This window comes from Thamnophis sirtalis, unplaced genomic scaffold (genome assembly GCF_051295495.1).
Source record: "Thamnophis sirtalis isolate CommonGarterSnake01/CBP01778 unplaced genomic scaffold, rThaSir2_p1.2 scaffold_3, whole genome shotgun sequence".
NCBI lineage: Eukaryota > Metazoa > Chordata > Lepidosauria > Squamata > Natricidae > Thamnophis > Thamnophis sirtalis.
Window position 1 is genome coordinate 25,398,976 of NW_028261383.1, and position 284,584 is coordinate 25,683,559.

Here is a 284,584-nt window from a genome sequence, read left to right on the forward strand (position 1 = left end):
AACCCTAACCCTAACCCTTAACCTAACCCTTACCTTTATGTGAATCGGCTTGCTTTAAAAGCGCTTTTTAAAGCGCCCTTTTTTCTCCGCGGTCGTATTTGTCGCGCTGCTGATGTCAGGTACGCGCTTTAATCGGGCGCGCTTTAGTGGACCGCGGTTTTGACGGGTCACGAAGACAAATTAGGCTTCTTGGCTTTTCATGTCATCAGCAAGCTGTGGGACAGGGCGGCTGCACACTGCCCTGTCCCACAGTGGAACTGTGGAAAAGCAGCAGCAGTTAGTGCTGACTTTGATTGCAGTCACTTTGACGAGTGTCCAAGCCTACATTTAACGCATCCAGCACTGTGCTGCTTGCTGTTTCCTGGTGCTGGAAGCTCAGAACCGGACACCTTTATTATATATAAACAACTCAACATGGCAAACCTACTTTCTACAGATCCATGCTGGCTTTATTTCTCCCAGCAAAGCAGTTTCCCTCAACTCCATAAAATGAACTTTACTGAACTGGGCCAGAAAATGGAAGCTCAGATCAGATTAGAGCCCTGCAGGCTAAAATATATGAAGAACAGTTACAAGAACTGGGCATGACTAGTCTAGTGAAGAGAAGGACTAGTGGTGACTATCAGTCTTCCAATATTTGCGGGGCTGCCACAGAGAGTAGGGAAGCAAACCTGTTTTCCAAAGCACCGAAAGGCCAGACAAGGAACAATGGATGGAAACTGATCGGGGGAAGATTCAAAGTAGAAACAAGGAGAAAATTTCTACAGTGAGAATAATCAACCAATGGAACAGCTTGCCTTAAGTAGTTGTGGTTGCTTCATCACTGGAGACTTTAAAGAAGAGACTCAATTGCCATTTGTTAGAAATGGTATAAAGTCTGCTGCATGAGTCCGTCCTGTTGTTCCCCCACCCACCCACCCGCCCCATGGAGAACTACAATGCTGATCCAGCCCTTGAAGAAATCCATTTTGATATCACGGGTATAGGGTATGCTGTTTGAGTAGGGGGTAGGACTAGATGACATACAAAGTCCCTTCCATCTCATCTCATTATTTCATATTCCTCATTGATACTAAGATAAGTTTCACTAAAGAGAATCATGCAAGTAATTAAATGTTTAATTGTTCAGCTCGGTTTCCAATGAGAACAAACAAAATTCAACATTCCTCTACACACATCAAATGTTGCTTCATGTGAAATTTCTTGTGTGATAAGGGAAGAACTTTGTGTGAAACACTGTGTGCCATCTAGGGTTACTCCCCTATGTGTAACCTTACATGATTTATAAGACTAGTCCTATAACGGAAATCTTTCCCACAATCCGGACATTCATACGGTTTCTCTCCTGTGTGAGTCCTCCAGTGTATCACCAAACTGGAATTCCAACTAAAACTTTTCCCACATTCAAGACACTCATACGGTTTCTCTCCTGTGTGAGTCCTCTGATGTTTCACCAAGTAGGAATTGTAACAGAAACCTTTCCCACAAATTGGACACTGATAGGGTTTGTCTCCTGTGTGAGTTTTCTGGTGTATCACCAGATAGAAATTCTGACTGAAACTTTTCCCACAATCTGGACACTGATATGGTTTTTCTCCTGTGTGCGTTTTCTGGTGTATTGCCAGGTGGGAATTCTGATTGAAACGTTTTCCACAATAGAGACACTCGTATGGTTTCTCTCCCGTGTGAGTTCTCTGGTGTCTCAAGAGCTTGGAGTTCCAAGTGAATTTTTTTCCACATTCAAGACACGGATACCTTTTTTTTCCAGTGTGAGTCCTCTGGTGTTCCTTCAGGTAGGAATTCTTACTAAAACTTTTCCCACAATCTGAACACTCATACGGTTTCTCTCCTGTGTGAGTCCTCTGGTGTATCACCATGTTAAAATTCTGACTAAAACTTTTCCCACAATCTGGACACTTATATGGTTTCTCTCCTGTGTGAGTCCTGTAATGTCGCAAAAGGAAGGCATTTTGAATGAAACTTTTCCCACACTGCAGACACTCATACAGTTTTTCACCTGTGTGAATTCTTTGGTGTATTAGCATATGAGAATTAGAGTCGAAACATTTTCCACAATCTGAACACTCATATGGTTTCTCTCCTATGTGAATGCTCTGGTGTTTCACCAGGTCAGATTTCCAAGAGAAATCTTTCCCACACACCGGACACTCATACGGTTTCTCTCCAGTGTGAGTCCTCTGATGGTTCACCAGGCCAGAATTACAACTGAAACCTTTCCCACAATGACATTTATACGGTTTTTCACCTGTGTGAATTCTTTGGTGTATCACCAGATCAGAATTAGATTTGAAACTTTTTCCACAATCTGAACACTCATAAGGTTTCTCTCCTGTATGAGTCTTCTGATGTTTCACCACGTCAGAATTACAACTGAAACCTTTCCCACAATCTGAACACTTATATAGTTTCTCTCCCATGTGAGTCCTCTGGTGTTTCACCAGGTAGGAATTCTGACTGAAACTTTTCCCACAATGACATTTATATGGCTTCTCTCCTGTGTGAGTCCTCTGGTGTTTCACCAGGTCAGAATTACAACTGAAACCTTTCCCACAATCTGAACACTCATACGGTTTCTCTTGGGTGTGAGTCCTCTGGTGCAACACCATGTCAAAACTCTGACTGAAACTCTTCCCACAATCTGGACACTTATATGGTTTCTCTCCTGTGTGAGTCCTGTGATGTCGCAAAAGGAGGGAATTTTGAATGAATCCTTTTCCACACTGCAGACACTCATATGGTTTTTCACCTGTGTGAATCCTTTGATGTATCACCAGATGAGAATTCGACTTGAAACCTTTTCCACAATATAAACACTCATATGGTTTCTCTCCGATATGAATCCTCTGGTGTTTCACTAGGTCAGATTTCCAAGAAAAATCTTTCCCACAATCCGGACACTCATATGGTTTCTCTCCTTTGTGAGTCCTCTGATGTTCCACAAGGTGGGAATTCCAACTGAAACCTTTCCCACAAAATAGACACTCATACGGTTTTCCTTGCATGTGAGTTCTCTGCTGTAGCAGCAGGTCAGAATTCCAAGTGAAACTTTTCACACAATCAGAACATTTCAAAAGATTCTCCCCAGTGTGAGTCCTGTTGTGTCCCACCAGATTGTTTTGCATGCTAAATGTTTTGCCACATTGGCAGCACTGGTGCAGCTGCTCCTCCTGCATCGGCCGTTCCATGGGAATCGTGTTCTTAGTATAGCTTTTACTGATCACTAAGCATTTGTTAAGGAAAGGATCCTCCTGTGCATAATTGAACTGTGATCTGCAATCTGTATTTTTCCAAAAATAGGCAGTCTGTGGGTTTTTAGCAAAACTGATATTTTTGGATTCATGAGGGGGCAAAAAATACTTCTGATCCCTTATCTGGTGGTGCTTTGATTCAAGACACTCTTTCCTTCCTCAATTGCTTTCATTAATGCCTTTGGTTGTCCATGGGATCTTTTCTATTTTTCACTTTTTCTGAATTTGGTAATTATATATTTTTACCTTTTCATGCAATATTTTCTTCAGTTCCACATTATCCTTTTTTTCCCACCTGAAAACTCAGTTTCTGTTATTCTCTCCTTTGTCTCCCTATATCTGTTCAGGAAAGAGAAAGGTTTTAACACTTTCTGGAAGAAGCAGAAAAGATTTTGATTGATGGTTTGTTTTAATGCTTCTTCTCATTCTTTGTTTTCCAGATTGCTCTTCTTGGCATCCTCTTTGTCTATAAGGTTCATATTATTGGATTAGTTTATTGTTTATTAAATGGCTGCAGAACCTGCGAAAAAAGCAAAATAAATATTGCATATATTACTATAAAAAAGCAAAGATATCAAAAAACTTGTTTAACCTCTAACATTAATTAAGATTTATTCGGTTCATGGAAATGTAGCTAAACCCAAGTTCAAATATCCGCACGATATTTCAAATTATGAAATTCTCTTGTTTGCTTGGGTAGATTTATACAATTTGTACAATGGCAGAGTTGGAAGGGACCTTGGAGCTCTTCTAGTTCAATCCCCTGCCTAGGCAGGAAAGCCTATACCGTTTCAGACAAATGGCTATCCTACGTCTTCTTAAAGACTTCCAGTGTTGGGGAATTCACAACTTCTGGAGGGAAGCTGTCCCACTGATGAATTGTTCTAACTGTCAGGAAATTTCTTCTCAGTTCTAAGTTGCTTCTCTCCTTGATTAGTTTCCACTCATTGCTTCTTGTTCTATACTCAGGTGCAAAGTGTTATAAAAATAACAGAAAATACTGAGGTTTATACAGATACATGTATATGCATACATCAATGCACACATATAAATTTATATATGTACAAAAAGCAGCATGTCAATAACATCACAAGGAATGAAATATTACGTGAAGACTGAGGAAGCTAGAAATATGAAAAAAGACGTTTTAAATCTCCCAAATCTCCCATTGGTAAAATCACAAGGCAGCAATTTTAAATCATGCAGCGAAAGGATAAAAACATTTGGGGAGAGAAAGGATATGCAGCAGGAGCAGCCAATATATTTCACCCCCGTTGCTTCCTCTGCTTCCAGGCCGTGGAGGAAGCCAAAGGGCCCGACTTGCTCCCGGCTTCTCCTCCAACCTTCCCTCCACTCACCTTCCAGGAGCCGCTTCGACCCTCCAAGCAGCACAAGAGGCTCCGCCGACGCCATTATCCTCCCGTGGCTGAGCCGGAAGAGGAAGTTCCGCTGCTCTTCGCCTCATCATCTTCTCTAGCAATACAATTCTCTATTGTTTCCACTTGTTCCATCGCTGTCCCTGCTCCCCGTCCAGTAAACTAACAATGCCGCTACTGTGCTGTATTTCTAGTCTCGAGTTTCTTTTTTCCAGAGCGGGTTTGCAGGGGTTTTTCATTGATTCCGTGCTTCCTTCTGTGCCATCAGGTCTTATTCGACCCCCACTGAGCACAGGAATAGCTTTCGTCCATGAGAGTCTACCCTAAACCTTTTGTTTCAGGTTTCCCAAGAGTCCATTCATTGTCTCTCTTGCTCCAACTAAACCAAAGGAAAGCGTCCTAGCTGGGAAATAAGGGGGAAACCGGCAAGGAGAAAGTGCATCTCCCTTTTGTTGTTCCAAACAGTTTTTGGTCTTGGGGGTTGCAAGATAACTAATACAATAATACAATAGCAGAGTTGGAAGGGACCTTGGAGGTCTTCTAGTGCAACCCCCTGCCTAGGGGGGCAAGGATAGTTGATGCGCAAAATATACATTGCAACGCTTATTGCAAAGCCTCTCAACTATCAAATGACAACCCGGCCTTCACGTGGTGCCCCCCGTTCCCACCAATCGGGCTCTGTTGACCCTTGGGACTGGCGTCCCCTTGGGTATATCCAGCCGAAACAGCTTCCATGGATCGCCGACCGTAAACTCTGGAGTCAGGCAAGGTGGTATCTTGTCACCAACTTTATTCAAGCCGAAAATCATATAATAGCGACTGGCTGCACCACCTGACAACCCTAGCCCAGGACCGAAAACAGTGGCGTCAAATTTCCATGGAAGTCACCTATACCCACGATGGGTGAAGAGGCGTCAAGTACAAGTACAAGTACAAACCCTATACAGTTTCAGACAAATGGCTATCCAACATCTTCTTAAAGACTTCCAGTGTTGGGGCAGGAAATTTCTCCTCAGTTCTAAGTTGCTTCTCTCCTTGATTAGTTTCCACCCATTGCTTCTTCTTCTACACTCAGGTGCCCTGGAGAATAATTGTATCTTTTAACCTCTTCATGCAATATTTTCTTCATTTCCACATAATCCACCTGAAAACCCTGTTTCTGTTATTCTCTCCTTTGTCTCCTCCATCTGCTGAGGAAAGAGAAGTTTTAACACTTTGCCCATGTAACACCTTTGTGTTGTGACCTGCACTGAATTCGTTCCTTTACAGGTGCAATGTGAAGGTTATCACCTTTAACAGTACTTGTTTATTATAGCAACAGCACTTAGAATTATATACCATCCCAAAGTGCTTTATACCACTCAGTTTATAATGTCAGTATATTGTCCCCAACAATCTGGGTCCTCATTTTACCAATCTCAGAAGGATGGAACGGTGAGTCCAACTAGAGCCCTGTCAGGATCGAATTCCAGGCTGGGGGCAGAGACAGACGGCAATACTGCATTCTAACCACCAAGCCAACAGGGCACCTGTCATTATTTTCCCACCTTTACTATTGTTGCCTCCATCTGTCTTACCAGGTCAGATAGGGTGGTTATGCTCCTAGCCCCTCCCTTAAATATTGCCATGTGAGCTAGGAAGTGAGACTTTTCCATTGCAGACTCTTACTTAAGAAACACTCTTCCCCCTGAAGTTTGGCAGGATAGGATAAGAAGAGATACCCGCACATCAGAAGCTTGATTTCAAGCCAGGTGTTTGTTGATAATCTAAGGTTATTTATAAAAACCTTGAAGAGCCCACTCGCATTGCTTCCAAACACATCTAGACAGGAGATATTATTTTTCTATCTGCATTCTTGCAGGGCCTAAATCTCATTAGAGGGCAGAATTGCTCTAAGGAGCCTTTCCCATTTCCAGAGCAGTTAAGATTCCAGCATTGAATATTCCCAGGCAGCTTACAAAAAACATTTGGAGGTGGCTAGTTTCAAGAAAGCTGATCTAAAGAGTCCTGGGATTTAATAGTTGTCCCTTAGTCGCCCTCAAAACTCCTCTACATCAGAGGTGCTATTCAGCAGGTTCTGACCAGTTCTGGAGATTCCAGGCTGTGGGCAGAGTCAGCTGGCAATACTGCATTCTAATCACTGAGCCACCAGGGCACCTGTCACTACTGTCACATCCACGAACATGTTAATTGTGTAGGCTTCCATTTTGCTACTTGCAATATTTGGAGTTTATTTGTTTCTTATTAAGGTTTTATTGCTGTAAAAAACCTGGTGTCAAACGTGATCACATCAAGGGCTGGATCGTGACATATTACATTTTTCCCCCTTTGCAGAGCTGGGACGGGGGTGGCCTGTGCATGACATATTCTGGCCCACCGGCCTCCAACTCAACAGGCTTGCTATAAACCATGTGGAATCACCTTGAGTTGGATTGCCATATACGTTTTCTTAATAAATAAAAATGCATTAAAACATATTTATATCCCCTTTTATTATATGTAGAAACAACTCAAGGCAACAAGTAAACCTAATAAAGGGAACGATGGCACTGGGTCAGGGAAAGGAAGCTCAGATCTCTTCACTCATGTTAGATACTAAGACACGTTTGACTAAAAAGAATAAAGAAATTAAATAATTAGTATCTCAGCTGGCCTTCCAATGAGAGATGGGAAACGAAGTTCAAGAGTCCTCTACGTACTTCGGGTTTTGCTTCACGTGGAATTTCTTGTGTTTGCTAAGTGAGGAATTCCGTGTGAAACATTTTCCACAATCTGGGCATTTATATGGTTTCTCCCCTATGTGTAACCTTACATGATTTAGAAGGCTAGACCTACTACTGAAATCTTTCCCACAATCTGGACATTCATATGGTTTTTCTCCTGTGTGAGTCCTCCAGTGTATCACCAAACTGGAATTCCTTACGAAACTCTTCCCACACTCAAGGCACTCATACGGTTTTTCTCCTGTGTGAATTATCTGGTGTTTCATCAGATAGGAATTGTAACTGAAGCTTTCCCCACAATCTGAACACTGATATGGTTTTCCTCCTGTGTGAGTTCTCTGGTGTTTCATCAGGTAGGAATTCCGAATGAAACATTTCCCACAAAACAGACACTCATATGGTTTTTCTCCTGTGTGAATCCTCTGGTGTATCATGAAGTCCATATTTTGAATGAAACTTTTCCCACATTCCATACACTCATATGGTTTTTCTCCTGTGTGAATCCTCTGGTGTTTCACCAGGTAAGAATTCTGACTGAAACTTTCCCCACAATCTGAACACTGATATGGTTTTTCTCCTGTGTGAGTTCTCTGGTGTATCATCAGGTTGGAATTCTGACTGAAACTTTTTGAACAATATAGACAGTCATATGGTTTCTCTCCCGTGTGAGTTCTCTGGTGTATCACCAGCTTGGAATTCCGAGTGAAAATTTTCCCACAATCAGGACACTCATATAATTTCTCTCCTGCGTGAGTCTTCTGGTGTATCACCAAGTCACACTTTCGAATGAAAGTTTTCCTACATTCCAGACACTCATATGGGTTTTCTCCTGTATTAGTCCTCTGGTGATTCAATAGGTAGGAATTTCGAATAAAACCTTTCCCACAAAAAAGACACTCATATGGTTTTTCTCCTGTGTGAGTTCTCTGGTGTATGACCAGGTTGAAATTCCGAGAAAAACGTTTCCCACAATCACGACACTTATATGGTTTCTCTCCCATGTGAGTCCTCTGGTGTATCACCAGTTGAGAATTCTGCTTGAAAGATTTCTCACAATCCAGACACTCATATCGGTTTTCTCCTGTGTGAGTCCTCTGGTGTTTCACCAGGTAAGAATTCTCTCTAAAACTTTTCCCACAGTCAGGACATTCAAAGGGTTTCTCTCCTGTGTGAGTCTTCTGGTGTTTCACCAGATAGGAATTCTGACTGAAACTTTTCCCACAATCTGGACACTGATATGGTTTCTCTTCTGTGTGAGTCCTCTGGTGTAGCACAAGGTTGTAATTCCGAGAGAAACTTTTCCCACAATCACGACACTTATAAGGTTTCTCTCCTGTGTGAGTCCTCTGGTGTATCACCAAGTGAGAATTCCTAGTGAAACTTTTCCCACAATCAGGACATTCGAAGTTTTTCTCTCCATTGCTAGTCCTCTTGTCTCTCACCAGATTGGTGTGCATTGTAAATATTTTGCCACATTGGCAGCGCTAGTAGAACTTGTCTCTAATATGGGTCATTCCATGAATCGAGTGGAAGCTTTTTTGAGTAAAGCTGTTGCCATATTCCAAACATTTGTATAGCTTTTCACGGGATGGATTTTCTCATGCATAAGCAGCTGTGACCTGCAATCTGTGTTTTTCTCATAATACGCAGTCTGTGAAGTTTTTCCAACATTAACTTACTTGGAATCTTAAGGAGGTCAAAAATATTTCTGATCTATTACTTGGAGATCCTTTGATTGAAGCCACTTACCTTCCTCAAAGACTTTAATTTATGTCTGCCAATTTTGGCTACTAAGGAATTTTTCTTCTTCTCACTGACATCCAGGTATTTCCAAATCTTTCTGTAAGATTTGGAAATTATCTCCCTTGACTTCTCATGTAATAGCAATAGACTTATATACCACTTCACAGTGCTTTTACAGCCCTCTCTAAGCGGTTTATAGAGTCAGCCTATTGCCCCCAACAATCTGGGTCTTCATTTTACGCACCTCGGAAGGATGGAAGGCTGAGTCAACCTTGAGCCTGGTGAGATTTGATCTGCCAAACTGCAGGCTGCCGGCAGTACTGCATTCTAACCACTGCACCACTATGGTTCTTGTTTCCTTCAGTACCACGTGTTGTAATGTTTCTTTGAGTTCCACACACTCTATTTTATCTAGCTCAAAACTTTGTTCTTGTTATTCTCTCCCTTGTCTCCCTCCATCTGCTGAGGAAAGAGAAAAGTTGTTACACTTTCTGGAAGAAGTGGAAATATTTTGATTGATGGTTTGTTTTGCATTTTAATGCTGATTCTCATTCTCTGTCATCCAGAGTGCTCTTCCTGGCATCCTCTCTCTCTGTAAGATTCATATAAATGGGTTAGTGTCACTATTGTTTCAAAAATGGCTGCAGGACATATAAAAACAGCAGCTCCCCCCCCACCATATTACCATGAAAACATCAATATTCTAGTTTGACCTTTAATTAACTAATTAATTCTGATTCACTTTCAGATAGAAGACTAACAAAGATTCAAGGTCAAATACTGACTCAATCATAAAATCCTCTTTTTGTGTTGGAGGGATCACCCATATATGCATACAGAAATACACATGTAAGTGTGTTTTCTCACTTTTTAGATCTAATTTTAGAAAGCCAGGGACACTAAGAGATGAAATGGTTCCCAAATCTTAAGCAAGATTTAAAGCTTCCATTTTGTCCATGACACTGTTCACTCGCCAGGAAAGCAACATGTCAAGAAAATCACAAGGAATGAAGTGTTATATGAAGTGTGAGTAAGATGGGTGGATTTAGAATAGAATACAACAGAATAACAGTTGGAAGGAACCTTGGAGGTCTTCTAGTCCAATCCCCTGCCAAGGCAGGAAACCCTACACCACTTCAGACAAATGGATATCCAACATCTTAGAAACTTCCAGTGTTGGAGCACACACAACTTCTGGAGGCAAGTTGTTCCACTGATTAATTGTTCTCACTGTCAGGAAATTTCTCCTCAGTTCTAAGTTGCTTCTTTCCTTGATTAGTTGTATATGAAATATAAACAATAAACATTTTTTAATCTCCTATATCTCAATTTCAGAACTCCTTGTAGGTCATCTAGCCCACCCCCTGCTCAAGCAAGGGACCCTATAGCATTTCAGGCAAATGGTTGTCCCGTCTTTTCTTTAAAAACTTCCTTTGATGTAGCACCTACAAGATCTGAAGGCAAAGCTGTTCCACTGGTTAATTGTCCTAGTCCGTTAGGAAGTTTTTTCCTCAATTCCAGGTTGCTTCGTTCCTTCATTAGTTTCCATCCATTGTTTCGTGTCTGGCCTTCTTGGTGCTTTGGAAAATAATTTGACCACCCTGTTCTTTGTGGCAGCCCTTCAATTACTGGAATACTATCATGTCCCCTCCAGTCCTTCTTTTCTCTAGACTGGTCATGCCCAAATCCTGCAACCCTTCTTCATATGGTTTAGTCCCTAGGCCTTTAAATTTTAGTCTCTCCCATCTCCCAACAGAAAACCACAGGCAGCTCTTTCAAATCGTGGAGCAAAAGGATAAAAACATTTGGGGAGAGAAAGAATATGCAGCAGCCCTTTCATCTTTCATTCTTGTCCCTTCGCTGCTTCCAGACCGTGGAGGAAATCGAACAGTCCGACTTGCTCCCGGCTTCCCCTCCTACCTGCCCTCCACTCACCCTCCCATGATGAGCCGCTTCGACCCTTGGAAGAACCCGATCGCCGCGCTCCAGTCCTCCATCTTCCCATGGAAGAGGAAATTCCTCTATTCTTCTCCTCTCCTCGACATCCTTTCTAGCAATACTCGCTGGTTTTAACTCTTTCCACCTCAGCTGCCCCCCCCTCCACTCCAGCCATTGGGGATACCTCTATTAGAATCTATTATATTGACGGATTGCCAGATGCTAGTATTGTGTTAGAGCGCCACCTAGTGACGTGAGGCTGAAAATACGCACATTCTATGTCGAGTTTCTAAGTTTTTTTTTTTTTAACGAAGTGCCGTTTCCCACTCCACTGCATCCATAACTTTTCTGCAGGACGATCTAGCCAGGGGTGGGTTCCTGCCAGTTTTAACCTCTTCTATAGAAGTGGTTCCAAAAATCTACAGTGCCATTTAGAACCGGCTCCAGCTACCTCCCCTCCCCCTGCACATCATCAAGATGAAGAGCGACAGGAGGAATTCTGGGAGTTGAAGTCCACAAGTCTTAAAGCTATCAAGTTTGAACACCCCTGGGTTTTTTTTCTAAAGGGTTAGGGGTGCAAAGCGTCTTGTAACTTGACAGCTTTAAGACTTGCGTGCTTCAAATGACAAAGTTTCTGAGCCAACATTTTGGTTGCTAAGCAAGAGCGTTGTTAAGTGAGTTTCACCACATTTTACATGTTGGCCATGCCCACCCAGTCACATGGCTGGCAAGCCACTCCCAGCTGGTCACATGGTCGCAAGCCATTCCCACCCAGTCACATGGCCGGCAAGCCACTCCCACAAAGCAGGCCACACCTACAGAAGAGGTTCTAAAAAAAATTGAAACCCACCACTGGATCTAGCCCTAGTCTGTCCTTTGGGGTCTCGCAGGGATGCCCATATCCTCACTGCAAGTGAGCCAGGAGCTTCTTTTGCAGGAACTAAACCAAGGGAAAGCATACGTGGGGGGAACGAAATGTGCCATCAGGCAACAAGAAAGCACCTTGGGGGTCAGTGAAGACTCTTCCAGCCACTTCTTCCTCTTGGGGGTTCAGAATAACTCCCTAAAACTACCTTTGCAATTGAGGGAAACTTGAAGAGTGAAGCTTGACCCTACTTACCTTCCCAAGTTTACCCAAGTGCTGCATCATAAAAGTTGATAAAGGTCTTGTGTGCATGTGCAGCCTTAAACGATTGACAGCTTCATCCCATTAATAGAAATACAGGCAGTCCTTGACTTACAACAATTCTTTTACTATTACAGCAGCACTGAAAAAAAGTGACTTTTAACCAGTTTTCACATTTGCAACTCTGGCAGCATCTCTGTGGCCATACGATCAAAATTCAGTCACTTGGCAATTAACTCATACAATATTTATGATGGTTGCAGTGTCCTGGGGCCATGATCCTCTGACAAGCAAAATCAATGGGGAAGCCAGATTCACTTAACAACAATTTTGATTAATTTTACAACTGCAGTGATTTGCTTAACAGTGGCAAGAAATGTCGCAAAATGGGCCAAACTCACTTAATATATGTTTGACTAACAATAGAAATGTTGGGCTCAATTGTTATTGTAAGTCGAGGATTACCTGGAATGAAATAAGGCACAAAACCTTGAAGGGCCTACCCCCCATATTGCTTCTAATCTAAACACATTTAGATAGGAAATATAATTTTTCCATCTGCATTCTTGCAGGGCCTAAATCTCACTAGAGAGCAGAATTCCTCTGAGCAGCCTTCCCATTTTCCAGCATTGAGTTAAGAATCCAGCATTGAATGTACCCAGGCAGTTTGGGTAAAAGATTTATACAATACAATAAAATAGCAGAGTTGGAAGGGACCTTAGAGGTCTTCTAGTCCAACTCCCTGCCTAGGCAGGAAAATTTGGAGGGAGCTAGCTTGTAGAAAACTGATCTAAAGTGTCCTGTGCTTTATTAGTTGGCTTTCAGTCACTGTCAAAACCTCTCTAAATCCCCAAATGTTATTAATGATTTCTTGTGGCTCCCAAGGATTTCGGACATGGAAGCACCAGCAGGCTCCAAGGGAACTATGTTCAATCCTGGCCCAGGCCATGTCTAAGATTGTCATTGGCCCACAATCTCCCTCAAAACCTCTCTACATCCCAAAATATTATGACTGATTTCCTTTGACATGGAAGCACCAACAGGCCAGCGGATCCAAGGGAATTAGCCTCACCCCTGCTGGCCAGAGACGTAGCTAAGATTTTAAGTTTGCTAAATGTCATGTGTTTCTCTATTTTCCTTAGCACGGAAAGCTCCATTAAGTCAAAGTGAATGAGACACGTACACAGCAGGGCCTAAAAAAAAAGGGAGCTCAGAAAGGGGCTGCCTATATCTGATAAACAACACTAATACATTTTTCAAAGACATGTTTGAAAGTGTTTTAAAAAGAATGGTAGCAGCATGCATGTGCTATCATCTGCCTGACACTCAGTTTTTAAATTAAAAATTTAATAATCAAAACGCACAAAAACCATAGAAAATCAGCATTAAACAAGAAATTGGGGGGAAAAATAGGTCATTTATGCCTTCCCCTCTTCTTTGTATTAAGTCTCATACATTCCTGTTTGGAAATGGAGTCCCCTCAGCCAGAAGAAAACCCTTCTTAAAAACAGATCCTGGCCTGAGGTCCATTCCTCTGAGAAATCCAGACCAACTTTTCCCTTCCACATTGCTCACATCTTTGAGAGACAGAGGGAGGGAGGGAGGGAGAGGGGGAGGGGTAGAGGGGGAGGGGGAGAGAGAGAGAGAGAGGTGGGGGGGAGAGAGAGAGAGATGGTTTAACATTAGGTACATATGGAGATTAGGGTTAGAGAAATGTAGAGGTTAGGAATAGAAAAAGGAGATATGGTGATACAGGCCTTTTGAAAATACATTTGTGTGCACTGCCCCTCCCAGCCCTAGAAAGGAGCCAGCCAGGTCACCCACTTGCCCATAGCTCTCACCTGCAGCTCTCACCTGATGATCTGCACACCTGGGACTTCTCTCTCTTCCCACATCACAAACAAATGAGGTCCTCACCTAATGATCCATGTGGTCCTGGAGTTGTAATGCAACTGGAATGGCCAGGACTCCCAACACTAAATAATGTGGTCATGTGACACCAGCAATAGAAATTCTGGTGCAAATTGTCGTCGCAACTCCAGAACTACCCATATTTCTTTTCCAAGCTCAGGATAGGGCTGGAAGAGTCACTTCCCCCTACTGGGCAATTGGTATCCTGTCTGGCTTTATACCTCCAACAGCAGTTATTTATGCATAAGGAACTCATGAGAGGTCTTCTTGGAAGAGGAATTCAAGGCATTGCTGCAGATTAAGATCTCTTCTAAGTGCAGCTGGGCAATTAAAGTTGGCAGCCTGGGACTTCAATTCACCTTCTGCTTGTAGCTCTGACTTTGCCACCCGGAGAAAGGATTGTACAGAAGGAAAAACACCTGGGCCCTTCTCAGTCTGGTTTCAGGCCAGGGCACATCACCAAAATGGCATTGGTTGCAATTCTCATAGAGTTTTGGAGGGCTTGGCATAGAGAGAGTACAACCGTTATATCTCTCCTAGACCTCTCATCAGGCTTCAGTATCGCTGATCATGATATCCTTCAGGACAAGCTTTTGGGACTGGAAATAAGAGGCACTTTATTGTGATGGTTCTACTTCTACCTCCATGGCCAGCTCAAGTCAACACGGATAGCAGAAGAACAGCTCTATCCTAAGCCTCCCATAATGTGGGCTACCCTGGGGCTCAAGCATTCACTACTCCTTTTCAACATCTTCATGAAACTGCGAGCAGGGGCCATCCTTCCTACAATGGATGGAAATGAATAAAGGACAGAAGCAACCTGGAATTAACGAGATACTTCTTAAAATTGAGAATAATTAACCAGTGGAACAGCTTGCCTTCAGAAGTTGCGCGTACTCCCATCACTGGAAGTTTTTAAGAAGAGATTGGGCAGCCACTTTTCTGAAATGATATAGGGTCTCCTGCCTGAGCAGAGGGTTGGACTAGAACACCTCCAAGGTGCCTTCCTGATCTATTCTGATTGATTACATATACGGGGTTTATTGGTTTCTGTATATGGCTCTGCATTTTGCCATTTGCATATTCTGTATTAGGGTTTTACTGCTGTAACTGACTGGAATCACCTTGAATTGGGCTGCCATATACATGTTCTAAATAAATAAAAATACATGCATGCAGAGATATTTATATCCTGCCTTTATTCAAAGTAAAAATAACACCATGCTTGTTAGCTAAACATGGAAATAAAAAAAAAGTAAAATCCCAACAGAGACCAGTGACAGATCCATCCCTTATTGTTGCCAAGAAAACAACGTCCATAAAATCCCAAGGAATCATAGAGTGAAGGAGACTTTTTACAACCGGTAGAAAATTGTGGGTACCAGTTTTTAAGTCAGCACAGATGGAATAAAATCTGGGGTGGGAAGAAATATATAGCAGCCTAGTTTCTTCTCTGCTTTTACACCATGGAGGAAATCAGGCAGCTCTACTTGCTCCTGATTTCTTCACTGACCTGACCTCAATCCACTTTCTAGCTGCTGTTTCGGCCCTGGGCAGAGCACGACTGTCATCCCCCATGCCATCTGATAGGAGATAGGAAGTGAGTCTTTTCCATTGCAGATTCTGCCCAATGAAAAACTTTTCCCCTGAAGTTTGGAGGCCTTTCTCCCCCAAGTCTTCCATAAAGCAAGGAAGATCTAGCTGTTTCCCTAAGTACTGGGATAAGAAGAGATGCCTGCTCATCAGAAACTTGATTTGGAACAGATGTTTGCTTATATTTATTAACCTAATAACAGCATTTACATATGCCACTAATCCTGCAGTGATTGGACTAGATGACAAAGTCTCTTCCAACTTTGTTATTCTATTCTATTACACCCTCACGTTTGATACTAAGACATTTCCTAGAGAATCATGCATGCAAGTAATTGTTTAACTGTTTAGTTGGGTTTCCAATGCAACCAAAAAAATTCAAGATTCTTCTACACACATCAAATGTTGTATCACATGGAATTTCTTGTGTGATAAGGGAGGAACTTTGTGTGAAACACTGTTTGCAATCTACCTATTTGAATGGTTACTCCCCTATATGTGACCTTACATGATTTATAAGGTTAGATCTACTACTGAAATCTTTCCCACAATCCGGACATTCGTATGGTTTCTCTCCTGTGTGAGTCCTCTGGTGTATCACCAAATGGGAATTCCAAGCAAAACGTTTCCCACATTCAAGACACTCATATGGTTTCTCTCCAGTGTGAGTCCTCTGGTGTTTCACTAAGAAGGAATTATGACAGAATTCTTTCCCACAATCTGGACACTGATATGGTTTTTCTCCAGTGTGAGTTTTTCGGTGTATCACCAGGTAGGAATTCTGAGTGAAACCTTTCCCACAATCTGGACACTGATATGGTTTTTCTCCTGTGTGAGTTTTCTGGTGTATCACCAGGTTGGAATTCTGACTGAAACTTTTCCCACAATCTGAGCAGTTATATGGTTTCTCTCCTGTGTGAGTTCTGTGATGTCTCAACAGCTTGGAATTTTGAGTGAAACTCTTCTCACAATCTGGACACTCATACAGTCTCACTCCTCTGTGAGTCTTCCGGTGCTTCACTAGTTGAATCTTGCAACTGAAACTTTCTCCACATTCTGGACACTCATATGTTTTCTTTTCCGTATGAATCCTGTGGTGTTTCATAAGGTAGGAGTTCTGCCTGAAACTTTTTCCACAATCATGACATTTATATGGTTTCTCTTCTGTGTGAGTCCTCTGGTGTTTTATCAGGTACGAATTTAGACTGAAACTTTTTCCACAATGACATTTATATAATTTATCTGCTGTGTGAGTTCTCTGATGTTTCATCATGTCAGAATTACAACTGAAACATTTCCCACAATCTGAACACTCATACGGTTTCTCTTGTGTGTGAGTCCTCTGGTGTATCACCAGGTCAGAATTCTGAGTGAAACTTTTCCCACAATCAGGACACTTATATGGTTTCTCTCCTGTATGAGTCCTCTGATGTCGTACAAGGTGGAAATTTTGAATGAATCTTTTCCCACATTGTAGACACTCATATGGTTTTTCACCTGTGTGAATCCTTTGGTGTATCACCAGGTCAGAATTCCCCTTGAAACCTTTTCCACAATCTGAACATTCATACGGTTTCTCTCCTGTGTGAGTCCTCTGGTGTTTCACCAGGTCGGATTTCCGAGAGAAATCTTTTCCACAATCAGGACACTCATATGGTTTCTCTCCTGTGTGAATTCTGTGATGTTCTACCAGGAGAGAATTCCAACTGAAACTTTTCCCACAATCTTGGCATTCATATGGTTTCTCTCCTGTGTGAACCCACTTATGTATCAGCAGGATGGAATTCTGACTAAACGTTTTCCCACAATCAGGACATTCAAAGATTTTCTCCGCAGTGTGAGTCCTCTCGTGTCTTACCAGATTGGTTTGCATGCTAATTTTTTTGCCACATTGGGAACACTGGTAGAGCTGCTCTTCTGGCATTGGCCGTTCCATGAGTCACAGAAGTCCAGTTCTAAGTAAAGCTTTTATCACACTCCAATCATTTGTTAGGGTTTTCACGGGATGGATCCTTCTGTGCATCAATTAACAGTGATCAGCAATCTGTGTTTGTCCTGCAATAAACAGTCTGTCGAGTTTTAGCAAAACTGGTATTCTTGGATTCATGAGGGAGTGAAAAATATTTCGGATCCCTTATCTGGTGGTGCTTTGATTCAAGACACTCTTTCCATCCTTAAAGGCTTTCATTAATGCCTTTGGCTGTCCTAGGGATCTTTTCTATTTCCCACTTTTTCTAAATTTAGTAATTACAATACAATAGCAGAGTTGGAAGGGACCTTGGAGGTCTTCTAGTCCAACCCCCTGCCTAGGCAGGAAACCCTATACTGTTTCAGACAAATGGTTATCCAACATCTTCTTAAAGACTTCAAGTGTTGGGGCATTCACAATTTCTGGAGGCAAGCTGTTCCACTGATTACTTGTTCTAACTGTCAGGAAATTTCTCCTCAGTTCTAAGTTGCTTCTCTCCTTGATTAGTTTCCACCCATTGCTTCTTGTTCTACACTCAGGTGCCCTGGAGAATAATTGTATCTTTTTACCTCTTCATGCAATATTTCCTTCAGTTCCACATCTATTTCTTCCATCTGAAAATTCTGTTTCTGTTATTCTCTCTTTTGTCTCCTCCATCTGCTGAGGAAAGAGAAGTTTTAACACTTTCTGGAAGAAGCGGAAAAGATTTTGATTGATGGTTTATTTTGCATTTTAATGCTGCTTCTCATCCTCTGTTGTCCAGACTGCTCTACTTGGCTTCCTCTTTGTCTAGAAGATTAATATTAATGGATTAGTTTTAAAAATGACTGCAGAACCTATGAAAACAGCAAAAAGAAAGAAAATCCATATATTACTATGAAAAGCAAAGAGATTAAAATGCTCTTTAACCTCTAACATTCATTATGATTCATTAGGCACATAGAAGAGCAGCAAAATCTAAGTTCAAATATCCACTCATTTTTCAAATCATGAAATTCTCTTGTTGGCTTAGGTAAATCACAATTTATCATTGCAAACTGTTACTAAAATTGCCGGAAAACACTGAGGTTTATGTATGCACACATAAATACACACCTATAAGTGTACCTATGCAGAAAAGTATTTCACTCTTTAAAATGTTTTGGAAGTGGATTCACTCAATTTGTTTGATCTAATTTAAGAAAGGTGGGGAGATGAGATGGTGCCCAAATCCTATGCAAGATTTAAAACATCCATTTTGCCCTTGAAACGCCTCGCTTGCCAGGAAAGCAGCATGTCAATAACATCACAAGGAATGAAGTGTTACCCGAAGACCGAGGGAGATAGAAATATGAAATAAAGACGTTTTAAATCTCCCATTGGTAAAATCACAGGAAGCAATTTTAAGTCATGCAGCAAAAGGATAAAAACATTTGGGGAGAGAAAGGATATGCAGCAGGAGCAGCCAATATCTTTCAGCCGTGTTCCTTCGCTGCGTCATACACCGTGGAGGAAGCCAAAGGGCACGACTTTCTCCCGGCTTCTGCTCCGACCTTCCCGCCACTCACCTCCCAGGAGCCGCTTCGACCCTCCAAACGGCACAAGAGGATCGGCCGACATCAAAATAGTCCCGTGTGTGAGCCGGAAGAGGAAGTTCCTCTCTCGTCCTGATCCTCTCTAGCAGTCAAATCTCTATCGTTTCCACCTGTTCCATCTCCGCCTCTAACCATCCAGTAGACGAACAATGCCTCTACTTTACTGTATTCGCTGCTTTCTAGGCACGAATGTCGCTGTAAAATTGAGGCTTCACTCCACTTAGGTTCACAGGTTTAGCCAAGTGCTACACGCGAAAAGTTCATGAAGTTCTTTTTTCTCTGTGGCTCTAAATGGTTGTCAACCGTGTGTTAATCTGTTGAATCTGTTAAATCCACAGCCATTGCCTCTGAAGTCCATCTAGGTAGGAGGTAGATGTGATTTTCCTGTCTGTATTGTTGGGAGAGTCTAAATCCTGCCAGAAGGCAGAATTGCTCAGAGCAGCCTTCGCAATTCCTAGCGTTATTACCTTTCAGCATTTATTCCCAAGCACCTTGAGCAAAACACTTGGAGGAAGCCAGTTTGTAGAAAGCTGGTCTAAAGATTCCTGCCCTGCAATGCTGTGATAAAATCAAAAAGTGTTTCCGTTCTCCTCCTCCGTTCTCCCAAAGTTCTTTCCCCAGCGTGTGATAGCTTTCTACTGGATTCCTCTGTGTCTTCCCTCCTCTGTTCTCCCAAAGTTCTTCCTCCAGAGTGTGATAGCTTTCTATTGGATTCCACCCTGTCATGCCTCCTCCATTCTCCCAAAGTTCTTTCTCTAGAGTGTGATAGTTTTCTACTGGATTCCCCTCTGTCTTGCCTCCTCCGATCTCTCAAAGTTCTTTCTCTAGAGTGTGATACCTTTCTACTGGATTCCTCTCTGTCCTGCCTTCTCCGATCTCTCTAATTTCGGCCCTTAATCCTCCAGTTGTCTATTTTGGGAGGTTTTCCCCTCTCTTCCCCCCCCCCCCCCGCCCTTCATTGGAGTCTCAAATTTTTTTGCCACATGGCTTGGGGGTGGTGGTCATGTGACTGTGCATGAGTGATGTCAACTTGGCCATACTTGCCCGGTCACGTAACTGCCAAGCCATGCCCACAAAATAGATCACACCCACAGAATAGGTTCTAAAAAAAGTGAAACCCACCACTGCTTGAAACTCACTCAGAAGACAACGGGTAACCAGTGCAGGCTTCTCTCCTGGATTAGTTTCCCTCCATTGCTTCTCGCCTCGCATTCTGGTGCTTTGAGAAACAAGCTGTCCGCTTCTTTTTTGTGGCAGCCCCTCAAATACCGGAATACTGCTTTCATATCGCCTCCTATTTCTTTTTATCTCTAGTCTTCATATGATTTAGTCTCCAGCCCTTTTAATTTTAATCTCTCCCATTTCCAAGCTAACAATTACAGGCAGAATTTTTAAATCATGCAGCATCAGTGTAACAGCATTTGGAGAGAGAAACAGTCACTGAAATGTTTCAGCCTTGTTCCTTGCTCTGATTCCAGGACATGGAGGAACCGAAAGGGCCCAACTCTCTCCCAGCTTCTCCTCCCACCTGCCCTCCACTCAGCTCCCAGGAGCCGCTTCGATCCTCCAAACAGCACAAGAGGCTCCACTGACACCGACACCCTCCCATGGCTGAGCTGGAAGAGGAAGTACCTTTCTACCTCTCTTCTCCTTGACATCCTTTCTAGCAATGCTTGATGGTTTTAACCCCATTTCATCCCCGTTGTTCTCCTCCTGTTTGCACGTCCCAACAAAGCCATCAGTGATGCTTCATTATATTGACAGTATTCTAAGCCCTGGTGTTGTTAGAGCCCCCCCTTCCCCCAGTGACCTGAGGATGGAAATACACTCATTCTGTCTCTGGCGTTTGTAACTTTTATAATGAAGTGTCGTTTCTTACTCATTCCGACCACATCCTTAACTTTTCTCCAGAACCATCCTAATATAACCCTACTCTGTCCTTTCGGGTCGTGTAGAGACGGCCTCATTGTCATCTCAACTGAGCCCGGAGCTTCATTTACAAGACCTAAACACTATATGCCATCAGACAACAAGAAAGCACACCAACTTTGGGGATCAGTGAAGACTCTTCCAGCCACTTCTTCCTCTTGGAGGTGCAGGATAACTCCCTGAAACTATCTTTGGAAATGAGGGAAACTTGAAGAGTGCAGCTTCACCCTATTTACCTTCACAAGATTAGCCAGGTGCTGCATCATAAAAGCTGATAAAGGTCCTGTTTGTATGTACAGCCTTAAACAATTGACAGCTTCATCCCATTAATAAAATGAAGTGCAAGACAAAACATTGAAGTGCCCACCCACATTGCTTCCGAACACCTTTAGATAGGAGATATTATTTCTCCATCTGCATTCTCGCAGGGGCTAAATCTCACTAGAGGGCAGAATTCCTCTGAGGAGCCGATTTCCAGGGGAGTTAAGATTCCACCATTGAATATGCCCACGCAGCTTGGTCAAAGTCTTTGGAGGGCCCTAGTTTGAAGAAAGCTGATCTAGAGTCCTGTGCTTTAGCACTTGGCTCTCAATTCCTCTTCCAGGCCCAGAAAGGAGCAGGCCTGGAGACCACCCACTTCCCCCTAGCTCTCACCTGCTGGCCTGGAACACCTACCTCTTCCCCATAGAACAATCACAAGAGGTCCTCACTTAATGACCCACGGGGGTCCTGGATTTGCAATGGCAACTGGAACTGTCAGGCTTCTCCTCTGTAAGGAATGTGGTTTAATATCTACATGAAACCGCTAGGGGAGGTTAATCCAACACTTCATTTTGTGACCATTTGAAGTTTTAACGGCATTGAAAAAAGTGACACGATCATTTTTCACACTCAAAGACCATTGCAGCATGCCCATGGTCATGTGTTCAAAACTGAGACACTTTGCAAGGAGGCCGTGCACAGTGGGTCACTCATTCTTTGGTCACCTCCTGTTTGGATTACTACACTGGGTCCCCCAGAAGCTTCAACTGGTCCAGAACGCAACAGCCCCCACAGTAATGGGAGTCCCTAGATTGCCTGTGTAACATTTTGGTTGTGCAAGCTGCACTGGATTCATTTCTCTACAAGTGCAACTGAAAACGCTGGCCATGAACTTTAAAGTTATTTATTATAGCAATAGTGCTTAGAATTATATATCACCCCATAGTGCTTTATAGCACTTTCAGTTTATTGTCCCCAACAATTCAGCTCATTTTATCAATCTCAGGACGGAAGGCTACATAAACCCCAAGGCCCGTCAGCATCAAATTCCAGGCTGTGGGCAGTCAGCAGGCAATACTGCATTGTAACCACTAAGTCACCAGGGCACCTGTCATTATTGTCCCACCTTTATTATTTTTGCATCTACCTGCTCTACCAGGTCAGATTAGTGGGCACGCTCCTAGTCCCTTTCTTTAAATATTCCTACTGGATAGTGAGTTGTTTCCGTTGCAGTCTGCATCAGAAGCTTGATTTGGAAACTGGTGTTCTTATTAAATTTATATGCCTCTAATCCCGAGGTGAACTTCTCAAACTTAAATCAGTTCTGAGCAAGAAAGGCACCAGGCACAAACATAATTAGTAAGGTAAGTAAACTTATCAATTGAACAAGAGTCACTTTTTGGGGATTCTCAGGTCATCAAATTGCCATCAACCTTGCTAGAATTGGGGGCAGGGCAAGTACATTTTAAATATGTAGGCTTTGCATTTTGCCATTTGCTATACATGGGGTCTACTAGGTCAGATAGGGTGGGCATACTCCTAGCCCCTTCCCTTAAATATTTGTACTGGATAGTGAGTCTTTTGCATTGCAAATCCTGCATCAGAAGCTTGATTTGAAGCCAGGTATTTGTATTTATTAAATTTATATGCCTCTAATCCTAAGGTGAACTTCCCCAACTTAACTCTTTGCCAGGTGAAAAATAACCAATTTTGAGCAAGAATGGCACCAGGCATGAACATTATTAGTATGGCCAAGAAGCCTGTTTACCATAGAAATTCGAACGAAAGCAAGATTCACTTGTTTGGGATTCTCAAACTATCAAATTGCCATCAACCTTGTTAGAAGTGCTCTGTATTTGCAGGGCAAGTACATTTTAAATGTGGAGGCTTTACATTTTGCTATTTGCTGGGGTTAACTGGTTTCTCTATTAAGATTTTATTGCTGTAAACCCTTTTGGAGTCCTACGAGTTGGGCTGCTATATACATTTTCTTATCAAGTAAAAATACATACATACATAGTTTATATCCCCCTTTATTATATATAGAAATAACCTAAAGCAGCAAGTATAATTTCTAGAGATCTATGCTCACTTTCTCTCACCCAGCAAAGGAGTTCCCCTAACTCTATGAAAGGGAATAATTGCACTGGGCTATAGAAAGGAAGCTCAGATCAGAGGCCTGCAGGCTAAAATATATGAAGAACAATTATAGGAACTGGGCATAGCTAGTCTGGTGACGAAAAAATCCAGCAGTGACATGATAGCAGTCTTCCAATATGTGAGGGGGTGTCTCAGACAGGAAGGGAGCAATATATTTTCCAATGGAACAGCTTGCCTTATGTAGTTGTGGTTGCTTCATCACTGGATGCTTTCAAGAAGAGACTCGACTGCCACGTGTCAGAAATGGTACAGGATCTCCTCCTTGAAACAATGGATTGGACTAGATGACATACAAAATCCCTTCCAACTTTATTATTCTATTCCTATCCTATCCTATCCTACTTTATTCCTCACTCATTTTTGATACAAAGGCAAATTTCACTAAAAAAACGCCCATGCAAGTAATGAAATATTGTTCAATGGGGCTTCTAATGAAACACAAGAAATGAAATTCAACATTCCTCTACACACATCAAATTTTGCCTCACATGGAATTTCTTGGGTGATAAGGGAGGAAATTTGTGTGGGAGGAACACTGTCCATAATCTGGGCATTTGAATGGTTACTCCCCTATGTGCAATCTTACATGATTTATAAGGGTAGACATATAACGGAAATCTTTCCCACAATCTGGACATTCATATGGCTTCTCTCCTGTGTGACTCCTCAAGTGTATCACCAAATGGGAATTCCGACTGAAACTCTTCCCACATTCAAGACACTTATACGGTTTTTCTCCGCTGTGAATCCTCTGGTGTTTCACCAAGTAGGAATTCTGATTGAAACGTTTTCCACAATCTGGACACTGATATGGTTTTTCTCCTGTGTGAGTCTCCTGGTGTACCACTAGGTTAGATTTCTGACTGAAACTTTTCCCACAATGCAGACACTCATATGGTTTCTCTCCCGTGTGAGTTCTCTGATGTCTCAACAGCTTGGAATTCCGAGGGAAGCTTTTCCCACAATCAGGACACTCAAACAGTCTCTCTCCTCTATGAGTCTTCTGGTGTTTCACCAGTTCAGACTTAATAGTGAAACTTTCCTGACATTCTGGACATTCGTACAGTTTCTCTCCTGTGTGAGTCTTCTGGTGTATCACCAGGTGGAAATTCCAACTGAATCTTTTCCCACAATCCAGGCACTTATATGGTTTTTCTCCTGTGTGAATATTTTGGTGTTGCACCAGGAAGGAATTCTGATTGAAACTTTTCCCACATTCTGGACACTCATACTGTTTCTCTGCCGTATGAGTTTTCATGTGTTTCACCAGGTAGGAATTCCGATTGAAACTTTTCCCACAATCAGGACAGATATATGGTTTCTCTCCTGTGTGAGTCATTTGATGTTTTACCAGGTAGGAATTGTGACTGAAACTTTTCTCACAATCAGGACAGTTATATGGTTTCTCTTCTGTGTGAGTCCTCTGATGATTCACCAGGTTAAATTTCTGAGAGAAATCTTTCCCACAATCAGGACACTCATATGGTTTCTCTCCTGTGTGAGTCCTCTGATGTTTCACCAGGTTAAATTTCTGAGAGAAATTTTTCCCACAATCTGGACACTCATATGGTCGCTCTCCTGTGTGAGTCCTCTGATGCTTCACCAGGTTAAATTTCCGAGAGAAATCTTTCCCACAATCAGGACACTCATATGGTCTCTCTGTTGTGTGAGTCTTCTGATGTTCCACCAGGAGAGAATTCCAATTAAAACCTTTCCCACAAACTTGACACTCATATAGATTTTCTCGTTTGTGAGTCATCTGGTGTATCTTCAGGTGACAAATCCAAATGAAACGTTTTCCACAGTCAGTACACTTATATGGCTTCTCTTGCATGTGAGTCCTCTGGTGTAACACCAGATCAGAATTCTGTGTGAATCTTTTCCCACAAACAGGGCATTCAATGTTTGTCTCCCCAGCCTGAGCCCTTGTGTATCTCACTACATTGGTGTTCATACTTAATCTTTTGTCATATTGGCAACACTGGTAGAATTCTTTTTCTCTGGTATGGGTCATTCAATGAATCATGAGGAAGCTTTTCTGAGGAAAGGCTTTTGCCACATGCTAAATACCTGTATCATTTTTCACTGGGTGGATCAGCTGTGATCAGCTGTGTTTTTTCCACAATGGGAAGTCTATGGGGGTTTTCCCCCCTCAAAACTGATATTTTTGAATTCTTGAGGAGGCAAAAAATATTTGTGATCTCTTATTTGGAAGTTGCTTGATTCAAGCCATTATTTTCTTTCTCAAAGGCTTTAATTAATGCCTGCCCATTTTGGCTATCCAAGGGACCTTTTTCTTTCCACTTACTTCCAGGTATTTACTTCTTTTTCTTTATATGGAAATTATCTCCTTTGAGTTTTCATGTAGTTTTCTTGAGTTCCAGGTACTATATTTCTTTCAGGTGAAAAAATTATTGGTTTTATTCTCTCACTTGCCTCTCATCTGCTGAGGAAGAAGGTTTGTTTTTACCATTTGCAGAGGAAATGGAAAATATTTTGATTGATGGTTTATTTTACATTTTAATACTGCTTCTCATTCTTTGTTGTCCAAGAAGAGGATGCTCTTCTTGGCATCCTCTTTATCTGTAAGATATATATTAATGTGTTAAGTTTCATTATTGTTTAAACATTAGTCCAGTACATGAGAAAGCAGCAAAACAACAACAATAACAACCCATACATTTGCATGAACAAATAATTGCCAAAATTGGAGTTTCATGTGATAGAATTCTTTTTTGGATTGGATAGATATGCATGCATATTTATGCAGAAATACTTATGAGTTTATGTTTGTAGACAATGTATATTTATTTCAGTCTGCAAAATGTCCAAGAAGTGCATTTTCTGCAAATTTTCTGATCTAATTTTAGCAAGGTGGGGAGACTAACAGATGAAATGGTGCCCAAAACCTATGCAACATTTAAAACATCTGTTTTGGCCATGAATCGCCTCGCTTGCCATTAAAACAACATGTCAATAATATCACAAGGAATCAAGTGTAACGTGAAGGATGAGAGAAGTGGGCGATTAAGAATTATGAAAACTAAAGTGTCCTAAATCTCCCAGCAGAAAATCACAGACAGCAGTTCTGTGTGTGCAGCCCCAAAGGAATTAAATTTGGGGAAGTAGGGGAAGAATATACTGCAGCATTCAACATGTTTCAGCCTCGTTGCTTCCTTTGCTTCGCCACTATAAAACCCACTAGGACATACAAAACCTTTGGCAGATTTACACTTGAATACTGCTCTCCTGCCTGGAACCCACACTGCATTTCAGACATTAAAACATTAGAGAGGGTCCAGAGGTATTTTACAAGAAGAGTACTCAACTCCTCTGCTCGTAATAACATTCCATATAACGCCAGGCTTGAAATTTTTTGGCCTGGATAACCTTGAACTACGCCATCTATGTTCCGACCTGATCTTAAGGGCACAAGATAATCTGCCATAATGTCCTACCTGTTAATGACTACTTTTACGTCAACTGCAATAACACAAAGGCTATCAATAGATACAAACTAAAGGTAATCCGTCCTAATATTGATTGCAGGAAAAACGATTTCAGCAATAGAGTAGTAAACGTGTGGAACACCCAACACCCAATCCTATTGTTAGTTCCTCTAACCCTGTAACCTTTTACCTTAAATTGCCTACCCTTATTTCTTAAGAGGTCCCTAAGGGGGCGTGCATAAACGCACCAGAGTGCCTACCATCCCTGTCCTACTGTCCCATTTATATGTGCTCTTTTTATGTGTTTATAGCCATGTTTTGCTTATTTATATCCGTCGATTTGTGCCATTTTTTCATGCGTTTTCATACTTGTTTTCTTGTACTTGTTAACAAATAAAAAAATTAATGAATAAATAAAAATAAAACCCAAAGACTTGCTCCCGGCTTCTCCTCCGAACTGCCCTCCACTCACCTCCCAGGAGCCGCTTCGACCCTCCAAACAGCACAAGAGGCTCCGCCGACACACCAAAACACTCCCGTGGATGAGCCGGAAGAGGAAGTTCCTCTGCTCTTCACCTCTTCTCTTTCACATTCTCTCTGGCAATCCAATATTCTATCGTTTCAACTCGTTCCAGCCCTGCCTCTCCTCCCACACTCCCTCCCTAGAATAGCTCGGCCGCCGCTGCACCATACCTACTTTCTTGGCGCAAGTGTTGCTTCTTTGTAGAGCGCCATCTAACTTCTGAAGGCGGAAGAACATGCTCGTTCTACCTTAAGGCGTTTGAAGATGTTCTCGTTGATTCGGTGCTTCCTTAAGTGCCATCAAGCCCTATTCGACTCCCATGGAGCTCATCGATAGCTTTCTCCTGCGGATCCATCCCCAAAACCTTTTCTTTCAGGTCCCCCAAGAGTGCATCCATTGCCCTGGACCTGAGCCTGAAGCTTCGTTTGCCAGAAATGGCAACTAAACCAAATAAGAGTTTCCTATGTATTGGGTGGGGGGCGGGGCGGAACGGACTACGTGCAAATTGGAAAGGAGAAAACCCTTGGATCCAGGCACTTTTTCCTCGTGGGTAACTGCTCAAAACTTGCCTCTGGACTTTAAGGAAGCTGTAAGAATGAAGCTTGAGCCCTGGTCTCTGCTGGGTTGGTTGGTTGGTTTGCCCATGAAATTACTTGCTTGCCAGGAAAACAATATCTCAATAAAGTCACAAGGAATCGAGAAGACAGAGGGAAATGGGCGGTTAGAAATATGAAAAATAAAGGCAATATGAAAAAATTCTCCCAAATCTCAAAATTCAGAATAGACCTGGAAGTGTTTTTATAGGTCTTTTAACATAACCCCCTGGTCAAGCAGGAGACCCTCTACAATTTCAGATAAGTGGTTGTCCTGTCTCTTCTTAAAAACCTCCAGTGACAGAGCACGCACAACTTCTGAAGGCAAAGCTGTTCCACTGGTTAATTGTCCTCACTGTTAGGAAGTTTCTCCTTAATTCCCAGATCCTTCTCTCCTTGATTTCTTTCCCACCCATTGATTTTTGTCTCATCTTCTGGTGGTTTGGAAAATAAACCGACCCCCTCCTCTTTATGGCAGCCCCTCAAATACTGCTTTCATGTCCACCTTAGTCCTTCTTTTCTCTAGAGTAGTCATACTTGTATTTTGCAACGTTTCTTCATGTTTTAGTCTCGTAACCTTTGAATTTTGGTCTCTCCCATCTCCCAGCAGAGAATTACAGGTAGAAGTTTAAAATTAAGCAACATAAATGTAATGACATTTGGGAAGAGAAGGAATACGCAGCAGCAGCCTACATATTTCAGCCTTGTTCCTTCACTGCTTCTGTTCAGTGGAAGAAACCAAATGGATCTATTCGTTCCCGACTTCTCCTCCAACCTTTCCTTACAAGTCATCTTCCACCTGTTGCTCACTTTTCAACTATCTGGCATGTCTTAAGATTTTTTAAAAAAAATAAAGTGCTATTTTCCATTCATAGCAACCACATCCATAACTTTTCTCTAACCCCATCTAGCGCTAGTCTATTGTTTGGGGTCTTGAAGGAACACCCACACCATCCCTGCAACTGAGCCAGGAGCTTCTTTTGCAAAAACTAAACCAAGGGAAACTTGCTTTACAACTTAGCGAAGCCGTAAAAGTGAAGCTTGCTCCTTTATTTCTTCTGGGTTTTATTTTCCTTTACTTCCATCATGTTAAGCTAAGAAGCACATTATTTCCTATTGGTGCCCCATCCCTACCTAGTAGTGGAAATTCGGGTGCCAATTGCTGAGAACCACCCAAATTCTTTTTCCAAGCTCAGGTGATGCCTAAAAGAGTATTTCCCCCATTCTGGACAGTTGCTACCCTGGCAGGCTGTATACCTCCAACAGCAGTTTTCTATGCGTGAGACATTGATGAGAGGTCTTCCTAGCAGAGGGGTTCAAGGCATTGTTGCAGATTAAGATCTTTTGTAAGTGCATCTGAAGAGGGTGATGCAAGGTTGGCAGCCTGGGACTTCAGCTCACCCTCTGTTTGCAGCTGAGTTTGCCACCCGCGCAAAAGGCTGTGCAGGAGAAAGGCACCTGGGCCCTTCTATGTCTGGGTTCAAGGTGGGGCATATCACCAAAATGCCATTGGTTGCAATTCTCATGTACCTCTGGAGGGCTTGGGATAGACCGGCTACAACGATTATGCCCCTCCTAGACCTCTCATCAGGTATCAATAACAATGAACACGGTATCTTTCTGGATAGTGTGGGTAGGAGAAGAGAGACAGTCTCTTGGCCCCTGGAATTTGGGGTGCCCTGGGGAATCAAGCCTTTCGCTGCTCCTTCTAAACATGAAATCACTAGGGGAGGCTAACCATCCTGATACCAAATTATGTACACATAGTCCTGGATGCTAAATACTAGCCGAGGATGGATGGAGGCAACACTGAGGTAACAAAACCCTTTAATTAACATTAACAGCAACAGAAGTATCTGAGAACAACTTCAGCACCACACTCTGCTTGACAGCTATTTATACTAAAGCTGTCAAGCAGAACAACCAATTAGAGTGTAGCATAAGTCCCACTTCAGCCGGCATGTCTCTGCCAATGGGAGCTGTGTTTCAGTTACCGGGCTGCCTGGTCGTAAATCGAGGACTTAATGCCAGTTGTATGTTGAGAACTTTGTGCATGTCGCAAAGGACTTTGAGGACTTTGCACCAGACTTACAACATTTCATTTAGCGACCATTTGAACTTACAGTAGCATTGAAAGAAGTGACTTTTGACCATTTCCCCCACTTAGAACCATTGCAGCATCCCCATTGTTACATGATCTAAATTTAGAAGGCCAGCAATTCACTTACATTTATCACAGTTGCAATGTCCGTGGGTCATGTGGTCACTATTTGTGACTCAGCTGGTGCACAACCTGGGGTTCTTCTGGACTCATAGCTCCTACTTGAGGAGATCATGCCCAAGGATGGGGCTTTTTAGAGATTTATCTATTACACCAATTGTGCTCTTTCCAGGAAAGGAAGGCCTTGCATATGGTTCACTCATGTCTTGGTTCACCTCCTATTTGGATTACGACTCTGAGTCTCCCAGAAATTTCAACTGCTCCAGAATGCAGACGCGCACACAGTAATAGGAGCCCCTAGGTTGCCCATGTGACGTCTCTGAGCCAAGGTGGCGCAGTGGTTAAATGCAGCACTGCAGGCTACTGCTAGATCAGCAGGTCAGCGGTTCAAATCTCACCGGCTCAGGGTTGACTCAGCCTTCCATCCTTCCGAGGTGGGTAAAATGAGGACCCAGATTGTTGGGGGCAATATGCTGACTCTCTGTAAACCGCTTAGAGAGGCCTGAAAGGCCTATGAAGCGGTATATAAGTCTACTGCTATTGCTATTGCTTTGTGGTGCGCGCTGCACTGGATTAATTTCTATAAGATGCAATTCAACATGCTGGCCATCACCTTTAAAGCTATTTCCTTATTACAGCAATAGCACTTAGAATTATACACCATCCCACATTCCTTTGTACCACTCTCGGTTTAGTGTCAGAATATGATCTCCAACAATCTGGGTCCTCATTTTACCGATCTCAGAAGGATGAAAGGCTGAATCAACCTTGAGCCAAGTCAGAATTGAATTCCAGGCTGTGGGCAGAGTCAGCTGGCGATACTGCTTTGTAAACACTGAGCCACCATGACACCTGTCAAGACTGTTTCACCTTTATTATTATTGCATCTCTCTGTTCTACTAGGTCAGATAGGGTGGGCATACTCCTAGCCCCTTCCCTTAAAATATTTGTACTGAATAGTGAGTCTTTTGCATTGCAAACCCTGCATCAGAAGCTTGATTTGAAACCAGGTGTTTGCATTTATTAAATTTTATATGCCTCTAATCCTAAGGTGAACTTCCCCAATTTAACTCTTTGCCAGGAGAAAAAAAATCAATTTTGAACAAGAATGGCACCAGGCATGAACATTATTAGTATGGCCAAGAGGCCTGTTTAACATAGAAATTGGAATGGAAGCAAGATTCCCTTGTTTGGGATTCCCAAACCATCAAATTGCCATCAACCTAGTTAGAAGTGCTCGGTATTTGCAGGGCAAGTACATTTTAAATGTGGAGGCTTTACATTTTGCCATTTGTTGGAGTTAACTGGTTTCTCTATTAAGGTTTTATTGCTGTAAACTGTTTGGAGTCATATGAGTTGAGGTGCTATATATTTTCTTGCTAAGTCAAAATAAATACACGCAGGCATAGTTTATATCCCCCTTTATTATATATAGAAATAACAAGGTAGCAAATGTACTTCCTACAGATCCAAACTCAGTTTCTCTCACCCACCCAGATTGGAGGCCTGCAGGTTAAAACATATGAAGAACGGTTACAAGAACTGGGCATGGCTAGTCGAGTGAAGGACCAGCGGTGATATGATAGCAGTCTTCCAATAGGCGAGGGGCTGTCACAGAGAGGAGGGGAGCAACCTATTTTCCAAAGCACCCGAAAGCCAGATATGCAAGAATGGATAAAAACAGATCAAGGACCGATTCAATCTAGAAATAAGAAGAAATTTTATACAGTGAGAACAATCAACCAATGGAACGGCTTGCCTTCAGTAGTTACGGCTGCTTCGTCACTGGGATCTTTAAAGAAGAGACTCAACCATGTGTCAGAAATGGTATAGGATCTCCTCCTGGAGCAGTGGGTTGGACTAGATGACCGACCAACTGCTGGGTTGGACTAAAGGACTTGATGATTAACCCAAATTGGATTAGGGACAACGTTCCTTCTAACTTTACTACCCTATCCTATTCTAATTCTTACTCTATTTTCTATTCCTCGCTCATTTTGATATTAAGACAAGTTTCCCTAAAAAGTAACACACGTAATTAAATGTTGTTCAACTGGGATTTCAAATAAACATGAAATGAAATTCAAGATTCCTCTACACACAGCAAATTTTGCCTCACATGGAATTTCTTGTGTAATAAGGGAAGACTTTGTGGGAAACACTGTCCACAATCTGGGCATTTGAATGTTTACTCCCCTATGTGTAACCTTACATGATTTATAAGGCTAGTTCTAGTACTGAAATCTTTCCCACAATCCGGACATTCGAATGGTTTTTCTCCTGTATGAGTCCTCAAGTGTATCACCAAATGGGAATTCCGACTGAAACTTTTCCCACATTGAAAACACTTATATGGTTTTTCTCCGCTGTGAATCCTCTGGTGTTTCACCAAGTAGGAATTCTGATTGAAACTTTTCCCACAATCTGGACACTGATATGGTTTTTCTCCTGTGTGAGTCTCCTGGTGTACCACTAGGTTAGATTTCTGACTGAAACTTTTCCCACAATGCAGACACTCATATGGTTTCTCTCCCGTATGAGTTCTCAGGTGTCTCAACAGCTTGGAATTTCGAGGGAAGCTTTTCCCACAATCAGGACACTCATACAATCTCTCTCCTCTATGAATCTTCTGGTGTTTCACCAGTTCAGACTTAATACCGAAACTTTCCTGACATTCTGGACATTCGTACAGTTTCTCCCCTGTGTGACTCTTCTGGTGTATCACCAGGTGGAAATTCCAACTGAATCTTTTCCCACAATCCAGGCACTCATATGGTTTTTCTCCTGTGTGAGTATTCTGGTGTTGCACCAGGTTGGCAGTCTGACTGAAACTTTTTCCACAAAACACACACTCATATAATTTTTCTCCTGTGTGAGTCCTCTGGTGTATCACCAGATCAGAATTCCGAGTGAAACTTTTACCACAATTCACACACTGATACAGTTTGTCCTCTGTGTGAATTGTCTGGTGTACCACCAAGTGAGAATTCAGATGGAAACTTTCCCCACAATCAATACACTTATATGGTTTCTCTCCTGTGTGAGTCCTCTGATGTTTCACCAGGTAGGAATTTTGACTGAAACTTTTCCCACACTCTGAACACTCATACAGTTTCTCTGCCATGTGAGTTTTCTGATGTTTCATTAGGTAGGAATTCTGACTGAAACTTTTCCCACAATCATGACATTTATATGGTTTCTCTCCTGTGTGAGTCCTTTGGTGTTTCACAAGGTAGGAATTCTGACTGAAAGATTTCTCACAATCAGGACAGCTATATGATTTCTCTCCTGTGTGAGTCTTCTGATGCATCAGGAGGTCAGAACTGCAACTGAAACCTTTCCCACAATCTGAACACTCATACGGTTTCTCTTTCATGTGAGTCCTTTGGTGTATTACCATGTCACAATTCTGAGTGAAACCTTTCCCACAATCTGGACACTTAAATGGTTTCTCTCCAGTGTGAATCCTGTGATGTCTCACAAGGTTGCAATTTTGAATGAAACTTTTCCCACACTGCAAACACTCATATGGTTTTTCACCTGTGTGAATCTTTTGGTGTGTCGCTAGGTAAGAATTCGACTTGTAAGCTTTTCCACAATCTGAACACTCATATGGTTTCTCTTGCATGTGAGTTCTCTGGTGTTTCACCAGATAGGAATTGTGACTGAAACTTTTTCCACAATCAAGACAGTTATATGGTTTCTCTCCTGTGTGAGTCCTCTGATGTTTAATTAGGGCGGAACTGCAACTCAAATCTTTCCCACAATCTGAACACTCATACGATTTCTCTCCCGTATGAGTCCTCTGGTGTTTCACCAGGTAGGAATTATGACTGAAACTTTCCCCACAGTCACGACATTTATATGGTTTCTCTCCTGTGTGAGTCCTCTGATGTTTCACTAGGTCAGATTTCCGAGAGAAATCTTTTCCGCAATCAGGACACTCATAGGGTTTTTCTCCTGTGTGAATCCTCTGATGTTCCACCAGTAGAGAATTCCAATTGAAACCTTTCCCACAATCTTGACACTCGTATGGATTTTCTCCTTTGTGACTCCTCTGGTGTATCTTCAGGCGACAAATCCAATTGAAACTTTTTTCGCATTTAGAACACTTGTATGGTTTCTCTGCCTTGTGAGACATCTGGTGTATCACCAGATCAGAATTCTGTGTGAAACATTTCCCACAAACAGGGCATTCAAAGTTTGTCACCCAAGTTTGAATCCTCTTATGTCTCACCACATTGGTATTCATACTTAATCTTTTGTTGCACTGGAAGCACTGGTAGTTTCTCTCCGGTTTGGATCCTTCCATGAATCACGAGGAAGCTTTTGTGAGTAAAGCACTGGCCGCACTCCAAACATTTGTATCATTTTCACTGGGTGGATCCTCTTCTGCATAATTAGCTGTGATCAGCAAGCTGTGTTTTTTTCCAAAATAGGCAGTCTGTGGAGTGTTTTCAAAAAATGATATTTTTGGATTCTTGAGGAGACGAAAAATATTTGTGATTTATTTGCAGGTTCTTTGATTTAAGCCATTATTTCCTTCTACAGTCTTTTATTAATGTCTGCCCATTTTTGCTATCCAAGGGATATATTCCCTTCCTACTGACTTCCAGGTATTTCCCTCTTTTCCCTTATTTGGAAATTATCCTCCTTGACTTTTCATGTAATGTTTTCTTGAGTTCCAGAGACTTTTATTTTTTTTCCAGGTGGAAACTTTCTTCTTTTTATTCTCTCACTTGTCTCTCATCTGCTGAGAAAGGAGGAGTTTTTTTACAATTTGCAGAGGAAGTGGAAAGCATTTTTACTGATGGGTTGTTTTACATTTTAATGCTGCTTCTTATTCTCTATTGTCCAAAGTCCTCTTCTTGGCATCCTCTTTATCTGTAAGATACATACCAGTATTAACGTGTTAAGTTCCATTATTGTTTAAACATTAGTCCAGTACATGAGAAAGCAGCAAAAAAATAATAATAATAATACAAAAAACCCATACATTTGCATTCAAAAACAAACACCAAAATAGTAGTTTAATCTCATAAAATTCTCTTTTTGGCTTAGAAATAAAGACCTATGAATTTATGTTTGTAGACAATGTATATTTATTTCAGTGTGCAAAATGTTCGAGAAGTGCATTCGCTCCAAATTTTTAAATCTAATTTTAGCAAGGTGCAGACACTATTAGGCCAAATTGTGCTCAAAACCTATGCAAGATTTAAAACATCTGTTTTGCCCATGAAACGCCTCGCTTGCTATTAAAACAACATGTCAATAATATCACGAGGAATTAAGTGTTACGTGAAGGATGAGGGAAGTGGGAGATTAAGAAATATGAAAACTAAAGAAAGTGTCCTAAATCTTCCAGCGGATAATCGCAGGCAGCAGTTTTAAATCGTGCAGCCCCAGAGGAATAAAATTTGGGGAAGTAGGGGAAGAATATACTGCAGCATTCAACATGTTTCAGCTTCGTTGCTTCCTCTGCTTCCAAGCCGTGGAGGAAGCCAAAGGGCCCAACTTGCTCCCGGCTTCTCCTCCGAACTGCCCTCCACTCACCTCCCAGGAGCCGCTTCGACCTTCCAAGCAGCACAAGAGGCTCCGCCGACACCAAAATACTCCCGTGACTGAGCCGGTAGAGGAAATTCCTCTGCTCTTCGCCTCCACATCTTCTCTAGCAATACGGTACTCTATCGTTTCAACTCGTTTCAGATGAGCCGCTTCCCCCCCCCCCCCCCAATTAGCTCAGCAGCCGTTGCACGGTGCTTGCTTGGTAGACGAGAGTGTTGCCTCTCTGTAGAGCGCCATCTAGCGACAGAAGGCGGAAGAAACATGCTCGTTCTACCTTAAGGCGTTTGAAGATGTTCTCACGGATTTCGGGCTTCCTTAAGGGCCACCAAGTCCTATTCGACTCCCATGGAGCTCATCGATAGCTTTTCTTCCAGAGGCTCCACCTCAACATCTTTTCATTCAGGTCCCCCAAGAGGGCACTCCTTGTCCCTGGACCTGAGCCTGAAGCTAATCAAAGTAACGCTCCCTTTTGGAAAGTGGAGCGGGGAATGATGTGCAAATTGGAAAGGAGAAAGTGTACCTTCCTTTTGTTCCAGGCAATTTTTCTTCGGGCGGGCCGAGTGGGTACAGGAGAACTCCTGGAAACTTCTCTCTGCAACTTTGGGAAGCTGTAAGAATGAAGTTTGACACACACACACACACACACACACACACACACACACACACACACACACTGTCTCTGCTGGAATCACCCCCCCCCCCCACACACACACGAAACTCCTCACTTGCCAGGAAAACAACATGTCAATAAAGTCACAAAGAATCAAGTGTTAGGTGAAGATTGAGGGAACTGGATGGATAAGAAATATGAAAAATAAAGATTTTTTTTAAGCCTCCGAAATCTCAAAATTCGGAATAGAGCTGGAAGGGTCTTTATAGGGGTTTTAACACAACACACAGCTCAAGCAAGAAACCCTATATCAATCTGCGGGACCGCCTCCTGCCACATATCTCCCAACGACCAATAAGATCTCACAGGCTGGGCCTCCTTCGGGTACCGTAGACCGGGCAATGCCGGTTGGTTGGCGACTACTCGGGGGAGGTCTTTCTCTGTAGCTGCCCCGGCCCTGTGGAATGATCTACCCGCAGAGATCCGGACGCTTCCTGCTCTCTCGGCCTTCTGGAAAGCCATTAAAACCTGGCTGTTCCGGCAGGCATGGGGCTGTTGACCCCAAAATACGGTCCAGCCCCATTTAGAACGGAGTGCATGGTGTGCTGTTTTTAAATCTATCTTTATTTTTCTCTGTTTTTTTATTTATTCCTGTACTGTAAGCCGCCTGGAGTCCTACGGGATTGGGCGGCATATAAATGTTATTAAACTAAATTAAACTAAATAAATTTAAACAGATGGCTATCCCATATTTTCTTCAAAACACCCAGTGATGGAGCACCCACAACCTCTGAAGGCAATCTGTTCCAATTGTTCTATTAGAAGTTTCTCCTTAATTGCAGGTTTCTTCTCTCCTTGATTACTTTCCAACTATTGTTTCTTGTATTGCCCTCTGGTGCTTTGGAAAATAAGTTGATCCCCTCCTCTTTATGGCAGCCCCTGAAATATTGTAATACAGCTATCATGTCACTACCCAGTCCTTCTTTTCTCTAGAATAGCCATACCTAAATTAAGCAGCTCTTGTTCATGTTTTTGTCTCATAAGCTTTAAATGTTTATCTCTCCCATCTCCTAGCAGAGAATTACAGGTAGAAGTTTACAATTCAGCACCATAAATGTAATAACATTTGGGAAGAGAAGGAATATGCAGCAGCAGCCTACATATTTCAGCCTTGTTCCTTCGCTGCTTCTATTCAATGGAGATAAGCAAATGGATCTACTTGTTCCCGACTTCTCCTTCAACCTTTCCTTACAAGTCATCTTCCAGCTGGTGCTCACTTTTCAACTATCTGGCATGTCTAAGATTTTTTTTTTTTAATAAAGTGCCATTTTCCACTCTTAGCAACCACATCCATAACTTTTCTCTTAACACCATCTAGTGCTAGTCTGTCATTTGGGGTCTTGAAGGAACACCCTCATCATCCCTGCAACTGAGCCAGGAGCTTCTTTTGCAAAAACTAAATCAAGAGAAACTTGCCTTGCAACTTAGCGAAGCCGTAAAAGTGAAGCTTGCCCCTTTATTTCTTCTGGGTTTTATTTTCCTTTATTTCCATCATGTTTAGCTAAGAAGCACATTATTTCCTATTGGTGCCCCATCCCTACCTAGTAATGGAAATTCGGGTGCCAATTGCTGAGAACCACCCAAATTCTTTTTCCAAGCTCAGGTGATGCCTAAAAGAGTATTTCCCCTGTTCTGGACAGTTGCTACCCTGGCAGGCTGTATACCTCCAACAGCAGTTTTCTATGTGTAAGACATTGATGAGAGGTTTTCCTAGCAGAGGGGTTCAAGGCATTGCTGCAGATTAAGATCTTTTGTAAGTGCCTCTGAAGAGGGTGATGCAAGGTTGGCAGCCTGGGACTTCAGCTCACCCTCTGCTTGCAGCTCTGACTTTGCCACCTGCACAAATGCACCTGGGCCATTCTACGTCTGGGTTCAAGGTGGGGCATATCACCAAAATGCCATTGGTTGCAATTATCATGTACCTCTGGAGGGCTTGGGATAGACCGGCTACAACTATTATGTCCCTCCTAGACCTCTCATCAAGTATCAATAACAATGAACACGATATCTTTCTGGATAGTGTGGGTAGGGGAAGAGAGACAGTCTCTTGGCCCCTGGAATTTGGGGTGCCCTGGGGAATCAAGCCTTTTGCTGCTCCTTCTAAACATGAAATCACTAGGGGGGGGGGCTCTCCATCCCTTATACCCAATTATGTACACATAGTCCTGGATGCTAAATACTAGCCGAGGATGGAAGGAGGCAATGCTGAGGAACAACAAAACCCTTTAATTAACATTAACAGCAACAGAAGTACCTGAGAACAACTTCAGCACCACACTCTGCTTGACAGCTATTTATACTACAGCTGTCAAGCAGAACAACCAACCAGAGTGTAGTATAAGTCCCACTTCAGCCAGGCACGTATCTGCCAATGGGAGCTGTGCTTCAGTTACCGGGCTGCCAGGTCGTAAATCTAGAGCCAAGGTGGCGCAGTGGTTAAATGCAGCACTGCAGGCTACTGCTAGATCAGCAGGTCAGCGGTTCAAATCTCACCGGCTCAGGGTTGACTCAGCCTTCCATCCTTCCGAGGTGGGTAAAATGAGGACCCAGATTGTTGGGGGCAATATGCTGACTCTCTGTAAACCGCTTAGAGAGGCCTGAAAGGCCTATGAAGCGGTATATAAGTCTACTGGGAAAAAAAAATCGAGGACTTGGTGCCGGTCATAGGTTGAGAACTTTGTGCATGTCTTTCTGGATAGGCTTTGCAGACTCGGAATGGGAGGAACTTTGTTACTTTGGTTCAACTTCTCCATCCATGCCTGGTTGCAGTCAGTGTGAATAGGAGAACTGAGGGCGATTTTCGGCCCTTGCAATTTGGGATGCCCTGGGGATCAAGCCTTCTGCAGTTCCTTTTTAACATCTACATAAAATCACTAGGGGAGGCCATCCATACTTTGATGCCCAATTATATTTCATTTAGTGACACTTTGAAGTTTAACAGTATGGGAAAAAGGGACTCATGACCTTTTTTCACACTTACAACCATTACAGCATTGCTATTGTCACATGATCAAAATTCAGAGGCTTTGCAACTGACTCATATTTGTGATAGTTGCAGTGGCTTGGGGATATGTGATTACCTTTGGCGACTAACCTGGTGCAGAATCTGGAGGTTCTCCTGGACTCATGGCTCCTGCTTGAGATTGTGACAGGGTGAGGGGCTTTGCACTGATTCATCTATTGCACCAATTGTGACCTTTCGTGGACCGGGAGGCCTTGCACATGGGTCACTCATGCCTTGGTCACCTCCTATTTGAATCACTGTACTGGACCACCCAGAAACTTCAATTGGTCCACAACGCAGCAGTGGATACAGTAATGGATTGTCCATTACTGTGCTGTCCATGTGACATCTTTGTGATGCGAGCAGCACTGGGTTCATTTCTTTAAGGTGCAATTGAAAATGTTAGTCATGATTTCAATATGGTCATTTATTATAGCAATAAGAATCATATACCACCCCACAGTGCCTTATACCATTTTCAGTTTACAGTGTCAGCATATTTCCCCAACATTCTGGGTCCTCATTTTACCGATCTCAGAAGGATGGAAGGCTGAGTCAACCTTGAGCCACATCAGGATTGAACTCCAGGCTCTGAGCAAAGTTAGCCTTATCACTGCACTTTAATCACTACACCACCAAGACAGCTGTCATTATTGTCCCATCTTTATTGTTTTTGCATCTATCTGTTCTATCAGGTCAGATAAGGTAGACTCTTGCCTTAAATATTGACATCTGATAGAAGCTAAGAACTTCCCCCTGAAGTTTGGCAGGGTTTTACCCTCCTGGTCTTCCGTAAAGAACAATTACCTTTCCACCTAAGCACTGGGTTAAGAAGATAGGATGGCACGTCAGAAGCTTGATGTGGAAGCAGAGATGTTTGTTTATATTTATTGAATTTATATGCTGCTAATCCTGTGGTGAACTTCTCCAATTTAAGTCCTTGCAAGGTGAAAGATCGCCGGTTTTGAGGAAGAATGGCACCAGGCATGAACATAGTTGAACAAAAGCAAGGATCACTTTTTTGGGATTCCCAAACTATAGAAATGCCATCAACCTTGCAGGGCAAGTACGTTTTAAATGTGGAGACTTTGCATTTTGCCATTTGCAATATATGCAGTTTATTGGTTTCTCTATTAAAGTTTTATTGCTGTAAACAATGTTAAGCTGCCAATACATTTTGTTACTGAATAAAAATACATGGATACATAAATATTTATATCTCCCTTTATAATATGCAGAAATAAGTGAAGGCAGCAATCATTACCTAGTACAGATTACGCTATCCTATCCCATTCTATCCTATCCTATCGCAATAGCAATAAGATTTATATACTGCTTCATAGTGCTTTTACAGCCCTCTCAGTGGTTTATAGAATCAGCATATTGCTTCCAAACAATCTGGGTCCCCATTTTATCCACCTTGGAAGGATGGAACGCTGACTCAACCTTGAGCCGGTGAGATTTGAATTGCCAAAATGCAGCTAGCAGCCAATTGAAGTAGCCTGCAGTACTGCCCTCTAACCACTGCACCACCTACCCTAATCCTAACATTCCATTCCTATTCCTGTTCTATTCTATTGTTTCACTAAAAAGAATCATACAAGAATTTAAACAGTAAATTGCTCAGCAGGGTTTCCAACGAGAGATAATTAACCAAATACAAGATTCCTCTACACACTTCAAATTTTGCCTCCAGTGCAATTTCTTATGCGTGATAAGGAAGCAACGTTGTTCAAAACTATCTTTGTCTGCAATCTGGGAAATGGAATGGTTATTCCCCTATGTGTATCCTTACATGATTTATAAGGCTAGACCTAGTCCTGAAATCTTTCCCACAATCCGGACACTCATATGGTTTTTCTCCTCTGTGAGTTTTCTGGTGTTTCACCAAGTAGGAATTCTCCTGGAAACTTTTCCCACAATCTGGACACTGATAGGGTTTCTCTCCTGTGTGAGACCTCTGGTGTACCACCAGCTTGGAATTATGCTGGAAACATTTCCCACAATCTGGACATGGATATGGTTTTTCTCCTGTGTGAGTCCCCTGGTGTACCACTAGGTTAGATTTCTGACTGAAACTTTTTCCACAATACAGACACTCATATGGTTTCTCTCCTGTGTGAATTCTCTGGTGTCTCAATAGCTTAGAATTCCGAGTGAAACTTTTCCCACAATCTGGACACTCATACAGTCTTTCTCCTCTGTGAGTCTTCTGGTGCTTCATTAGTTCAGACTTGCAACTGAAACTTTCCCCACACTCTGGACACGCATACAGTTTCGCATCTGTGTGAGTCTTCTGGTGTATCACCAGGTGGAAATTCCAACTGAATCTTTTCCCACATTCCAGGCACTCATATGGTTTTTCTCCTGTGTGAGTGTTCTGGTGTTGCACCAGGTTGGAAGTCTGACTGAAACTTTTCCCACAAAACAGACACTCATATAATTTTTCTGCTCCATGAGTCCTCTGGTGTATTACCAGGTTAGAATTCCGAATGAAACTTTTATCACAATCCACACACTGATACCGTTTGTCCCCTGTGTGAGTCCTCTGGTGTACCAGCAGGTCAGAATTCTTATAGAAACTTTCCCCACAATCTACACATTTATATGGTTTCTCTCCTGTGTGAGTCCTCTGGTGTATCACCAGGTTAGAATTCCGAGTGAAACTTTTACCACAATCTACACACTTATACTGTTTGTCCCCTATATGCGTTCTCTGGTGTACCAACAGGTGACAATGCTGACCGAAACCTTTCCCACAATCATGACATTTATATGGTTTCTCTCCTGTATGACTCCTCTGATGTTTCACCAGGGCGGAATTGCAACTAAAACTTTTCTGACAATCTGAACACTCATAGGGTTTTTCTTGTGTGTGAGACCTCTGATGTATCACCAGATCACAATTCTGAGTGAAACTTTTCTCACAGTTTGGACACTTATATGGTTTCTCTCCTGTGTGAGTCCTCTGATGTCGTACAAGGTAGGAATTTTGAATGAAACTTTTCCCACAAAATAGACACTCATATGGTTTTTCACCCGTGTGAATCCTTTTGTGTATCACTAGATCAGAATTCCATTTGAAAGCTTTTCCACAATCCGAACACTCATATGGTTTCTCTTGCGTGTGAGTCCTCTGGTGTTTCACTAGGTAAGAATTCTGACTGAAATTTTTCCCACAATCAGGACAGGTATATGGTTTCTCTCCTGTATGAGTCCTCTGATGTTTCATCAGGTCGGAATTACAATTTAAATCTTTCCCACAATCTGAACACGCATACAGTTTCTCTCCCGTATGAGTCCTCTGGTGTTTCACTAGGTAAGAATTATGACTGAAACTTTCCCCACAGTCACGACATTTATATGGTTTCTCTCCTGTGTGAGTCCTCTGATGTTTCACCAGGTCAGATTTCCGACAGAAATCTTTCCCACAATCAGGACACTCATAGGGTTTTTCTCCTGTGTGAATCCTCTGATGTTCCACCAGTAGAGAATTCCAATTGAAACCTTTCCCACAATCTTGGCACACATATGGATTTTCTCCTTTGTGACTCCTCTGGTGTATTTTCAGGCGACAGATCCAAGTGAAACTTTTTCCACAGTCGGAACACTTATATGGTTTCTCTGCCCCGTGAGACCTCTGGTGTATCATCAGATCAGAGTACTGTGTGAAACATTTCCCACAATCAGAACATTCAAAGTGTGTCTCCTTTGGGTAAATCCTCCTGTATCTCAGCACACTGGTGTTCATGCTTAATTTTTCGTCGCATTTGAAGGACTGGTAGATTTTCTCTCCTGTATGCGTCATTCAATGAATTATGAGGAAGATTTTCTAAATAAAGCTTTTGCTGCACTGCAAACTTTTGTATCGCTTTCACTGGGTGGATCCCCTCAGCTGTGATTAGCAATCGGTGTTTTTCCCACAATAGGCAGTCTCTGGGGTTTTTCCAACACTGATATTCTTCAATTCTTGAGGAGGCCAAAAATATTTGTGATCTTTTACTTGGAGGGATATTTTTTCTTCTAACTGACTTCCAGATATTTCCTACTTTTTCTTTATTTGTAAATTATCCTCTTTCACTTTTCATGTAATGTTTTCTTGAGTTCCAGATACTGTCTTTTTTTCCAGGTGAAAACTTTTTTTCTTTTTAATATCTGCTTTGTCCCTCATCTGCTGAGGAAGGAGAAGAGTTTTTCCATTTGCGGAGGAAGTGGAAAAGATTTTGACTGATTGCTTGTTTTTACATTTTAATGCTGCTTCTCATTCTCTTTTGTCCAAAGTGCTCTTCTTGGCATCCTCTTTATCTGTAAAATACATATTAATGTATTAAGTTTCACTTGTTTAAATATTAGTCCAGTACATGAGAGAGCAAGGAAAAAAACCCATATATTTGCATGAAAAAAAACAATCACCATCAATGACACAATTATCATATGATAACATTCTTTTTGGTTTGGACAGATCATACAAATATGCATGCATATTCATGCAGAAATAAAGACCTATGAATTTATGTTTGTAGACAATGTAAATTTATTTCAGTGTGCAAAAAGTTCCAGGAGTGCATTAGCTCAATTTTTTAAATCTAATTTTAGAAAGGTGCAGACACTAACGGACGAAATGATGCCCAAAACTTATGCAAGATTTAAAACATCTGTTTTGCCCATGAAACGCATCGCTTGCCATTAAAACATGCCAATTAATATCACAAGGAATCGAGTGTTACGTGAAGGATGAGGGAAGTGGGCGATTAAGAAATATGAAAACTAAAGAAAGTGTCCTAAATCTCCCAGCAGAAAATCACAGGCAGCAGTTTTAAGTCGTGCGGCGTAAGGATAACAAAATTTAGGGAGAGAAAAGGTATGCAGCGGCAGCCCTCATGTTTTAGCCTCGTCGCTTTCTCTGCTTCATACACCGTGGAGGAAGCCAAAGGGTCCGACTTGTTCCCCGCTTCTCCTCCGACCTGCCCTCCACTCACCTCCCAGGAACCGCTTCGACCCTCCAAACGGCACAAGAGGCTCCGCCGACACCAAAATACTCCCGTGGCTGAGCCGGTAGAGGAAGTTCCTCTGCTCTTAGCCTCAACGCTTCCACATCTTCTCTAGCAATACCGTACTCTATCGTTTCAATTCGTTTCAGACGAGGCTCCCCCTCCCCAGATTAACTCTGCCGCCGTTGTACGGTACTTGCTTTGTAGACGGGTGTTTTGCCCCTTTGTAGAGCGCCATCTAGCGTCATAAAGCGGAAGAACATGCTCGTTCTACCCTAAAGCGTTCTCACTGATTCCGTGCTTCCTTCTGTGCCATCAAGTCCTATTCGAGCTCATCGACAGCTTTTCTCCCTGAGGATCCATCCCCAAAACTTTTCATTCAGGTCCCCCAAGACGGCAACTCATTATCTCTGGACCTGAGCCTTAAGCTTCGTTTGCTAGAAACGGCAATCAAAGCAAAGGAAAGCGCCTTTTTTGGAGAGGGGGCGGGGGAGGGGGGAAATGATGTCCAAATATTGGAAAGGGGAAAGTATACCTTCCTTTTGTTTCAGGCACTTTTTCGTCGGGCAGGGGTAGGGAGGGGGTACAGGAAAACTCCTGGAAACTTCCCTCCGCAACTTGAGGAAGTTTGACCCCCTGTCTCTGCTGGGATTTTTCTTTTTTGCCCATAAAACTCACTTGCCAGGAAAACAACATGTCAATAAAATCACAAAGAATCAAGTGTTAGGTGAAGACTGAGGGAGATGGGCCACTAGGCAATATGAAAAATAAAGATTTTTTAAATGTCCCAAGTCCCAAATTCAGAATAAAGCTGGAAGAATATTTATAGGTCTTCTAGCCCAACCCACTGTCCAAGCAGGAGACCCTATACCAATTTAAACAAGTGGCTGTCCCATCTTTTCTCCAAAAGCTGTTCCAATTGTTCTCTCTATTAGAAGTTTCTCCTTAATTGCAGGTTGCTTTCCCCCTTGATTAGTTTCCATCCATTGTTTCTTGTTGTGCCTCTTGGTACTTTGGAAAATAAATTGACCCCCCTCTTCTTTGTGGCAGCCCCTCAGATATTGGAAGGCTGCTATCATGTCACCCCCAGTCCTTCTTTTCTCTAGACTAGCCATACTCAAATTCAGCAAGCCTTCATGTTTTTGCCTTGTTATCTTTACATTTTAGTCTCTCCCAGCAGAGAATTACAGGTAGCAGTTTGACCTTGATGAATGTAAATCACCAGGACCTGATGGATTACATTCCAGAATTCTGAAGAGCTGATAAATGTTATTTCAGAACCACTGTATCATATCTTTGAAAAATCTTGGAGCACTGGAGAACTACCAAAAGATTGGAAAAGAGCTGATGTATTTCCCATCTTCAAAAAATGGGGAGGGAGACACAGGAAACTACAGAACAATTTGCCTAACATCAATGCCTGGAAAGATACTAGGAAAATAATAATAATTTTAAAAAAATCTGTGAACATCTAGAAACAAATAAAGTTGTAACCAGTAGCCAGCACAGGTTTGTTAAAAGCAGATCATGCCAAACCAATCTTATTTCATTCTTTGACAAAGTTGTGGGTGTTTCATCACTGGAGGTTTTTAAGAAGAAACTGGACATCCACTTGTCTGAAATGGTATAAGAACTCCGGCTTGAGCAAAGGGCTGGACTAGAGGACCTCCAAGATCCCTTACAGCTCTCTTTTGATTCTGATAAATAAAATACATTTGGGAAGAGAAAGAATATGCTGCAGCAGATATGCTGCAAAGATCTAGCATTTCCCCCAAGTCCCAGGATAAGGCACCTACACATCAGAAGCTTGATTTGGTAACAGATCTTTGTTTGTATGCATCTGGTTTTCATATAGTTTTTAAAGTTAATTATTGCTTTGGAGGTGGCCAGAGTTTGTTACAACATGGATGGCTACATAAATATTTTAAATAAAACAGAAGGAAAAGAGATGAATGTAAAAAATTGCCCTGCTGAGGCTGTCCATCATACATTACTTTAATTATCAAATTTGTAATCTGCTAATCCTGTGGTTACGTGTTGCCGTTTAACTCCTTGCAAGGAGAAAGATTACCAATTTTGAGCAAGAATGGCATCAGGCATGAACATAGTTAATAAGACCACAAGGCCTGGTTCACTTCTAATTTGAACAAAAGCTACAATTACCTTTTTGGGACTCCCTGACAATCAAAATGCCACCAACCTTGCTAGCACTGCCCTGTATTTGCATGGCAAGTACATGTTAAAAGTGGAGCCTTTGCATATTGCCATTTGCTATATACAGTATGGGGATTGATTAGTTTATTAGGCCAAATAAAATATTCTGTTCTACATTCCCATTCCATTCCACCCTAAAAATATACTCATTCTGTCTCTATCTGAAGTTTCTACGATTCTTTTTATTTTTTATTTTTACTGAAATGCCGTTTTCCACTGAGGGACCATATCCATAATTTTTTTTCTCCAGACGATCCAGTCTGTCCTTTGAGGGTCTCAGAAACACCCTTATCATCAATGCAACTCAGGCAGGAAGCTTCTTTTGCAAGAACTAAAACCAAGGAACACTTTCCTTTCACCTTAGCAGAGTTGTAAAAGTGAAGCTCGCCCCTTTGTCTTGTAGGACGTTACCACCCAGCCCTCTCCCAGAAAAATGAAATATCCTAGGAAATATTGAAAAGGCAGAATATTTCTCTGGATGTGAAAAGAAAGAAACATGTTTTAAAAGACGGAATAGCTGCCCGCAGCTTCCTGCCCATCCCCACTTTGTCAATGGGCCATTAAGATGCCCAAGCCAGTCCCTTTACATAATAAAGAGTTCTCCACTTCAGCTCCAGGGGCACGGCATTAAGCCATGATAATATTGGCACTTTACCCAACTCACCACATGGCATCTGAGAACTCAACCAAACCTGGATTCAAAACGCTGCCTAGAGCGTTGCCTTGCATGGACCCATCGGAGTCTGACAACCAATCAGAATACAAGCTCAAGATCAAAGGCCAGAGAAAGCATAAAACCAGGGACTCAGCTTCTCTCCCCTCTTTCTCTTTTTCTCCACCGACATTGAAGCATGTGATCACCTTTTCTGTTCAGGGCTCAAGCCATGTGGTCCTGTCCACCAATAAACCATCTTTCCAAGCAGCCTCCATGTCTCCAGTGTCTTTTTCCCCACTTGGAGCCGAACCCAGAAGGACATTTCTTTCATCAGTCTCGTCTTGTGGGATTTTGTTTTCTTTTACTTCCAGGTTTAGCTAAGCAGCACAGTATTTCCCATTGGTGCCCCATCCCTGCTTAACAATGGAAAGTTTGGCACCAATTGCTGTTCCAGTCTTAGAGCCATCTATATTTCTTTTCCAACCTCAGGAGCCGAACGGAAGAGTCATTCCCCTCCTTCTGGTCAGTTGGCTGGCTTTACCTTCAACAGCAGTTTGTAATGCCTAAGAAAATCAGGAGAGATTTTCCAGGCAGAGGAGTTCAATCTTTTGGTGTTAATACAGTTTTTAAGTTAATCATTGATTTGGAGCTGGCTAGAACATGTTATAACAGGGACGGCTACATAAATATTTTAAAGAAATCAGAAGAAAAGGAGTAGCCCATGTAACATCTTTGTAGTGCGAGCTGCATGGATTAATTTCTTTAAGGAAGAATTCAAAGTCATCACCTTTAAAACATTTTTTTAATTACAGCAATAGCACTTAGACATGTATATACCACCTCACAGTGCTTTATAGCACTCTTGGTTTACAGTGTCAGTATACTGTCCCCAGGAATCTGGGTCCTCATTTTACCAATCGCAGAAGGATGGAAGGCTGAGTCAACCTCAAGCCACATCAGGATTGAACTCCAGGCTGTGGGCAGAATCAGCTGCCAATATTGCATTGTAATATGCACTATGACACCAAGGCACCTGTCATTATTGTTCCGCCTTTATTTTTGCATCTATCTGTCCTACCAGGTCAGATGGGGTGGGCATGCTTTTAGTCTCTTGCCTTGAAATATTGACATCTGATAGGAGCTAGGAAGTGTTCCTTTTCCATTGCACACCCTGCCCTATGAAACACTCTTCCCCCTGAAGTTTGGCAAGGTTTTACCCTCCTGGTCTTCCGTAAAGAACAATTACCTTTCCACCTAAGCACTGGGATAAGAAGAGAGGATGGCACGTCAGAAGCTTGATATGGAAGTAGAGATGTTTGTTTATATTTATTGAATTTATATGCTGCTAATCCTGTGGTGAACTTCTCCAATTTAAGTCCTTGCAAGGTGAAAGATCGCCAGTTTTGAGGAAGAATGGCACCAGGCATGAACATAGTTGAACAAAAGCAAGGATCACCTTTTTGGGATTCCCAAACTATAGAAATGCCATCAACCTTGCAGGGCAAGTACGTTTTAAATGTGGAGACTTTGCATTTTGCCATTTGCAATATATGGAGTTTATTGGTTTCTCTATTAAAGTTTTATTGCTGTAAATCTTGTTAAGGTGCCACATACATTTTGTTACTGAATAAAAATACATGGATACATACATATTTATATCCTCCTTTATTATATACAGAAATAAGTGAAGGCAGCAATCATTACCTAAGACAGATCATTATCCTATCCTATCCTATCCTATCCTATCCTATCCTATCCTATCGCAATAAGATTTATATACTGCTTCATAGTGTTTTTACAGCCCCTCAGTGGTTTACAGAATCAGCATATTGCTTCCAAACAATCTGGGTCCCCATTTTATCCATCTTGAAGGATGGAACGCTGAGTCAACCTTGAGCCGGTGAGATTTGAATTGCCAAAATGCAGCTAGCAGTCAGTTGAAGTAGCCTGCAGTACTGCACTCTAACCACTGCACCACCTACCCTAATCCTAACATTCCTATTCCTATTCTATTCTATTGTTTCACTAAAAAGAATCATACAAGAATTTAAACAGTAAATTGCTCAGCTGGGTTTCCAACGAGAGATAATTAACCAAATACAAGATTCCTCTACACACTTCAAATTTTGCCTCAAGTGCAATTTCTTATGTGTGATAAGGGAGCAATGTTGTTCAAAACTATCTTTGTCTGCATTTTAGGAATTGGAATGGTTATTCCCCTATGTGTATCCTTACATGATTTATAAGGCTAGACCTAGTACTGAAATCTTTCCCACAATCCGGACACTCATACGGTTTTTCTCCTGTGTGAGTCCTCTGGTGTATCACCAGCTTGGAATTCTCCTGGAAACCTTTCCCACAATCTGGACACTGATAGGGTTTTTCTCCTGTGTGAGTCCTCTGGTGTACTACCAGCCTGGAATTATGCTGGAAACGTTTCCCACAATCTGGACACAGATATGGTTTCTCCCCTGTGTGTATCCTTACATGATTTATAAGGTTAGACCTAGTACTGAAATCTTTCCCACAATCCGGACACTCATATGGTTTTTCTCCCGTGTGAGTCCTCTGGTGTACCACCAGCCTGGAATTCTCCTGGAAACTCTTCCCACAATCCGGACAGTGATAGGGTTTCTCTCCTGTGTGAGACCTCTGGTGTACCACTAGTTTGGAATTATGCTGGAAACGTTTCCCACAATCTGGACACTGATATGGTTTCTCTCCTGTGTGGTTTTTCTGATGTACCTCCAGGTTAGATTTCTGACTGAAACTTTTCCCACAATACTGACATTCATAGGGTTTCTCTCCTGTATGAGTCATCTGATGTATCACCAGGTTGGAAGTTTGACTGAAACTTTTCCCACAATCCAGACACTGATATGGTTTTTCTCCTGTGTGAATCCTCTGGTGTACCACTAGCTTGCAATTCTGCTTGAAACTTTTGTTACAATCCGGACATTGATATGGTTTCTCTCCTGTGTGAATTCTCTGGTGTATCACCAGCTTGGAATTATGTAGGAAACATTTCCCACAATCTGGACATTTATACGGTTTCACTGGACATTTCTCTCCTGTGTGGTTTTTCTGATGCATCACCAGGTTGGATTTCTGACTGAAACTTTTCCCACAATACAGACACTCATACGGTTTCTCTCCTGTGTGAGTCCTCTGATGTTTCACCAGGTCAGAATTGCAACTGAAACCTTTCCCACAATCTGGGCACTTGTATGGTTTCTCTCCTGTGTGAGTCCTCTGATGTTTCACCAGGTTAGAATTGCAACTGAAAGCTTTCCCACAATCTGGGCACTTGCACGGTTTCTCTCCCGTGTGAGTCCTCTGGTGTATCACCAGCTTGGAATTCTTCTGGAAACTTTTCCCACAATCTGGACACTCATACGGCTTCTTTCCTGTGTGAGTCCTCTGATATTCCCCAAGGTGGGAATTCTGCTTGAGACTTTTCCCACTATCTGGACATTCATACGGTTTCTCTATCATGTGACTCCTCTTCTGTCTCACCAAATTGGTTTGCATGCCTAATCTTTTGTCACAATGGAAGCTGATAGAACTGATGATAGAACTTCTCTCTGGTATGGGCCCTTCCATGTATCATGAGGGAGCTGTTCCGAGAAAAAACTTTTATCTCTCTCCAAACATTTGTATAGCTTTTGCCTGACTGGATGCTCACATACAAAATCAGCTGTGATCTGCAATCTCTCTTTTTACCACAATAGGCTGTCTGTGGGAGTTGGTATTGATATTCAACATTGATATTCTTTGATATTCTTGAGGAAGCCAAAAATATTTCTGATCTATGGTTGTTTGGTTCACACTACCCTTTCCTTCCACAAAGGCTTTAATTAATGTTTTCCAGTTTTGGCTATCCACGGAATCTTTTTCTTTCCAATGACTTCCAGGTGTTCTTGATTTAGAAATGATCCTCCTTGATGTCTCATATAATGTTTCCTTGAGTTCCAGACACTCGTTTTTTCCCAGCTCAAAACTTTCTTCTTTTTATTCACTCCCTTGACTTTCATCTGCTGAGAAAGGAGAAGAGTTTTTACACTTTCAGGAGGAAGTGGAAATAAATGTTGGTTGATGGCTTGTTTTAATGCTGCTTCTCATTCTCTGTGGTCTGGAGTGCTCTTTTTGGCATCTTCTTTGTCTGTAAGATTCATACTAATGCGTTAGTTTCATTATTGTTTAAAAAAATGGATGCAGGACATGTGAAAGCAGCAAAACCCCACCCCCCAAATATATGACTACAACAATATCAAAATTGTAGTTTAACCTCTAACATTATGATTCATTTAGCAGAAACAAGCCTAGTAAGATTGTAGTTCAGATATTGACTTAATTATAACATTCTTTTTTTGACTTGGATATTTCAGATATATGGACACATAGGCCCGCATAAAGCCATGAATTTATGCATGGTTATTTCAGTGTGTAAAGTATCCCAGAAGTGCCTTATCTAATTTTAGAAAGGTGGGGACACTAAGAGATGAAATGGTGCCCAAATCCTAATGCAAGATTTATTGCAACTGTTTTGCCCATCACACACCTTACTTGCCAGGAAAACAACATTTCAGTAAAATCACATGGAATGCAGTGTTACGTGAAGACTGAGGGAGATGATAGAGGTGGGTTCCGGCTCCTTCCACCACTGGTTCATTCAGGGATGTGCTTCCCATACACGGCACTTGATGTGCGCAATGTGCGAATGAAAAAAATAGCTTCTCCTCATGCGCAGAAGCAAAAAACAAGATGGCGGTGGTTCACCGACAAAAGGGCGACCAACAAAAGCGTGCCCAATTAAACTGCGGTGACAAAACCGCAAGTTCTAAACCGCGCCGACGAATGAGCGATGAAGCGCGCCGACAACAGCGCGCCAACAGAAGCGCGATGTAAAGCTAACCCTAACCCTAACCCTAAAGTTAATCCTGAACCTAACCCTTACCTTAACTTAAATCGCACTTCTGTCAGCACACTGTTGTGGACGCGTTGATGATGTCGCGGTTTTGGCGATGCGGTTTAGTCGGCACGCTTTAGTCGAGCGCGCATTTGTCGGGTCACGGATGGTGGTGCCTATGGTGCCACCGATAGAACCGGTTCGGGGGCATGGCAGGCTGAGTTGCTACCTACTTGGCCGAACCGGTCCAAACTGGTAGGAACCCACCTCTGGATGGGCGGTTATGAAATATGACAAATAAAGATTTTTTAAATCTCCCAAATCTCAGATTCAGAATAGAGCTGGAAGGGTCCTTATAGGTCCTCTAGCCCAACCCCCTGCTCAAGCAAGAGAACCTCTACCATTTCAGACAAGTGACTGTCCAGTCTTTCTTTAAAAGCCTCCCATGATGGAAGACCAATGATTTCTGAAGGCAAGCTCTTTCTCTGCTTAAATGTCCTTACCATCAGGAAGTTTCTCAATTCCAGGTTGCTTCTCTCCCTGATTAGTTCCCCTCCATTGCTTGATTTTTCTGCAGAGAGTTTCTGTTGGATGCACTGAATCCACACAGGGCAGCAAACTGCTGCAGTGCTATCATCAAACAAATCAGGTGAGCCATGGTAGCCCCTGCCTGCTCCGCCCTGCTGTCCAATGTCGTCCTCCAATGTTGCTCACCCTGCATTTCTAGCACAGCTGGAGGAGGATGTTGGATGGCGGGAGCAGAGCGCACAGGGGCTACGTCGTGGCACCACCCCCGCCCCACCCCACGCCTCACCTAATCCGTTCTTCAGTGGTACCGCTGGAGCAATTTGCTGCTCTGAGTGGATTGAGCGCGCCCTCCGGAAAGAAATCCATCTGCAGAAAAATCAATCCCGTCGCGTTGGCCTTTTTTCCGCTGCAGGAGTAAAGTGAAGAAGCGTGGATGGACAAAGCTAGAGGCATGCTGGAGGACAATATTGGATGGCAGGGGTGAAGGGGCTATAGTGTGGCGCCACCCCCCCCCCTCTCCGGCATTTCCTGCCTCGCCTGATCTGTTGGGTGGCAGTGCTGCAGAACCTCATTAACGAGATTGCCAAAAAAGACGCCCAGAATAGGGAGGGGAAGGAAAAGGAGGAATGTAAGGAGAGGAAAGATGACAAGGAAAAGGAGAAGGAAAAAAAGCAAGGCCCAGAAAGAAGAGAAGGAGAAGAAGTGGTATTAGTGACCAGGTTTTCTATTTGTAAATTAAAATCATTATATTAAGACCCAGCGTGCGCCACTTCCCCATGGCTGACAGTGAGGAATATTGGCCACTGCCACAGCAACCAGCAGTGGAACGGGAATGGCGGCAGAAGGCGCCTCGCTGGCCGCTGCTCTCAGGTGACACCGGGAAAGGGCTGCTCTGGCCCCCACCACCGCCACCAGCATCAGGACTCTGCAAGTCCCGCTGCCCCAACAGTATGCTTGGTCACCCATCCGGACAGGGCCCGTGTGGAGATGGGCGGCCTTGCAGGGCCCAAGTGGGGGATCCGGCTGCAGGAATGACGGAAAGTAACTGGCAGGAGCCAGCAGTCTCCTTCCTTTCAGGGAAGACTGGGCAAGGCCAGCCTGTGTGTCCCCGCTCTGTGCTCCACCTCTCTCCACAATCCAATGGCATCCTAATTCAAGTAGTCCTCACTTAGTGACCACAATTGGGACTGATATCTGTGTCACTAAGATGTCACGTGGCAGTGCCAACCTACAGCTGTTCCTCTGCTGTGGTGAATCTAATCACGGTGGGTTGTTAAAGGCACTTTCACAGGACTGTGACTGGCGACTCCTTCCCAGCGTCCCCTGGTCAGAAGCCAGCTGGGAAGGTCAAAACACGGGATCATAAAGGCGCACCTGTGGCAGGATTGGTATAACTCCTTTTCCTGCCCCTTCAGAACCACAGGAAGTGCTGAAGTGCCGTCACTGAAGAAGGGCCACTATGGCCACAAATTTGTAGACCAGGTGTGTATCTGCTTTTATAGTGCCCTAGTAACTCTGAAGGCTCAGGGAAGACATGGGAAGCAAGGACTGCCAATACAACTGAACCTCACAAAAGGTTCTCAACAACTATTTTAAAAAAATGCTGGCTTAAGCACAATCGGACCTGGTTAATACACTGATGAGGCTCCAGTAGAAAATACCATGTTTGTTAGCTGTTGTGGCCCAGCAGGAGCCGTTGGAGCTGCCAACAGACTCCGATAGCGAGGGACCGAGTCGGCTCTGGAAGATGTGGAGGACCCTGGGCAGGGTTCAGACTCCGAGCACGGACCAGAGAGGCTGGTTGGCCACCAGGAGGCGCCTGAGGCATGGAGCAGTGGTGAGAGCCAAAGGGAGTTGGTCCCGGATGCCAGGCAAAGAAGGGCGGAGAAGCGCAGGCAGCAATTATGGAGACATAGAAGATAATCAGGGTCAGGTGATTATGATTAGGCTCCTCCCAAGAGAGTATATAAGAAGAGACTTTGGGAGGAGACCTTTTGCAGGACACAACCGTTTTACTAAGCTGGAGAAGCTCTTGTGTGTATCTCTTATCTGTGGGGGTCTGGGTTGCTGCCAAAGTCTTGTCTGTGAGTAATTACTGTGAATAAAGCGTGGCTAACAGTAATCTTGTGTCGGTGTGACTCACTGTACGGCGGGGGGGTCAGAAAAGTTAGCTAAACATGGAGGTAAAAGGAAGTAAAATCACAGAAGAGACCAATGAGTTTGGCTAGTCCAGGCGTATCAAACTCAAGGCCTGCAGGCCTGATGCGTCAGGAGCTGCCATGATGGATCTGAAATGAAAAGGTGCTCTTTAAACGTAAGGACTAATTCTCGCTGGTAGTTAGAAACTTTAATATTATTATTTGGAAACAATATGAAGGTTTCCTGTTTCCTGCTTGCGGAGCTTGGATTCATTGAATGAGTTTACCAAAAATGTAAATATTGCAGAACATACAGCCTCATGCTACATAACTAAGCTCCATTTCATGCTGAATAACCTAAATTATGAATGCCTCTTAAACAGAAAAGTATCTTGATAGATTTTTTTTATTCCAAAAGCATTTTTAAAAAATACATTTGATTAAAAATAAAAATAAATCAGATTTAGAAATCCTATTTTTTTAATTAAAAAAAATCATTTTTATACATCTCCACATTTCTTCTAGCAAAACCAGCAAAATTCGCTGGTTTTAACTCTTTCACTCCCATTGGATGTCAGATCTCAGCTATCACCAACGTCTATGAGATTGGCAGTTTTCCAGGCCTGGTGTGGTGTCACAGCTCCATCTTGTGACATAAGACTGAAAATAAACCCATTCCGTCCCTATCTGATGCTTTTTTTTTAATGAAATGAGTTTTCCTCTCTTAGCAATGAAATCCATAACTTTTCTCCAGGATGATCTAGCCTCAGTCTGTTCTTTTGGGTGTCACAGGGATACCCACATCCTCACTGCAAGTGAGCCCAGAGCTTTTTTGGCAAGAACCAAGGGAAAGCATCGTGGGGGGAACACAATGTGCCATTAGGCAACAAGAAAGTGCACCTCCCTTGGGGATCCATGGAGGCTATTCCAGCCAGTTCTTGCTTTTGGGAATGCAGGATAATGCCCCAAAACTACCTTTGCAACGGAGAGAATAAAAGGATAAAATATGGGACAAAACGTTGAATTTCCTCCCCACCCCACATTGTTTCCAAACACATCTAGATGGGAGATATTATTTCTCCATCTGCATCCTTGCAGGGCCTAAATCTCACTAGAGGGCAAAATTCCTCTGAGCAGCCTTCCCAATTTCCAGAGGAGTTAAGATTCCACCATTAAATATTCCCAGGCAGTTTGCGAAAAACATTTGGAGGGCACTAATTTGTTGAAATCTGACCTAAAAAGTCCTAGGCTTTAATAGTTTCCTCTCAATTCCTCTCCCAGACCCAGAAAGGAGCAGGCCTGGAGACCACCCACTTGCTCGTAGCTCTCACCTGCTTGTTTGGGACTCCTTCCCACATTCAAATCACATGAGGTCCTCACTTAATAACCCACGGGTTGTTGGAATTGTAATGACAACTGGAAGTGCCAGGATTTCCCTCACTAAGCAATGTGTTCACGGGATGTCATTTTTTATAACCACACTGCATGACAATGGAAATTCTGGCACCAATTGCTGTCACAACCCAATAAACTACCCATATTTCCTTTACAGACTCAAGAGAGGGCTGGAAGAATATTTTTTTCCCCTTCTGAACAGTTGGCATCCTGGCCAGCTTTATGCCTTCAACAGCAGTTTGTAATGCATAAGAAAATCATGAGAGGTTTTCCTGGCAGAGGAGTCCAAGGCTTTGCTCCAGATTAAGATCACTTATAAGTGCAGCTGAAGAGGGCAAGGAAAGGTTGGCAGCTAAAACTCACCCTCTGCTTGCATCTCTGACTTTGCCATCTGGAGAAAGGGCTGTGGAAGAGAAAGACACCTGGGCCATTCTCAATCTAGGTTCAGACCGGGGCACATCACCTAAATGCCATTGGTTGCAATTCTCATGGACAGTTGGAGGGTTTGAGATAGATGGGATACAACCATTATGGCCCTCTTATACCTCCCAACAGGTTTCATACCATTAATCAGGATATCCTTTTGAACTGGCTTTGGGGGACTGGAAATGGGAGGCACTTTATTATGGTGGTTCTACTTCTACCTCCGTGGCCGGTTCCAGTGTGGGTACAAGAGATCAAGTCTTGGCCCTGGGGCTCAAACCTGTTCCTGTTACTTTTTCACATCTACATGGAATTGCCAGGGGAGGCCATCCCCCCTATGATACCGAATTATGTAGAGGTAGTCTGGGATTTATAACATTGCATTTAGTGACCATGTGAAGTTACAATAGCACTGAAAAAAAATCACTTATGACCATTATTCTTACAACCATTGCAGCACTCCCATTGTCACATATTCAAAATTAAAAAATTCCATTCTATTCCCAAAAACGTATCAGAAATTAAATGGGAAATTGCTCAGGTGGGTTTCAAATGAGAGACAAGAAACAAAATTCAAGATTCCTCTACACACATCAAATTTTGCCTCAAGTGCAATTTCTTGTGTGTGATAAAGAAGGAATTTTGTGCAAAACAATCTTCGTCTGCGATCTGGGTATTTGAATGGTTACTCCCCTATGTGTAATCGTACATGATTTATAAGGCTAGACCTAGTACTGAAATCTTTCCCACAATCAGGACACTCATAGGGCTTTTCTCCTGTGTGAGTCCTCCAGTGTATCACCAAATGGGAATTCTGATTGAAACTTTTCCCACATTCAAGACACTTATATGGCTTTTCTCCTGTGTGAGTCCTCTCATGTTCCATTAGGTGGGAATTCTGACTGAAACATTTCCTACAATCTGGACACTCATATGGTTTCTCCCCTGTATGAGTCCTCTGGTGAATCACCAGGTTGGAATTATCCTGGAAACTTTTCCCACAATCCACACACTCATATGGTTTATCTCCTGTGTGAGTCTTCTGATGTCTCACCAGGTGATAATTCCGACTGAAACTTTTCCTACAGTCAGGACACTCATATGGTTTCTCTCCCGTATGAGTCCTCTGGTGAATCACCAGATTGAAATTATCCTGGAAACTTTTCCCACAATCCGAACATTTATATGGTTTTTCTACTATGTGAGTTTCCCGATGTCTCACCAGGTGGGAATTCTGACTGAAACTTTTCCCACAATCCGGACACTCATGTGGTTTCTCTCCCATATGAGTCCTCTGGTGAATCACCAGGTTGGAATTATCCTGGAAACTTTTCCCACAATATGAACACTCATATGGTTTTTCTACATTGTGAGTTTCCCGATGTCTCACCAGGTGGGAATTCTGACTGAAACCTTTCCCACAATCTGGACACTCATAAGGTTTCTCTCCCGTATGAGTCCTCTGGTGAATCACCAAATTGGAATTCTGACTGAAACTTTTCCCACATTCTGGACACTCATATGGTTTCTCTCCCGTATGAATCCTCTGGTGAATCACCAGGTTGGAATTATCCTGGAAACTTTTCCCACAATAAGAACACTCATATGGTTTTTCTACATTGTGAGTCCTCCTATGTCTCACAAGGTGGGAAATCTGACTGAAACTTTTCCCACATTCTAGACACTTGTATGGTTTCTCTCCCGTATGAGTCCTCTGATGAATCACCAGATTAGAATTGAGACTGAAACTTTTCTCACAATCTGGACACTTGTATGGTTTTTCTCCTGTATGAGTCCTCTGGTGTATCACCAGGCTTGAATTCTGTGAGAAACATTTCCCACAATCACAACACTTATATGGTTTCTCTCCCGAGTGAGTCCTCTGATGTGCTACCAGGTGGGAATTCTGACTGAAACTTTTTCCACAATCTGAACACTCATATGGTTTTTCTCCTGTGTGGGTCCTTTTGTGTATCGCCAGGTCAGAATTTCTAGTGAAACTTTTGGAACAATATGGACAGTCAAAAGGTTTGTCCCCAGGTTGAGTCTTCTTATGTCTCACCAGATTGGTCTGCATGATAAATCTTTTGCCACACTAGGAGCGCTGGTAGAGCTTCTTTTGGTATGGGTCATTTCATGAATCATGAGGAAGTTTTTGAGTAAACATACTGCCAAACTCCAAGTATTTGTATTTTCACTAGGTGCATCCTGTCATCCAAAATCAGCTGTGATCTGCAATCTGTGTTTTTCCCATAATAGGCAGTCTGTGGGGGTTTTCCAACACTGATATTCTTGGACTCTTGAGGAGGCCAAAAATATTTCTGATCTATTACTTGGAGGTCTGTGATTCAAGCAAGTCTTTCCTTTTTTGAAAGCCTTCCATTAATACCTGTCTATTTTGGTTGTCCAAGGACCTTTTCTTTCCCACCGAGTTCCAATTATTTCCACTTTTTCTTTATTTGGAACTTATCTCCCTTGACTTCTTAGGTAATGATGTTTGCTTCAGTTCCACATACTCTTATTTTTTCCAGCTCAAAACTTTGTTCTTGTTATTCTCTCCCTTGTCTCTCATCTGCTGAGGAAGGAGAAGAGGTTTTAAACTTTCTGGAGGATCCACCCCCTCAGGAGCTCCATTTTGGACTGCAACATGCCAGGAACAGCCTGTGGAGGACCGAATGGAGCTCCAGAGGGACAAATTCACCCCTCAGAAGCTCCATTTTGGCCAGAAACGTGCAGGATGAATGTTGCAGAGCCTTTGCGGTTTTTCCTAAGGGCGAAAATCTGCCATGGTGCTACAAGATTTGTAGCTTTGGGACTTGTCCATAAACGCTAGGGGGCGCTTATCATGTAACTTTGAACGTTTGCTATGGGAACGGTTGTAACCTGGGGACAACCAATACAGGTCATGTGATAAAAAATTCAGTTGCTTGGCAATTGACTCACATTGATGACTCATATTTGTATTATACCCCAGTGCCCTGGGGTAATGTGACCCACTTTTGCGACCTTCTGACAAGCAAAGTCAATGGGGAACATAGATTCACTTCAACAGTTTGATTGATTCAATTACTGCTGTGATTCATTTAACAAGTACAACAGGAAAGGTCATAAAATGGGGCAAACTCACTGAATACATGTTTCACTTACCAAGAGAAATTTTGGCCTTGATTATGATCGTAAGTTAAAGATTACCTGGAATGAAATAGAGAACAAAACCATGAGGTGCCACTGCCAGTATCAGGGCTCTAAAAGTCCCACCGCACCAATAGTATCCGGACAGGGCCCATGTAGAGATGAGTGACCTTGCAGGACGAGAGATGGACTGCGGCTGCAGAAAGGATGAAAAGGGCTCAAAGGGAGCCAGTGGTCACCTTCCTGGCCTAGAAGGCAGAGCAAGGCCAGCCCTGCTCTGCAGGGAAGCCCTGCTCTGCCTTCCACACCCGAAACTGAATCGAAACTTTGGTGTCTCTCAGGAAGGTGAAGCAACCTGACGGATGAAGGATGTGATTTTTCAGTTGGCTCTTTCTGCCTTTCTGTTTTCTTTTTCCTGGATGGACCTTTTCCCACACTCCACCCATTTTGCCATTCTTTTTCACACAGGAGGCAGCGAGCGTGTGGGGATTGTGGTGTGGTGCCAGCCCTGGCCCACCCCCTGCCTCACCTCATGGTGGTGGAGCCAATCAGTTGGACACACTACACAGTTGCTCATGTGAAAAAAAATAAGCCCTAATGGATCTTTTGTAGCAAAAATTAATAACGACCTGGTCTCATTTTTCCGGGAAACACGGTAGATAAGAGATATTATTTTTTCATCTGAATTTTTGCAGGGCCTAAATTTCACTAGAGGGCAGAATTCCCCTGAGCAGTCTTCCCAATTTCTAGAGGACTTAAGATTCCAGCACTGAATGTACCCAGACAGCTTCCCAAAAACATTTGGAGGTTGCTAGCTTGTAGAAAACTGATTTAAAGTGTCCTGGGCTTTAGTCCTTGGTTCAGGTCGCCCTCAAAACCTCTCTACACCTCAAAATGTTATGACTGATTTCCTTTGACATGGAAGCACCAGCAGGCCAGAGGCTCCAAGAGACATGTCTAAGATTTTAAGCAAGACCTAGAAAAAGGGAGCTCCAAAAAGCTGCCTGTATTTGGTAAAATAAACTAAGTCACTTTTCAGAAATGTTTGAAAGCCTTGTAAAAAGACTGGCAGTAAATTACACATATATGCATGTCTATTCACACAGGAATACACAATGAAGAATTTGACCGTGTAAACAATTATTTGTACTTCAGTGTGCAAAAACCCCGAGAAGTGCATTCACTCAAATTTTTAGAAATCTGGGAATATTAACAGAAAAAATTGTGATAAATCCTATGCAAGATTGAAAGCATCCGTTCTGCTACTTCGTTTGCCAGAAAAACAAGATGTCAATAACAAGGAATGAAGGGTTGCGTGAAGGGCGAGGGAGACAGGCGGTTAAAAAATACGAATTTTTAAAATCTACCAAAACTCCTAGCAGAAAATCACAGGCAGCTCCTTCAAATCATGGAGCAAAAGGATAACAACATTTGGGAAGAGAAAGAATATGCAGCAGCAGCAGCCAATATCTTTCAGCCTTGTCCCTTCGCTGCGTCACACACCGTGGAGGAAGCCAAAGGACCCGACTTGCTCCCGGCTTCTCTTCCGACCTTCCCTCCACTCACCTCCCAGGAGCCGCTTCGACCCTCCACGCCGCACAAGCCGCTCCGCCGACACCATTCCCCTCCCCTGGGTGAGACGGAACAGGAAGTTCCTGTACACTTCTCCAAAATCCGCTCTAGCAAACCAATACTCTATCGTTTCAACCCCTTCCAGCTCAGTCTCTACCCGCCACCCAGTAGACTAGCAAAGCCACTACTGTACTGTAGTCTCTTTCTCCGCGTGAATGTTGCTTCTTTGTAGAGCGCCATCTAGCGATATAATGTTGAAAATCATGCTCGTTGTATCTCTAGCTCAGGGGGTCTGCAACCTTAAACACCCAGAGCCACATTTGGACCCGTTTCCCACAGAAAACAAAACACAGGGAAGCATAAAACCTCTGTGGGCGTGGCCAACTAGATGTTACTCCGTTTCACATGACCCCCCCCCAGCTACGCCTACCCAGGTTTTGTGGCTCTCTTGTTTCTTTTCTATGGGAAGCAGGTATATCTCTCCCCCCTCTTTCTCCCTTCCTCGTCTTTCTCTCTCCCTCCCCCTCCCTTCCTCCCCCTCTCTTATCTCTATCTCCCTCTCCCATGCTCTCTCATCTCTTTCTCCTTTCCTCTCCCCATCTCTTTCTCCCTCCTCATTTCCCCCTCTCTCTCCCTTCCTCCCCCTCTCATCTCTTTCTCCCTCTCTTTTATTGCAATGACTTATTAATGCAAGTATATTACTGCTATTGTATCTTTTACATCTGTTCATTTCTATGGTTCCAAATTATTAGAAACAATAAACCTCTGGCCTTAAAGTAAGAATTATTGCTTGTGTCGTTGCCTTTGTTTCTTATTGGAATTTTCTTATGACAAGAATGAAGCTTGACCCTACTTAGGTGCACATGTTTAGCCAAGTGCTGCACCCTAAAAGTTCATAAAGTTTTTGATTCTCTGCAGGCCCTAAATGGTCACCAGCTTCATCCTATTAACAAAATATTGGAGCAACCTCCAAAGTTTCCACTGGCATTGCCTCTGAGCCATATCTAGATAGGAGGTACACATGATCTTCCTTTCCGTATTATTGGGCAATCTAAATCTTGTTTTGGTGGCAGAATTGCTGAGAGCAGCATCCCCAATTCCCAACATTTTTACTTTTTAGCCTCATTTCTTCCCAAGCAGCTTGAGCAAGACACTTGGAGGAAACCAATTTGCAGAAAGCTGCTCTCAGAATTCCTATCCTTTTTTTTTAAAGCAGTGGTTTTAGAGGAGGTCCAAACTGCTTTAAATCCTACAATTTGATGAATGAATTCTTGTGGCGCTAGTGAAAGATGGCGGTGGCAGCCTTATGCTTTGAGGCTGCTTTTCTTCACCTGGAACTGGAGCTTTAGTCAAGATGGAGGAAATTGTTGTTGTGATGAAGAAAAAACGCACAGGCAGGAAGGTTAATGGGAAGGCACCCTGAACAGCTCGTGGGAGCTCCCTTTTATTGTCAATACACAGTTTACGTGTCAGAAGATGATTCATTGATCAAAATAAACTTGTAGTGATTGGATTAGCTAGACAAAGCCCATCCTATGGCTGAGAAGGTTAATAGACAGCTCATGATTTCCTGCTGCAAGCGATGTAATGTGCCTACATGCCAAATCTCATGTCTCACATTTATTAATCATTAAGGATCATTGTGCTGACAGTTGCATTCCTCAGCGTGGTTTGCCAGCTACTGACAAAAGCATCCCCACAGGAAATTATGAACAGTTCTAAATGTCAATTTTGGGAGGAAATCTTCAAGTCTCTGCCAGAATCCTGAAGATGAAAAATAATTTCACCTTTCAATAAGCTAGAACAGGGGTGTCGAACTCACGTCGTTACGTGAAGTATTGCAACTTTCCCCCCATTTGTTAAACGGGGTTGGGCGTGGCCATTTCATGAAGCATCTAGCAGCCACCTCCATCCTTTGCTCTTATTGTCTAATCAATGTGCTTTCTAGCAGTACTTATTTAACTCTTTCACTCTTGTTGGATGTCGGATCTCAGGTACTGCAGTTTTTCAGGCCTGGCAGGGTGTTAGAGCTCCATCTAGTGACATAAGACTGAAAATACACTTATTCCGTCCCTATCTGACACTTTTAAGATTTTTCTAATGAAGTGCCATTTCCCACTCTTAACCATCACATCAGTAATGTTTCTCCAGGACGATCTACGCCAGTCATCCTTTGGGATCTCACAGGGATGTCCTCATTGTCACTGCAACTGAGGCTGGAACTTCTTTTGCAAGAACTAAACAAAGGAAAACATCCGTGGGGGGGAACACAATGTTCTGTGTTTTAATCTTTTAAAATCTTTTTTAAATTGCTTTTATGTAAGCCGGCCAGAGTCCTCCGGGATTGGGCGGCATACAAATCTATTAAAATTACAAATTACAAAATTACAATGTGCCATCTTTGCCAACTTCACCCCATGAAGAATGAAATATGGGACAAAACGTTAAAATTCCCACCCTCACTCCACATTGCTTCCAAGCATATCTGGATAGGAATAATTATTTTTCCATCTGCATTCTTGCACGGCCTAAATCTCACTAGAAGGCAGAATTCCTCTGAGGAGCCAATTTCCAGAAGAGTTAAGATTCCAGCATTCCCAGCCAGTTTGCGGAAAAACATTTGGAGGGCGCTAATTTGTTGAAAGGGGATCCAAAGATTTAATCGTTGGCTCTCAATTCCTCTCCCAGGCCCAGAAAGAAGCAGGCCTGGAGACCACCCGCTTGCCTGTAGCTCTCACCCGCTTGCCTGGAACCTCTACTTCTTCCCACATCCAAATCACATGAGGTCCTCACTTAATGACCCATAGGGTGTGGGAATAGCCATGGCAACTGAAAGTGCCAGGATTTTCCTCACAAAGCAATGTGGTCAAGTGATGCCATTTTTAATAACCACACTGCATAACAATGGAGATTCTGGTACCAATCGCTGTAACAATCCAAGAACGGTTCCACCACAAAACCGCGGTAGACAAAAGCGTGCTCGACGAAAGCGCGTACGTGATGTCATCATAGCGCGACGAAAACATCGCGCTGTGATCGATAAATGTAAAAATAAAGCGAAAACCTTACCCTAACCCCCCCAAACCTAAACCTAAACCTAACCCTTCACCTAACCCTAAATCTAACCCTAAACCTAACCCTTAACCTAACGCTAAACCTAACGCTAACCCTTAACCTAACGCTAAACGTAACCCTAACCCTTACCTTTATGTGAATCGGCTTGCTTTAATTTTAATTTTATTTCAATTTTTAATTTTTTTCATCACGCTGTGATGACGTCAAATGCGCACTTTCGTCGAGCGCGCTTTTGTGGACCACGGTTTTGACGGGTCACACCAAGAACTACCCATATTTCTTTTACAAACTCAAGAGAGGGCTGGAAGAGTCCGTAGGAGAGGATCAATGGGGTCAGCCTGAGAGAAAAAAGGGGATAAGATAGGAGAGGACTGTGGGGCAATAGCAATAGCAATAGCAGTAGACTTATATACCGCTTCATAGGCCTTTCAGGCCTCTCTAAGCGGTTTACAGAGAGTCAGCATATTGCCCCCAACAATCTGGGTCCTCATTTTACCCACCTCGGAAGGATGGAAGGCTGAGTCAACCCTGAGCCGGTGAGATTTGAACCGCTGAACTGCTGATCTAGCAGTAGCCTGCAGTGCTGCATTTAACCACTGGGCCACCTTGGCCCTTGGCAAGCCTGAGGGAGAGAAGTACTCATCATAACTACTCATTAATTTTCAAGCTACTAGTGTCGTTTTATCAAGCCCAATCACATAGTTTCGTAGCGGAGCATGGGTATCCAGCTAGCGCATAATAAAACCATGAGAGGTTTTCCAAAGTCCTGGACTCCCGGCTTCTGCTTGAAATCGTGACTGGGGGAGGGGCTTTGCGCAGAATCATGTGGTATAGCAATTATGCCCTTTCCTGGACCAGGAAGTACTGGCACAGGGGGTCACTCTTGCGTTGGTCACCTCCTGTTTGGATTACTACCCTGGACTATCCAGAAACCTCAACTGGTCCAGAATGCAGCAGCACACAGAGTAATGGGTATCCATAGATCACGCATGTTAATTATCTTTGTAGTGGAGCTGCACTGGATTCGTTTCTTTAAGGTGCAATTCTTTATTATAGCAATAGCACTTAGAAATATATACCACCACACAGTGCTTTATCCCACTCTTGGTATACAGTATCAGCAAGTTGTCCCAACAATCTGGGCCCCCATTTTATTAACCTCAGAGGGATGCAAGACTGACTCAACCTCAAGCACCGTCAGGATCGAATCCCAGGCTGTGAGCAAAGTCAGCCAGCATCACTGCACTTTAATCACTACACCACCAAGACAGCTGTCATTATAACTGCGCTTTTATTATTTTTGCAGCCATCTGTTCTATCAGGTAAGATAGGGTGGACACGCTGCTAGACCCTTGCTTTAAATATTGCCATCTGATGGGAGCTTGGAAGTGTCCTTTTTCCGTTGCACACTCTGCCCTATGAAACACCCTTCCCCATTAAGTTTGGCAAGCCTTTATCCTCCTGGTCTTCTGTAACATAAGAAAACTCTAGCTCTTCTCCTAAGCCCTGAAATAAGAAGAGTTGCCTCCACACAAGAAACGTCATCTGGAATCAGGTTTCTGTTTATATTTATTAAATTTATATGCCGCTAATCCTGAGGTTAACTTCTCCACTTTGACTCCTTGCAAGGAGAAAGATGACCAGTTTTGAGCAAGAATGAACACAATTAGTAAGGCCAGGTGGCCTGTTTAACATCTAAACTGAACAAAAGCAAGAATCACCTTTTTGGGATTCCCAGATCATCAAAATGCTATTGACTTTACTAGAAGTGATCTGTATTTGCAGGGCAAGTACAATGTAAATGCAGAGGTTTTGCAAATTGTCATCTTCCACATATGGAATGTATTGGTTTCTGTAATAAGGTTCTATTGCTATAAACCATATGGAGTGTTATGAGTTGGGCTGCCAGATAAATTTTCTTACTGAATACAAATACATAAATACTTACATGTTTATATTCCTATTTATTATATATAGAAATAACGTAAGATGACAAACATAACTAATACAGATCACCCTATCCTATCCCTCATGTTTGATACTAAGATCTGTTTCCCTAAAATGAATCACGCAAGAAATTACAGTAAATTGCTCAGCTGGCTTTCAAACGAGACAAGAAACAAAATTCAAGATTCCTCTACAAACATCAAGTTTTGCCTCAAATGCAATTTCTTGTGTGTAATCAAGGAGACATTTTGTGCAAAACAATAATTGTCAGCAATCTGGGTAGTTCAATGGTTACTCCCCTATGTGTAACCTTACATGATTTATAAGGCTAGACCTACTATTGAAATCTTTCCCACAATCCGGACATTCATAAGGTTTCTCTCCTGTGTGAGTCCTCTGATGTATCACCAGGTTGGAATTCCGACTGAAACTTTTCCCACAATCCAAACACTCATATGGTTTTTCTAAGGTGTGAGTCCTCCGATGTCTCACCAGGATGGAATTCAGATTAAAGCTTTTGCCACACTCTGAACACTCATATGGTTTATCTCCTGTGTGAGTTCTCTGATGTCTCACCAGGCTAGAAATATTAAAGAAACCTTTCCCACAATCACAACACTTATATGGTATCTCTCCTGTGTGTGTACTCTGATGATCCACCAGGTGGGAATTCCGAGAGAAACATTTCCCGCAATCTGGACATTCATATGGTTTCTCTCCGGTGTGACTCCTCTGGTGTATCACCAGGCTAGATTTCCGAGAGAAGCATTTCCTACAATCACAACACTTATATGGTTTCTCTCCTGTGTGAGTCCTCTGATGTTCCACCAGGCTGTAATTCTCCTGGAAACTTTTCCCACAATCTGGACATTCATACGGTTTTTCTCCTGTGTGAGTCCTCTGGTGTACCACCAGGCTAGAATTCCGAGAGAAACATTTCCCACAATCACACTTATACGGTTTCTCTCCTGTGTGAGTCCTCTGGTGTACCACCAGGCTAGAATTCCGAGAGAAACATTTCCCACAATCACAACACTTATATGGTTTCTCTCCTGTGTGAGTCCTCTGATGGCTCACCAGGTTGTCCTTCTGACTGAAACTTTTCCCACAATCCGGACACTCATATGGTTTCTCTCCCATGTGAATTTTTTGGTGTTTCACCAAATTGGAATTCTTACTGAAACTTCTCCCACAAAACAGACACTCATATGGTTTCTCTCCTATGTGAGTCCTCTTGTGTCTCACCAGATTGTGTCTCACCATTTTGGCTCTCCAAGGAACCTTTTCCGTCCTACTAACTTCCAGTTATTTCCACTTTTTCTTTATTCTGATAGTATCCTCCTTGACGTCTTAGGGAATGTTTGCTTCAGTTCCACATAGGTTATTTTTTCCAGCTCAAAAGTTTGTTCTTGTTATTCTCTTCCTTGTCTCTTATCTGCTAGGGAAGGAGAAGATTTTTTTACATTTTCTGGAATATCTTCCTCCCCAAGAGCTCCAATTTGGCCTGCCACGTGCAGGGCAAGACCTGCGGAGGACCAGAGCATTTGATCCCCCCCCCCTCCAAAATTACATTTTGGCTGGATATGTGCAGGATGAATGTTACGTGTAGGACATCTACCGTGTTTCCCTGAAAACGAGACCCAACCAGAAAATGACCCCTAGTATTGTTTGTGCCTAATATAAGTCCTATCCTAAAAATAAGCCACAAGTAAGCTATTCAGCCCTGAAGGTGGGCATGGGCATGGCCAACACAGGAAGCGACTGTGTGGGCTTAGTTTAATGCTTTTAATTTACAAATAGGAAACTTTATAGGAAAGAGCCAAGGTGGCGCAGTGGTTAAATGCAGCACTGCAGGCTACTGCTAGATCAGCAGGTCAGCGGTTCAAATCTCACCGGCTCAGGGTTGACTCAGCCTTCCATCCTTCCGAGGTGGGTAAAATGAGGACCCAGATTGTTGGGGGCAATATGCTGACTCTCTGTAAACCGCTTAGAGAGGCCTGAAAGGCCTATGAAGCGGTATATAAGTCCACTGCTATTGCTATATTGCTATTGCTATTGTTACTAATACTATTTCTTATCCTGGGGTGGAGCACAGAGCGAGACACAGAGGCAGCCTGTCCTGCGCAGCTCCAGCTGGCGATGCCCAATCTTCCCCACCAGGAAGAAGGTTGCTGATTCACGAGGGGGCCCTATCCATCCTAACTGCAATCTCTGGCCCCTTGTCCCCCACAAGGCCATCCTAAAGGCCCCATCCAGATGGGCGGCCAAGGATACTTGTTGGGGTGGTGGGGCTGCCGAGCCTTGATGCTGGTGGCAGTGGAAGTTGGAGCAGACCCTTCCTGGTCGGCCGCGGCAAGGAACCGGGTGCCTCATGCCGCTTGCCATGAAAGTGGCCAGGTCATGTTGTTTGCTTTACTCTTACCATGGGAAAGAGGCAAGAAACCGACTCTAGGCTCCGAGGCACTATCAGTTGCTGCGAAAAAACATCCACTCAACCAGAGGGCATTGATTTTGCTGCAGACAGTTTCAGGAGGCAGAGCGGAATCCACTACGGGGGCAAATTGCTGCAAAGTTACAACTGAATGGATCAGGTGACCCATTCAGTGCAGCCCATGTGCTCCGCTCTCATCTTCCAACGTCTTCCTCTAATGTTACTCATCCTGCATTTGCGGAAGACCTGGAGGACGATGTTGGCCACTGACTGAGACTGGGAAGGGGCCTCTCCGGCCACCCCCACTCTCAGCATCAGGGCTCTGAAAGTCCCAATACATCAACAGTATCTGGACAGAGTCTCTGCCGAGATGAGTGGCCTTGCAGGGCGTGAGGGGGGCTGTGGCTGCAGGAAGGATGGAAAGGGCCCAGCAGGAGCCAGTGCTCACTTTCCTGGCAGGGAAGGCTGAGCAAGACAGGCTGATGCTTTGCAGGGCAGCCTGCCTGTGTGCCCTCCTTTGTGGTCCACCCCGGAAACGGAATCGAAACTTTGGCTTTTCTCCTGAATGGTGAAGTGACCCAATGGGCAGAAGGGTGTGGTTTTTCGCTTGTCTCTTTCTGCCTTTCCATTTTCTTTTTCCTGGTTGGACCTTTTCCCACACTCCACCAGCTTTGTCATTCTTTTTCACACAGGAGGGGGCAAGTGGGCGGGAGTCACAATGTGGTGCCAACCCTGCCCCATCCCGTTTCACATCGTGGTGGTGGCAGCAGTTCCCCGGATGCACTACGCAGCTGCTTGTTTGAAAAAACAACAACCCTAATTGGTCTTCCGTAGCAAAAATTAATAAAGACCCTGCCTTATTTTCCAGGAAACGCGGTAGATAGGAGATATTATTTTTCCATCTGAATTTTTGCAGGGCCTAAATCTCACTAGAGGGCAGAGTTCCTCTGAGCAGCCTTCCCAATTTCCAGAGGACTTAAGATTCCAGCACTGAATGTACCCAGGCAGCCTCCAAAAAACATTTGGAGGTTGCTAGCTTGTAGAAAACTGATCTAAAGTGTCCTGGGCTGTAGTTGCTAGTTCAGGTCGCCCTCAAAACCTCTCTACACCCCAAAATTTTATGACTGATTTCCTTTGACATGGAAGCACCAGCAGGCCAGAGGCTTCAAGAGAAATAGCCTCACTCCTGCTGGCCAGAGACATGTCTAAGATTTTAAGTCTGCTAAATGCCATGTGTTTCTCTATTTTCCTTGGCACAGAAATCTCCATTAAATCAAAGTGAGTGAGACACGAAGGACTAGAAAAAGGAAAGAAGCTGCCTGTATTTGATGTGGAAAGTTATCATCCAGCCCTCTCCTGGGGAAGTGAAATATCCTGGGAGGTGTTGAGGGGGCAGAATGTTATATTTCCTTGCATGTGAAAAGGAAGAAACGTGTTTTAAATTGAGAATAGCTCCCTGTAACTTCCTGCCTCCAGCCACTTTGTCAATGGGCCATTGGGAAGGCCAGACCAGTCGCTTTACATGATAAAGAGTTCTCCCCTTCAGCTCCAGGGGGATGGGATTAAGGCATGATAATATTGGCCCTTTACCCAACAAACCACATGGCATCTGAGAAATCAACCAAACCTGGATTCAAAATGCAGCCTAGAGAGTTGCCCCTGCATGGCCCCATGAGAGTCTGACAAGCAATCAGAATTCAAGCTCAGGATCAAAAGCCAGAGAGGGCATAAAACCAGGGACTCAACTTCTCTTCCATCCTTCTCTTCTCCACCAACATTGAAGCATGTGATCACCTTTTCTGTTCAGAACTCAGCCATGTGATCCTGTCCACCAATAAACCATCTTTCCAAGCAGCCTCCATGTCTCCAGTGTCTTTTTCCCCACTTGGAGCCGAACCCAGAAGGACATTTCTTTCAACATTGCTAAACTAAGCTAAGACTCTTTTCAAAGAAATGTTTGGAAGCCTTGTAAAAAGACTAGTAGTAAATCACACATATATGCATGTCTATTCACACAGAAATACACAACGAAGAATTTGTCCCTGTAAACAATTATGTGTACTTCAGTGTGCAAAAAGCCCCAGAAGTGCATTCACTCAAATTTTTAGAAATCTGCGGACATTAGCAGAAATAATTGTGATAAACCCTAGGCAAGATTGAAAGCATCCCTTCTGCCAATTAAACTCCTCCCTGCCAGGAAAACAAGATGTCAATAACAAGGAATCAAAGGTTGCGTGAAGGGCGAGGGTGACAGGTGGTTAAAAAATACGAATTCTTAAAATCTCCCAAAACTCCCAGCAGAAAATCGCAGGCAGCTCCTTCAAATCATGGAGCAAAAGGATAACAACATTTGGGGAGAGAAAGAATATGCAGCAGCAGCAGCAGCCAATATCTTTTAGCCTTGTCCCTTCGCTGCGTCATACACCGTGGAGGAAGCCAAAGGGACCGACTTTCTCCCGGCTTCTCCTCCGATCCTCCCTCCACTCACCTCCCAGGAGCCGCTTCGACCCTCCAAGCGGCACAAGCCACTCCGCCGACACCATTCCCCTCCCCTGGGTGAGCCGGAAAAGGAAGTTCCTGTACACTTCTCCAAAATCCCCTCTAGAAATCCAATACTCTATCCTTTCAACCCGTTCCAGCTCAGCCTCTACCCGCCCATCAATAGACAAGCAAAGCCACTGCTGTACTGTATTCTCCGCTTTCTCGACACGAGTGTTACTTCTTTGTAGAGCGCCATCTACTGACATAATGTTGAAAATCACGCTCGTTGTATCTCTAGCCTAAAGTCTTTGCAAGATGTTTTCATTCATTCTGTGCTTCCTTCTGTGCCATAAAAGCACATTCAATCTGCAGCCAGCACATGAAGAGTTTTTGGCCGTGACAATCTATCCCAAACTTTTTCTTTCAGGTCTCACTGTCCCCTCTTGCACCAATGAAACCAAAGGAAAGTGTGGGTGAATTATGTATGGACTGGCCCAGCTGGAGCCCAGACATGAATCCAAGTGAAAAACTGTGGAGTGACCCTCAGAACCTGAAAGATTTGGAGAGTTGTGCAAGGAAGAATGAGCAAAGATTCCCAAGGCTGAGTGTGCCATGCTGCTAAGTTCTTCCCCTGCAAAGCCTGCATGCTGTGAGAAAAAGAAAGCGTGCTTCAAGAAAGTATTAGTTTAAGGGTGTGCGTCATTATGAAACTGTGTCATTGTACATTTCTATTGTCATTTCTTCCCTGTGAAAGATTTGAAAGGTGGAAAAAATTCTGAGGTGATTTATCTTGGCCTGATTTTGTTACATACCCAAAACCTCTCACTCCGGAGGACGAAAAATGACCCAACAGACAACCCGGAGCCTTCAGGGAAGCCTCCGGAAGGCCCCTGAAGGCTCCGGAGGGCTTAAACCGGCCCTATGAGCAAACCTGAAGTCCGTTCCCGAACTTCCGATTTGCCCGTTGGGCTGGTTTTTTGCGCTCCAGAGGCTTCAGGGAAAGCCTCTGGAGGGGTGGGGGAGGCTGTTTTCGCCTCCAGAGGCTTTATAGGAGCCTGGGTAGTGCGAAAAAAGCATGCAAAAAATGGAGGGGAGTGCCTGTCATGCGCGCATGCGTGCTGGTGTGTGTGTCACAAATTGCATTATGGGTGTGGCACATCCAGGCATGACCCCACTGAACTCCCTCCCCCTTATGGCACGCGAGCCAAAAAAGGTTCGCCATCGCTGGCTTAGTTCCTTCTCTGATTTTACACCATGGAGGAAGCCAAAGAGCCCAACTTTCTCTGGGTTTCTCCTCCGACCTGTCCTCAACTCACCTTCCAGCTGCTGCTTCGACCCTGGGAAGAGCTAACTGAGGCTTCCATCCTCTGCTCTTTTACTCTACTCAACATGCTTTCTAACAACACTAGCTTCTTTTAACTCTTTCACTCCCGTTGGATGTCGGATCTCAGCCATTGCCGTTTTCCATGCCTGTTATGGTATTAGAGCTCCATAAAACTGAAAATACGCTCATTCCGTCCCTATATGATGCTTTAAAGCAGTGGATCTCAACCTTCCTAAAGCCGCGACCCTTTAATACAGTTCCTCATGTTGTTGTGATCCCCAACTATAAAGTTATTTTATGTTTTCCGTATTTTTTCAAAAATATGTATTTTCCGATGGTCTTAGGCGACCTCTGTGAAAGGGTCGTTCAACCCACAAAGGGGTCCCGACCCACAGGTTGAGAAACACTGCTTTAAAGATTTTGCTAATGAAGTGCCATTTCCTACTCTTAGCCGTCACATCCATAACGTTTCTCCAGGACGATCTACCCCAGTTGTCCTTTGGGATCTCACAGGGATGTCCTCACTGTCACTGCAACTGAGCCCGGACCTTCTTTTTCAAGAACTAAACCAGTGGTGGATTTCAAAAATTGTTGGAACCTACTCTGTGGGTGTGGCCTCCTTTGTGGGAGTGGCTTGCCACCCATGTGACCAAATGGGAGTGGCTTGCCGACCGGCTATGAAATTATGAATTAGTACTTAGGTCGGTCCAAGTAGCTATTCAGAAACTCTGGCATTGAAGCATGCAAGTCTTAAAGCTGTCAAGTTACAAGATCCTTGCCAGTGGTGCGTTTCAAAAAATTTTGGAACCTCTTCTGTAGGTGTGGTCTGCTTTCCGGGTCCACTGGTGGAACCTCTTCTAACCGGTTTGGTAGATTTGACGAACCGGTTCTACCAAATAGGTGCGAACTGGTAGGAACCCACCTCTGAATAAACAAAGGAAAACATCCGTGGGGGGAATACAACGTGCCATAAATGTCAACTTCATCCCATGAATAAAAGAATGAAACATGGGACAAAAGGTTGAATTCCCACCCTCATCCCAAATTGCTTTCAAACACATCTGGATAGGAATAATAATCTTTCCATCTGCGTTCTTGCAGGGCCTAAATCTCACTAGAGGGCAGAATTCCTCCGAGGAGCCACTTATAACATTTCATGCGAAGTTAAAACAGCACTAAAAAATTGACATCAGCATTTTTTTTCACAACCATTGCAGCATCCCCATTGTCACATGATCAAAATTCAGAAACGTTGCAATAGACTTATATTTGTGGCAGTTGCAGTGTCCTGGGGTCATGCGATCACCTTGGGGGACTGAGCTGGTGCAGAACCTGGAGATCCCCCTAGACTCATGGCTCCTGCTTGAGGAGATCGTAACCATGGGTGGGGCTTAGCAGATTCACCTGGTCTGCCAATTATGTCCATTCCTGGACTAGGAAGGACTTGCATAGGGGGGTCTTTCATGCCTTTATAACCTCCTGTTGGATGACTGCCCTGGACCATCCAGAAACATCCACTGATCCAGAATGCAGCAGCACGCATCGTAATGGGTGTCCCTAGATTACCCGTGTAACATCTTTGTAGTGGAGATGCACTGGATTTGTTTCCTTAAAATGCAATTCAACATGCTGGTCATAACCTTTTAAACTATTTCTTTATTATAGCAATAGCACTTAGAATTATATACCACCACACAGTGCTTTATACCACTCTCTGTTTACAGTGTCAGCATATTGTCCCCAACAATCTGACTCCTCATTTTACTAATCTCAGAAGGATGAACCTCGAGCACCGTCAGGATCAAATTCCAGGCTTTGAGCAAAGTTAGTCAATATCACTGCACTTTAATCACTACACCACCAAGACAGCTGTCATTATTGTCCCATCTATATTGTTTTTGCAGCCATCTGTTCTATCAGGTCAGATAGGATGGGCACACTGCTAGACTCTTGCATTAAATATTGACATCTGATAGGAATTGGGAAGTGTCCCATTTCTGTTGCATACCCTGACCTGTGAAACACTCTTCCCCATGAAGTTTGGCAAGCCTTTATCCTCCTGGTCTTCTGCAATACAGTATAAGAAAGCTCTAGCTGTCCCCTAAGCCCTGGAATAAGAAGAGTTGCCTCCACACAAGAAACTTCATTTGCAATCAGGTTTCTGTTTATATTTATTGCATTTATATGCCGTTAATCCTGAGGTTAACTTCTCCAATATGACTCCTTGCAAAGAGAAAGACAACCAGTTTTGAGCATGACATGACATGAACTAGAAAGGCCAGGAAGCCTGATTAACTTCTAAAGTGAACAAAAGCAAGAATCGCCTTTTCGGAATTCCCAGATCATCAAAAAGCTAACAAAGATACTAGAAGTGGGCTGTATTTGCAGGGCAAATACATTTTAAATGCAGAGGCTTTGCATTTTGCCACCTGCTACATATGGGGTTTATTGGTTTTTGTACTAAGGTTTTATTGCTGTAAACCATGTGGAGTCATATGAGTTAGGCTGCCATATACATTTTGTTACTGAATAAAGATACATAAATACATACATACTGTATTTTTCGGAGTATAAGATGCACCAGAGTATAAGATGCACCAAGATTTTGAAGAGGCAACTTAAAAAAAAAGTGTTTGCACTCTGCAGATCTCCAAAAATGGCCCGTTTTGCATGAAAACAGGCCTGTGTTTTGTCAAAAAAAAGGGCATACCTAGCCTTTCGAAGGCTTGTAGATTGCTCCTGGGGGCTGGAGAGGGCAAAAACAAGCAAAAAATTGTCAATTTCCCTTCGTTTTTGCCCCCCAGACCCCCAGGAAGACTCTGGAAGCCTCCTAAAGGCTATACATGTCCATTTTTGCAAAGGGGCGCGGTTTGGGGAGGCCAAAAATGAGCCTAGTATAAGACGCACCTAGATTTACACCCTCTTTTTTGAGGGAAAAAAGATGCGTCTTAAACTCCAAAAAAATGGTATTTATATCCCCGTTTATTATATGTAGCACAGAGGTGGGTTCCTACCAGTTCACACCTATTCAGTAGAACCGGTTCGTCAAATCTACCGAACTGGTTAGAAGAGGTTCCACCAGTGGACCCGGAAAGCAGGCCACACCTACAGTAGAGGTTCCAACAAATTTTGAAACCCACCAATGTGTAGCAATAATTCAAGGTGGCAAACATACCTAATACAGATCACCCTACGCTACCCCACCCCTCATGTTTGATACTACCATCTGTTTCACTAAAAAGAATCATGCAAGAAATTAAATGGTAAATTGTTCAGCCAGGTTAACAAAAGAGATAAGAAACAAAATTCAAGATTCCTATACAGACATCAAATTTTGTCTCAAGTGCAATTTCTTGTGTGTCATCAGGGAGACATTTTGTGCAAAACAATGTTTGTCTGAAATTTAGGTAGTTGATTGGTTACTCCTGTATGTGTAACCTTACATGATTTATAAGCCCAGACCTCCTGTGTGTCCTCTTGTGTTTCACCAAATTTGCATTTTGACCAAAACTTTTCCCACATTCAAGACACTCATATGGTTTTTCTCGTGTGTGAGTTTTCTGGTGACTTACATACCTAATATAGATGACCCAATCCCACCACTCCCCTCATGTTTGGTAATAACACATGTTTCATTATAGGAACCATGAAAGAAATTAAATGGTAAATTGCTCAGCTGGCATTCAAACGAAGCAAGAAACAAATTTCAACAGTCCTCTACACACATCAAATTTTGTCTCAAATGCAATATCTTGTGAGTGATCAAGGAGAGATTTTGTGCAAAACAATAATTGTCAGCAATCTGGGTATTTGAATGGTTACTCCCCTATATGCAATCTTACATGATTTATAAGGCTAGACCTATAATTGAAATCTTTCCCACAATCCGGACATTCATACGGTTTCTCTCCTGTGTGAACCCTCTGGTGTACCACCAAACTGGCATTCCTACTGAAACTTTTTCCACATTCAAGACACTCATATGGTTTTTCTCCTGTGTGAGTCCTCCAATGTTTCCTCAGGTTGGAATTATCCTGGAAAATTTTCCCACAATTCGAACACTCATATGGTTTATCTCCTGTGTGAGTCCTCTGGTGTATCACCAAACTTGAATTCCGACTGTAACTTTTTCCACATTCAAGACACTCATATGGTTTTTCTCCTGTGTGAATCCTCTGGTGTATCACCAGGCTAGAATTCCGAGAGAAACATTTCCCACAATCACAACACTTATATGGTTTCTCTCCTGTATGGGTCATCTGATGTTCCACCAGGTTTTCACTGTGACCGAAACTTTTCCCACAATCCGGACACTCATATGGTTTCTCTCCCGTATGAATCCTCTGGTGAATAACCAAATTGGAATTCTGACTGAAACTTTTCCCACATTCTGGACACTCATATGGTTTCTCTCCTGTATGAGTCCTCTGGTGAATCACCAGGGTGGAATTATGCTGGAAACTTTTCCCACAATAAGAACACTCATATGGTTTTTCTACATTGTGAGTCCTCCTATGTCTCACAAGGTGGGAAATCTGACTGAAACTTTTCCCACATTCTAGACACTTGTATGGTTTCTCTCCTGTGTGAATCCTCTTGTGTATCACCAGGCTAGAATTCCGAGAGAAACATTTCCCACAATCACAACACTTATATGGTTTCTCTCCTGTATGAGTCATCTGATGTTTCAGCAGGTTTTCATTGTGACTGAAACTTTTCCCACAATCCGGACACTCATATGGTTTTTCTCCTGTGTGGGTCCTTTTGTGTATTGTCAGGTCAGAATTTCTAGTGAAACTTTGGGCACAATATGGAGAGTCAAAGAGTTTGTCCCCAGTTTGAATCTTCTTGTGTCTCACCAGATTGGTCTGCATGATAAATCTTTTGCCACACTGCGAGCACTAGTAGATCTTCTCTTCTGTATTCCATGAATCATGAGGAAGAGTTTTTGAGTAAAGCTTTTGCCGGACTCCAAGTATTTGTATGGGTTTTCACCGGGTGCATCCTCTCATCCGTAATCAGCTGTGATTTGCAAACTCTGTTTTTTCCACAATAGGCAGTCTGTGGGAGTTACCAACATAGATTCTTGGACTCCTGAGGAGGCCAAAAATCTTTTTGATCTATTACTTGGAGGTGTGTGATTCAAGCCAGTCTTTCCTTTGTGAAAGCCTTTCATTAATACCTGTCCATTTTGGTTGTCCAAGAACTTTTTCTTTCCCACTGAGTTCCAATTATTTCCATTTTTTCTTTATTTGGAACTTATTTCCCTTGACTTCTTAGGTAATGATGTTTGCTTCAGTTCCACATACTCTTATTTTTTCCAGCTCAAAACTTTGTTCTTCTTATTCTCTCCCTTGTCTCTCATCTGCTGAGGAAGGAGAAGAGGTTTTAAACTTTCTGGAGGATCCACCCCCCACAGGAGCTCCATTTTGGCCTGCAACGTGCCGGGAACGGTCAGTGGAGGACTGAATGGAGCTCCAGAGGGACAGATTCACCCCTCAGAAGCTCCATTATGGCCGGCAACATGCAGGATGAATGTTGCAGAGCCTTTGCTGTGCGAACAACTGCTATAGTGCTGCAAGATTCATAGTTTTGGGACTTGTCCGTAAACGCTAGGAGGACTTATCATGTAACAGGTACAGTACTGGTAATCCTCCACTTAAAACAATTCTTTCAGTGACTATTTGAAGTTATAACAGCACTGAAAAAATAACTTATAACCAATTATTTTTTTCACGCCTACGAATGTTGCAGCATCCCTGTGGTCATGTGATGAAAATTTAGTCACTTGACCATTGACTCATATTTATGACTCATATTTGTATTATACCCCAGTGCCCTCGGGTAACGTGACCCCCTTTTGCAACCTTCTGACAAGCAAAGTCCATGGGGAAACCAGATTTACTTCAACAGTTTGATTGATTTAAATACTGCAGTGATTCATTGAACAAGTATTACAGGTCGCAAAATGGGGCAAACTGACTTAATATATGCTTCACTTAGCAAGAGAAATTCTAGGCTTCATTGTGATCATAAGTTGAGGATTACAAGGAATGAAATACAGAACAAAACCTTGCAGTGCCCATCCACGTTCCTTCCGAACATATCTATCGTGTTTCCCCTGTTTGGAAAACGAAGTCCAAACAGAAAATAAACCCTAGTATAATTTGCACCTAATATAAACCCTATCCCAAAAGTAAGCCACGGGTTAAGATCTTCAGTGCTGAAGTTGGGTATGTGAATGGCCAACTTAGGAAGCGACGAGTACGTGGGCTTAATTTAATGCTTTTAATTTAAAAGAAAAAACCTTGTTACTAATATTTCTCCTCCTCCTCCTGGCGTGGAGCACAGAGCAGGGCACACAGGCAGACTGCCCTGTGGAGCTTCGGCTGGCCTTGCCCAGCCTTCCCTCTCAGGAAGGAAACTGCTGCCTCCCGCATGGTCCTTTCCATCCTTTCTGCAGTCGCAGCCCCCATTCGGCCCCACAAGGCCACCCAGCTCCATGCAGGCCACGTCCAGATAGGTAGCCAAGGATACTGCTTGGGTGGCGGCAAGGCCTGCAGAGACCTGATGCTGGCAATGGCCGGAGCAGCCCCCTCCCTGCTGCTTTCGCTCCCGTTTATCGCCGGTGGCCATGGCCAGGACACACCTGTTTGATTTACTCCTTCAGTGGGAAAGAGGCAATAAAGTCAGCCAATGCTCCAAGGCTCAATTCACTGCCCCGGATGGATTCAGCACACACTCTTGAAACTGTCTGCAGAAAAATCAATCCCATCATGTTGAGTTGGCGTGTTGGCGTAGCAATGGACAGAACCTTGAGTCTGTTTCTTTACTCTTTCCCGAGTAAAGTGAACAAGCATGGATGGGCAAAGCTAGAGGAGCTAGAAGAGCACTGGAGGATGCAGTGGATGGCAGGAGTGGAGCATGCAGGGGCTGCGGTGTGGCACTACCCTCATCCTGCCTCCTGCCTTACCCGATCTGTTCGGTGACACTGATCTACAGCCTTCCCCACCAGGAAGGAGAACACTGACTCCTGAGGGGCCTTTCTATCCTTCCTGCAGCCACAATTACCCTTCGGCCCAAAATGTCCACTCATCTCCATGCGGGCCCTGTCCATATGGTTGGCCAATGAATGTTGGGGCGGCGGGGCCTGCAGAGATCTGATGCTGGTGGCAGCAGCAGATGGAGCAACCTCTTCCCTGTGTCACAAGACAGGTAACCGGGCGTAACTCCTGCCACCACTCCCGTTCCACCGCAAATTGCCATGGAAGTACCTGGGACATGTTCGCTTTACTCCTGCAGTGGGAAAGAAACCCACTTGAGACTCCAAGGATCTGTTCGTTGCTGTGCCAAAACGCCAACTTGACAAGAGGGGATTGATTTCAGTTTCAGGAGGGAGAGCTAAATCCATTCAGGCTGGTGAATTGCTGCAGGGTGACAACTGAATGGACCAGGCAAGGCGTAGAGCGGGTGGTGCTGCGGCGCAGGTCTTGTGTGCTCTGCTCCCGCCGTCCAACGTTGTCCTCCAATACTGCTCGTCCAACATTCCCAGAAGAGCTGGAAGATGATGTTGGCCACCAGGTGAGACGGGGAAAGGGCTGCTCCAGCCGTTGTCACTGCCAGTATCAGGGCTCTAAAAGTCCCACCGCACTACACCGGACAGAGACCGTGTAGAGATGAGTGGCCTTGCAGGGCCAGAGGTGGACTGCGGCTGCAGAAAGGATGAAAAGGGCCCAAGGGGAGCCAGTGGTCACCTTCCTGGCCTAGAAGGCAGAGCAAGGCCAGCCCCGCTCTGCAGGGAAGCCTGCCTGTGTGCCCCGCTCTGCCTTCCACACCCGAAACTGAATCGAAACTTTGGCGTCTCTCAGGAAGGTGAAGCAACCTGACGGATGAAGGGTGTGATTTTTCGGTTGGCTCTTTCTGCCTTTCTGTTTTCTTTTTCCTGGATGGACCTTTTCCCACACTCCACCCATTTTGCCATTCTTTTTCACACAGGAGGCAGCGAGCGTGTGGGAATTGTGGTGTGGTGCCAGCCCTGGCCCACCCCCCGCCTCACCTCATGGTGATGGAGCCAATCAGTTGGATGCACTACGCAGCTGCTCATGTGAAAAAAATAAGCCCTAATGGATCTTTTGTAGCAAAAATTAATAAAGACCAAGTCTTATTTTAATAAAGACCCAGTCTTATTTTCCGGGAAACATGGTAGATAGGATATATTATTTTTCCATCTGAATTTTTGCAGGGCCTAAATCTCACTAGAGGGCAGAATTCCCCTGAGCAGCCTTCCGAATTTCCAGAGGACTTAAGATTCCAGCATTGAAAGTACCCAGGCAGCTTCCAAAAAACATTTGGAGGTTGTTAGTTTGTAGAAAACAGATCTAAAGTGTCCTTGGCTTTAGTTGTTGGTTTTCAATCACCTTCAAAACCTCTCTACACCTCAAAATTTTATGACTGATTTCCTTTGACATGGAAGCACCAGCAGGCCAGTGGCTCCAAGGGAACTAGCCTCACTCCCGCTGGACAGAGACGCAGCTAAGATTTTAAGTCTGCTAAAAGCCAAGTGTTTCTCTATTTTCCTTGGCGCAGAAATCTCCATTAAGTCAAAGTGAGTGAGACACCAAGATCTAGAAAAAGGAAAGAAGCTGCCTGTATTTGATAAACTAAACTAAGATCCTTTTCAAAGAAATGTTTGAAAGCCTTGTAAAAAGCCTGGCAGTAAATCACACTTATATGCATGTCTATTCAGACAGAAATACACAACTAAGAATTTGTTCATGTAAACAATTATGTGTGCTTCAGTATGCAAAAAGTTCCAGAAGTGCTTTTACTAAGTTTTTCATCCAATTTTAGAAATCTGGGGACATTAGCAGAAAAAAATGTGATTAATCCTATGAAAGATTGAAATCATCCGTTCTGCCAATGAAACTCCTCTCTGCCAGGAAAACAAGATGTCAATAACAAGGAATGAAGGGTTGCGTGAAGGGCGAGAGAGACAGGCGGTTAAAAAATACGATTTTTTTAAAATCTCCCAAAACTCCCAGAAGAAAATCACAGGCAGCTCCTTCAAATCATGGAGCAAAAGGATAACAACATTTGGGGAGAGAAAGAATATGCAGCAGCAGCAGCAGCCAATATCTTTCAGCCTTGTCCCTTCGCTGCTTCTCCTCCGACCTGCCTCCGTTCACTTCCCGGGAGCCGCTTCGACCCTCCAAACAGCACAAGAGGCTCCGCCAACACCATCACCCTCCCCTGGGTGAGCCGGAGGAGGAGGTTCCTGAACATTTCTCGAAAATCCGCTCTAGCAATCCAATACTCTATAGTTTCCATTCGTTGCAGCTCAGCTCTACATCCTCCCTCCCTCCCCCAGACTAGCAATGCCACTACAGTACTACATTCGCTGCTTTAGAGGCGCGAGTGTTGCTTCTTTGAAGAGCGCCATCTAGCGACATGATTGAAAATCACGGCCGTTCTATTTCGACTCTAAAGCAAAATGTTTTCAGAGACTCCGTGTTTCCTTCCGGGCCATCAAGTCGCATCCGACTCGTATCCAGAACATGAATAGTGAAGGGTGAAGATTGTTTCAGCTGGTTTTTCGCCCTGCGGGGTGCAGGATAACCCCTTGAAAACTGCTTTGGCAAATGATTTGAAGCTACAAGAATTATGCTTGACCCTACTTAGGTTCACACGTTTAGCCAAGTACTGCCCCCTAAAAGTTCATATTTTTGTTTCTTTGCGGGCCCTAAATGGTCGCCAGGTTCATCCTATTACTACAATATTGTAGCCACACCCAAAGTGCCCACTGGCATTGCCTCTGAGCCACATCTAGATAGGAGGTAGATATGATCTTCCTGTCTGTATTATTGGGGAGCCTAAATCAGAGCAGAGCATCCTCCCCAATTCCCAGCATTATTACTTTTCTCTGCCTCATTTCCTCCCAAACACCTTGAGCAAGACACTTGATCATTGTCACATGATCAAAATTCAGAAATGTGACAATTGACTTATATTTGTGACAGTTGCAGTGTCCTGGGGTCATGCGACCACTTTGGGAGACTGAGCTGGTGGACAACCTGGGGATCCCCCTGGACTCATGGCTCCTGCTTGAAGACATCTTGACCATGGGAGCAATAGCAATAGCAATAGCAGTTATACTTATATACCGCTTCATAGGGCTTTCAGCCCTCTCTAAGCGGTTTACAGAGTCAGCATATCGCCCCCAACAACAATCCGGGTCCTCATTTTACCCACCTTGGAAGGATGGAAGGCTGAGTCAACCCTGAGCCGGTGAGATTTGAACCGCCGAACTGCAGAACTGCAGTCAGCTGAAGTAGCCTGCAGTGCTGCACTCTAACCACTGCGCCACCTCGGCTCGGAGCACTTAGAATTATATACCACCACACAGTGCTTTATACCACTGTTTGTTTACAGTGTCAGAATATTGTCCCCAACAATCTGTGGCCTCGTTTTACTTACCTCAGAGGGATGCAAGACTGACTCAACCTCGAGTGCCATCAGGATTGAATTCCAGGCTGTGCGCAGTGAGTCAGCATCACTGCACTTTAATCACTACACCACCAAGACAGCTGTCATTATTGCACCACCTTTATTATTTTTGCATCCATATGTTCTACCAGGCCATCCTGCTAGACCCTTGCTTTAAATATTGCCATCTGATGGGAGCTTGGAAGTGTCCCTTTCCTGTTGCAAGCCCTGCCCTATGGAACACCCTTCCCCATGAAGTTTGGGAAGCATTTATCCTCCTGGTCTTGTGTAAAATAAGAAAGCTCCAGCTCTTCCCCTAAAGACTGGGATAAGAAGAGTTGCTTGATTTGGAACCAGGTTTTTGTTAATATTTATTAAATTTATACGCCACTAATCCTGAGGTTAACTTCTCCACTTTGACTCCTTGCAAGGAAAAAGATAACCAGTTTTGAGCAAGAATGGCACCTGACATGAACACAATTAGTAAGGCCAGGAAGCCTGGTTAAGTTTTAAAGTGAACAAAAGCAAGAATCCCATTTTCGGGATTCCCAGATCATCAAAATGCCATCAACTTTACTAAAAGTCATCTGTATTTGCAGGGCAAGTACAATGTAAATGCAGAGGCTTTGCAAATTGTCATCTTCCACATATGGAATGTATTGGTTTCTGTAATAAGGTTCTATTGCTGTAAACCATATGGAGTGATATGAGTTGGTCTGCCAGATAAATTTTCTTACTGAATAAAAATACATGAATACTTACATGTTTGTATCCCTCTTTATTATATGCAGAAATAATTCAAAGAGTCAAACATACCTAATACAGATCACCCTATCGTATCCCACCCCTCATGTTTGATACTAAGTTCTGTTTCCCTAAAAGGAATCCTGCAAGAAATTAAATGGCAAATTGTTCCCCTGGCTTTCAAATGAAACAAGAAACAAAATTCAAGATTCCTCTACATACATCAAGTTTTGCCTCAAATGCAATTTCCTATGTGTGATCAGGAGAAATTTTGTGCAAAACAATGTTTGTCTGCAATCTGGGTAGTTGACTGGTTACCCCCTATATGTAACCTTACATGATTTATACGGCTAGACTTAGTATGGAAAGTTTTCCCACAATCCGGACATTCATACGGTTTCTCTCCTGTGTGAGTTCTCCAGTGTATCACCAAATGAGAATTCTGACTAAATCTTTTTCCACATTCAAGACACTCATATGGTTTTTCTCCCATGTGAGTTCTCTGGTGTACTATCAGGTTAGAAATATGAGAGAAACCTTTCCCACAATCACAACACATATGTTTTTTCTCCTGAGTGAGTCCTCTGGTGTGCTACCAGGTGGGAATTCTGACTGAAACTTTTCCCACAATCTGAACATCCATATGGTTTTTTTTCCTTTGTGAGTCCTTTTGTGTTTCGCCAGGTCAGAATTCCAAGGGAAACTTTTCCCACAAACCGGACACCCAATGAGTTTCTCCCCAATGCGAGTCCTCTTGTTTTTCCCCATTTTGGCTGTCCAAGGAACCTTTTCCTTCCCACAGACTTCCACTTATTTCCACTTTTTCATTATTCCGAATTGTCCCCCTTGACCTCTTAGGTAACATTTGCTTCAGTTCCACATACTCTATTTTTTCTAGCTCAAAGCTTTGTTCTTGTTATTTTCTCCCTTGTCTCTTATCTGCTGAGGAAGGAGAAGAGGTTTTACACTTTATGGAGTATCCGCCCCTCAAGAGTTCAAATTCGACATGCAATTTGCAGGGTGAAGCCTGCGGGGGAGCAAATGGAGCATTGGATTCCCCCCCCCTTCAGAAGTTCCATTTCGACAATGGAATAAGGGGGAACTAAAACAACAGCAAGAATTGGAAGAACAAGTGATTGATATAGGTTGGTTTTCGCAACTGCAAATAAAAGCAAGGTATGAAAAAGATAAGAGGAAATATGGTTTTAACTTGGGAAGTTCAGAGCTGGATAAAATACTGATGGGGACAGAAGAAAAAATAATTAAGAAATTATATAGTTATTTATTAAGAATTAGATTAGAAGAAGAAGTGGTCAAGGATACTATGTTAAATTGGGCAAAGAAATTGGGTTCCATGATTGAGCTACAAAAATGGCAGCAGCTACGGGAAAGAAACTATAAACCAACCATTTCAACAGCCTATAAAGAAAACTTGTACAAAATGTCTTACAGATGGCTCATGACACCGGAAAAACTAGCTAAAATGTTTAAAGATAAATCAGTGAAATGTTGAAAGTATTAACAAGTAACAGGCTCATACTGTTGCAGCAGATAGAGGCTCTGGGCTCAATCTACTTATGAAAGGAACAGGACTCGAGACCACGAAGGTGCAAGAGGGATAGGTTTATTGATGCATCGAGTTCAGCGTGTTCCCACACCAAAATCTGAACTGCCTGGGCTATCCCAAGGACAGTTACTTTACACTTTTTCTCCCAGCTCTGCTGTGGCAGGGTGTTTCTCTGCAATGCGGGCAGAGTGACTTTACCCTTGAGATAACCACCTTGTGAGGGGTGTTTTCGCAAGCTACCGACGCGTGTCCCAGGAAAAAGGGGAAGTACATATTTCTGAGAACTTACAACAAAAGTACATATGGAAAATTACAGAAACAGAAGTTGTCATACTGATTTGCAGTAAGAGAAGTTTTGCAATTTCTATCTTACACCTACAGCTGTCTTCCTGTGCCCCTCCTTGTACAGTAGCTTTCCACACGGTTCCAGTAATATTTGTAATATTTATGAGGAAGTGAGGAATTAAAGTGTATCAAGGTTCAGTACAAAGCTAATATGAAGTCATCGTAAGCATCTTATAGGTCTTTCTGGGGCTGGGTGGGTTTACCTGAGTAGCCCCCTCCTGCCTCAATACTACCAGTGGTGGGTTTCAAATTTTTTTAGAACCTCTTCTGTAGGTGTGGTCTGCTTGCTGGCCATGTGACTGGGTGGGCGTGGCCAACTTGTAAAATGTAGTGAAACTCACTTACCAACGTTCTTGCTTAGCAACCAAAATGTTGGCTCAGGAATTCTGGCATTGAAGTGTGCAAGTCTTAAAGTTGTCAAGTTACAAGACCCTTGCACCCCTAACCCTTTAGAGAAAAAAAAACCAGGGGTGTTCAAACTTGACAGCTTTAAGACTTGTGGACTTCAACTCCCAGAATTCCTTCTCTTGTTCTTTATCTTGATGATATGTGGACAGGCGGTGGGAGGGAGCTGGAACCGGTTCTAAATGGCACTGTAGATTTGTGGAACCTCTTCTATAGAAGAGGTTAGAACTGGCAGGAACCCACCCCTGCATACTACCATATGTAGTGGACACGTGCAGAAGCAAGGAACTATTGGACTAAAATAAAAACATGGTTAGAGGAAATATATTGCCATGTCAATAACATCACAAGGAATGAAGTACTACGTGAAGGGTGAGAGAGATAGGAGGTTTCCACGATGGCAACAAATCTATGGACTAGGTGTATATCTGCTTTTACAGTGCCATAGTAATTTTGAAGCCTCATGGAATAAATGGTAAGTGAGAACTGCCTATACAACTGAATCTCACAAAGGATCCTCTGCTACCAATCTGTATGGCTACATAATAATCCTCTGGTACCATCACTATAGAATAAAACAGAAGTTCTATCATTCCCAATAGCTATTTTATATAAACTGCTTGATTAACCACAGATGAACATGGCTGATACACTGATGGGGTCCAGTAGGAAAAAATTGTGCTTCTTAGCTGAACATGTTGTTCCCATCTTCAAAAAAGGGGGGGGGGGGAAACAACAGACATTGGAAACTTCAGACCAATCAGTCTAACATCAATACATGAGAAGATCCTGGAAAAGATAATAAAAAAACAGATCTACGAACAACTGGAAGTAAATAAAGTTACAACTAGAAGCCAGCATAGGTTTGTTAAAAACAGATCATGCCAAACTAAACTTATTTCATTCTTTGATAAAGTCACTAAATTAGCAGAGTAGCGATATGCTGTGGACATAGTATACTTAGATTTCAGTAAGGCATTTGACAAAAGTAGACCACGACCTACTTCTCGGTAAGCTAGAAAAATGTGGAATGGGCAACATCACCACCAGATGGATTTTTAGATGGCTGACGAACTGTACTTTATGGGTAGTGATACTACATCCACATGGAGAAGTAAGCAGTGGATACCACAAGACTCAGTCTTAGGCAAAGTACTCTTCAATATCTTTATAAATGCCTAAGATGAGGGAATAGAAGGGAAACTCATCCCATTTGCAGATGATACTAAACGACAGGAATAGACAACACCACAGAAGACAAACTTGTGATCCATAAAGGTCTTGACCCACTTGAATAATGGGCCCTATCCAACAAAATGAATTTTAATGTGGAGAAAAGCAAAACTTTACATTTAGGCAGGAAAAATCAAAGGTGTAAGTACAGATTAGGCAAGAACTGGCTCAAAAACCGTAACTGTGAGAGGGACCTTGGAGTCCTAGTGGATGATCCTTTGAATATGAGCCAGCAATGTGCAGCAGCAGCAGCAGCAGCAGCAAAAAAACCTACTCCAATCCTGAGTTGTATAAACAGAGGCATCGAATCAAGATCACATGAAGTATTAGTGCCGCTTTACAAAACCCTACTAAGACCGCACCTGTAATACTGCAACCAATTTTGGTCACCATACTACTAAAAAGAGGTTGAGACTTTGGAAAAAGTTCAGAAAAGGGCAACTAAGAGGATCAAAGGCCTGGAGACTAAACCATATGAAGAACGGCTGCAGGTTTTGGGCCGGCTAGTCTAAAGAAAAAGAGAATTAGGGGTGACGTGATATCAGTATTTCAGTATTTGAGAGGCTGCCACAAAGAAGAGGGGGTCAAATAATTCTCCAAAGCACCAGGAGGCAGGACAAGAAACAAGGGATGGAAACTAATCAAGGTGAGAAACAACCTGGAATTAAGGAGAAACTTCCAATCAGTCTCTATTCTATTCCATATCCTATCCCTAATTCGATTCTTATTCCTATTCTTGGAAGTAAAAGAAAGTAAAATCCCAGAAGAGACCAGGAGCAGATCAGTCCCATAATGTTGCCAAGAAAACTACATGCCCCTAAAACAACCAGGTTAAAGGACTGCAGCACCGGTGGAATAAAATCCCGGGGTGAGAAGGAAAATGTCGAAGCCTAGTTGTTACTCTGCTTTTACACAAAGGAGGAAAACAGGCGGCCCTAACTCGCTCCCGGCTTCTTGTCCGACCTGACCACGACTCACCTTCCAGCTGCTGCTTGGCCCATGGGAAAAGCCAGACAGCCACCCTGCGCGTCTCCTCTGGGAGCCGAAAGAGGAAGTTCCTCTCCCCGTCTCTTTTCTCGTGTAGATCCTTTCAAGCAATATTCGGTGGTTTTAAGTGGCTTTAACTCTATCACTCCCGTTGGATGTCGGATCTCAGCGACCATCAATGCCGCTATTAGAGTGGAGGTTTTCCAGTGTGGTCTTACAGCTCCATCTAGTGACATAAGACTGAAAACACGCCCATCCCGTCCCTATCTGAGGCTTTTAAGATTTTTTTTTTAATGAAGTGCCATTTTCCCACTTTAATACGATCTCATCCATAACTTTTCTCCAGGACGATCTATCCCCAAGTCTGTCCTTTGGGGTCTTGCAAGGACGTCTCCATCACCACTGCAACGGAGCCCGGAACTTCATTTCCAAGAACTAAACCAGTTGTTTCTCAACCTTGGCAACTTGAAGATGTCTGGACTTCAACTCCCAGAATTCCCCAGCCAGCGAATGCATTCGCTGGCTGGGGAATTCTGGGAGTTGAAGTCCAGACATCTTCAAGTTGCCAAGGTTGAGAAACACTGAACTAAACCAAAGGAAAGCATCTGTGGGGAGGACAGAATGTGCCATCAGGCAACAAGAAACACCACCTCCCTACGGCATCAGCAAAGACTATTCCAGCCAGTTCTGTGTCTTGGGGGTGCAGGATAACTCCCCAAAACTAACTTTGCAACTGAGGGAAGCTTGAAGAATGAAGCTTGATCCTACTTAGCTTCACAAGATTACCAGTTGCTGCAATCAGTTTTAAACAATTGCCAGCTTCATCACATTAATAAAAGAATGAAATATGGGACAAAATGTTGAGCTCCCACCTCAACCCCACATTGCTTCCAAACACATCTAGATGGGAGTTATTATTTCTCCATTTGCATTCTTGCAGGGCCTAAATCTCACTGGAGGGCAGAATTCCTCTGAGGAACCCATTTCCAGAGGAGTTAAGATTTCACCATTGAATATTCCCAGGCAGCTTGCAAAAAACATTTGGAGGGCGCAGGTTTCTTGAAAGGTGAGCTAAAGAGTCCTGGCCTTTAATAGTTGGCTCTCAATTCATCTCCCAGGCCAAGAAAGCAACAAGCCTGGAGACCACGCACTTGCCCATAACCCTCACCTGCTTCACTGCTTCCCTGGGACTCCTACCACTTCCCATATCCAAATCACATGATGTCCTCACTTAATGACCTAAGCTATTTCTTTATTATAATAATAGCACTTAGAATTATATACCAGCCCACAGTGCTTTATATCAGTGGTCACCAAGCAGTGTTCCGTGCACCATTCGTGGTCCATGAGAAGATTTTGGTGGTCTGTAGAAAGCCTATTTACATTTTTTTATATTGCACAAAATACTATTTATCTTGTTTTTAAAATCATAGGTATTAGTGGTCTGCAGGATTTCAAATTACGAATTTAGTGGTCTCTGAGATCTGAAAGGTTGGTGACCCGCTTTATCTCTTTTCGAGATTCCCAGATCATCAAAACGCCATCAACTTTACTAGAAGTGATCTGTATTTGCAGGGCAAGTACAATGTAAATGCAGAGGCTTTGCAATTTGTCATCTTCCACATATGGAATGTATTGGTTTCTGTAATAAGGTTCTATTGCTGTAAACCATATGGAGTGATATGAGTTGGGCTGCCAGATAAATTTTCTTACTGAATAAAAATACATGAATACTTACATGTTTGTATCCCTCTTTATTATATGTAGAAATAATTCAAAGAGTCAAACATACCTAATATAAATCACCCTATCCCACCACTCCCCTCATGTTTGATAATAAGACATGTTTCATTATAGGAATCATGAAAGAAATTAAATGGTAAATTGCTCAGCTGGCATTCAAACGAAACAAGAAACAAATTTCAAGTCCTCTACACACATCAAATTTTGTCTCAAATGCAATTTCTTGTGAGTGATCAAGGAGAGATTTTGTGCAAAACAATGTTTGTCAGCAATCTGGGTATTTGAATGGTTACTCCCCTATATGCAATCTTACATGATTTATAAGGCTAGACCTATAACTGAAATCTTTCCCACAATCTGGACATTCATACGGTTTCTCTCCTGTGTGAATCCTCTGGTGTACCACCAAACTGGAATTACGACTGAAACTTTTTCCACATTCAAGACACTCATATGGTTTTTCTCCTGTGTGAGTCCTCCAATGTTTCATCAGGTTGGAATTATCCTGGAAAGTTTTCCCACAATTCGAACACTCATATGGTTTATCTCCTGTGTGAGTCCTCTGGTGTATCATCAAACTGGACTTCCGACTGAAACTTTTTCCACATTCAAGACACTCATATGGTTTTTCTCCTGTGTGAGTCCTCTGATGTTTCACCAGGTCAGAATTCTCACTAAAACATTTCCCACAATCCAAACACTCATATGGTTTTTCTCCTGTGTGAGTCCTCTGATGTCTCACCAGATGGGCATTCTGACTGAAACTTTTCCTACAATCTGGACATTCATATGGTTTCTCACCTGTGTGAGTCCTTTTGTGTATCACCAGGTCAGAATTCTCATTAAAACGTTTCCCACAATCCAAACACTCATATGGTTTTTCTCCTGTGTGAATCCTCTGATGTTTCACCAGATAGGAATTCTGACTGAAACTTTTCCTACAATCTGGACACTCATATGGTTTCTCACCTGTGTGAGTCCTCTGATGTGTCACCAGGTCAAAATTTTCCCTAAAACATTTCCCACAATCCGAACACTCATATGGTTTTTCTCCTGTGTGAATCCTCTGATGCTTCACCAGGTGAGAATTCTCACTAAAACATTTCCCACAATCTGAACACTCATATGGTTTTTCTCCTGTGTGAGTCCTCTGATGTCTCACCAGTTGAAAATTCTGATTGAAACTTTTCCCACAATCTGGACACTCATATGGTTTTATTCCTGTGTGAGTCCTCCAGTGTGTCACCAAATTGTGATTCCAACTAAAACTTTTCCCACATTCGAGACACTCATAAGGTTTTTCTCCTGTGTGAGTCCTCTGGTGTCTCAACAGGTGGCAATTGAAACTAAAACTTTTCCCACAATCATGACACTCATATGGTTTCTCTCCTGTGTGAGTCCTCTGATGTTTCACCAGGTTGGACTTCTGACTGAAACTTTTCCCACAATCTGGACACTCATATAGTTTCTCTCCCGTGTGAGTCCTTTTGTGGATCATCAGATCATAATTCCAAGTGAAACTTTCCCCACAATCCGAACATTCTAAGAGTTTCTTTCCAGTGCAAGTCCTCTTGTTTCTCACCATTTTGGCTGTCCAAGGAAACTTTTCCTTCCCACTAACTTCCAGTTATTTCCACTTTTTCGTTATTCCTATATGCTCCCCCTTGACATCTTAGGAAATGTTTGCTTCAGTTCCACATACTCTTTATGTTTTCCAGCTCAAAACTTTGTTCTTGTTATTCTCTCCTTTGTCTTTCATCTGCTAAGGAAGAAGAAGTGTTTTTACACGTTCTGGAGTATCTGCCCCTCAGGAGCTCCAATTCGGCCTGCAACATGCTGGGAACAGCCTACAGAGGACCGAACGGAGTATTGGATCCCCCCACCCTCCGAAGCTCCATTTTGGCTGGCTATTTGTTGTGGCCCACCAGCAGAGCTGGCAGCAGACTCGGACAGTGAGGAGGTTGAGTAGGGACATGGGCCAGTCCTGGGGTCTTGGGAAGGCTCTGATGAGGGCTCTGTGTCGGAGGCAGAGAGGGGGCCAGGGCCGCCTGACAGTTATCAGCTGCTTTTGGAGTCGGATATCAGTGGGGCAGAAGAACAGCTGGAGCCTGTTCCCAGTGTGCGCATGCGCAGAGTTGCCAGACGATGGGAACAGCTAAGGAGCAAGCGTCGACTTGGGAGTAAGGCTACCGGTGGACGGTGAAAGGCCCCTCCCATAGTGAATAACAGAGGAGCGAAAGGGGAAGGGTGTTTGCAGGAGACAATTAGTTCATTCCTGCATTCTTGTCAAGTACTGAGGCATTTGAAAGCTATCGGCCTGGCCACTCTCCAAGCTTGATAAAGGTCGGTAATTGTGAGCTATCTTGAGAGACTGTGGGAGTGGAAAGACTTTGCTGGAGAGGAATTCACTGTAAATTAAATAAAAGAGGTTAATCAGGATGAGGACTCCGCTTCATGCGCCTGGGAAGCCTAGGTCAGAAACACTATGTGCAGGATGAATGTTGCAGCGCCTCTGTGGCTGTTCGTAAGGGCAAGCAACTGCTGTGGTGCTGCAAGATTCATACTTTCGGGACTTGTTCGTAAACGATAGGGGCCCTTGTCACCTAACATTCAACATTTACTAAGGGAACGCTTGTAACCCAGGGACTACTTGTACAGGTAGTGCTCCAATTACAACAGTTCTTTTAGTGACTGTCTGAAGTCATAACAGCATTGGAAAAACAACTTATAAGGAGTTTTTTTCACACCTACGAGTGTTGCAGCCTCCCTGTGGTCATGTGATGAAAATTCAGTCGCTTGGCACTTGACTCACATTTAAATTTTACTCCAGTGCCCCGGGGTAACATGACCCCCTTTCACAACCTTCTTAAAGTAAAGGGTTAACATAAAATGTAAAGTTAAGCCGGACAAGAATGCCCCGTTGAATACCTTATCTGCCTGACTAGGTCTAGGCAGGAAATTGTTAAGATTCTATCCTCATAAGGCAATCAAGATATCCTGTCACTAGGGTTAATGTGTACAAGGCATACGTGACACAGGAAGAATGTGTATTTAGGAGAATGATTAATATCCTGCCTGATAAAGTATAAAAACCTGTAACCAACTGCCCTTCGGGGTTCAGATTCTGCTTGTGTTATCGCTGCTGAACCTTGTGCAATAAACCTTTCCCTTCGACAAAGAGCTGGTCTGATTTCATTTCTGCAACCTTCTGACAAGCAAAGCCAATGGGGAAGACAGATTCACTTCGACAGTTTGATTGATTCAATTACTGCTGTGATTCATTTAACAAGGACGACAGGAAAGGTCGTAAAATGGGGCAAACTGACTTAATATAAGTTTCACTTACCAAGAGAAAGTTTGGCCGTCGATTATGATCGTAAGTTAAGGATTACCTGGAACGAAATAGAGAACAAAACCTTGAAGCGCCCACCCACGTCGCTTCCAAACACATCTGCGCTTTCCCCATTTTGAAATCCAACCAGAAAACAAGCCCAAATATACTGTATATACTCAAGTATAAGCCTAGTTTTTCAGCCCACTTTTTGAGCTGAAAAAAGCCGCCTCGGCTTATACTCGAGTCAGTGAAAAATTTGCCCGAAATGGAGGAGAAAAAGGGGCGGGGCCATGCCGCTGGGTGACGCTCGTGAATGGCCCAGCGCCCCTGAGTTTCCCCTCCCTCTGTGTCAGTTTGCCGCACAGCGTGCACCGCACCATCCCCCCTCCTCACGTTCTAATGTAATGCAGGGCTATCTTACGATTCCCCTTCCTCCCCCTCCTGCCGCTCTGCAACGATGTCCCACCTCCTCCTTGTTATGGCAAGCAGCCACATAGCGATGTCCCACCTCCTCTGGTACAGTGATCCAATGATAGGAATCACTGTGCCATGTGTCATAGGAGGCGGGACATCATCATCACAGCGGGACATCAGCATCATGAGGTGAGTGAAGTATTTCATTGAATACACCGGTATTGTGTGATAATAATTTGTTATGCAGAGCAAATTTTTACAATGGCTACTGTATATTTAATGGGCACAGGCAGGCTGTATATGTTATTCAATGGGCAATGGCATTATTGGTATCTATTTTTATTTTTGAAATTTATCGGTAGCTGCTGCATTTCCCACCCTAGGCTTATACTCGAGTCAATAACTTTTCCAGTTTTTTGTGGTAAAATTAGGTGCCTCGGCTTATATTCGGGTCGGCCTATACTCGAGTATATACGGTAGTTTGCACCTAATAGCAATAGTGCTTAGACTTATATACCGCTTCACAGTGCTTTACAGCTTTCTCTAAGTGGTTCACAGAGTCAGCCTATTAACCCCCAACAATCTTGGGTCGTCAGTTTACCCACCTAGGAAGGATGGAAGGCTGAGTCAACCTTGAGCCTGGAGAGATTTGAACTGCCAAATTGCATGCAGCCAGCAGTCAGTAGAAGTAGCCTGCAGTACTGCACTCTAACCACTGCGCCACCAAGGCTCATAATATAAGCCCAACCCCCAAAAATAAGCTATAGTTCAAATCGTCAGCCCGGAAGGTGCTTTTAATTTAGAAAACCTGATTATTAATCTACTCCTCTTGGGGTGGAGCGCAGAGCGCCAGCTGGCCTTCCATAGCCTTCCCTGCCAGGAAGGAAACCCACAGGGCCCTTTCCATCTTTCCTGCAGCTACAGCCCCCTTTGGGCCCAGCAAGGCGACCTATCTCCATGTGGGCCCCCTCCAGATAGGTAGCCAAGAATACTGTTGGGCTGGCGGCTAGGCCTGCAGAGTCCTGATGCTGGCGATGGCCGGAGTAGCCCCTTTCCTCCTCTTTCCGCTCCCGTTCCATCGCTGGTGGCTGTGGCGGGGACACACTTGTTTGCTTTACTCCTGCAGTGAAACCCATTCAAGGCTCTGTCTGTTGCTATGCCAAAACGCCAACTCAATGAGGCAGGATTGATTTTTCAGCAGGCAGTTTCGGGAGGCGCACAAGAATCCACTCAGGGTGGTGAGTTGAGCCCTGGAGCCTTGAGTGGGTTTCTTGCCTCTTTCCTGCTGCATGCAGTCAAGCCAACAATCATGGACAGGAAAAGGCAGAGGAGGGTTGGAGGACGATGTTGGACAATAGGGGCAGAGGGCGCAGGGGCCGCGGTGTGGCATTATCCCCACCCTGCTTCCTGCCTTACCCGAACTATTTGGTGATGGTGCTGCATGGCCTTCCCCTCCAGGAAGGAGACTGTTAACGCCTGAGGGGCCCTTCCCACACTTTCTGCAGCCGCAGCCCCCCTTGGGCCCCATAAGGCCACCCATCTCTATTCGGGCCCCATCCAGATGGGTGGCCAAGGCTACAGTTGGGGGGTCGGTGCCTGCAGAACCCTGATGCTGGTGGCGTCGTGGGCAAGAGCAGCTCCTTCCCATTCTCACAAGGCACCAACCGAACGCCTCCTACCGCCACTCCCTTTCCACAGTCGGTTGCCGTGGAAATGGCCAGGATATGCTTGTTCGCTTTACTTGTGCAGTGGGAAAGAGGCAAGAAACCGACTCGAGGCTCCAAGGCTCTGTCCATTGCTGCTCCAAAACACCAACCCGACAAGAGGGGATTGATTTTTTCTGCAGACATTTTCAGGAGGGTGGGCTGAATCCAATCTGGGCAGCATTGTTGCAGGGCTGCAAATGAGCAGATCACACAAGGCATGCAGTGGGGCGGTGGCGCCCAACATCATCCTCTAATACTGCTCGTCCCATATTTATGGCAGAGCTGGAGGACGATGTTGGCTATCAGGTGAGACGGGGAAGGGGTTGCTCAAGCCGACACTGCCAGCATCAGGGCCAGAGGTAGACTGCGGCTGCAGGAAGGATGAAAAGGGCCCAGGGGAAGTCCGTGGTCACCTTCCTAGCCTGGAAGGCCAAGCATGGCCAGCCATGCTCTCCAGGGAAGCTTGCCTGTGTGCTCTGCTTTGTGCTCCACCCCAGAAATGGAATTGAACCTTTGGCTTCTCTCCGGAAGGGTGAAGCGACCAGGCAGGTAGAGGGCTGTGATTTTTCACTTGCTTTTCCTGCCTTTTCATTTTCTTTTTCCTGGATGCACCTATTCCCACACTGCACCTGCTTTGTCATTCTTTTTCACACAGGAGGCGGTGAGCAGGCGGGAGTTGCAGTGTGGTGCCAACCCTGCCTCAACCCCTGCTTCACATCATGGTGGTGGCATCAGTCCCCTGGATTGACTGTGCAGCTGCTTGTGTGAAAAAAATAAACCCTTATGGGTATTTTGTAGTAAAAATTAATAAAGACCCGGTCTTATTTTCCGGGAAACACAGTAGATAGGAGATATTATTTTTCTATCTGCATTTTTGCAGGGACTAAATCTCACTAGAGGGCAGAATTCCTCTGAGCAGCTTTCCCAATTTCCAGAGGACTTAAGATTCCAGCATTGAAAGTACCCAGGCAGCCTCCAAAAAACATTTGGAGGTTGCTAGCTTGTAGAAAACTGATCTAAAGTGTCCTGGGCTTTAGTCATTGGTTTTCAATCACCCCCAAAATCTCTCTAAACCTCAAAATGTTATGACTGATTTCCTTTGACATGGAAGTACCAGCAGGCCAGCAGCTCCAAGGAAACTAGCCTCACTCCCGCTGGACAGAGACGCAGCTAAGATTTTAAGCCTGCTAAATGCCATGTGTTCCTCTATTTTCCTTGGCACAGAAATCTCCATTAAGTCAAAGTGAGTGAGACACCAAGATCTAGAAAAAGGAAAGAAGCTGCCTGTATTTGATAAACTAAACTAAGATCCTTTTCAAAGAAATGTTTGAAAGCCTTGTAAAAAGGCTTTAAATCACAGGTATATGCATGTCTATTCACACAGAAATACACAAGCAAGAATTTGTTCATGTAAACAATTATGTGCGCTTCAGTGTGCAAAAAGCCCCAGAAGTGCATTCACTAAAAAATTTTCATCCAATTTTAGAAATCTAAGGATATTAACAGAAAAAATGGTGCCCAAATCCTATGCAAGATTGAAAGCATCCGTTCTGCCAATGAAACTCCTGGCTTGCCAGGAAAACAAGATGTCAATAACAAGGAATGAAGGGTTGCGTGAAGGGCGAGGGAGACAGGCGGTTAAAAAATACGATTTTTTTAAAATCTCCCAAAACTCCCAACGGAAAATCACAGGCAGCGCCTTCAAATCATGGAGCAAAAGGATATCAACATTTGGGGAGAGAAAGGATATGCAGCAGCAGCAGCCAATATCTTTCAGCCTTGTCCCTTCGCTGCGTCTCCTCCCACCTGCACTACACTCACCTCGCAGGAGCCGCTTCGACCCTCCAAACAGCACAAGAGGCTCCGCCAACACCATCACCCTCCCCTGGGTGAGCCGGAAGAGGATGTTCCTGTACACTTCTCCAAAATCCGCTCTAGCAATCCAATACTCTATAGTTTCCATTCGTTCCAGCTCAGCCTCTACATCCTCCCTCCCTCCCCCAGACTAGCAATGCGGTACTATATTCACTGCTTTAGAGGCGCGAGTGTTGCTTCTTTGAAGAGCGCCATCTAGCGACATATGGTTGAAAATCACGGCCGTTCTATTTCGACTCTAAAGCAAAATGTTTTCAGGGACTCCGTGTTTCCTTCCGTGCCATCAAGTCGCATCCGACTCGTATCCAGAACATGAATAGTTTTTGTCCAGGACAATCTGTCCTAAACCTTTTTTTTTCAGGTCTCCTTAAATAGTCGCCAGCTTCATCCTATTTCACTAGAATATTGGAGTAAAGTAGAATAAAATATGGATTAAAAATATAAGAATGAAGACGTGGCATAAAAAGGATAGTTAGAAGCTTGCTTAAGGGAAATGACATCAGCCTCTAACCACTAGATGTTCTAGCCAACGCCCCTATGTCAAAAGTCCAAACCACAAGGTTCAGATAAAGTTCGTTAATGACACGTAGTCTATACCTGTAACAAAAGGAGAAGACCCCATCCCCTTATAAGGCTTTCCCCCCAAAATAACCAATAAGAAATGAGTTAAGTATTTCCGTGTTGCAATGCTTTTGAGAATGTATAAGCACGCGTGTTTCGATAATGAAGGTTGTTCAGAATTTGCAATGTTAGCCATTTCGCTAACTTTCTGAACCTGGCTGCCAAATAAACTTTTCCTGTATCCTGAGAAGTTTAAAGCCTGTCATTTTCTGCAACAGGAGCAACCCCCAAAGTGCCCACTGGCATTGCCTCTGAGCCACATCTAGATAGGAGGTAGATATGATCTTCCTCTCTGTATTATTGGGAAGCCTAAATCAGAGCAGAGCATCCTCCCCAATTTCCAGCATTATTACTTTTCTCTGCCTCATTTCCTCCCAAACACCTTGAGCAAGACACTTGATCATTGTCACAGGATCAAAATTCAGAAACGTGACAATTGACTTATATTTGTGACAGTTGCAGTGTCCTGGGGTCATGCAATAGCAATAGCAATAGCAATAGCAGTAGACTTATATACCGCTTCATAGGCCTTTCAGGCCTCTCTAAGCGGTTTACAGAGAGTCAGCATATTGCCCCCAACAATCTGGGTCCTCATTTTACCCACCTCGGAAGGATGGAAGGCTGAGTCAACCCTGAGCCGGTGAGATTTGAACCGCTGACCTGCTGATCTAGCAGTAGCCTGCAGTGCTGCTTTTAACCACTGCGCCACCTTGGCTCTTACAATGCGATCACCTTGGGGGAACTGAGCTGGTGCAGAACCTGTGGGTCTTCCTGGACTCATGGCTCCTGCTTGAAGAGATCTTGACCAGGGGAGGGGCTTAACAGATACATCTGGTCTGCCAATTATGCCCTTTCCTGAACTAGGAAGGACTTCCACAGGGGGTCACTCATGCCTTGGTCACCTCCTGTTTGGACTACTACCTTGGACCATCCAGAAACTTCAACTGGTCCAGAATGCAGCAGCACTCATCGTAATGGGTGTCCCTAGATTACCCGTGTAACATCTTTGTAATGGAGCTGCACTGGATTCGTTTCTTTAAAGTGCCATTCAACATGCTGGTCATAACCTTTTAAGCTATTTCTTTATTGTAGCAATAGCACTTAAAATTTTGCCACCTGCTAAATATGGAACTTATTGGTTTCTATAGTAAAGTTTTATTTCTGTAAACCATATGAGTTGGGTTGCCATATACATTTTCTTACTGAATAAAAATACATAACAACATACAAATTTATACCCCCCTTTATTATATGTAGAAATAACTCAAGGTGGCAAACATACCTAATATAGATCACTCTACCCCACCCCACGTGTGTTTGATAATAAGAGATGTTTCATTATAAGAATCATGAAAGAAATTAAATGGTAAACTGCTCAACTGGCATTCAAACAAAACAAGAAACAAATTTCAACAGTCCTCTACAGAAATTTTGCCTCAAGTGCAATTTCTTGTGTCTAAATTTTGCCTCAAGTGCAATTTCTTATATCTGATTAGGCAGAGATTTTGTCCAAAACAATAATTGTCTGCAATCTGGGTCCTTGACTGATTACTCCCCAATGTGTAACCTTACATGATTTATAAGGCTAGACCTGGTACTGAAATCTTTCCCACAATCCGGACATTCATATGGTTTCTCTCCTGTGTGAGTCCTCTGGTGTACCACCAAACTGGAATTCCGACTGAAACTTTTTCCACATTCAAGACATTCATATGGTTTTTCTCCTGTGTGAGTCCTCCAATGTTTCATCAGGTTGGAATTATCCTGGAAAGTTTTCCCACAATCCGAACACTCATATGGTTTTTCTCCCGTGTGAGTCCTCTGATGTCTCACCAGATGGGAATTCTGACTGAAACTTTTCTTACAATCTGAACACTCATATGGTTTCTCACCTGTATGACTCCTCTGATGTGTCACCAGGCAGGAATTCCGACTGAAAGTTTTCCCACATTCAAGACACTCATATGATTTTTCTCCTGTGTGAGTCCTCTGATGTTTCATCAGGTTGGAATTCAGACTGAACCTTTTCTCACAATCATGACACTTGTATGGTTTCTCTCTTGTGTGAGTCTTCTGGTGTACCACCAGGCTAGAAATATGAGAGAAACCGTTCCCACAATCAAAACACTTATATGGTTTCTTTCCTGTGTGAGTCCTCTGATGAGCCACCAGGTGGGAATTCTCCTGGAAACTTTTCCCACAATCTGGACATTCATACGCTTTCTCCCGTTTGTGAATCCTCTGGTGTATCAGCAGGCTAGACCTTCGAGAGAAACATTTTCCACAATCACAACACTTATATGGTTTCTCTCCCGTGTGAGTCCTTTGGTGTATTACCAGGTGGGAACTCTGAGTGAAACTTTTCCCACAATACAGACACTCATATGGTTTCTCTCCCGTGTGAGTCCTCTGATGTTTCACCAGGTTGTCATTCTGACTGAAACTTTTTCCACAATCCGGACACTCATATGGTTTCTCTCCTGTGTGAGTCCTTTTGTGGATCACCAGCTCAGAATTCCAAGTGAAACTTTTCCCGCAATCTGAACATCCAAATTGTTTTTCCCCAGTGTGAGTCTTCTTGTGTCTCACCAGATTTTGTTTCATCGTTTTGGCTGTCCAAGGAACTTTTTCCTTCCACTGACTTCCAATTATTTGCACTTTCTTTATTCCGATATTATCCCCCTTAACTTCTTAGGTAATGATGTTTGCTTCAGTTCCACATACTCTTATTTTTTTCCAGCTCAAAACTTTGTTCTTGTTATTCTCTCGCTTGTCTCTCATCTGCTGAAGAAGGAGAAGAGTTTTTACATTAAGTCAATGTGAGTGAGACACATACATAGCAGGACCTAGAAAAAGGAGCACAAAAAGAAGCTACCTGCATTTGTTAAACAAAACTAAGACCCTTTTCAAAGAAATGTTTGAAAGCCTTGTAAAAAGAATGGTAAGTAAATCACACACACACACACATGTGTGTGTGTGTGTGTGTGTGTGTGTTGTATTTGTGCTGATAAATAAATAAAGGGAGACCTAGTACAGATCTATTTCAAGCTATTTAGCTCTCATCAGCTAGCCATACCCTTACTGGGATTAGATGATGAGAGCTAAATAGCTTGAAATAGATCTATACTAGTCTCCCTTTATTTATTTATCAGCACAAATGCACACAAATGTAACAAAGGCAACAGTAAAAATATTGGGTTTCTGTCTGGATGGTCTCTTGTGACGAGCCGATAGACAGAGATAGGAAGCAGTAAGCTTCCTCCCATATTTGGGCATACTAGAGGTTGTGACACTAAATACATATACATATACATATACATACATATATATATGTATGTATGTATGTATGTATGTATGTATCTATTCACACAGAAATACAGAATAAATAATTTATGTAAACAATTATGTGCACTTCAGTGTGCACAAAGTATTTAGTGCCGCTTTACAAAACCCTAGTACAGTGTTTCTCAACCTTGACGACTTTAAGTCCTGTGGAGTTCAACTCCCAGAATTCCCCAGCCAGCTGGCTTGGGGATTCTGGGAGTTGAAGTCCACAGGACTTAAAGTTGTCAAGGTTGAGAAACACTGCCCTAGTAAGACCGCACCTGTAATACTGCAACCAATTTTGGTCACCATACTACTTAAAAGAGGTTGAGACTTTGGAAAAAGTTCAGAGAAGGGCAGTTAAGATGATCAAAGGCCTGGAGACTAAACCATATGAAGAACGGCTGCAGGTTTTGGGCCTGGCCAGTCTAAAGAAAAAAAGAATTAGGGGTGACGTGATTTCAGTATTTGAGAGGCTGCCACAAAGAAGAGGGGGTCAAATTATTCTCCAAAGCACCAGGAGGCAGGACAAGAAACAAGAGATGGAAACTAATCAAGGTGAGAAATAACCTGGAATTAAGGAAAAACTTCCAATCAGTGTCTATTCTATTCCATATCCTATTCCTAATTCTATTCTTATTCCTATTCTTGCTAGTAAAAGAAAGTAAAATCCCAGAAGAGACCAGGAGCAGATCAGTCTCCTAATGTTGCCAAGAAAAAAACATGTCCGTAAAATACCCAAGGAATTAATTTTAATTTGAAGGAGACTTTTTAAATCTACCCACCAGTTAAAAAAAATGTGGTCTTCAGTTTTAAGGACTGCAGCACCGGTGGAATAAAATCCCGGGGTGAGAAAGAATATGCCGAAGCCCAGTTGTTATTCTGATTTTACACAAAGGAGGAAAACAGGCGGCCCTAACTTGCTCCCGGCTTCTTGTCCGACCTGACCATGACTCACTTTCCAGCTGCTGCTTGGACCATGGGAAAAGCCAGACAGCCACCCTGCACGGCTCCTCTGGGAGCCGAAGGAGGAAGTTCCTCTCCCCGTCTCTTTTCCCGTGTAGACCCTTTCTAGCAATATTCGGTGGTTTTAACTCTATCTCTCCCGTTGCTTGTCGGATCTCAGCCACCATCAACGCCGCTATTAGAGTGGAGGTTTTCCAGTGTGGTCTTAGAGCTCCATCTGGTGGCATAAGACTGAAAACAGGCACATTCTGTCCCTTATATGATGTTTTTCCACTATTAAAGGACATCAGTCCTTTGGCGGCTTAGGTCACTGGAACTGGCAACAACAACCAAAGCCTGCCACACCCCCGAACCACTTCCCTGGGAGGTGCCATCTGCGGTGCAATTTTGTTTTTCATTTAATTGCATTGCGTATGCGCGTGCAGCTAGCCTTAAGCGTGCACATGAGCGAACCGGCAGTAGTGCCTACACGGAACCCACTCCTGGACTATATCCATAATTTTTCTCGGGGATGATCTATCCCCAAGTCTGTCCTTTGGGGTCAGGCAGGGATGTCCTCATCACCACTGCAACGGAGCCTGGAGCTTCATTTCCAAGAACTAAACAAGAGAGAGCATCTATGGGGGGAATACAATGTGCCATCAGGCAACAAGAAAGTGCACCTCCCTATGGGATCAGCAAAGATTATTCCAGCCAGTTCTCCATCTTGGGGTGCAGGATATCTCCCCAAAACTAACTTTGCAACTGAGGGAAGCTTGAAGAGTGAAGTTTGATCCTATTTAGCTTCACAAGATTACCAGCTGCTGCATCAGCTTTAAACAATTTCCAGCTTCATCCCATTAATAAAAGAATGAAATATGGAGGGGAAACGTTGAATTCACAGCCCAACCCCACATTGCTTCCAAACGCATCTAGATACCAGATATTGATTTTCTATCTAATCTCACTGGAGGGCAGAATTCCTGTGAGGAGCCCATTTCCAGAGGAGTTAAGATTCCAGCATGGAATATTCTCAGGCGGCTTGCAAAAAAACATTTGGAGGGCGGAAGTTTCTTGAAAGGTGACCTAAAGAGTCCTGGGCTTTAATTGTTAATTGTTAATTCCTCTCCCAGGCCCAGAAAGCAACAGGCCTGGAGACCACCCACTTGCCCATAACTCTCACCTGCTTCCCTGGGACTCCTACCTCTTCCCATATCCAAATCACATGATGTCCTCCCTTAATGACCTAAGTTATTTATTACAACAATAGCATTTAGAATTATATACCCCACCCCATAGTGCTTTATACTAGTGATCACCAACCAGTGGTCCATGTACCCCTTGTGGTCCATGAGAAATTTTTAAAAATCATGTTAGTGGTCCGTGGGATTTCAAATTATGAATTTAGTGGTCTCTGAGGTCTGAAAGGTTGGTGACCCCTGCTTTATACCCAGTGGTCGGATTCAATTTTTTTTACTACAGGTTCTGTGGACGTGGCTTTGTGGGCATCGTTAGGTGGTGATGTGACTGGATGGGCGTGGCTAGGTGGTCATATGACTGGGTGGGGGCATGGCTGGTTGCTCATTTGTTTCTTTTAAGGTGCAATTCAACATGCTTGTAATCATCTTTTATGCCGTTTCTTTATTATGGCAATAGCACTTAGAATTATATACCACCACACAGTGCTTTACACCACCCTCGGTTTACAGTGTCAGAATATTGTTCCAATTATTGGCCCTCATTTTACTAACCTCAGAGGGATGAAAGGCTGACTTAACTTCAAGCACCATCAGGATTGAATTCCAGGCTGTTGGCAAAGTCAGTCAGCATCACTGCACTTTAATCATGACACCACCAAGGCAGCTGTCATTACTGCACTTTTATTATTTTTGCATCCATCTGTTCTACCAGATCAGATAGGATGGACACCCTGCTAGACCATTCCCTTAAATATTGCCAGCTGATAGGAGCTAAGAAGTGTCTCTATTCCAGTTGCAAACCCTGACCTATGGAACACACTTCCTCATGAAGTTTGGGAAGCATTTATCCTCCTTGTCTTGTGTAAAATAAGAAAGTTCTTGCTGAGCCCCTAAAGACTGGGATAAGAAGCGTTGCTTGACTTGGAACCACATTTTTGTTAACATTTATTAAAATTATATGCCGCAAATTGGAGGTTAACTTCTCCACTTTGACTCCTTGCAAGGAGAAAGATAACCAGTTTTGAGCAAGAATGGTACCTGACATGAACAAAATTAGTAAGGCCTGGAGGCCTGGTTAACTTCTAAACAAAACAAAAGCAAGAATCACCTTTCCGAGATTCCCAGATCATCAAAATGCCATCAACTTCAGTAGAAGTCATCTGTATTTACAGGGCAAATACAATGTAAATTCAGAGGCTTTGCATTTTGCCACCTCCTACATATGGGGTTTATAGGTTTCTGTAATAAAGTTTTATTGCTGAAACCCTATTGAGTCATGAGAGTTGGGTTCCCATATACATTTTGTTACTGAATAAAAATACATAAATACATAAATATTTATATCCCCCTTTATTATATGTAGAAATAATTCAAGGTGGCAAAGAAGAAACAATGCTGTCTAATAGTGTCATTTGTGAAGTGGTCAAGAATGGAGAAGCCCAATATCCAACCTAGCACTTGCATTTCCATGGCATGGATCTAGCTTTGGGTCCCTGTTGTTGCTGCCCAGCATTCAGTGCCATACAGTGCTACAGGGCAGATTTTGACTAAAAAGAACCATGCAAGGAATTATATGATAAATTGCTAAATTGGGTTACAAAGAAACAAAAGAAACAAAACTCAAGATTTCTCCACAGACATCAAGTTTTGCCACAAGTGCAATTTCTTGTGTGTGATAAGGGAGGAATTTTGTGCAAAACAATGTTTGTCTGCAATCTGGGTAGTTGACTGGTTACTCCCCTATGTGTAACCTTACATGCTTTATAAGGCTAGACCTAGTACCGAAATCTTTCCCACAATCCGGACATTCGTATGGTTTCTCTCCTGTGTGAGTCCTCTGGTGTATCACCAAATGGGAATTCTGACTAAAACTTTTCCCACATTCAAGACACTCATATGGTTTCTCTCCTGTGTGAGTCCTCTGATGTTCAACCAGGTTGTAATTTCGACTAAAACTTTTCCCACAATCCAAACACTCATATGGCTTCTCTCCTGTATGAATCCTCCGGTGAATCACCAGGTTGGGATTCTGACTGAAACTTTTCCCACAATCTGGACACTCATATGGTTTCTCTCCTGCGTGAATTCTCTGATGTTTCACCAGGTTTGAATTATCCTGGAAACTTTTCTCACAATCTGGACACTTATATGGTTTTTCTACTGTGTGAGTTCTCCGATGTCTCATCAGATTGGAATTCTGACTGAAACTTTTGCCACAATCTGGACACTCATATGGTTTCTCTCCTGTGTGAGTTCTCTGATGTTCCACCAGGTTGTAATTCCGACTGAAACTTTTCCCACAATCCAAACATGCAAATGGTTTCTCTCCTGTATGAGTCCTCTGGTGAATCACCAGGTTGGCATTGCCAGTAAAACATTTCTCACAATCCGGACACTTATAAGATTTCTCAACTGTGTGAGTCCTCTGGTGTATCCCTAACTTGGAATTCTGACTAAAATGTGTCCTACTATCCGAACAGTTATATAGGTTCTCTCCTGTGTGAGTCCTCTTGTGTACCACCAGGCTAGAATTGTGAGTGAAACCTTTCCCACAATCACAACACTTATATGGTTTCTCTCCTGTGTGAGTCCTCTGATGATCTACCAGAGTGGAATTCTGACAGAAACTTTTCCCACAAACTGGACATTCATATGGTTTTTCTCCTGTGTGAATCCTCTGATGTGCCACCAGGTGGGAATTCTGACTGAAACTTTTCCCACAATACAGACACTCATATGGTTTCTCTCCCGTGTGAGTCCTTTTGTGTATCACTAGGTCAGAATTCCGTGTGAAACCTTTCCTACAATCGGAACATTCATATGGTTTCTCTCCCGTGTGAGTCCTTTTGTGGACCACCAGGTCACAATTCCGTGTGAACCTTTTTCCACAATCCAGACATTCATATGGTTTCTCTCCCGTGTGAGTCCTTTTGTGGACCACCAGGTCAGAATTCCGTGTGAACCTTTTCCCACAATCCGAACATTCAAAATGTTTCTCCCTAGTGTGAGTCCTCTTGTGTCTGCATGCTAAATCTTTTGCCACATTCAGAGTACTGGTAGGGCTTGTCTTCAATATCGGTCCTTCCATGAATCATGAGGAAGAGTTATTGAGTAAAGCTCTTGCCGCACTCCAAATATTTGTATGGGTTTTCATTGGGTGAATCCTCTCTTCCATATCAGCTCTGATCTTCAATCTGTGTTTTTCCCACAATAGGCACTGAGGTTTTTCCCACACTGTTATTCTTGGACTCTTGAGGAGGCCAAAAATATTTCTGATCTGTTACTTGGAGGTTCTTTGATTCAAGCCATTCTTTCCTTCGCCAAAAGACTTGCATTCATACCTGTCCATTTTGGCTGTGCAAGGAACCTTTTCCTTCCCACTGACGTCCAGTTATTTCCACTGTTTCTTTATCTGGGTCTTATTTCTCTTGACTTCTCAGTTAATGTTTGCTTTAATTCTACATGCTCTATTTTTTTCCAGGTCAAAACTTTGTTCTTATTATTCTCTCCCTTGTCTCTTATCTGCTGAGGAAAGAGGAGAGTGTTTACAGTTTCTGGAGGAAAGGGGGGAAAATGTTGATTGATGGCTTGTTTTGCATTTTAAAGCTGCTTCTCATTCTCTGTTGCCCAGTGCTCTTCTTGGCATCCTCCTTGTCTGTAAGATTCATATTAATGGATTAGTTTCATTATTATTTAAAAATCTGCTGCAGGACATGTGAAAGCAGAAAAAACCCAACTCTCATATATTACCATGAAAGAAAAAAACAGCAAAGTTCTAGTTTTAATTCTTAATTATGATTCATTCAACTCAATCACATTTTTGGCTTGGGTAAAACAGACATGCATGCCTAAATAAAAAGAATTTATTTAGGTAGACAATCTATGTTCATTTCAGTATGCAAAATATCCTAGAACTGCATTCATTTAAAAAAAAATCTAAATTAGAAATGTGGGGACGCTAACAGATGGAACGATGCCCAAATCCAATGCAAGATTTAAATAATCCATTTTACCCATGAGACTCCTCGCTTTCCAGGAAAACAACATGACAATAATATATCAAGGAATCAAGAGACTGAGGGAGATGGGCAGATATAAGTGTAAAAAAATAAAGATTTTTAAAAAATCTCTTAGGTCTCTTATTCAGAATAGAGCCGGAAGGATCCCTGTGGGTCTTCTAGCCCAACCCCCAGCTAAAGCGAGAGACCCTATACTGTTTCAAGCAAGTGACTGTCCAGCCTCTTCTTAAAAACTTCCAGTGATGAAGCACCTAGAACCTCTGAAGGCAAAGCTGTTTCACTGGTTAATTGTCCTCACTGTTAAGGAGTTTCGCCTAATTCCAGGTGGCTTCTCTCCTTGATTCGTTTCCATCCATTGTTTCTTGTTCTGCCCTCTAATGCTTTGGAAAATAAGTTTACCCGCTCTTCTTTGGGGCAGCCCCTCAAATACTGGAATACTGATTCGTTTTCCATCCATTGGTTCTTGTCTTGCCTTCTCATGCTTTGAAAATAAACTGGCCCTTTTCTTTTTGTGGCAATCTGTCAAATATTGGAAAACTGCTATCAGTCCTTCTTTTGTGTAGACTAAGCTATACCCAAATCCTGCAACCGTTCTTTATGGTTTAGTCCCCAGGCCTTTCAATTTTAGTCTCGCCCATTTCCCGGCAGAAAATTACAGGCAGCAGATTTAAATTATAAGGCATAAATGTAATAACATTTGGGGAGAGAAAGAACATGCAACAGCTGACATGTTTCAGCCTTGTTGCTTCTCTGCTTTTACTCCGTGGAGGAAACCAAGGAGCCCGACTTGCTCCCGGCTTCTCCTCTTACCTATGCTCAATTCACCTTCCAGCTGCTGCTTCCACCCTGGGAAGAACACAACAACCACTCTCCACGCCTCCATCGTCCCATGGGTCAGCCGGAGGAGAAAGTGCCTCTGCCTGTCTCCTCTCCACATCCTTTCTAGCAATATTAACTAGTTTTAACTCCTTCCCCCCCCCTGCTGCGCCCCCTACTGTTGGATGTCGCAACTCAGCCACAGTGTTCTGGGCACTGGTGTTGTGTTACAGCACCACCTAGTGACGTGAGCCTGAAAATACACCTCATTCCGTTTTTTATCTGGACACAAACAAATTTTCCCTACTTTAATAAAGTGCAGTTTTCAAGGGAAGAAAGAGCAATGAAAGGTTGGCAGCTTGGGAGTACCACTTACCCTCTGCTCGCAGCTCTGATTTTGCAACCAGGAGAAAGGGCTATGCAGGAGGAAAGACACCTGGGCCCTTCTCAGTCTGGGTTCACGCCGGAGCTCATCACCTGTGGGAAGAAAAATCCATGTGGTTCAGGTCCAAGATGGGAATAAAATAAAATGGAGGCTGATTGGAAAGAAAGTTTGATGATGAACACAACCAACAGCACTTCTGGGACAGCTGACAAAAGAGAGTTGAGAGTGGATGGGTTTTTATACCTTCTTTGGGTTTTGTACTTGAGCTTCCTGTTCCTGTGCAAAAACATGTCCTTTAATATTCTAATGGCTGTCATCAGATTCCTATGGGGTCATGGCTGGCTCTATAGGCGAAAGGGGAAATGCAAATCCTAGGTGCTTGTCTGAGCTCATCCTGTCAACTTTTGGCTTGTCTAATTGCTTATTTGGAGTTTCCTGTCTGACCCAGTCTTTCTGAATGGACTACCAAATCAACATTTCTAAAAGCTGGCCTCTTCAATTTCTACTTGTGGAAGGGGAAATGGTGCTGGTTTCTGGCTCCCTTAATAATTTTTTTTTTCATTTCTCCCTTGTGGAAATGTCATATTTTGTCTCTTTTGATAGTCCCCAAATATTTCATTCTTCTGGTGTGGGGGTTGGTTGCTGACTCCCTACCAGTGGTGGCATTACAAGAATTTAATAACAGGTACTCTGCCCTAATGACTGGCTGGGTAAGTGTGGCCAGATGGTCATGTGACTGGGTAGGCGTGGCCAACTTGATGTCACTCATCACACCCAGCCCCACCTCCAGTCCCCTTGCCTCAAAGACAGGGGTGGGATACAGGCGGTTCTGGCTAATCCCACCACTGGCTGGCTCTGCCCCCGCCCCTTTTTTGGCCCGTTTTGTAGTCCACATGTCTTAAAGTTACCAAGGTTGGATACCCCTGAGTTAGATGTTCTGATAGATCAGTGTTTTTCAAATTTGACAACTTTTAAGATGTGTAGACTTTAACTTCCAGAAAACTGTCTGGGCAATTCTAGAAGTCCGCACATTTTAGGTTTGTAAGTTTGAAAAAGCCTGTCAAAAATGGTCAAATTAAGATCCTTTTTAGGGATCTGTGCTTGGGTCTCTCTCTTTCTCTGTCTCTCTCTCTCTTAATGACAGATTATCCTGAGCAGGAGATCTAATGAAGGAAGACTCTAATAGAAACATGCTTTATAAATAAAAATATAGAAAGGCATCTAAGGATCACTAATCTCACACCTTCAGGGACCATAATTTATGAGAAGAAGCTCACAATGATCTCAACAGACGTTTTCCTCAGCTCTGCTTTGCCTGCATATGCAATATCCATGCTCTGTCATTGAACCGTGATCATTCTTGCCCTTAAAATAGACACAAAGTCCTCTCAATCACAGGAATTGTCCTCTATTCTCTTTATGTATAGTATGGAACCCTAATTAAAGGGCATATTAAAAGGCTTTTTTTTCTGGGAAAGGCATAAAACTGTATTCTTTCCCCTATCTCATTTCAAACAGCTCCGTTTGGATTTTCTCAGAGCAGGGGCAAAATTCAGCAGGTTCTGGAGAGCCAGTAGCGGAAATTTTGAGTAGTTTGGAGAATCAGCAAATACCACCTCTGGCTGGCCCCAGAGTGGAGCGGGAATGGAGATTTTGCAATGTCCTTCCCGCAGGAGTGGGGAGGGAATGCGGATTTTGCAGTATCCTTTCCCTGCCACGCCCGCCAAGCCACGTCCACATAACTGGTAGTAAAAAAAATTTGAATTTCACCACGGTCTCAGAGTGAAATCATGGTTGGAAAAGTAACTAAACAATTAAATACTGTGGCCTTGCTCAATAATACTGAACTTCTTGAATGCAATCCAGCTAAAAGATCTTAATGTGATGCTAAATTATGTTCCAAAACTGAGGAATCTGACTGTCTATGAGGAATTGTGATTGCTCCAGACATGGAGGGGGAGGGGTGGCAAAAAGAATTATATTGAAAAATTGGAAAAGTGATATCATTCCAAACATTAAGGATTGTCTTTTGGAAATGTGTAATTTCTTTGTTCTGGAAAATACAGTATTTTAAACTAATAAAAGAATGAAGCAATACGTTATTCTTCTATGCAAAGTTCATGATATTTTACAATAATACTGTGGTATTGTTACGTAATTTCTATCCTTTTTTTGTATTAATTTTGCATATTAAGCAAGGGATATATTTTGTAAACCATTGATATGTGTATCGTTAGTGTACATATTAGATATTTAATATTGTAATTTAGAACATCTTATGTAATGGGTCTTTTTTCTATTTTTTTGGTTTGGTTTAGTTTTAATTTTGCTGTTGGTATTTTTTTTCTTAATTGTTCTTGTATTGTATGATTCCTTTCTATTGTTTGTCTTTCATATACCAGACTCCTCTTTATTTTTTATAAATTCTTCATTCTATTGCCTATTAGCCCAGTATTACCAATACTGCATTTACCTACTTGCATCTCAATTGACTTCATCTGAATCTAAATATCCTAAGATGTTAGGTATTAATAATAGCCTTTAAAAGCATCAGCTTTTAAAAAGTTAGTCTTAGAAAGAAGCTCCCATCCGTGACTTCCTCCAGTCAGATTCACAGAATGTTCAAACATATATTTGAAAACTTGAATGGAAACATGGAATGAGCTGTCTACTGACAATAGGCCTCCCTTTCTGCAAACCAACATCCCTAGGAGTGGTATTTTTGCTACCTTCAATGCTTTTTATCTTCATCTCTGCCAGCAGTTGCTATCAGAAATTCTTCTTTGCTTACATTTGAAGTTTCTGCAAGTTTTTTTTTTAATTTGACTAAAATGATGTTGTTTTTGTTGTCTTAATATGGCAGGTAATTTTCCAGAGTCTTTGAAACATCCCCTATCTTCAGCTTCTCAAAAGGAACGAAACAACCTCTATTGGGGGCATAAGTTTATTACTTTTAAACTGATGCCCCCAATAGTTTATTACTTTTTATGGAGATTGCGGAGCAAATTAGTCTCAATTTCTCCCTCATTTTCCAATAAAGAACCTCACTGACCCATTTCAATCCGGGATTTGTGTTATATTAAGTTAGGCTTGGCTCAGGTGTCATGACTGGCGCACAACTTTGGTAAATTATCAGTCATTATCACTGATGTTGGTTGATCGACCTGTTTGCATAAACAGAGGCAACACTATATCATGGTTCACTGCTCTCTCCTGTACTATCTATGCCAAAGTAAAATAATAAAAATGCTACTTTCTGAAAATGGCTCATTGGATTTGAAATTGTAGGAATTAGGCTCATCCTAAATTACTTTAATAGGGACGTGGTGGTTCAATGGCTAAGATGCTGAGCTTGTCAATCAGAAAGGTCGGCAGTTCGGCAGTCCAAATCCCTAGCACCGCGTAACGGAGTGAGCTCCTGGTACTTGTCCCAGCTTCTGCCAACCTATCAGTTCGAAAGCTTGTAAAAATGCAAGTAGAAAAATAGGAACCATGTTTGGCAGGAAGGTAACAGCATTCCGTGCGTCTTTGGCGTTTAGTCATGCCGGCCACATGGCCACGGAGATGTCTTTCGACAGTGCTGGCTTTTCGGCTTTGAAATGGAGATGAGCACCACAGTGGTGAAATCTAAATTTTTTTGCCATCGGTTCTGTGGGTGTGGCTTGTTGGTGGTGATGTGACCAGGTGGGCGTGGCCAACCTTTTTACACGTTTTAAAGCATTTTTTTCCTGCAAGTTCGGGCAAATAGGTAGTAAAAAATACTTTAAAAAGTGCACAGCTGAGTGTCATGGTACCATTTTTTCACTTTTTAAAGCTTTTTTTTTTTTTACTACTGGTTCGGGCGAACCTTAGCATTTTTTGCTATTGGTTCAAGCGAACTGGACAGAACCGGTAGCATTTCACCCCTGGAGCACCACCCCCTAGAGTCGGGAACAACTAGCACATATGTGCAAGGGGAACTTTAGCTTTAAGTTACTTTATGTTTTGCTTCAAGTAAGCTTGTTGCTGTTATTAAAAGCAATATACAATATAAAATTAGTGTAACATTTTAAAAAAAAAACCTTGGCTGATTAATTTTTTCTCCCCGCAAGAAATCTCTATCAAAGTTTCTCAAAGCATAAAGCTTAAGTTTAAACCTTAAAACCAGCAGGGGTTTTCTAATTAAAGATTTTAAAAGGTGTTGTTCTTCATTTCAGCCCTTGATCACTATGTAATTACTGTTTATTTTATGAAGGAAAAGGCTTTAAAAGCCTTGTCCCTGCTTTTTTTTTCCTTCCTAAAAAGAAATCGTATGGCAACATGGCATGCGAGACTTCAAATTACCATTATAAAGTCCACCTTCTCTGCAACAATGGAAGCCTTCGCAGAACAAAAATACTATGGTTCACCGACAAATGCACACTCGACAAAAGCGCGCTTGACAAAACCGCGGTGAGAAAACCGCGAGTTCTAAATAGCACCGACGAATGAGTGCAGAAGCACGCCAACAAAATCGCGCCTTCAACAAACAAGTAATAAACGCAAGTTCTAAACCTAACTCTAAACCTAACCCTTACCTTAACTGTAATCCCTAAACCTAACCCTGAACGTAACCCTTACCTTAACTGAAATTGCGCTTTTGTGGGCGTGGCTTTGTTGGCACGTTCTGGGCGCGTTTATGATGTCACGGCTTTTATCGCCGCGGTTTCGTTGGCACGCTTTTGTCGTGCACGCATTTGTCCGGTCACGAAATACTATTAGATGGATATCAAAAGGAACACTTTGGCCAAGCTAGAGACTTTGGAAATTATTTATTAGGTTCAAAAATGCTTAACAAAAGCCCAACAATAGTCCAGTGGAAACCGGTACATCTGAGGCACTGTCTCTTGTTGATTTGAAGATGGCATAGGAGGAACAATTCCCTCATACCAGTCAATGAACAAGCCACATGGAAAAAATGGGGGGAGGGGCAGGGGAGGGGTGAAGTAAACATTCATTAACTTCTTTGTGTAGGGATCAGGGCAGGATAGGGCAGTAGTGAAGGAGACAGTCATGCCAAATTTCCAAAAAGGACTGGAAGGCGGAAGGGAGGGGGGGAGATTGATGGTGAAGCATGAAAACTGAAGCTCTTTGGTTTCTGATATGGAATTCCTCTTCCCCTTTCAAATCCAGATTATTGTACAGCTTCAAGAGAGGTAATGGAAAATTTGAAGTCTTCGTTTTCCACCCACCTTTTGGGATGTTTTCGGGCCTTTTTCCAGGCTGTGTTTTGGGCCATTTTTTGGGCTGTTTTTCGGGGTCGAAAATGGCCACAAAACCAGCATTAAAGCAGCCCCCAAAACAGCTGGAAAATGGACCAAACACAGATTGAAAAACTGCCAAAGACAGCCCGAAAACAGTATGGAAAATGGTCCCAAGAAGCCCTCTCCAAACAGTCCGAAAACATCTGGAAAACAGCCTGGAAATGGGCTGAAAAAGAAAATTTTCTTTTTCAAATTTTGAAAAATTTCAAACGGGCTGAAAAAGAAAATCCCAGAAAATGGATGGAAAACAGCCTGAAAGCAGCCCAAAAATGGATGGAAAATGGCCAAAAATGGCCCCAAAACAAGTGGTGACGGGGTCAGCCAGTGGTGGAATTAGCCAGTTTGCCAAACTGGTGCTGAATTTTAACAACTGCTTGAATCCCATCTCTGCTCCATAGACACGAAAATGCCAGTTTTCGGGGCATTTTTTGAGTTGTTTTCGGCTGTTTTGGGGGGTCATTTTTCAGGCCGTTTTTCCCAGCTCCTACTTGAGGAAATCTTGAGCAGGGAAGGGGGTTAGCAGATTCATTAGGTGCACCAATTGCATCCTATCCTGGACCAGAAAGGACTTGCACAATGGGTCATTCTTGCCTCGGTCACCTCCTGTTTGGATTACTACCCTGGGCCATCCAAAAACTTCAACTGGTCCAGAAGGCAGCAACACTCATCGTAATGGCAGTCCCTAGATTATCTGTGTAACATCTTTATCGTGCGAGCTGCACTGGATTGGTTTATGGTGCAATTCAACATGCTGGCCATCACCTTTAAAGCGATTTCTTTATTGTAACAATAGCATTTATACCGATATACCACCACAATGCTTTATACCACTATCGGTTTAGAGTGTCAGCATATTGTCCCCAACAATCTGGGTCCTCATTTTATTAATCTCAAAAGGATGGAAGGCTGACTCAACCTCAAGCACCATCAGGATCGAATTCAAGGCAGTGGACAGAGTCAGCCAGCATCACCGCATTTTAATCACTAGACCACCAAGACAGCTGTCATTATTGTCCCATCTTTATTATTTTTGCATCCATATGTTCTACCAGGCCAGATAAGTTGGACATCCTGCTAGGCCCTTGCTTTAAATATTGCCATCTGATGGGAGCTTGGAAGCGTCTCTTTCCTGTTCCAAACCCTGCCCTATGAAGCACCCTTCCCCATGGAGTTTGGGAAGCATTTATCCTCCTGGTCTTGTGTAAAATAAGAAAGCTCCAGCTCTTCCCCTAAAGACTGGGGATAAGAAGAGTTGCTTGATTTGGAACCAGGTTTTTATTAAATTTATATGCCACTAATCCTGAGGTTAACTTCTCCACTTTGACTCCTTGCAAGGAGAAAGATAACCAGTTTTGAGCAAGAATGGCATCTGACATGAACAAAATTAGTTAGGCCTGGAGGCCTGGTTAAGTTCAAAATCGAACAAAAGCAAGAATCACCTTTTCGGGATTCCCAGATCATCAAAATACCATCAACCTTGCTAGAAGTGCCCTGTATTTGCAGGACTAGATTTTAACCGTGGAGGCTTTGCATTTTGCCCTTTGCAATTGATGGGGTTGATTGATTTCTGTATTAAGGTTTTATTGCTCTAAACCGTGTGAAGTCATGAGTTAGGTGTGCCCCATACATTTTTTTACTGAACAAAAATACATAAAGAGGGATGTATGTATTTATATCTCCCATTATTATATGTTGAAGTAACTCAAGGCGGCAAACATACCTAATACAGATTCTATTCTGTTCTTCTCATGTTTGATCATAAGACATGTTTCACTAAAAAGAATCTTCTTTCTAGTGTATTCCCACAGATTCGGGGTTCGCTTTTTGCATCACTGAACGCTGCCTTGCATGGTAAGGTGTGTTTCCAGGGCACAGGCACAGGGTTTGCATATCTTTGTTGATGGTGTCTTGCCATCTCTGTTTTGGATGCTCACGATGTCACCAGCCATTGACTTCTAATTGACAGGAAGTCTTGGCCATGGTGTGACGGTGCTCCTCTCTGGACATGGCCATACCAGTGGAGTTGGCCTTCTCTCACCTTCTCTAATTGCTGCCACACCAAAATGCTGTCTAATAGTGTCATTTGTGAAGTGTTCAAGAACGGAGAAGCCCAATATCCAACCTAGCACTCGCATTTCCATGGCATGGATCTAGCTTTGGGTCCCTGTTGTTGCTGCCCAGCATTCAGTGCCATACAGTGCTACAGGGCAGATTTTCACTAAAAAAAACCATGCAAGAAATTATATGGTAAATTGCTCAGTTGGGTTACAAACGAGAGATAAGAAACAAAACTCAAGATTTCTCTACAGACATCAGGTTTTGCCACAAGTGCAATTTCTTGTGTGTGATAAGGGAGGAATTTTGTGCAAAACAATGTTTGTCTGCAATCTGGGTAGTTGACTGGTTACTCCCCTATATGTAACCTTACATGCTTTATAAGGCTAGACCTATATCTGAAATCTTTCCCACACTCTGGACATTCATATGGTTTCTCTCCTGTGTGAGTCCTCCAGTGTATCACCATGTCAGAATTCCGACTGAAACCTTTCCCACATTCAACGCACTCATATGGTTTCTCTCCTCGGTGAGTCCTCTGGTGTATCACAAGCTTTGAATTCTGCTGGAAACGTTTCCCACAATCCAAACACTCATATGGTTTCTCTCCTGTGTGAGTCATCCGATGTCTCACCAGATTGGAATTCTGACTGAAACCTTTCCCACAATCTGGACACTTATATGGTTTCTCTCCCGTATGAGTCCTCTGGTGAATCACCAGGCTGGAAATCTGACAGAAACTTTTCCCACAAACTGGACATTCATATGGTTTTTCTCCTGTGTGAATCCTCTGATGTGCCACCAGGTGGGAATTCCGACCGAAACTTTCCCCACAATCAGGACACTCATAGGGTTTTTCTCCTTTGTGAGTCCTCTGGTGTATCACCAGGTTGGAATTCTGCTGGAAACGTTTCCCACAATCCAAACACTCATATGGTTTCTCTCCTGTGTGAGTCATCCGATGTACCACCACTTTGGATTTCTGAGTGAAACCTTTCCCACAATCTGGACACTTATATGGTTTCTCTCCCGTATGAGTCCTCTGGTGAACCACCAGGCTGGAATTCTGAGTGAAACTTTTCCCACAAACTGGGCATTCATATGGTTTTTCTCCTGTGTGAATCCTCTGATGTGCCACCATATTGGAATTCTGACTGAAACTTTTCTTACAATCCGGACACTCTCCCGTGTGAGTCCTTTTGTGTATCACCAGGTCAGAATTCTGTGTGAAACTTTTCCCACAATCTGGACATTCATATGGTTTCTCTCCTGTGTGAGTCCTTATGTGTACCACCAGCTCAGAATTCCGTGTGAACTTTTTCCCACAATCCAAACATTCAAAATGTTTCTCCCTAGTGTGAGTCCTCTTGTGTCTGCATGCTAAATCTTTTGCCACATTGGGAGTACTGGTAGGGCCTGTCTTCAATATGGGTCCTTCCATGAATCATGAGGAAGAGTTATTGAGTAAAGCTCTTGCCGCACTCCAAATATTCGTTTGGTTTTTCATTGGGTGGATCCTATCTTCCATATCAGCTGAGATCTGTAATCTGTGTTATTCCCACAATAGGCAGTCTGTGAGCTTTTTTCCACACTGTTATTCTTGGACTCTTGAGGAGGCCAAAAATATTTCTGATCTGTTACTTGGAGGTTCTTTGATTCAAGCCATTCTTTCCTTCATCATAGATTTTCATTCATACCTGTCCATTTTGGCTGTCCAAGGAACCTTTTCCCTTCCACTCACTTCCCGGTATTTCCACTTTTTTGTTATTCCAATCTTATCTCCCTTGACTTCTTAGGTAATGTTTGCTTCAGTTCCACATACTCTTATTTTTTTCCTGCTGAAAACTTTGTTCTTATTATTCTCTCCCCTGTCTCTCATTTACTGAGGAAGAAGTGTTTTGACACTTCTGGAGAAAGTTGGAAAAATGTTGATTGATGGTTTGTTTTGCATTTTAAGGTTGCTTCTCATTCTCTGTTGTCCAGAGTGCTCTTCTTGGCATCCTCCTTGTCTGTAAGATTCATATTAATAAATTAGTTTCATTATTATTTAAAAATTTGTTGTAGGACATGTGAAACAGTGGTGGGTTCCTGCCAGTTCTAACCTCTTCTATAGAAGAGGTTCCACAAATCTACAGTGCCATTTAGAACCGGTTCCAGATCCCTCCCCCCACCCGTCCGCACATCATCAAGATGAAGAGCCAGAGGAGGAATTCTGGGAGTTGAAGTCCACAAGTCTTAAAGCTGTCAGGTTTGAACACCCCTGGGGTTTTTTTTCTAAGGGTTATGGGGTGCAAGGGTCTTGTAACTTGACAGCTTTAAGACTTGTGTGCTTCAAATGCCAGAGTTTCTGAGCCAACATTTTGGTTGTTAAGCAAGAGTGTTGTTAAGTAAGTTTCACATTTTACAAGTTGGCCACGCCCACCCAGTCACATGGCCGGCAAGCCACTCCCACCCAGTCACATGGCCGGCAAGCTACTCCCACAAAGCAGGCCACACCTACAGAAGAGGTTCTAAAAAATGATGTGAAAGCAGCAAAAAACAAACAAACACCCAACTCTCATATATTACCATAAAGGAAGAAACATCAAAGTCCTATAGTTTCAGCTTTAACATTATTATTCATTTGCCATGTAGAAGACTACCAGATACTTGTTCGGGTATTGGAAACCTGCGGCTCCGGAGCTACATGCGGCTCTTTCACCCCTCAGCTGAGGCTCCCTGTGGTCCTGTCACATCAGAGGGATGAAAGAGGTGTTGCCCTGGTCACTACAGTCATGATGGATGGAGCCTTAGTGCGGGAACAAAGAGCCCCTGTATTTGCATTTGCGTGGCAACAGCATTCCGCTTTCGTCTACATTTTCTGTTGCTGCCAACAAAAAGGGCAGGGAGAGAACAGCGGCGGCAGATCTTGTAGGGTGGGGGCCATTCCCCAAACCTGGCCTTGCTCCTCCCTCATCGGTGGGGCCAAGATAAACAAGGGGGCGGCGTGCGGAAGCGCTCCCCTTCCCCAGCCAAGCACTGAGCACAAAAGCCTGGCGGGAGGGGCGGCTTCTGGCCCAGCAGAAGCGCCCCCATTGGCAAGTCAGATGGTGGAGAGGGCTGGCCTGGCTCTCGCAGCTGTACCGCTGTTCGGCACCTCCACCACGAGCTGCTGCCTTTGAAATGCAGCGTGACTTTGTGGAAGCCGGGCAGCAATCGCTGGGGCCCTGGGGGTGGGGGAGCGGAGGTATCACGGCTGCTTCTCCCTCCTCCTCAGCAATCCAGGCCTGGCGGAGCGCAGAGAGTTTGTGGGCCGAATGACGGAGGGTCAGAAGGCGTGCTCCGACGTCAGCTCTACACGCGTTTCTAGTGCATGCTCCTCTATCCTGAAGTGGCATTGAATGGGGAGTAGAGGGAAGGGAGCAAGGGAAAGGATAGGGGGGAGTCTAGGAGAAGCTCAGCTGGCTTTCTTTTTGGCATGTGGTGGGGGGAAGACCCAATACAGAGAGAGAGGGAGAGGGGGAGACAGAAAGGAAGGGGAGAGATAGGAGGGGGGGCAGAGAGATATTCAGCTCAATTCGGCTCTGTCTGCTCCCCTCTCTCTGCCTTTCTCCAGTTTTGCAAGGATTCAAAAGCCTTGGTGATGGGGTTGGGGAGGGGTTGTCCCTTACTTTGCCTACCAAGCGTGTTCGGGGGCGCCCAGGGACTACATTTTCTGGCCACTTTGGACCCAGCTGCAGGATGCATATGCGTGCCTGTGCGAGTGTGCAGCTGCTTGTGATGATGTTTCTCTAAGTGCATATGGGAATCGAAGTGGCACTGTGATGGAACAGCCTGACAGTCACACCTTTTCAACCCAAAGTTTATTTCTGTATCTTTCCAGAGACAGAGAGAACGTGGCTGAATTCCCTTACAGTTATTCCCTGGATGTGTGGGTTGGGAAGTGGGGGTGGGGAGTGGAGGAGAGGGAGGGAGAGAAAGAGAGAGAGAAGGAAAAAGACAGCAAGAGGAAGAAAGAAAGAAAGAAAGAAAGAAAGAAAGAAAGAAAGAAAGAAAGAAAGAAAGAAAGAAAGAAAGAAAGAAAGAAAAAGATGAGAGGGAGAGAGGGGGATTAAGAGATGAGGAGAGAGATGAAAGAGAGGGAGAAAGAGGGAGATGAGAAGGGAGAAGGGAGGGAGATAGAGAGAGATGGGAGAGGGAGAGAGAAAGAGAGAGAGAGGGAAAAGATGGGAGAGAGGGAGGCAGAAGGGGAGAGGGGGGAGAGAGAAAGACAGAAAGAGGGCAGGGAGGGAAAGGGAGAAAGAGAGATGAAAGAAAGAGATGAGAGAGAAAGGCACACACACACATACACACACCTGTTTCCCATGGGAAAAAAAACATGGGAGCCACAAAACCTGGGTAGGCGTGGCTGGGGGTGTCATGTGATCGGATGGGAGTGAGTCACCATACCCGCCCGGGTTTCGTGGCTCCCGGTGTTTTGTTTTCTGTGGGAAACTGGTCCAAATGGCTCTTTGTTTTTAAGGTTGCAAACTCCTGTCCTAGTTCAAATATTAACTCAATCAAAAAATTCTTTTTTTGGCTTAGGTAAAATCACAATATATGCATACCGAAACAAAAAATAATAATTTATGTAGAAAATCTATCTGCATTTCAGTATGCAAAACATCCTAGAACTGCATTCACAATTTTTTAACCTAAATTTAGAAATGTGGGGACGCTAACAGACGAAATGTTGCCCAAATCCGATGCAAGATTTAACTCATCCATTTTACCCACGAGACTCCTCACTTTCCAGGAAAACAACATGACAATAATATGTCAAGGAATCAAGAGACTGAGGGAAATGGGTCAGGTATGAAATATAAAAGAATAAAGGTTTTTAAAAATTTCCTACATCTCACATTCAGAATAGAGCTGGGAAGGACCTTGTGGGCCTTCTAGAATTCAGCCCAGTGGTGGTTAACCTATTCGGCACCAAGTGCCGAAATGGGAGCATGCACGCACCGAAAAGGCACCAAATGCCAAAATGCACATACACACGCGTGACGGAAACTACAAGAGCAACTCATTAGAAAACGGCCAGCCAGCTGGTCTTCCCGTACGCACGTGCATTAGAAACCGGAAGACCAGGTGGCTGGTGCACATGTGTGCACTGCAACCCAGAACAGCAATGGGCGTTTGGCTGACATGCTTGAGATGGCTCAGCTCCGCCCCCACTGTTGGATATCGCAATGGTGTTGTGTTACAACTTCATCTAGTGAAGCAAGCCTGAAAATATGCTAATTATGTCTCTATCTGGAGTTGTTGGGAGTGGGGGTGTTGAATGAAGTGCAGTTTTCCAGCTGAAGAGTGGAATGAAAGGTTGGCAGCCTGGAACTTGAACTCACCCTCTGCTTGCAGCTCTGACTTTGCCACCTGGAGAAAGGGCTGTGGAAGAGGAAAGGCCCTTCTCAATCTGGGTTCACGCCGGAGCTCATCACCTGTGGGAAGAAAAATCCATGTGATTCAGGTCCAAGACAGGAATAAAATAAAATGGAAGCTGATTGGAAAGAAAGTTTGATGATAAACACAACCAACAGCACTTCTGGGACAGCTGACAAAAGGGAGTTGAGAGTGGGTGGGTTTTTATACCTTCTTTGGGTTTTGCACTTGAGCTTCCTGTTCCTGTGCAAAAACACGTCCTTTAATATTCTAATGGCCGTCATCAGATTCCTATGGGGTCATGGCTGGCTCTATAGGGGATCAGCCATATTGGACTTAATTCTCACTAACAGAGAGGAAATGATGGAAGATACTTAGGGATGTACTTAGGGATGTGTGTGTGTGATCATGCAACATTGGAATTCAACATTATAGAAGTGCAATCAATAGAACAAAGTCAAACTAGAACCTTGGACTCTAAGAGATAATTTCAATAAACTTAGAGAGAGCTTGGGAAGGATTCCATGGTTGAGAATCCTCACAGGGAAAACAACCCAAGAAGCTTGGGAAACTTTGGAAAGTGAGATTATAAAAGCCCAATCTAGCACAAAAGCAGTAAAAAAGAAAAATAACAGTTTTCAAAAGAAACCAGCATGGCTGCATAAAGAACTCTCTGATAAATTGAAAGAAAGAAAAAAGACAAATATGAAAAGTGGAAAGCGGGACACATAACTAAGGCAGAATATCAGCAAGTAGCTGAGCCTACAAAGATAAAGTGAGGAAAGCTAAGGCTCAAAGTGAACTAAGGCTTGCGACAAAATTCAAAAATAACAAAAAAAACCCCTTCTTTCAACATATAAAAAAACAAGAAAAAAGGCAAGGAAACAATTGGTCCATTAATGGGAGAAAGTGGCAGGAATGTGATAACCAACAGGGAGAAATCTTAACAGCTTAACTCATTTTTTGCATCCGTCTTTACATAAAAGGAAAAAACAGTCCAACCTATCAAAAACAGTACTGTAAAAACCGTGACCCGACAAAAGCGCGAACGTCATAAGCGCGCCGACAAAACCGCGGCGCTAAAACCGCGATGTCAAAAGCACGCCGACAACAGCGCGCCGACAGAAGCGCGATTTAACTTAAGGTAAGGTTTGGGGTTAGGTTACAGCGCGCTTCTGTCGGCGCGCTGTTGTCGGCGCGCTTCAGGGCTCATTCGTCGCTCCTTCGTCACGCGGTTTTGTCACCGCGGTTTAGTGAGACGCGCTTTTGTCGTTCGCGCATTTGTGGTGGAACCGTAAAAACAGATTAGGAAGAAAAGTTAAAATAGGTACATGAACACCTAATCACCCCAGAGAAGTTCAGATCACCAGGACCAGGTGGATTACACCCCAAGGGAAGTGGCAGAAGTGATCTCAGAACCAATGAACTATATCTTTCAAAGATCCTGGAGCCACTGGGGAACTACCAGAACTATCTTCAAAAAAGAGAAAAAAAATTAGATCCAGGAAACTACAGACCTATCAACCTGACCTCAATATTTGGGAAGATTTTGAAAAAGATAAGCAACAAATCAACGAACACCTAGAGGCAAACAAAGTCATAACCAAAAGTCATCATGGGTTTCTCAAAAACAGATTGTACCAGACATATCTTATTGCATTCTTATTGTATTCTTGACAAAATTATTGGACCAGAGGAGTGTTGCGAATATAATTTACTTGGACTTCAGTAAGGCATTTGATAAAGTAGACCTCAACCTACTACTTGATAAGATAGAAAAATGTGGGTTAGAGAGCATTGCCACTAGATGGTTTTGTAATTGGCTGACCAACCACACTCAACGTGTAGTCCTCAATGGAACTGCATCTACATGGAGGGAAGTATGCAGTGGAGTACCCCAAGGCTCTGTTTTAGGCCCAGTTCTCTTCAACATCTTCATCAATAATTTGGATGAGGGAATAAATGGGGAACTCATCAAATTTGCAGATGACACCAAACTAGCAAGCATAGCCAACACTCCAGAAGACAGGCTTAAGATACAGAAGGATCTTGACAGACTTGAACATTGGGCACTATCTAACAAAATGAAATTCAATGGTGAAAAAAGTAAGGTTCTACATTTAGACAAGAAAAGCCCAATACACAGGTATAGTATAGGTCAGGGGTCCCCAATCCCCAGTTCGTGGCATATCAGCAACTGGGCCGCGCAGACAAGTAAAGCCCCATTTGCACAATGCAGGCAGTACACAAAACTATTCTCCCTCCAGCCTTGAGGAAAAACCTTACCCTATGGAACCGGTCCCTGGTGCCTAAAGGTTTGGGGGTTGCTAATATAGGTGGCACCCGGCTCAATAGTAGTAACTGAGAGGGATCTTTGGGATCCTAATGGACAACCATTTAAATATGAGCCAGCCGTGTGCAGCAGCTGCCAAAAAAGCCAACACAGTTCTAGGCTGCATAAACAGAGGGATAGAATCAAGATCACGTGAAATGTTAATACCGCTTTATAATGCCTTGGTAAGGCCACACTTGGAATACTGCAATCAGTTTTGGTCACCACGATGTAGAAAAGATGTGGAGACTCTAGAAAAAGTGCAGAGAAGAGCAACAAAGAGGATTAGGGACTAAAGAATAAAACATATAAAGAAGGTTGCTGGAAATGGGTATATCTAGTTTAGTCAAAAGAAGGACTAGGGGCAGAGGTGGGTTGTCAATTTTTGTACTACCGGTTCGGATGCGCTCCCACGCACACTCCCGCACGACGCTTCTGTGCATGCACATTAGTGTCCGGGTAGGTAGGCAGAGCCTCCCGCCGCCGCTACTACGCTACTACCGGTTTGCCTGATCAACCTCTGACTAGGGGAGACATGATAGCAGTGTTCCAATATCTCAGGGGTTGCCACAAAGAAGAGGGAGTCAAGCTATTCTCCAAAGCATCTGCGGGTAGGACAAGAAGCAATGGGTGGAAACTAATCAAGGAGAGAAGCAACCTAGACGCAACCTAGAACTAAAGAAGAAATTTCCCGGCAGTCAGAACAATCAATCAGTGGAACAGCTTGCCTCCAGAAGTTGTAAATACTCTTAACACTGGAAGTTTTTAAGGAGATGTTGGATAGCCATTTGTCTGAAGTGGCGTAGGGTTTCTTGCCTAGGCAGGGGTTGGAGTAGAAGACCTCCAAGGTCCCTTCCAACTTCTGTTCTTCTGTTCTTCAAAACACAGAAATACACACCCATGAATTTATATAGGTAGACAATCTATGTGTGCTTCCGTGTGCAAAATGCCCCGGAATTGCATTCGCTCCAATTTTTTTTTTAACCTAACATGATAGATGAAATGGGGATCAAATCCTAGGGAAGACTTAAAACACTTAAAACACCCCTTTTTGCCCTTGCCAGGAAAACAGCACGTCAATAAAAACCACAAGGAATCAAGCGATACATGAAGGCTGAGGGAGATGGGCGGTTAAGAAACATGAAATATATAAATATATAAATATAACACACACACACACACACACACACACACACACACATATTAGATTTATTAGATTATTTATCAGCACAAATACAACAAAACTATATATATATATGTATGTATATATGTATATATATACACATATACATATATATATATATACAGTTTTTAAATCTCCCATTGGTAAAATCACAGGCAGCGGTTTTAAATCGCGCAGCCCCAGAGGAATAAAATATGGGAATGGAAAGAATATGCTGCTGCAGCAGCAGCAGCGAACATGATTCAGCCTCGTTGCTTCCTCTGCTTCATACACCGTGGAGGAACCCAAAGGGCCTGATTTGCTCCCGGCTTCTCCTCCGACCTTCCCTCCACTCACCTCCCAGGAGCCGCTTCGATCCCTTGATACGGCACAAGAGGCTCCGCCGACGCCATCCCCCTCTTTTAGTTGAGCCGGAAGAGGAAGTTCCTCCGCCCTTCGCCTCCTAGTCTCTCTCTCTCTGTCTCTCTGTCTCTCTCTCTCTCTAAGTCCGCTCTAGCAATCCAATACTCTATCGGTTTATGGAGGTTCTCAGTCATCCAGGTCATGGGTTTCCCAAAGGTGCTATTGTTTTTTAGGAGGCAACTAGACTTTCCCGTTTTTCTTTAAAGACGTTTCAGCGCTTCTTCAGCGCTGACTGGATAGTGAGGCATGGAAGGATTTACACTCCTTGTAGACAGCCGGGTCGTTATAAATCCTCTGGGAAGACTAACGCTCTATCGTTTCATCTCGTTTCAGTCCAGACTCTCCCGCTTTCCTAGAGTAGCTCTGCCGCCGCTGTACCGTACCTGCTTCCTAGGCGCCAATGTTGCTTCTTTGTAGAGCGCCATCTAGCGCCATAAGGCTGAAGAACGTGTCCGTTCCGCTACTTCAACCCTAAGGGGTTTGCAAGATGTTTTCACCGATTCCCTGCTTCCTGATGTGTCATCCAGTCCTATGGATAGCTTTGTGAGCGATCGATATGAGGAATTTACCTGGCGGAGGAGTTCAAGGCATTGCTGCAGATTTAGATCTCTTCTAAGTGCAGCTGAAGAGGGCAATGAAAGGTTGGCAGCCTAGAAATTAAACTAACTCTCTGTTTGCAGCCCTGATTTTGCCACCCGGAGAAAGACACCTGGCCCCTTCTCAGTCTGGGGTCAGGCTCGAGCACGTCACCAAAACAGTATTGGTTGCATTTCTCATGGACTTTGGAAGAGTTTGAGATAGAAAGGGTACAGTCATTATGTCCCTCCTAGACCTGTCATGAGGTTTCAATAACAATGACCATGACATCCTCCTGGACGGGCTTGGTCATCACCTTTAAAGCTATTTATTATAACAATAGCAATAGCCCTTAGATCTACACTATATTGCCAAAAGTATTTGCTCACCCATCCAAATAATCAGAATCAGGTGTTCCAATAGCCGCCCGGAGTCCTCCGGGATTGGGCGGCCTATAAATCTAATAAATACAAGTACAATACAATACCAATCACTTCCATGGCCACAGGTGTATAAAATCAAGTACCTAGGCATGCAGACTGTGTTTACAAACATTTGTGAAAGAATGGGTCGCTCTCAGGAGCTCAGTAACTTCCAGCATGGAACTCTGATAGGATGCCACCTGTGCAACAAATCCACTCGCTCCTAAATATTCCACAGTCAACTGTATTATAAGAACGTGGAAGTGTTTGGGAACAACAGCAACTCAGCCACGAAGTGGTAGGCCACCTAAACTTGTCCAACATGAGCGTGTGACCTCACAAATGCACTTCTGGAAGAATGGTCAAAAATTCCCATAAACACACTCCTGAACCTTGTGGACAGCCTTCCCAGAAGAGTTGAAGCTGTTGTAGCTGCAAAGGGTGGACTGACGTCATATTGAACCCTATGGATTAGGAATGGGATGTCACTTATATGCGAGTAAAGGCAGGTGGGCAAATACTTTTGGCAATATAGTGTATATACCACCCCACAGTGCTTTATAGCCCTCTTGGTTTAGAGAGTCAGCATACAGCCCACAACAATCTGGGTCCTCATTTTACTGATCTCAGAAGGATGGAAGGCCGAGTCAACCTTGAGCCTTCTCAGGATTGAACTCCGGACAGTGGGAGGAGTCCGCTGGCAATGCTGCATTTTAACCAGAGCCACCACCTACTTTCCCACCTTTATTATTTTCCCATCTATCTGTTCTACCAGATCAGATAAGGTGGGCACATTCCTAGCCCCCTTGCCTTAAATATTACCATCTGATAGGAGCTAGGAAGTGAGTCTTTTCCGTTGCAGCTCCTGCCCAATCAGACATTCTTCCCCCTGAGGTTTGGCAGGCCTTTATACTCCTAGTCTTCTGTAAAGGAAAGAAGATGTAGCCGTTCCCCTAAGCACTGGGATAAGAAAAGGCAGCTGCACACCAGAAGCTTGATTTTAGCCAGGTTTTTGTTTTTATGCATTTGGTTTTAATACAGTTTTTAAGTTAATTACTGATTGGGAGGCCGGCCAGTGTTATTATAAGATAGCTGGCTACATAAATATTTTAAATAAATCAGAGGAAAAGGATTAATATGGAAAAGGGCCTTGCTGAGGCTGCCCATCTGCAGGTTGCTTGACGTACTGAAGATCTATGCATTTATTTAATTATCAAATTTATATGCTGCTAATCCTGCCGTGAACTTCTCCATTTTAACTCCTTGCAAGGAGAAAGATAACCAGATTTGAGCAAGAATGGCAACAGGCACGAACATAACACAGGTCTGCGACTAAAAAGCTGTTTGATTATTTTCATCTAATTTCCATGTATTTTGGTGTGCTGAAAACAAATAAAATATTGAAAAAAACTCCTAGATGTCCTGATTTGCCACAACATGCAAAATTGTCTTCACATTTATCAATTTTTTTTAAATTTTGGGTATTTTTTTTTATATTATGGGTTTTTAACCAAATTTAAAGTTTAAATTACTATTAGTTAATTCACATAAGTGCATTTAAGACATAAAATGCCAAAAAAAAACTTAAAGGGTTTGTCTGAGATGTAAAAAAAATATAGCACTGTAAATCTGATGGTCAGCAATATATACATAAGCTAAGCAAGTTTTAAGCTTCTAATGATAGAAGGGGTTAATATTTCCTGAAGAATCCAGTGAGAGGGACACACAGAGCAGATAGCAGCATCTCCGGTCAGTGCAGGGGGTGTGGCCAGCACTGTGACATCTCATGTACAGACACAGAGCTGCTCTCTCCTGCATGCCACACTTGTGCATGAATCATCATCAGGTTCTTGGTTCTAGGCTGTTCACACTTTTTCATTGCAATTCATGTTAGCTCGTCATTCTTCAACCGTTATGTTATGGCTCCGCAAAAGTGTATTAATTCACCAGACAGTTTCTGTTTCATCTGTGGTGAATATAGTGTTGAAGCAACAGCAGAATATTACAGACTTTGTGAAAAAAGTATACTTTGCATACTTTGGACTAAAAATTGGAGATGAAGTTTGTGCGCCTCATAAAGTGTGCAAACAGTGTCTTGAGGACCTCCGAAACTGGTTCAAGGGTAAGAAAAAATCTTTCCATTATGGGATTCCTATGGTATGGCGAGAGCAAAAGAACCATAGTGATGACTGTTACTTTTGTTCATGGTTCAGGGTTTAATTCCAAATGGAAGCATTCCATTTCATACCCCAATCTTCACTCAGCAATTCGTCCCATTTCCCATGGCACAGATATACTAGTACCCCCTGCTACCTTGGAAGAGATACCTAGCTCCGATGAAGGTGAAGTCATACTGAACCAGATGACGAATCAAATTCTGACTTTGAAGATGATACAAGACCAAAACTGTTTTCTCAGGAGGAGATGAATGATTTGGTAAAAGACTTGAATCTTCCCAAAGATGCCGCTGAGTTACTCGGATCAAGGCTGAAAAGCAGGAATTTATTGTTGCCAGGCGTGTCATCTTCATGGTTCAGACATCGTGAAAAGGAGTTCGTTCCTTACTTCGCCCAGGAAGACAAGTTGGTTTATTGCATCGATGTCGAAGGTCTGATGGGTCAATTTAAAATCCAATATGATTCAGAGCAATGGCATCTTTTTATAGATTCTTCAAAAAGAAGTCTCAAAGTAGTTTTACTCCACAATGGTTTTTACACTTCCATACCTGTAGGTCATTCCATACACTTGAAGGAAACCTACAAGAACTTGGAATTGGTTCTTCGTAAACTTAAATATGAAGACCATGGTTGGCAAGTGTATGGGGACTTGAAGGTCTTGTGCATGCTGCTCGGGCAACAAGCTGGGTATACCAAATACCCTTGTTTTCTGTGTCTATGGGACAGTCGAGACCGACAAAATCACTGGATCAAGAAGAGTTGGCAGCCGAGGGTGCTAACAGTCGGTGAAAAAAATGTCCTCCGAGAAACTTTGGTACCTTCCCATAAAGTTCTTCTACCACCTCTCCACATAAAATTGGGATTGATGAAGCAATTCATAAAATCACTTCCAAGAGATGGAGAATGTTTCAAATACTTGGTTACCAAGTTTCCATGCCTGTCGGAGGAAAAATTGAAGGAAGATGTGTTCGTCAGACCAGACATTCGAAGGCTTATAGTTGATCAAGAGTTTGTCAATACCATGACGGATCCTCTAAAAGAAGGGTGGATTGCATTTAAAGAAGTTGTACAGAAATTTTTAGGCAATAACAAAGATCCTCACTACAAAAAGATCGTCGGAAGAATGCTGAAAGCATTTCAAGCTTTAGGTTGCCTGATGAGTTTGAAAGTGCATTTCCTCCAGTCCCACCTTGACTACTTTCCTGAAAATTTGGGAGCTGTGAGGGAGGAACAAGGTGAATGATTCCACCAAGACATTAAAGAGATGGAAAGGAGATACCAGGGAAAATGGAGCATTACAATGATGGCAGATTAGTGTTGGATGCTTCAGAGAGACATTCCAGATGCTACTCACAAGCGTAAATGCACCAAGAGGAGCCTCACGAGGAAGAAGAATCGAGTTTAGTGTGTGTAGGTGAGCTCACTTTGGTTCAAAAAAGGATTTTCATGAAAATATTGTAATAAAACTTTAATTTTATAAGTCTATTTCCATTTATTTTGAGGTATTGCCTTATTTAACATAGTTACCTAAATTGTCAGGAAACATGATGTCCTATGACAAAATGGAGGTCATTTTCGGATTCAGCGCACCAAAAAACATAGATTATCTGGAATAACCAAAACAACTCTCGAAAAAATTTTTTTTGCAGACCTGTGTAATTAGAAAGGCCAAAAAGGCCTGGTTAACTTATAAATCGAAGAAAATCAAGAATCACATTTTTGGGATTTCCAGACCATCCAAATACAATCAACCTTGCTAGAAGTGCCCTGTATTTGTAGGGCAAGTAAATGTTAAATCTATAGGCTTTGCATTTTGCCATTTGTAATATACAGGGATTATTGTTTTTTGTATTAAGGTTTTATTGATGTAAACCATGTGGAATCATTATGAGTGGGGCTGCCATACATATTTTCATGCTAAATAAAAATACATACATACATACATACATACATACATACATACATACATACATGTTTATATCCCCCTTTATTATATGTAGAAATATCTCAGGATGGCAAACATACGTAATAGAGATGTAAGCTACTTTACTCTGGCCCAGCATAACAGTTCCCCTTGATTCCATAAGGAACGACCACACTGGGCCCGAGAAAGGAATGTCAGATAATGTTAGAGAAAGGAAGAGCAAAGAAAGAAAAAGGAAGCTCAAATCAGATTAGAGGCCAGCAAGCTAAAACATATGAAGAATGGTTAGAAGAACTGGGCTTGGCTAGTCTAGTGAAAAAAAGAACTAGGGGTGACAGGATAACAGTCTTCCAGTATTTGAGGGATTGTCAGAGAGGGGAGCGTCTATTTTCCAAAACACTCGAAGGCCAGACAAGGAACAATGGATGGAAACTGATCGAGGAGATTCAACCTAGAAATGAGACATTTTCAGACAGTGGTAACAATCAACCAACACAACAACTCGACTTCAGAACTTGTAAATGCTTCATCACTACAGCTTTCAAGAAGGGACGTGACTGCTACTTGTCAGAAATGGTATAGGACAGTGACTTCCGGTTTACTCAGGTCTGTTTTTCACCCTCTGAAGCCCTCGGGAAGCTTCCTTGAAGGCTCCGGAGAGCAAAAAATTACCCTCCGAGCAAACCAGAAATGACTTCAAGTTTGGCCATAGAGCTGTTTTTCGCCCTCTGGAGCATTCAGGGAAGCCTCCTGAAAGCTCTGGAGAGCAAAAAATGGCCCTACAGCCAAACCGGAAGTTTGGGAACGGTGACTTCCAGTTTGGCTGTAGGACCGTTTTTTCCCACTCCACCGGCTTCAACCGAAAAACGACCTTAAAAGAAGGCTGTGCTGGAGCTGACAGGGCAACGCCTTGCGCACCATAACAAATGGCTCCGCACCTGTGGCAAGAGTGCCATAGGTTTGCCATCATGGATATAGGATAACATGCTTGAGCAGTGGGTTGGACTAGATTACATACAAGGTCCCTTCCAACTTATTCTATTCCACTCTCATGTTTTATATAAAGCCATGTTTCACTAAAAGGAATCATGCAACAAATTAGTTAATAACAATCAACTGGGCTTTCAATGAGAGAAAAGAAACAAAATTCAAGATTCCTCTACACACATTAAATTTTGCCACAGGTGGAGGAGGAATTTTGTGCGAAACACAGTCTGCAATCTGGGTATTTGAATGATTACTCCCCTATGTGTAACCTTACATGATTTATAAGGCTAGACTTATAACTGAAATCTTTCCCACAATCTGGGCATTCATATGGTTTCTCTCCGGTGTGAGTCCTCCAGTGTATCACCAAATTGGAATTCTGACTGAAATGTTTCCCACATTCAAGACACTCATATGGTTTTTCTCCTTTGTGAGTTCTCTGGTGTTTCACCATGCAGGAATTCTGACTGAAATGTTTCCCACAATCTGGACACTGATATGGTTTTTCTCCTGTGTGAGTCCTCTGGTGTATCAACAGGCCAGAATTCCGAGTGAAATTTTTACCACAATCCAGACACTGATATCGTTTCTCTCCAGTATGAGTTCTCTGATGTACCACCAGGTGAGAATTCCGATAGAAACTTTTCCCACAATCTACACATTTATATGGTTTTTCTCCCGTATGAGTCCTCTGGTGTTCCACCAGGTGGGAATTCCATCTGAAATTTTTCCCACAATCCAGGCACTCATACGGTTTTTCTCCTGTATGAGTCCTCTGGTGTTCCACCAGGTGGGAATTCCATCTGAAACTTTTCCCACAATCGAGGCACTCATATGGCTTTTCACCTGTGTGAATCCTCTGATGTTTCACCAGGATGGAATTATCTTGGAAACATTTCCCACAATCCGAACACTCGTATGGTTTTTCTCCTGTGTGAGTCCTTCGATGTCTCAAAAGATTGGAATTCAGACCGAAACATTTCCCACAATCTGGACACTCATATGGTTTCTCTCCTGTATGAGTCCTCTGGTGTATCACCAGCTCAGAATTCCATGTGAAACTTTTCCCACAATCAGGACATTCAAAGTCTTTATTGCCAGTGCAAGTCCTCTTCTGACTCACCACATTGGTCTGCATTGTAAATCTTTTGTCACATTGGCAGCACTTCTCTCCGGTATGGGTCCTTCCATCAATCATGAAGAAGCTTTTCTGAGTAAAGCTTTGCAAACTTTTCTATGGCGCTTCATTTGGTGGATCCTCTTAAGCTGCGATCTACAATGTTTTTTCCCGCCCAAGTGGAGCTGTCTGTGTTGTTTTTCCAACACTGATATTCTTGGATTTTTGTAGAGGCCAAAAATATTTGTGATCTCTTACTTGGAGGTTGTTTGATTCAAGCCATTATTTCCTTCCTCAAAGGCTTTAAATAATACACGCCCAATTTGGCTATCCAAGGGACTTTTTCCTCCTTCCCACTGACTTCCAAGTATTTGCACTTTTTCTTTATTCCGATATTATCCCCCTTGACTTCTTAGGTAACAGTTACTTCAGTTCCATATATTTTTTCCAGCAAAAAATTTGTTCGTTACTCTCTCCCTTGTCTCTTATCTGCTGAGGAATGAAAAGAGGTTTTCACTTTCCAAAAGAAATGCATTTGATGGCTTGTTTTCCTTTTTAATGATGCTTCTCAGTTTCTGTTTTCCACAGTAATCTCTTTGGCATCCTCTTTGTCTGTAAGATTCATATCAATGAGTTAGTTTCATTATTGTATAAAAAATGGCAGTAGAACATGTGAAATGGGAAACCCGTCCCTCATATATTAATATGAAAAAAATAAAATCATAGTTTAAGTTCTAACATTAATTATGATTCATTTGGCATATAGCAGGCTACCAAGATCCAAGTTCAAATACCGGGTCAATTATAATATTCTCTTTTTGGCTTGGATAGATCAAACAGATACGCACGCCTATTCGCACAGAAATAAAACCTATGAATTTATCTAGGTAGGCAATCTAGGTGTAGCAGTGTGCAAAATGTCCCAAAAATGCATTCACTTTTTTAATTTAAATTTAGAAAGGTGGGCACATATAAAAGATGAAATGGTGCCCAAATGCTATGCAAGATTTAAAGCATCCACATTCCCCGTGAAACTGATGGGCGCTTAAGAAATAGAAAGAACATATGAAGATTTCTTGAAATCTGCCACTTCCCAGCAGAAAATGACAGGCAGCAGTTTTAAATCGCGCAGCCCCAGAGGAATAAAATTTGGGGAGGGGAAGAAGATACAGAAGCAGCAGCCACGTTAAGGCCGTGGAGGAAGCCAAAGGGCCCGACTTGCTCCCTGCTTCTCCTCCCAACTGCCCTCCACTCACCTCCCAGGAGCCGCTTCGACCCTCCAAACAGCACAAGAGGCTCCGCCGTTGGTGAGCCGGAAGAGGAAGTTCCTCTGCCCCTGGGCGAATCAATAAACTCTCTAGGAATTCAATACTCTATCATATTAACCCGTTCCAGTCCAGCTCAGCCCCTCCTGCTTTCCTAGAATACCTCTGCCGCCGCTGTATCGTACCTTCTTTCTGGGCGCGAGTGGTGCTCCATGTTGCCCAACCTTATACCGTTTCAGACAAATGCCTATCCAACATCTTCTTAAAGACTTCCAATGTTGAGGCATTCACAACTTCTGCAGACAAGTTACTCCACTGATTAATTGTTCTGTCAGGAAATTTCTCCTCAGTTCTAAGTTGCTTCTCTCCTTGATTAGTTTCCACCCGTTGCTTCTTGTCCTGCCCTCAGGTGCTTTCGAGAATAGTTTGACTCCCTCTTCTCTGTGCAACCCCTGAGATATTGAAAGACTGTTATCATGTCTCCCCTAGTCCTTCTTTTTATTAAACTAGACATACCCAGTTCCTGCAACCGTTCTTCATATGTTTTAGTCTCCAGTCCCCTAATCATCTTTGTTGCTCTTCTCTGCACTCTTTCTAGAATCTCCACATCTTTTCCACACCGTGGTGACCAAAACTGAATGCAGTATTCCAAGTGTGGTCTTACCAAGGCAAGACGGCACTCATTATCCCTGGACCTGAGCCTCAAGCTTCGTTGGCCAGAAAAGGCAACTAAACCGTTAGATACCTTGAGGGGGAAATGATGTGCAAATAGGAAAGGAGACACTGCCCTAAATGATTGTCAGCTTCATCCCACTAATAGAAGAATGAAATACGGGACAAAAAAACCTGAAGCCCCAACCCACATTGCTTTCAAACACATCTAAAGAGGAGATATTATTTTTCCATCTGCATTCTTGCAATGCTAAATCTCACTAGAGGGCAGAATTCCTTGGAGGAGCCTCCCATTTCCAGAGGAGTTAAGAATTCCACCATTGAATCTACCCAAAGGCAACTTGGTCAAAGTCTTTGGAGGGTGCTAGTTTGTAGAAAGCTGATCTAAAGAGTCCTGCATTTAGAAAGCTGATCTAAAGAGTCCTGCATTTAGAAAGCTGATCTAAAGAGTCCTGCATTTAAGCAGTTCCCTCTCAATTCCTCTCCCACACCCAGAAAGGAGCAGGCCTGGAGACCACTCACTTGCCCTTAGCTCTTAGCTGCTGGCCTCCTTGCCTGGCACTCCTACTTCTTTCCACATCAGTCACATGAAGTGCTCACTTAATGACCCACGTGGTCCTGGAGTTATTGGAAATGTGGAACAGCTGGAATTGCCCTCATTAAATGTTGTGGTCATGTGATGTCACATTTTATAAACTCATTAAGGATTGTGGTGGATCAGTGGTGAAATTCTTTTTTTTTTTTTTTACTACAGGCTCTGTGGGGATGGCTGGGCAAGGATACTGCAAAATCCCAATTTCCTCCCAATTAGCAGGGACTTGGGAGGCTGAGGATGGAGCGAGGCCAGTCAGAAATGGTATTTGTCAGTTCTCCAAACTACTCAAAATTTCTGCTACCTGTTGTCCAGAACCTGTTAGAACCTGCTGAATTTTACCCCTGATCTACTCCCTTCCTAGCTGGTTCCACTTGGTTAGGTAGGAGAGGAACGGCTCAGTCCTAGGGGTCTGCAATATGGAGTAGCTTGGAACTTAAACCGCCCAAGAACGCCATCCATCTTATGATACCCCATTAAGTATCTCCAGCCACCAGAGTGATGCCTGGAGGCTACCAACTTCAATTCAACCCTAGCAAGATGGAGTATTCATGTGATTTTGCCTCTCCCCTCCCCACTTCTTGTCCAGATGACATTTCATCATTGACTCTCGACAGACTGCTACTTCCCTGAACTGAACCGGTGTATAATTTGGAGGTATTCCTTGACTCACAGCTCCTGCTTGAGGAGGACATAACTTGGGGAAGGGCTGTGCAGATTCACCTAGTGTGCCAATTGTGCCCCTTTTCTGGACCAGGAAGCCTTGCACATAGTTCACCTCCTATTTGGATCACTGCACTGGACCACCCAAAAATTCAAATGGTCCAGAACGCAGCTGCGCACAAAACAATGAGTGTCCCCATATTCCACGTGTAAGGCGTTTGAGATGAAAGTTGCACTGGATTGTTTTCTTTGCAGATACAATTAAAGTTCCTGGTCATCCCCTTTAAAGCTATTTCTTTATTATAGCAATATATCACCAGAGAACCATTTATAGCAGTCTTGGTTTACAGAGTCAGCATATAGCCCACAACAATCATTTATGGATCCCAGTTGGATTGAAGGCTGTCAATCTTAAGCCCCATCAGGATCAAATTGCAGGTGTGGTGAATGTCAGCTAGCAATACTGCATTATAAGTGCTGTGCCAGTGGGCCATCTCTCATTATTCCCCTACCTTTATTTTTTTTGCATCTACCTGTTCTACTGGTTGAGATGGAGGGGCATCCTCCTTGCCCATTCCTTTAAATTTTGCTGATAGGAGTTTAAGAACGAACCTTTTCTACTGCAGTTCCAGCCCTATGGGAACTATTTCTCATTAACTATTTTATGGGAACCCTCTTTCCTATGAAATTTGACATGATTTTCTCCTCCTAAAGGTTTCCTCTGTCCGGTCATGTCCGACTCTAGGAGTCAGTGCTCATCTCTATTGCTTAGCAGAATTTTGTTGCTGGGCAAGTTTCTTTTGCCGGCCAAATATAGGCCTTCACCTGTCATCCCTGTGTGGAAGGGAATAACTGTACTGGGCCACAGAAAGGATCTCCCAACACAGATCTCCTCCTTCATGTTTAACAATAAAAACAATCAGCTGAGAAATTAGAATTGTTAATTTCTCAGCTGAGCTTGGCATGAGATCAGAAATGATAATGATTCCTCTACACACATCAAATTAGACCTCATGGAATATCTTCTGTACAATAAGAGAGGAATTTTGTCTGGAAAACTGTCAGCAATCTAAATGGTTTCTCCCTTATGTGTAACCTTACATGATTTATAAGACCCTCATATGGTTTTTCTCTGGTGTGAATTTTCTGGTGTATTACCAATTTGGAACTCTGAGTGAAATGTTTCCTACAGTCCGGACATTCATATGGTTTATTGCCTGTGTGAGTTCTCTGGTGTAAAACCAGTTGAGAATTCCAAAGGAAACCTTTCCCACAATCAGGGCACTTATATGGTTTATCTACTGTGTGAATCCTCTGGTGTATTACCAGGTTGTAATTCTGAGTGAAGCTTTTCCCACAATACAGACACTCATATGGTTTCTCTCCTGTGTGAGTGCTCTGGTGTAACACCATATTGAAATTCTTACTGAAACTTTTCCCACAATCAGGACATTCATATGGTTTCTCTCCCGTGTGAGTCCTCTGGTGTTTCACCAGGTTGGAACCCTGAGTGAAACGTTTCCCACAGTCTGGACACTCATATGGTTTGTTGCCTGTGTGAGTTCTCTGGTGTAGCACCAGGGAAGAATTCCGAGAAAAACATTTCCCACAATCAGGACACTTATACGGTTTTTCTCCTGTGTGAGTCCTCTGATGTATCACCAAGTCAGAATTTCGAATGAAACTTTTCCCACAATCCGGACACTTATATGGTGTCTCTTTTGTGTGAGTTCTTTGGTGTTCTACCAGGTGGGAATTTTGATTGAAATGTTTCCCACAGTCCAAGCACTCATATGGTTTCTCTCCTGTGTGAGTGCTCTGATGTATCACCAGATTGAAATTCTTCCTGAAACTTTTCCCACAAATAGGACACTCATATGATTTCTCCCCCGAGTGAGTCCTCTGGTGTATAAGCAAGTCGTAATTCTGACTGAAACTTTTCCCACACTCTAGACACACATATGGTTTTTCTCCTGTGTGAATCCTCTGATGTTTCACCAGGTGGGAATTATCTTGGAATGATTTTCCACAATACGAACATTCATATGGTTTTTCTCCTGTGTGAGTTCTTCGATGTCTCAAAAGATTGCAATTCAGACTGAAACATTTCCCACAATCTGGACACTCATATGGTTTCTCTCCTGTATGAGTCCTCTGGTGTATCACCAACTCAGAATTCCATGTGAAACTTTTCCCACAATCAGGACATTCAAAGTCTTTATTGCCAGTGCAAGTCCTCTTCTGACTCATCACATTCGTCTGCATTGTAAATCTTTTGTCATATTGGCAGCACTTCTCTCCGGTATGGGTCCTTCCATCAATCATGAAGAAGCTTTTCTGAGTGAAGCTTTGCAAACTTTTCTATGGCGCTTCATTTTGTGGATCCTCTTATGCATAGTCAGCTGTGATCTACAATGTGTTTCCCACTCCACCCCCCAAGTGAAGCTGTCTATGTTGTTTTTCCAACACTGATATTCTTGGATTTTTGTAGAGACCAAAAATATTTGTGATCTCTTACATGGAGGTTGTTTGATTCAAGCCATTGTTTCCTTCCTCAAAGGCTTTAAATAATACATGCCCAACTTTCCAAGGGACCTTTTCCTCCTTCCCACTGACTTCCAGGTATTTGCACTTTTTCTTTATTCCGATATCATCCCCCTTGACTTCTTAGTAACAGTTGCTTCAATTCCACATATTTTTTTCCAGCTGAAAAGTTTTTGTTATTGGCTCCCTTGTCTTTTATCTGCTGAGGAGTGAAAAGAGGTTTTCACTTTCCAAAAGAAATGTATTTGATGGCTTTTCCTTTTTAATGATGCTTCTCAGTTTCTGTTTTCCACAGTAATCTCCTTGGCATCCTCTTTGTCTATAAGATTCATATCAATGAGTTAGTTTCATTATTGTCTAAAAAATGGCTGTAGAACATGTGAAATGGGAAACCCGTCCCTCATATATTAATATGAAAAAAATTAAAATTATAGTTTAAGTTCTAACATTAATTATGATTCATTTGGCATATAGCAGGCTAGCAAGATCCAGGTTCAAATACTGGGTCAATTATAATATTCTCTTTTTGGCTTGGATAGATCAAACAGATACGCACGCCTATTCACACAGAAATAAAAACGTATGAATTTATCTAGGTAGGCAATCTAGGTGTAGCAGTGTGTAAAATGTCCCAAAAGTGCATTCACTTTTTTTATTTAAATTTAGAAAGCTGGGCAAATATAAAAGATGAAATGGTGCCCAAATGCTATGCAAGATTTAAAGCATCCGCATTCCCCGTGAAACTGATGGGCGCTTAAGAAATAGAAAGAACATATGAAGATTTCTTGAAATCTGCCATTTCCCAGCAGAAAATGACAGGCAGCAGTTTTAAATCGCGCAGCCCCAGAGGAATAAAATTTGGGGAGGGGAAGAAGATACAGAAGCAGCAGCCACGTTAAGGCCGTGGAGGAAGCCAAAGGGCCCGACTTGCTCCCTGCTTCTCCTCCCACCTTCCCTCCACTCACCTCCCAGGAGCCGCTTCGACCCTCCAAACAGCACAAGAGGCTCCGCAGACACCAAAACACTCCCGTGAGCCGGAAGAGGAAGTTCCTCTGCCTTTCGCCTCCCCTCCTCCACGTCTTCTCTAGGAATACGGATCCTGGGCGGATCAATAAACTCCCTAGGAATACAATACCCTATCATATCAACCCGTTCCAGTCCAGCCCAGCCCAGCCCCCCCCCCCCCTGGTTTCCTAGAATACTTCTGCCGCCGCTGTACCGTACCTTATTCCTGGCCGCGAGTGGTGCGCCATCTAGCGACATATGGCGGAAGAACATGCTGGTTCTACTCTAAGGCGTTTGAAGATGTTCTCATTGATTCGGTGCTTCCTTGTGTGGACCATCAAGTCCTATTCGACTCCCGTTAAGCTGATTGGTAGCTTTTCTCCCTGAGGGTCCATCCCCAAACCTTTCCTTCCAGGTCTCCCGAGGGGGCATTGTCCTTGGAGCTGAGCCCGAAGCTTTTTTTTGCCAGAAACGGCAATTAAACCGAAGGAAAGATCCATTTTGGCGGTGGGTGGGTGGGCTACAAATGACGTACAAATAGGAAGGGAGAAAGTGCACCTCCCTTGGTTCCAGCCACTTTTTCCTCTAGGTGGTGTGCAGGATAACTCCTCAGAACGTCCCTCTGTAACTTGATAAAGCTGTAAGAACGAAGCTTGACTTCTTGTCTCTGTGGTTTTATTTTCATTCATTTCCATTTTTAGCTAACAAGCTGGGTAATTCTTATTGGTGCCCCACCCCTGCTTAGCAATGGAAATTCTGGCACCAATTCCTGTCACAACCTGTCACAGAACTATTCATATTTATTTTCCACGCTCAGGAGAGGCTGGAAGAGTATTTCCCCTTCCTTCTGGACAGTTAGGATCCTGGCCGGCTTTATGCCTCCAACAGCAGTTTGTAATGCATAAGAAAACCATGAGAGATTTTCCTGGCAGAGCAGTTCAAGGCATTGCTGCAGATTATGATCGCTTATAAGTTCAGTTGAAGAGGGCAATGAAAGGTTGGCAGCCTGGGACTTCAATTCATTCTCTGCTTCCAGCTCTGCCTTTGCCACCCGGAGAAAGGGCTGTGCAGGAGGAAAGACATTGGGCCCTTCTCAGTCTGGCTTCAGACCGGGGCACATCACCAAAACGGCATTGGCTGCAATTCTCATGGACTGTTGCTAGGTTTAAGGTAGGAGGGGTACAGTCATTCTGTCTCTTCTAGACCTCTCATCTGCTTCCAATAACAATGATCATGATATCCTCCATGACAGGCTTTGGAGACAGGAAATGGGAGGAGCTTTATTACTGTAGTTCTCCATGGCTGGTTTCAGTGTGGGTAGAAGAGGCCAAGTCTTGGCCCTGAAATTTGGGATGCCCTCAAGCTCAAGCCTGTTGGTGTTGCTTTTTCACATATCCAATTATATACAGATAGTCCTGGACTTATAACATTTCATTTAGGAAGCATTTGACGTTACAATGACACTGAAAAAAGTGACTTTATTATGACCATATTTCACACTTGCCATCATGGCGACATCCCCTGGTCAGAGGATCAAAACTAAGATGCTTGGCAATTGACTCATATTTGGGACAGATTCAGTGACCTGGGGTCATGCAGTCACGTTTTGGAACTGAGCTGGTGCACAACCTGGGGGTCCTCCTGGATTGGCTTTGCAGATTCATCTGGTGTACCAATTGCAATAAAATTTCATTTTAATGTGTGCCAATCAGTGTGCCTTCAAAGTGATAAAAGTTATTCTATTCTAATTGGGCCTTGCACGCGGGTCGCTCATGCCTTGGTCACCTCCAGTTTGGATCACATCACAGGACCATCCAGAAACTTTGAATGGTCCAGAACGCAGAAGCGGAAACAATAATGGGAGGCCCTAGGTTGCCCATGTAACATCTCTGTTGTGCGAACTGCAGTGGATTCATTTCTTTAAGGTGCAATTGAAGAAGCTAGTCCCCTTTAAAGCTATTTCTTTTATTATAGAAATAGCACTTAAAATTATATATCACCACACAGTGCTTCATACCACTCTTGAGTTTACAGAATCAACATACTGCCCCCAACAATATGGGTCCTCATTTTACTGATCCGAGAAGGATGGAAAGCTTAGTCAACCTTGAGCCCCCGCAGGATCGAAATCCAGGTTATCGCATTCTAACCACTGAAACTTCCATTCTCCACACGAAAAGTGTTTCCGGTGCTCGTCTCCTGTTCCCCTCCCCCCCCCAAAAAAACCCTTTCCACGAACACTGGGACACTTTTCACCCAAACAGAGACCCTACAGAGACTGGAAGCTCCGTTTTCAAATGCCCCATTTGCATGCAGATGAAGCTTCTAATCTCCCTCAGTTCTCTGTGGGGTTAAAAGTGTTCCGGTGATGGGGGAAAGGAGTTGGGGGAGGGGGGAGGAGCAGGAGATAGGCACCACAAACACTTTTCATGCTCAGGAGCTTCCATCTACTCGCCTCGCTCTCAAGGGCAAATAAACCAGGGCAGAGAGGAGATAGATCTTTGCAAAGTGAGTCTGACGTGGCAGGAAGGGGGAAGCATGAGGAATCTTAGTCGGTTGGGGAGGGTTTGGGGCAGTGATGGGATTCAAAAAAATTTGCTACCAGTTCTGTGAGTGTTGCTTGGTGAGCATGGCAGGGGAAGGATACTGTAAAATCTCCATTTCCTCCCTAACCCCACTCTAGGGGAAGGATATTGCAAAGTTCCTATTTCCTTCCGATCAGCTGGGACTTGGGAGGCAGAGAATAGATGAGGGCAGGGCCAGTCAGAGATGGTATTTACTGGTTCTCTGAACTACTCAAAATTTCTGCTACCGGTTCACCAGAAATGGTCAGAACCTGCTGAATGCCACCTCTGGCTTGGGGGCTTGTTCCATCATTAGCCTCCCGTCCCAGTCACCTTCTCCACCCTGAGATACCTCATGTGCCCTGAACAGAGTATTCAATTAGCCAATGCCTGGGCGAAAGCAGGGTGTGATCTCATTCAAGGTACGAGATTCACTCCTACGAATTGAGTTACAAATGGAATGGGCAGGTTCCATTACTTTCATAACATATGAAAGTGATGGAAGCATTAGCTGTACTTGAAGGGCAAGTACATGTTAGATGTGGTGGCTTTGCATTTTACCATTAGCAATTTGTGGAGTATATTGATTTCTGTATTAGGTTTTTATTGATGCAAGCTGCCCAAAGTCAACAGGAGCTGGCCTGTATTTTTTTAGATAAATAGATACACACATAATATAGTATACATGTTTATATCCCCCTTTATGATATATACAAATACCTCAAGGTTGTAAATACACCTAATACAGATCAAAGCTTACTTTCTCTGCCCAGCAGTTCCCCTTGACTCCATGAAAGGAAACTACAGCACTGGGCCAGAGAAAGGAAACTCACATCACCTCCCTCATATTTTGATACTATGACACATTTGACAACAAAGAATCAAGCAAGAAATCAATGCGTCAAATTTTGGCAGTGTGATTTTTTGTGTATGAAAAAATTTGAATTCTGGGTGAAACACTTTCCACAATCTGGGCACTTGAATGGTTTCTCCCCTGTGTGTAACCTTACATGATTTATAAGGCTAGATCTAGTCCCAAAATCTTTCCCACAAACTGGACACTCATACGGTTTCTCTCCTGTGTGAGTCCTCTGATGTATCACCAAACTGGAATTCCTTATGAAACATTTCCCACATTCAGGACACGCATATGGTTTTTCTCCAGTGTGATTCCTCTGGTGTATCATCAACCCGGACTTACGAAGGAAACTTTTCCAGCAAAATGGACACTGATGTTTTTTTTCTCCTGTGTGAGTCCTCTGATGTATCTCTAAGTCAGAATTCTGAATAAAACTTTTCCCACAACAGAGGCACTCATGTCGTTTTTCTCCTGTGTGAATTCTCTGGTGTTTCACCAAGTAGGAATTCTGAGCGAAACTTTTACAACAATCTGGGCACTGGTACTGTTTGTCCCCCGTGTGAGTTCTCTGATGTACCACCAGGTTAGAATTTCGATTGAAACCTTTCCCGCAATCAGGACACTTATATGGTTTCTCTCCTGTGTGAATCCTCTGGTGTACCACAAGTTCAGAATTCCAATTGAAACTTTTCCTACAATCTGGACACTTATGTGGTTTCTCTCCCGTGTGAGTCCTCTTGTGTATAACCAGATAGCAATTCTGACTGAAACTTTTGCCACAATCCAGACATACATATGATTTCTCTCTCGTGTGAGCCTTCTGATGTTTCACCAGGTCAGAATTACAACTGAAATTTTCCCCGCAATCTAGGCCCTCATATGTTTTTACTCCTGTGAGAATGCTCTGTTGTACCATCAGATGGGAATTGCAACTCGAACCTTTCTCACAATCTGAACACTCATAGGATTTCTCTCTCATGTGAGTTCTCTGGTGTTTCAACAGGGAGGAATTGTGACTGAAACATTTGCCACAATTCAGACATTCATATGGTTTTTCTCCTGTGTGGGTCCTCTGGTGTTTCACTAGGTTCGAATTCCAACTGAAACTTTTACCACAGTCCAGACATGCATATGGTTTGTTACCTGTGTGAGTTCTCTGGTGTACTACCAGTTTAGAATTCCAAAAGAAACCTTTCCCACAATCAAGACACTTATATCGTTTCTCTCCTGTGTGAGTTCTCTGGTGTTCCACCAGTTGGGAATTTCGACTAAAACTTTTCCCACAATCCAGGCACTCATACGGTTTCTCTCCTAAGTGAGTGCTCTGGTGTCCCACCAGGTGGGAATTTCGACTGAAACTTTTCCCACAATACAGGCACTCATACGGTTTCTCTCCTGTGTGAATCCTCTGGTGTATCACAAGGTTAGAATTCTGAGTAAAACTTTTCCCACAATCTGGACACTCATACGGTTTCTCTCCAGTGTGAGTCCTCTGGTGTATCACCAGGCTGGCATTCTGAGTGAAAGTTTTCCCACAATCCAGACACTCATATGGTTTCTCTCCCATGTGAGTCCTCTGGTGTTTCACTAGGTTTGCTTTCTGAGTGAAAAGTTTCCCACAATCCAGACACTTATATGGTTTCTCTCCTGTGTGAGTCCTCTGGTGTTTCACTAAATTTGCTTTCTTAGTGAAACGTTTCCCACAATACAGACACTCATATGATTTCTCTCCAGTGTGAATCCTCTTGTGTCTCACCAGAGTGGGCTGGCGTTCTAAAGCTTTTGCCACATTGGGAGCACTGGTAGGCATTCTCTCCATTTTTTCCTTTCTCAAAGACTTTCATTAATGCTGTCCCATTTTGGCTATCCGACTGAATTTTTCCTCCCCACTGAATTCCAGTTATTTCCACTTTTTCTGAATTTAGAAATTATCCCCTTTGAGTTTTCATGTGATCTTTCCTTGTGTCCCACATACTATTGTTTCCAGCGCAAAACTTAATTCTTTTTACTCTTTCCCTTGTTTCTCATCTTCTGAGGAAAGAGAAGAGTTTTTATACTTTCTGCAGGAAAGTAAATGTTGGAAAAAATGTTGATTTTTTTTGTTTTTGTTTTAACTCTGCTTCTCATTCTCTGTTATTCACAGACCTCTTCTTAGCATCTTCTTTGCCTGTAAGATCCATATTAATAAGTTAGTTTCATTATTCTTTAAAAATGATTGCAGTAACATGAGGAAACACCCAAAAAGCCCAAATATGTTATCATGGAAAACATCAAAATGGTACTTTAATGTTAATAATAATAAAGGTTAAAGTGACGTATAAAAATATAAGTTCAAATTTCCACTCAATAATTTTATTTTTGTATTGTGTAAATCATTATTACCATTGAAAATTGTTATAAAATATTCCTGAAAATACTGCAGATTATACAGATACACCTATATGCACACAGAAATACACATCTATGAATTTGTGTATGTAGAAAAACTCTATTTCAGTCTTCAAGATGTCCCAGAAGGGTATTCTCTCAAATTCTTTGATCTAATTTTAGAAAGGTGGGACACTAAGAGATGAAATGATGCCCAAATCCTATGCAAGATTCTGTTTTGCCCATGAAATTCCTCATTTGACAGGTCAATAAAACGGGTGAATAGAATCAGAAGGAATCAGGTGTTGTGTGAAGACTGAGCGAGATGGAAGGTTAAGGAACATGAAACAGAAATCACTATAAAGACTTTTTAAATTCCCCCAATCTTCCATTGGTAAAATCACAGGCAGCGGTTTTAAATCGAGCAGCCCCAGAGGAATAAAATTCGCGGAGGGAAAGAATATGCAGCAGCAGCAGCAGCCAACACGATTCACCCTCTTTGTTTCCGCTGCTTCATACTCCGTGGAGGAACCGAAAGGGTCCGACTTTCTCCCGGCTTCTCCTCCGACCTTCCCGCCACTCACCTCCCAGAAGCCGCTTCGACTCTCCAAGCGACACAAGAGGCTCCGCCGACGCCATTATCCTCCCGTGGCTGAGCCGGAAGAGGAAGTATCTCTGATTTTCGCCTCTGCTCCACATCCTCTCTTCTTCTTCTTCTTGTGCCATCACCGTCGTCGGACGTTGGCGATCCTCTCTAGCAAACTAATACTCTACCGTTTCAATTCGATCAAGTTAAGCCTCTCTCCCTTCCTGCAGTTGTACAGTATCTGCTTTCTAGGCGCGAATATTGCTTTTCTGTTGAGCGCCATCTAGCGACGAAAGGCTGAAGAACATGCTCGTTTTACCCTAAGGCGTATGATGTACTCATTGATTCCGCGCTTCCTTAAGTGCCATCCAATCGTATTCGACTCCCATGGAGCTCATCGATAGCTTTACTCCTAGAGGATCCATCCCCAAACTTTTTCTTTCAGGTCCCTCAAGAGGGCACTCATTGGAGGGAAGAACAAAGAAAGTGAAGTGATCAAGATGTCTCCCACTTCTCTTCCTCTTCACTTTAGAGGAATCAGAATTTAAGGTGGACCAGAACTCTGAAATAAGAACCCTAAAACTTGGGAATTATAATTAACTGTACAACTAACTGTAATTTTGGAACTGGACACTGTGGGAAGGTGGGAATTTGAAGAATTATGTGATTATACACACACAGACACATATACAAACTTTTTTTCGTTCAAAAATGGAATGAGGATATATGTTAAAACTAAAGATGTTTATTGAAATGAAATTATAAATACCATCAACATAAAATGGAGCTTGCTCAAAACCTGAAATACATGAAGTAAATGAAATGAAGATTGTGGAGTAGAGGAGAGAGATAAGGGAAGAAGGGTAGGAGAGAGGGCACTGGGGTGAGGAAGAGAAGGAGAGAAAGAAGGCGTGGAAATGGGAGAGGAGGAGAAGGCGGAAATAGAGAAGGATGACAGAGGGAAGAAAGGAGGTAGGGAGGAGGTGGAGAGAGGGAGAAGAAAGTGATGGATAGGGTACAAATATGGAGTATGGAGAGCAGAAGAGCCAATAATAGTTTTTGGGGGATGTTAAGACGAATTGATGTAAATATCTAACAATATTTTAAAAATGTTGGTTATCTAACAGTATACATGGGATTATTTGTTATGAAAATGAAACAATAAAAAACTTAAAAAGGGGGGGGGTACTCATGACCTTTGGAGCTAAGCCCGAAGCTTCGTTTGCCGGAAGCTGCAACTAAACCAAAGGAAAAGATAGCTTGAGGGGAAAATGATGTGCAAATAGGAAAGGAGACACTGCCCTAAATGACTGCCAGCTTCATCCCATTAATAGAAGAATGAAATACGGGACAAAAAACTGAAGCGCCCACCCACATTGCCTCCAAACACATCTACAGAGGAGATATTATTTTTCCATCTGCATTCTTGCAGTGCCTAAATCTCACTAGAGGGCAGAATTCATTGGAGGAGCCAATTTCCAGAGGAGTTAAGAATTCCACCATTGAATCTACCCAAAGGCAACTTGGTCAAGGTCTTTGGAGGGTGCTAGTTTGTAGAAAGCTGATCTAAAGAGTCCTGCATTTAAGCAGTTGCCTCTCAATTCCTCTCCCAGGCCAAGAAAGGAGCAGACCTGGAGACCACCCACTTACCTGTAGCCCTCAGCTGCTGTCTTCCTTGCCTGGGACTCCTATTTCTTCCCACATCAGAGTCACAATGAAGTGCTCACTACATACAGTAATGTTTGTCCCTATATTCCCTCTGTAATGTGTTTGTAATGAAAGTTGCACTGGATTGTTTTCTTTGCAGGTACAATTAAAGTTACTGGTCATCCCCTTTAAAGCTATTTCTTTATTATAGCAATAGCATTTAGACATATATATCACCAGAGCACCCTTCATAGCAGCCTTGGTTTACAGAGTCAGCATATAGCCCCCAACAAAAATTTACAGATCTCAGCTGGATGGAACGCGGTCAATCTCAAGCGCCATCAGGATCAAATTGCAGGTGTGGTTAATGTCAGCTAGCAATACTGCATTATAAGCGCTGTGCCAGTGGGGCACCTGTCATTATTCCCCTACCTTTATTTTTTTTTGCATCTACCTGTTCTACTGGTTGAGATGGAGGGGCATCCTCCTTGCCCATTCCTTTAAATTTTACTGATAGGAGCTTAAGAATGAACCTTCTCTACTGCAGCTCCAGCTCTATGGGAACTCTTTCTCATAAACTATTTTATGGGAACCCTCTTTCCTATGAAATTTGACAAGATTTTCTCCTCCTAAAGGTTTCCTCTGTCCGGTCATGTCCGACTCTAGGAGTCAGTGCTCATCTCTATTTCTTAGCTGAATTTTGTTGCTGGGCAAGTTTCTTCCGCCGGCCAAATATAGGCCTTCACCTGTCATCCCTGTGTGGAAGGGAACAACTGCACTGGGCCACAGAAAGGAAGCTCAGAAGGGCTTGGATCTCCCAACACAGATTTCCTCCTTCATGTTTAATAATAAGACGTTTGATTAAAAACAATCAGCTGAGAAATTAAAATGGTTAATTTCTCAGCTGAGCTTGGAATGAGACATCAGAAATGATTATCTACACACATCAAATTACACCTCATGGGATATCTTCTGTACAATAAGAGAGGAATATTGCCTGAAGCACTGTCAGCAATCTAGGCATTAAATGGTTTCTCGCTGATGTGTAACCTTACATGATATATAAGGCTAGACCTGATACTGAAATATTTCCCACAATCTTGACATTCATTATGGTCTTGCTCCTGTGTGAGTCCTCTGGCGTTTCACCAGGTTCGAATTCCAATTGAAACTTCACAATCCAGCCACTCATATGGTTTGTTGCCTGGGTGAGTTCTCTGGTGTACCACCAGCTTAAAATTAGAAAAGAAACCTTTCCCACAATCAGGACACTTATATGGTTTCTTTCCTGTGTGTTTTCTGGTGTCCTACCAGGTGGGAATTTTGACTGAAACTTTTCCCACAATGCAGGCACTCATACGGTTTTTCTCCTGTGTGAATCCTCTGGTGTTTCACCAGTTTGGACTTCTGAGTGAAACTTTTTCCACAATCGTGACACTTATATGGTTTCTCTCCTGTGTGAGTCCTCTGGTGTGTCACCAGGTTGGACCCCTGAGTGAAACGTTTCCCACAGTCCGGACACTCATATGGTTTTTTGCCTGTGTGAGTTCTCTGGTGTAGCACCAGGGAAGAATTCCGAAAGAAACCTTTCCCACAATCAGAACACTCATATGGTTTTTCTCCAGTGTGAGTCCTCTGATGTATCACCAAGTCAGAATTTCGAATGTAACTTTTCCCACAATCCGGACACTCATATGGTGTCTCTCCTGTGTGAGTTCTTTGGTGTTCCACCAGGTGGGAATTTTGATTGAAATGTTTCCCACAGTCCACACACTCATATGGTTTCTCTCCTGTGTGAATGCTCTGGTGTATCAGCAGATTGAAATTCTTACTGAAACTTTTCCCACAAATAGGACACTCATATGGTTTCTCTCCCGAGTGAGTCCTCTTGTGTATAAGCAAGTCGTAATTATGAGTGAAACTTTTCCCACACTCTAGACACTCATATGGTTTTTCTCCAGTGTGGATCCTCTGATGTTTCACCAGGTGGGAATTATTCTGGAAACATTTCCCACAATCCGAACACTTGTATGGTTTTTCTCCTGTGTGAGTCCTCCGGTGTATCACCAGGTTAGAATTCCGACAGAAACCTTTCCCACAATCAGGACACTTATATGGTTTCTCTCCTGTATGAGTCCTCTGGTGTATCACCAGCTCAGAATTCCATGTGAAATTTTTCCCACAATCAGGACATTCAAAGTGTTTCTTGCCACTGCAAGTCCTCTTCTGTTTCATCAAATTGGTCTGCATTGTAAATCTTCTGACACATTGGGAGCACTTCTCTGCGGTATGGGTCCTTCCATTAATCATGAAGAAGCTTTTTGGAGTAAAGCTTTTGCTTCATTGCAAATATTTCTATGGCGCTTCATTTCGTGGATCTTCTTATGCATAGTCAGCTGTGATTTACAATGTGTTCGCTCCCACACATTAAGCTGCCTGTGTTGTTTTTCCAACACTGATATTCTTGGATTTTTGTACAGGCCAAAAATATTTGTGATCTCTTACTTGGTGGTTGGTTGATTCAAGCTATTATTTCCTTCCTCAAAGGCTTTAAATAATACATGCCCAACTTTCCAAGGGACCTTTTCCTCCTTCCCACTGACTTCCAGGTATTTGCACTTTTTCTTTATTCCGATATCATCCCCCTTGACTTCTTAGTAACAGTTGCTTCCATTCCACATATTTTTTTCCAGCTGAAAAGTTTTTGTTATTGGCTCCCTTGTCTCTTATCTGCTGAGGAATGAAAAGAGGTTTTCACTTTCCAAAAGAAATGTATTTGATGTCTTGTTTTCCTTTTTAATGATGCTTCTCAGTTTCTGTTTTCCACAGTAATCTCCTTGGCATCCTCTTTGTCTGTAAGATTCATATCAATGAGTTAGTTTTCTTATTGTCTAAAAAATGGCTGCAGAACACATAAAATGGGGAAACCACTGGCATATATTAATATGAAAAAATTAAAATCATAGTTTAAGTTCTAACATTAACTATGATTCATTTGGCATATAGCAGACTAGCAAGATCCAAGTTCAAATATCGGGTCAATTATAATGTTCTCTTTTTGGCTTGGATAGATCACACAGATACGCATGCCTATTCGCACAGAAATAAAAACCTATGAATTTATCTAGGTAGGCAATCTAGGTGTATCTGTGTGCAAAATGTCCCAAAAGTGCATTCACTTTTTATTTAAATTTAGAAAGGTGGGCACATATAAAAGATGAAATGGTGCCCAAATGCTATGCAAGATTTAAAGCATCCGCATTCCCCGTGAAACTGATGGGCGCTTAAGAAATAGAAAGAACATATGAAGATTTCTTGAAATCTGCCACTTCCCAGCAGAAAATGACAGGCAGCAGTTTTAAATCGCGCAGCCCCAGAGGAATAAAATTTGGGGAGGGGAAGAAGATACAGAAGCAGCAGCCACGTTAAGGTCGTGGAGGAAGCCAAAGGGCCCGACCTGGTCCCTGCTTCTCCTCCAAACTGCCCTCCACTCACCTCCCAGGAGCCGCTTCGACCCTCCAAACAGCACAAGAGGTTCCGCCGACACCAAAACACTCCCGTGGGTGAGCCGGAAGAGGAAGTTCCTCTGCCTTTCGCCTCCCCTCCTCCACGTATTCTCTAGGAATACGGATCCTGGGCCAATCAATAAACTCTCTAGGAATACAATACTCTATCATATCAACCCGTTCCAGTCCAGCTCAGCCCCTCCTGCTTTCCTAGAATACCTCTGCCGCCGCTGTACGGTACCTTATTCCTGGCCGCGAGTGGTGCGCCATCTAGCGACATATGGCGGAAGAACATGCTGGCTCTCATTGATTCGGTGCTTCCTTGTGTGGACCATCACGTCCTATTCGACTCCCGTTAAGCTCATCGATAGCTTTTCTCCCTGAGGCTCCATCCCCAAACCTTTCCTTCCAGGTCTCCCGAGAGGGCATTCATTGCCCTTGGAGCTGAGCCCGAAGCTTCTTTTGCCAGAAACGGCAACTAAACCAAAGGAAAGATCCATTTTGAGGGTGGGTAGGGGGCTAGAAACGATGTATAAATAGGAATGGGGAAAGTGCACCTCCCTTGGTTCCAGCCACTTTTTCCTCTAGGTGGTGTGCAAGGTAACTCCTCAGAACTTGCCTCTGTAACTTGGTGAAGCTGTAAGAACGAAGCTTGACTTCTCCCTCGTCTCTGTGGTTTTATTTTCATTTATTTCCATTTTTGGCTAACAAGCTGGGTATTCCTTATTGGTGCCCCACCCCTGCTTAGCAATGGAAATTCTGGCACCAATTCCTATTGCAACCCGAGAATTATCCATATTTCTTTTCCAAGCTCAAGAGAGGCTGGAAAAGTAATTCCCTTCTCTTCTGGACAATTAGGATCCTGGCTGGCTTTATGCCTCCAACAGCAGTTTTTAATGCTTAAGAAAACCATGAGAGATTTTCCTGGCAGAGCAGTTCAAGGCATTGCTGCAGATTAAGATCACTTATAAGTTCATCTGAAGAGGCAAGGAAAGTTTGGCAGCCTGGGATTTTAATTCACTCTCTGCTTGCAGCTCTGACTTTGCCACCCAGAGAAAAGGCTGTTCAGGAGGAAAGTCACTGGGCCCTTCTCAGTCTGGCTTCACCAAAACGGCATTGGCTGCAATTCTCATGGATTGTAGCTAGGAAGTGAGCTGTTTCCGTTGCAGACCCTGTCCTACGAGACACTCTTCCCTCTGAAGTTGGTCAGGCCTTACTCTTCTAGTTTTCCATAAAGCATCAAAGATATCACTTTCCCCCCAAATATTGGGACAAGAAGAGGTGCCTGCACACCAGAAGCTTGATTTGGGACCAGGATTTTGTTTTTATACATTTGGTTTTAATACAGTTTTTAAGTTAATTACTGATTCAGAAGCAGCCAGTGTTTGTTATAAGACAAGTAGCAACGTAAATATTTGAAATAAATCAGAGGAAAAAGAGATGACTCCAAAAAAATTGCCCCGCTGAGGCTGACCATCTGCAAGTTACTTGAGGCACTGAAGGTCTATGCATTTCTTCATTGATCAAATTTATATGCCGCTAATCCTGAGGCTAACATCTCCAGTTTAACTCCTTGCAGGGAGAAAAATTGGGGCAAGAATAACACCAGGCATGAACATAGTAAGGCCAGGGGGCCCAGTTAACTGCTAAATTGAACAAGAGCAATCTCCTTTTTGGCGCTCCCTGACCATCAAAATTCCATCCATCTTGCTAAAAGTGCCCTATACAGGTAATCCCCACAAGCATTCATTCATTTGAGCCGAGGTGGCGCAGTGGTTAAATGCAGCACTGCAGGCTACTGCTAGATCAGCAGTTCAGCGGTTCAAATCTCACCGGCTCAGGGTTGACTCAGCCTTCCATCCTTCCGAGGTGGGTAAAATGAGGACCCGGATTGTTGGGGGCAATATGCTGACTCTCTGTAAACCGCTTAGAGAGGGCTGAAAGCCCTATGAAGCGGTATATAAGTCTATTGCTATTGCTATTTAGCACCCATTCAAAGTTGTGAGATAAGCTCCCCCTAATGTTTACAATGAAACCCTGAAATTACTAAAGTTGCGTCACCACGCCAATTGTTCAGCCTTACAGCAGAGCGTGTGCAACATTCCCCCTATTTTCCTCTCCCATCCAGCTGCGCTGGACTGATTTACCTTACCCGATCTGGCTCCTCTCTGCCTCAAAGCTTCCTTTACCTTTGAGGGAGAGTCAATGGAAGCTCCTGGGCGCTGTAATATCACATGGTCACAGGGTTATCTTTTCAGAGGTTTTACCAGTATTTAAGGAACAAAATGGGAAGGGACAGTGTGTAACAAAGTTTAATGTGTGGCTAAAGGAGTGGTGTAAAAGGGAAGGCTTTGGTTTTATTAGTCATGATGTCTGCAGCTGGTCCAATGAAAAACTATACAAGAGATGGTTTGCACCCATCCAAGAAAGGGACTGAGTTACTGGGCATTAAATTCACAGATTTTCTGGATAAACGTTTAAACTGAACAGCAGGGACAGAGAATTAATTGATACAGAGCATTTCTGTCCCCAGCAATCTAAAATTCATAGGGTTATCAGTGCATGTAACACAGATGTTTGTGTGGGTAAGGTTATCACTCCCGCTGTCAAGCAAAACCAAGCATTTAATAGTGAGTGCCATACTATGTGCATGAATCATACAAGTGGAAGAAAATAGAGGCAGTCAGGCATAACACAGGTTATGTAAACAGTAAAAACAGGGTCAATCAAAATGGACTCAAATGTCTATACACCAATGCACAGAGTATGAGGAATAAACAGGGCGAATTAGAAATTCAAGTAAAAGAGGGCAGATATGATAGTGTTGCAATTACAGAAACTTGATGGGATGAAACCGACAAATGGAACATACAGCTAGAAGGATCTAAATTATTTAAAAGAAATAGACCAAATAAAAGAGAAGGTGGAGTTGCACTATATATAAGAAATAACTACATATCTACAGAAATAGAGCACAATAATGATGAGAACTATCTTGAATGCATTTGGGTCAATATTAAAGGTTGGGGGGAAATGACATTGCCATAGGTCTATACTACAGGCCACCCAACCAAGCAGAGGAAGTAGATGAACTTTTTGCTAGTCAGCTAACTAAGTAGGAAGCACACCACAATAGTAATGGGGGATTTTAACTACCCTGACATCAACTGGGAAACAAACTCTGCACCAAGTGGAAGATCCAACAGGTTTCTAATGAACCTAGCAGACAACTTTGTTTCCCAAAAAATAGTGGAGGGAACAAGGGGATCGGCCATATTAGACTTAATTCTCACTAACAGAGAGGAAATGATAGAAGGTGTTGAAGCCACAGGAACCCTGGGGGCAAGTGACCATGCAATATTGGAATTCAACATTATGTACACACAAGTAGTAGAACAAAGTGAAACTAGAGTCCTGGACTTTAAGAGAGCTAATTTCAATAAACTTAGAGAGAATTTGGGAAAAAATCCATGGATGAGAATCCTGAAGGAGAAAACAACTCAAGAACCTTGGGAAATTTTGAAAAATGAGATTACAAAAGCCCAGTCTAGCACAATACCAATGAAGAAGAAAAGTAACAGCTCCCCAAAGAAACCAGCATGGCTGCATAAAGAACTCTCTGACAAATTGAAAGACAAAAAAGATAAGTATAAAAAGTGAAAAGGGGGGCACATAACTAAGGCAGAATATCAGCAAATAGCCCGAGCATGTAAAGATGAAGTGAGGAAAGCTAAGGCTCACAATGAAGAAAGGCTTGCCACAAAAAAAGCTTCTTCCAACATGTTAAAAACAAGAAACAAGAAAAAGATTAAGGAAACAATTGGTCCATTGCTGGGAGAAAGTGGCAAGAAGGTGACAAGCAACAGGGAGTAAGCAGAACTATTTAACTCATGTTTTGCATCTGTCTTTACACAAAGGGATAAAAGTCCAACCTATCAAAAACAGCACCACAAAAATCAAATTAGGAACACAAGTTGAAATAAAGAAGAAATAGTAAGTGAGCACCTGTCTACCATAGACGACTTCAAATCACTAGGACCGGATGGATTACACTCCAGAATTCTGAAGGAACTGGAAGACGAGATCTCAGAACCACTGAACTAAATCTTTCAGAGATCCTGGAGCACCGGGGAACTACCAGAGGACTGGAAAAGAGCTGATGTGGTTCCCATCTTTAAAAAAATGGAAAAAAAACAGGTCCAGGAAACTACATACCTATCAACCTGACCTCAATACCAGGAAAGATTCTGGAAAAAATAATCAAGCAATGAATTAGCGAACACCTAGAAGCAAACAATGTAATAGCCAAAAGCCAACATGGGTTTGTCAAAAACAGATCATGCCAGACTAATCTTATTGCATTCTTTGATAATGTGACAAAATTAGTGGACCAGAGGAATGTCGTCAATATAGTTTACTTGGACTTCAGTAAGGCATTTGATAAGGTAGACCATAACCTAATACTAGATAAAGTAGAAGAATGTGGGTTAGACAGCATCACCACCAGATGGATTTGTAACTGGATGACCAACCACACTCAACATGTAGTCCTCAATGGAACTGCATCTTCATGGAGGGAAGTATGCAGTGGAGTACCCCAAGGCTCTGTTTTGGGCCCAGTACGCTTCAACATCTTCATCAATGATTTGGATGAGGGAATAAATGGGGAACTCATCAAATTTGCAGATGACACCAAGCTGGAAGGAATAGCCAACACTCCAGAAGAAAGGCTAAAGATACAGAAGGATCTTGACAAACTTGAACATTGGGCACTATCTAACAAAATGAAATTCAATGGTGAAAAGAGTAAGGTTCTACATTTAGGCAACAAAAACAAAATGCACAGGTACGGTATAGGTGGTACCTTGCTCAACAGTAATAACTGGGAAAGGGATCTTGGAGTCCTAGTGGACAACCATTCAATATGAGCCAGCAGTATGCAGCAGCTGACAAAAAAGCCAACACAGTTCTAGGCTACATTTATTTATTTATTTATTTATTTATTTATTTATTTATTTATTTATTTATTTATTTAGGTTTGTATGCCGCCCACTCTTGAGAGACTCAGGGCGGCTTACAGATAAAAAAGGAAGAGGGAACATACAAAAAATTAAGAACAACATTAAAATTCCACAACATTCATAGCTTAGGATGGGGCTGGATAAATCAACAGCCCCAGGCCTGCCGGAACAGCCAGGTCTTAGTCGCTTTGCGGAAGGCCGGAAGGGTAGTAAGGGTCCGGATCTCCACGGGAAGATCGTTCCATAAGGCCAGATTAGCTAGAGAGAAGGCCCTCCCCCAGGGAGTCGCCAGCCGACATTGACCGGCAGATGGAATCCGGAGGAGGCCTAGTCTGTGAGATTTTATGGGTCTCTGGGAGGTAAATGGCAGGAGGCGGGCTCTCAGGTAGCCAGGTCCTATACCATGTAGGGCTTTAAAAGTAACGACTAGCACCTTGAAGCGTGTCCGGAGACCAATGGGAAACCAGTGCAGCTCGCGGAGGATAGGTGTAACGTGGGTGTACCTAGGTACGCCCACTATCGCTCGCGTGGCTACATTCTGGACTAACTGAAGTCTTCGAACACTCTTCAAGGGCAGCCCCATGTAGAGTGCATTACAGTAATCCAGTCTTGAGGTGACGAGGGCGTGAGTGACCATCCGAAGGGCCTCCCGGTCCAGATAGGGTCGCAACTGGTGCACCAGGCAAACCTGGGCAAGGGCCCCCCTGGTCACAGCTGACAAATGGTGTTCTAGCGTCAGCTGCAGATCCAGGAGGACTCCCAAATTGCATAAACAGAGGGATAGAATCAAGATCACGTGAAGTGTTAATACCAATTTATAATGCCTTGGTAAGGCCACATGTGGAATACTGCATTCAGTTTTGGTCACCATGATGTAGAAAAGATGCAGAGACTCTAGAAAGCGTGCAGAGAAGAGCAACAAAGATGATTAGGGGATTGGAGATTAAAACATATGAAGAACAGTTGCAGGAACTGGCTATGTCTAGTTTAATGAAAGGACTAGGGGAGACATGATAGCAGTGTTCCAATATCTCAGGAGTTGCCACAAAGAGGGAGTCAAACTATTTTCCAAGACACCTGAGGGTAGAACAAGAAGTAATGGGTGGAAACTAATCAAGGAGAGAAGCAACTTAGAACTGAGGAGAAATTTCCTGACAGTTAGAACAATTAATCAGTGGAACAACTTGCCTCCAGAAGTTGTGAATTCCCCAACATTGGAAGTCTTTAAGAAGATGTTGGATAGGCGCAATACTGGAAGAAGGAAGATTTGCCTACTATTTAAGAATGGATATTAAAAGTAACAAACTTAGCAGAGATGGCTAAAATATCAGCATATCTTAAGGATCATTCAGATGAGAAATACAAACTGGAGTGGAGAAGATGGATTGACTATATTCAAAATAAATACGGGATTAAGAAATTCCAGAGAGTTTATGACTGAAAAAACAAGGAATGATATAATTTGTTTATAGTTAGCCTAACAAAAGAGGAGTCAAAGCACAAATGAACGATGAAGCCAAGTTTCTTTTAGAATATGATTGTTAAAGATTTATACCCTGTATTTGCTCTGGGAAGTCCGGGGGGGGGGGAGGTTTGGGGGGGAGATGGGTTCAGGTGGGGAAGAGAGGTAAATATTTGTAAAAGCTTTTTAAAGATTTTCAATTAAAAAAATAACTCTGCTATTGTATTGTATTAAGAGTTCAGGCACCTCCATCCTCTTTTCCAGAAACTGGGTGCCTGAAATTCTTGTGAGATCACGGACCCCAGAAACTTTCATTCTCCACACAAAAAGTGTTTGCGATGCCCGTCTTCTGCTCCTCCCTCTCCCCCCAAAAAAACCTTTCCACTGCCACCGGGACACTTTTCACCCAAACAGAGACTTGACAGAGACGGGAATCTTCATTTGCTTGGAAATTGGGCATTTGAAAACTGAGTGAATCGCTCAGTTTCCAAACGCTTCATTTGCAAGCAGAGGAAGCTTCCGCAATGTGTTTGGGTCTTTGGAAATGGAGCAATTCACCCCATAGGTGCCCAATCACTTTTCGGAAGCTTCCTCTGCTTGCAAATGAGGCGTTTGGAAATGGAGCGATTCACTCTGTTTTCATCAGTGTCACATGAAGTGCTCACTTAACGACCCACATGGTCCTGGAGTTATTGGAAGAAGTGGAACAGCTGGAATTGCTCTCATTAAATGTTGTGGTCATGAGATGTCACATTTTATAAACTTATTAAGGATTTTGGTGGATCAGTGGTGAAATTCATTTTTTTTTTACTACCGGTTCAGTGGGCGTGGCTTGGTGGGCATGGCAGGACAAGGATGCTGCAAAATCTCCATTCCCATCCCACTCCAGGGGAAGGATACTGCAAAATCCCCATTTCTTCCCAAACAGCAAGGACTTGGGAGGCGGGGTAAGTCAGAGGTGGTATTTGCCAGTTCTCCAAACAACTCAAAGTTTCTGCTAACCGTTCTCCAGAACCTTTCAGAAACTGCTGAATTTTACCCCTGATCTTCTACCTTCCTAGCTGGTTCCACTTGGTTGGGTAGGAGAGGAGCGGCTGAGTCCTAGGAGTCTGCAATATGGAGTAGCCTGGGACTCAGTCTTTTGCTCCTCCTTTTTAACATTTAGGTGAAACCACCCAAGGAGGCCATCCATGTTATGATACCCCATTAAGTACCTCCAGCCAGCCAGAGTGATGCCCGGAGGCTACCAACTTCAATTCAACCCTGGCAAGATGGAGTGTTCATGTGTTTTTGCCTCTCCCCTCCCCACTTCCTGTCCAGGTGACATTTCATCTTTGACTCTGGACAGACTGCTACTTCCCTGGACTGAACCGGTGTATAATTTGGAGGTATTCCTAGAGTCACAGCTCCTGCTTGAGGAGGACGTAACTTGGGAAAGGGCTATGCAAATTCATCTAGTGTGCCAATGTGCCCCTTTTCTTGACCAGGAGGACTTGCACATAGTTCACTTCCTATTTGGATCACTGCACTGGACCACCCAAAAATTCAAATAGGCAAGAATGCAGCAGTGCATACAGTAATGAGTGTCCCCATATTCCCTGTTTTCTTTACAGGTATAATTCAAGTTACTGGCCATCTCTTTTAAAAGCTATTTCTTTATTATAGCAATAGCATTTAGGCACATGTATCACCAGAGGACCCTTTATAGTAGTCTTGGTTTACAGAGTCAGCATATAGCCCCCAACAATCATTTTATGGATCTTAGCTGGATGGAAGGCTGTCAATCTCAAGCCCAGTCAGGATCAAATTGCAGGCTGTGCTTAGTGTCAGCTACCAATAGTGCATTATAAGCACGGTCATTATTCCACCTTTTTTTTTGCATCTCTCTGTTCTACTGGTTGAGATGGAGGGGCATCCTCCTTGTCCATTCCTTTAAATTTTGATGATAGGAGCTTAAAAATGAACCTTTTCTACTGCAGCTCCAGCCCTATGGGTATATTTCTCATAAACTATTTTATGGGAACACTCTTTCCTACAAAACTTGACAGGCTTTTTTCCTCTTAAGGTTTCCTCTGTCCGGTCATGTCCTACTCTAGGAGTCAGTGCTCATCTCTATTGCTTAGCTGAATTTGTTCCTGGGCAGGTTTCTTTTGCCGGCCAAATATAGGCCTTCACCTGTCATCCCTGTGTGGAAGGGAACTGCACTGGTCCACAGAAAGGAAGCTCAGAAGAGCTTGGATCTCCCAACACAAATCTCCTCCTTCATGTTTAATAATAAAAACAATCAGCTGAGAAATTAAAATGGTTAATTTCTCATCTGAGCTTGGCATGAGAGATCAGAAATGATATTGATAATTTCTGTACACACATCAAATTACACTTCATGGAATAACTTCTGTACAATAAGAGAGGAATTTTGTCCGGAACACAATCTAGGCATTAAAATGGTTTTCCCCTGATGTGTAACCTTACATGATTTATAAGGCTAGCCCTGATACTGAAATATTTCCCACAACACTGACATTCCTTATGGTCTCGCTCCTATGTGGGTCCTCTGGTGTTTCACCAGTTTGGAATTCTGAGTGAAACTTTTCCCACAATCCTGACATTCATATGGTTTCTCTCCTGTGTGAGTTCTCTGGTGTATCACCAGGTTGGAACTCTGAGTGAAACATTTCCCACAGTGCAGACACTCATATGGTTTCTCCCCTGTGTGAGTTCTCTGGTGTATCACAAGCTTCGAATTCTGAATGAATTTTTTACCACACTCCAGACACTCATATGGTTTCTCCCCTGTGTGAGTTCTTTGGTGTTCCACCAGGTGGGAATTTCGACTGAAATTCTTACTGAAACTTTTCCCACAATCAGGACATTTATATAGTTACTCTCCTGTGTGAGTTTTCTGGTGTCCCATCAGGTGGGAATTTCGACTGAAACTTTTCCCACAATCCAGGCACTCATACGGTTTCCCTCTTGTGTGAATCCTCTGGTGTTTCACCAGTTGGGAATTTTGAGTGAAATTTTTTCCACAATCCTGACATTCATATGGTTTCTCGCCTGTGTGAGTCCTCTGGTGTATCACAAGGTTGGAACTCTGAGTGAAACATTTCCCACAGTCCAGACACTCATATGGTTTGCTGCCTGTGTGAGTTCTCTGGTGTAGCACCAGGTGAGAATTCCGACAGAAACCTTTCCCACAATCAGGACACTTATATGGTTTCTCTCTTGTATGAGTCTTCCGGTGTATGAGGAGGTTGGAATTCTGCTTGAAACTCTTCCCACAATCCGGACACTTATATGGTGTCTCCCCTGTGTGAGTTCTTTGGTGTTCCACCAGGTGGGAATTTCGATTGAAATGTTTTCCACAGTTCATGCACTCATATGGCTTCTCTCCTGTGTGAGTGCTCTGGTGCATCACCAGATTGAAATTCTTACTGAAACTTTTCCCACAATCAGGACATTCATATGGTTTCTCTCCCGAGTGAGTCCTCTGGTGTATAACCAAGTCGTAATTCTGAGTGAAACTTTTCCCACACTCTAGACATTCATATGGTTTTTCTCCTGTGTGAGTCCTCTGGTGTTTCACCAGGGCGGAATTCCAATTGAAACTTTTACCACAATCCAGACACGCATATGGTTTGCTACCTGTGTGAGTTCTCTGATGTACTACCAGCTTAGAATTCCAAAAGAAACCTTTTCCACAATCTGGACACTTATATGGTTTCTCTCCTGTGTGAGTTCTCTGGTGTTCCACCAGTTGGGATTTTCGACTAAAACTTTTCCCACAATCCAGGCACTCATATGGTTTCTCTCCTGTGTGAATCCTCTGGTGTATCACAAGGTTGTAATTCTGAGTGAAACTTTTCCCACAATCCTGACACTCATATGGTTTATCTCCGGTGTGAGTCCTGTGGTGTATCAACAGGCTGGCATTCTGAGTGAAACTTTTCCCACAGTATAGACACTCATATGGTTTCTCTCCCATGTGAGTCCTCTGGTGTTTTACTAGGTTGGCTTTCTGAGTGAAGCATTTCCCACAATACAGACACTCATATGGTTTCTCTCCCATGTGAGTTCTCTGATGCTTCATCAGATCAGACTTCCAAGTATAAATTTTCCCACAATCAGGACACCTATACAGAATCTCTCTAGTGTGAGTCCTATGGTGTATCTCCAGGTGGGAGGTCCAAGTGAAATTTTTTCCATAATCAGGACATTCAAAGGGTTTTCCCCCAAGTGGGAATCCTCTTATGTCTCACCACTGTGAACTGGCGTATAAAGCTTTTGCCACATTGCGAGCACTTGTAGGCCTACTCTCCAGAGATGTTGTGAGTAAAATGTTTGTTGCACTAGAAGCATTTGTATGGATTTTCATTGATATGGACCCCCTCTTGCATTATTATCTGTGATCTGTCATCTGTTGTTTTTTCCACAATAGGCCCTATGTGTGTTTTTCTAACACTGATATTCTTGCATACTTGAGGCGGCCAAAAATATTTCTTATCTGCAGGTACTTTGGTTTCAGCCATTCTTTCCTTCCACAAAAACTTTCATTAATGCCATCCCATTTTGGCTTTCCAAGGGAAATTTTCCTTCCCTATAACTTCCAGTGATTTCTACTTTTTCTGAATTTGGAAATTATCCCCTTTGACTTTACATGTGATCTTTCCTTGTGTCCAACATACTCTATTGTTTCCAGCTCAAAACTTAATTCTTGTTACTGTTTCCCTTGTTTCTTATCTTCTGAGGAAAGAAAAGAGTTTTTATACTTTCTGCAGGAAAGTAAACGTTGGAAAAAATGTTGATTTTTTTGTTTTTGTTTTAACTCTGCTTCTCATTCTCTGTTATTCACAGACCTCTTCTTAGCATCTTCTTTGCCTGTAAGATCCATATTAATAAGTTAGTTTCATTATTCTTTAAAAATGATTGCAGTAACATGAGGAAACACCCAAAAAAGCCCAAATATGTTACCATGGAAAACATCAAAAAGGTACTTTAACGTTAATAATAATAAAGGTTAAAGTTACATATAAAAATATTAGTTCAAATTTCCACTCAATAATTTTATTTTTGTATGGTGTAAATCATTATTAGCATTGAAAATTGTTATAAAATATTCCTGAAAATACTGCAGATTATACAGATACACCTATACGCACACATAAATACACATCTATGAATTTGTGTATGTAGAAAAACTCTTTGTTTATTTCAGTCTTCAAAATGTCCCAGAAGGGTATTCTCTCAAATTCTTTGATCTAATTTTAGAAAGGTGGGACACTAAGAGATGAAATGATGCCCAAATCCTATACAAGATTCTGTTTTGACAGGTCAATAAAACGGGTGAATAGAATCAGAAGGAATCAGGTGTTGTGTGAAGACTGAGGGAGATGGAAGGTTAAGGAACATGAAACAGAAATCACTATAAAGACTTTTTAAATTCCCCAAATCTTCCATTGGTAAAATCACAGGCAACGGTTTTAAATCGAGCAGCCCGAGAGGAATAAAATTCGCGGAGGGAAAGAATATTTGGCAGAAGCCGATACGTTTTAGCCTGTTTGCTTCCTCTGCTTCATACACCGTCGAGGAACCCAAAGGGCCCAAATTGCTCCCGGCTTCTCCTCCGACCTGCCCACCACTCACCTCCCAGAAGCTGCTTCGACGCTCCGAACGGCACAAGAGGCTCCGGCGACGCCATTATCCTCCCCTTGCTGAGCCGGAAGAGGAAGTATGCCTTTCGCGTCCTCTCCTCCATATCCTTTCTTCTTGTTCGGCCATAACCGTCAATGGATGTTGGCTATCCTACCTAGCAAACTAATACTCTATCGTCTCAACACGTTCAAGCTAAGGCTCTCTCCCTTCCTGCAGATGTACAGTATCTGCTTTGGAGCCGCGGATATTGCTTCTCTGAAGAGCGCCGTCTAGCGACATAAAACGGAAGAACATGCTCGTTCTATCCTAAGGCGTTTGAAGATGTTCTCATTGATTCCGCGCTTCCTTAAGTGCCATCAAGTCCTATTCGACTCCCATGGAGCTCATCGATAGCTTTTCTCCCTGAGGCTCCATCCCAAACCTTTTCTTTCAGGTCCCCCAAGAGGGCATTCATTGTCCTTGGAGCTGAGCCCGAAGTTTCTTTTACCAGAAGAAGCGGCAACTAAACCAAAGGAAAGATCCCTTGGGAGAGGGGTGTGTGGCATGATGTCCAAATAGGAAAGGAAACACTGGCCTAAATGATTGCCAGTTTCATTCCATTAATAGAAGAATAAAATATGGGGCAGAACCTTGAAGCGCCCACCCACATTGCTTCCAAACATTTCTACAGAGTAGATTATTTTCCCATCTGCATTCTTGCAGGGGCTAAATCTCATTAGAGGGCAGAATTCCTCCAAGCAGCCTTCCCAGTTTGGAGAGAAGTTAAGTCAAAATCTTTGGAGAGTGCTAGTTTGTAGAAAGCTGATCTAAAGAATCCTGCATTTAAGCAGTTTCCTCTCAATTCCTCTCCCAGGCCAAGAAAGGAGCAGGCCTGGAGACCACCCACTTGCCTGTAGCCTTCAGCTGCTGTTCTCCTTGCCTGGGACTCCTATTTCTTCCCACATCAGAGTCAAATGAAGTGCTCACTTAACGACCCACATGGTCCTGGAGATATAGGAAGAAGTGGAACAGCTTGAATTGCCCTCATTAAATGTTGTGGTCATGCGATGTCACATTTTATAAACTCATTTAAGTGTTTTGGTGGCTCAGTAGTGAAATTCATTTTTTTTTACTACCGGTTCAGTGGGCGTGGCTTGGTGGGCATGGCAGGACAAGGATACTGCAAAATCTCCATTCCCATCCAACTTCAGGGGAAGTTTACTGCAAAATCCCCATTTCTTCCCAAACAGCAGGGACTTGGGGGGCAGAGAATAGATGGAGTGTGGGGTGAACCAGAGGTGGTATTTGCCAGTTCTCCCAGCCACTCATAATTTCTGCTACCGGTTCTCCAGAATCTTTCAGAACCTGCTGAATTTTACTCCTGATCTTCTATTTTCCTGGCTGGTTCTACTTGGAGAAGTGGAGAGGAATGGCTGAATCCCAGGGCCCTGCAATATTGGGTGGCCTGGGATCTAACCCTTTTGCTCCTCCTTTTTAACATTTAGTTGAAACCGCCCAAGGAGGCCATCCATCTTATGATACCCCATTAAGTACCTCCAGCCAGCCAGAGTGATGCCCGGAGACTACCAACTTCAATTCAACCCTGGCAAGATGGAGTGTTCATGTGTTTTTGCCTCTCCCCTCCCCACTTCCTGTCCAGGTGACATTTCATCTTTGACTCTGGACAGACTGCTATTTCCCTGGACTGAACCGTAATTTGGAGGTATTCCTAGAGTCATGGCTCCTGCTTGAGGAGGACATAACTTGGGGAAGGGCTGTGCAGTTTCATCTAGTGTGCCAATTGTGCCCCTTTTCTTGACCAGGAGGCCTTGCACATAGTTCACCTCCTATTTGGATCACTGCACTGGACCACCCAAAAAGTTCAAATGCTCCAGAGTGTAGCCGTGCATACAATAATGAGTGACCCCATATTCCCTGTGTAAAGTGTTTATGATGAAAGCTGCACTAGATTGTTTTCTTTACAGGTACAATTCAATTACTGGTCATCCCCTTAAAAAGCTATTTCTTTATTATAGCAATAGCATTTAGACACTTATACCACCACAGAAGGCTTTATTGCAGTCTTTGTTTACAGCAGGGGTAGTCAACCTTTTTATACCTACTCCCCACTTTTGTATTTCTGGTACTATTAAATTTTCTAACCGCCCACCGGTTCCACAGTAATGGTGATTTATAAAGTAGGGAAGTAACTTTACTTCCCTAGTAAAGTAGGAAAGTAAATTTACTTTATAAAATTTATAACAGCAAACCCCTACCGCCGACCATGAAAGCTGGAACGCCCACTAGTGGGCGGTAGGGACCAGGTTGACTACCACTGGTTTACAGAGTCGGCATATGCCCCCAACAATCTGGGTCCTCATTTTACGAATCTCAGAAGAATGGAAGGCTGTCAATCTCAAGCCCAGTCAGGATCAAATTGCTGGCTGTGGGCAGAATCAGCTAGCAATTCTGCACTCTAAGCACTGAGCCAGTAGGAAACTTGTCATTATTCTCCCACCTTTATTATTTTTGCATCTACCTGTTCTACTGGTTGAGGTGGGAGGGAGGGGCATGCTCCTTGTCCATTCCTTTAAATTTTGCTGATAGCTTAAAAATGAACGTTTTTTTTACTGCAGCTCCAGCTCTATGGAAACTCTTTCCCATAAAATTTTGCCACCCTTTTTCCTCCTAAAGGTTTCCTCTGTCCAATCTATTCTAGGAGGCGGTGCTTATCTCTGTTTCTTAGCTGAAGGAGCCAGTTTATGTGGCTCTAAACAGAGGTGCACAGCATGCTGTTACCATTTCCACCAAAGTGATACCTATTTATCTACACACATTTGCATATTTTCAAAGAGTGGTGCAGTGGCCTAGAGCTCTTGCCTCATCATCAAGAGCCTGTGGGTTCGATACTAGGTAGAGGCTGAAATTTCTCTCTCTGGGCACAATGAGTATGTACCTGCTGCAAAATTCTGCATTAGCGACAGGAAAGGCATCCGGCCAGTAAACACTCAGCTCCATTCCCAGACTCCACCTCTCAAAGGATTACAGGATCATTAAATAACACCCACCTCCCCACAAAAAAACAACTGCATGCTTTCAAACTGCTAGCTGTGTGCAGGAGTTGCAGCAAATAACAGTACTTCACCCTGTTGTGTGGCATGTGGGTTTCTAACCCAGGCTATCAATGTTACTGCTCACTTCCTCAGCATATTTAACTGCTGACCATCATGCCTCCTTTGATAGTGAGATAGGAAGCATATGGATTTAATAAAACAAATAAATATTTCCTTTTTATTCAAAAAGTGAAGATGGCATACAAAGCTCTTCCTGGGTAACATATTTGGAGAAGAAAGAGGATCTTTACTCATTTTAAATCCACCAACTAGCCAACCTACCTACCCAGAAATACTTCCTGCCTCTCGGTTGGCATTTTAAATTAGCAGCCCGTTGCTTCTGGCAAACACCTTCCTGCCTAACCTAACACTGAACTGGAACTTGTGGCTTTCTGTTCAAGGTCATTGATTCTTACGTTTTTTCCCTGTTTTTAATATAGTAGTAAACATTATATAATATTGAATATAAATAATAAACATTATTTTCATAAGTAACAAAAATGACCATGGAAGTGTCTTCAGACAACACTGGTTCTCTCTGGTAAGAAACAGAGAAGAGCACCACTCTCTAGAGTTGGATACAATTGGTCAGAGGAAACCTTTCCCTTAATTATTATTTTAAAGATAATAGTAACAAGAACTAATAAACCAAAGCTACTTCCAATTTACCTTACAGTGAACACAATTAGAAATATAAAATTGTATCTTACTCTATGGTTATAAAAATAACTTTAATTGGTTATTAATAATCAAAACTATGACATGACTTCATTTTTTCTGTGTCACACAAACCTCTAAAGGGCTTTCAATCAGCAAAGAATGTAGACAATGTCTTTTCTCTGATTGAGGAAGTCCATTATTCATCTCAACAAATTCCATCATCTTCAAGAACCATTCCACCATTGTGATTAAAGTTGAGGCTTTCCACTTTTGTGCATAGAATACAGGTGATCGTTCTTATGACGAGAATGGGGGCAGAAATGTTGGCCCTAAGTCATTGTGGTCATAAAAGCAAGATACTCATGTGATGGCCTCTCTCAAAAACCAGAATCCTGCCCCCTCCAAGTTGCGATCGCTAACAAACCATGTAAGTCAACAAGCAAACAGAACTAAAGTTGCCTGCCAAAAGAGGGCAGGCAGTTCCCCTCTATGTGCAAAAGGGAATTTCATAGCTGGGCTGGTTTCTTTCGGCAGCCAACCATAGGATTTCACCTGTCTTCCTTGTGTGGAAGGCAACAATTGTACCGGGCCAGAAAAAGGAAGCTCAGAACGGGCTTGGATCTCCCAGCATAGATCTCCTTCATGTTTGATAATAAGACATGTTTGAATAAAAATAATTTCTAAGTTGAGCTTGGAATGAGAGATCAGAAATGATATTAATGATTCCTCTACACACATCAAATTACACCTCATGGAATATTTTCTGTACGATAAGAGAGGAATTTTGTCTGAAACACTGTCAGCAATCTAGGCATTAAAATGGTTTCTCCCCTTTACCACAATCCAGACACTGATATGGTTTGTTGCCTGTGTGAGTTCTCTGGTGTAGCACCAGATAAGAATTCCGACAGAAGCCTTTCCCACAATCAGGACACTTGTATGGTTTCTCTCCTGTATGAGTTCTTTGGTGGATCACCAGATCGAAATTCCTCCTGAAACCTTTCCCACAATCAGGACACTCATGTGGTTTCTCTCCTGTGTGAATTCTCTGGTGTAACAGAAGGTTGGAATTCTGATTGAAACTCTTCCCACAATCCAGACACTCATATGGTTTCTCTCCTGTATGAGTTCTCTGGTGTATCACCAGGTGGGAATTCTGACTAAAACATTTCCCACAGTCCGGACACTTATATGGTTTATCTCCTGTGTGAGTGCTCTGGTGTATCACCAGATTGAAATTCTTACTGAAACTTTTCCCACAAATCGGACACTCATATGGTTTCTCTCCCAAGTGAGTCTTCTGGTGTATAACCAAATCAGAATTCCGAGTGAAACATTTGCCACACTCCAGACACTCATATGGTTTTTCTCCTGTGTGAGTCCTCTGATGTATCATCAGGGCAGAATTCCAATTGAAACTTTTATCACAATCCAGACATTGATATGGTTTATTACCTGTGTGAGTTCTCTGGTGTAGCACCAGATAAGAGTTCCGACAGAAACCTTTCCCACAATCAGGACACTTGTATGGTTTCTCTCCTGTATGAGTTCTTTGGTGGATCACCAGATCGAAATTCCTCCTGAAACCTTTCCCACAATCAGGACACTCATGTGGTTTCTCTCCTGTGTGACTTCTCTGGTGTACCACCAGGTTAGAATTTGAAGAGAAATCTTTCCCACAATCAGGACACTTATACGGTTTCTCTCCTGTGTGAGTTCTCTGATGTATCACCAGTTCAGAATTCCAATTGAAGCCTTTTCCACAATCTGGACACTGATATGGTTTCTCTCCTGTGTGAGTCCTCTGGTGAATCACAAGGTTAGCATTCTGAGTGAAACTTTTCCCACAATACAGACACTCATATGGTTTCTCTCCTGAGTGAGTTCGCTGGTGTCTCACCATTTTGGAAGTCTGACTAAAACCTTTTGCACAATGTGGACACTCATACAATCTCTCTCCCGTGTGAGTCCTCTTATGCTTCATCAGATCAGACTACCAAGTGTAAGTTTTCCCACAATCAGGACACTCATACAGCTTCTCTGCAGTGTGAGTCCTCTGGTGTATCACCAGGTGGGAATTCCGAGTGAAACTTTTTTTACAATTAGGACATTAAAAGGGCTTCACCCCATTGTGAATTCTCTTGTGTCTCACCAGAGTGAGCTGGCATGCTAAAGCTTTTGCTACATTGGGAGCACTGGTAGTGCTTCCCTTCAGTGTGAGAGTTTCCATGAGGGAGCTGTTCTGAGTAAAACCTTTGCTGCACTAGGAGTTTTTGTGTGGATTTTCACTTGTGTGGACTCTCTTGCATTATTAGTTGTGATCTGCAATCTGTTGTTTTTTTCCACAATAGGCCCTATGTGTGTTTTTCTAACAGTGATATTCTTGCATACTTGAGGAGGCCAAAAATATTTCTGATCTCTTACTTGCAGGTACTTTGGTTTAAGTTATCCTTTCCTTCCTCAAAGGCTTTCATTAACGCCATCGCCATTTTGGCTATCCAAGGGAACTTTTATTTCCCACTGACTTCCAGTTATTTCCACTTTTTCTGAATTTGGAAATTGTCCCCTTTGACTTTTCATTTGATCTTTCCTTGAGTTCCACATCCTCTATTGTTTCCATCTCAAAACTTTATTCTTGTTACTCTTCCCCTTGTTTCTCATCTTCTGACGAAAGAGAAGAGTTTTTATACTTTCTGGAGGAAGTGGAAAAGATTTTGATTGGGTTTTTTTTGTTTTTGTTTTAAACCTGCTTCTCATTCTCTGTTATTCACAGTCCTCTTCTTAGCATCTTCCTTGTCTGTAAGATCCATATTAATGAGTTAGTATGATTATTGTTTTAAAAAATGGCTTCAGAACACAAGGAAAAAGCAAAATAAGCCCCAAAAACATTACCATGGAAAAGTATCAAAATGCTACCTTAATCTGTATAATCTGCTCAATCAAGTTTTCTTTTTGCATTGTGTAATGTAATACATATATATATATATATACATACATACATACATACATACATACATACATACATACATACATATATATTAGATTTTTACAACCCCTGGTAAGCCCCAATTATGGGAGGAAGCTAACTGCACAAATAATCATTTAACTGCACAAACAATCATTTATCAGCACAAATATATATATACACACACACACACACACACACATACATACACATATATACATATATATAGTTATAATTATAAAATAGTCCTCAAAATACTGAATATTATATAGATATGCACACATAAATACACATCTATGAATTTTTGTATGTAAAAAACCTATATTTCAGTCTGCAAAATGCCTCAGAAAAGTATTTTCTCAAATTCTTAGATCTGATTTTAGAAAAGTGGGACACAATATTCTGTTTTGCCCATGAAATTCCTCACTTGACAGGTCAATAAAACGGGTGAATAAAATCAGAAGGAATCAGGTGTTGTGTGAAGACTGAGCGAGATGGAAGGTTAAGGAACATGAAACAGAAATCACTATAAAGGCTTTTAAAATTCCCCAAATCTCCCATTGGTAAAATCACAGGCAGCGGTTTTAAATCGAGCGGCCGCAGAGGAACAAAATTCGGGGAGGGAAAGAAAATATAGCAGAAGCCGACATTTTTTAACTTGGTTGCTTCCTCTGCTTCATACGCCGTGGAGGAACCCAGAGATCGACTTTCCCCCGGCTTCTCCTCCTACCTGCCCACCACTCACCTCCCAGGAGCCGCTTCGACCCTCCAAAAGGCACAAGAGGCTCCGCCGACACCATCGTGGCTGAGAAAGTTACTTTTGCCTTCCGCCTCCTCTCTTCTCCACATCCTCTCTAGCAATGCAATACTCTATCGTTCCAACCCATTCAATCTCAGCCTCTGCCCCTTCCCTAGAACATGAACTGTATTCACTGTTTTCTACGATTGAATGCCGCTTATTTGTAGATCGCCATCTAGTGACATAAGACCGAAAATCACACTCGTTCTTTCATTGAATCCGGGCTTCCTTCTCGACCATCAACTCCTTTTTTAAACTCCTACCTATCTTGTCGATAGAATAGAATAAGAATAGGGATAGGGATAGGGATAGGGATAGGGATAGGGATAGGATAGGGATAGGGATAGGGATAGGGATAGGGATAGGATAGGGATAGGGATAGGGATAGGGATAGGGATAGGGATAGGGATAGGGATAGGAATAGGAATAGGAATAGGAATAGAATAGAATAGAATAACAGAATTGGAAGGAACCTTGGAGGTCTTCTAGCCCATCCCCCTGTGTAGGCAGGAAACCCTACACCACTTCAGACAAATAGTTATCCAACATCTCCTTAAAGACTGCCAGTGTTGGAGCATTCACAACTTCTGGGGTCAAGTTGTTCCACTGATTAATTGTGGAATTAATTCAGGACATTTCTCCTTAGTTCTAAGTTGCTTCTCTCCTTGATTAGTTTCCACCCATTGCTTTTTGTTCTACACTCAGGTGCCTTGGAGAATAGTTTGACTCCCTCTTCTTTGTGGCAGCCCCTGAGATATTGGAACACTGCTACCTTGTCTCCCCTAGTCCTTTTTTTCATTAAACTGGACATATCCAGTTCTTGCAACCGTTCTTCATATGTTTTAGCCTCCCCTAATCATCTTTCTTGCTCTTCTCTGCACTCATTCTAGAGTCTCCACATCTTTTCGACATCGTGGTGACCAAAACTGAACGCAGTATTCCAAGTGTGGCCTTACCAAGGGATTATAAAGTGGTATTAACACATCACATGATCATGATTCTATCCCTCTGTTTATGCAGCCTAGAACTGTGTTGGCTTTTTTGGCAGCTGCTGCACACTCCTGGCTCATATTTAAATGGCTTTTGTCCATGGCCATCCCATGCATTTTCTTTGAAGTCTCCCAAGATAAGGCACTCATGGCCCCTGGAGCTGAGCTGCGTCATTTGCAAGAAGTGGGAACTAAAGCAAAGGAAAGCACCCTTGGGGGAAATGATGTACAAATAGGAAATGAAAGACTGACCTAAACAATTGCTAGCTTCATCCCACTAACGGAAGAATGAAATACGGGACAAAACCTTGAAGCATCCACCCACGTTACTTCCAAACCTGTCTAGATAGGAGATATTATTTTTCTATCTGCATTCTTGCAGGAGCTAAATCTCACTAGAGGGCGGAATTCCTCTGAGCAGCCTTTCCTGTTTCCAGAGGAGTTAAGATGCCAGCATGGAATATTTCCCGTCAGCTTGGGTAAAACATTTGGAGGGCGCCAGTGTGTTAGAGAGTTTAGAGTTTTATTTCATTTGTATGCCGCCCTTTTCCCCAAGGGGACTCAGGGTGGCTCACAACTCAGAAAGGGAAGGGGGGATACAGACAGTTTAACAAAACACAAAACAATACATAGTTAAAAAGCGCAACAATCATACCATTCGAGATAGGGGCAGTGAATCTTTAGCCCCAGGCCTGTCGGAACAGCCAGGTTTTAAGGGCTATGCGGAAGGCCTGGAGGGTGGTGAGGGTACGAATCTCCACAGGGAGTTCGTTCCAGAGGGTCGGAGCAGCCACAGAGAAGGCTCTCCTCCGGGTAGTCGCCAGTCGACACTGGGCGGCGGATGGAATTCGGAGGAGGCCTAGTCTGTGGGATCTAATTGGTCTAATGGAGGTAATTGGCAGTAGGCGGTCTCTCAAGTACCCAAGTACCCAGGTGTTGATAGCTGATCTAAAGAATTCTGCGTAGTTGGCTCAGCTCACCCTCAAAATCTCTCTAAATATTTAAAATATTTTAAAGCATTTTTATTGGCTAAATTCCTTCATTACAAGCAAAGAAGCGAATTCTACCGTATTTCCCTTTCATGTCTAGGCAAGCAGGAAGCACTGAATTCATACTGGCTTTTGTGTTTAAGCTCTATGTTATGGTCTGACATTTGTATTTCCAGAGTTTAAGTTTCTGTAAATGTATAACAAAATAGAAGGGATAGATGGGGTCCCCAGGAGGTCTTATAGTCTGACCCTGTTTCATGTTATGTCCAAATCTCGCTTTATGTCCTGCCTTAGTTAAGTGAGATTTATTAAATGAGACATTTATTACATGTCTTTTGCCCCATTTTACAACCTTTCTGGCCAGAGTTGTTAAGTCAACCACTGCCGGTGTTAAGTTAGTCACACAGTTGTTAAGTGAATCTGGGTTCCCCGTTGACTTGTCAGAAGGTTGCAAAAGGGGATCCCATGACTCCAGAACACTGCAACCATCATTAATATGAGTTAATTTGCCACGAGTCTGTAAGTGTGAAAAGTGGTCATCAGTCACTTTTTTCAGTGCCATTGTGACTTAATGAATTGTTGTAAATCGAGGATTACAAGTACATATCAGGGCCCAGAGAAAGGGAGCTCGGAAAGAGGCTATCTGTATTTGGTAAACAAAACCAATAAATTTTTCAAAGAAATCTTTGAAAGCATTGTGAAAACAATAGTAGTATGCATGTGCAGACAAAAGTGTTTCTGCTTGACACAAATTTTTCCAATCGGAAATTTAATCTAATATTCAAAACACACAAACAATAAAAAAATAAGCAATAAACTAAAATGGGGGGAATACCTCATACAATTATGCCTTCCCTCCTTCTTTCTATCAAGTAATTGTTATACACATTCCTGTTTGAGAACTGTATCTCCTGGGCTAACCAGAAGAAAACCCTTCTTAAAAATAGATCCTGAAGTGCATTCCACAGAGAAATGCAGGCCAACAATTCCCTTCCACTTCGCTCACATCTGTGCAGAGGAACAGGGAGATTCCCTCTTTGGTATTGATGGGGCAGATAGAGAGAAAAGATAAAAGATACCTGAACTTTATACGAAATGGATGGAGCAGGCAGGTGGACTGTCCAGAGCACTGTACCAGAACAGTACCTGGTGCTCCCAGCAGGCACCGGTACACCCGTACCAGGGCGTGCCCCCTGCAACCCACCACTGCAGCAAATGTATCTCCTCTGTCCCCCTCCTATGATTCCCAGTTATTTTCTGCTAGCTGGAGATTGGTTGAAGAAGGCTGAAACTTCGCAGGCTGCAGTTCTATGATCGTTTCTGATCAAAAATCCAGAAACGCCCCTAAAGCCATTTTTGCAGCAATTGCACAATTTCTGCTAAATATCTAGTTAAGATATTTAAATTTAGGAGCTGGAACAGTGGGGTTGTAAAATGAGCCAGAACACATAAGTATAATTGATTGGTTAAAGTGCTGGCTCCTGTTTGAGGCAATCTGTGCTGTGATTGGTTGCTTTGGGTATGAAGGAGTTTCCCTTCTCTTTTCCCTTCTTTTTTTTCTGTGTGCTCTATGATTTAACTCATAATGTTCCTGTTTGCCTGAGTATCTTGTTTGCTATAAATATAGATATAAAATATATTTATTTACATAAAATTGTAAGTTTGTGTAAGACTTCATTTTGACACCGGCTGCGCGGTTCCCTGTATCTATAAATCTTCCTATAGCCAAATACATGCATTAACTATTACCAAACTAACATTTTCCAATTTTTTCTCTTTTCCATCGTTTAATACATGATCACCAAAAAGCATTGAGGAAGACATTAACTACTCAAAATGGAGATTAGAAATGACATTCAGCTGTTCTCTACACCCATCACTTTCTGCACCAAATGGATTTTCTTATGTGCAGCAAGGGAGGAATTTTGTGAGAAGCATCGTCCACACTCTGGACATTTGAATGGTTTCTCCCCTGTATGTAAACCTACATGATTTATAAGGCTAGACCTACTACTTAAACCTTTCCCACAATCCGGACACTCATAGGGTTTCTCTCCTGTGTGAATCCTCTGATGTATCAGCAAATCAGACTTCCAAATAAAACTTTTCCCACAGTATTGACACTCATATGGTTTCTCTCCTGTGTGAGTCCTTTGGTGCTTAACAAGGTTAGAATTATTATTGAAAGTTTTCCCACATTCTGGACACTCATATGGTTTCTCGCCCGTGTGAGTCCTCTGGTGTTTTAAAAGGTTAGAATTATTATTGAAACGTTTCATACAATCTGGACACTCATAAGGTTTCTCCCCAGTGTGAGTTCTCTGGTGTATAACCAAGTAGGAATTATGACTAAAGCTTTTCCCACAATCTGGACACTCATATGGTTTCTCTCCTGTGTGAGTCCTCTGGTGTATCACCAGGTTAGAATTCTTACTGAAACATTTCCCACAATCCAAACACTCATAGGGTTTCTCTCCTGTGTGAATCCTCTGATGTATCAGCAAATCAGACTTCCAAATAAAACTTTTCCCACAGTATTGACACTCATATGGTTTCTCTCCTGTGTGAGTCCTTTGGTGCTTAACAAGGTTAGAATTATTATTGAAAGTTTTCCCACAATCTGGACACTTATATGGTTTCTCGCCTGTGTGAGTCCTCTGGTGTATCACCAGGTAAGAGTTCTGACTGAAACTTTTCCCACAATCCAGACACTCATATGGTTTCTCGCCCGTGTGAGTCCTCTGGTGTATCGTCAGGCAGGAGTTCTGACTGAAACGTTTCCCACAGTATAGACAGTCATATGGTTTTTCTCCTGTGTGAACCCTCTGGTGCTTCACAAGGTTAGAATTATTATTGAAACTTTTCCCACATTCTGGACACTCATATGGTTTCTCGCCCGTGTGACTCCTCTGGTGTATCACCAGATTGGAATTCTTACTGAAACTTTTCCCACAGTATAGACACTCATATGGTTTCTCTCCTGTGTGAATCCTCTGGTGCTTCACAAGATCAGAATTATTACTGAAACTTTTCCCACAATCTGGACACTTATACGGTTTCTCACCAGTGTGAGTCCTCTGGTGTATCACTAGATTGGAATTGTGCTGGAAACTTTTTCCACAATCTGGACAATCATATGGTTTTTTGCCCATGTGAGTCCTCTGGTGTATCACCAGCCAAGAGTTCTGACTGAAACTTTTCCCACAGTATAGACACTCATATGGTTTCTCTCGTGTGTGAGTCCTCTGGTGTTTTAAAAGGTTAGAATTATTATTGAAACGTTTCATACAATCTGGACACTCATAAGGTTTCTCCCCAGTGTGAGTTCTCTGGTGTATAACCAAGTAGGAATTATGACTAAAGCTTTTCCCACAATCTGGACACTCATATGGTTTCTCTCCTGTGTGAGTCCTCTGGTGTATCACCAGGTTAGAATTCTTACTGAAACATTTCCCACAATCCAAACACTCATACAATTTCTCCCCAGTGTGAGTCCTTTGGTGAATCACCAGGTCAGAATTCTGAATGAAACTTTCCCCAAAATCAAGACACTCAAATGGTTTCTCCCCAGTGTGAGTCCTCTGGTGTATGACCAGGGTGGTATGCTTACTTAACATTTTGGCACACTGTGGGCACTGGTAGGCGTTTTCTCGAGTATGGTTTGTTTTATGCTCAATAAGTTGGGAAGTATAGCAAAAGACTTTGCCACATTCAGAGCATTTGTATGATTTTTCACCAATGTCGATTCTCTGATCCATATTTGTGATATCTTCTTCAATGGTTCAAGCAGTTTGTTTCCTCACAAGGTTCCAGCCTGCATTATTGTCTGGAATCTAGACCTCTAGATTTTTCCTCTTTTTCTGAATGTTCCTCTTTTACTTTTTTTATGTAACACTTCCTTGAATTCCACATAGAATGCTTGTTTATCAGTTCAAAACTATTTTCCTATTTTATTTGTCTTGTATCTTTCTGGCTGGGGAAAGAGAAGAGTTCTGTTGTTATCTGGAGGAAATGGAAAAGACGTTGTGTACCAGATGTACTGGATTCGCTTTCCTTTTTAAAGCTGCTTCTGATTCTCAGCCGTCCAGAAGGCTCTTCTTGACATTCCCTTTGCCTAGAAGATGCACATAAAAGAGGTACTTTAATTACTCTTTATAATACGGTTGCAAGATGTGAAAACAAGAAAAAAAGCACACATAACAATGAAAAAGCAAACATGCCAAACTGCTAGATTAACAACGGCCATTCATTTTGACACATAAAAGACTAAGTTCAAATATTCACACAATCATGAAATTCTATTGTTGAACTCGTGCAAATCACAGATTGTCAGCAGTGTAAATTGTTATAATCATATAGATACTTGGAAATACGGAGGATAGGAACATGGATACACATATATTCACCAAAAATACAGAAACACACCTCTCTATCTGAGTCTAACATATGTATGTATGTAGAAAATCCATGTCTTTTTTCTGTCTACAAAATGAAAGAGGTACAGTATGTGAGCATTAAAAGAAGAGACGCCCCATACACTAACGCTGAAAGGTTAAGGAACCATCAGGGTGAACTTGAAGCATTAGTACATGAAGGTAGATATGATATAGTTGCCATTACTGAAACTTGGTACGGTGAAACGCATGACTGTAATATTCATTCATTCATTCATTCATTCATTCATTCATTCATTTATTTTGACTTATATACCGCTCTCTAAGCGGTTTACAGATTTTTAGCAAATTGAGTCAGCAAATTGCCCCCACAGTCTGGGTCCTCATTTCACCCACCTTGGAAGGGTGGAAGGCTGAGTCAACCTTGAGCCGGTGAGATTTGAACCACTGAACTGCAGATAACAGTCAGCTGAAGTGGCCTGCAGTACTGCACCCTAACCACTGCGCCACCTCGGCTTATATCCTGATAGAGGGTTATAAACTATTCAAGAGAAAAAGACCTAACAAAAGAGGAGGTAGAGTAGCATTATATATATCACTACATCTCTACAGAAATATGCAAAACCAAAGACAAAAACCTTCTAGAATCCATATGTGCCAATATAAAAGGAAAGAAAAATGACATTGCTATAGGAGTATACTACAGGCCACCAAACCAAGCAGAAGAATTAGATGAACTCTTAGCTAATCAATTAACAATTCTATGTAGGAAACATACCACAGTAGCAATGGGAGACTTTAACTACCCTGATATCAACTGGGAGACAAACTCAGCAATAAGTGGGAGATCGAACAGATTCCTAACCAATTTAGCTGACAACTTTGTTTTGCAAAAGGTAGAGTAGGGTACTACAGGAAAAACTATACTGGACCTAATTCTTATTAATAGAGAAGAAGTGATAGAAGGAGTTGAAGTTGCTGGAACCTTGGATAAAAGTGACCACAGCATACTGGAATTCAAAAGAATGCAAACACAAGCAATAGAATATAATCCAACCAACGTCTTAAACTAGAAGAGCTGATTTTAACAACATCAGGGTGACCCTAAACCAAATTTCATGGATAAAAATCCTGAAATGAAAAACAACTCAAGAAAAGTGGAAAAAAACTGAAAAATATGATAATAAAAGCCCAGTCTAACACAATACCACTAAAAAAAAAAAAAGAAATCAAAGAAGAAACCAGCATGATTGCATAAAAACTGATGTGGTTCCCATCTTCAAAAAAGGGGGGAAAAACAGACCCAGGAAACTACAGATCAACAGCCTCACATCAGTACCTGGAAAGAAAAAAATACTGGGAAAAATAATAAAAAAACCAGGTCTGTGAACATCTAGAAACAAAGTTATAAGTAGTAGCAAGCACGGGTTTGTTAAAAACAGATCATGCCAAACAATCTTATTTCATTCTTTGACAAAGCAACTAAATTAGTAGACCAGCGAAATGCTGTAGGCATAGTATACTTAGATTTCAGTAAGGCATCTGACAAAGTAGACCACAACCTACTTCTTGATAAGCTAGAAAAATGTGGACATCATCATCACCAGATGGGTTTATAACTGGCTGACAAACCGTACTCAACAAGTAGTCCTTAATGGTACCATATCCACATGGAGGGAGTAAGCAGTGGGGTACCACAAGGTTCTATCTTAGGCCCAGTACTCTTCAATACCTCGGGGATTACAATCTAATTACATTACTGGTGGATTACAAATACCAAGATATTTAAATATGCAAATATGAAGAAAACAGCGCCCACATCATCATCAGCGCCCGCTTCTTCAGCCTCCAGCCCTCTGGTGTGAGAACATTGGATCCTATGCTTCTACAAGAAAAGACTAATGCTGTGCAAACAGAATTAAAAGCCATGTTCCAAGCCCTCCATGAGGATCTGAAGGAAAGAATAGGGAAAGTAGAAGGGAAAATTGAAAAAGTAGAAAATAAATTAGAGAATTTACAACAAATAATGGAGAAAAATGAACAACGTATACAAAAAGTAGAAAAGAAAGCTGGAATAACAGAAAAAAGAATGGGAGTGTTTGATTATAGACTCACAACAACAGATCAAAGTAAAGAAAAAACAATAATATCCTTGGATCGAGCAGATTATTACTTGAGATTTCAGAACATGGAAGAAGAAAAGGGAGAAAATTTGGTGGAGATAATGGCAGACTTGTTGGCAGAGATGCTGGAAGAGCCTAAGGAAATTTTTTTGGCTGGTATCGATGAAATATTTAGTGTGCGCACTAGATATGTGGTAAGAAATAAACTTCCTAGAGAGATCCATGTGAGATTTACGAAGAAAACAATAAAACCAGAAATCCTGCAGAGCGCGAGAGATGATCCTTTGAAATATAAAGGGAAATAAATCGTAGTGTTAAAACAAATCCTGAGAAGAATTAGAGACTTAGGAAGAGAATACCAGTCTTTGACAAAGTGTTTAAACAAAAAAGGAGTGAACTTTAGATGGTTGACACCAGACGGAATCTTGGTGACTTGGCATGAGCAAAGACAGAGATTGGATTCAATAGAGAAGGCGGAACAATTTTATGATCAATGTTTGAGACCACTAGAGGAAGAGAAACTGAGAGGAAAGAGAGATTAGATGGCAAGAAGAAATCACTGAGGGAAGAGAGAGACAACAAAAGGAAGATGCAAGAGAACAGGAGGAAAAGCAATGAGAAGGAATAACGCCAAAAGAAGCAAGAGAGATAAGAGCAACTAGGACAGCAAAACCCATCTGTAAGTAAATATCATGAAATAAGAAATAAAATTATTGTCAATCAGCGTAGATGAATTGAATTTGGCTATAAAAAGGAAAAGAACTTTTAACAAATTAGAAAAATTAAAACTGGATATAATTTGCATACAGGAAGTACATATTAAAAAGCAACATAAAAAATGCTGGAATACCCGAAAATTGGAAAGTTATATGCTTCCCTCTTACAACAAAGTAAGAGAGGTGTAGCACTTTATATTAAAGAGACAATAAAGGCCAAACAAATATTTGTGGATGAGGAAGGGAGGATTTTAATGGTGGAGTTAACAATGAACCATAAAGAAATATTCTTAGTGGTAATATATGCACCGAACAATAACCAAGAGGAGTTCTAGGTTAAACTTCAAAAGAAAATAATAGAACTGGAATATGAACACTTATGTATTGTAAGAGATTTTAATGCAATTGTAAATGCAGACTTGGACTATAAAGCAAAATAAACAAAAAAGTGAAGGAAAACTCTCCCAAAAACTGCTTTTTAAAAAAATGGTGGCAGAATTAAGTATTCAAGATGCCTATCAAAGAATTTACCCTAAGAAAGATCAATTCATGTTTTACTCAAATAGACATATGTCTTGGTCCAGAATATATATGTGGATGTCAAGTGAGCTAATATACAAGAAATAAATATTGAAAAGAGTAGTTGGGTGGACCCTAACCCTTTCAATCCTCATTTATTTCCTCTGGGAGTGACTATTCATCATCCACCTGTGGCCTTACTCCCAAGTCGACCTCTGATCTTTAGCTGTTCCCTTTGTCTGGCAACTCTGCACATGCACATGGTGGGAACAGGCTCCACCTATTTGTTTCCCTCACTGATGTCTGACTCTGAAGGCAGCTGATACCTGGCATACAGCTCTGGCCCACTCTCTGCCTCCGACGCAGAGCCCTCATCAGAGCCTTCCCCAGACTCCAGGACTGGCCCATCTTCCTCCCCAACCGCCTCACTGTCCGAATCTGCTGCCAGCTCCGCTGGCCACTGGCGGGCCACAACAATACTGACACTGGAAGTATTAAACAGAAATATTAGAAAGGATAAGGAGATAAGAGGTATGGAAATAACGAAGGAAGAAAATAAATTAAAGGCGTTTGCAGAGGATTTGGTTTTTATTTTAGAAGATCCACAAGAAATGGGGCCCAAATTGTTAAAAAGAATAGAAGAGTATGGTGAAGTAGCAGGTCTGAAAATAAACAAAGAAAAAACTAAGATTTTATTGAAGAATATTATGGAAAAGCAAAAAAGATAATTAATGAACAGATTAGATATCCAGATCACAAAGAAAGTAAAATATTTAGGAATTCAATTAACAGCGAAATGTGTAACAATAAAGGAAGATAATTATTATAAGTTGATACAACAAATTAAATAGACTTGGAAAAATGGAAAAGCTTGCAACTATCGTCAATAGGAAAAATAGCTACAATTAAGATGAATATACTACCAAGGTTATTATATTTATTTCTGACAATTCCGATAAGATTGGAGAAAAAATATTTTGAAGACTATTTAATATAAATATAAATCAATAATAAAATATATCTGGTAAGGGAAAAAAGCAAGAATTAATTTAAAACTATTACATGATGCAAAAATTAGAGGAGGTTTTGGATTACCAAATTGAGCATTATATTATCAGGTAGTGGCGGTAACATGGATGAAAGAATGGATTGTACTGAGAAATACTATTGTCATTGGCGGGACATGATTTGCAACTGGATTGGCATGCCTTCTTATGGTATGGGAAAAGTAAGATACATGGTTACTTTCAAAGACACTATAAAAGAAATACTTTACTGTTAAAATGGGAGAAAGTTAGAGAACAACAATACTTAAAGATACCAGTCTGGCTTTCAATGATGGAAGCACTAATACACCCAAATATTATGAATAGGGGTGTTAGATATAAAGATATTTTGACTGAAAAGAGGGAGCTTAAAACTAAGCAAGAATTAGAAAAAAAAGGGGATCGACATGGCTTGGTATACACAACTGCAAATACAATCTAGGTATGAAAAAAATGATAAATTATGATTTTTATATGGAGTTGACAGAGTTAGATAATATATTAACAGGAACAGAAGAGAAGATGATAAAAAACTATATAGCTATCTACTGAGTATTAAACTAGAAGAACAACAAGTGAAAGTAACAATGATGGCTTGGGCAAAAAAAAATGGTTATACGATAGAACTAGCTAAATGGCAGCAACTAATGGGATAGAAATTATAAATTAGCAACGTCAATTGGTTGAGCACGGACTCCGGCTACCGATACCGGTAGTGAAGATAATAGGATAACATTGCTGAAGAGAAACTTCCCAACAGTGAGGATAATTAACCAATGGAGCAGCTTTGCCATCAGATCACTGGAGGTTTTTAAGAAGAGGCTGCACAGTCACTTGCCTGAAATGTTATAGGATCTCCTGCTTGAGGTGAGGGCTGGACTAGAGGACCTCCAAGGTCCCTCCAAGGTCTATTCTGATTCTGAAATGCTAAAGCCTCTGCAAGCCTTAAAGCACCGGTGTTGCCTGTGAATCTCCTCCCTTGCAAACAAAGCAACAGGCTCACAAGAAACACACGGAATCCACCCTAACGTGGCGGTAGAGTTGAAATCTCCCAATCAAGAGAAAATTGCAGGCAACTTAAAACCTGCATCTCCGGTGAAATAAAATTGGGCTGGGAGGGGGGGGGAATGCAAGAGGCGACGTATTTCAGCAGAATTGATTATCTGCTGCTACAACGTGGAGCAAACCGAACAGCCTGACTCGCTCCCGGCTTCTCCTCCGACCTGCCCTCCACTCACCTTCCAGCTGCGGCTTCGACCCAGGAAAAACTACAACAGCCACCGCGATCCTCCATTAGGAAGCCGGAAGACGAGGTTTCCCGGGGCTTCGCCTTTCCATATTCTCTCTAGCAATACGCGATTCTATGGTCTCAATTCCTTTCAGTTCAGCTACAGGCGCTTGATACCATAATTGCGACTATTTAGGCGCGCTTATTGCCTGACCATAGAGCGCCAGCCAGCCAGCCATAGCTAGAACGTCCGAGCTCTAGCTTCATCAAATTAGCTGGGTGCTCGCTGGGTCCTAAAAATTCATGAAGTTCTTGCCTTTTATGCTCAGCCCCTAAATGATTGACAGCCATCTTCATTTTATTAATAAAATAAAACGGGACAAAATCTGGTATTGTATTCCCACATTGTTTCCAACGTCATCTAGATCAGTGTTTTTCAACCTTTTTTGTGCAAAGGCACACTTTTTTCATGAAAAAAATCACGAGGCACACCACCATTAGAAAATGTTTAAAAAATTTAACTGTGCCTATATTGACTATAGGCAGGTGTTTTTCCCACGGCACACCTTACACTATGTCATGGCACACTAGTGTGCCGCGGCACAGTGGTTGAAAAACACTGATCTAGATAGATTTTATCATGCACTCTGTATTTCTATTATGCTCTCTGCTCACTAGAGCACCCTTCCCAATTCTCAGTGTACTAAGATTTCAGCCTTGAGAATTCCCAGGCTGCTTTGGAAAAACACTTGGAGGTAACTAGTTTGCAGGCTGGAAGCTGATCTAAAGATTCCTGAATTTTAACAGGATTTGGTGGTCACTGGAGATCAACAATTCTCTACATTCTGAAGGTTCGTCAACACTGGATTGGATGGATAGATGGATGGAAGGAGGAAAGGAGGATGGAGAGAAAGAGAGCAGCACTATGGAGATTAGGGTTAGATAAATGTAGAAATTTGGAATAGAGGGAGATAGAAGCTTTTTGAAAGTATAGAGTGGGCATAGATAGCAATTGCAATAGATCTCATACGAGAGCCATTTTGATGTAGGGGTTAATGCCTCAGGCTAGGAACTCAGAAGACAGTGAATGGAATTCCTAGACTGGGGATATTTGGGCCAGTTCCTATCCCAGCCTAGAAAAGAGGCGGCCTGGAGGCAACCCGTCTGTAGCTCTCACTTGCTGGTCTGCTGGGACTCCTATCTCTTCCCATGTTACAGACAAATGAGGTCCTCACTTAATGATCCAAGTGATTCTGGAGTTGTAATGGCAACTGGACCTGACAGGAATGCCCTCACTAAGCAACTTGGTGTCACTTTTTATAACCTCAATTAAGGGTTATGGTGGATCTTCTACCTCCATGGCTGGTTCCAGTCGGTATGGGTAGGAGAGAAGCTGCTGAGTCCTAGGTCCCTCCAATATGGGGTGCCCTGGGGCTGAAGCCTTTCGCTGCCCCTTTTTAACATCTACATGAACCCCCCAGGGGAGCCCATCCATCATGCCCCAATATCCAGCCAGAGCTGATGCTCTGGTGGTGCTTCCCGAGTGCCTGGGGGCTACCAGCTTCATTTCAACCCTAGTAATATTTTTATTCTGTCTTTATTATATGTAGAAATAACTCAAGGCAGCAAACGTATCTCCTCTGTCCACCTCCTATGATACCCAGTTATTTTCTGCTAGCTGGGGATTGGTTGAAGAAGGCTGAAATTTTGCAGGCTGCAGTTCTATGATCGCTTCTGATCAAAAAGCAAGAAACACCCCTACAGCCATTTTTACAGCAATTGCACAATTTATGCTAAATATCTTGTTAAGATATTTAAATTTAGTAGTTGGAAGAGTGGGGTTCTACAATGAACCAGAACACACAATTATAATTGATTGGCTAAGAGTGCTGGCTCCTGTTTGAGGCAATCTGTACTATGATTGTTGCTGTGGGTATGAGAGTTTTGCTCTCTCCCCTCCCTTTTTTATTTTGCATGCTCTGTGATTTAACTCATAATGTTCCTGTTTGCCTGATTTTATTGTTTGCTGTAAATATAGTTGTAAAATATATTTATTTATATAAAACTACAAGTTTGGGTAAGCGTCTCTGACTTTATTTGGACACCGGCTGCGCAATTCCCTGACATATTTATAAATCCTCATATAGCCAGATACATGCATTAACTATTATCAAACTAACATTTTCCAATTTTTTCTTTTCCATCATGTTTAATACATGATCACTAAAAACCATCGGGTAAGGCATTAACTAATTACTCAAGTGCATTTCAAAATGGAGATTAGAAATGACATTCAGCTGTTCTCTATACCCATCACTTTCTGCACCAAATGGATTTTCTTATGTGCAGCAAGGGAGGAATTTTGTGAGAAGCATCGTCCACACTCTGGACATTTGAATGGTTTTTCCCCTGTATGTAAACCTACATGATTTATAAGGCTAGACCTAGTACTAAAACCTTTCCCACAATCCGGACACTCATAGGGTTTCTCTCCTGTGTGAATCCTCTGATGTATCAGCAAGTCAGACTTCTGACTAAAATTTTTCCCACACTCTGGACACTCATAAGGTTTCTCTCCTGTGTGATACTTCATGTGGCTGGTCAGATTCGATTTCGTACTGAACCTTTTCCCACACTCTGGACAATCATATGGTTTCACTCCAGTGTGAGTCCTTTGATGTATCATCAGATTGGAATTCCGAGTCAAACTTTTCCCACAATCTGGACACTCACACGGTTTCTCTCCTGTGTGACTTCTTTGGTGTATCACCAAGTCAGAATTTCGACTGAAACTTTTGTCACAATCTGAACATTCATACGGTTTCTCTCCTGTGTGAATCCTCTGGTGTATCACCAGGTAAGAGTTCTGACTGAAACTTTTCTCACAATGCAGACACTCATACGGTTTCTCTCCTGTGTGAGTTCTCTGGTGTATCACCAAGTCAGAATTTCGAGTGAAATTTTTCCCACAATCTGGACACTCATACGGTTTCTCCCCAGTGTGAATCCTCTGGTGTATCACCAGGTCAGAATTCCGACTGAAACTTTTTCCACAATCCAGACATTCATATGGTTTCTGTCCTGTGTGAGTTCTCTGGTGTATCGTTAGGTGAGAATGCTGACTAAAGCTTTTCCCACAATCTGGACACTTATATGGTTTCTCTCCAGTGTGAGTCCTCTGGTGTATCACCAGGTCAGAATTCCGAATGAATTTTTTCCCACAATGTGAACACACATACAATTTCTCTCCCGTATGAGTCTTCTGGTGTATCACCAGGTCAGAAGTTCGAATGAAACATTTCCCACAATCTTGACATGCGTATGGTTTATCTCCTGTGTGAGTCCTCTGGTGTATCACTAAGTTGGAATTTTGACGGAAACTTTTCCCACAATCCTGACAAACATATGGTTTCTCCCCAGTGTGAGTCCTCTGATGTATCACCAGGTTGGAATTCTGACTGAAACTTTTCCCACACTGTGGACACTCAAATGGTTTCTCTCCTGTGTGAGTCCTCTTGTGTGTCACCAGGGTGGCATGCTTACTAAACTTTTTGTCACACTGTGGGCACTGGTAGGGCTTTTCTCCAGTATGGCTTCTTTTATGCTCAAGAAGTTGGGATCTATAGGGAAAAGCTTTGCTACATTCAGAGCATTTGTATGGTTTTTCACCAGTGTGGGTCCTTTCATGCATAATCAGCTCTGATTTGCAACTTGCGCTTTCCCCACAATATGCACATCTGTGGAGGTTTTCAACCACTACGCCTGGGTTCTTGAGAAGGTGAAAAATATTTGTGATCCCTTCTTGGATGGTACTTTGATTCAAGCTGATTCTTTCCTCATATGGTGAGGCCTGCATTACTGTCTGAAATGACTGATTCCTCCCCACAGACTTCTAGATATTTTCCCTTTTTTTGTGGATTTGAATATGTTTCCCCTTTACCTTTTCATGCTTGAGTTCCACATAATTTTTTTTTCCCAGTTCAAAACTCTTTTTCTATTTTTTTTTCCTTACTTGTTGCTCACTTTCTGGGGAACGGAGAAAAGCCTTGTGGTTTTCTGGAGAAAAGGATTTGTTTTCCTTCGTAGTGTTGCTTCTGATTCTTTGCTGTCCAGAAGACTGTTCTTGGCAATCTCTTTGTCTATATGATTGACATAAAAGGGTTATTTTAATTACTATTTATAAAATGGTTGCAGAAGATGTGGAAACAAGAAAGAAAGCATATATCACAATGAAAAAATGAACACATTAACCGCTAACGTTCATTATGACACATAGCAAGATCCAAGTTCAACTATCCTCACAATCATCAAATTCTCTTGCTGACTCAGGTGAATTTCAAAATGTTAGCATTGCAAATTGCTATTATAAATACCAGGAAATACTGAGAAGGCAGAGGTGGGTTGCTGCCGGTTTGACCCAGTTCGGCTAAACCGGTAGTGGCCGGGAGCAGCTGAGAGTGAACCGGTTCGGTGGCTCTTTCGGCCTGCCCACCCGTACTCTATACCTCTTTTTATGGCAAAAGGCAAATGGCGCATGCGCGCATAATGTGCAGTGCCTGTGTGAGCCCTGACAATCAGCTGGTTGTCGCCGGGGCAGAGGATTGCACACACGCATGCAGTGTCAGGCGCACACGCAAATGGAACACAGTTGCACGCAATCAGCGAACCAGTAGCGTAGGTAAGTGCAACCCACCACTGGGAGAATGTATTATACAGATACACACGTATGCCCAAAGAAATACAGAAACACTTCCCTATGTTTGTATGTAGAAAATCCGCGTGTATTTTCTGTCAGAAAAAAGTCTCAGAAATAGGTACAAAGAATATGTGGGCATTAACAAAGGAAATGGTGGCCAAGGGCTCTGCAAGAGTTAAAGCATTGGTTTTAGGCCATGGGGGAGCAGTGGTTAGAATGAAGTATTAAAGGCAATCACGGGGGCAAACTCTGTAAAGTGCTGAAAGGACTGTAAAACCCTATGAAGCAGAATACAAGTCTAAGTGCTACTGCTGTTTTCCCTATGAAATTCCTCACTTGCCAAGAAAACAACACACTGATAAAAAAAAGAAAATCACAAGGAGCCAATCCTAAAGTGAGGTACAGTTTTTAAATCTCTCTCTCCACGGAAAATTGAAGCAGCTTAAAGCATGCAGCATCTGTGAAATAAAACTGAGTTGGGAGTGGGTGAGTGGGAGGAATATGCAGCAGACTACATATTTCAGCATATGTGGTGGCAAATAGTTAGAACGCAGCATTTGCAGGCTAACTCACTGCCCACTGCCGGGCGCTCGATCCTGACCGGCTCAATATTGACTCAGCTTTCCATCCTTCCGAGGTGGGTAAAATGAGGACCCACGTGGTTGTGGGGCAAGAGGCTGACTCTGTAAACCGCTTAGAGGGGGCTGTGAAGCACTGTGAAGCGGTATATATGTCTACGAGCTATTACCATATGTCAATAAAAACTCAATCATCCAAGCCAAAGTATCTTTTAAAAAAGGTTAAATCGTGGCGACTGAACTAAAGATTGTTCATCTGAGATGTTTCGCTTCCCATCCAGGAAGTTTCATCATTCAAATCAAAGAGTTTAGTTAGGCAGAGAGTCGTTGCAATCTACCAACTCTTGCCAAACCAACTGCAGGGGCTTCTCTCCAAAATGTATTGCAATACATTTACTTGGATAAACAGTGGAGGAAACCAAAAACTTGCTCCAGGCTTCTCCTCCCAACTGCCCTCAACTCACCTTCCAGGTGCCGCTTCGACCAGGGGGGGGGGGGGAATAGGAGAGGCGCAGCTATTTTCTCATTAGGAAGCCGGAAGAGGAAGTTTCCTTGTGCTTCTCTCCTCCTAATTCCCTCTAGCAATCCACGACCCTCTGTGGTCTCACTTCCGGCTGCAGGCGCTTGCTACTGTGTTTACGACTATCCAGGCGTCCTTGTTTTCTAACCATAGAGCGCCATCTAGAGACCTATAGCTATATCGTCCGATCTCTGGCTTAATAAGGCTAGCTGGATGCTTGCTGGCTCCTAAAATTTCATGACATTCCTGCTTTTTAGGCGCAGCAGCCCCTAAATGATTGACAGCCTGCCACCTTCATCTTATTAATAGAATAATGCGGGACAAAATCTGGTATTGTCTACCCATGTTGTTTCCAACATCATCTAATAGGAGATACCATCATGCTCTCCCTATTATTGGGGCGTGCAAATCTCGCTAGAGCAGCCTTCCCAATTTCCAGAGTGCTGAGATTCCAGCCTTGAGAATTCCCAGACTGCTTTGGGCAAAACAATTGGAGATCAATAGTGTGCAGGCTGGAAACTGATTTAATGATTCTTGCATTTTAGCGGGGTTTGGCTGTCACTGGAGATAAAAAAAAACCTCTCTACATCCTGACATTTTTATTACTGATTCACTTGAGAGCCAGTTGTGGCTGTTCCTGGATCTGCAGACCCTGATTACAGTCAACCATGCCCTAGCTACCTGAATACAGGTAGTCCTGGACTCAGCCCAAAAATTATGTTGTTAAGTGAGAAATTGTTAAGTGAGTTTTACCCCATTTTACGACTTTTCTTGCCATATTTCTTAAGCGAAATATGTCACTGCAGTTGATAAGTTATTAACACCGTTGCTAAGTGAATCTGTCTTCCCCATTGACTTTGCTTGTCAGGTGGTCACAAAAGATGATCGCATGACACCCCGGGACACTGCAACCATCAGAAATGCAAACCAATTGTCAAGCATCTGAACATAAATCGCATGACCATGAGGATGCTGATATGGTCATAAGTGGAAAAATGGTCATGTCACTTTTTTTAGTGCCGTTGTGATTTCAAAAGGTCACTAAATGAACTGTTATAAGTCAAGGACTACCTATATTGGATGACTTCAATAAATTCTGCATGAGCTGCCCTTGAAGAGCCTCCAAAAGTTCTAGCTGGTAGAGAATAAAAAGGCTGGACAAGCTATTTGTGTTTCTGAAGCAGCACATGTCACACCTCTGCTCCGTGAGGTGGCTCGGTTGCCAGTTTCCTTGCAGATCCACTTCAAGGTGCTGGTTTGGTTTTGAAAGCCCTTCCTGTCAGGGACTGAGCTGAAATAACGCCTTTCCATACTTATTTCAGCCTGTCCGATGAGACCTGGCAAAGAAGACACGCTGTGGGCATCATCACCTGAGAATCTGCCTTTGATGAATCTGAGAAACATGCCTTCTCTGCTGTGGCCCACATCTTATGGAATATCCATTCCCCTGAAATGAGATTAATTCCACTCCTTTTGAGCTTCTGGAAGGCTCTCAGGACCCGGCTTCATCCTCACGCTTGGGGCTCTAAGGCAATCTGAGATTTGCTGCGGTGGTTCCATTGCTGAGGTGGATGTTTGCATCCATTTTAATGCCCTGGGGGGTGGGTGTATATTTACTTATTTCTTAGTATAGATTTTTACATTTTTATATATGACATTTATATAATTGTGATTTTTAATCTGATTGTTATACACTGCCCACCATTGCTTTTGGGGGCAGGGTAGGACTACAGAAATTTCATTTATAAATAAACAGTAAAAAATGTAAGTATTTGAGGATGACTTTAGAGTGGCTAAATTGAAGGAGAAATAATAAAGGAGGGATACAAATAAATAAAAATAAAGTAGGATTTAAACTGGGGCGGAGAGAGAAATTCGAAGGGGAAGTCAGGGTCAGATAACAAATACCTTATCAGTTAACAATAATAATGTGTTAGATCCCTCTTGTGTTTCTTTACCCCTACTGTGATCCCTAATAGCAGCTTTTACTTTCCCTCTCAACTTACAAGGGGAATGGAAGGGGGGGGGGGAAGAAAGCTTTTCATTTAATTAATAAAGGAAACACACAGAATGCAGAGTATATTCTGAATCAAACCCTGACATTCCCACCAAAGCACCTGGCCTATTAAATCACCAGGCTGCCATTTTCAATGCAGATGTAATAAGGTAGGGATGGTGATAGGGACCACTTCAGCTATTGGCTCTGAGCTCTGTTGCACGGAGGAATCTGGAAAAAAATAACCCCAAATGTTTTGATTTTTTTAACCTTATAGTTTTATACTGATATTTATGACATTATAATAATCAGATAACAGACATATACATTGAATAAATTAAAATGAATAAATTTTATAGATTCCTTTTTTATTCAGGAACTCAAGACGGCATATAAAGAAGTTCCTGGTTGGCATCCTGAGCCAGGAAAGAGGCGTTTTTCTCTTTTTAAATTTGAATCCATCATAGGTTTATTAGAAACAGATTGTGCCAAACAAACCTTATTGCCTTTTTTTGATTTAAGCGCCTAAATTACTAGATCGGCAAAATGCCCTGCGAGTGCAATTAATAGTATACTTGGATTTCAGAAAGCCATTGGACACAAATCTTTATGGAAAATGAAAGGTGTAAAAAGGAAGGTGGAGGGACTCAGAGGAATTCAGTGATTGTAGTCTAAGACATGGAATTTGAAAGAAACAAAATCAAAAATAGGAAAGCATAGAATTCAATTCTTTGGCCAAGTGTCCTTTGGGCATACAAGGAATGGTCTCCAGTGCATACACCTCAATGTACATACAAAGTGATAGTGATACATCATAAGGAAATCAGAAATCATAAGATACAATAACTGAACACATAATATACTGATAGGAGAAGGTAGTAGGAAAGATGATAAGGATAAGATGACGAGGATAATAGCAATATAGCCTACCACGTGGGTAAATATCTTTGGGCAGAAGACAGTGCTGTGGGAGTCAGCTGCTTAGAGAAGTGATGGCACAGGGGGGGAAAACTATCTTGTTTTGGCATACAATGCCCTATAGCAGCGTCCTAAGGGGAAGATGTTGAAATGGAATAACCAGAAGCAAGATTGGCTAGATAGATTTCTAAACAGAAACACTCTATCCGACATTTCATACGAACTGTTCAAGCCAGTTTGGACTATTCACATACTTAATTTAAAAGCTGGAACAGTAAAGTGCATTGGGGACCAGAATACAGTGAGAGTTGATTGGTTGGAGAGTGCGGATTTCTGCATGAGGCAGTCTACATTATGATTGGTTGCTGGGTGTAAAGGGGGAGTTCCCGTTTTCCCCCGCCGTTTTCTTCTGTGCGCTCTGTATGCTGTTCTGAGATTTACCTGATGATTTACCTCAGGATGTAGTAATGTGCCTATCTTGTTTGCTCTAAATATGGATATTAAATAGATTTATATAAAACTACTGCCAGTGTCTCTGTCTTAATTTGGAAACCAGCGGCATAATTTCCTCACACCAACCAACCCAGCTATTGAGCAGACTGCAGTCTGTTCCCCAAAATGCAAGGCTTGCCATTTATTAGAGCCCCCAAATCTGTCAACTGACCTGGAATTGTTTTATCTTCTATGTTGTTTAATGAGCCCATAATGTTTCCCTTGCGGGGTGTAGTCAGGGCAACTGAATAGAGCTGAGTGTTGGTCGGATGTCCTTCCTGTCACCAATGTGGAGTTTGCAGCAGATATAGTCTCATTGTGCCGAGAGAGAGAAATATCTGCCTCTACCTAAGATCAAACTCACAGCCTCCTGATTGTGAGTTGAGTGCTCCACCACACTACTCAACTGGAATTCTTTTATCTTTTTTCATATTTCACAGGAAAACCAATTCTCACTTTGGAAAGCCAGATAGAGATCTTTTACTTCTATGACTTGAAGGAGGTACTTTATACAAAATCGAGAACCAGGATGGTGCGATTTGAGAAGCACATTACTTGACTTAAACTAAGAAAATTGAACTCCGAACTGCAGGTCCATAATGAGCAAGTAGGATTTACCTTTCTCTCTCTTTTGACAAAAGTTCAAGAAATCTGGAAGATGAGCAAATACAAAATAAAATCAATTGAAATAGTTGACCTGCAGGTGAGAAAACCCTGGAGAACACTTAAAAATTATAATGTAGTTGAACTTAATGTGAATCTGTCCGTCTGCATCCTCATTTCTTTATTGAGTATTAAGTATTCTTTATACTTATTAAAATGAATGAACTACAGCAAATAGTCCAGGCTGAGGGGCAATTAGAGCCTATCACAAAAACTTAAGTGTTATTAAGTGAGTTTTGACCCATTTTAAAACCTTTCTTGCCACATTTGGTAAGTGAATCACTCCAGTTGTTTAACTAACTTCCCAATTGATATGGCTTGTCGGAAGGTCACAAAAAAGGATCCCACGACCCCAAGACATTGCAACCATCAGGGCCAAGCATCTGAATATTGATACTGCAATGGTCCTACGTGTGGAAAAGGGTCTTAACTCACTTTTTTCAGTGACATTGTAACTGCGAATGGTCACTAAATGAATGGTTGCAAGAAACAGACTACCAGTATCTTGGAATGGTTACTACCTTTGTAATACTACATTCTAACCACTGCACCTCCAGGATTCCTCTTTCTGTAATATCACATTTGATACAGTAAGAATGATTTGATGCTCTTTGAATATTCTAATTATACATAGTCATATTTAGCTTATTATGCTTTCAGAAAACTCTTGTTGAAATCATTATTCTCATTTACTGATTCATTGATTTTTGCAAGAAAATCTTCTTCTGTCTGATCATTTCTTCTGGTTGAATCTCTCATGTCTAAATAAACTTGGCTCTTTGGCTGAAAATAATCCAGCAAGCTGAAAACAAGCAATGAATATCCTTGTGAAAGTTTTCTAAGATCCCATCAAGCTTTCCTTCCAATCAGAAAGCTGATGGTTTTCCATGTATGAGTCCTCTTGTCCTTAATAATACTAGAGTAGTGACCAAAACTCTGACCACTTTTTGAGCACCTGAATGACTTCTTATCTGTGTTTAAACTGACATGATTTATTAGATTAGACCTACTTGTAAAAGCTTTCCCATAATTGGGAAAGTCAAAGGCCTCCTCTTCTGTGTCAGTTCCCTATTATTCCACCAGGTGGGAATTCCAACCAAACTTTTCCTACAATCCAAGAACTCACCTTGTGTGAATTCTCTTGTGTCTCACCAGATCAGAATTCCAACTGAAAGCTTTCCCACAATCTGGACACTCATATGGTTTCTCTCCTGTGTGAGTCCTCTGGTGTTTCAACAGGTCAGAATTCCTACTGAAAGCTTTCCCACAATCTGGACACTCATATGGTTTCTCTCCTGTGTGAGTCCTCTGGTGTAGCAACAGATAGGATTTCTGCTGGAAACCTTTCCCACAAACTGGACACTCATATGGTTTCTCTCCTGTGTGTGTCCTCTGGTGTCTCACCAAGTGATAATTCCAAATGAAACCTTTCCCACAATCTGGACACTTATATGGTTTCTCTCCTGTGTGAGTACTTTGGTGTTGAACAAGTTTAGAATTTTGATTGAAACTTTTCCCACAATCTGGACACTCATATGGTTTCTCTCCAGTGTGAGTCCTCTGGTGTGCTACCAGACTGGAATTCTGCTGGAAACCTTTCCCACAATCTGGACACTCATATGGTTTCTCGCCTGTGTGTCTCCTCTGGTGGACCACTAAGTCAGAGTTCTGACTGAAAGCTTTCCCACAATCTGGACACTCATGTGGTTTCTCACCCGTGTGAATCCTCTGGTGTATCACCACGTAAGAGCTCTGACTGAAACTTTTCCCACAGTATAGACACTCATATGGTTTCTCCCCCGTGTGACTCCTCCGGTGTATCACAAGTTTAGAATTATTTTTGAAACTTTTCCCACAATCCAAACATTCATATGGTTTCTCTCCTGTGTGAGTTCTCTGGTGTATCAGAAGCTTAGAGTTCTGACTGAAACTTTTCCCACACTGTGGGCACTGGTAAGGCTTTTCTCCAGTATGGCTTCTTTTATGCTCAAGAAGTTGGGATCTATAGGGAAAAGCTTTGCTACATTCAGAGCATTTGTATGGTTTTTCACCAGTGTGGGTCCTTTCATGCATAATCAGCTCTGATTTGCAACTTGCGCTTTCCCCACAATATGCACATCTGTGGAGGTTTTCAACCACTACGCCTGGGTTCTTGAGAAGGTGAAAAATATTTGTGATCCCTTCTTGGATGGTACTTTGATTCAAGCTGATTCTTTCCTCATATGGTGAGGCCTGCATTACTGTCTGAAATGACTGATTCCTCCCCACAGACTTCTAGATATTTTCCCTTTTTTTGTGGATTTGAATATGTTCCCCCTTTACCTTTTCATGCAATGTTTCCTTGAGTTCCACATATATATTTTTTCCCAGCTCAAAACTCTTTTTCTATTTTTTTTCCTTACTCGTTGCTCACTTTCTGGGGAACGGAGAAAAGCTTTGTGGTTTTCTGGAGGAAAGGATTTGTTTTCCTTCGTAGTGTTGCTTCTGATTCTTTGCTGTCCAGAAGACTGTTCTTGGCAATCTCTTTGTCTATATGATTGACATAAACGGGTTATTTTAATTACTATTTATAAAATGGTTGCAGAAGATGTGGAAACAAGAAAGAAAGCATATATCACAATGAAAAAATGAACACATTAATCGCTAACGTTCATTATGACACATAGCAAGATCCAAGTTCAACTATCCTCACAATCATCAAATTCTCTTGCTGACTCAGGTGAATTTCAAAATGTTAGCATTGCAAATTGCTATTATAGATACCAGGAAATACTGAGAAAGCAGAGGGTGACCCAGTTCGGCTAAACCGGTAGTGGCCGAGAGCAGCTGAGAGTGAACCAGTTACGTGGCTCTTTCGGCCTGCCCGCCCGTATTCTATACCTCTTTTTATGGCAAAAGTCAAATGGCGTATGCACGCATAATGTGCAGTGCCTGTGTGAGCCTTGACAATCGGTTCACCCACAAAACCGCGAAGTCCTTCTCTGCGCCGACATAACTGCGGAGGGCAAATCCGTGCCGTCCGAAGCGCTAAGGAAAAAGGCGACCCTACTGCGATGACATAACCGCGGAGGGCAAATGCGTGCCTTCCGAAGCACTCAGCACCCTAAACCTAACCCTTAACCTAACCCTTAACCTAACCCTAACCTAACCCTAACCCTAACCCAAACCTAACCCTAAACCAAATCCCTAAACCTAATCCTAACCCTTACCTTAATTTAAATCGGCTTTCTGCCGCCGTGCTGTTTTAAAGCGCCCTTCTGTCAACGCGCTGTTGTTGCGGCGGTGATGACGTCACAGTGATGACATCACGGCTTTAGTGACACGGTTTTATCACCGCTATTTTGATGAGCGCGGTTTTGTCGTGCCACGCTGACAATCAGCTGGTTGTCGCCGGGGCAGAGGATTGCACACATGCATGCAGTGTCAGGCGCACACGCAAATGGAACACGGTTGCACGCAATCAGCGAACCAGTAGCGTAGGTAAGTGCAACTCACCACTGGGAGAATGTATTATACTGATACACACGTATGCCCAAAGAAATACAGAAACACTTCCCTATGTTTGTATGTATATAGCCAAGGTGGCGCAGTGGTTAGGGTGCAGTACTGCAGGCCACTTCAGCTGACTGTTATCTGCAGTTCAGCGGTTCTAATCTCACCAGCTCAAGGTTGACTCAGCCTTCCATCCTTCCGAGGTGAGTGAAATGAGGACCCAGACTGTGGGGGCGATATGCTGACTCTGTAAACTGCTTAGAGAGGGCTGAAAGCCCTATGAAGCGGTATATAAGTCTAACTGCTATTGCTATATGTAGAAAATCTGTGTGTATTTTCTGTCTGAAAAAAGTCTCAGAAATAGGTACAAAGAATATGTGGGCATTAACAGAGGAAATGGTGCCCAAGGCCTCTGCAAGAGTTAAAGCATTGTTTTTTTTTAAGTTAAAGCGTCCAAGTAAAAGGTAAAGTAAAATGAGGACCCAGATAATTGGGCGCAAAATCTGTAAACTGCTCAGAGAGGACTGTAAAACCCTATGAAGCAGAATATAAGTCTAAGTGCTACTGCTGTTTTCCCTATGAAATTCCTCACTTGCCAAGAAAACAACACACTGATTTAAAAAAAAACAAACCACAGGGAGCCAACCCTAAAGTGAGGTACAGTTTTTAAATCTCTCTCTCCACGGAAAATTGAAGCAGCTTAAAGCATGCAGCACCCGTGAAATAAAACTGAGTTGGGAGTGGCTGAGTGGGAGGAATATGCAGCAGACTACCTATTTCAGCATATGTGGTGGCAAGGAGTTAGAACGCAGCATTTGCAGGCTAACTCACTGCCCACTGCCAGGAGCTCGATCCTGACCGCCTCAATATTAACTCAGCTTTCCATCCTTCCGAGGTGGGTAAAATGAGGACCCACATGGTTGTGGGGCAAGAGGCTGACTCTGTAAACCGCTTAGAGGGCGCTGTGAAGCGGTATATATGTCTACGAGCTATTACCATATGTCAATTAAAACTCATCATCCAAGCAAAAGTATCTTTTTAAAAAGGTTAAATTATGGCCACTGGACCAAAGATTGCTCATCTGAGATGTTTCGCTTCCCATCCAGGAAGCTTCATTACTCAAAATAAAAGAGTTTAGTTAAGCAGAGAGTCGTTGCAATCTACCAACTCTTGCCAAACCAACTGCAGGGGCTTCTCTCCAAAATGTATTGCAATACGACATTTACATGGATAAACCGTGGAGCAAACCCAAAACTTGCTCCAGGCTTCTCCTCCCAACTGCCCTCAACTCACCTTCCAGCTGCCGCTTCGACCAGGGGGGGAAATAGGACAGGCGCAGCTATATTCTCATTAGGAAGCCGGAAGAGGAAGTTTCCCTGTGCTTCTCTCCTCCTAATTCCCTCTAGCAATCCACGACCCTCTGTGGTCTCACTTCCGGCTACAGGCGCTTGCTACTGTGTTTACGACTATCCAGGCGTCCTTGTTGTCTAACCATAGAGCGCCATCTAGAGACCTATAGCTATATTGTCCGATCTCTGGCTTCATAAGGCTAGCTGGGTGCTTGCTGGCTCCTAAAATTTCATGACGTTCTTGCTTTTTAGGCGCAGCAGCCCCTAAATGATTGACAGCCTGCCACCTTCATCTTATTAATAGAATAATGTGGGACAAAATCTGGTATTGTCTACCCATGTTGTTTCCAACATCATCTAATAGGAGATACTATCATGCTCTCCCTATTATTGGGGAGTGCAAATCTCGCTAGAGCAGCCTTCCCAATTTCCAGAATGCTAAGATTCCAGCCTTGAGAATTCCCAGACTGCTTTGGGCAAAACAATTGGAGATCACTAGTGTGCAGGCTGGAAACTGATCTAACGATTCCTGCATTTTAGCGGGGTTTGGCTATCACTGGAGATTTAAAAAAAACACTCTACATCCTGACATTTTTATTACTGATTCACTTGAGAGCCAGTTGTGGCTGTTCCTGGATCTGCAGACCCTGGTTACAGTCAACCATGCCCTAGCTACCTGAATACAGGTAGTCCTGGACTCAGCCCAAAAATTATGTTGTTAAGTGAGAAATTGTCAAGTGAGTTTTGCCCCATTTTACGACTTTTCTTGCCATATTTCTTAAGCGAAATATGTCACTGCAGTTGATAAGTTATTAACACCGTTTCTAAGTGAATCCGTCTTCCCCGTTGACTTAGCTTGTCAGGTGGTCACAAAAGATGATCGCATGACCCCGGGACACTGCAACCATCAGAAATGCAAACAATTGTCAAGCATCCGAATGTAAATCGCATGACAATGAGGATGCTGATATGGTCATAAGTGGAAAAATGGTCATGTCACTTTTTTCAGTGCCGTTGTGATTTCAAAAGGTCACTAAATGAACCACTGTAAGTCAAGGACTACCTGTATTGGATGACTTCAATAAATTCTGCATGAGATGCCCTTGAAGAGCCTCCAAAAGTTCTAGCTGGTAGAGAATAAAAGGGCTGGATAAGCTATTTGTGTTTCTGAAGCAGCACATGGCACACCTCTGCTCCGTGAGGTGGCTCGGTTGCCAGTTTCCTTGCAGATCCACTTCAAGGTGCTGGTTTGGTTTTGAAAGCCCTTCCTGTCATGGGACTGAGCTGAAATACCATCTTTCCCTGCTTATTTCAGCCTGCCCGATGAAACCTGGCAAAGAAGACACGCGGTGGGCATCATCAGCTGAGAATCTGCCTTTGGTGAATCCGAGAAATGTCCCTTCTCTGCTGTGGCCCCCATTTTATGGAATATCCATTCCCCTGAAATGAGATTAATTCCACCATTTTTGAGCTTCTGGAAAGCTCTCAGGACCAGGGTTTATCCTCACGCTTGGGGCTCTAAGGCAATCTGAGATTTGCTGAGGTGGTTCCATTGCTGAGGTGGATGTTTCCATCTATTTTATTGCCCGGGGGGTGGGGTGTACTTATTTCTTAGTATAGATTGTTATGTTTTTATATATGACATTCATATAATTGTGATTTTCAATCTGATTGTTATATACTGCCCATCATTGCTTTTGGGGGCAGGGTAGGACTACAGAAATTTCATTTATAAATAAATAGTAAAAAATGTAAATATTTGAGGATGACTTGAGAGTGCCTGAATTGAAGGAGAAATAATAAAAGAGGGATAAAAATATAAAAATAAAGTAGGATTTAAACTGGGGGGGAGAGGGAAATTCGAAGGGGAAGTTAGAGTCAGATAACAAATACCTTATCAGTTAACAATAATAATGTTTTAGATCCCTGTTGTGTTTCTTTACCACTACTGTGATCTCCAATTGCAGCTTTTACTTTCCCTCTCAACTTACAGGGGGAAGGGAAGGCGAAGGTTCGTTCTGGAGCTGCGGAAGACTATTGCACTCGGAGGCCTCCGCCCTGGGAATCCCCCGCTCCCCCCATTCGGATTACCCCCGAACCCAAAGGAGCCTGGGCGCAGGGGTGCAGGCCAGGGAAGACGGTGTTTGGGGGCACGGAGGAGGAAGGGGCGATCTCCCCCTCCGTTCGTCTGTCCCGCTGCAGAGCTCCTCCAGGGGGAGGGGGAGGCGAGTGCACTGATCCCCGTTTGCAAGACCAGCCCTCCGCCTTCTTGTCCCATTGGGAAGGGGGGGGTGGGAGACAAGAAGGGGGCAAGCTGGCCTCGCCGCTTGCATTTCCCCTATTCCCCCCCTCCCAATATAGGTGCAGAGAAAGAGCCAGGCTTCAGAAAGGAAAGGATATTTTTAATAATTTTCTTTGTCAGAATATGATTTCCCATTGAGGAAAAGGGGAGTTTTAATTCCCCACCAATAAAAAAAACATTTAGTCTTTGAAGGGCCCTTGTGTGACATCTGCCTCTGTGTGTGTGTGTGAGAGAGAGAGAGAGAGAGAGACATCAGTGCCACACCAGCCATAAACCTCACCGCACTTCACTGGATACCAGCTACATAATTCCCTCACACCAACCAACTCAGCTATTGGCCAGACTGCAGTCTCTTCCCCAAAATGCAAGGCTTGCCGTTTATTAGAGCTCCCAAATCTGTCAACTGACCTGGAATTGTTTTATCTTCTATGTTGTTTAATGAGCCCGTAATGTTTCCCTTGCGGGGTGGAGTCAGGGAAACTGAATAGAGCTGAGTGTTGGCTGCATGTCCTTCCTGTCACCAATGCGGAGTTTGCAGCAGATATAATCTCATTGTGCCGAGAGAGAGAAATATCTGCCTCTACCTAAGATCAAACTCACAGCCTCCTGATTGTGAGTTGAGTGCTCCACCGTACCACTCAACTCACCTGGAATTCGTTTACCATTTTTCATATTTCACAGGAAAACCAATTCTCACTTTGGAAAGCCAGATAGAGATCTTTTACTTCCATGACTTGAAGGAGGTACTTTATACAAAATCGAGAACCAGGATGGTGGGATTTGAGAAGCACATTACTTGACTTAAACTAAGAAGATTGAACTCTGAACTGCAGGTCCATAATGAGCAAGTAGGATTTACCTTTCTCTCTCTTTTGACAAAAGTTCAAGAAATCTGGAAGATGAGCAAATACAAAATAAAATCAATGGAAATAGTTGACCTGCAGGTGAGAAAACCCTGGAGAACACTTAAAAATTATAATGTAGTTGAACTTATTGTGAATCTGTCTGTCTGCATCCTCATTTTTTTACTTATTAAAATGAATGAACTACAGCAAATAGTCCAGGCTGAGGGGCAATTAGAGCCTATCACAAAAACTTAACAGTTGTTGAGTGAGTTTTGACCCATTTTAAAACCTTTCTTGCCACATTTGTTAAGTGAATCACTCCAGTTGTTTAACTAACTTCCCAATTGATATGGCTTGTCGGAAGGTCACAAAAAAGGATCCCATGTCTCCAAGACATTGCAACCATCAGTGGCCAAGCATCTGAATGTTGATACTGCAATGGTCCTACGTGTGGAAAAGGGCCTTAACTCACTTTTTTCAGTGACATTGTAACTGCGAATGGTCACTAAATGAATGGTTGTAAGAAACAGACTTCCAGTATCTTGAAATGGTTACTACCTTTGCTATACTACATTCTAAGCACTGCACCTCCAGGATTCCTCTCTTTTGTAATCTTTAAACTTTAAACTTTAATAGAATTTGTATGCCGCCCACGCCCTAGGGACTCTGGGCAGCTCACAACAAGTAAAAGCATTTAAAATATTTTAAAATACAAAATTAAAATCAATTCAACCATTCCATTGTATTCAATATCACATTTGATACAGTAAGAATGATTTGATGCTCTTTGAATATTCTAATTATACATAGTCATATTTAGCTTCTTATTCTGCTTTCAGAAAACTCCTGTTGAAATCATTCTCATTTACTGATTCATTGATTTTTGCAAGAAAATCCTCTTGTGTCTGATCATTTCTTCTGGTTGAATCTCTCATGTTTAAATAAACTTGGCTCTTTGGCTGAAAATAATCCAGCAATCTGAAAACAAGCAATGAATATCCTTGTGAAAGTTTTCTAAGATCCCATCAAGCTTTCCTTCCAATCAGAAAGCTGATGGTTTTCCATGTATGAGTCCTCTTGTCCTTAATAATACTAGAGTAGTGACCAAAACACTGACCACCATTTGAGCACCTGAATGGCTTCTGATCTGTGTTTAAACTGACATGATTTATTAGATTAGACCTACTTGTGAAAGCTTTCCCATAATTGGGACAGTCAAAGGCCTCCTCTTCTGTGTCAGTTCCCTATTATTCCACCAGGTGGGAATTCCAACTAAAACTTTTCCTACAATCCAAGAACTCACCTTGTGTGAATTCTCTGGTGTCTCACGAGGTCAGAATTCCAACTGAAAGCTTTCCCACAATCTGGACACTCATATGGTTTCTCTCCTGTGTGAGTCCTCTGGTGTTTCAACAGCTCAAAATTCCTACTGTAAGCTTTCCCACATACTGGACATTCATATGGTTTCTCTCCTGTATGAGTTCTCTGGTGTTGCACAAGGCTGGAATTATAACTGAAACATTTCCCACAAACTGAACACTCATAGGGTTTCTCTCCTGTGTGTGTCCTCTGGTGTCTCACCAAGTGATAATTCCAAACGAAAGCTTTCCCACAATCTGGACACTTATATGGTTTCTCTCCTGTGTGAGCACTTTGGTGTTGAACAAGTTTACACCTTTGTTTGAAACCTTTCCCACAATCTGGACATTCATATGGTTTCTCTCCGGTGTGAATCCTCTGGTGTACTACCAGCCTGGAATTCTGCCGGAAACCTTTCCCACAATCCGGACACTCATATGGTTTCTCGCCTGTGTGTCTCCTCTGGTGGACCACCAAGTAATAGCTCTGACTGAAAAGTTTCCCACAATCTGGACACTCATATGGTTTCTCTCCCGTGTGACTCCTCCGGTGTATCACCAGGTTAGAGCTCTGACTGAAACTTTTCCCACAGTATAGACACTCATATGGTTTCTCTCCCGTGTGACTCCTCTGGTGTATCACAAGTGTCCAATTACTTTTGAAACTTTTTCCACAGTATAGACACTCATATGGTTTCTCTCCTGTGTGAGTTCTCTGGTGTATCACAAGCTTACAGTTCTGACTGAAACTTTTCCCGCACTGTGGACACTTGTACGGTTTCTCTCCTGTGTGTGTCCTCTTGTGTATCACCAGGGTGGCATGCTTACTAAACTTTTTGTCACACTGTGGGCAAGGGTAGGGCTTTTCTCCAGTATGACTTCTTTTATGCTCAAGTAGTCGGCATCTATAGGGAAAAGCTTTGCTACATTCAGAGCATTTGTATGGTTTTTCACCAGTGTGGGTTCTTTCATGCATAATCAGCTCTGATTTGCAATTCGCGCTTTCCCCACAATATGCACATCTGTGGAGGTTTTCAACCACTACGCCTGGGTTCTTCAGAAGGTGAAAAATATTTGTGATCCCTTCTTGGATGGTACTTTGATTCAAGCAGTTTCTTTCCTCATATGGTGAGGCCTGCATTACTGTCTGAAATGACTGATTCCTCCCCACAGACTTCTAGATATTTTCCCTTTTTTTGTGGATTTGAATATGTTCCCCCTTTACCTTTTCATGCAATGTTTCCTTGAGTTCCACATATATTTTTTTTCCCAGCTCAAAACTCTTTTTCTATTTTTTTTCCTTACTCGTTGCTCACTTTCTGGGGAACGGAGAAAAGCTTTGTGGTTTTCTGGAGAAAAGGATTTGTTTTCCTTCGTAGTGTTGCTTCTGATTCTTTGCTGTCCAGAAGACTCTTCTTGGCAATCCCTTTGCCTATATGATGGACATAAAAGTGTTATTTTAATTACTATTTATAAAATGGTTGCAGAAGATGTGGAAACAAGAAAGAAAGCATATATCACAATGAAAAAATGAACACATTAACCGCTAACGTTCATTATGACACATAGCAAGATCCAAGTTCAAATATCCTCACAATCATGAAATTCTCTTGCTGACTCAGGTGAATTTCAAAATGTTAGCATTGCAAATTGCTATTATAGATACCAGGAAATACTGAGAAGGCAGAGGTGGGTTGCTGCCGGTTTGACCCAGGTCGGCTAAACCGGTAGTGGCCGGGAGCAGCTGAGAGTGAACCGGTTCGATGGCTATTTCGGCCTGCCCGCCCGTACTCTATACCTCTTTTTATGGCAAAAGGCAAATGGCGCATGTGCGCATAATGTGCAGTGCCTGTGTGAGCCCTGACAATCAGCTGGTTGTCGCTGGGGCAGAGGATTGCACACATGCATGCAGTGTCAGGCGCACACGCAAATGGAACACGGTTGCACGCAATCAGCGAACCAGTAGCATGGGCAAGTTCAAGCCACCACTGTGAGAATGTATTATACAGATACACACGTATGCCCAAAGAAATACAGAAACACTTCCCTATGTTTGTATGTAGAAAATCCGTGTGTATTTTCTGTCTGAAAAAAGTCTCAGAAATAGGTACAAAGAATATGTGGGCATTAACAGAGGAAATGGTGCCCAAGGGCTCTGCAAGAGTTAAAGCATTGGTTTTAGGCCATGGGGGAGCAGTGGTTAGAATGAAGTATTAAAGGCAATCACTGCTCATTGCCAGCAGTTCTTTCTGACTGGCTCAGCTTTCCATTCATCCAAGTAAAAGGTAAAGTAAAATGAGGACCCAGATAATTGGGCACAAAATCTGTAAACTGCTCAGAGAGGACTGTAAAACCCTATGAAGCAGAATATAAGTCTAAGTGCTACTGCTGTTTTCCCTATGAAATTCCTCACTTGCCAAGAACACACTGATTTAAAAAAAAAAAAACCACAGGGAGCCAACCCTAAAGTGAGTTACAGTTTTTAAATCTCTCTCTCCACGGAAAATTGAAGCAGCTTAAAGCATGCAGCACCCGTGAAATAAAACTGAGTTGGGAGTGGCTGAGTGGGAGGAATATGCAGCAGACTACATATTTCAGCATATGTGGTGGCAAGGAGTTAGAACGCAACATTTGCAGGTTAACTCCCTGCCCACTGCCAGGAGTTTGATCCTGACCGGCTCAATATTGACTCAGCTTTCCATCCTTCCGAGGTGGGTAAAATGAGGACCCACGTGGTTGCGGGGCAGGAGGCTGACTCTGTAAACCGCTTAGAGGGGGCTGTAAAGCACTGTGAAGCGGTATATATTACCATATGACAATAAAAACTCAATCATCCAAGCAAAAGTATCTTTTAAAAAAGGTTAAATTATGGCCAGTGAACTAAAGATTGTTCATCTGAGATGTTTCGCTTCGCATCCAGGAAGCTTCATCACTCAAAATAAAAGAGTTTAGTTAAGCAGAGAGTCGTTGCAATCTATCAACTCTTGCCAAACCAATTGCAGGGGCTTCTTTCCAAAATGTATTGCAATACCACATTTACCTGGATAAACCGTGGAGCAAACCCAAAACTTGCTCCAGAGTTCTCCTCCCAACTGCCCTCAACTCACCTTCCAGGTGCCGCTTCGACCGGGGGGGGGAGGAATAGGAGAGGCGCAGCTATTTTCTCATTAGGAAGCCGGAAGAGGAAGTTTCCCTGTGCTTCTCTCCTCCTAATTCCCTCAAGCAATCCACGACCCTCTGTGGTCTCACTTCCGGCTACAGGCGCTTGCTACTGTGTTTACGACTATCCAGGCGTCCTTGTTGTCTAACCATAGAGCGCCATCTAGAGACCTATAGCTATATTGTCCGATCTCTGGCTTCATAAGGCTAGCTGGGTGCTTGCTGGCTCCTAAAATTTCATGACGTTCTTGCTTTTTAGGCGCAGCCCCTAAATGATTGACAGCCTGCCACCTTCATCTTATTAATAGAATAATGCGGGACAAAATCTGGTATTGTCTACCCATGTTGTTTCCAACATCATCTAATAGGAGATACTATCATGCTCTCCATATTATTGGGGAGTGCAAATCTCGCTAGAGCAGCCTTCCCAATTTCCAGAGTGCTGAGATTCCAGCCTTGAGAATTCCCAGACTGCTTTGGGCAAAACAATTGGAGATCACTAGTGTGCAGGCTGGAAACTGATCTAACGATTCCTGCATTTTAGCGGGGTTTGGCTGTCACTGGAGATTAGAAAAAACCTCTCTACATCCTGACATTTTTATTACTGATTCACTTGAGAGCCAGTTGTGGCTGTTCCAGGATCTGCAGACCCTGGTTACAGTCAACCATGCCCTAGCTACCTGAATACAGGTAGTCCTGGACTCAGCCCAAAAATTATGTTGTTAAGTGAGAAATTGTTAAGTGAGTTTTGCCCATTTTACAACTTTTCTTGTCATATTTCTTAAGTTACATATGTCACTGCAGTTGATGTTAGTAACACCGTTTCTAAGTGAATCTGTCTTCCACGTTGACTTAGCTTGTCAGGTGGTCACAAAAGATGATCGCATGACCCCGGGACACTGCAACCATCAGAAATGCAAACCAATTGTCAAGCATCTGAACGTAAATCGCATGAACATGGGGATGTTGATATGGTCATAAGTGGAAAAATGGTCATGTCACTTTTTTCAGTGCCGTTGTGATTTCAAAAGGTCACTAAATGAACCATTGTAAGTCAAGGACTATCAGTATTGGATGACTTCAATAAATTCTGCATGAGCTGCCCTTGAAGAGCCTCGAAAAGTTCTCGCTGGTAGAGAATAAAAGGGCTGGATAAGCTATTTGTGTTTCTGAAGCAGCACATGTCATACCTCTGCTCCGTGAGGTGGCTCGGTTGCCAGTTTCCTTGCAGATCCACTTCAAGGTGCTGGTTTGGTTTTGAAAGCCCTTCCTGTCATGGGACTGAGCTGAAGTACCACCTTTCCCTGCTTATTTCAGCCTGCCCGATGAAACCTGGCAAAGAAGACACGTGGTGGGCATAATCAGCTGAGAATCTGCCTTTGGTGAATCCGAGAAACATGCCTTCTCTGCTGTGGCCCCCATTTGATGGAATATCCATTCCCCTGAAATGAGATTAATTCCACCATTTTTGAGCTTCTGGAAAGCTCTCAGGACCAGGGTTTATCCTCATGCTTGGGGCTCTAAGGCAATCTGAGATTTGCTGAGGTGGTTCCATTGCTGAGGTGGACATTTCCCTCCATTTTATTGCCCTGGGGGGGTGGGGGGATGTACTTATTTCTTAATATAGATTTTTACATTTTTATATATGACATTTATATAATTGTGATTTTTAATGATTGTTATATATTGCCCACCATTGCTTGTGGGGGCAGGGTAGGACTACAGAAATTTCATTTATAAATAAATAGTAAAAAATGTAAGTATTTGAGGATGACTTTAGAGTGCCTGAATTGAAGGAGAAATAATAAAAGAGGGATACAAATAAATAAAAATAAAGTAGGATTTAAACTGGGGGGGAGAGGGAAATTTGAAGGGGATGTTAGAGTCAGATAACAAATACCTTATCAGTTAACAATAATAATGTGTTAGATCCCTGTTGTGTTTCTTTACCCCTCCTGTGATCCCTAATTGCAGCTTTTACTTTCTCCAATTTTAATTTTACTCTTTCCACTCGACTTACAGGGAGAAAGGAAGGGGGGGGGGGGAGAAAGCTTTTCATTTAATTAAAAAAGGAAACACACAGAATGCAGAGTATATTCTGAATCAAACCTTGACATTCCCACCAAAGCACCTGGCCTGTTAAATCACCAGGCTGACCTTTTCAGAGGGTCAACCTAAGCTGCCATTTTCAATGCAGATGTAATAAGGTAAGGATGGTGATAGGGACCACTTCAGCTATTGGCTCTGAGCTCTGTTGCACGGAGGAATCTGGAAAAAACATAACCCCAACATATGCCCCAAGTGTTTCGATGTTTTTAACCTTATAGTTTTATACTGATATTTATGACATTATAATAATCAGATAACAGACATATACATTTAATAAATTAAAATGAATAAATTTTATTGATTCCTTTTTTATTCAGGAACTCAAGACGGCATATAAAGCAGTTCCTGGTTGGCATCCTGAGCCAGGAAAGAGGATCTTTTCCCTTTTTAAATTCGAAGCCATCATAGGTTTATTAGAAACAGATTGTGCCAAACAAACCTTATTGCCTCTTTTTTATTTAAGCGCCTAAATTACTAGATCGGCAAAATGATCTGCGGTGCAAGTAATAATATACTTGGATTTCAGAAAGCCATTGGACACAAATCTTTATGGAAAATGAAAGGTGTAAAAAGGAAAGTGTTGTGGGAGTCAGCCGCTTAGAGAAGTAATGGCACCGGGGGGGGGGGGGGAAACTGTGTTGAAATGGAATAACCAGAAGCAAGATTGGCTAGATAGATTTCTAAACAGAAACACTCTATCCGACATTTCATGCCAACAGTTCAAGCCTGTTTGGAGCCCAGCTATTCACATACTTAATTTAAAAGCTGGAACAGTAAAGTGCAGAGGGGACCAGAACACAGTGAGAGTTGATTGGTTGGAGAGTGCGGGTTTCTGCATGAGGCAGTCTACATTATGATTGGTTGCTGGGTGTAAAGGGGGAGTTCCCGTTTTTTCCTGCCGTTTTCTTCTGTGCGCTCTGTATGCTGTTCTGAGATTTACCTGGCGATTTACCTCAGGATGTAGTGATGTGCCTACCTTGTTTGGTCTAAATATGGATATTAAATAGATTTATATAAAACTACTCCCAGTGTCTCTGTCTTAATTTGGATACCAGCTGCATAATTCCCTCACACCAACCAACTCAGCTATTGGCCAGACTGCAGTCTCTTCCCCAAAATGCAAGGCTTGCCGTTTATTAGAGCTCCCAAATCTGTCGACTGACCTGGAATTGTTTTATCTTCTTTGTTGTTTAATGAGCCCGTAATGTTTCCCTTGCAGGGTGGAGTCAGGGCAACTGAATAGAGCTGAGTGTTGGTCGGATGTCCTTCTTGTCACCAATGTGGAGTTTGCAGCAGATATAGTCTCATTGTGCCGAGAGAGAGAAATATCTGCCTCTACCTAAGATCAAACTCACAGCCTCCTGATTGTGAGGTGAGAGCTCCAACGCACCACTCAACTCGAATTCTTTTACCTTTTTTCATATTTCACAGGAAAACCAATTCTCACTTTGGAAAGCCAGATAGAGATCTTTTACTTCCATGACTTGAAGGAGGTACATTATAGAAAATCGAGAACCAGGATGGTGCGATTTGAAAAGCACATTACTTGACTTAAACTAACAACATTGATCTCCGAACTGCAGGTCCATAATGAGCAAGTAGAATTTACCTTTCTCTCTCTTTTGACAAAAGTTCAAGAAATCTGGAAGATGAGCAAATATAAAATAAAATCAATTGAAATATTTGACCTGCAGGTGAGAAAAACCTGGAGAACACTTAAAAATTATAATGTAGTTGAACTTAATGTGAATCTGTCCGTCTGCATCCTCATTTCTTTACTTATTAAAATGAATGAACTACAGCAAATAGTCTAGGCTGAGGGGCAGAGCCTATCACAAAAACTTAACAGTTGTTGAGTGAGCTTTGACCCATTTTAAAACCTTTCTTGCCACATTTGTTAAATGAATCACTCCAGTTGTTTAACTGGCTTCCCAATTGATTTGGCTTGTTGGAAGGTCACAAAAAAGGATCCCATGACCCCAAGACATTGCAACCATCAGTGGCCAAGCATCTGAATGTTGATACTGCAATGGTCCTACGTGTGGAAAAGGGTCTTAACTCACTTTTTTCAGTGACATTGTAACTGCGAATGGTCACTAAATGAATGGTTGCAAGAAACAGACTACCAGTATCTTGGAATGGTTACTACCTTTGCAATACTACATTCTAACCACTGCATCTCCAGGATTCCTCTCTTTCTGTAATATCATATTTGATACAGTAAGAATGATTTGATGCTCTTTTAATATTCTAATTATATATAGTTGTATTTAGCTTCTTATTATGCTTTCAGAAAACTCTTGTTGAAATCCTAATTCTCATTTACTGATTCATTGATTTTTGCAAGAAAATCCTCTTGTGTCTGATCATTTATTCTGATTGAATCTCTCATATCTAAATAAACTTGGCTCTTTGGCTGAAAATAATCCAGCAAGCTGAAAACAAGCAATGAATATCCTTGTGAAAGTTTTCTAAGATCCCATCAAGCTTTCCTTCCAATCAGAAAGCTGATGGTTTTCCATGTATGAGTCCTCTTGTCCTTAATAATACTAGAGTAGTGACCAAAACACTGACCACCGTTTGAGCACCTGAATGGCTTCTGATCTGTGTTTAAACTGACATGATTTATTAGATTAGACCTACTTGTGAAAGCTTTCCCATAATTGGGACAGTCAAAGGCCTCCTCTTCTGTGTCAGTTCCCTATTATTCCACCAGGTGGGAATTCCAACTAAAACTTTTCCTACAATCCAAGAACTCACCCTGTGTGAATTCTCTGGTGTCTCACCAGGTCAGAATTCCAACTGAAAGCTTTCCCACAATCTGAACACTCATATGGTTTCTCTCCTGTGTGAGTCCTTTGGTGTTTCACAAGGTTGCAATTATGATTGAAACTTTTCCCACATACTGGACATTCATATGGTTTCTCTCCTGTATGAATTCTCTGGTGTTGCAGAAGGCTGGAATTATAACTGAAACATTTCCCACAAACTGAACACTCATAGGGTTTCTCTCCTGTATGAGTCCTCTGGTGCATCATTAAGGTAGAATTCTGACTGAAACTTTTCCCACAATCTGGACACTCATATGGTTTCTCTCCTGTGTGTGTCCTCATGTGCGTCACAAGGGCAGAATTAAGACTGAAACATTTCCGACAATCTGGACACTCATATGGTTTCTCTCCTGTGTGAGTCCTCTGGTGTATCATCAGGTTGGAATTTCGAGTAAAACGTTTCCCACAGTCTGGGCACTCATACGGTTTCTGTCCCGTGTGAGTCTTCTGATGTACTACCAGGTTGGAATTCTGCTGGAAACTTTTATCACAATCTGGACACTTATACGGTTTCTCTCCTGTGTGAGTCCTCTGGTGTATCACCAGATGGGCATTCTGACTGAAACCTTTCCCACAATCTGGACACTGATATGGTTTTTCTCCTGTGTGAGTTCTTTGATGTATCACTAGCTTAGAATTCCGGGTGAATTTTTTCCCACATTTCGGACACTGATACAGTTTCTCTCCTGTGTGAGTCGTCTGGTGTTTCACAAAGTCGGAATTATGACTGAAGCTTTTCCCACAATCTGGACACTCATATGGTTTCTCTCCTGTGTGAGTCCTCTGATGTATTACTAGGTTGGAATTCTTACTGAAACATTTCCCACAATCTGAACATTCATATGGTTTCTCTCCTGTGTGAACCCTCTGGTGTATCACCATGTTGGAATTCTTACTGAAACATTTCCCACAAACTGAACATTCATATGGTTTCTCTCCTGTGTGAGTTCTTTGGTGTATGACCAGATTGGAACTGTGCTGGAAACTTTTCCCACAATCCGGACACCCATATGGTTTCTCGCCCGTGTGAGTTCTCTGGTGTATCACCAGGCAAGAGTTCTGACTGAAACTTTTCCCACAATATAGACACTCATATGGTTTCTCTCCTGTGTGAGTTCTCTGGTGTTTCACAAGGTTAGAATTATTATTGAAACTTTTCCCACAATCTGGACACTCATATGGTTTTTCCCCAGTGTGAGTTCTCTGGTGTATAACCAAGTAAGAATTATGACTAAAGCTTTTCCCACAGTCCGGACACTCATATGGTTTCTCTCCTGTATGTGTCCTCTGGTGTATCACGAGGTTAGAATTCTTACTGAAACATTTTCCACAATCTGAACACTTGTAGGGTTTCTCTCCTGTGTGAGTTCTCTGGTGTATCACCAGGTTGGAATTCTGCTGGAAACTTTTCCCACAATCCGAACACTCATATGGTTTCTCCCCAGTGTGAGTCCTCTGGTGTATCACCAGGTTGGAATGCTGACTGAAACGTTTCCCGCACTCTGGACACTTGTACGGTTTCTCTCCGGTGTGAGTCCTCTTGTGTATCACCAGGTTGGCATGCTTACTAAACTTTTTGGCACACTGTGGGCACTGGTAGGGCTTTTCTCCAGTATGGGTTCTTTTATGCTCAGTAAGTTGGGAAGTGTAGCGAAAGACTTTGCTACATTCGGGGCATTTGTATGGTTTTTCACAAGTGTGGATTCTCTGATGCATAATGAGCTCTGATTTGCAATCTGCGCTTTTCCCACAACATGCATATCTGTGAAGCCTTTCTGTCACTGATAGTCCTAGATCCTTCAGGAGGTCAAAAATATTTCTGATCTCCTGTTGGATGGTTCAAGCAGTTTGTTTCCTCACAGAGTGAGGCCTACATTATATTGTGAAATGAGTGCTTCCTCCCCACAAAACTGTATACTGGATTCGCTTTCCTTTTTAAAGCTGCTTTTGATTTTCTGCCATCCAGAAGGCTCTTCTTGGCATTCCCTTTGCCTAGAAGATGCACATAAAACAGATACTTTAATTACTCTTTATAATATGGCTGCAATATATGAAAACAAGAAAAACAGCACACATAACAATGAAAAGCAAACATGCCAAACTGCTAGGTTAACCACGGCCATTCATTTTGACACATAAAAGACTAAGTTCAAATATTCACACAATCATGAAATTCTATTGTTGAACTCATGTAAATCACAGATTGTCAGCAGTGTAAATTGTTATAATCATATAGATACTTGGAAATACGGAGGATAGGAACATGGATACACAGATATTCACCAAAAATACAGAAACACACCCCTCTATCTGAGTCTAACATATGTATGTATGTAGAAAATCCATGTGTATTTTCTGTCTACAAAATGAAAGAGGTACAGTATGTGAGCATTAAAAGAAGAGACGCCCCATACACTAACGCTGAAAGGTTAAGGAACCATCAGGGTGAACTTGAAGCATTAGTACATGAAGGTAGATATGATATTGTTGCCATTACTGAAACTTGGTAGGATGAAGCTCATGACTGGAAGGTCCTGATAGAGGGTTATAAACTATTCAAGAGAAAAAGACCTAACAAAAGAGGAGGTAGAGTTGCATTATATATATCACTACATCTCTACAGAAATATGCAAAACCAAAGATAAAAACCTTCTAGAATCCGTATGTGCCAATATAAAAGGAAAGAAAAATGACATTGCTATAGGAATATACTACAGGCCACCAAACCAAGCAGAAGAATTAGATGAACTCTTTGCTAATCAATTATCAATTGTATGCAGGAAACATACCAGGAGTATGGGAGACTTTAACTACCCTGATATCAACTGGGAGACAAACTCAGTAGCAAACAGATTCTGAACCAACTTAGCTGACAACATTCTCATCCAATAAGTAGAGGAGGAAACTAGAAAAAAATCTATGCTGGACCTAATTCTTATTAATAAAGAAGAAGTGATAGAAGGAATTGAAGTTGCTGTCACCTTGTGTTAAAGTGACCATGTCATACTGGAATTCAAAAGAATGCAAACAGAAGCAAAGAATATAATCCAACCAGTGTCTTAAACTAGAAGAGCTGATTTTAACAAACTCAGGGTAACCCTAAGCCAAATTTCATGGATAAAAATCCTGAAGGGGAAAACAAGAAAAAAGGAAAACAATGAAAAATATGATAATAAAAGCCCAGTCTAACAAAATACCACTAAAAAAGAGAAATAAGAAATCCGTGAAGAAACCAGCACGATTGCATAAAGATCTCTCTGATAAACTGAAAGACAAAAAGCAAAAGTACAAGAAATGGAAAGAGGGACAAATAACTAAGGCAGAATATCAGCAGATAGCCCGAATCTGCAAAGATGAATTTAGGAAAGCAAAGGCTCAGAATGAACAAAGACTTGCAAAAATGTCAAAGACAATTAAAAAAAGTTTATTTTAACATATAAATAACAAAAAAAAGTAAAGGAAATAGTCGGTTCACTGGAGAGTGAAGATAGCAAGGAAATAATAGGCAGTAGAGAGAAAGCAGACCATTCTTTGTATCAGAGCAAGGAAGATGATCACAGGCCTGGAGACTAAATCATATGAAGAACGGTTGCAGGATTTGGGTTTGGTCTAAAGATAAGAAGAATTAGAGGTGATATGATACTAGTATTTCAGTATTTGAGAGGCTACCAGAAAGAAGAGGGGGTGAAATTATTCTCCAAAGCACCAGCGGCCAAGACAAGAAACAATGGATGGAAACTAATCAAGGAGAGAAACAACCTGGAATTAAAGAGAAACTTCCTAACAGTGAGGACAATTAAGCAATGGAACAGCTTTGCCTTCAGAAGTTGTGGGTGTTTCATCCCTGGAGGTTTTTAAGAAGAGGTTAGATAATCACTTGCCTGAAATCTTATAGGATCTCCTGCTTGAGGTGAGGGCTGGACTAGAAGACCTCCAGGTCCCTCCAAGGTCTATTCTGATTCTGAAATGCTAAAGCCTCTGCAAGCCTTAAAGCACCGGTGTTGCCTGTGAATCTCCTCCCTTGCAAACAAAGCAACAGGCTCACAAGAAACACACGGAATCCACCCTAAAGTGGCGGTAGAGCTGAAATCTCCCAAACAAGAGACAATTGCAGGCAACTTAAAACCTGCAGCCCTGGTGGAATAAAATTGGGCTGCGGTGGGGTGGATATACAAGAGGCGACGTATTTCAGCAGAGTTGATTATCTGCTGCTACAACATGGAGCAAAACGAACAGGCCGACTTGCTCTCGGCTTCTCGTCCGACCTGCCCTCCACTCACCTTCCAGCCGCCGCTTCGACCCTCCAAACGGCACAAGAGGCTCCGCCGACACTATCCTCCTCCCGTGAGTCAGGCGGAAGAGGAAGTTCCTCTATCCTTCGCCTCCTCTCCGCCACATCCTCTCTATCAATCCACTACTCTATTGTTTCCACTTTTCCAGCTCAAGCCTCTACCCCCACCCCCGCTTCAGACTGGCAACGCCACTACTGTACTGTATTCACTGCTTTCTAGGCAGGAGTATTGCTTCTCTGTAGAGCGCCATCTAGTGACATAGAATACAATTCTTTGGCGAAGTGTGCTTTGGACACACAAGAAAACGGTCTCCGGTGTATACACTTCACTTATCATAACAGAAAACAATAATTGATTACACTGTGGGAAGTTATTATCCAGCCCTCTCGCAGAAAAATGAAATATCCTAGGAAATATTGAAAAGGCAGAATATTTCTCTGGATGTGAAAAGAAACATGTTTTAAAAGACAGAATAGTTATCTGTAGCTTCTTGCCCATCCCCAGCTAATGGGCCATTAAGATGGCCAGGCTAGCCCACTTTACATAATAAAGACTTCTCCTCACTGCAGCTGTAGGGGGAAGGGATATTATTCAACTGACCACAAGGCATCTGAGAACTCATCACAGCCTAGAGAGTAGCCCCCTGCATGGCACCATGGGAGTCTGACAACCAGTCAGAATACATTTCTTACACAGGAACAGGAAACAGAGAGGTGGGACTAAACAGTGTATAAAAAGCCTAGCAAGCCCCTTCCTCAGCCTTCTCTTCTTCTCCATCAACATTGAAACATGTGATCACCTTTTCTGGTCAGGGCTCAAGCCATGTGGCCCTGTCCAACAATAAACCATCTTCCCAAGCAGCCTCCATGTCTCCAGTGTCTTCTTCCCCACTTGGAGCTGAACCCAGAAGGACATTTCTTTCAACAACACAATATACCAATAGAACAGTGTTTTTCAACCTTTTTTGTGCAAAGGCACACTTTTTTTCATGAAAAAAATCACAAGGCACACTACCATTAGAAAATGTTAAAAAATTTTAACTCTGTGCCTATATTGACTATATATAAAGTAATTTTCCCACGGCACACCTTACACTATGTCACGGCACACTAGTGTGTCACGGCACACTAGTGTGCCGCGGCACACTGGTTGAAAAACACTGCAATAGAAGGTAGTAGGAGAGATGAGAAAATGACAAGGATAATAGCAATACTGTCTACTACATGGATACATATCTTTGGGCAGAAGTCAGTGGTGTGGGAGTCGTCTGTTTAGTAGAGTGGTGGAATGGGGGAAGAAACTATCCTTGTGCCTTAATTGTTTTGGCATACAATGCCCTATAGCAGCGTCCTGAGGGGAAGATGTTGAAATGGAATAATGAGAAGGAAGATTGGCTAGATAGATTTCTAAACGGAAACACTCTATCCGACATTTCATGCCAACAGTTCAAGCCTGTTTGGAGCCCAGCTATTCAGATACTTAATTTAAAAGCTGGAACAGTAAAGTGCATAGGGGACCAGAACACAGTGCGGGTTTCTGCATGAGGCAGTTTACATTATGATTGGTTACTGGGTGTAAAGGGGGAGTTCCTGTTTTTTCTTCTGTGCGCACTGTATGCTGTTCTGAGATTTACCTGGCGATTTACCTCAGGATGTTGTGATGTGCCTACCTTGTTTGGTCTAAACATAGATATTAAATAGATGTATATAAAGTTACTGCCAGGGTCTCTGTCTTAATTTGGACACCAGCTGCATAATTTCCTCGACCAACCAACCCAGCTATTGGCCAGACTGCATTCTGTTCCCCAAAACGCAAGGCTTTCCATCTGTCAAGTGACCTGGAATTGTTTTATCTTCTTTGTTGTTTAATGAGCCCGTAATGTTTCCCTTGCGGGGTGGAGTCAGGGCAACTGAATAGAGCTGAGTGTTGGCCAGATGTCCTTCCTGTCACCAATGTGGGGTTTACAGCAGATATAGTCTCATTGTGCCGAGGGGGGGGAGAGAGGGAGAGAGAGAGGGAGGGAGGGAGAGAAAGGGAGGGAGGGAGAGGGAGGGAGGGAGAGAGGGAGGGAGAGAGAGAGAGATCTGCCGCTACCTAGGATTGAACTCACAGCCTCCTGATTGTGAGGTGAGAGCTCCACCACACTACTCAACTGGAATTCTTTTATCTTTTTTTTTATTTCACAGGAAAACCAATTCTTACTTTGGAAAGCCAGATAGAGATCTTTTACTTCCATGATTTGAAGGAGATACATTATACAAAACCGAGAACCATGATGGTGCAATTTGAGAAGCACATTATTTGACTTAAACTAAGAAGATTGAATTCAGAATTGTGGCTCCGTAATGAGCAAGCAGGATTTACCTTTCTCTTTCTTTTGACAAAAGTCTTAACGAGGAATGAAAAGAAGAAGAAGTACAATGTATGACTCAAATTGTTCCAGAAAATAAAATATGCAATGTTCAAGAAATCTGGAAGATGAGCAAATGCAAAATAAAATCAACTGAAATATTTGACCTGCACGTGAGAAAACCCTGGAGAACATTTAAAAATTATAATATTGTAGAACAGACATTATATAGAGCTTTGAGGAATTTTCTAGAAATATTTAAAACATGGTCATTAAAAAGAACCCATTTCTGTATATTATTTATATTTTACATGAAATGGAGGCATTAAAACCTATGCTGGTCTTGTTGTATTCAGGTCTTTTCCCGTGTAAGATTGAGATTGTCTTGGCAACGTTTTGGCGAGGTCCCACTCACCATCTTCAGGCTGGTGTTGAGTGGGACCTACCATCATCTGTCAATTGGCTCGTCACAAGAGTCCATCACGACAGAAACCCAATTTTTTTTTTTTTTTTTGATGGAAGCAGTTAGCTTCCTCCCATAATTGGGGCTTACCAGGGGTTGTAAAAATCTAATAGATACCTTTCACCCTGGCTTCGCTGATAACGGATAAGAGCCTGTGGCCTAATGGCTAAGATCTCTGCCTGGTGTGCCTAGTATGCCATATAGCCCAGGTTCAAATCCCAGTAAGGGTATGGCTAGCTGATGAGAGCTAAATAGCTTGAAATAGATCTATACTAGTCTCCCTTTATTTATTTATCAGCACAAATAAAAAAACACAAATATAACAAAGGCAACAGTAAAAATATTGGGTTTCTGTCGTGATGGACTCTTGTGACGAGCCGATTTACAGATGATGGAAGCAGTTAGCTTCCTCCCATAATTGGGGCTTACCAGGGGTTGTAAAAATTATATATATATATATATATATATTATATAATTATAATTAATATATATTAATTATATATATATATATTAGATTTTTTACAACCCCTGGTAAGCCCCAATTATGGGAGGAAGCTAACTGCTTCCATCATCTGTCCTTCGGCTCGTCACAAGAGTCCATCACGACAGAAACCCAATATTTTTACTGTTGCCTTTGTTATATTTGTGTTTTTTTATTTGTGCTGATAAATAAATAAAGGGAGACTAGTATAGATCTATTTCAAGCTATTTAGCTCTCATCAGCTAGCCATACCCTTACTGGGATTTGAACCTGGGCTATATGGCATACTAGGCATACTAGGCAGAGATTTTAGCCATTAGGCCTATATATATAGTGTCACAACCCCTGGTAAGCCCCAATTATGGGAGGAAGCTAACTGCTTCCATCATCTGTCAATCGGCTCGTCACAAGAGTCCATCACGACAGAAACCCAATATTTTTACTGTTGCCTTTGTTATATTTGTTTTTTATTTGTGCTCCCTTTATTTATCAGCACAAATAAAAAACATATACATACATACATACATACATACATTCATATATATATATATATATATATATATATATATATATATATATATATATATATATATATATATATATATATATATATATATATATATATATATATATATATATATATAATCTCCAAGTTTTTTATATTTTATTTTACACATCTTAATGTTTGGATGGTGTGATACCTGAGTATCATACATTTCAATACAAATAAACATAACAAGATTCCTAATAATTACATTTCATTTTCATTTTTCATTTTGTTAACACATAACTTTTACTATCGTCCTTCAGTTCTAAACCTCCTGCTAGTTCTTCCATACCTTATAACATTTTAGTGTCAGTTTTTACTATTATTCTCCTCTTATTTCTACCTCTTACTTTAGCCTTTTTTTTCTTTCCCCTCCCATATCACTCTAATATTCAAACACGTGATCCTTCCTTCTTTCATTATTGAGTATTTACACTTCTAGTATTAATCACAACCATCCAAGCATTTAATATACATCTATTCATATTCTTTCAAATCCTTCAATCCTTATATTTCTATTAATAGACGTTTTCATTAAAGTATCTTCTTTGTCTAATCTCAAATTATTGAATACTAGTTTTTCACTACTAATCATATATATATATATATATATATATATATATATATATATATATATATATATATATATATATATATATATATATATATATATATATATCATAGTACTCTCATACAAATTCTATTTATCTAATTTACAAGGTAATTTTCCAACCTATATATAATATAATTCTATTAATGGTATACATTATTAATATATATTCAAGAGTATTTTTTTTTACTCTTTCTACCACACTTATCCATCATTTCTTGCCCGTTTCCTAGTTTTTATTCTTATTTTTTTCTTAACTTGCTTCCGGTGTTCTTCTTTTAAAAATTATTATATATTTTTGAACAACCAAATGACCACAAAATACTTAATGTGAATATGTCTGTATCTTAAACATATTCAAATTTATTTTCTTATTAAATTTGTATGTCACATCTCACTAAATTCATGAACTATACCAAATACTCCAGGCTGAGGGACAATTAAAACCTATTACAACAAAATAAATGTCTCTCATGAAATAATATATCTTTAGAAACATTACTGCAGAATATTAGTATCCAGGCAGGGGCGAGGCAAATATTCTTATTACATCCTCAACTTACAACCACAATTGAACCCAAAATTTCTGTTTCTAAGCGAGACAGTTGTTAAGTGAGTTTTGCCCCATTTTACGTTAAAATGGCTTCCCCATTGATTTGGGTTGTCAGAAGGTCACAAAAAAGGATCCCATAACCCCAAGACATTGCAACCATCAATGGCAAAGCATCTGAATGTTGATGCTGCAATGGTCCTATGTATGAAAAACGGTCATAACTCACTTCTTTCAGTGACGTTGTAACTGCAAATGATCACTAAATGAATGGTAAGTCAAGGACTACCAGTATCTTGGAATGATTACTCCCTTTGCAATACTACATTCTCACCACTGCGCCTCCAGGACTCTTCTCTTTGTGTAATATATCAAATTGGATACAATAAGAATGATTTGATGCTCTAGGAATATTCTAATTATACATAGTTGTATTTAGTTTCTTATTATGCTTTCAGAAAATTCTTGTTGAAATCCTAATTCTCATTTATTGATTCATTGATTTTTGCAAGGAAATCTTATTGTGTCTGAGCATTTCTTCTGATTCTCTCATGTCTAAATAAACTTGGCTCTTTGGCTGAAAATAATCCAGCAAGCTGAAAACAAGCAAGGAATATTTTCTATGTTTTCTTAGAAAGTTTTCTAGGATCCCATCAAGCTTTCCTTCTAATCGGAAAGCTGATGGTTTTCCTCCTGTATGAGTCTTGCCTTTAATAATAGTAGAGTTGTTACTGAAACAGTGACCATAGTTTGGGCATCTGAATGGCTTCTGATCTGTGTTTAAACGGACATGATTTATTAGATTAGATCTAGGGCTCCTCTTCTGTGTCAGTTCCCTATTATTCCACCAGGTAGGAATTCCAGCTGAAACTTTCCCACAATGTAGGAACTCATCCTGTGTGAACCCTCTGGTCTCCCACCAGGTCAGAATTCCAACTCAAAGATTTCCCACAATCTGGAATCACATATGGTTTCTCTCCTGTGTGCTGCATCATCAGGTTGGAATTTTGAGTAAAACTATTCCCACAGTCTGGGGACACAGTTACTGTCCCGTGTGGGTCCTTTGGTGTATCACCAGGTTAGAGTTCTGACTGAAACTTTTACCACAGTAAAGACACTCATATGGTTTTTCTCCTGTGTGAGTTCTCTGGTGTGTAACCAAGTAGGAATTATGACTAAAGCTTTTCCCACAATCTGAACACTCATATGGTTTCTCTCCTGTATGAGTCATCTGGTGTTTCAGAAGGTTAGAATGATTACTGAAACTTTTCCCACAATCTGGACACTCATACGGTTTCTCCCCAGTGTGAGTTCTCTGGTGTATAACCAAGTAGGAATTATGACTAAAGCTTTTCCCACAATCTGGACACTCATATGGTTTCTCTCCTGTGTGAGTCCTCTGGTGTTTCAGCAGGTCAGAATTCCTACTGAAAGCTTTCCCACAATCTGGACACTCATATGGTTTCTCTCCTGTGTGAGTCCTCTGGTGTAGGAACAGATAGGATTTCTGCTGGAAACTTTTCCCACAAACTGGGCACTTATATGGTTTCTCTCCTGTGTGTGTCCTCTGGTGTCTCACCAAGTGATAATTCCAAATGAAACCTTTCCCACAATCTGGACACTTATATGGTTTCTCTCCTGTGTGAGTACTTTGGTGTTGAACAAGTTTACAATTTTGATTGAAACTTTTCCCACAATCTGGACATTCATATGGTTTCTCTCCTGTGTGGGTCCTCTGGTGTACTACCAGACTGGAATTCTGCTGGAAACCTTTCCCACAATCCGGACACTCATATGGTTTCTCGCCCGTGTGTCTCCTCTGGTGGACCACCAAGTAAGAGTTCTGACTGAAACCTTTCCCACAATCTGGACACTCATATGGTTTCTCACCCGTGTGAATCCTCTGGTGTATCACCAGGTAAGAGCTCTGACTGAAACTTTTCCCACAGTATAGACATTCATATGGTTTCTCTCCCGTGTGACTCCTCTGGTGTATCACAAGTTTAGAATTATTTTTGAAACTTTTCCCACAATCCGAACATTCATATGGTTTCTCTCCTGTGTGACTTCTCTGATGTATCACAAGCTTAGAGTTCTGACTGAAACTTTTCCCACAATCCGAACACTCATATGGTTTCTCTCCTGTATGAGTTCTCTGGTGTATCACCAGGTTAGAATTATTTTTGAAACTTTTCCCACAATCCAAACACTCATATGGTTTCTCTCCTGTGTGAGTCCTCTGGTGTATTACTAGGTAAGAATTCCGAGTGAAACTTTTCCCACAATCCAAACACTGATATGGTTTCTCTCCGGTGTGAGATCTCTGGTGTATCACAAGCTTAGAGTTCTGACTGAAACATTTCCCACAATCCGAACACTCATAAGGTTTCTCTCCTGTATGAGTTCTCTGGTGTATCACAAGGTTAGAATTATTGTTGAAACTTTTCCCACAATCCAAACACTCATATGGTTTTTCTCCTGTGTGAATCCTCTGGTGTATCACCAAGTAAGAATTCCGAGTGAAACTTTTCCCACAATCCAAACACTCATATGGTTTCTCTCCTGTGTGAGTCCTCTGATGTATCACCAGGTAAGAATTCCGACTGAAGCTTTTCCCACAATCTGAACACTCATATGGTTTCTCTCCTGTGTGAGTCCTCTGATGTATCACCAGGTAAGAATTCCGATTGAAACATTTCCCACAATCTGAACACTCATGTGGTTTCTCTCCTGTGTGAGTCTGCTGGTGTATTACCAGCTTGGCATTCTGACTGAACTTTTCCTCACAATACAGACACTCATATGGTTTTTCTCCCGTGTGAGTCCTCGGGTGAATCACTAGGTCAGAATTCTGGATGAAACTTTTCCCACAATCAGGAGAATCAAAGGGTTTCTGCCCAGTGTGAATCTTCTTATGTCTGACCAGATTGGTGTGTGTGCTAAGCCTTTTGCCACATTGGGAGCACTGGTAGAATTTCTCTCCAGTGTGGGTACTTCCAGGAGGAAGTTGTTCTGAATAAAGCGTTTGCCACATTCCAAGCATTATTGCATATATTTTGTGGTGTGCATCCCCTCATACAAGCTGTGATTAGCAATGTTTGTTTTCCCCCACAATAGACAGACTGTGGTTTTTTTTCAACACTGATAATCTTGGATTCTTCAGGAGGTAAAAAAATATTTCTAATTTTTAACACGTGGTGCTTTGATTCAAACCCCTCTTGAATCCAGGGTGCTCTTCTTGGCATCCTCTGTCAATGAGATTCATATTAATGGATTCGTTTCATTCTGGTTTAAAAAATAGCTGCAGAACCTGTGATAACAGGGGAAAAAAGCCTACATATATTACCACGAAAAAGCAAACATATCAAAATGCTAGTTTAATCTCTAACATTAATTACAATTACAATTTGGCATCTAGAGATCTAGCAAGATCCAAGTTCAAATATGCATTCATATATCCAATCATGAAATTATCTTTTTGGCTTCGGGAAATCATAAAATTATTAGCATTGTAAATTGATATTATAAAATTTACCTGAAAATACTAAAGATTATACCATACATGTATATGCACACAGAAATTTGCACATCTATGAAGTTATGTATGAGAAAAATGTATGCGTATTTCCCTGTGCAGTAAGTCCCAGAAGTGGATTCGCTCAGATTTTTTGATCTAATTTTAAAAAGGTGGGGTCATTAACAGTCCTTTGCCTCCTCTCCTCCACATCCTCTCTAGTAATCCACTACTCTATTGTTTCAACTCCTTCCAGCTCAAGACCTACGCTCCATTAGACTAATAATGCCATCATTGTACTTTATTCACTTTATTCATAGGCACAAGTATTGCTTTGCTGAAGATCGCCTTCTAGTGATATAAGGCTGAAAAGCGCTCATTCCATTTCTACTCTAAAGCATTTGCAAGATGTTTTCATTGATTCTGCACTTCCTTCTGTGCCATGAAGTCAAAGTCGTATTCAACTCCCACCGAGCATGTCAATAGCTTTTGTCCATGGCCATCTATGCCACACCCCTTCTTTCAAGCCCCCCAAGAGTGCACTCCTCCCCTCTGGAGCTGAGCCCGAAGCTTCGTTTGCAATAAGCAGCCACTAAATCAAAGGAACTTGTCCTTGTGGGGAACGACATGCAAACAGGCAGCGAGAAAGTGCATCCCCTTTGAGGCCGGCAAAGATTGTTCCAGCCAGTTTTTCGTTTGGCATGTGTGCAACTCTAAATGATTTCCAGCTTCATCCTATTATCATGAAATATGAGACAAAACCTTAAACTGCCCACCCACATGGCTTCTAAAGAAGTTCTAGGTAGAAGATACTATCTTCCTATCTAAATTACTGTATTGTGTTGTGTTCCATTGTGTTGTGTTGTATTATCTAAACATGTATTATTGCATTGCCTAGAATTCTGAATGATATAATTTTGGAACCACGGAATGGAATCTTTGAAAGTTTATGTAACACAGGAGAAATATCAGAAAAGAAATACTGGAAAAGAGCTAATGTGATTCCAAACTACAAAAAGGTGGGAAACGATCCAGGAAATTATAGGCCAATCGGCTTGACATCAATACCTGGTAAAATCCCAGAAAAATATAACTAAGCAGAAAATTTGTGGTCTACTTTGTCCAATGCCTTACTGAAATCTAAGTGTACTATGTCCACAGCAGTTCACTGGTCTACTAATTTAGTCACTTTATGAAAGAATAAAATAAGATTGGTTTGACATGATCTATTTTTAACAAACCCATGCTTGCTACTACTTATAACTTTGTTTCTAGATGTTCACAGATCTGCTTTTTAAATTATTTTTTCCAGAATTCCCACCCACCCCCAGGTATTGAGGTTAGGCTGATTGGTCTGTATTTTCCTGCCACAAAGAAGAGGAGGTTAAATTATTCTCCAGAGCACCAGAGGCCAAGACAACAAACAATGGATGGAAACTAATCAAGGAGAGAAACAACCTAAAAGGAGAAATTTCCTAACAGTGAGGACAATTAACCAATGGAACAGCTTTGCCATCAAAAGTTCTGGGTGCTTCATCCCTGGAGGTTTTTAAGAAGAGGCTGGACAGTCACTTGCGTGAAATGTTATAGGATCTCCTGCATGAACAGGGGGCTGGACTACAAGACCTCCAAGGTGCCTTCCAGATCTATTCTGATTCTGAAATGCTAAAGCCTCTGCAAGATTTAAAGCACCGGTGTTGCCTGTGAATCTCCTCCCTTGCAAACAAAGCAATGCGCTCATAAGAAACACACGGAATCTACTTTAAAGTGGCGGTAGAACTGAAATCTCCCAATGAGGAGCAAATTGTAGGCAACTTAAAACCTGCAGCCTTGGTGGAATAAAATTGGGCTGGGAGGGGAGGGGGATATGCAAGAGGCGACGTATTTCAGCAGAGTTGATTATCTGCTGCTACAACGTGGAGCAAACCGAACCGCCCGACTCGCTCCCGGCTTCTCCTCCGACCTGCCCTCCACTCACCTTCCAGCCGCCGCTTCGACCCAGGAAAAACTACAAAAGCCACCGCTATCCTCTATTAGGAAGCCGGAAGAAGAGGTTTCCCAGGGCTTCGCCTTTCCATACTCTCTCTAGCAATACGCGACTCTATGGTCTCAATTCCTTTCAGTTCAGCTACAGGCGCTTGTTACTGTAATTGCGACGATCCAGGAGCGTTTATTGCCCGACCATAGAGCGCCATCCAGCCAGCAATATCTAGATCCGCCGAGCTCTAGCTTCATCAGATTAGCTTGGTGCTTGCTGGCTCCTAAAAGTTCATGAAGTTCTTGCCTTTTATGCTCAGCCCCTAAATCATTAACAGATGTCATCTTCATCTTATTAATAGAATAACACGTGACAAAACTAGTCTCCCACGTTGGTTCCAATGACGTTTGGATAGGAGATACTATCATGCTCTCTGTATTTCTATTATGCTCTCTGCTCTCTAGAGCAGCCTTCCCAATTCTCAGAGTACTAAGATTTCAGCCTTTAGAATTCCCAGCCCCCTTGGGCAAAACTCTTGAAGGTCACTAGTTTGCAGGCTGGAAGCTGATCTAAAGATTCCTGCATTTTAGCAGGGTTTGGCTGTCAGGAGATCAACAACTCTACAGCCTAACCTTTTTATTACTGTTTCACTTGATAGCCAATTGTGGCTATTCTGCAGGCTCTGGCAATGATTAATCATCAGAGGTGCCATGCCCCCAAAACTGGTTCCCTTGCCATCACTGGGCCACTGCCATTTTGGTTTTTAGTGACTTGCGCGTGCACACTTCATTGTAAATTGTTCTGCACATGTGTGAAGGACAATTTACATTGAACAGCATGTGCGGGTAGTGCGCAGATTGCAAACCAGTAGCAACCCACCCGTTAATCATGCCTTAATTATCTGCATATTGGATAGCAATAGCAATAGCAGTTAGACTTATATACCGCTTCATAGGGCTTTCAGCCCTCTCTAAGCGGTTTACAGAGTCAGCATATTGCCCCCAACAATCTGGGTCCTCATTTTACCCACCTCGGAAGGATGGAAGGCTGAGTCAACCCTGAGCCGGTGAGATTTGAACAGCCGAACTGCAGCTAACAGTCAGCTGAAGTAGCCTGCAGTGCTGCACTCTCTGCGCCACCTCTTGGACGACTTCAATAAACTCTGCAGGACCTGCCCTTGAAGAGTATCCAAGTTTTAGCTGATAGAGAATGCAATTCTGGATAATCTATGTATGCTTCTGAAGCTTCCTTCCTTGCCACTTTGCTTGTGAGTGGAGTTCACGGTGTTGGTTCTGCCTTTGAAACCCTTCCTGGTATGGGACTGAGCCTTTCCCTGCTTATTTCAGCCTGCCCGATGAGACCTGGCAAAGAAGACTTGCGGCAGGTGCCGTTATCTGGGGATCTGCCTTCAGTGAATCTGAGAAGACATGTCTTCTCTGTTGTGGCCCCCATCTTATTGAATATTCATTCTCCCGAAATGAGATTAATTCTACCCTTTTTGAGCTTCTGAAGGCTCTCAAGAACTGGCTTCATCCTCAGGCGTGGGGTTCTAAGACAATGAGATATGCTCAGATGGTTCCATTGCTGAGGTGGCCATTTGCATCCATTTTATTGCCTAGGGCAGTGATGGCAAACCTTTTTTGGCTGCCGTGCCAAAAGTGGGGGGAGCACAGGAGGGGGTTTGCGTGCTAGCGTGCCACACCCATAATGTATGTGCATCCCTCCCAGCATTTGCGCATGCATGCAACCAGTGACCTCCCCAGCGTTTGCCATGGTTTTTTCACCGTCCCCAGGCTCCAGAGGCTTTCTAAGAGCCTATGGAGGGCGAAAACAGCCCGCCCCCAGATGCCGTCTGGAGGCCTCAGGAGCCTTCAGGGAAGCCTCCTGAAGGCTCCGGAGGTCAAAAATCGCCCTATGGACAAACCGGAAGTCGCCATTCCCAAACTTCCGGGTTCACCGTAGGGCTGATTTTCGCCCTCCGGAGACCTCAGAGGGCTTCCATGAAGGCTACGGAGGCTGAAAAACTACCCTACAAGCAAATCAGAAGTTACTTCCGGTTTGTCCGTAGGGTCATTTTTTGCCCACCAGAGTCTTCAGGGAAGCCTCCTGAAGTCTCCAGAGGTCGAAAAACGGTCCTACCACAAACTGTAAATCCATTCCCGAATTTCCGGTTTGTCCATAGGGCTGGTTTTTCGCACGTTGGAGTTCAGGGAAGCCTCCGGAGGGTGAAAAACCAAGGTGGCGCAGTGGTTAAATGCAGCACTGCAGGCTACTGCTAGATCAGCAGTTCAGCGGTTCAAATCTCACCGGCTCAGGGTTGACTCAGCCTTCCATCCTTCCGAGGTGGGTAAAATGAGGACCCAGATTGTTGGGGGCAATATGCTGACTCTCTGTAAACCGCTTAGAGAGGCCTGAAAGGCCTATGAAGCGGTATATAAGTCTACTGCTATTGCTATTGCTATTGCTAAAAACGGCCTCAAAAGAAGGCAGAAGTCAGCTGGCCAGTGCGCACATGCACGCTGCCAGCTGAGAGGGCAACGTGTCGTGTGCCCTGACAAATGGCTCGACATGCCACCTGTGGCACGCGTGCCATAGTTTCGCCATCACGGGCTTAGGGGGTTGTATAGTTGTTTTTATATTAATTATTTCTTAATATAGATTTTTACATTTTTATATATGTCATTTATATGTTTGTGGTTTTTAATCTGATTGTTATATACTGACTACCATTGTTTCTGGTAAACTGAAGGGTTTACTGAGGGGAGGTTATACACATTTCATTTATGTATAAATAACATAAAGGATGGTTAGAGTGGCTAAATTGAAAAAATAATAAAGGAGAGATACAAATAAAAATAAGTAGGATTTAAACCAAGAGGGGAAGTCGGGATCAGATAACAAATAACTTTTCAGTTAACAATAACGTATTAAAACCCTATTACGTTTCTTTACCCCTACTGCTATCCCTGTTTGTATCAGCTGCTTTTACTTCCCCAATTTTAATTTTATACTTTCCATTTAACTTAAGGGGGGAGCTTTTCTTTTAATCACGAAATGCAACACATAGAATGCAAAGTCCATAAAGATTCTGTCATCCAGGTCATGGTTGTCCCAAAAGTGCTTTTTCAAGAGGCAACTGGACTTTGTTTTTTCTTTTGAAGATGTTTTGCTTCTCATCCAAGAAACTTCTTCAGCTCTGACAGGATAGTGGGGAATGGAAGGATATATATTTGTATTATATATTTTTAGAAGGATGCAAATGACCAACTGTTTGCAAGGAAAATAAATCCTTCCATTCTCCACTATCCGGTCAGAGCTGAAGAAGCTTTTTGGATGAGAAGCGAAACATTTTCAAAAGAAAAAAAACAAATTCCAGTTGTCTCCTGAAAAAGCACCTTTGGGACATCGAATGCAGAGTATATTCTGAATCGAACTGATGTATTTTAACAGTACAAATGTGGAGCCACATTCAAGAACGGGATGAGTTCAAGAGACTGGTGTGGCCAAGTAGGGTTTATGTATCTGTATAGTCCAAACAGAAAAGTCGTGACTGCAGTCTTGATGTTTAAGTTAATGAAATGACACCGTCCATATTCAAAAAGATAAGATACGAGAAGAAGTGACACCCAGAAATAGGAAACTGATAAATATTGAAGGAAAGAACTAAGGCAGGGCTAAATGACTTTGCACGGCAACTTAGTATGTCCAGGGAAGAATGTGGAGTGGAAATGTACATGAAGTGAAATCAAAAGGCAAAAGTAGAATATCCCCGTCAACCATGAAGCTGGCCTGACTGAGGCCATTTTGAGACCAGTGCTGAGGAGAACACTGGAGAAGTGGGATAGGGAGTGTGGAATAGAGATAGTTGGGGTGTTGTAGTCAAAACAAGATTCTTTCTCTTGGGAACCAAGGACATTTCTGCAGGTGCTTGGAAGGAGGAGTCACTGGAGTTACCTAGCAACTAGACAGTATTCTGATGGGATAATGTGACTGTTTTGAGAAAGTGACAAACTTTTACTTTTAATTAGGTGAAAACCGCAAGAATATTCAGTCAGTTTTCACCAGCCTGTGCCAATATGTCATATCCAATAAACCTATTCTTTGAGGAAATTGCCTGCCTCAGAGTTTTGTTTGCTATGGGTATGTTACTTGAAACCCTGACATTCCCACCATGGCTGACTAATCACCAGACTGATCTTTTTTTTAAGAAACACCCTAAACTGCCATTTTCAATGCAGATCAAATAAGGTATGGACAGTAGACATTTCAGCTATTGGCTCTGAGCTCTCTTGTACAGAGGAATCTGGAATAAATTAACCCCAACATATGTGCCCAATGTTTTGATGTTTTTAACCTTATAGTATTATACTGCTATTTATGACATTGTAATAATCAGATTGCAGGCATATACATTTAATAAATTAAAATGAATAAATTTTATTGATTCCCTTTTATTCAGAAACTCAAGCAGGCATACAAAGCAGTTCCTGGTTGGCATCCTAAGCCAAGAAAGAGGCTCTTTTCTCATTTTAAACACCCCCTGCCAGCCAACCGATCTGCATGGGCATATTTTCGGTCTCTCAATCGGCCTGTCAAATTGGGATTTCATAGCACCTGGCAGCCACCTTCCTGTTTAACTTAAAACTGGAACTCGTGGTTTCCATTCAGTGTCTTTGACTCTTACACTGGATTTTTTAAATATAATTTATATTAATAATTTTAAACTGAAGATTAAAAACTAACACAAATAAATACATCAAATAGAAGAAAAAAGAAATCAAAACGTAAAAAGAAAAAGTTAGAAATAGTGGGAAGTTACTTCCAATTTCCTTTACAGTAATTATAATTAGAAATACAAAATTACTTCTTACTCTATGGTTGCAAAAACTCTCTTTTCTATTACCTGGTTTGGTTTTCTAATAATCACAACTGTAAATGATAACTTTTTTTTGTTTCACCCAAATCTCTTAACAAACTTCCAATCAGTAATGAATGTAGAGAATGTCTTTTCTCTGATTGAGGAAATCAATATATTGTAGTTGTTTGAAAATTCCATCATCTTCACCAACCATTCCTCCACTGCACTTAAAGCTGGATATTTGGTGTGTATAATACAGATAATCTTCGACTTATTACCACAATGGGGGTCAAAATTTTGATCCTAGAACAGGGGTCCCAAACCTACCAGGCCACAGAAGTGGCAGGGAAGCATGCACATACCTGTGCATCTTCATTTGCAGAGGCAAGGAAACTCAGAGCTGTTGTGGCCTGCCAGTTGTTAGGGAAGCTGGTGGCAGACTCGGAGGTTGAGGAAGTTTGGGAAGAACTTGGGTCAGTTCTGGAGCCTGGAGAAGGCTCTGATGGATGCTCAGCGTCAGATAGAGATAGAACCACGGCTGCCTGGCATTTCCCAGCAGAAGAGGCAGCTGCCTTTGGAGTCAGAGATGCATGAGGTGGAACAGCTGGATCTGTTCCAGATGCATGTATTCGTAGAGCAGATAGGAGAGGTGAACAACGGACGACAAGGAGTCGACTCGGGAAGCAAATAAAAAGTGAACGCTGAATAGCCCCTTCCTGGCTGGAGAATAAATAGAAGGAAAGGGAAGTGGTGATTGTAGGAGACAACCGTTCGTATTGCCAGAGACTTTGCTCATTTGTGTTTCATGCAACAAAGTTTGCCTTGCCAGAACTCAATTTGCAGCCTTTTGGCTGGGAGCTCACGGCCTTTCACTTATCGTAATGAACTGATAAGGTCTATTGCTACAGTTAACTCCTTGCAGGACTCTTGCCTGGACTTTCAGTGGGTGAATGCAATTAATTCACAACAGGTAAATAAAGAGGAGTCTGTTTCTTGCTTCTGTGAAGGCTGGGTCAAAACAAGAGCTTGGATCTCCCAACTCAGATCCCGTCCCTCATGTTCAAAATTAAGACATGTTTGATTAAAAAGAATCAGGCAAGACATTAAAATAGATATAATTCCCAACTGAGCTTGCTATGAGAGATGAGAAATAAAATTCAAGAATCTTCTTCTACACACGCCAATTTTTTTCTCATGTGGAATTTCTTATGTGTGATAAAGGAGGAATTTTGTGTGAAACACTGTCCGCAATCTGGGCATTTGAATGGTTTCTCTCCTGTGTGTAATCTTACATGATTTATGAGGCTAGATTGAGCACTGAAATCTTTCCCACAATCTGGACACTCATATGGTTTCTCTCCAGTGTGAGTCCTCCAGTGTATCACCAAGTCAGAATTCCGAATGAAACTTTTCCCACACTCTAGACATTCATATGGTTTTTCTCCTGTGTGAGTTCTCTGGTGTATCACCAGGGCAGAATTCCAATGGAAACTCTTACCGCACTCTATACACTGATATGGTTTGTCCCCTGTGTGGGTTCTCTGGTGTACCACCAGGTTAGAATTACGATAGAAACTTTTCCCACAATCAGGACACTCATATGGTTTTTCTCCTGTGTGAGTTCTCTGGTGTTCCACCAGGTGGGAATTCCGACTGAAATTTTTCCCACAATCCAGGCACTCATATGGTTTTTCTCCTGTATGAATCCTCTGGTGTATCACCAAATCTGAATTCCAATTGAAACCTTTCCCACAATCTGGACACTCATATGGTTTATCTCCAGTATGAGCCTTCTGATGGATCAGCAGGTTAGAATTCCTACTAAAAGCTTTTCCACAATCTGAACACTCATATGGTTTTTCTCCAGTGTGAGTTCTCTGGTGTAACAGCAGGGTGGAATTTTCCTTGAAACCTTTCCCACAATCCAGACATTCATATGGTTTCTCACCTGTGTGAGTCCTCTGGTGTATCACCAGCTTGGAATTCTGCTGGAAACTTTTCCCACAATCCGGACACTCAAATGGTTTTTCTCCTGTGTGAGTCCTCTGGTGCATCACAAGGTTGGCATTCTGAGTGAAACTTTTCCCACAATACAGACACTCATATGGTTTTTCTCCTGTGTGAGTCCTCTGGTGTATTACCAAATTGGCATTCTGGCTGAACTTTTTCCCACAATACAAACACTCATATGGTTTATATCCTGTATGAATCCTCTGGTGTATCACCAGATTGAAATTCTTACTGAAACTTTTCCCACACTCTGGACACGCATATGGTTTCTCTCCCGTGTGAGTCCTCTGGTGCATCACTAGGTCAGAATTCTGGATGAAACTTTTCCCACAATCAGGACAATCAAAAGGTTTCTCCCCAGTGTGAGTCTTCTTATGTCTCACCAGACTGGTGTTTGTGCTAAACCTTTTGCCACATTGGGAGCACTGGTAGAATTTCTCTCGGGTGTGGGTGCTTCCATGAGGAAGTTGCTCCGAGTAAAGTGTTTGCCACATTCCAAGCATTTTTGTATATTTTTTGTGGTGTGGATCCCCTCGTGCATAATCAGCTGTGATTGGTAATCTGTTTTTCCCCCCACAATAGACAGATTGTGGGGTTTTTTCAACACTTATAATCTTGGATTCTCTAGGAAGTAGAAATATTTTTAATCTCTAACTGGTGGTGCTTTGATTCAAATCCCTCTTGAATCCAGGATGCTCTTCTTGGCATCCACCATCTGTAAGATTCATATTAATGGATTAGTTTCATTGTGGTTAAAAATGGCTGCAGAACCTGTGAAAAGAGCAAAAAAGCCTTGCATATATTACCACGAAAAAGCAAACACATCAAAATGCTAGTTTAATCTCTAACATTAATTACAATTACAATTTGGCATATAGAGAACTAGCAAGATCCAAGTTAAAAAATATCCATTCATATATCCAATCATGAAATTCTCTTTTGGGCTTAGGTAAATCATGAAATTATTAGGATTGTAAATTGACATTATAAAATTTACCTGAAAATACTAAAGATTATACCATACATGTATATGCACACAGAAATTTACACATCTAGGAAGTTATGTATGAGGAAAAGTGTATGTGAATTTCCCTGTGCAGTAAGTCCCAGAAGTGGATTCACTCAGATTTTTTGATCTAATTTTAAAAAGGTAGGGTCATTAACAGATGAAACTGTGCCCAAAAACCGTGCAGATTTAAAACACCCATTTTGCTCATGAAACGCCTCACTTGCCAATAACACATGTCCATAAAATGAATCAACATGTCATAAAATGAATCAAGTGTTACCCGAAGGTGAAGGAGATAGGTGGTTAAAAATATGAAAAACATATAAAGATTTCTTTAAATTTACCAAATCCCCCATTGGTAAAATCACAGGCATCAATTTTAAATCATGCAAAGGATAAAAACATTTGGGGAGAGAAAGGATATGCAGCAGTAATGTTTCACCCTCGTTGCTTTCTCTGCTTCCACGTCGTGGAGGAACCCAAAGGGCCCGACTTGTTCCCGGCTTCTCCTCCCACCTGCTCTCCACTCACCTTCCAGCGGCCGCTTCGACCCTCCAAACGGCACAAGAGGCTCCGCCAATGCCATCCTCCTCCCGTGGGTCAGGCGGAAGAGGAAGTTCCTCTATCCTTCGCCTCATCTCTACCACATCCTCTCTAGCAATCTAGTACTCTATCGTTTCAACTCCTTCCAGCTCAAGCCTCTAACACCCCCACCCCCAATTAGACTAGTAATGCCACTACTGTACTGTATTTACTGTTTTCTAGGTTTCTTTGTAGCGCGCCATCTAGTGACATAAGGCTGAAAATCACGCTCGTTCCGTTTCCACTCTAAAGCGTTTGCAAGATGTTTTTATTGATTCTGCGCTTCCTACTGTCGATAGTTTTTGTCCATAGCCGTCTATCCCCCACCTTTCCGTTCAGAGTGCATTCATCCCCCAGGAGCTGAGCCCAAAACTTCGTTTGCAATAAGTAGCCACTAAATCAAAGGAACCTGTCCTTGTGGGGAATGACATGCAAACAGGCAGCGAGAAAATGCACCCCCTTTGGGGCCGGCAAAGATCGTTCCAGCTAGTTTTTCGTTTGGCGCATGTGCAGCCCTAAATCATTTCCAGCTTCATCCTATTAATAATGAATAATGAAATATGAGACGAAACTTTGAAGTGCCCACTCACATTGCTTCTAAACAATATCTAGGTAGAGTCTTCCTGTCTATATTACTGTATTGTGTTGTGTTCTCTAAATCTGTATTGTTGCATTGCCTAGAATGCTAGATGATACAATTTTGAAACCACGAAATCAATGATGAGTTTCAAAATTTTTTAGACCCTCTTCTGTAGTATGGCCTGCTTTGTGGGAGTGGCTTGCTGGCCATGTGACCGGATGGGAGTGGCTTGCTAGCCATGTGACTGGGTGGGCATGGCCAACTTGTAAAAGTAAAAGTCACTTAACAACGCTCTTGCTTAGCAACCAAAATGTTGGCTCAGAAACTCTGGCATTTGAAGCACCCAAGTCTTAAAGCTGTCAAGTTACAAGACCCCTGCACCCTAACCCTTTAGGAAAAAAACCCAGGGGTGTTCAAACTTGACAGCTTTAAGACTTGTGGACTTCAACTCCCAGAATTCCTCCTCTCACTCTTCATCTTGATGATGTGCGGATGGAGGGAGCTGGAACAGGTTCTAAAAGGCACTGTAGATTTGTGGAACCTCTTCTATTGAAGAGGTTAGAACTGGCAGGAACCCACCCCTGCACGGAGTGTAATCTTTGAAATTTTATGTAACAGGAGAAATACCAAAGTATTGGAAAAGAACTGATGTGATTTCAAACGCACGCAGGGGGAGGGGGGAAATGATACAGGAAATTATAGGCCTGTGATGGCAACCTATGGCACATGGACACCGAGCTGTCAGGTCCGGGGCACCAGCCGATTTTTTGCCTTCCAGAGGGCTGGGGAAGGCCATTTTCGCCCTCCTCAGACTTCAGGAAAGCCTCCAGAGCCTGGGGAAGAGTGAAAAATGGGCCCAACGGGAAGTTCATAAGCGATCTGTTTCTGGCTTCTGGAGGGTGTGGGGGGGGGGGGCAAGGGAGGCCACTTTTGCCCCCCCCCCCCAAGCTTCAGGAAACCTTCGGGACCCTGGGGAGGGCAAAAAACGGACCCAACAGGCCAACTGAAAGTTCAGAAACAATCCATTTCTGGCTTCCGGAGGACCTGCAGAAAAGCCTCCGGAGCCTGTGGAGATCATGCACACATGCGCTGGGTGGGGGGGATCACATGTGCACACGGTTGGCAAGGTGCATTGAATTGTGGGCGTGGGCATGTACGTGCACACACTTTTGGCATGCTTTTACAAAAAGGTTCGCCATCACTGTTATAGGCCAGTGATGGCAAACCTTTTTATTATGGCATGCCAAAATTGCGCATCCATGCGCTATCATGCACGCACCTATGCCCACTCAATCTCCCCGCCCAACTGTGCATGCACGCATGGCCCCACCCTAGGCTCCGGATACTTTTCTGAAGCCTGGGGAGGGTGAAAATGGCCTTCCATGGCCCTCCGGAAATGGCCCTGACAGCTAGCGTGCCACCCAATTTAGCTCTGGGTGTCACCTGTGGCACGTGTGCCATAGGTTCCCCATCACGGTTATAGGCCAATCAGATTAACATAAATACCTGGCAAAATCCTGGAAAAAATATAAGGAAACAGAGAATTTGTGAGCACCTATAAGCAAGCAAGGTGATTATTGGAAGCCAGCATTGGTTTGTTAAAAACAGATTGTGATTATCAATAGTGATAATCAAACAAATGAAGTATAATAATAATGTATACAAAGATATTTGATTGACAATATGTCATTTTTGATAAAGCTCAAGTGATGACTATGGAAAGGACACAGAAAGATCTTGTAACCAATCGACACACCGTATGCAGTTGAAGAGGTTTTTATGTTATATGTTCTGTGTGTTTGTGTTTGCTTGAAAATAAAAAATTTATTTAAAAAAAATAGAAGATGATTCAATTCCAAATTGCAGATCCTTGATGAGCAAGTAGGATTTACTTTTCTCTCTCTTTTGACAAATGTGTTAGCAAGGAACGAAAAAAAGAAGTACAATGCATGACTCAAATTGTTCCAGAAAATAAGATATGCAAAGTTCAAGAAATCTGGAAGATGAGCAAATGCAAAACAAACCAACTGAAATATTTGACCTGCAGGTGAGAAAACCCTACAGAACACTTAAAAATTATACTGTAGTGGAACAGAAATTATTTAGAGTTTTCTTTGAGGAATTTTCTAGAAATATTTAAAACATGGTCATTAAAAAGCACCCATTTTGGTATATTACTTATATTTTACATGAAATAAAGGCATTAAAACCTATTATATATTTTCGGACCACCAAAGAACCACAAAATACTTGATGTGAATCTGACTGCATCCTAAGTACATTCACATTTATTTACTTATTAAATTTGTATGCCACTCATCTCACGGTCCCAAGTCACTAAATTCATGAATGAACTACAGCAAATAGTCCAGGCTGAGGGGCAATTAGAGCCTATCACAACAAAATTAATGTCTCTCAAGAAATAATATATCTTTATAAACATTACTGCAGAATATTAGTATCCAGGCAGGCAAATATTCTTATTACAGGTAGTTCTCAACTTACAAATCACAATTCAACTCAAAATTTTTGCTGCTAAGTGAGACAGTTGTTAAATGAATCTTGCCTCATTTTACAAACTTTCTTGCTAGATTTCTTAAGTGAATCATTCCAGTTGTTAAATTTGTAACCCAATTGTTAAGTGAGTCTGGCTTCCCCATTGATTTGGCTTGTCAGAAGGTCACAAAAAGGGATCCATGATCCCCCGGATATTGCAACCATCAGTTTCCACGCAATGGTCCTAAGTATGAAAAAGGGTCATAACTCACTTTTTCCAGTGATGTTGTAACTTTGGTCACTAAATGAATGGTTGTAAGTCAAGGACTACCAGTATCTTGGAATAGTTACTGCCTTTCTAATACTATATTCTAACCACTTCGCCTCCAGGACTCCTTTCTTTCTGTAATATATCAAATCGGATACAATAAGAATGGTTTGATGCCTTAGGAATATTCTAATTGTACATAGTTATATTTAGTTTCTTATTATGCTTTCAGAAAACTCTTGTTGAAATCCTAATTCTCACTGATACATTGATTTTTGCAAGGAAATCTTCTTGTGTCTGAGCATTTCTTCTGATTGAATCTCTCATGTCTAAAATAAACTTGGCTCTGGCTGAAAATAATCCAGCAAACTGAAAACAAACAATGTATAACCTTGTCAACTCTTGAAAGTTTTCTAAAATCCCATCAAGCTTTCCTTCTAATCATAAAGCTGATGGTTTTCCTCCTGTATGAGTCCTCTTGTCTTTAATAATAGTAGAGTTGTTACTGAAACACTGACCACAGTTTAGGCATCTGAATTGCTTCTGATCTGTCTGTAAACTGACATGATTTATTAGATTACGGTAGATTTACTTGTGAAAGCTTTCCCACAATTGGAACATTCAAAGGGCTCCTCTTCTGTATAAGTTCCCTATTATTCAACCAGGTGGGAATTCCAACTGAAACCTTTCCCATAAAGCAGGAACTCATCCTGTGTGAATCCTCTGGTGTCTCATCAGGTCAGAATTCCAACTGAAAGCTTTCCCACAATCTGAACACTTATAGGGTTTCTCTCCTGTGTGAGTCTTCATGTGTGTCACTAGGGCAGAATTACGACTGAAACTTTTCCGACAATCTGGACACTCATATGGTTTCTCTCCTGTGTGTGTCCTCCGATGTATCACCAGGTTGGAATTTCGACTAAAACTTTTCCCACAGTCTAGACACTCATACGGTTTCTGACCCCTGTGAGTCCTCTGGTGTATGACTAGATTGGAATTCTGCTGGAAACTTTTCCCACAATCTCGACATTCATATGGTTTCTCCCCTGTGTGAGTCCTCTGGTGTATCACCAGGCTAGAGTTCTGACTGAAACTTTTCCCACAGTATAGACACTCATATGGTTTCTCTCCCGTGTGAATCCTCTGGTGTTTCAGAAAGTTAGAATTATTACTGAAACTTTTCCCACAATCTGGACACCCATATGGTTTCTCTCCAGTGTGAGTTCTCTGGTGTATCACCAAGTAGGAATTATGACTAAAGCTTTTTCCACAATCTGAACATTCATATGGTTTTTCTCCTGTGTGAATCCTCTGGTGTTTCACCAGGTCAGAATTACAACTGAAAGCTTTCCCACAATCACGACACTCATATGGTTTCTCTCCTGTGTGAGTACTTTGGTGTTGCACAAGATTACAATTATGATTGAAACTTTTTCCACAAACTGGACATTCATATGGTTTCTCTCTTGTGTGAGTTCTCTGGTGTCTCACCAGGTCAGAATTCCAACGGAAACTTTTTCCACAAACTGGACATTCATATGGTTTCTCTCCTGTGTGAATCCTCTGGTGCCTCACTAGATCAGAATTCCAACTGAAACCTTTTCCACACTCTGGACACTTATATGGTTTCTCTTCTGTGTGAGTCCTCTGGTGTATGACCAGATTGCAATTCTGCTGGAAAGCTTTCCCACAATCTGGACACTCATATTGTTTCGCTCCTGTATGAGCCCTCTGGTGTTTCACAAGTTTAGAATCATTATTGAAACTTTCCCCACAATCTGGACACTCATTTGGTTTCTCACCCATGTGAGTCCTCTGGTGTATCACCAGGCAAGAGTTCTGACTGAAACTTTTCCCACAGTATGGACACTCATGATTTCTCTCCTGTGTGATTCCTCCTATGTATCACAAGCTTAGAATTATTTTCTAAACTTTTCCCACAATCCGAACACTCATATGGTTTCTCCCCAGTGTGAGTCCTCTGGTGTATCACCAGGTTGGAATGCTGACTGAAATGTTTCCCGCACTCTGGACACTTATATGGTTTCTCTCCGATGTGAGTCCTCTTGTGTATCACCAGGTTGGCATGCTTACTAAACTTTTTGGATCACTGTGGGCACTGGCAGGGCTTTTCTCCAGTATGGATTCTTTTATGCTCAATAAGTCAGGAAGTGTTGTGACTTTGCCACATTCTGGGCATTTGTATGGTTTTTCACCAGTGTGGATTCTCTGATGCATATTCAGCTCTGATTTGCAAACTAAGGTTTTCATATCCGTGGAGCTTTTCCGCCATTGACTCTTGAGGAGGTCAAAAGTATTTGTGATCTCTTCTTGGATGGTTCAAGCAGTTTGTTACCTCACAGGGTGAAGCCTGCATTATTGTCTGGAATGAGCACTTCCTCCCCACAGACCTCTAGATATTTCCTCTTTTTCTGAATCTGGAAATGTTCCACCTTCAATTTTTTTATACAATGTTTCCTTGATGTAACGCTTGTTTATCAGTTCAGTTTATCTTTTCCTATTTTTTCTCTTTCTGGCTGGGGAAAGAGAAGAGTTCTGTTGTTATCTGGAGGAAAGAGAAAAGACGTTGTGTACTAGATGTACTGGATTCACTTTCCTTTTTAAAGCTGCTTCTGATTCTCTGCCGTCCAGAAGGTTTGTCTTAGCATTCCCTTTGCCTAGAAGATGCACATAAAAGAGATACTTTAATTACTCTTAATAATAGGTTTGCAAGATGTGGAAACAGGAAAAAAAGCACACATAACAATGAAAAAGCAAACATGCCAAACTGCTAGGTTAACCACGGCCATTCATTTTGACACATAAAAGACTAAGTTCAAATATTCACACAATCATGAAATTCTATTGTTGAACTCATGTAAATCACAGATTGTCAGCAGTGTAAATTGTTATAATCATATAGATACCTGAAAATATTGAGGATAGGAACACGGATACACATATAGTCCCCAAAAATACAGAAACACAGCCCTCTATCTGTGTGTACCATATGTATGTATGTAGAAAATCCAGGTGCATTTTCTGTCTACAAAATGAAAGAGGTACAGTATGTGAGCATTAAAAGAAGAAACACCCATACACTAATGCTGAAAATTGAGGGAACAAACAGGGTGAATTTGAAGTATTAGTATATGAAGGCAGATATGATATACTGTATTTTTCAGAGTATAAGACACACCTTCCCCCCCCAAAAGAGGATAAAAATTTGGGTGCGTCTTACGCACTGAATGTAGCCCCACCCACCGGCCCCAACCATTTGGCCTCTGCCTCCCAGTAATTTACCTCCTTGCAGCAAATGGGGAAAATGGGGCTTGGGAAGGCTGCAATAGGCTATGGCAATCCCTGCAGCCTGAAACAGCTGATGATCAGGAGGCCCATGCTGAAATTGAAAGTGAAGCTTGCTGTTTGCTCCAGGAGGCAAATTGCTACGAAGCATTTTTTTTCTTGTGCTAATCAGGCTGTTTGCTCTTTGCTGCAAGGAGGTAAGTCAATAACTATAAATGCCTATAGAATGTTCAAATTATTAGACCTTTTTTTTAAACTGCTTTATTATTGTTCCAGACAGCTTAACAAAAAGAAGCTTTTTAAAATAAATGCTTGATCTGAAGAGGCCTCCTGCTATTGTATCTTTTTTTAAATAGCAGAGAATAACTATACTTCCAGAAAGCACATCAATTTTAACAGCTTATGTACAAGTATAGTCCGAAATGTAACACTACAAACCGTGTATATTGTCTGTACTGTTTAATGCAAGGAGGCAAATTGCTGGGAGGCAGAGACAGATATTTCCCCCTTGTTTTCTTCCCCAAAAGCTAGGTGGGTCTTATACTTCAGAGCGTCTTATACTCCGAAAAATACAGTAGTTGCCATTACTGAAACTTGGTAAGATGAAGCTCATGACTGGAATGTCCTGACAGAGAGATACAAACTATTCAAGAGAAACATACCTAACAAAAGAGGACGTGGAGTTGCATTATATATAAAAGATCACTACAACTGTACAGCAAAACACAAAAACAAGGATGAAAAACTCCTAGAATTCATATGGGCCAATATAAAATGAAAGAAAAATGAGATTGCTATAGGAATATACTACAGGCCACCCAGCCAAGCAGAAGAAATAGATGAACTCTTTGCTAATCAATTATCAATTGTATGCAGGAAACATACCAGGAGTATGGGAGACTTTAACTACCCTAGTATCAACTGGGACAAACTCAGCAGCAGGTGGGAGATCAAACAGATTCTGAACCAACTTAGCTGACAACATTCTCATCCAAAAAGTAGAGGAGGGAACTAGAGGAAAAACTATGCTGGATCTAATTTTTATTATTAAAGAAGAAGTGACCATATGAAAAAACGGTTGGAGGATTTGGGTTTGGCTAGTTTAAAGATAAGAAGAATTAGGGGTGATATGATACCAGTTTTTGAGGGGCTGCCACAAAGAAGAGGGGGTCAAATTATTCTCCAAAGCATCAGAGGCCAAGATAAGAAATAATGGATGGAAACTAATGAAAGAGAGAAGCAACCTGGAATTAAAGAGAAACTTCCTAACAGTGAGGACAATTAAGCAATGGAACAGCTTTGCCATCAGATTACTGGAGGTTTTTAAGAAGAGGCTGGACTAGAGGACCTCCAAGGTGCCTCCAAGGTCTATTCTGATTCTGAAATGCTAAAGCCTCTGCAAGATTTAAAGCACCGATGTTGCCTGTGAATCTCCTCCCTTGCAAACAAAGCAACAGGCTCACAAGAAACACACGGAATCCACCCTAACGTGGCGGTAGAGTTGAAATCTCCCAATGAAGATAAAATTGCAGGCTATTTAAAACCTGCAACTCTGGTGGAATAAAATTGGGGTGCGGGGGGGGAATATGCAGGAGGCGACGTATTTCAGCAGTTGATTATCTGCTGCTACAACGTGGAGCAAACCGAACTTCCCGACTCGCTCCCGGCTTCTCCTCCGACCTGCCCTCCACTCACCTTCCAGCCGCCGCTTCGACCCAGGAAAAACTACAACAGCCACCGCGATCCTCCATTAGGAAGCCGGAAGATGAGGTTTCCCAGGGCTTCGCCTTTCCATATTCTCTCTAGCAATACGCGATTCTATGGTCTCAATTCCTTTCAGTTCAGCTACAGGCGCTTGATACTGCAATTGCGACTATCTAGGCGCGCTTATTGCCTGACCATAGAGCGCCAGCCAGCCAGCCATATCTAGATCCGCCGAGCTCTAGCTTCATCAGATTAGCTGGGTGCTCACTGGCTCCTAAAAGTTCATGAAGTTCTTGCTTTTTATGCTCAGCCCCTAAATGATTGACAGCCTTCCATGTTCATCTTACTACTAGAATAATGCAGGACAAAACCGGGCATTGTCTACCCACATTGTTTCCGACGTCATCTAGATAGGGGATACTATCATGCTCTCTGTATTTCTATTATGCTCTCTGCTCACTAGAGCAGCCTTCCCAATTTCCAGAGTACTATGATTTCAGCTTTGAGAATTCTCAGGCTGCTTGGGCAAAACACTTGGGAGGTCACTGGTAGTTTGCAGGCTGGAAGCTGATCTTAAAGATTCCTGCATTTTAGCTGTCACTGGAGATCAAAAACTCTACATCCTAACATTTTTATTACTGCTTCACTTGAGAGCCAATAGTGGCTGTTTCCGGATCTGCAGACCCTGGCTATGGTCAATCATGCCCTAGTTACTTGCATATCGGATGACTTCAATAAACTTTGCTGCCTTTGGAGGGTATCCAAGTTTTACCTGGTAGAGAATGCAATTGCCAGATAAGCTATATGTGCTTCTAAAGCAGCACACCTCTGCTCCATGACTTGCCTTGGTTGCCAGTTTGCTTGCAGGCACAGCTCACGGTGCTGGTTTTGCCTTTGAATCCCTTCCTGGCATGGGACTGAGCCTTTTCCTGCTTATTTCAGCCTGCCCGATGAGACCTGGCAAAGACGACATATGATGGGTGCCATCAGCTGGGGATCTGCCTTTGGTGAACCTGAGAAGACATGTCTTCAACGCTGTGGCCCCCATCTTATTGAATATCCATTCCCCTGAAATGAGATCAGTTCTACCCCTTCTGATCTCCTGGATGGCTCTGAAGACGTGGCTTCATCCTCAGGCTTGGGGCTCTAAGTCAATCTGAGATATGCTCAGATGGTTCTATTGCTGAGGTGTCCATTTCCATCCATTTTATTGCCGTTTTCCACCCTCCCCAGGCTCTGGGTGGGTTGTATAGTTGTTTTTATATTACATATTTCTTAATATAGATTTTTACATTTTTATATATGTCATTTATATGATTGTGATTTTTAATCTGATTGTTATATACTGCCTACCATTGCTTTTGGTAAACTGAGGGGTGGGGATTTATGTATAAATCTAAAGGATGACTTTAGAGTAGCTAAACTGAAATAGAACTAATAAAGATGGTATAAAAATAAAGTAGGATTGGAAAGCCGGCACCCAAAGATTGCTGAACATATTTTGGCCGTTTCTCTTTACTGTTCTGCTACTTTCTTGGCAAAAATTTTTTCCTCACAACTATATTACGAATATAATACAGGAAGTCCTTGGTCACCATGCACAATGGGGACCAACAATTCCATCAGTAAGCAATGCAGCTGTAAGATTAAATTTCAGGGACTACACCAACTTGTGACCTCAGTTGAAGGTATGTTTGTTAGGTGAATCACCACCAGGTGTTAAGTATGATAGTCCATGATTGTGACTTGCAATTCCCTACTTATTTTTCCACTGATTCTGCTTGTCAGAAGCAGGCAGTGAAAACTACAAATTGCTATCATGTGACAATGTGATGCTCTAACACGTATGAGCAATGGCCCTAAGTCTCCTCATTCAGCAGCCTTGACTTCAAATGGTTGGTGAAGGAGGGGTCATTTAGCAAGGCCAACTCCAGACTTTTGTTACTCATTTCTTGAATTTTAATGGCTTCTGTCCAAAACAAGCTTTGTTTGCACTTGCTTCCTGTCACGTTCACAGCACATTCTATCATCCTGGCAATCTTGCTGTTTTTCAGCAGCTCAGCAGCTCCAAATTCATGCTCCATATTTTTTTCATGTTCTGAACAAAAATACTGAAGCAGTATATTGATATTGATATTGTTTCCTGATTGCTTATTTGTACCCTATGACTATCATTAAGTACCTTATGATTCTTGAGGAATGTATCTTGTCTTTTTATGTACACTGGGAGCAGATGCACCAAAGACAAATTCCTTGTGTGTCCAATCACACTTGGCCAATAAAGAATTCTGTTCTATTCTGTTCCATTTTCTACGTCTATTCTATTCTATTCTCTGATTGAAGCTGAGGCTGCTGGGGCTGTTTTCATTCAGGCTGAGGACTGACTGGCCTCCAGCAACTCCCGCCAATGACTTTCACCCCTTTGCTCCTGCCGCACCTCTGATTCCGTCTCAGATTCTTCTGGATTTGGTCCAGTCAGAAGCCTTCCAATGGAGCTACTTCGCTTGTCTTCCTTCTGCCACCAGTTTTCTTTCCACATGGCTTCTAATGCCATCCTGCATTGTTTCCTCTACATCTTGCCTGGAAAATAATTCATAAAAGCATCCAAATTAAAGCAGAAACAAGAACACACTTCTGGATGAAACAGGATTTATAATTCATACAAAAAGCTCATTTTAACCATGACTTATGAGGGACGCGGTGGCTCAGTGGCTAAGACGCTGAGCTTGTCGATCAGAAAGGTCGGCGGTTCGGCGGTTCGAATCCCTCGTGCCGCTACTTGTCCCAGCTTCTGCCAACCTAGCAGTTCGAAAGCATGTAAAGATGCAAGTAGAAAAATAAGGACCACTTTTGGTGGGAAGGTAACAGCGTCCCGTGCACTTTCGGCGTTTAGTCATGCACCACAATCTAGTTCGGATGTATACACAAGTACCTGGCCAAAGAAAAGAATCTTGCGAGTTTTGGAGGTAAGGAAATGTGTTATAAATGGCAAAGGTGCTACCGGGCGCCTTTCCCTTCAATTTTCACCCACGTAGGGGGAAAAAATCCCCCTTTGACAATCCGAGGGGCTCCCCGACTTCCCTGCACGGCGCAGGACAAGTGCCTGATTTAGAAGGGCGACCACGAGGTCATCGATCCTTCCCTGCCTTTTGCACGCAACGCCGTCCCAGCCTCCGTTTCAGCCGCGGACCTTTCTGCAAAACTCCCCGCTCCTCCCTCCTGCTCCCCCCCCCAATTCTGGGAAGAAGATTCTCTGGCAACCAGGGCCACTCTAGACGGCGCGTATCTATCGTTCGCACGCCTTTCCCCTTTCGTTCTCTGGCTACCACAGGGCCACTCCAGGCGGCGCGTATCTATGGTTCGGATCCATTAATTGCGGAGCTCAGAGCCTGGGTCGCGAAGGGAAATCGTGGCGGAAACGATTCGCAGTTTCTCTCCTCGGGCTCAGAAGCCCCGAAGCAGCCGACGCCCATTTCTCCCCACCTGGAAAGCGGAGAAAGGGGCGCGGAGAGGCTGGTGGGAGCCCTCTCGGCCTGCCTTGGGGCAGGAGACCCAGTGCACGGCAGGAGATATCCAAGGATGGAGGGCGCCCTCGTCCCGGAGGCTCTGCGCCGCCGCCTCCGCGATCGCTGCCGTGATCGCTGGGGCCAGGAGGCCGAGGGCCCCCGGGAGCTTTGCAGCCGCCTGCACCGGCTCTGCCGTCTGTGGCTGCGGCCAGAAAGGAGCAGCAAAGGGGAGATGGTGGGCCTGGTGGTGCTGGAGCAGCTGCTGGCCCTGCTGCCCCCGGAGATGGCCAGCTGGGTGAGGGAGTGCGGAGCCGAGAGCTGTTCCCAGGCGGTGGCCCTGGCCGAAGGCTTCCTGCTCAGCCAAGCCCAGAGGGAAGAGCCGGGAAAGGGGCAGCAGGTGAGGAAGGGGTCTCATCCTGGGAGCTGAGGATGGAGGGGGAGGGGAGGATCAAAGATCCATCCCTGTTGCAATAAAGGAGAATATTTGTAGCTCACGGGGAGGGAGGGTCTACTTGGTGTCTCTGAGTGTTGTCCCCAATTCGGGTCTGAGCCTGGTGCCGAGGCCAATGAAGGACGCCAGACACAAGGTGCAGGTTTTGATTTCGTTTTTATTGGAGTGCTCCAAGGAAAAGGGGTCCTGGCCAAAATGCCAAGAACCAAAGATTAAGAAAGCTTTATATATTTTCACTAAAGCACAAGGCGGGACAAGGCGGGATAATAAGAAATATCATCTAATAAACATTTTAGTAATGATCTAACAAGGGGACACTGAGGCTCAGTGGCGAAGACGCTGAGCTTGTCGATCAGAATCAACGATTTGAATCCCTAGTGCCGCGTAACGGGATGAGCTCCCGTTACTTGCCCCAACTTCTCCCAACCTAGCAATTCGAAAGCATGCAAAAATGCAAGTAGAAAAATAAGAACCACTTTTGGTGGGAATTAACAGCGTTCTGTGTGCCTTCAGCGTTTAGTCATGCCGGCCACATGACCATGGAGATGTCTTTGTACAGCACTAGCTCTTTGGCTTTGAAACGGAGATGAGCATCATCCCCTAGAGTCAGGAAAGACTAGCACGCATGTGCACCTTTACCTTTTAATGATCTAACAATTGGTTCTATTGGTCTCTAGCCATCCTATTCTTAAACCTTTGCTAATGAAGCTCCTGGAGTTACCTAATGCACATTTTATTTGCTCCAGACGATCTCTATTCCTAACTTTTAGCTGAGCTATGCAGGACTATGCAAACTCTTTGTTACTGTTATCAGTCCTCTAACCACCTAGAATTGCTACAAGTGTTACTTGTGCATGTTCTCTGTGAACAAGCATTCTTTGTTCTTGCCAGAGAGACTACACAATGACAGGGTTTCCCCCATCTCCTTTCCAGTGTATGCCTTAACCTTGCTTTGTTTTAGCAGCCAGCCCATCATGAGCTTGCTTGTTTTCTTGCAGAGGTTTCATTATCAAATTAGATAACACTCTCAATGCTAGTAAGGAGTGCTGTTTGCTGTCCCTTTATATTCTGGTGGCTTGCCCTGTCAGGGTTGCTGGGAGTGGCTTAAAGATTCTTTGGTTGGGCTGTTTACTGTTAACTCTTTGGCAGTTTCTTGATTGGGGTGTTGTTTATTTCTCGGTTGTTGGTCTGATGTTAACTTTGGAGTTAATCTTATGCTGATTTGGGTGCTGATTGCTGGTGGGGAGGTGCTTGGGTCATTTTGTTCCCTTTTTGAATGGTTGGTTGTCTCTTTTGCATAGTTTATACATGTTACTAGTGTCTATGTCTCAGTTGATGGTTCATTTGTCAGCGTGCCAGGCTTCTAGAAGTCCTTTGGTGTTTTTTGGACTTGGTCTGGTCTAGGATGGTCGTGTTTTTCTCAATTGAAACTCTGGTCAAATTTGTCCATATGTTGTGAAATTAAAGAATTTTCATCATGTCTTCTGACTGCTAGTTAATGTCCGTGGATGCATTCTGCCAGTCTTCTGCCTGTTTGTCCTCCCTACTGCTTGTTGCAGTCTTTACATTGTGTGTTGTAGATCAGAGATCTCCAACCTTCGGAATGTTAAGACATATAGACTTCAACTCCCAGTATTCCCCAGCCAGCCAGCACGGTATCCAACCTACAGCATGGCTGGCTGAGGAATTCTGGGAGTTGAAGTCCATAAGTCTTAAGGTTGCCAAGGTTGGGGGGCCCTGTAGTAGATGACTCCTGGTTCTTTTTTCCCTTCTGGAGTTGTTGGGTCTTTTGTTTGCTTAGGATGTTTTGAAGGGCCTTTAGTTGGCTTGTGTGCTATGCTGGTTCCATGTGGTTGTAGTAGTCTGTTGGTGGTTTCTGAGATATTCTTGATGTATGGCAGGGTGATTCTTTTGAGGGTTTGTGTTGGTTGTGCTGTATTGGGTTGAGTGGTCAGGGATTTTTTGATAACGTTTCATGGATATCTACTTTGTTTGAATATGTTGTATAGAGCCTCCGTGTCTTTCTCCTGCTGCTTGGGGTTGCTGCAGTGTGTTTGGACTTAACTAAATAAAGTTCTTACACAGTGTCTCCTGTGGGAGTTTGGGTTGTCACTTTGGAAGTGGAGCAACTGGTAGGTATGGGTGGAAACTCGCATTTCTAGTTTGCCACTGTAGTCTCGGCTGATCAGGATGTCCAGGATGGGTAGCGAGTTGTTGTTTTCTTCTTCTCTAGTAAACTGGATTCCTTTCAAAATGTTATTGATGGTCCTGTGGGTGTTCTCTAATTGGTCCTTTTTTATTATGGTAAAGGTGTCATTTACATATATGATCCATATTTTTAGTTGTATTTGTGGAAGTACTATGACTACTAGACATTGCATGATGACCTTCACTATAAGTCCTGAAAGTGGTGATCCCATAGGTGTCCCTTTAATTTAGACCATCCTCACCAACATTGAAATGGCAAGCCACCAGCGTCTGCATTTCCTGTGTTGGATGAGAAGAGCTCATCTTTCTCCCTCTATCCTGGCCACCTTTTACAGAGGCACGATTGAGACTATTTTAACAAAGTGCATTATTGTTTGGTTCAGTGGTACCGTGTTTCCCCGAAATTACGACATGTCCTGATAATAAGACCATGCCATATTTTTCCTGTGGGCAAAAAGATATGCCCTCCTCCAAGAATAAGCCCCCTGGACAACCCTCCTCCAGCCAGGCAGAGCGCCACTCACCAACCTAGAGATATCCTGAAGGCGCAGAGCTGCAGGAGCCGGGGGGAGGGGGGCAAAGGCGCTCACATTGCTTGATGCCTTTGGGATACCACTAGGTTGATGGGTGGCGCTGTGCCCAGCTAGAGCGGGGGGGTTGCCAGACAGCTGCTCTCACGAGCAGCTGCCCGGCAATGCCTCTTTCCAGCTGGGCAGAGCGCCACTCACTGACCCAGTAATATCCCAAAGGCGCTAAGCCGTGTGGCGCCCTACCCGGCTGGAAAGAGAGGTTGCGCGAGCACTTGTTCTGCCTCCAGCTCGCGTGCCTCCTTGCCTCACTATGCCCAACTCTCCCTGCAGGGCTGGGCCAGGCCGCCGCCCCACTGCTGCTGCTGCCATGCTCTGAGCATAACCAGTTTCCAAACTCCTGAGATCTGCTGCCGAGTCTTCCGGCAGCGGCCGCTCTGGGACTACGTTCTATGGTTGTGGGCTGGCTGTTGGAGAGAGTCTTCCCGCAGCCAGCCCACAACCATAGAACCTAGTCCCAGAGCGGCCGCTGACGGAAGACTCGGCAGTGGATCTCCGGAGTTTGGAAGCCAGTTATGCTTGGAGTATGGCGGCGGCGGCAGCGACGGTGGCGCCCTGGCCCAGCCCTGCAGGGAGAGTTGGGCATGGTGAGGCAGGGAGGCATGCGAGCTGGAGGCAGAACAAGTGCTTGCGCAACCTCTTTTTCCAGCCGGGCAGAGCGCCACGTGGCTTAGCGCCTTTGGGATCTTATTGGGTTGTTGAGTGGTGCTTTGCCTGGCTGGAATGGGGCGCTGCTGGGCGGCTGCTCATGAGTGTGGTCACCTCATGGCAGCTTTGTTGCGCTGCTGCCGTTTGCCTCTGAGGCTGTGCCCGGCTCTTCGGGCACCTGCTTGCAAGAGAGCAGCCATCCGGCAACCCCAAACCAATAAGCCCGCCCCGATAATAAGGCCCAAGCAAAAAAAAATTGGGGGGTCAAAAGAAAATAAGGGCTAGAGGAGGAAAATTGAGCAACAAATGGTCCATTTTTTTGCTCATTTCTGCCCTCCCCAGCCCCCAGGAGCTCTCTGAAAGCCTCCTACAAGTTATGCACGGTCATTTTGATGAAGGAGGTGGGGTTACAGGAGGCACAAAATGTTATATTCAGTGTATAAGATGCACCCAGATTTTCAGCCTCTTTTTTGAGGGAAAAGGGTGCGTCTTATACTCCAAAAAATACGGTACATTTTATATACATAAAAACGCAGCTTGCTGTTCTAACTCCCCTCTGTTCATCACTTACTCAGAAATATCAGGCATATACAGAGCAGAGTCCCTGGATTCTCTCTGAATTGGGCTAGGGAAGCAAAAAATAAGGAATGCGAACTAACATGGATATTGTCCTGTGAAAGTGGATCATGAACCAGGCTGTTTCTTCAGATGCAGGAGGAGAATTTGGCTGAGCTCCGGGGCAGAGGAGATGGATCCAGCTCTACGCAGGACCTGTTTTTCAGGAGGATCCAATTTGGGCCCCTTTGCCAGGTAAGTGCAAGTTTCTTCTGAGAGCAATAGAGTTTCAGCTCCATCCATTCATGAGCTGCTTTTAACACCAAATGCTGAGTCTGTCTGCATTTGAACAGAATATTCTGCTGAGCCACACATTTGACTTTCAAGTTTGTTCTGGAAATGCAAACAAGAGACAATTCACAGGCAGGGAATCTTGTATTAGAAATGTAATTTATTTGTAGAAAGAGTTTAATATTTCTTAATACTATTCAGTATTGTCTAAAAGGAGTTAGAAAAGAAACCCATGAATTAAAACAATAACAATGGGATTTAACATACTTGAGAAGTATTGTTTGTTTTATTAAATTTTTATGCCACCCATCTCCTTTGTAAGGTGACTGTAAGTACACCAGCAAAAATAAAGCACATGAAGGATAAACCAGTAAGTCAACACTAAATGGTTGTAACAATAAGGCTTTTGGTCAAGTGACCTGCGATTTCAAGGACATTACCCATATTTTGAAATAGGTTAGGAAAGAAATTGCTAGTGACTATGTCCTGTTTTCTCAGGAATTTGGTCAGTGGGGCAGGTGAGTCTAGGGCAGGGGTGTCAAACTCACATAGGAAAAAAAATGGTAAGTGAGCACCTGTCTACTCTAGATGAATTCAAATCACCAGGACCGGATGAATTACACCCCAGGGTTCTGAAGGCAGATGAGATCTCAGAACCACTGAACTATATCTTTCAGAGATCCTGGAGTACCGGGGAACCGCTAGAGGACTGGAAAAAAGCTTCAAAAAAATCTTCAAAAAAGGGGAAAAAAACAGATCCAGGAAACTATAGACCTATCAGCCTGACCTCAATACCAGGAAAGATTCTGGAAAAGATAATCAAGCAACAAATTAGAGAACCCCTAGAAGCAAACAAAGTAATAGCCAAAAGCCAACATCAAAAACATGTCAAAAACAGATCATGCCAGACTAATCTTATTGCATTCTTTGATAATGTGACAAAATTAGTGGACCAGAGGAATGTCGTCGATATAGTTTACTTGGACTTCAGTAAGGCATTTGATAAGGTAGACCATAACCTACTACTAGATAAAGTAGAAGGATGTGGGTTAGACAGCATCACACCAGATGGATTCGTAACTGGCTCACCAACCACACTCAACGTGTAGTCCTCAATGGAACTGCATCTTCATGGAGGGAAGTATGCAGTGGAGTACACCAAGGCTCTGTTTTGGGCCCAGTACTCTTCAACATCTTCATCAATGGTTTGGATGAGGGAATAAATGGGGAACTCATCAGATTTGCAGATGACACCAAGCTGGCAGGAATAGCCAACACTCCAGAAGACAGGCTAAAGATACAGAAGGATCTTGACAAACTTGAACAATGGGCACTATCTAACAAAATGAAATTCAATGGTGAAAAGAGTAAGGTTCTACATTTAGGCAACAAAAACGAAATGCACAGGTACAGTATAGGTGGTAGTGTGCAGCAGCTGCCAAAAAAGCCAACACAGTTCTAGACTGCATAAATAGGGGGATAGAATCAAGATCACGTGAAGTGTTAATACCACTTTATAATGCCTTGGTAAGGCCACACTTGGAATACTGCATTCAGTTCTGGTCGCCACGATGTAGAAAAGATGTGGAGACTCTAGAAAGTGTGCAGAGAAGAGCAACAAAGATGATTAGGGGATTGGAGACTAAAACATATGAAGAACGGTTGCAGGAACTGCCTATGTCTAGTTTAATGAAAAGAAGGAGTAGGGGAGACATGATAGCAGTGTTCCAATATCTCAGGGGTTGCCACAAAGAAGAGGGAGTCAAACTATTCTCCAAAGCACCTGAGGGCAGAACTAGAAGCAATGGGTGTAAACTAATCAAGGAGAGAAGCAACTTAGAACAAAGGAGAAATTTCCTGACAGTTAGGACAATTAATCAGTGGAACAGCTTGCCTCCAGAAGTTGTGAATGCCTCAACACTGGAAGTCTTTAAGAAGATGTTGGTTAGCCATTTGTCTGGAACGGTATAGGGTTTCCTGTTTAGGCAGGGGGCTGGACTAGAAGACCCTTCCAACTCTGCTATTGTATTGTATGTAACATATCGGGACTTTTCCTCCCTTTGCTAAACTAGGGGCGGGGGTGTGTGTCACGCATCTGGCCCATGGGGTGTGAGTTTGACACCCCTGTTCTAGGGGATTTTCTGCCCCAAACCACCTTGCTGAGTTATTCCAGCCCAGTGGGAAGCTCCCCAAGGGTGGCTTGTGCTGCATTCTACAACCTAGAAGCACCTAAGTCATGATTTGCAAGCTACAGCAGCTTCCCAACCCCAAGGACTATTTGGACAGGAAGACATGAATCTGTCGTGAAAGCAGATGGCCATTTGGTCTGTTTTCTGTTGTGTGCAGGAAGAGAGGAAACTTTCAACTGTTTCCTGGGATTGTCTGCTAAAGAACACTTTCCCTCCCCCCCTCTTTCTAGAGCTCTGATACCTTTGAGGAGGTGACTGTGGATTTCACGGAGGAGGAGTGGAGGCTGCTAGATTCTGGTCAGAAAACCTTATGCTGGGAAGTCATGAAAGAGTTTTCTAGGAATTTGACTAATCTGGGTAAGGCCAGGCTGTTCATCTCTCTACAAGGCCATGGCAGAAATACTCTCTATAGATTTGGGAAATATCCTAGATCAGTGATGGCGAGCCATTTGTCAGGGCACGCAAGGCGCTGCCCTGTCAGCTGGCCAACACGCATGTGCGCGCTGGCTAGCTGAGTTCACTCTTTTTTAAAGCCATTTTTCACCCTCCCCAGGCTCCAGAGGCTTTATAGGAGCCTAGGGAGGACGGAAATAGCCCCCTCGCCCCTCTGAAGGGCCTCCGGAGGCTTCATGAGCTTTCCTGAAGCCTCCGGAGCACAAAAAACTGGCCCTACGGGCAAACCGGAAGTTTGGGAACGGACTTCCGCTTTGCTCGGAGGGTTGTTTTGACTTCTCCGGAGGCTTCAGGGAAGCCTCCTGAAGGTCCCTGAAGCTCCAGAGCGCTCAAAATGACCCTCTGAGTAAACCGGAAGTGACTTTCAGTTCGCTCAGAGGGTTGTTTTGACTGCTCCGGAGGCTTCAGGGAAGCCTCCTGAAGGTCCCTGAAGCTTCCAAAGGGTTTCCGGGGGGCGTGGGAGGCTTTTTTCGCCCTCCCCAGGCTCCTATAAAGCCTCTGGAGCCTGGGGAGGGCGAAAAAAGCATGCAAAAAATGGGGGGGGGGAGCGCCTGTAGTGCAGGCATGGGCATTGGGGGGGGGGGTTTAGCGCATTGCATTATGGGTGCGGCATGTCCGCACATGCCCCCACCCTGCGCTCCCCCCACTTATGGCACGCGAGTCAAAAAGGGTTCACCATTTCTGTCTTAGATCCTCCATGGAAATGGCTGAGCAGATTGACTGAACAACACCAAAGCCTAAATATGTTTCTTGGCTGAAAAACTCCTTGAATCCCATCAGAGTCTCCCAGATAAAAATTTGCAGATATTACCTCCTGGCTAGACAAGTGGATTGTACCAAACCTGTAAAACAGATCGGCATGTTTTTGAAGGGGGGGGTGGACTCCCCTCCACCCTTCTAAATTCTAATCAGAATGTCGATTTTCTTTTTTCCCAAACAGCTGGTGTGTCTGTGAATGAGAATGGAGGGGGGAAGCCGTCCACTTCTCTTCCTGTTGGTATTCGTGGCTTCCTGTCCCAGCAAGATCAGGAAGAAAAGAGAAAAGGGAAACACAGAAAAGAAGAAAATATGAATTTGAATTACATAAATACGGCAAAAAGCAGACTAAAGAAAAACTGCCCGGCTGCAGACAACGTAGAGAATAACTCCTTCACTCCTACTTCACCAAAGAAACTGTATAGGAAGCACAAATTACATAGCTCTGCAAAATCTGGGGGGGATTCCAGTCAGAGCAGAAAAAGGGAACTTGGCATGCAGAGTGGAAAGAATTTCAGCAATAAAAGTAATCTTGATAGCCCCAAAAAGATCCACATCACAAAGACACCACATAAATGTCAGTATTGTGGAAAGACCTTTACCCAGAGTGGACATTTTAATCTTCATCTAAAGACGCACACAGGAGAGAAACCGCATAAATGCTTCGAATGTGGAAAGACCTTTATCCGAAAAGATCAGCTTGATCTTCATGAAAGGATCCACACTGGGGAAAAACCGTATAAGTGCAGGGAATGTGGAAAGAGGTTCGGGATCAAAAGTAGTTTTAGTCGCCACCGAAGGAGTCACGTAGGGGAGAAACCATACAAATGCCTAGAGTGTGGAAAGGGCTTTTTAATCAAAAGTGCCCTTACTCTGCACCAGAGGGGCCACACAGGAGAGAAACCATTTAAATGTGTGGAATGTGGGTTGAGTTTAATTACCCAGGGGGAATTGAATCGCCACCAAAAGATCCACACAGGGGAGAGACCCTATAAATGCCTGGAGTGTGGAAAGAGCTTTACCCGAAAAGGACACCTTCATCGTCATGAAAGTATCCACACAAGGGAGAATGTCATGGCCCCATTGGAGCCCAATTCAGAGGAAGAAGAGGAGGAGGAGGAATAAGAAAAACTGGGACTGTCCAACAGGGATAGCAATAGCACTTAGACTTATATCCCGCTTCACCGTGTTTTTACAGCCCTTTCTAAGCAGTTTACAGAGTCAGCCTATTGTCCCCAACAATTTGGGTCCTCATTTTACCCACCTCGGAAGGATGGACGGCTGAGTCAACCTTGAGCCTGGTGAGATTTGAACTGCCGAACTGCAGTTAGCCATCAGCTGAAGTAGTCTTATTCTGCCCCAGTGATGCAGATGGCTTGGGGCATGCAGTTAAACTCCACGCTTAGGACGTTCTTTCAGATCAAGTTTATTATCAGGCATTCTTAATAGCAAAACTTAACAGTTCAGTGTTAAGATACTTGTGACTTTCCATGATCTGTCCCATGACGTAGTGTAAAAAGTCTGTGGTTTTCTATCCCCTTGATGAGCAGAGATGAAGAGGGGAGACGCGTTCTGCCCCATCCCAGTTAACCAAGGGCGATTCAGAGAGTGACCGGTAATAAATCACTTTTCCCAGGCAGAATACCCGCTGCCCAATCAGGGAACACAGATGTGGTCACATGTTATGGAACTACATTTCCCACAAGGCAGTTCTGCCCACATTTCCCATAAGGTGGCTACATTTCCCATGAGGTAGTTTCTTAAAGGAGACAGTTCTTAATTCCTACACATTAGCTATATACTGGTGGGACAGCACAAGTCTGCAGTACTGCGCTCTAACCACTGCACCACCTTGGCTCTCCCTTAGCATATTTGGAGAGGCCAGGGGCTTAGGAAGGTGCTGTCCCAGGCCCCAACGGTGTGCTGCCTGCCTGCACAGACACAGTGGGAGTATCAGCTGCTGATGGGCAGTGGTGCTGATAGGCAGCAGATCTCCACTGATGAGGAACAGCTGGCTCCTCCTTCTATCCAAGGGCAAGGAGAGCAGAGCTTAGGCAAGCCCAGAGAAGGGCTGCAAGGCTACTCAGTCTTGACTTGCCCCAACCCTCCTTACAATGAACACCTGGGATGTGGAGTAACTTAAGGAAAAGCCATGGGGAGTTAGTAGCCTTTGCCAAGGAACAATTGTTTCCTTTGGCTTACACTCCCCCAGCTTTGATTCATGCCTGTTGCTGTTTGCCCTTGCCTTGCTTTGGAGATTGCTCTCCGCCTTTTGTCTTGCACCTTGCCCTTGTTTTATAGACTGCCTTTGGCCTGTGCTTCTCTTGCAATTGCTCCTTGCCTTGGACCTTTTCTTTGCCTGGAGGACTGCCATTGTCTTGGACTCAGACTTGTGGACTGGACTTGAAACCTGGATCTTGCCTTGAGAGTGTGTTCCTGCTGTTGGGACTATACTTGTACTTATAGGGCAGTGTTTCTCAACCTTGGCAACTTGAAGATGTCTGGACTTCAACTCCCAGAATTCCCCAGCCAGCATTCCCCAGCCAGCATTCGCCCCCCAGACATCTTCAAGTTGCCAAGGTTGAGAAACACTGTTATAGGGGCTATTGTTTGGGGGATTGAGAGGAGGCTGTCTTCAGAGTAGCATGGGGATGGAGTCTTACTGGTGGTTGGAGGACAGTTTCTGGACCATTTGTTGAGATAAAGAAAGGATTATCTAGAACCCGGGTGTCAAACTCGTCTTGTCACATTGCTGTCACGTGATGTTTAGTGACATTTTTTCCCCCATTTGCCAGTTTGACACCTCTGCCTTGACCATCTGGGTCATAACAGAGAGATTGTGTAAATGAGTGGAATGTGGTTCAATAGGAAGACTCCTCTTAATGTCCACCAAAGGAGCCACCCAGGGCGTAAACCAGGGCTCCCCAAGCCATGGATGATGGACCGGTCCGCTGCCTGTTGAGAACCGAACTTTTAGAAATATATTTTTCTACTAGATAAATATTTTTTTGCAAGAAGCAATGATATTTAGTGCAAAGAATGGACAAAGGATTACAAAAGAAATTATTAAAAGATGTATATGTCTAGGCGGACCCAATAGCTTATCTATTTGAAAATGTGTTCAATGTTAGAAACTGAACAAGTAGAAAGTCCTTTTTTCTCCTGCAAGATTATTCGTTGTACTGAGTACAAACATGCCAGAAAGTCACATTTTATAGAATACATTATCAAATCAGTTTGAATATACTTTAGGTGTGTCTAGTGTTTTTCCAGTTGTTGCCAAGTGCCTTGCAATCATGTGATCAATATTTATAATTTCTCTGCAGGCTTTCCTGAAAGTCAATGAGGAAGCCTGCAAGGAAGGAATTAGGCCACTCTTCCCTGGCTGGTTCGTGGGGACTTAAAAAAGGTCCACCCTAAAATCCAAAGTGATTTTTTTCAGCCTACTTCTTGGACAGGAAAAGTGCTGCTTGGAAATGAGTTTTGAGGCTATTTATATTATGGGAAAGATAAAATTTATTCAGACATTAAAAATCATGATCATAAATGTGCCATTTAGAGGGTATTGGCCAAATATATATCAAGGCTGTGTCTAAAAAAGGCTGTGTTGTGGATTTTGACACAAGAAGCATTTTATAGAAGGAAAATGGTAACCAAGAGCCATGGTGGCGCAGTGGTTAGAATACAGTCCTGCAGGATACTTCTGCTGACTACCGGCTGCCTGAAATTTGGCAGTTCAATTCTCACCGGCTCAAGGTTGACACATCCTTCCATCCTTCCGAGGTGGGTAAAATGAAGACCCTGATTGTTGGGGGCAAAAGACTGACTCTGTAAACCGCTTAGAGAGGGCTGAAAAAGCACTGTGAAGTAGTGTATAAGTCTAAGTGCTATTGCTAAATAGAAAGGGTTAATTTATGGTGACATACTCAGATTTTCTGAGAAAGATTTCAAAGCTTGAAGAAAATATTTCATTTCCCAAAGGTTTTTTTATACACAATGATTAAAAAGATTTCAAATAGATAAAGGAATCTTTCATTTAGAATATTGTAAGTATGAAGTACATTGCACAAAGAATCCTCACAAGCCACGCTCTAATAAGATGATTAAAAAATATTACTATTATCATTATAAATTAAATTTATTTGCCACTTGCCTTACTACAAGGAGACTCTGGTGTCTTACAAAGTTAAAAGTAGCAATACAACTATACACTGTATGGCAACAAAATCTCTAAAATAACAAAAATAAAAATTCACAGAGGAATAATCAAACTACAGATACATAATTTAGCAGGGGGCTTCCCTTTTCACAGCAATTCTTCACCCAAATCCCTTTGGAACAGCCAGAGCGGAATTGGGATTGGAAGTAAACGGTTAGATTTACAAACTACAGTACCAGTAATGCTTGATCAGAAAGAGAAAAGCCTCCTACAACAAATGTTTAAATATTGGGAGGGTGGATTTAAGGACCAACTTTAATACTTTGAGTTCACTCCTTGTCTTCTATCAGAGGACCTAAATTGAAAAGAATGGTTTTATTTTTGAGAGAAATAAAATTTGGTTATTCGTGTAAAAAAGGAATGAACCTGACAGATTCTATTTTGAATAGACTTCATTTTACATTTTAGGCAAGAGTTACAGCCAAATATTATTCAAGCATTTTATTATTTATCTTAGCCTTTCTATTTAGCTGGAGAAAGCACTTTTATGCATTGTTATTTTTAGATTCTTACTTTACTTTCAGTCAGCTCGTATTGAAATCCTAATTCTCATTTATTGATTCATTGATTTTTGCAAGCAAATCCTCCTTGGGCACTGGGCATTTCTTCTGTTTGTGTCTCTCGTGGTCAATAAAGTTGCTTCTTTGACTTATGAGGGACGCGGTGGCTCAGTGGCTAAGACGCTGAGCTTGTCGATCAGAAAGTTCGGCGGTTCGAATCCCTCGTGCCGCTTCTTGTCCCAGCTTCTGCCAACCTAGCAGTTCGAAAGCATGTAAAGATGCAAGTAGAAAAATAAGGACCACCTTTGGTGGGAAGGTGACAGCGTTCCGTGCACTTTCGGCGTTTAGTCATGCACCACAATCTAGTTCGGATGTATACACAAGTACCTGGCCAAAGAAAAGAATCTTGCGAGTTTTGGAGGTAAGGAAATGTGTTATAAATGGCAAAGGTGCTACCGGGCGCCTTTCCCTTCAATTTTCACCCACGTAGGGGGAAAAAATCCCCCTTTGACAATCCGAGGGGCTCCCCGACTTCCCTGCACGGCGCAGGACAAGTGCCTGATTTAGAAGGGCGACCACGAGGTCATCGATCCTTCCCTGCCTTTTGCACGCAACGCCGTCCCAACCTCCGTTTCAGCCGCGGACCTTTCTGCGAAGCTCCCCGCCCCTCCCTCCTTCTCCCCCCCCCGCCCCCAATTCTGGGAAGAAGATTCTCTGGCAACCAGGGCCACTCTAGACGGCGCGTATCTATCGTTCGCACGCCTTTCCCCTTTCGTTCTCTGGCTACCACAGGGCCACTCCAGGCGGCGCGTATCTATGGTTCGGATCCATTAATTGCGGAGCGCAGAGCCTGGGTCGCGAAGGGAAATCGTGGCGGAAACGATTCGCAGTTTCTCTCCTCGGGCTCAGAAGCCCCGAAGCAGCCGACGCTCATTTCTCCCCACCTGGAAAGCGGAGAAAGGGGCGCGGAGAGGCTGGTGGGAGCCCTCTCGGCCTGCCTTGGGGCAGGAGACCCAGTGCACGGCAGGAGATATCCAAGGATGGAGGGCGCCCTCGTCCCGGAGGCTCTGCGCCGCCGCCTCCGCGATCGCTGCCGTGATCGCTGGGGCCAGGAGGCCGAGGGCCCCCGGGAGCTTTGCAGCCGCCTGCACCGGCTCTGCCGTCTGTGGCTGCGGCCAGAAAGGAGCAGCAAAGGGGAGATGGTGGGCCTGGTGGTGCTGGAGCAGCTGCTGGCCCTGCTGCCCCCGGAGATGGCCAGCTGGGTGAGGGAGTGCGGAGCCGAGAGCTGTTCCCAGGCGGTGGCCCTGGCCGAAGGTTTCCTGCTCAGCCAAGCCCAGAGGGAAGAGCCGGGAAAGGGGCAGCAGGTGAGGAAGGGGTCTCATCCTGGGAGCTGAGGATGGAGGGGGAGGGGAGGATCAAAGATCCATCCCTGTTGCAATAAAGGAGAATATTTGTAGCTCGAGGATGACACGGGGAGGGAGGGTGTACTTGATGTCTCTGAGTGTTGTCCCCAATTCGGGTCTGAGCCTGGTGCCGAGGCCAATGAAGGACGCCAGACACAAGATGCAGGTTTCGATTTCCTTTTTATTGGAGTGCTCCAAGGAAAAGGGGTCCTGGCCAAAATGCCAAGAACCAAAGATTAAGAAAGCTTTATATATTTTCACTAAAGCACAAGGCGGGACAAGGCGGGATAATAAGAAATACCATCTAATAAACATTTTAGTAATGATCTAACAAGGGGACACTGAGGCTCAGTGACGAAGACGCTCAGCTTGTCGATCAGAATCAACGATTTGAATCCCTAGTGCCGCGTAGCGGGATGAGCTCCCGTTACTTGCCCCAACTTCTCCCAACCTAGCAATTCGAAAGCATGCAAAAATGCAAGTAGAAAAATAAGAACCACTTTTGGTGGGAATTAACAGCGTTCTGTGTGCCTTCAGCGTTTAGTCATGCTGGCCACATGACCATGGAGACGTCTTCGTACAGCACTAGCTCTATAGTTTTCAAACAGAGATGAGCACCATCCCCTAGAGTCAGAAAAGACTAGCACGCATGTGCAAGGGGAACCTTTACCTTTTAATGATCTAACAATTGGTTCTATTGGTCTCTAGCCATCCCTATTCTTAAACCTTTGCTAATGAAGCTCCGGGAGTTACCTAATACAAATTTTATTTGCTCCAGACTATCTTTATTCCTAACTTTTAGCTGAGCTATGCAGGACTATGCAAACCTTTGTTACTGTTATCAGTCCTCTAACCACCTAGAATTGCTACAAGTGTTAATTGTGCATGTTCTCTGTGAACAAGCATTCTTTGTTCTTGCCAGAGAGACTACACAATGACAGGGTTTCCCCCATCTCCTTTCCAGTGTATGCCTTAACCTTGCTTTGTTTTAGCAGCCAGCCCATCATGAACTTGCTTGTTTTCTTGCAGAGGTTTCATTATCAAATTAGATAACACTCTCAATGCTAGTAAGGAGTGCTGTTTGCTGTCACTTTATATTCTGGTTGCTTGCCCTGTCAGGGTTGCTGGGAGTGGGCTTAAAGATTCTTCGGTTGGGCTGTTTACTGTTAACTCTTTAGCAGTTTCTTGATTGGGGTGTTGTTTATTTCTTGATTGTTGGTCTGATGTTAACTTTGGAGTTAATCTTATGCTGATTTGGGTGCTGATTGCTGGTGGGGAGGTGCTTGCGTCATTTTGTTCCCTTTTTGAATGGTTGGTTGTCTCTTTTGCATAGTTTATACATGTTACTAGTGTCTATGTCTCAGTTGATGGCTCATTTGTCAGCGTGCCAGGCTTCTAGAAGTCCTTTGGTGTTTTTTGGACTTGGTCTGGTCTAGGATGGTCATGTTTTTCTCAATTGAAACTCTGGTCAAATTTGTCCATATGTTGTGAAATTAAAGAATTTTCATCATGTCTTCTGACTGTTAATATCCGTGGAGGCATTCAGCCAGTCTTCTGCCTGTTTGTCCTCCCTACTGCTTGTTGCAGTCCTTACATTGTGTGTTGTAGATCTCCAACCTTCACAATGTTAAGACATATAGACTTCAACTCCCAGTATTCCCCAGCCAGCCAGCACGGTATCCAACCTACAGCATGGCTGGCTGAGGAATTCTGGGAGTTGAAGTCCATAAGTCTTAAGGTTGCCAAGGTTGGGGGGCCCTGTTGTAGATGACTCCTGGTTCTTTTTTCCCTTCTGGAGTTGTTGGGTCTTTTGTTTGCTTAGGATGTTTTGAAGGGCCTTTAGTTGGCTTGTGTGCTATGCTGATTCCATGTGGTTGTAGTAGTCTATTGGTGGTTTCTGAGATATTCTTGATGTATGGCAGGGTGATTCTTTTGAGGGTTTGTGTTGGTTGTGCTGTATTGGGTTGAGTGGTCAGGGACTTTTTGATAACGTTTCATGGATATCTACTTTGTTTGAATATGTTGTATAGAGCCTCCGTGTCTTTCTCCTGCTGCTTGGGGTTGCTGCAGTGTGTTTGGACGTATCTAAATAAAGTTCTTACACAGCGTCTCCTGTGGGAGTTTGGGTTGTCACTTTGGAAGTGGAGCAACTGGTAGGTATGGGTGGAAACTCGCATTTCTAGTTTGCCACTGTAGTCTCGGCTGATCAGGATGTCCAGGATGGGTAGCGAGTTGTTGTTTTCTTCTTCTCTAGTAAACTGGATTCCTTTCAAAATGTTATTGATGGTCCTGTGGGTGTTCTCTAATTGGTCCTTTTTTATTATGGTAAAGGTGTCATTTACATATATGATCCATATTTTTGGTTGTATTTGTGGAAGTACTATGACTACTAGACATTGCATGATGACCTTCACTATAAGTCCTGAAAGTGGTGATCCCATAGGTGTCCCTTTAATTTAGACCATACCCACCAACATTGAAATGGCAAGCCACCAGCGTCTGCATTTCCTGTGTTGGATGAGAAGAGCTCATCTTTCTCCCTCTATCCTGGCCACCTTTTACAGAGGCACGATTGAGACTATTTTAACAAAGTGCATTATTGTTTGGTTCAGTGGTACCGTGTTTCCCCGAAATTACGACATGTCCTGATAATAAGACCATGCCATACCTGCCATACAGCCAGGCAGAGCGCCACTCACCAACCTAGAGATATCCTGAAGGCGCAGAGCTGCAGGAGCCGGGGGGAGGGGGGCAAAGGCGCTCACATTGCTTGATGCCTTTGGGATACCACTAGGTTGATGGGTGGCGCTGTGCCCAGCTAGAGCGGGGGGGTTGCCAGACAGCTGCTCTCACGAGCAGCTGCCCGGCAATGCCTCTTTCCAGCTGGGCAGAGCGCCACTCACTGACCCAGTAATATCCCAAAGGCGCTAAGCCGTGTGGCGCCCTACCCGGCTGGAAAGAGAGGTTGCGCGAGCACTTGTTCTGCCTCCAGCTCGCATGCCTCCTTGCCTCACTATGCCCAACTCTCCCTGCAGGGCTGGGCCAGGCCGCCGCCCCACTGCTGCTGCTGCCATGCTCTGAGCATAACCAGTTTCCAAACTCCTGAGATCCGCTGCCGAGTCTTCCGGCAGCGGCCGCTCTGGGACTACGTTCTATGGTTGTGGGCTGGCTGTTGGAGAGAGTCTTCCCGCAGCCAGCCCACAACCATAGAACCTAGTCCCAGAGCGGCGGCTGGCGGAAGACTCGGCAGTGGATCTCCGGAGTTTGGAAGCCGGTTATGCTTGGAGTATGGCGGCAGCGGCAGTGACGGTGGCGCCCTGGCCCAGCCCTGCAGGGAGAGTTGGGCATGGCGAGGCAGGGAGGCATGCGAGCTGGAGGCAGAACAAGTGCTCGCGCAACCTCTTTTTCCAGCCGGGCAGAGCGCCACGTGGCTTAGCGCCTTTGGGATCTTATTGGGTTGGTGAGTGGCGCTTTGCCTGGCTGGAATGGGGCGCTGCTGGGCGGCTGCTCATGAGCGTGGTCACCTCATGGCAGCTTTGTTGCTCTGCTGCCGTTTGCCTCTGAGGCTGTGCCCGGCTCTTCGGGCATCTGCTTGCAAGAGAGCAGCCATCCGGCAACCCCAAACCAATAAGCCCGCCCCGATAATAAGGCCCAAGGAAAAAAAAATTGGGGGGTCAAAAGAAAATAAGGGCTAGAGGAGGAAAATTGAGCAACAAATGGTCCATTTTTTTGCTCATTTCTGCCCTCCCCAGCCCCCAGGAGCTCTCTGAAAGCCTCCTACAAGTTATGCACGGTCATTTTGATGAAGGAGGTGGGGTTACAGGAGGCACAAAATGTTCTATTCAGTGTATAAGATGCACCCAGATTTTCAGCCTCTTTTTTGAGGGAAAAAGGTGCGTCTTATACTCCAAAAAATACGGTACATTTTATATACATAAAAACGCAGCTTGCTGTTCTAACTCCCCTCTGTTCATCACTTACTCAGAAATATCAGGCATATACAGAGCAGAGTCCCTGGATTCTCTCTGAATTGGGCTAGGGAAGCAAAAAATAAGGAATGCGAACTAACATGGATATTGTCCTGTGAAAGTGGATCATGAACCAGGCTGTTTCTTCAGATGCAGGAGGAGAATTTGGCTGAGCTCCGGGGCAGAGGAGATGGATCCAGCTCTACGCAGGACCTGTTTTTCAGGAGGATCCAATTTGGGCCCCTTTGCCAGGTAAGTGCAAGTTTCTTCTGAGAGCAATAGAGTTTCAGCTCCATCCATTCATGAGCTGCTTTTAACACCAAATGCTGAGTCTGTCTGCATTTGAACAGAATATTCTGCTGAGCCACACATTTGACTTTCAAGTTTGTTCTGGAAATGCAAACAAGAGACAATTCACAGGCAGGGAATCTTGTATTAGAAATGTAATTTATTTGTAGAAAGAGTTTAATATTTCTTAATACTATTCAGTATTGTCTAAAAGGAGTTAGAAAAGAAACCCATGAATTAAAACAATAACAATGGGATTTAACATACTTGAGAAGTATTGTTTGTTTTATTAAATTTTTATGCCACCCATCTCCTTTGTAAGGTGACTGTAAGTACACCAGCAAAAATAAAGCACATGAAGGATAAACCAGTAAGTCAACACTAAATGGTTGTAACAATAAGGCTTTTGGTCAAGTGACCTGCGATTTCAAGGACATTACCCATATTTTGAAATAGGTTAGGAAAGAAATTACTAGTGACTATGTCCTGTTTTCTCAGGAATTTGGTCAGCGGGGCAGGTGAGTCTAGGGCAGGGGTGTCAAACTCACATAGGAAAGAAAATGGTAAGTGAGCACCTGTCTACTCTAGATGAATTCAAATCACCAGGACCGGATGAATTACACCCCAGGGTTCTGAAGGCAGATGAGATCTCAGTACCACTGAACTATATGTTTCAGAGATCCTGGAGTACCGGGGAACCGCTAGAGGACTGGAAAAAATCTTCAAAAAAGGGGAAAAAAACAGATCCAGGAAACTATAGACCTATCAGCCTGACCTCAATACCAGGAAAGATTCTGGAAAAGATAATCAAGCAACAAATTAGAGAACCCCTAGAAGCAAACCAAGTAATAGCCAAAAGCCAACATCAAAAACATGTCAAAAACAGATCATGCCAGACTAATCTTATTGCATTCTTTGATAATGTGACAAAATTAGTGGACCAGAGGAATGCTGTCGATATAGTTTACTTGGACTTCAGTAAGGCATTTGATAAGGTAGACCATAACCTACTACTAGATAAAGTAGAAGAATGTGGATTAGACAGCATCACACCAGATGGATTCGTAACTGGCTCACCAACCACACTCAACGTGTAGTCCTCAATGGAACTGCATCTTCATGGAGGGAAGTATGCAGTGGAGTACACCAAGGCTCTGTTTTGGGCCCAGTACTCTTCAACATCTTCATCAATGGTTTGGATGAGGGAATAAATGGGGAACTCATCAGATTTGCAGATGACACCAAGCTGGCAGGAATAGCCAACACTCCAGAAGATAGGCTAAAGATACAGAAGGATCTTGACAAACTTGAACAATGGGCACTATCTAACAAAATGAAATTCAATGGTGAAAAGAGTAAGGTTCTACATTTAGGCAACAAAAACGAAATGCACAGGTACAGTATAGGTGGTAGTGTGCAGCAGCTGCCAAAAAAGCCAACACAGTTCTAGGCTGCATAAACAGAGGGATAGAATCAAGATCACTTGAAGTGTTAATACCACTTTATAATGCCTTGGTAAGGCCACACTTGGAATACTGCATTCAGTTCTGGTCGCCACGATGTAGAAAAGATGTGGAGACTCTAGAAAGTGTGCAGAAAAGAGCAAAAAGATGATTAGGGGACTGGAGACTAAAACATATGAAGAACTGTTGCAGGAACTGGCTATGTCTAGTTTAATGAAAAGAAGGAGTAGGGGAGACATGATAGCAGTGTTCCAATATCTCAGGGGTTGCCACAAAGAAGAGGGAGTGAAACTATTCTCCAAAGCACCTGAGGGCAGAACTAGAAGCAATGGGTGTAAACTAATCAAGGAGAGAAGCAACTTAGAACAAAGGAGAAATTTCCTGACAGTTAGAACAATTAATCAGTGGAACAGCTTGCCCCCAGAAGTTGTGAATGCCTCAACACTGGAAGTCTTTAAGAAGATGTTGGTTAGCCATTTGTCTGGAATGGTATAGGGTTTCCTGTTTAGGCAGGGGGCTGGACTAGAAGACCCTTCCAACTCTGCTATTGTATTGTATGTAACATATCGGGACTTTTCCTCCCTTTGCTAAACTAGGGGCGGGGGTGTGTGTCACGCATCTGGCCCATGGGGTGTGAGTTTGACACCCCTGTTCTAGGGGATTTTCTGCCCCAAACCACCTTGCTGAGTTATTCCAGCCCAGTGGGAAGCTCCCCAAGGGTGGCTTGTGCTGCATTCTACAACCTAGAAGCACCTAAGTCATGATTTGCAAGCTACAGCAGCTTCCCAACCCCAAGGACTATTTGGACAGGAAGACATGAATCTGTCGTGAAAGCAGATGGCCATTTGGTCTGTTTTCTGTTGTGTGCAGGAAGAGAGGAAACTTTCAACTGTTTCCTGGGATTGTCTGCTAAAGAACACTTTCCCTCCCCCCCTCTTTCTAGAGCTCTGATACCTTTGAGGAGGTGACTGTGGATTTCACGGAGGAGGAGTGGAGGCTGCTAGATTCTGGTCAGAAAACCTTATGCTGGGAAGTCATGAAAGAGTTTTCTAGGAATTTGACTAATCTGGGTAAGGCCAGGCTGTTCATCTCTCTACAAGGCCATGGCAGAAATACTCTCTATAGATTTGGGAAATATCCTAGATCAGTGATGGCGAGCCATTTGTCAGGGCACGCAAGGCGCTGCCCTGTCAGCTGGCCAACACGCATGTGCGCGCTGGCTAGCTGAGTTCACTCTTTTTTAAAGCCATTTTTCACCCTCCCCAGGCTCCAGAGGCTTTATAGGAGCCTAGGGAGGACGGAAATAGCCCCCTCGCCCCTCTGAAGGGCCTCCGGAGGCTTCATGAGCTTTCCTGAAGCCTCCGGAGCACAAAAAACTGGCCCTACGGGCAAACCGGAAGTTTGGGAACGGACTTCCGCTTTGCTCGGAGGGTTGTTTTGACTTCTCCGGAGGCTTCAGGGAAGCCTCCTGAAGGTCCCTGAAGCTCCAGAGCGCTCAAAATGACCCTCTGAGTAAACCGGAAGTGACTTTCAGTTCGCTCAGAGGGTTGTTTTGACTGCTCCGGAGGCTTCAGGGAAGCCTCCTGAAGGTCCCTGAAGCTTCCAAAGGGTTTCCGGGGGGCGTGGGAGGCTTTTTTCGCCCTCCCCAGGCTCCTATAAAGCCTCTGGAGCCTGGGGAGGGCGAAAAAAGCATGCAAAAAATGGGGGGGGGGAGCGCCTGTAGTGCAGGCATGGGCATTGGGGGGGGGTTTAGCGCATTGCATTATGGGTGCGGCATGCCCGCACATGCCCCCACCCTGCGCTCCCCCCACTTATGGCACGCGAGTCAAAAAGGGTTCACCATTTCTGTCTTAGATCCTCCATGGAAATGGCTGAGCAGATTGACTGAGCAACACCAAAGCCTAAATATGTTTCTTGGCTGAAAAACTCCTTGAATCCCATCAGAGTCTCCCAGATAAGAATTTGCAGATATTACCTCCTGGCTAGACAAGTGGATTGTACCAAACCTATAAAACAGATTGGCATGTTTTTGAAGGGGGGGGAGGCGGACTCCCCTCCACCCTTCTAAATTCTAATCAGAATGTCGATTTTCTTTTTTCCAAACAGCTGATGTGTCTGTGAATGAGAATGGAGGGGGGAAGCCGTCCACTTCTCTTCCTGTTGGTATTCGTGGCTTCCTGTCCCAGCAAGATCAGGAAGAAAAGAGAAAAGGGAAACAGAGAAAAAAAGAAAATATGAATTTGAATTACATAAATACGGCAAAAAGCAGACTAAAGAAAAACTGCCCGGCTGCAGACAACGTAGAGAATAACTCCTTCACTCCTACTTCACCAAAGAAACTGTATAGGAAGCACAAATTACATAGCTCTGCAAAATCTGGGGGGGATTCCAGTCAGAGCAGAAAAAGGGAACTTGGCATGCAGAGTGGAAAGAATTTCAGCAATAAAAGTAATCTTGATAGCCCCAAAAAGATCCACATCACAAAGACACCACATAAATGTCAGTATTGTGGAAAGACCTTTACCCAGAGTGGACATTTTAATCTTCATCTAAAGACGCACACAGGAGAGAAACCGCATAAATGCTTCGAATGTGGAAAGACCTTTATCCGAAAAGATCAGCTTGATCTTCATGAAAGGATCCACACTGGGGAAAAACCGTATAAGTGCAGGGAATGTGGAAAGAGGTTCGGGATCAAAAGTAGTTTTAGTCGCCACCGAAGGAGTCACGTAGGGGAGAAACCATACAAATGCCTAGAGTGTGGAAAGGGCTTTTTAATCAAAAGTGCCCTTACTCTGCACCAGAGGGGCCACACAGGAGAGAAACCATTTAAATGTGTGGAATGTGGGTTGAGTTTAATTACCCAGGGGAAATTGAATCGCCACCAAAAGATCCACACAGGGGAGAGACCCTATAAATGCCTGGAGTGTGGAAAGAGCTTTACCCGAAAAGGACACCTTCATCGTCATGAAAGTATCCACACAAGGGAGAATGTCATGGCCCCATTGGAGCCCAATTCAGAGGAAGAAGAGGAGGAGGAGGAATAAGAAAAACTGGGACTGTCCAACAGGGATAGCAATAGCACTTAGACTTATATCCCGCTTCACCGTGTTTTTACAGCCCTTTCTAAGCAGTTTACAGAGTCAGCCTATTGCCCCCAACAATTTGGGTCCTCATTTTACCCACCTCGGAAGGATGGACGGCTGAGTCAACCTTGAGCCTGGTGAGATTTGAACTGCCGAACTGCAGTTAGCCATCAGCTGAAGTAGTCTTATTCTGCCCCAGTGATGCAGATGGCTTGGGGCATGCAGTTAAACTCCACGCTTAGGACGTTCTTTCAGATCAAGTTTATTATCAGGCATTCTTAATAGCGAAACTTAACAGTTCAGTGTTAAGATACTTGTGACTTTCCATGATCTGTCCCATGACGTAGTGTAAAAAGTCTGTGGTTTTCTATCCCCTTGATGAGCAGAGATGAAGAGGGGAGACGCGTTCTGCCCCATCCCAGTTAACCAAGGGCGATTCAGAGAGTGACCGGTAATAAATCACTTTTCCCAGGCAGAATACCCGCTGCCCAATCAGGGAACACAGATGTGGTCACATGTTATGGAACTACATTTCCCACAAGGCAGTTCTGCCCACATTTCCCATAAGGTGGCTACATTTCCCATGAGGTAGTTTCTTAAAGGAGACAGTTCTTAATTCCTACACATTAGCTATATACTGGTGGGACAGCACAAGTCTGCAGTACTGCGCTCTAACCACTGCACCACCTTGGCTCTCCCTTAGCATATTTGGAGAGGCCAGGGGCTTAGGAAGGTGCTGTCCCAGGCCCCAACGGGGTGCTGCCTGCCTGCACAGACACAGTGGGAGTATCAGCTGCTGATGGGCAGTGGTGCTGATAGGCAGCAGATCTCCACTGATGAGGAACAGCTGGCTCCTCCTTCTATCCAAGGGCAAGGAGAGCAGAGCTTAGGCAAGCCCAGAGAAGGGCTGCAAGGCTACTCAGTCTTGACTTGCCCCAACCCTCCTTACAATGAACACCCGGGATGTGGAGTAACTTAAGGAAAAGCCATGGGGGGTTAGTAGCCTTTGCCAAGGAACAATTGTTTCCTTTGGCTTACACTCCCCCAGCTTTGACTCATGCCTGTTGCTGTTTGCCCTTGCCTTGCTTTGGAGATTGCTCTCCGCCTTTTGTCTTGCACCTTGCCCTTGTTTTATAGACTGCCTTTGGCCTGTGCTTCTCTTGCAATTGCTCCTTGCCTTGGACCTTTTCTTTGCCTGGAGGACTGCCATTGTCTTGGACTCAGACTTGTGGACTGGACTTGAAACCTGGATCTTGCCTTGAGAGTGTGTTCCTGCTGTTGGGACTATACTTGTACTTATAGGGCAGTGTTTCTCAACCTTGGCAACTTGAAGATGTCTGGACTTCAACTCCCAGAATTCCCCAGCCAGCATTCCCCAGCCAGCATTCGCCCCCCAGACATCTTCAAGTTGCCAAGGTTGAGAAACACTGTTATAGGGGCTATTGTTTGGGGGATTGAGAGGAGGCTGTCTTCAGAGTAGCATGGGGATGGAGTCTTACTGGTGGTTGGAGGACAGTTTCTGGACCATTTGTTGAGATAAAGAAAGGATTATCTAGAACCCGGGTGTCAAACTCGTCTTGTCACATTGCTGTCACGTGATGTTTAGTGACATTTTCCCCCCCATTTGCCAGTTTGACACCTCTGCCTTGACCATCTGGGTCATAACAGAGAGATCGTGTAAATGAGTGGAATGTGGTTCAATAGGAAGACTCCTCTTAATGTCCACCAAAGGAGCCACCCAGGGCGTAAACCAGGGCTCCCCAAGCCATGGATGATGGACTGGTCCGCTGCCTGTTGAGAACCAAACTTTTAGAAAGATATTTTTCTTCTAGATAAATATTTTTTTGCAAGGAGCAATGATATTTAGTGCAAAGAATGGACAAAGGATTACAAAAGAAATTATTAAAAGATGTATATGTCTAGGCGGACCCAATAGCTTATCTATTTGAAAATATGTTCAATGTTAGAAACTGAACAAGTAGAAAGTCCTTTTTTCTCCTGCAAGATTATTCGTTGTACTGAGTACAAACATGCCAGAAAGTCACATTTTATAGAATACATTATCAAATCAGTTTGAATATACTTTAGGTGTGTCTAGTGTTTTTCCAGTTGTTGCCAAGTGCCTTGCAATCATGTGATCAATATTTATAATTTGTCTGCAGGCTTTCCTGAAAGTCAATGAGGAAGCCTGCAAGGAAGGAATTAGGCCACTCTTCCCTGGCTGGTTCGTGGGGACTTAAAAAAGGTCCACCCTAAAATCCAAAGTGATTTTTTTCAGCCTACTTCTTGGACAGGAAAAGTGCTGCTTGGAAATGAGTTTTGAGGCTATTTATAGTATGGGAAAGATAAAATTTATTCAGACATTAAAAATCATGATCATAAATGTGCCATTTAGAGGGTATTGGCCAAATATATATCAAGGCTGTGTCTAAAAAAGGCTGTGTTGTGGATTTTGACACAAGAAGCATTTTATAGAAGGAAAATGGTAACCAAGAGCCATGGTGGCGCAGTGGTTAGAATACAGTCCTGCAGGATACTTCTGCTGACTACCGGCTGCCTGAAATTTGGCAGTTCAATTCTCACCGGCTCAAGGTTGACACATCCTTCCATCCTTCCGAGGTGGGTAAAATGAAGACCCTGATTGTTGGGGGCAAAAGACTGACTCTGTAAACCGCTTAGAGAGGGCTGAAAAAGCACTGTGAAGTAGTGTATAAGTCTAAGTGCTATTGCTAAATAGAAAGGGTTAATTTATGGTGACATACTCAGATTTTCTGAGAAAGATTTCAAAGCTTGAAGAAAATATTTCATTTCCCAAAGGTTTTTTTATACACGATTAAAAAGATTTCAAATAGATAAAGGAATCTTTCATTTAGAATATTGTAAGTATGAAGTACATTGCACAAAGAATCCTCACAAGCCACTCTCTAATAAGATGATTAAAAAAATATTACTATTATCATTATAAATTAAATTTATTTGCCACTTGCCTTACTACAAGGAGACTCTGGTGTCTTACAAAGTTAAAAGTAGCAATAAAACTATACAACTATACACTGTATGGCAACAAAATCTCTAAAATAACAAAAATAAAAATTCACAGAGGAATAATCAAACTACAGATACATAATTTAGCAGGGGGCTTCCCTTTTCACAGCAATTCCTCACCCAAATCCCTTTGGAACAGCCAGAGCGGAATTGGGATTGGAAGTAAACGGTTAGATTTACAAACTACAGTACCAGTAATGCTTGATCAGAAAGAGAAAAGCCTCCTACAACAAATGTTTAAATATTGGGAGGGTGGATTTAAGGACCAACTTTAATACTTTGAGTTCACTCCTTGTCTTCTATCAGAGGACCTAAATTGAAAAGAATGGTTTTATTTTTGAGAGAAATAAAATTTGGTTATTCGTGTAAAAAAGGAATGAACCTGACAGATTCCATTTTGAATAGACTTCATTTTACATTTTAGGTAAGAGTTACAGCCAAATATTATTCAAGCATTTTATTATTTATCTTAGCCTTTCTATTTAGCTGGAGAAAGCACTTTTAAAGGTCACTTTGACTTCTGTCAAACTTAGCAAAGCTTTTTGGTGCTTTCCAACTGGGGAAGCTGAGCTAAGAGGAATTAGATAGAACATGGATGTACCAGGGAATGTTGGCCTCAGATTTGTTCTCAAGAGCCTGATATGAGTTGATTAATTGTCTTGTTATTGTCATGTAATGGAAATTTGTATTGTCACGTAACAAGAACTGAAATCATGTAATGTATGGGAACGGGACTTGAAATGATGATGGCTTTCTATTAAGGGATTGTTTTCAGGAAGCCACCAATGGAATTATAGACAAGCACAATTATACGACTGTCTTATGAAACGCTTTTATGTAATCGATGACACCCACAAACAAATAATGTGTTTAAATCCTGTGTTTAGTCTTATTGATCATTCTCTCTCTCTGATTGAGAATCCTCTTGCACAAGAGAAAAATAAATGCTTTTCGTTGCTCATAATCTCCTTGCCATTTTTCTTAATACATAGAAAATGTATAGCAAATATATTTTTCTAACAATTTTCAAACAACATTGGATGTTAAATAATAAACTGTAGAATTTATATTGTACATTCAAAACCTAAAGGAAAAATAATTCCTGTGTAAAAGATATAGAAATTGCAACTCTCAGAAATCTAGTTATCATGTGGAATTTGGGTTTTTTATATTTTTAAAAAAAGGCTTGTTCCCTGATCTTTAGTTCTATACAGATTCTTGATACATTGATTTCGGGCCATCGAATCAGTATTGACAAATGACATCGGTAAGATTTCCTCCAAGATAATCGGTTCTTTCACGATTTCCAGGGGTGTGTTTTTAAACAGAGACATGAAAAAACGACGAGATCTGTGCCAGCTCCGTCAAACTGAAACCCTCAGTCCTCTAGGCCCACTTCTGCTCTAGCAACCCGGCAAACGAACCAGCGGGAGAAACGCTTTATGCCTAAAACAGAAAGTCTCGTGTCTAGGAAGGGACTATAGGAAAGGAAGCTGTCTGCTCCAGCCACCCTGCAAACTTCAAGGGCGAGGCTTCCCGTGTTTGCAGCCCCACGTCCAACATGCCTCCCCCTCCCCGATTTTAACGCCACATTTAGCCCCCCAATCCGTTCGTGCTTCTGGACCTAGAGACGAAGAAGAGCTCCATCTTTCAGCTGAGGGTCCCCGATTTTTCTCCACGGCGCAGGACCTGCAAGCGCCTGGTTAAGAGGGGCGCCACGGAGATCGGTCTTTGCCTTCCCTTTGCACGCATCGCCATACCATCCTCCGCTTCCGCCTCCCCCCCCCCAGCCCCTCGGAACAAGAGCAGCCGCGCAACGATTCCTGCAGGCCGGAAGAGGAAGGTCCCCGTTCGTTTTCTTTCTCCTAGGGCCGCTCTAGGAGGCACGTGTCTATCGTTCGAAATCCTTGGTGAGGCACGTGAGGCCAGCAGCGCGCAAGAAATTGGCGGGAACGATTGTCCGTTGCTCTCCTCAGGTGCAAAATCCCCGGCGAAGCCGAGACTCATTTCTCCCCTCCTGGACAGCGGAGAAGGGGGTGCGGAAGGTCCGGAGAACATTAGGGACTGTCTTTGGCTTCTTTTGTCCGTTCACGAGCAGGAGACACAATGGAGACCCAGAGGTCTCCAGGGATGGAGGACTCCCACAGCCCAGAGATCCACCGCCGGCGCTTCCGCAGTCTCGATTGCTGCCCCCAGGAGGCCGAGGAGCCCCGGGAGCTTTGTAGCCGCCTGCACCGGCTGTGCCGTTAGTGGCTGCGGCCGGAAAGGAGCAGCAAAGAGGAGATGTTAGATCTGGTGGTGCTGGAGCAGCTGCTGGCCTTGCTGCCCCCGGAGATGGCCAGCTGGGTGATGGAGTGCGGAGCCGAGAGCTGTTCCCAGGAGGTGGCCCTGGCCGAAGGCTTCCTGCTCAGCCAAGCCCAGAGGGAAGAGCTGGGAAAGCGGTAGCAGGTGAGGCAGGGGAAGGGTCTCATTCTGGGAGGCGGGGGGGGGGGGATCAGGGATCTTTCAATGTCTGCAATGAACTGCTAATGGCAGATTGAAGACTGTCAATCTTGAGCTGATCAGGATCAAACTGCAGAACTGTTTACAGTCAGCAGAATTACCCTTCTGACTGACAGTATTTGGAGAACTAATTTCTTCTTTGAAACTTTTTGTTTCTTAAATGCTTGTTTCCTTCTCTGAGAGAAAAGATAATTCAACCCTGTTTCAACCACCCCCACGCCTGAGGGATATAAGGGGTCCTAAATTTGAGGAAGAGGTCGCAGGTTTTTCTCCAACCTCTTTTTCTTTCCTCTGATGCAGGAACTAATTGGGGCACTTTTTCCAGGTTCGCTGATGATATTCAAATGATTAATTCTCAATCACTCCTATATTTCTGAATCTATTACCTAAAATGTTAGGTTGAAGCCTATAGGTTTTTTTCACTCATTTCACAGAATATTGTTTTCTGAAGTTAATGAAATAGTAATGTCTCCCTGAACAGTTCTCCATTACGGGACTACTTGTGATTTTCATAACAGTTCTGTTAGTTATTGCATTCAGGGCTTCTATCTAAAATGACCAGCATTTACCTAGAAACAGTAGCCACATAGAGAGCAGAGTCCCTAATTTATCTTACTTTGAATAGTTTGGGGAAATACAGGTACAGAGGCAAAAAGTAAGGCAAGCAAACTAATATGGTTCTGGTTTTCTGAAAGTGGATCATTAACCATAGTCTTCTATCAGGTGCAGTAGCCATTCATGGGGGTGATCTCCACAGAACTTCACGAAAGAGGAGATCCATCCAGCCCTTCTCAGGAACTGCATTTCAGGAGGATCCAACCAGAGAGAGTGAGAATATAAATGCCTAGAATGTGGAAAGACCTATACACGAAAAGGACATCTTAATCGTCATGAAAGGATTCACACTGGAGAGAGACCATGTAAATACAAGCACTATGGAAAAACCTTTACTGAGAAAGAAAAACATAATTGTCCTGAAAGAATACACACTGGGGAGCCACTGGTCTCTGCCAGTTTTTTCTTCTAAAGTGCTGAGTGCCAAGTGTTAAAAGTGCTTTAATGTCTTCAGCACCTTTGATTATCACAATGGCATCCACAGAAGAGAAAATTTGAAGTACATAAGGAGTGGAGCCACCATCACTGTGTGTGCTTTCTTCTCATAAAAGGATTCACACAGGAAAAATAAATAAAATCCCTGGATTGAAGTTTATTCTCAATAGCCAATCATCAACCAAGGATCCAGATGTGGCCAGAAGCTTATTAATTCATGGAATGTGCAAAGATCTTTGGTTTGTATTGGAATCTTATTTACCTTCCATTTAGCTACACAGTAGAAAAAGTATAAGCACTGGAATTTGAAAATTGCTGATGGTGGATCAGTGACCTCACTTATCATAGGATGATGCCTTTCTTCTTGAGGAAAATGCTTCTGTTTCCTCTCTGAAATAATTCATGAAATTCAAACCTATGTTCATCTCCCTGTGGGATGTAAGAAGCTCCAGAGATTGAGGGAGTGATCACAATTCTTTCTCTACCAGCCCATTTTTTTCTCTAGTGCAGAAATTTGAGGCTCCTTTGCCATTTTAGCTGATATTCTTCAACGTATTTATGCTCATTGACAATACCACATATCATATAACTTTATATTGTTGCTGCTCCCTATCCCCACCTAGTGGCCAGAGAGACCGTTATTCCCCAACTATGTTGTCTGAAGCTCACTTTGCCCATTTACATCCTGCCCTCAAACCAAGTGTATGCTGGGAAGCCAGACTCCATTTCCTTTGGCATTTAGAGAAGGCAGAAGCAGCCAATTTAATCTGTGGCACATGGTCATTCAAAACAAACTAACATTCCCCGCCCCCTACACCATGGCTCTTGAGATTCAAACTGCTTATATTTATTAATTGTTACGTTCAGCAGACAGCAGTCTATCTTATATTTGATTTTCACCACATGTATTCATATTTCCTTCAGTTTCACCATATCCTGTTCTACAAATAAAGCCTTCAAATCTACGCACACGGTCTTTTTTATTGAAGTATAGGTGGGTTTAGCTGCATGTTGGGCTGCACATAGACTAAGATGCAGTGAGGACTGTTGTGGCCCGCCAGTTACCAGTAGAGCTGATGGCAGACTTGAAAGATGAAGAGATTGGGGAGGAACTTAGGCCAGTTCTGGGGTCTGAGGAAGGCTCTGAGGTTCTGCATCGGAAGCAGAGATAGAACCAGGGGCCTCTGACATTCCCCAGCTACCTTCAGAGTTGGAGATAACCGGGGAAGAGAAACAGTTGGGATCTGTTCCAGATGTCTATGCACAGAACAGTCAGAAGATGAAAACAATTGACCATGGGCTGACTCGGGAAGAATGGAACAAGGAGGCACTGAATTGCTTTCCCATGGCTGGGGGACAAATAGAAGCAAAAGAGGGGTGTCGTAAGAGACATTCAGAAGATTTGTTTATCAGGATTCGTGTGTTTGAGAGTGTTTAATTTACAGATTTGTGGCCTGCAGCTCCCAGCCTGGCAATTATCCAAGAAGTTGATAAGGCTGGATCTAGTGATGTTGGAGCAGCTGCTGTCCCCGGAGATTGAGGGCTGAGTGAGGGAGTGTGGAACCAAGAGTAGTTCCCAGGCCAGGCTGTCAAGTAGCCTGCTCCCCTACGTCCCAAAACGAGCCGTGAGAGAGAAAGAGGCTGAGAGGAAAAATACGCCCTGCTCAGCTTCTCTGAGTCACTGAGGCTGCCTGTGCTGGACACCTGATCCACTATTGGAGCATAGGGCAGACTTGTGAGTCTGAAGGAGCCTGAAACTCTGCCCCCCAAAGACTTCTCTGTGCCCGAAGCTTTTGAAAACGGACGAAATTGCTTCAGTGGAGTGATCTCACGCTGCTTCAGGCCTTCTGTCTCTTTGCAAAAGCTTTCGGGCGCAGAGGCCTGAAGTGTGGTGAGACTTCCAAAGGCTTCTCTTCCCTTTTGCCATGAGTGGAACTGGATGCACGGACACACACAAACATGCCAAACCGCAAAGGTTGGGGATTGGTGGTTGGGGATGCTATTGATTTTTTTAAAAAAAAGGGGCAGACTCAACACTAAAGATGATACCCCCATAGAGGTGGCCATCCACTGATTAAGGGAAAAGAGAGGCAACCAAACTGGCCTGAAGAACCTCAGACACTTTACTCCCTTAACTTAGTAGGATGGCCTAGAGGTAGAACCTCACAATCAGGAGACAGAGTTCAATCCTAAGTGGAGGCAGATCTTCCCCTCTCTGGGCACAATAAAAATATATCTGCTGAACAAAACTCCGCATTGGTGCCAGGAAGGGCATCCGGCCAGTAAACATTCTACTACCTCCGTTCAATTGCCCAGATTCCCACTGAAAGGGATTATCTGGCTGTTAAGAGAAAATGATGATTCAATAATAAATGGATACATTGTCTTGAGGGGACATCTGTCTTAGGACTCCTTGCCATTGTCATTTTCAGCGCCTCCATCAAGTGTCGACGCCCCACCCCCCCAGCTTCTTCCATGTGTCCCAGGAACGCATCCACATTTCCAAGACGATTCGGGGAAAGAGCAAGAGAAATCGCAGGTGCCCAGAAGGAAACATCAGCCCTCGCTACCCATCACACCTATCCCCCGCCCCGCCTCCTCCGCTTAAAAATGCTAGCACAGCCCTGGAGTCTGGACAGCTCTCTAACGTCATTGGACAGGGAAGGAGCATGCGCATAAGACCGTCGTCGGTACTCGCCGAGCGGGGAAGAATGCGGGGGTTTCCCAGGGAAGAGCTCTCTAGCCAGCGGTAGGAAAGAGGGTCGCCTGTATCGTTTCCCCCCCTCTAGGAAGGAGCACTCGTTGATCAAGATTCTCCCAGCCAGGTGTTCGAGGGAAAGCGGGGCGGAGCGATTTGCAGCTGCTCTTGCCAGGCGCAAGAAGGTCTGAAGCAGCCGAGCCCCATTTCTCCCCTCCTGGAAACCGGGAAGTCGGGGCGGAGCGGCTCTCTAGGCCACCTCGGACTGCCTTGGGCTTCACTTGGCTCCCCTCGAGCAGAAAACCCATTCAGGCACAGAGATCTCCAGGGATGGAGGACTCTCTCAGCCCAGAGATCCACCGCCGGCGCTTCCGCGGTCTCGATCGCTGGGGCCAGGAGGCCGAGGGGCCCCGGGAGCTTTGCAGCCGCCTGCACGGGCTGTGCCGTCAGTGGCTGCGGCCGGAAAGGAGCAGTAAAGCGGAGATACTGGACATGGTGGTGCTGGAGCAGCTGATGGACGTGCTGCCCCCGGAGATGGCCAGCTGGGTGATGGAGTGCGGAGCCGAGAGCTGTTCCCAGGCGGTGGCCCTGGCCGAAGGCTTCCTGCTCAGCCAAGCCCAGAGGGAAGAGCCCGGAAAGGGGCAGCAGGTGAGGAGGGGGGGAATTTCATCCTAGGAACTCCTGGGGAGTGGGAGGAAGGAATCAGGGATCTTTCAATGTCTGCAATGAACTGCTAATGGCCGATGGAAGGCTGACAATTTTGAGCCTCTCAAGGTCAAGCTGCAGAACTGTTTGCAGTCAGCAGAATTACCTTTCTGATTGACAATATTTGGAGAACTAATTTCTTCTTTGAATCCTTTTGTTTCTTAAATGCTTGTTTCCTTTTCTGAGAGAAAAGAGGATTCAACCCTCTTTCAACTACCCCCACTCCTGAGGGATATAAGAGGGTCCTGAATTTGAAGAAGAGGTCATAGTTTCTTCTCCAACATCACTTTTTCCTCCTCTGGTGAAGGAATTAATTGGGGTACTTTTCCTAGTTGAGCTGATGATATTCAAATGATTAATTCTCAATCACTCCTATATTTCTGACTTTATTACCTGAAATGTTAGGTTGTAGCCTGTAGATTATTTCACAGAGTATGATCTTCTAAAGTTAATGAAAGAGTAGTGTCTCTTATTTGTGATTTTCATAGCAGTTCCTTTAATTATTGCAACAGCGCTCCTTAAGTCCAATATCTATCTCAAATGACCAGCATTAGGCAGAAATAGCAGCCACGTAGAGAGCAGAGTAACAAAAAATATGAGACATGGTGTTTAGAGAACTTAGAGCACCCTTGAATGTAAATTTAGATATGTCATCAAGAATTGCATTACTGTTGGTGGTGGAAAAACGGGATATAAATGAAACAAAAAAGGAATTGATTGTAAATTTGACAATGGCAGCTTGATTAGTGATGGCTAAATATTGGGGATGAAATTGGGGTATTCAAAGAAATGAGTGGTAGAATGAAATTTGGAGTATGGCAGCAAATGATATATTGCAGAACAGAACAGAAATTAAATTTAAAAAACAGATGATCAAAGGAAATAATTGTAATGAAAATTTTATAAAATCAGATTGGTGGAAGGCAAAGGGAATAAACCTCCTCAAGAATATATGTCATTTTGGAGGGAATAAGGGCACAATTGAATATATTGTATATATTTTAGTTGTTATAGATGAAGAAATATAAGGGGGGAAAGGGTCTCCTGGGGGGGGTTGCACTGTAATATTTTTTTCTTTCTCTTTTTTCTTCCTGTTTTATATTTCCTATGTTTGTATTATTTGTATTTAAATTTAAAAAAATAATTTAAAAAAGAATTAGGTTCGGGAAGTACAGGTATAGGGGCAAAAAGTAAGGCAAATAACTAATATGGTTAGGGTTCTCTGAAAGTGGATCATAAACCAGACTCTTCTGTTATGTACAGGAACCATTCATGGGGGAGATCTCCACAGAGCTTCAGGAAAGAGGAGATCCATCCAGCCCTTCCCAGGAACTGCTTTTTAGAAAGATCCAATTTGGGCCTCCTTGCCAGGTAATTGTTATAGATGAAGAAATATAAGGGGGAGGGAGGTCTCCAGGGGGTAGGGGTGCACTGCAATGTTTATTTTTTTCTTTTTCTTTTTTCTTCCTTTTTTATATTTACTATTTTTGTATTATTTGTATTTTTTTTTTAAAAAGAATTAGGTTGGGGAAATATAGGTACAGAGGCAGGAACTAAGGCGAGCAAACTAATATGGTTCTGGTTCTCTAAAAGTGGATCATAAACTAGACTCTTCTGTTATGTGCAGGAACCATTCATGGGGGGGATCTCCATGGAGCTTCAGGAAAGAGGAGATCCATCCAGCCCTTCTCAAGAGCTGCTTTTTAGAAGGATCCAATTCGGGCCTCCTTGCCAGGTAATTGTTATAGATGAAGAAATATAAGGAGGGAAAGGTCTCCTGGGTGGGGGTGCATTGTAATGTTTATTTTTTCTTTTTCTTTTTTTCTTCCTTTTTTATATTTAATGTTTATTTTTTGTATTTAATTTTTAAAAAATTTTTTTTAAAAAAGAATTAGGTTGGGGAAATACAGGTACAGAGGCAAAAACTAAGGCAAGCAAATTAATATGGTTCTGGTTCTCTGAAAGTGGAACATAAACTAGACTCTTATGTTATATGCAGGAAACATTCATGGGGGAGATCTCCACGGAGCTTCAGGAAAGAGGAGATCCATCCAGCCCTTCTCAAGAGCTGCTTTTTAGAAGGATCCAGTTCAGGCCTCCTTGCCAGGTAATTGTTATAGATGAAGAAATATAAGGAGGGAAAGGTTTCCTGGGGGTGGGGGTGCATTGTAATGCTTATTTTTTTCTTTTTCTTTTTTTCTTCCTTTTTTATATTTAATGTTTATTATTTGTATTTAATTTAAAAAATTTTAAAAAAAGAATTGGGTTGGGGAAATACAGGTACAGAGGCAAAAACTAAGGCAAGGAAACTAATATGGTTCTGGTTCTCTGAAAGTGGATCATAAACTAGACTCTTCTATTATGTGCAGGAGCCGTTCATGGAGGAGATCTCCACAGAGCTTCAGGAAAGAGGAGATCCATCCAGCCCTTCCCAGGAGCTGCTTTTTAGAAGGCTCCAACTTGGACCTCCTTGCCAGGTAGTTGTTATACACAAAGAAATATAAGTGTGTGGGGGGGAGATCTGCAGAGGTTGGGGGTGCACTGTAATATTTGTTTTTTTCCTCTTTCCTTTTTCTTTCTTTCTTTTTTTGGTATTTACTATGTTTGCATTATTTGGGGAAATAGGGGTAGAATCAAAAAGTAAGGCAAGCAAACTAATATGGTTCTGATTCTCTGAAAGTGAACCATAAACCAAATTTTTCTGTCAGGTGCAGGAGCGGTTCATGTGGGAGATCTCCACAGAGCTTCAGGAAAGAGGAGATCAATCCAGCCCTTCTCAGGAGCTGCCTTTTAGAAGGATCCAACTCGGGCCTCCTTACCAGGTAAGTGCATGTTTCTTCTGAGAGCAGTGGAGTACAAACTCCATCGGTTCATAAGCTGCTTTTACCATCAAATGCTGAATCTGTGACCATTTGAACTCAGTGCTCCCCAAAATGTCCTGCTGAATCACACTCAGCAAAAACAAGATTGTTTTTGAGTTGCAAACAAGAGAAAATTTCTAGGCTTCATTGTATTATACAGTTTGAAAATTAGGCATTATTAGAAAATTTGTTTGGTGGAAAGAGTTTAATACTTAATATTTTTAGAAGAGTGCTGAAAACTTGTTAGAAATGAAGCTATTGAATTTAAACAATAGGAATAAGATGTTTAAAAACCACATGAATCCCATGAGGATAAAGCCCTAAGTGAATGCTAAACAGCTGCAACAGTAAGACTTTAAGCTAAGTGACTTGGGATTTCTAGGCCCATTGCCAACATTTTAAAATAGGTTAGGAAAACTTCCAATGCCAGGATGGCGAATCTATGGCATGTGTGCCACAGGTGTCATGTGGAGCCATTAAAAAAAAAAATTCGCCCTCTCCAAGCTTCAGACGCTTTATAGGAGCCTGGGCAAGGCAAAAAGAGCCTCCCCCCCCACCCCCCAGGAGGCCCTCCGGAGCCTTCAGGGAGGCTCCTGAAGTCTCAGGAGCGTAAAAAACCAGGCCCTATGGGCGGTTCCACCACAAAACCGCGATGTCCTTATCCGCGCCGACATAAGTGCGGAGGCAAATCCGCGGCGTCCGAAGCGCTAAGAAAAAAACGACCCTACCGCCGCGAAAACAGCGCGGTGACAGAAGGGCGTTCTACATGCTTCGTTCTTTGCCTCCAAAGGTAGCCCTCCTCCTCCAGCTGACAGCGGCAGCGGGCACGGGGCAAAGCTGGCTGCCCAGCAGCAGCAGCCCGCGGGAAGGGTCCAGCTCAGCCGCGGGGGGCAGCAGGAAGTGGAGGAGGACGCGGCAGCGGCGGCGGCTGAGGCTCTCCCGGGCCGGCGAAGCGGGCTTGCCCGGCGGAGGCAGGCTGCCCTCTTCTTCCTCAACAACATGTCCTTGGACGGGTAGCCTCCACCGCCGGCGCCTCCCCCGGAGGAAGAGGCAGGGCGGGAGGGCGGCGGCGGCTGAGGCTCTCCCGGGGCCGGCGAAGCGGGTTGCCCGGTGGCGGCGGCCGCCCATCCAAGAAGATGTTGTTGAGGAAGAAGAGGGCGGCCTGCCTCTGCCGGGCAAGCCCGCTTCGCCGGCCCCGGGAGAGCCTCAGCCGCCGCCGCTGCTGCGTCCTCCGCCGTCGGCGGCCCTGCTCGGCCCCCTGCGGGCTTCCTGCTGTCCCCCCGTGGCTGTGCTGGACCCTTCCCGCAGGCTGCTGCTGCCGCTGTCAGCTGGAGGAGGAGGGCTACCTTTGGAGGCAAAGAAGGAAGCATGTAGAACGCCCTTCTGTGACCGTGCTGTTGTCCCCGCGGTGATGACGCGCGGTGATGACGTCGCGACTTTAGTGACGCGATTTAATCTCCGCTATTTTGCGTAGCGCGGTTTTGTCATGCCACACCTATGGGCAAACCAGAAGTTCGGGAACGGACTTCCGATTTGCTCATAGGGTCGGTTTAAGCGCTCTGGAGGCTTCAGGGACCTTCATGAAGCCGCTGGAGCACTAAGAAAGACCCTACGAGCAAACCAGAAGTCACTTCCGGTTTGCTCGTAGGGTGGTATTAAGCCCTCCAGAGGTTTCAGGGACCTTCAAGAGGCTTCCCTGAAGGTAGGATCAGTTTAAGCCCTCCGGAGGCTTCAGGGAAGCCTCCTGAAGGTCCCTGAAGTCTCTGGAGGGCCTCCAGGGGGGCAGGGAGGCTGTTTTCGCCCTCCCCAGGCTCCTATAAAGCCCCTGGAGCCTGGGGAGGGCGAAAAAAGATTTCAAAAAATGAGGCGGAGTGCCTCTCATGCACGCATGCGCACTGGAGGGGTCACACATTGCATTATGGGTGCCGAATGCCCGAGCACTGCCCCCCCTGTGCTCACCCCACTTATGGCATGCGAGCCAAAAAAGGTTTGCCATCGTTGTTATAGTGGATGTGTCATATTTACTTAAATGTTTGCTAGTCTAGGGGGAGTCTTCTCTCCGAAACATCCTTGCTGAGTTATTCTGGCACAGTGGGAAGCACTGCAATGGTGGCTGTGTTGCCATTCTACAGTCTGTATGCACCTAAGCCAAGATTTGTGGAGCTACAGCTTCCCAACCCCAGAGACTACATGGACATACAGGCATACATCTTTTTTTCGGCAAGAAAATGTCCGTTTAGTTCCTTGTGAACTTTTGTTCCCATTTTGTGCGGTAAGCGAGAAAACCTAAAAGTCTTTTTTTGTAATGTCTGCCAAGGAACATTTTATTTCTCTATCAGGGATCTGGTTCATTTGAGGAGGTGACTGTGGATTTCACGCTGGAGGAGTGGGAGCTGCTAGACTCTGATCAGAAGACCTTGTGCAGAGAAGTGATGTGGGAAATTTCACAGAATATGGCTGATCTAGGTAAGACCATGGTTTGCTCTGGCTTCCATTCATTGCGGGAGTTTTTTTTTCAATGGAGGATGACTATTTATACTCAGATGGTTAAGATGATCATCCCTCCTTAAGGCCTTGTCAGAAATACTCACCAAAGGCTCTGAAAATGTCCTAGATGTTCCATGGCAGCGGCTGGCTGAACACGTTGGCCTTAATATATTTCTTGGCCGAAAAATTATTTGCGTACCATCAGGATGTCCAAGATAAAAATTTGCAGCCTTCACATCCTAGCTAGACACTAGTTTGGCACCAAACTAGAACACATGGTTTTCAAAGCAGGAGACAACCCCTTCACCATACTAATTGTAACAGACATATTTATTTTCTTTTTCCCAAGGAGATGATGGGCTGGAAAATGAGAATAACAAGCAAGCAAGATTAAAGACAGAGAAGCACGAAATTGAAGAGGTGATAGTCTGCCATGAAGATGATACAAGAAGACAAGAGAAAAACCACTCAGAGAATGGAGGAGAGACGTCATCTACTGCTGTTCCTTTTGGCATCCATAGCTTCCTGTTCCAGCAAGACCTGGAAGGAAAGAACAATGACATATATGGTGAAAAAGAGAAAAGCCAATTTGATTTACCTGAATGTGGCATAAACCAGACTGAAGGGCAAATTTATGAAATGTATGAAAACTATGTCAGTCATTCTTTCTCTCTTACTTTACTAAAGGAACTATACAGCAAAAGCATACCACATACCTTTGTAAAATCTGGGAGGGATTCCAGTCAGAGCAGAGAGATGAAATTATGCATGGAGTGTGGAAAGAGCTTCATTAGCAATAGTGCACTTATTCTTCACCAAAGGATACACACTGGGGAGAGACCACATAAATGCATGGAATGTGGAAAGACCTTTACACAGAAGGGACATCTTAATTGTCATGAAAGAATCCACACTGGAGAGAAACCACATATATGTCTCAAATGTGGAAAGACCTTTACCCGGAAACTACATCTTAATCATCACAAAAGGATCCACACTGGGGAGAGACCACATAAATGCA

At 42.9% G+C, this 284,584-nt stretch overlaps 21 protein-coding genes, 1 long non-coding RNA gene and 1 pseudogene across 32 annotated transcripts in view; 2 read left to right on the plus strand and 21 right to left on the minus strand.

The window, feature by feature from the left end:
* Positions 1 to 1,100: 1,100 nt before the first annotated feature.
* On the minus strand, positions 1,101 to 19,222 carry LOC148047668 (uncharacterized). 3 transcript variants are annotated; one of them, XM_087711637.1, is made up of 2 exons: positions 19,196 to 19,222; positions 1,101 to 3,789 (listed from the first exon to the last, which is right to left on the minus strand). In XM_087711637.1, exon 2 carries the CDS (start codon positions 3,204 to 3,206, stop codon positions 1,254 to 1,256), a length of 1,953 nt encoding a protein of 650 aa, XP_087567763.1. In that variant the 5' UTR covers positions 3,207 to 3,789; positions 19,196 to 19,222; the 3' UTR covers positions 1,101 to 1,253. The 3 variants fall into 3 exon arrangements, with proteins under 3 accessions (XP_087567763.1, XP_087567762.1, XP_087567764.1); XM_087711636.1 differs by lacking the exon at positions 19,196 to 19,222 and adding an exon at positions 4,628 to 4,712; XM_087711638.1 differs by lacking the exon at positions 19,196 to 19,222 and adding an exon at positions 4,539 to 4,642.
* Positions 7,185 to 9,696, minus strand: LOC148047669 (uncharacterized). The gene has a single exon (XM_087711672.1). It carries the CDS (start codon positions 8,823 to 8,825, stop codon positions 7,326 to 7,328), a length of 1,500 nt encoding a protein of 499 aa, XP_087567798.1. The 5' UTR covers positions 8,826 to 9,696; the 3' UTR covers positions 7,185 to 7,325.
* Positions 15,269 to 19,269, minus strand: LOC106548137 (uncharacterized). The gene is made up of 3 exons (XM_087711679.1): positions 19,196 to 19,269; positions 18,218 to 18,437; positions 15,269 to 17,694 (listed from the first exon to the last, which is right to left on the minus strand). The coding sequence occupies exon 3, from the start codon at positions 17,613 to 17,615 to the stop codon at positions 16,164 to 16,166; it is 1,452 nt and encodes a 483-aa protein (XP_087567805.1). The 5' UTR covers positions 17,616 to 17,694; positions 18,218 to 18,437; positions 19,196 to 19,269; the 3' UTR covers positions 15,269 to 16,163.
* Positions 19,270 to 22,240: 2,971 nt separating this feature from the next.
* Positions 22,241 to 27,593, minus strand: LOC148047670 (uncharacterized). The gene is made up of 2 exons (XM_087711680.1): positions 27,494 to 27,593; positions 22,241 to 26,155 (listed from the first exon to the last, which is right to left on the minus strand). Exon 2 carries the CDS (start codon positions 25,584 to 25,586, stop codon positions 24,135 to 24,137), a length of 1,452 nt encoding a protein of 483 aa, XP_087567806.1. The 5' UTR covers positions 25,587 to 26,155; positions 27,494 to 27,593; the 3' UTR covers positions 22,241 to 24,134.
* A 4,171-nt stretch (positions 27,594 to 31,764) lies between these two features.
* Positions 31,765 to 61,601, minus strand: LOC106548129 (uncharacterized). Of its 4 annotated transcripts, XM_087711620.1 has the most exons (3): positions 61,549 to 61,601; positions 59,998 to 60,042; positions 41,164 to 43,902 (listed from the first exon to the last, which is right to left on the minus strand). In XM_087711620.1, exon 3 carries the CDS (start codon positions 43,403 to 43,405, stop codon positions 41,369 to 41,371), a length of 2,037 nt encoding a protein of 678 aa, XP_087567746.1. In that variant the 5' UTR covers positions 43,406 to 43,902; positions 59,998 to 60,042; positions 61,549 to 61,601; the 3' UTR covers positions 41,164 to 41,368. The 4 variants fall into 4 exon arrangements, with proteins under 4 accessions (XP_087567748.1, XP_013920932.2, XP_087567746.1 ...); XM_087711622.1 differs by lacking the exons at positions 59,998 to 60,042; positions 61,549 to 61,601 and adding an exon at positions 31,765 to 34,366 and having other exon boundaries at positions 42,349 to 44,569; XM_014065457.2 differs by lacking the exons at positions 41,164 to 43,902; positions 59,998 to 60,042; positions 61,549 to 61,601 and adding exons at positions 31,765 to 35,242; positions 35,912 to 36,055.
* Positions 49,108 to 51,008, minus strand: LOC148047671 (uncharacterized). Its single transcript, XM_087711707.1, has one exon. It carries the CDS (start codon positions 50,986 to 50,988, stop codon positions 49,669 to 49,671), a length of 1,320 nt encoding a protein of 439 aa, XP_087567833.1. The 5' UTR covers positions 50,989 to 51,008; the 3' UTR covers positions 49,108 to 49,668.
* On the minus strand, positions 56,708 to 71,703 carry LOC106548133 (uncharacterized). Of its 3 annotated transcripts, none has more exons than XM_087711704.1 (3): positions 71,496 to 71,703; positions 66,887 to 68,011; positions 56,708 to 58,814 (listed from the first exon to the last, which is right to left on the minus strand). In XM_087711704.1, exons 2-3 carry the CDS (start codon positions 67,837 to 67,839, stop codon positions 57,536 to 57,538), a joined length of 2,232 nt encoding a protein of 743 aa, XP_087567830.1. In that variant the 5' UTR covers positions 67,840 to 68,011; positions 71,496 to 71,703; the 3' UTR covers positions 56,708 to 57,535. The 3 variants fall into 3 exon arrangements, with proteins under 3 accessions (XP_087567830.1, XP_087567829.1, XP_087567828.1); XM_087711703.1 differs by lacking the exons at positions 66,887 to 68,011; positions 71,496 to 71,703 and adding exons at positions 59,998 to 60,042; positions 61,549 to 61,608 and having other exon boundaries at positions 56,708 to 59,425; XM_087711702.1 differs by lacking the exons at positions 66,887 to 68,011; positions 71,496 to 71,703 and adding exons at positions 59,998 to 60,042; positions 61,549 to 61,598 and having other exon boundaries at positions 56,708 to 59,422.
* Positions 71,704 to 75,666: 3,963 nt separating this feature from the next.
* Positions 75,667 to 95,427, minus strand: LOC106548135 (uncharacterized). The gene is given in 3 exon segments (XM_087711753.1): positions 75,667 to 77,600; positions 84,395 to 84,575; positions 90,658 to 95,427. Coding segments are annotated over 3 exon segments (2,421 nt in total). The 5' UTR covers positions 91,904 to 95,427; the 3' UTR covers positions 75,667 to 76,606.
* Positions 95,428 to 99,440: 4,013 nt separating this feature from the next.
* LOC148047672 (uncharacterized) lies at positions 99,441 to 125,657 on the minus strand. Of its 2 annotated transcripts, XM_087711722.1 has the most exons (4): positions 125,545 to 125,657; positions 121,660 to 121,752; positions 108,948 to 109,048; positions 99,441 to 101,052 (listed from the first exon to the last, which is right to left on the minus strand). In XM_087711722.1, the coding sequence occupies exon 4, from the start codon at positions 100,870 to 100,872 to the stop codon at positions 99,817 to 99,819; it is 1,056 nt and encodes a 351-aa protein (XP_087567848.1). In that variant the 5' UTR covers positions 100,873 to 101,052; positions 108,948 to 109,048; positions 121,660 to 121,752; positions 125,545 to 125,657; the 3' UTR covers positions 99,441 to 99,816. The 2 variants fall into 2 exon arrangements, 1 of the variants encoding a protein (XP_087567848.1); XR_015696164.1 differs by lacking the exons at positions 108,948 to 109,048; positions 121,660 to 121,752; positions 125,545 to 125,657 and adding an exon at positions 102,551 to 102,671 and having other exon boundaries at positions 99,441 to 99,703; positions 99,736 to 101,052.
* On the minus strand, positions 105,072 to 134,120 carry LOC106548132 (uncharacterized). Its single transcript, XM_087711744.1, has 4 exons — positions 134,070 to 134,120; positions 131,966 to 133,425; positions 116,662 to 117,657; positions 105,072 to 106,747 (listed from the first exon to the last, which is right to left on the minus strand). Exons 2-4 carry the CDS (start codon positions 132,892 to 132,894, stop codon positions 105,469 to 105,471), a joined length of 3,204 nt encoding a protein of 1,067 aa, XP_087567870.1. The 5' UTR covers positions 132,895 to 133,425; positions 134,070 to 134,120; the 3' UTR covers positions 105,072 to 105,468.
* A 2,896-nt stretch (positions 134,121 to 137,016) lies between these two features.
* LOC148047673 (uncharacterized) lies at positions 137,017 to 138,434 on the minus strand. Its single transcript, XM_087708100.1, has one exon. It carries the CDS (start codon positions 138,328 to 138,330, stop codon positions 137,017 to 137,019), a length of 1,314 nt encoding a protein of 437 aa, XP_087564226.1. The 5' UTR covers positions 138,331 to 138,434.
* A 4,349-nt stretch (positions 138,435 to 142,783) lies between these two features.
* Positions 142,784 to 151,194, minus strand: LOC106548134 (uncharacterized). Its single transcript, XM_087708101.1, is given in 5 exon segments — positions 142,784 to 144,802; positions 146,341 to 146,506; positions 148,727 to 148,873; positions 148,875 to 150,430; positions 151,073 to 151,194. Coding segments are annotated over 4 exon segments (3,117 nt in total). The 5' UTR covers positions 149,888 to 150,430; positions 151,073 to 151,194; the 3' UTR covers positions 142,784 to 143,011.
* Positions 151,195 to 159,086: 7,892 nt separating this feature from the next.
* Positions 159,087 to 163,335, minus strand: LOC148047674 (uncharacterized; annotated as a pseudogene). The gene is made up of 2 exons (XR_015696159.1): positions 163,210 to 163,335; positions 159,087 to 162,444 (listed from the first exon to the last, which is right to left on the minus strand). The product of XR_015696159.1 is annotated as an uncharacterized LOC148047674 (transcript).
* A 3,406-nt stretch (positions 163,336 to 166,741) lies between these two features.
* On the minus strand, positions 166,742 to 170,788 carry LOC148047675 (uncharacterized). Its single transcript, XM_087711714.1, has 2 exons — positions 170,681 to 170,788; positions 166,742 to 169,767 (listed from the first exon to the last, which is right to left on the minus strand). The coding sequence occupies exon 2, from the start codon at positions 168,952 to 168,954 to the stop codon at positions 167,785 to 167,787; it is 1,170 nt and encodes a 389-aa protein (XP_087567840.1). The 5' UTR covers positions 168,955 to 169,767; positions 170,681 to 170,788; the 3' UTR covers positions 166,742 to 167,784.
* A 3,600-nt stretch (positions 170,789 to 174,388) lies between these two features.
* LOC148047676 (uncharacterized) lies at positions 174,389 to 186,867 on the minus strand. Of its 2 annotated transcripts, none has more exons than XM_087711640.1 (2): positions 186,751 to 186,867; positions 174,389 to 176,826 (listed from the first exon to the last, which is right to left on the minus strand). In XM_087711640.1, the coding sequence occupies exon 2, from the start codon at positions 176,468 to 176,470 to the stop codon at positions 174,569 to 174,571; it is 1,902 nt and encodes a 633-aa protein (XP_087567766.1). In that variant the 5' UTR covers positions 176,471 to 176,826; positions 186,751 to 186,867; the 3' UTR covers positions 174,389 to 174,568. The 2 variants fall into 2 exon arrangements, with proteins under 2 accessions (XP_087567766.1, XP_087567767.1); XM_087711641.1 differs by lacking the exon at positions 186,751 to 186,867 and adding an exon at positions 182,749 to 183,112.
* On the minus strand, positions 184,817 to 186,752 carry LOC148047677 (uncharacterized). Its single transcript, XM_087711665.1, has one exon. It carries the CDS (start codon positions 186,592 to 186,594, stop codon positions 185,032 to 185,034), a length of 1,563 nt encoding a protein of 520 aa, XP_087567791.1. The 5' UTR covers positions 186,595 to 186,752; the 3' UTR covers positions 184,817 to 185,031.
* Positions 186,868 to 192,752: 5,885 nt separating the features above from the next.
* On the minus strand, positions 192,753 to 205,149 carry LOC106545070 (uncharacterized). The gene is given in 4 exon segments (XM_087711749.1): positions 192,753 to 194,720; positions 201,721 to 201,731; positions 201,889 to 203,379; positions 205,055 to 205,149. Coding segments are annotated over 3 exon segments (2,208 nt in total). The 5' UTR covers positions 203,089 to 203,379; positions 205,055 to 205,149; the 3' UTR covers positions 192,753 to 193,723.
* Positions 205,150 to 209,045: 3,896 nt separating this feature from the next.
* LOC148047678 (uncharacterized) lies at positions 209,046 to 214,586 on the minus strand. Its single transcript, XM_087711647.1, has 2 exons — positions 214,327 to 214,586; positions 209,046 to 212,038 (listed from the first exon to the last, which is right to left on the minus strand). The coding sequence occupies exon 2, from the start codon at positions 211,760 to 211,762 to the stop codon at positions 209,972 to 209,974; it is 1,791 nt and encodes a 596-aa protein (XP_087567773.1). The 5' UTR covers positions 211,763 to 212,038; positions 214,327 to 214,586; the 3' UTR covers positions 209,046 to 209,971.
* Positions 214,587 to 220,118: 5,532 nt separating this feature from the next.
* Positions 220,119 to 224,904, minus strand: LOC148047679 (uncharacterized). The gene is made up of 2 exons (XM_087711635.1): positions 224,832 to 224,904; positions 220,119 to 222,649 (listed from the first exon to the last, which is right to left on the minus strand). Exon 2 carries the CDS (start codon positions 222,380 to 222,382, stop codon positions 220,382 to 220,384), a length of 2,001 nt encoding a protein of 666 aa, XP_087567761.1. The 5' UTR covers positions 222,383 to 222,649; positions 224,832 to 224,904; the 3' UTR covers positions 220,119 to 220,381.
* A 4,335-nt stretch (positions 224,905 to 229,239) lies between these two features.
* Positions 229,240 to 241,744, minus strand: LOC148047680 (uncharacterized). Its single transcript, XM_087708102.1, is given in 4 exon segments — positions 229,240 to 230,851; positions 230,853 to 232,349; positions 237,343 to 239,312; positions 241,636 to 241,744. Coding segments are annotated over 3 exon segments (2,676 nt in total). The 5' UTR covers positions 238,441 to 239,312; positions 241,636 to 241,744; the 3' UTR covers positions 229,240 to 230,770.
* Positions 241,745 to 245,008: 3,264 nt separating this feature from the next.
* The window catches only part of LOC106555891 (uncharacterized), a 40,160-nt gene continuing 584 nt past the window's right edge, over positions 245,009 to 284,584 (plus strand). The window contains exons 1-13 of the mRNA XM_087708104.1: positions 245,009 to 245,547; positions 249,753 to 249,854; positions 252,310 to 252,436; positions 253,473 to 254,410; positions 273,511 to 273,701; positions 277,810 to 278,158; positions 279,479 to 279,586; positions 279,843 to 279,950; positions 280,215 to 280,322; positions 280,585 to 280,692; positions 280,924 to 281,037; positions 283,416 to 283,542; positions 283,913 to 284,584. The exon at positions 283,913 to 284,584 is cut by the window's right edge and continues 584 nt beyond it. Coding sequence (XP_087564230.1) covers positions 245,224 to 245,547; positions 249,753 to 249,854; positions 252,310 to 252,436; positions 253,473 to 254,410; positions 273,511 to 273,701; positions 277,810 to 278,158; positions 279,479 to 279,586; positions 279,843 to 279,950; positions 280,215 to 280,322; positions 280,585 to 280,692; positions 280,924 to 281,037; positions 283,416 to 283,542; positions 283,913 to 284,584 — 3,376 coding nt within the window. The 5' untranslated portion in view covers positions 245,009 to 245,223. The remainder of the gene's footprint in view (positions 245,548 to 249,752; positions 249,855 to 252,309; positions 252,437 to 253,472; positions 254,411 to 273,510; positions 273,702 to 277,809; positions 278,159 to 279,478; positions 279,587 to 279,842; positions 279,951 to 280,214; positions 280,323 to 280,584; positions 280,693 to 280,923; positions 281,038 to 283,415; positions 283,543 to 283,912) is intronic.
* On the plus strand, positions 258,876 to 272,224 carry LOC148047681 (uncharacterized). The gene is made up of 4 exons (XM_087711673.1): positions 258,876 to 259,371; positions 263,529 to 263,630; positions 266,073 to 266,199; positions 267,236 to 272,224. Exons 1-4 carry the CDS (start codon positions 259,048 to 259,050, stop codon positions 268,174 to 268,176), a joined length of 1,494 nt encoding a protein of 497 aa, XP_087567799.1. The 5' UTR covers positions 258,876 to 259,047; the 3' UTR covers positions 268,177 to 272,224.
* Positions 272,126 to 273,030, minus strand: LOC148047682 (uncharacterized). Its single transcript, XR_015696171.1, has 2 exons — positions 272,885 to 273,030; positions 272,126 to 272,706 (listed from the first exon to the last, which is right to left on the minus strand). It is a non-coding gene; the product is annotated as an uncharacterized LOC148047682 (long non-coding RNA).

What these genes read in the sequence shown, in the direction of transcription:
- LOC148047668 (XM_087711637.1), bottom strand. Translation starts at nt 3,206, where the DNA reads ATGGAACGGCCGATGCAGGAGGAGCAGCTGCACCAGTGCTGCCAATGT.
- LOC148047669 (XM_087711672.1), bottom strand. Translation starts at nt 8,825, where the DNA reads ATGCACACCAATCTGGTGAGAGACAAGAGGACTAGCAATGGAGAGAAA.
- LOC106548137 (XM_087711679.1), bottom strand. Translation starts at nt 17,615, where the DNA reads ATGGAACGGCCAATGCCAGAAGAGCAGCTCTACCAGTGTTCCCAATGT.
- LOC148047670 (XM_087711680.1), bottom strand. Translation starts at nt 25,586, where the DNA reads ATGACCCATACCAGAGAAAAAGAATTCTACCAGTGTTGCCAATATGAC.
- LOC106548129 (XM_087711622.1), bottom strand. Translation starts at nt 43,405, where the DNA reads ATGACGCATACAGGAGAGAAAATCTACCAGTCCTTCAAATGCGACGAA. An exon ending in ATGTCATGATTGTGGGAAAG is followed by an intron (nt 34,367 to 42,348) that starts GTTTCGGTCAGC and finishes ATTGTGGGAAAG; the next exon opens with GTTTCAATTGGAATTCTCTA.
- LOC148047671 (XM_087711707.1), bottom strand. Translation starts at nt 50,988, where the DNA reads ATGCAAACCAATTTGGTGAGACAGAAGAGGAGTCACATGATAGAGAAA.
- LOC106548133 (XM_087711704.1), bottom strand. Translation starts at nt 67,839, where the DNA reads ATGGTGAGACACAATCTGGTGAGACACAAGAGGACTCACATAGGAGAG. An exon ending in AGCCTTATAAATCATGTAAG is followed by an intron (nt 58,815 to 66,886) that starts GTTACACATAGG and finishes GATACACAAAAG; the next exon opens with GACCCACACAGGAGAAAAAC.
- LOC148047672 (XM_087711722.1), bottom strand. Translation starts at nt 100,872, where the DNA reads ATGAAACAAAATCTGGTGAGACACAAGAAGACTCACACTGGGGAAAAA.
- LOC106548132 (XM_087711744.1), bottom strand. Translation starts at nt 132,894, where the DNA reads ATGATTGATGGAAGGACCCATACCGGAGAGAAGTGCTGCCAATGTGAC. An exon ending in AGCCTTATAAATCATGTAAG is followed by an intron (nt 117,658 to 131,965) that starts GTTACACATAGG and finishes CAGACACAAGAG; the next exon opens with GACTCACACTAGGGAGAAAC. An exon ending in AGCCTTATAAAGCATGTAAG is followed by an intron (nt 106,748 to 116,661) that starts GTTACATATAGG and finishes CAGACACAAGAG; the next exon opens with GACTCACACTAGGGAGAAAC.
- LOC148047673 (XM_087708100.1), bottom strand. Translation starts at nt 138,330, where the DNA reads ATGATTGATGGAAGGACCCATACCGGAGAGAAGTGCTGCCAATATGAC.
- LOC148047675 (XM_087711714.1), bottom strand. Translation starts at nt 168,954, where the DNA reads ATGAAGCATAAGAGGACTCACACGGGAGAGAGATTGTATGAGTGTCCA.
- LOC148047676 (XM_087711640.1), bottom strand. Translation starts at nt 176,470, where the DNA reads ATGGATCAGAGAATCGACATTGGTGAAAAATCATACAAATGCTCTGAA.
- LOC148047677 (XM_087711665.1), bottom strand. Translation starts at nt 186,594, where the DNA reads ATGCAGGCCTCACCATATGAGGAAAGAATCAGCTTGAATCAAAGTACC.
- LOC148047678 (XM_087711647.1), bottom strand. Translation starts at nt 211,762, where the DNA reads ATGCATCAGAGAATCCACACTTGTGAAAAACCATACAAATGCCCCGAA.
- LOC148047679 (XM_087711635.1), bottom strand. Translation starts at nt 222,382, where the DNA reads ATGCTTGGAATGTGGCAAACGCTTTATTCAGAACAACTTCCTCCTGGA.
- LOC148047681 (XM_087711673.1), top strand. Translation starts at nt 259,048, where the DNA reads ATGGAGGGCGCCCTCGTCCCGGAGGCTCTGCGCCGCCGCCTCCGCGAT. An exon ending in AATTTGGGCCCCTTTGCCAG is followed by an intron (nt 263,631 to 266,072) that starts GTAAGTGCAAGT and finishes CCCTCTTTCTAG; the next exon opens with AGCTCTGATACCTTTGAGGA. An exon ending in TAGGAATTTGACTAATCTGG is followed by an intron (nt 266,200 to 267,235) that starts GTAAGGCCAGGC and finishes TTTTCCAAACAG; the next exon opens with CTGATGTGTCTGTGAATGAG.